Genomic DNA, 275,661 nt, shown 5'->3' on the forward strand with positions numbered 1-275,661 from the left:
TCGATGATGAAATTGTGGGCGAGATTTTTAAACTTTATTGTTGGATTGCTGAATAGTGAGCAAGTGTTCTTGTAAAGCCAATGAAGTCATTTTTTTCAACCAGCAACACTGGGCAGCGACTGTCTGCGGCCCTCGGTAGGGCATGAACCACACACACTTCCCAGGCGCCCTGCCAGCCCTCGGGGGTAGGGGGTGCCGTGCCCTGTGGGCTGGGCTGGGGGGCTCCCCTTTCTGCTTGGGGTGTCCAGAGTGGCCTCTGCTCCTGCTCTGAGCCCACCTGATCCACGAGCACAGGCGGGTGCTAGGGTACAAGGGAGACCACACAGGAGGGTGGCCGTCTTCTCTGCCACAGGAGAACCTACGCAGACCCCCTGCCCGGGGGTGTCACTGTGAGTTTGGGGAGGTGCATTGCTCCTCCTAGACTTCAGGAAGGGACCTCCCGGTTGGGAAGCAGAGTAAAGGGACGCTGCAATGTCCACTGTCAGCAGTGACCAGGGGCGGTGTCCTAACCAGAGTGGTGCTGTCTGACCTGTCTGCTGTGTGACCCCCTCCTCTCATCCGGGTTCCGAGGCCCCCTTAGACCCTCCTCTCTTCCAGGGGCTCCCAGCTGGGTCACTGGTGACGTTGGGACCCGGTCATTCTCAGCTGGGGGCGGGGGGGAGCGTCCTCTGCTCTTGGGATGTTGCATGGGCCCCAGCCTCCAGCCACTCGATGCCAGAGTGCCCCTCCCTCCGACATGTCACATCTTCACCCCAAACCTGTGGCCATGCTGGGTTACGCGGCAAGGGGGGAGTTGGGGTTGCTAACCAAGTGGCCTTAAAATACTATCCTGGGGTGTCCAGGAGGTCCATCGTCATCACAGGGTCCTTAAAAGCGGAGGAGGAGGTGCTGCGCTGCTGGCTTTGAAGATGGAGGACGGGGACCCGAGCCAAGGCGTGCGGGCGTCCCGAGGAGCTGGAGAAGGCTGGAGCCCCCAGCAGGAAGGCAGCCCTGCCCACGCCCTGATCTCAGCCCAGCGAGACCCATTTCAGACTTCTACAGAACTTAGCGTCCATGGATTTGTGTGAAGACACTAAGTCTGCGGTAACTTGTTAGGGCAGCGATAGGAAGCCAACACACCCAGGGTAACAACAAAACCATCTCCGGCACTGCCACCTGTCCTGGGGCTCCACGCCTTACCGGAGTGGGCCACGGGCTCCACCAGGGGAGCCCTGCGACTTCTGCTGATGTGGTGAGGAGTGCTGGGTGGTCCCAGTGGGGGAGACCTGGTGCAGAGGAGAGGCCCTGAGACCACTCGCAGGACAGAGGGCCGGCCAGCCCAGCATCCTGGACCCACCCCATCCAACTGCGGCCTCATGAGACACCCTAAGTGAGACCAAGAGACCTGGCAGGGTGAGCCCAGTGAGGCCCTGGACATGAAGTCCTTTAAGGCCCCTTGGGGCAGAGAACTCCACTGCACTTGTCACTTGTCACCTCTATCGTAACTGTTGGCACTTCAGCATGGGAGGGGGTCCTCCTGGCCAGCATGGAGCCTGGCCCAGAGCAGGTTCTGGCCTTTGACACCTACTCCCCACTTCACCAGGGTCCCTGAGGAGGAGGGGGAGGGAGTCGTGTTGTCCCCCAGGGCCCAGCCTAACCCTCACCTCCACCCTTCTCCCCTACGTCTTAGGACACCTCCCCCAGTCCCAGCCTCCACCCCACATCCCTGCGGCCCGCCACTAACCCTAGGGGTCTAGGGATCCTGAGAAAGGCATGGGCCTGGAACAAGATTATACTCAGGGGACCCCAGAGAGAACGGGGTGGGGGCCTAGCTGCATGATCTTGGAAGGCTTCCTGGAGGAGGGGCCTGCGCTGAGGCCAGGATGGGCAGGTGGGGTCGCAGCACCTCAGCAGCTGGCTCTGGGAGGGAGGCAGAAACCCGGGCGTTGCCCTCACCCTGGGCCTGGGGGTGGGGGTTGATTACGTCATCTTGCCCAAAGCCCCCTCCCTCACGGCCACCCACACACGCTGCCCCCAGCCAGCCCCTGACTGTCAGTCCCCGAGTCCAGGGGCTGGCACTGCACCTGCTGCCCTCATTCCACCCGCCTCCACGGGCTGGGAGCCTATCATCACCCCCCTTATTCCCCTCCTCCCACTTGCTCTTCCCCTCCAGCTTGGTCTCCCCAAAATGCAGCCCCATGTCACCCCCCGCCCACCCCTCAACCTCAGGGCACAGGCAGACACCGTGGCAGGCCAGGGCCAGCTCCTCGCAGCTACCCCGCCTTGCCTTCTCAGGCCCTGTCCCGCTACGAGCTCCCTGTGCAGAGACGGGGGGCATCACCTCTTCCAGGAAGCCTCCCTCTGTGTTGGGAACCTCCTTGGCTCCCGCAGGCTCTGGGCTTCTCCCCATCACGGCATCACCCCCGAGTTACATGTGCCCCTGTGGGCCTCCTGGAGAGCCAGTGCCCCTGGGCTGGGCGGGCACCAGTACCAAGCAGTTCATGACCAGAACCTCGCCGCTCCTGGAAGATCGCTGGTCCCACCTCACTGCCCCCTGCAGGCAGACACCCAGCTCCCCAAGGGGCTAGGCTCCCCAGCCCAGACCCCTTCCACCCAGGCCAGCTAAGGGGCTGTCCATGAACCAGGCCCCGAAGGGGGTGTTGCCAAGGCCTCACACCCCTCCCAGGCCGCCCACAGTGGCTTGTCCCCAGGATGACGGCCCCTGGGGGATGTGGGCAGCCTCTCCTGGCAGCCCAGAGGGCCATCTTGGCCCTGTCCCTCAGGCCCCGCCAGGTGGCCTCTTGGAGATTGGGCTGGGGCAAGTCACCCCAACCGGAGGTGGTCTCCAAGGCCTCAGGGGTGAGTGTTCTGAGGAGAGGGCAGCCAGACGTCCTCCCAGGCCTGTTTTCTCATCCCTGGGCTGGTCATGACTGTCTGGTGGGCACTGGGGAGGGCGCAGGGGCCGTGCGCCCCAGACCTGCCAGGCCGCCTCCCCAAGACCCACAGGAAAGGCACTGAAGACAGACACGCGGGGCTGAGTCGTCTCTTAGGAGGGCGGCGACCTCGAGGCCTGGGTCTCCAGAGTCACGTTGTGCCAGAAAGGCGCGCTCCGGACCAGGAAGGCTTGGAAGGCGCTGCTGGACTCGGCGGACCTCGGTGGATGGGGGAAGAGCACATCCTTGTCCACGTCCTAGGACACCAGCTGGGCCACGATCTGCGCGAGGTCCTGTGGGTCGGCGGGGTCAGGGGGCGGGGCGGGCGGGGCGGGGCAGGACCGAACTCTCGGCGCACCCGCCCCGCGCACCCTGTAGGAGAGGGTCGCCCTGGCGAGGCCCGGCCTCTCGCCGCCGTCTGGCACGGCCAGCCTCCAGCGCTCGTCTATGCTGACGTTCCAGCGGCGGCTCGGGGGCCTGCTCCCCTGCGGCTCACACACCTGCGGGGACAGGGCATGGGTCCACGCCGGCCGCGCCTGGGGGTCCCGCACCCGCCACGCGGAGGGGGACGCTTCCCAAGTGCGGTGCGCTCAGCCTCCCCAGTGCCGGCGGGCGGGCAAGTCCTCAGCCTCTGGTCCTGGGGCCTCCTGAGGCCGTGCCCGGCGGCTCGGCCCCTGGGCACCCTGGACGGCACCTGCCCTGCCTTCCCGTGCACGGGTCAGCCTCCTGGATGCTGGGGGCCATTACCGCGGAGGCCGTGGCCCTCTGGCTGCTGCCCGGTCCTGGCCGGGCAGAGCTGGCCCACACTCTGGGGAGGCCCCAGAACACGCAGCCAGACTGCGGCCGCCTCAAGAAAGGCGGACCCAAAGGTCAGCCTCCTCCCCAGGCCCCTCTAAAATGACCATAAAGAGGCGTAGGGTGAAAAATATCGCTCAGGTGTCCATAGGGACAAAGGAACAGGCAGTGAGGCACGGGTGTTAGAGGGCTGTCGGCAGAGGCTGGAAAGCAGTTACTAACTGGGAAAGACCAGAAGCGGGTTGCACCCCTGCAGGAACCCTCCCCCCAGGGAGAACGTCCCAGGTGGGCTGTCCATGAAAGACCCTCAGAGCCTCTCCTGCTCTGCCCAGCCAGGGAGTCATCCCACTGCCTCCCTGGGGGAAGCCAGGAGGTCACCCTCTGGAGTGCCATGGGGGCAGGGAAGGGTGCCATGCTAAAAATAAAGAGAGGATTAAGACAAACTCAGTCCCCATTCCTCAAAAAATTAAAAATAGAACTACCATATGATCCAACAATCCCACTTCTGGGTATACATCCGAAGGAATTGAAAGCAAGTCTCAAAGAGATATTTCTGTGCTCATGTTCATAGCAGCACTATTCACCGTAGCAAAAAGCGGCTGCAACCCAAACGTCCATCAACAGATGAATGAATAAGCCTAATGTGGTCCATGCACACAATGGAATATTATCCAGCCTTAAAAAGGAAGGACATTCTGGCACAGGCTGCAATATGTGTAGTGAAATAAGCCAGTCACACAAAACACAAATATTGTTTAGTCCAGGGATCCCCGGCTCCGCCCCATCCCCGCCAACCAGGCTGCACAGCAGGAGGTGAGCGAGCGAAGCTTCATCTGCCGCTCCCCATCGCCCTCATTACCGCCTGAACCACGCCCCCCCCGGCCCCACCGTCAGTGGAGAAATTGTCTTCCGTGAAACCAGTACCTGCGCCAAAAAGGTTGGGGACCGCTGTTGTAGCCCGCTCATACGAGTTACCTAGTGTCATCAGATCCGCAGAGTCAGAACGTGGAATGATGGCTGCCAGGGCTGGGCGAGGGCGAGGTGCGGCTTCATGCGGACAGAGCTTCAGGTTTGCAAGATGGGAAAGTTCTGGAGGTGTGGGTTTCACAACAATGCAAATATACTTAACACTACTGAACCATACACTTCAAAATGGTTAGGATGCCCCCCCCAAAAAGTGGATACTTGGACCAAGAAACATGCACAGAAGGAAGATGATGTGAGAAGACACAGGGAGAAGATGGCCATCTACAAGCCAAGGAGAGAGGCCTGGAAGAGACCCTTCCCTCGCAGCCCTCAGAGGGGACCAGCCCTGCTGACACTCTGATTTTGAACTTCTTGCCTCCAGACTGCGAGACAATACATTTCTGTTGTTTAAGCCAAAGGCAGTGAAGTCCCCAGCACCCCTTCCCACTCTGCGCCAAGACCGGTGGTGGCCTCTGAGCTCCCCTTCTGCGCAGGAGAGGGGAGGGGTCCTTTCTGGGAGAAAGGCCAGCCCCAGAGAAGAGGCCTGCAGACACCAAGAGTGGGGGGTGCCCAATGCAGAGCAACCCAAGCCTGCCCGATCACCCCACAAAGAGCGTGGCCACTGATGAGGCTGCCCCTGGCACACGGAGCCTTCAGCCAGCCCTGCGTGCCCCACTCTTCAGTGTAGACCAAGAGCGGCCCCCGCCCCCAACCTGAGAACGTCTCCAGTGTGAGACACAGAGGCCAAACCACCAACCTGGGCAGAAGAAACTCAGAGGACAGGGAGCTATTACAGGGAGCAGAAGAAAGCAGGCCACCTCCCCCTGTAACTGTTGTTCTCCTAGATTCAATGTACCTATGAAACAAGAAGAGGATGATGTGAAAAAGGCTGTTCAGAGAACAGGGATGAGCTCTTTCAAGTTAACAATGTGATGTCAGAATTAAAACTCCTATAGAAGGTGCTGGGGTAGACCGTTGACCCTAGTTGGTCACTCCCTTCCTGTAATCAAATCCTACACCTCCCCTTTAACATGTGACGTCACGCCGATTCCGACTAGAGTATATTTTCCTGCCTCACTGATGTTGCAGGTCCACAGGATGCTGACAGAGCACATGCATTCCCAGTGTAGTCTGAGTGGGCCTCCTGAGATTCTGTGTCCACCCGAGCACAGGGTTCCCTGGGAAGACCTCTGAGGGTAAGAGGCATGGAAGACACACAACCTGCGAGCAGAAAAACAAAAGTTTGCTGTTGTGAATCATGGAAATTTTGGAGTTGTTTGTCACAGAGCATCATTACAGCAAATGCGAATAATAGAAGGACTGGCAGCAAAGCCCAAAAAGCCAAGGTAACAAAATATGAGAAAATGGGAGAGTCAACCACGTAGGCCCAACATCCAACTAATAGAGTTTTCAGAAAGGGACAGAACAGAGAAGATGAACACACACACACACACACACACACATGCACACACACACATGCACACACCACGAAGGGAACAAGGCTCCAGATTGAAGGGGCTCACACAGGACCAAGAAAGGGAACAGACTGGCACCAGAGGACAGTGTGGTGATATTTCAGAACCAGGGCAAGAGGAGAAAGAGCCTGACTTCCAGAGACTAAAAAGCAGGGCACATACAAAGGATGAGAAGTCCGCAAGGTCCAGGGCATCGAGCAACCCCACTGGAAGGTGGAAGGCAGTGGAACAACGGCCTAAAGTTCCTGAAAGAAAATTATTTGCCACCGAGAATTTTCACCCAACCAAAGTATGACTCAAGTGTGCAGGCAGAATAAAGATATTTTCAGAACTTTAAAGTCTCAGGAAATTGAGTATCTTCAGGGCCTTCTGAGGAGCTGCGAGATGAGGGGCTCCAGCAGACAAGGGGGGAGCCGGCAGGAGGGACACCCAGGGCTCAGGAACTGGGGTCCCAACCAGGAGCAGCAGGGAGGGTCCCTGGATGAGGCAGGTACAGGGTGGCACAGAGGCAGGGGCGGTGGAACCCCCAGACCTGAGGGGTCGGGTCGTTTGTGAGCCGAGTGTCACAGTTTCTCTGGAAAGTTTGGGAAAGAATCAATAATCAGTGCCCAGACAATGAAGGAGGGGCAGGAGGGCACGACTATCACCTCCAGGGACAAAGAGAAGTGGTCCGAGAAGGGCAACCTCGCCATTGTGAGGGAAACTGCCCCACAGTCAGCTGTGGGCAGGCTTCCAGGGGGTCACTGGGGAGCAGACACTCGCAGCAGATTGAGGTAAAAGGATGAGCCGAGTCCAGGTCCGGGGAGGGGGAGGTATCTTCGGGGAAGGTGAGACCCGCAGTCCCTGTGTGGGGAGCCAGCAGATGCGGGCAGCTGGACCGTGACCCGCAGGGCCTGGCAGGGCTGCTGTTCTCAATTATGTGCCCGCGAGTGGTAATAAAACTGGCACAAAATTTTACAAACAGATGGAAGCAATTAAGTAGAGTGACCTAACCGCGAGCACGCACAGGGGACCCACATTCTCACCAGCAAGAGGAACCATCGTGCACACTGGCTGGGCTCCAGGCCTCGGGCAGAACAGACTCCCCCGTGGGCCCGACTGGAAACCAGAACAAGGTGCTCCTGTGGGCGCAGACGCAGGAGTGGACGGGAAATCCAATCCCGGGGAGGAGCCAGGGAGGACTCCCACCAGCCAAGAGGGTGGCCAAAGCTGCCCTCTGAAGACACACGATAGCTTTAAATGCTGGAAAATTAGAAAACAGCCCTGGAACGAGGGACAAAGCAAACAATTCAAGAAGCTAGGAAAACAACAACAAAAGCAGTTCACTGGAAGTTTAAAGACAGAATTAGGAAAGTCTGGTGAATAAATTAAAATGAAAAAAATAGTGGACAATGATCACAAACTGGTTCTTTGAAAAACCAATAAAACAGAACCACTGTTTCCTCGTGTCCTCACCACCTCCACACAGATCTGCCTTTATCATTTTTTTCCTTTTTAAAATTTTAGTTTTATTAGAGTATACTTGATTTACAATGTTGTGTTAGTTTCAGGTGCACAGCAAAGTGATTCAGTTATACATATCTTCATTCTTTTTCATACAGGTTATCACAGAATATTGAGTAGAGTTCCCTGTGCTCTACAGTAGGTCCTTGTTTGTTATCTACCTTGTATAGAGCAGTGTGTGTATGCTCACCCCAAGCTCCTGATTTATCCCTCCCCCCAACACATTTCCCCTTTGGTAGCCATATAAATGAACTTATTTACAAAACAGAGACAGACTTACAGATATTGAAAACAGAAACAATCTTCCTGGAGCACCAACCACTTCCTTGTTCAAAACCATTCACTGGCTCTGTTCACACTCTCCCCGGAGTTCTTTGCCCACTTGCCACGTCCTCCCCCTCTTGGGCCCTCATCAGCCTAACTTCTACTCATCCTTTAAGATTCTGGAAGCACTTCTTTGCTCTCCACTCTGCTGTCAGGCTCTACCAGATAGCCCCACTATCCCACTCCCACTTTTTTTTTTTTTTTTTTTTTTTTGCGGTACGCGGGCCTCTCACTGTTGCGGCCTCTCCCGTTGCGGAGCACAGGCTCCGGACGCGCAGGCCCAGCGGCCATGGCTCACGGGCCCAGCTGCTCCACGGCATGTGGGATCCTCCCAGACCGGGGCACGAACCCGTGTCCCCTGCATCGGCAGGCGGACTCCCAACCACTGCGCCCCCAGGGAAGCCCCCACTCCCCTTTGTATGTGTGTACTGTAGCACTCACCGCCTTAATTGTAACTTAACTGTAGCTGTGCCTGCCTCCCTAACCAGGCTGAGGACTTCCTGGGAACAGAGGTATATTTTATCCCAGTCACCTAGCAGAACTCCTAGCCCATACTAGCTACTTAGAAACCTTCATTAATTCATGTTTTCTCTGGGTCCAGAAATGTCATTGATCTAAGGCAGAACACAGCCATGACCCAGCCACCTAAATCTGTTCAGTGAAGCAAAGCAGAGGTGGGCCGAGATGCAAGCCCAGTGCCCCAGACAGATGCCAGAGTCTTTGTTGGACGCTGGTCTCTGCATGTGGCAAATGCTAAGTTGGGTCAAGCTGATGCTAACAAACTGAGGCAGAACCATCCTGACAGCCATGTCTGTTTCCCAGTGGACGCTGCATACAGGAGACGCTACATTACGGTAATTATTGTACACAAAATGCAATCAATGTCCCCGTGTTGCTTTCTCTCCAGCAAATAATGTTGCATAAAGCAAAGTTTAATGTTTTGGCCTGGCTAAGAGGCTTTATCTCGGATGGAAAAAGAAGTGCTTCAGAAACCTTGCCAGAAATTTCCAAATATCACTGAGTCTTCAAATGTTGCGCTGCGCTGATCAGTTTTTGTTGACTTCCACATACAGCATTGACTCAGTTCCTTTGCAAATCACTCCATTCTTTGGACCTCATTTTCTCCATCTGCTAGTGTCGGAGGGTCTCCTGCGGAGGCGTGGTGCGCTGTGTCTCACCGTGGGGACGAGGACGAGGACACGGGCAGCGGAAGCCCCGGGGAGCGCTCCCTGGCGTGAGCACTCCCAGAGTCTGTCGTTAGCCCCACCAAACAGCCCGGGTCTATCTTTGTCGTTTTTGCCAATCTTTTCACATTTAGCACCCATTTCGTTTCTCTGTTATGAACTATAAGTCCACAGACTTAACACACTTTTCTGCTCAGTTTTAAAAACTGTTTTCTCTTTTCTCTTAAGCATCTCTTCACAGATTCCGGTTGGTAAACATTTGTATGTTCTAAATATTAGAAGTATTTTCTTCCAGAGTGTCCTGTAACACTTTTGTGTCTTTGATTGTACTAGCCTTTAAAAACGGCAGTCAGATTTGTCAGGATTTTCCTTTATGGATTTGGCCTAAAATGGGCATTTCCCACTTGGATTCTAAACACTGCTACATTCTCCCTGTGCTTCTATGGTTTGGTTTTAATGTTTAGCACGTGCGCACGCACGTGTGTGTGTGTGTGTATGCGATGAGTGGTGGGGATCTACTTTACGATCTTCTAAATGGACAACCAGTCACCCCAATACCGTTGATTAAAAAGTCTGTTTCCCACTGCTCTGCAGAATCTCGGAAATTAAATTCCCAAATTTAAACCAGGGTCCATTTCTGGACTGTTTGTGCAGGTCATAAGGCTCCTTGCCCACTTCTGCCCCAGCGCCACACAACATGCACTGCTCAGAGCAGGCAAGGGAGGCCCTGCTCTTCTTTTTTAAAACTCTTGCATGGGGACTTCCCTGGCGGTCCACTGGCTGAGACTCCCCGCTCCCAGCGCAGGGGGCCTGGGTTCAATCTCTGGTCAGGGAACTAGATCCCACATGCCGCAACTAATGATCCCACGTGCCGCAACAAAGATCCCGAGTGCCACAACTAAGAGCCGGCGCAGCCTAAATAAATAAATATTAAACAAAAACAAAAACAAAAAATTCTTGCATGGCTTCTTTGGCAAGTAAAAAATTTTTAAATCTCTAGTTTTTCAAATTATGTTGTCACTCTGCAGTACTACACTGTCTTCTTTTGTCCTCACCGCATGGGCACCCCACCTGCTGCTCCATTCCCTGGAGAGCACCCACCAGGCCGCCTTGCTGTGTGTGGAGGGGCGTCCACCCGCCTGACCCTGGAGCCCACGGGACGCTGGCGGCGTCTGGCAGCTGAGCACCACTGAACTAATGCCAGACTGTTGACAGTATGTCTCCTCCCACTTGTGGGAATATTCCACCCTTCTCTCCGCACCCTTCCATGTGCGTGTCGAGGGGCTGTGTGGTTTGCAACCCACTCTGACAACAGCTGCTTTTAACCCGAGTTAACCGACACTGCTAATTCCCCTTCTGCCGCATCTCCTGCTTTGTTGGTATTGCCTATTTTAGAGTCTTTCTCTGTCTTCCTCTTCTGGCTCGATCAGGTGCTCTTTCTAGCCCACTTCCCCTCCACTTGTTCAGAGGCAGTTCACTTCCTAGTCTTGTGGTGTAATCAAAACCCACCAAGCCCACCTGAGCCTGAGGGTGACAACCATCTCCACCGGCTTCCTAACCAGCGCTGGGGATCTAGAACACTGACTCGCCAGCCACTCGAGGGGACCACGATCTCCAGCCTTCTTCAAGCTTCCGGATGACTGCAGCTCTGACTGGCGTCTTGGAATAACCTCACGAGAGACCCCGAGCCAGAGGCACACAGCTAAGCAGCTCCCAGACTCCTGACCTATAGAAACTGGGACAAAAATATTTATTATTGTTTCTGAGCTGCTGAAATCTGGAGACTTTTGTTATGCACTAACAGATAACTCATACACTGCCAGGAACGCTGTGTGCCTTTAAGATAACATCTTCAAGATTCATGAAAAAAAATTTTTTTTTTCTAATTAGGATTGCCGTGAATTATTTATTTTGGGAAAATCTGGCAGGTTTAAAACATTAAATCTTCCCACCTGATAATATGATACAATTTTCCCCTTAGGAATTCTCTGCCATTTGTCACATTTTATAGTGTTCTTCACATAGGCATCAAACGAGAACAGAGTTATTTCTAGGACATCGTAGTTTCTGTTGCTAAAGTGAATGGATCCTTTTTGCTACTACATTTCCTGGTTGGTTATTTTTAGTGCATTGGAAACGATTAAGTTTTGAATGGTGAGCATATATCCAACTTTCCTCTTTCATTAGTGGTCTTTTAATTGCCCTGCGTGGATTTTCTAGGTAGACAGTATGCTAGCTACAGATGGTGGCTGCTGCAGGTATTCATGGTTCACTTCATTCTCCTGACTTCTGAGCAGGCTTCATGTGCCGGCTCGTCGTCATGGTGATGCCCTGCCTGCTGCTTGACGCTTCAGGAAACACACCCACTGTGGGCTCCTGCTGCTTGCCTTTGCCAGATTACAGAAGTGCCCATTTCTTCCTACCTTAGTAAGAATCGACAGATTTTGTTTTTTACTTTTAAAATTTTATTATTTATTTATTTATTTTTGGCTGCCTTGGGTCTTCGTTGCAGTGCGCGGGCTTCTCATTGTGGTGGCTTCTCTTGTTGCAGAGCACGGGCTCTAGGCGCGCGGGCTTCAGTAGTTGTGGCACGAGGACTCAGTAGTTGTGGCTCACGGGCTTAGTTGCTCCACAGCATGTGGGATCTTTCCGGACCAGGGCTCAAGCCCGTTTTCCCCTGTGTTGGCAGGCGGATTCTTAACCACTGCGCCATCAGGGGAGTCCCCTCAATGTATGTTCATCAAGCACCTGCGACGTGCCGCGCACCCTCCTGGCGCTGGGACAGAGCTGTGAGGAACGGAGGCCCTGCTGTCCTGGACGGGGTTACCCTTCGTGGTCGCGCAGTTTGCTGCTTGCTTCGATTCACTTCGTGCACGTCCAGGACTTGTCGACCTGTGCTTCAGTTAGATGGCGCGTCCTCTCCTTCCCTTTTCTCTTCCCCTCCTCCTCACGCAGCACTGGTGTCAGGGTGATGCTCCGGGCAGCGTGAACCTCATCGATGGGGAGGACTTGTTTCTTAGTTGCTTGGGGATGCCTACCCACAAATTCTTCATTAGGGAAGGTCCAGGCCCACTTTAGAAGTTCCTTTGTTATCAGTCTCTTCAGGTTTTTGAAAGTCAATTTGTAACACGGATTCCGATCATCACAGTTCGGGGTCCTTGCTTTCCTCCTCACGTGGCGAGACTTCACCGTGAAGGCCTCCCGCCGCCTGTGGGCACTGGCCCTGGGGGCTCGGGTCCCACTGGCCTCAGCTGGGTTTGGGGCACTCCTGGGTCACCCCAGGCGAGGGGAGGGCTGAGCCCACCACAGAGGAGTCCCTGCAGCCAGCCCCCGGGCCTGCACACAAGGCCCCGTCCGTGGAAGGGCTGTCCCACCTTAGCCCGGCCTTAGGCACAGTTTAGTTTAAAACTAATGGTAACCACGTGAGAAAAACGCAAAGGAAAATACATGAGAAAACCCAGGAATCCACTACCCAAAATGAGCAATGCTGTACTTGCTCCCGATCTTTTCCCCCAAGTAATAAAACATATTGATATGGTCTCGTGCAAGGTTCCTCTCTCCACCCCCAGTGAGGGAGGTGAGCTGGGAGCCCGGGTTTGCTCCCCACTCTCCGGTCCTGCCACCAGCAGATGTGGCCACAAACCACGCGAGGCACCAGGCTGGTCTCTGACGCAGGTAACCAGGGCCACGGGGTGCAAGTGCTCTTCCGCGTGCTCCTCCCTTAACCTGCTTTTGAGACGTTTCCCCGTGGACTTGCAGGGGCCAGTCCATCAACCGTCACTGCTGTGCTGCCCTCACCTGAACCAACAGCCCCGATGACCTCACCACCCCCACTGTGGGGACAGCAGGCCGGACACGTGGGCTCCTGCGGGGCAGCTGGCGTCTCGCCTTCTCCAGGCGCTGCCTGGGGCCGCCCCAGAGCTCCCACCAGCAGGAGTGCTGGCTCCGCGCCCGCATCTTGGCCAGAAGTCTGGCCTCTCATGTTTTTGTCAACTGAACTTCATTTATTTCCCTGACATCAAATACCTTTTAGTTTTCTTTCTAGCCAGTGGGGACTCCCTTTCTGCAAAGGGACTGTGCATTCTGGGGACCATCTGCCTCTCCTGCAGGCGTGCGTGTGGTGTGTGTGGTGCGTGAAGTCTGTGGTGCTTGTGTGTGGTGTGTGTGTGTGCATGTGCGTGTAAGGTGCCCCTCTGGGCCTCACACTGGCGCTCTGTCCGGTGTGGGTGTTGGGACAGGGATGGGCCTGGGGCTTCCTCAGGAAGGTGGCTGGCGTTCAGGCTGTCTCCAGTGCAACCTACTGTCCCCGGCTGCCTAGGGTGTCCAGCCCAGACCGGCCCGAGCCCTGCAGGGCCAGCGGTTGGAGCACCAGGCCCAGCGTGGCCTTGCTCAGCCTCTCCCCTGTCCTTCTGGAACTTGTTCTGAAGTTCCCCTCCGGGCCTCTAGCCCTACTTCCACGCTCACCTGCGATTCATCTAAGCCTCTCGGTTAACTCAGCACCAGCCGTGCTCACCAGCCCTTCCCCCGGGGACAGGCCAGACCCTACTCATTACAGGAAGCTCCACTTCCGGGAGCTGGAATTTGTTTTGCTTCGCCCTGTTCCATCAAGTGATCTCTTGTTCCTTCTTTTTTTTTTTCTTCCCTTTTTACATAGTTTTTTTACTGGGATAAAATGCACATAACATAAAATTTACCATTTTGACCATTTTTAAGTGTACAGCTCACTAGCATAAACACATTCACGTTGCTGTGCGACCATCACCAACATCATCTCCAGAACTTTCCATTTCCCCAACTGAGACTCTGTCTGCGTTAAACTCACTCCCCACCCCTCCTCCAGCCCCTGGCACCCACACTTCTACTTTCTGTCTCTAAATCTGACCCCTCTAGGGACCTAATGAGTGGACCATATAGTGTTTGTCCTTCTGTGTCTGGCTTATTTCACTCAGCATCATGTCCTCAAGGTCCATCCATGTTGTTGCATGTATCAAAATGTCTTTCCTTTTTAGGGCTGAGTTATACTCCCATTGTATGTCTTTACCGCATTCATCCGTCAACGAACACTTGGTTTGCTTCTACCTTTTGGCTATTGTGAATAGTGCTACCGTGAACATGGATCTACAAGTACCTGTTTGTGTCTCTGCCTTGGATTCTTTGAGATATTTACTCAGAATTGGAATTGCTGGATCATATGATAATTCTATGCTTAATTTTTTGAGGAACCTCCATACTGTTTCCCGTGGTGACTGTGCCATTTTACATTCCACCCAGCAGTGTACAAGAGTTCCAATTTCTCCACATCCTCACCAGCACTTGTCCTTTTTAAAAAAATTATTATGATAGCCATCCTAATAGGTGTGAAGGGGTATCTCACTGTGGTTTTGACTTGCATTGCCCTAGGACTAATGTAGTTGAGCATCTTTTCATGTACTTGCTGACCATTTGTGTATCTTTGGAGAAGTGTCTCTTCAAGTCCTTTGGCCATTTTTGAATCGAGTTATTGGTTTTGTTGTTGTCGTTGAGTTTTAGGAGTTCTCTATATATTAAGGATATTAAGACCTTAGCAGACATGGATTTGCAAATACAGTTGACTCTTGAACAACGTGGCTTTGCACCACATGGGTCTCTGCTTATACACGGGTTTTTTTCAATAAATGTGTATTAGAGCATCGGTCCCCAACCTTTTTGGCACCAGGGACCGGTTTCGTGGAAGACAATTTTGCCCTGGGGGCGGGGAGGAGGGATGGTTCAGGTAGTAATGCCAGTGATGGGGCGCGGCGGATGAAGCTTCGCTCACTCACCGCTCACTCCCTGCTGTGCGGCCCAGTTCCTAGCGGGCCGCGGACTGGTAGTGGTTAGGGTTAGGCTGTGGAACTTCAAATACAGAGGGCCAACTGTAAAGTTTTCCTCAGATGTTTGACTGCTGGGCAGGGGCTCGGTGCCCCTAACCCTCAAGTTGTTCAGGAGCCGATTATGCTTCCCCCCATTCCGCGTGCTGGCTTTTCCCTCTGCTGGCGGTGTCCTCTGATGATCCAAAGCTCTTAGTTTTTTTTTTTTTTTTTTTGTGGTACCCGGGCCTCTCCCTGTTGTGGCCTCTCCCGTGGCGGAGCACAGGCTCCGGATGTGCAGGCCCAGCGGCCCTGGCTCACGGGCCCAGCCGCTCCGCGGCACGTGGGATCTTCCCGGACCGGGGCACGAACCCGTGTCCCCTGCGTCGGCAGGCGGACTCCCAACCGCTGCGCCACCAGGGAGGCCCGGCTCTTAGTTTTGACGAAGCCCAATTCATCTATTTTCACTTGCGTCGCCTGTGCCGTTGGTGTCGTACCCCAGACGTCGTTGCCGCATCCAGCGTCAGGATGTTTCCCCCCGTTTTCTTCTAGGAGTTTTATAGGTTTCGTTCTTACATCTATGTCTTTGATCCACTCTGAGTTAATTTTTTCACGTGGCATCAGGTAAGCGTCAAACTTCATTCTTTTCCTTGTAGATATCCAGTATTCCCAGCACCGCTTGTTGAAAAGACAGGGAATTCCCTGGTGGTCTAGTGGGTAGGACCCTGTGCTCTCGCTGCCAAGGGCCTGGGTTCGATCCCTGGTCAGGGTACTAAGGTCCCACAAGCCACGTGGCATGGGCAAAAAAAAACCCCCAAAAAACAAAAAAAAACACCTTCTGCCATTGAACAGTCTTGGCAACCTTGTCAATTATGATTATTTTTTAATAGTTTATTACAAAAAGTTTATTATATTCATAAGTTATAAGAGAAAAAACAATGAAGTCATTTCCGAAGATGTCAAAAAGGGACTTAATATAATTTAACAGGCATTTCTAATTCAGTAAAAGTTATTAGCGTATTACAACAAAAAGAATATAAGAGAAACTAAAAGCAACATTAGATTAGATTAACAGTGAAACACTAGCAGCCATTCCATTAAAGTCAGGAAGAAGACAATTATACTCACCATCACTGCTATTTAAATCATGCAGGAAATCAATTTAATAGGCCAACTAAAAAACATCCTAAAAATATTAGAAGAAACAAACTTTTCACTATTTTCAGATGTTATCATTGTCTTCCTAAAAATTTCAAGAAAATGAACTGGGAGAGGACTTCCCTGACGGTCCAGTGGTAAAGAATCCACCTTATAGTGCAAGGGACACGGGTTCATCCCCTGGTCACGGAACTAGGATCCCACATGTCGTGGGGCAACTAAGCCCACGCGCCACAACTAGAGAGACTGTGTGCCTCAAACTACAGCGCCCACGTGCTCTGGAACCCACACACCACAACCACAGAGCCCACGTGCCCTGGAGCCTGAACACGACAACTAGAAAGAAGCCTGCATGCCTCAACAAACAGCCTGTGTGCCACAACGAAATATCCTGCATGCCACAGCTAAGAGACCCAACACAGCCAAAAATAAATAAAATAAATAAATATAAAAAAAGAAGTTAACTTGTTTTTTTTAAAAGAAAATGAGCTGGTAAATTATTAGAAAAAATAAGAGTTTAGTATAGTAACAAATTAGAAAATAAATATTCTGAAATAAGTAGCTTTCTATATACTGGCAACAGACAGAAATATAACTGAGAAAAATCCATTCACAGTTGTGACAATAAAGCAGTCAAATATCTAGGAGTAAGTGTAAATTGAAAATAAATGAATAAAGTCTATATGAAGAAAACTGTTCAACACTGCTGAAGAACAGAGAAGAAAACCTGAACATATGGAGTGACATACCATGTTCATAGATGAGGAAATTCGATATTGTCAAGATGTCAATTTTCCCCCAAGTAGATTTTTAAATTCAAAGCAATTCCATTAAACATATTCTACATTTGAAATAGTGAAAATGTATAATCTACATAAAAGATGAAAATAGTGCAATAAACATTTGTACACCCCTCACCTCAATTTACCAGTCGTTAGCATCTTGCCACCTTTACTTCACCTCAACTAATTTATTTTCTGAACGTTTTGAATGTAAGTTGCAGACAGCAATGTCACTTTGCCCCTGAATACTTCAACATGCATCTCCTAAGAATTAAGGCATTCTGACACAGCCATACTCATCAGTTTCACACTTGAGACAGTTAACAGTAATCCTATAGTTCCACCAGAAACAGTGCTTGTCAAATTTTACTACACATGTGAGCCACCTGGGGATCTTGTCAAAATGCAGATTCTGATTCAGTGGGTCTGGAGTGATGGCTGAGGTTCTACATGTCTAACAAGTTACAGAAGGATGATGATGAGGCTGGTCTGGCAGAACACACTTGGAGTTTCAAGGATCAAATATTGTTCCTTCTCTACCCCCTTCCCAGGTTATCCCTCCTCTCTCCTCCTCTAAAGAAGGAACCATTATCTTAAACTTGGTGTCGTTTATTCCTATGCAAGTTTTCATACACTTATTAGATATAGGCATCCCTTAACTATACACAGTATGTTTTCCATATTTTTTAACTTTACATACGGTTTCACATTGAACATATTCTTGGGCAACTTGCTATCTTCATTCAGCATTATGTGAGGTTTATCCATGTTGATAAATGTAGTTCTGAGCCATTCATTTTAACTTCAACAAATCTTCCCCAAGGAGATATGGCTGGTGGGTAGGCTGGCTGCAGAGAACGCGCAGAAGTGTGGTGATGGAGGAGTTGGGATTTGGAGTTGGACATTAACCAAGCTGCTTCATTTTCCATTGTGAGGTTGTAATTCACAAACAGCCTAGCTTATACAGTTCTGGAGGTGGGAATTCCAACAGCAAGGCTCCAGAATATTTGATATCTGGTAAGGGCCTGCTTCCTTGTTCATAGATAGCCGTCTTCTTGCTGTGTCTTAATGTGGCAGAAGGGCCCTTGTCAGTTATTTTGACTTTGCTCATGGTGTATATTTTGCCTTGATAGTGGGGTTTTTTTGTTTGTTTCTCTCATGTGGTTAAATGTATCTCTCTTTGCTTTTATGGCTTCTGGACTTTGAGGCTTGGTTAGAAAGGCTGCCCCTACTCCACAGTTATAAAGGGATTTGCCCAGGGTTTCTTCTAGTACTTTTATGGTTTTATTCTTCTACATTTAAAACGTTGACACATGTGGAGCTCATCCTGGTACTCTGTGAGAGGTATGGCTACAACTTACTTTCTTCTAGGCAGCTGCACAGTGTCCTGGCGTCAATCAAAAACAACACCTCGGGGCTTCCCTAGTGGCGCAGTGGTTGAGAGTCCGCCTGCCGATGCAGGGGACACGGGTTCGTGCCCCAGTCCGGGAAGATCCCACATGCCGTGGAGCGGCTGGGCCCGTGAGCCATGGCCGCTGAGCCTGCGCGTCCGGAGCCTGTGCTCTGCAATGGGAGAGGCCACAACAGCGAGAGGCCGGCGTACAGCAAAAAAAAAAACAAAAAAAAACCACCTCCTCTCCCCCACAGCCACGGATTTGAGGGGCCATCTTCAGCCCACGCTAAGTGTCTGCAGGCATGTGGGTCAATTTCTACATTTCCTATTCTGCACTGTGGCTCATGCATCACATGACAGGACACTAACACCTTGATAATCGAAGATTTGTGATATGAATTCATGTGAGAGCGGAACCTATTCTTGCTTATTTTTCTATTTGACCAGTTTGCCAAATTGAAAAGGGAAGATGAGCTTTTAGCAACGCTTACCGTTGATGACACTGAGCTGTGAAGCACCTGGGGAGCACCCTCTGTGCTGGTGAGTCTTTCTCTCCAAGAACACGGTGTCTGCCCCCCCCGCCAGGTCTCTTGGTAATGCCCTGGAGTGTTTTAAAGTTTCTCTCAAGTAGGTTGGCACTATTTCCTGTTAAGTTTATTCCTGTTGTCCAATGTGCCTTTTTCACTCGTTTATCTTCTAGAGTCTGTTTACGTCTATGAAGACTGCTGATTTCCGAGCAGTTGTCTGCACTCCCTTCCCGAGCCCTCTGCTGTGGATGCAGCCCAGCCCACCCTCCTGTGCTGGCGGGGGGCACAGTCACGTGCCCCCCGTGATGCTGGCATCACCTCCTCCCCAGCTGCTCATGTTCTCCACCTCCCTTGCTCAGCTGCGTGGGCCAATGTGCCCAAGGTGGTGCAGGTCACCTTGGGGATGGTGACACACCTCCAGCTCCGCTCTGCTCTGCCTGGCACTGTGGTTCTTCTCACTCCTTTTTTCCCCAGGTGTTTTGCTCTCCTTCATGACAGAGATCTTCCCCGAATGTCTGGTGCCCTTGGCTGTTAATTCGTGTTTAAAGCGGGGACTAGGACTTCCCTGGTGGCTCAGTGGTTAAGAATCCGCCTGCCGATGCAGGGGACACAGGTTCGAGCCCTGGTTCGGGAAGATCCCACATGCCGCGGAGCAACTAAGCCCGTGCGCCACAACGACTGAGCCTGCACTCTAGAGCTCGTGAGCCACAACTACTGAGCCCATGTGCCTAGAGTCCGTGCTCCGCAACAAGAGAAGTCACCACAATGAGAAGCCCGTACACCGCAACGAAGAGTAGCCCCCGCTCGCCACAACTAGAGAAAGCCTGCACACAGCAACGAAGACCCAACACAGCCAAAAATAAATAAATTTTAAAAAAATAAAAGAAAAGAAAAATAAAGCAGGGACTGACAGTTGATAGCAACGTGGGCAGACTGGGGCTTGGTAGCTGGGGCAGCTTCCTGTTTCTGTGGCCTCAACCATGCAGCTGGGAGCTGACCCTCCAGCTCTGCCCACCCCGTGGCCACCCACTGGAATGTGGTTGCCACCTCCTGTTGGCCGGCCCTCCAGCCCAGTTCTGTCCTGTGGGTTCCTGCCTCCCTCAGAGCCCTCTGCAGTCGTTTCAGTGGGACACCTCAGAAGCAGAAAGGCACAGGTTTGCTCAGCTTTCTGTGTGAGGCTGGACGTCTGCAGACCCTTGTCAGGGGAGGTCTTCTCAGACCTAGGCCTCAGCCCGAGGTCGCTGCCCTTCTGTGAGCAGGTGTCCCCACCATGTGGGGTGCTAGGACCCTGCAGTGACCACTGCAGATGGGGGCGGCTGGAAAGGGCAGGGACCAAGGGACTGGTAGGGCTGGTAGGGCCCACCTGTGCCAGCCGGGCTTGTCCCTGAAAGACGATGCCTGACAAGGCCGAGGTGTGGGGAGGTCCCGAGGAAGAGCCTTCCGTGCCGAGGGTGCACCAGGAAGGGACAAAGAGGATGAACACCCTGCAGGACAGAGAGACGGCAGCCTGGTGCGCCCATCAAGGCCACAGCAAGTAGCTGACATCGCCCAAGGGCTGGCAGCAGTGGAGGGAAAAGGCAGGATGACACCGGAGGAGCGGCCAGGGTGTGGGGGACACTGCAGGTGACTCCGTGCCCCCAAGTCAGAAACCTGGAAGTCTGCGGAGAGGGGTCTGCACCCCTTCCCCACCGCCCCAGAAGCCCCTCTCCTCTGTGCCACCTCCTGCCTCCCAGCCTCATCCCCACACACCCCTTACCCACAGGGGCCCTCACCTCCCTGAACTGCAAACTTGGCAGGTCGCCCCTGCTCAGGAGCCGCCCGGCCCCTCCATCGGCAGGTGCGCGGTGGGATGGCCCCATGCCCCGGCCCCTCCCGCGGAGTCCTTGCCCCCGACAGGTACACGCTTGTGTGTTCTATGTCCTAGCTGGCCCATCCTGAGATGTCGGCCTCATGGAAGCAGAGGCGCGGCTGGTTTCCGGCAAGGGCACAGCTGGTAGGGCACATGGAGCCCGCTTTCCTTCTCCGCCACCTTTTCACGTAAACCTTTGACCTCGAGAACACCCACGCAGACGGGTCGAAGCACACAGCTCCACGGGCTCCACTGAGCCTGGCCTGCCACAACCCGGATCCATCTAGCCTGGCCTTGACCCTGACGCCCAGGGAACAATACAGAACTCCTGGGGGCGTGGCTTCTGTTGCTTGCGAAGCGCCCCCGGGGCCAGAGGAACTGTGTCCTGTCCCCTCGCGGCTGCACAGACCGAGCAGCTGCCCACCCACTGGGTTGGGAGGCAGGCAGAGGTACCTCCAGACTGGGGCTGTCGCAAAGCAAAGCCTCCAGAAACATTTTGGCCAGACTCTGGTTGACAAGTTCTCCTGCTGACTGCCCGCCTACCTGGTCAGTAGGACACCATCCCTGCTCTGCGGGCAGAGCTCCCCCTGACTGGGATCCCTCCGCTCAGTGGCGCCCGGGGTTGGGTTGGCCGGCAGAGGGGCAGAGCCCACAGCTGTGGGGGACAGGAGGGGCCACGCCCACCTTGGTGCCCACCCAGGCTCTGGGAAGAGAATGCTGACGCTCTGCATGGCCCCCAACCCAGCACCTGCTTCTTATCAGACGCTGTTTGTTTGGCCCTCCCCCAGCTCGAGAGGCCCCTCTCCACCCACACCTCCCCGGACAGTCCCTGGGGTTTCCAGAGAGGAGCCCGGGGGCCCAGAGGCCACAGCCCGCTTCAGCTTACCCAGTCCTGAGTCTGCAGCACCTGCTGACTGCTGCTCGGGGCCCTGGGCTGGCTCCAGGCCACTTCTGGGCTTGGTGGAGCCGAGGGCTGCCCGTTCTCTTGGGACGGCTGCGACTCTGGCATCTTCCCCAGGAAGGCCTTAAACAAACGCTTCCCGCTGTCCATCTCCAGCCCCTTGGGGGGCTCGCCTGCACCTCTGGGGCTCTGGGGGTAGGTGCCCACGGCTACCTGGGCCCCTCGGGCAGAGGGAGGCCGCGTCAGGATCTGCGGGGCTCATCTTCCAGCCACTGCCCAGACAGTGCTGGGTGGGCCTCAGCCAGGGACACCCAGCAGGGTCGACCCCCTTGGGTGTCCTGAGTCCCCAGCTCCTACAGCCATTCTTCTCCACATGGTCAACCCAGGCCGGAGCAGCTGGGCCGCCGCCCTGCCCGGCCTCCTGCAGGCTCCCCCAGGGACGCCCCCTCTCCCACCGAGGCTCCAGCCGCAGCTCCAGCTCCTTGGATGTGCCCCCAGACGGCCCAGGTGCGTCTCCTCAGGACCCTGCCTGCAGGGCGCACTGAAGGCGCGGAACGACCAGGCGAGAAAGAAGGGCCCCCCCCAGCTCTCCCCGTCTCCCTCCTCCCGACCCCTCACCTCGACGCCCCCCCCGCCCACACCCCAAGGTCCAGGCTCTGCGCCCCCCGCCCGCACGACCACGCGTGAAAACGCCGCAGCAGACGGCAGCCGGCCCCTCTCCACTCCATGGGGTCTGGGGATGAGGAGTTCGCTGAGGGGTGGCAGGGCAAGGGTCATAGGGACACACGGACGAGCGTCAGAGGGAAGCATGGGAGGCGGCGGTCAGCGGGGGAGGGGCGGGATACACTACAGGTACGGAGGTGGGGGTGAGGTGGGGTACACAAGGGGTGCAGGGGTGGGGAAAGGGCGAGGTACACAACCCATGGGAGCGGGGGTGGGGAGTGCACACTACGGGGACGGGGCGGGGTACACTGGGTGGGGGCGGGGAGGGGCGGGGCACACTACGGGTACGGGGGCGGGCCCATCGTGGTGGGAGGGTCAAAGGGTGGGGCCCACAGCAGTTCTGGAAGGCCCGAGGGGGCGGAGTCGAGCCCCACGAACTTCCGCTTCGACAGGCTCCGCCCTGCCGTTTCCGCTTCCGGCCCGTTTCCGTGCCTGCGTCCTGGGCTCGGTTGTCAGGGGCCGACCGGGCTTCCGCTCGCCACGCGGACCTGGTTCCACCCCGGAGTCCATGGCCCGGGGCTTCATCTCAGGCTCTCGAGGAGTCCCGGCCCCGCACCGCTCGGAGGGGCTCGCCTCGCAGACGCCCCCAGCCGTCCGCGCCCTGACCCCAGGCCCCCTTGGGTCCCCGCCTCGCATGGGGGCCTCGGAGCGCCGGCCCGCGACGTGCGGGCGGAGCTCGCGCCTGGACGGATGGAGGGGCCGAGGCTGCTCGAGAGGAATCACACAGCAGGCGAGGGAGGGCCTGGGAGTGCTCCCCGCGTTTATTAGTGTCGCATCAGCACCTTAAAATACTCCACGTGGTCACATAACGTGAGATTAGAATCTGTTTTCCAAAAACGCTATTTACATTAATCCTGTTTTCCATTAAAAAAAAAAAAAAAAACCTAGCAACACGTACATCCTAGAAACCAAACAATGCACAAAGAACTGGACGGGGGGTCTGCAGGAACGCACAGCGGCACCCCTTAGCCTCCCCTGGGGGAGGGACCCCCAAGCCCAGTCCTCAGGCCCCTGCCAAGGACTTATCTTCCTCTCCACCGGAGGACAGAACGGGTCTCGGGAGGGGGTCAAGGAACAGGTGTAGGGGTCAGTCAACTGGCCTTTGGGAGCAAGTGGCCCGATCTTGTCATGAGGAACCTGTTCTGGGACAAAGGCCAGTCAGGTCTTCATATCTGGGAGCGAGGACAGGGCAGCCTGGCCCTGGCTGCTCTGATCTGCCTGCCGCTGCATGGAGACCTTTGGTTCTGGACCCAGAGTCCCTCTCCTTCCGGATCTGCAGCTGTGACACTGACTCGGGACACCGGCCTGGATGCCCTGAGGAGATGGGGACCCAGGGGACCAACACGAGGAGGGAGAAGCAGTGGCCCGGATACAGGGCTGGAGCTCACCTCCACGGGACCTCAGCGAGGGCAGAGCCTGCCCACACCATGCCACCAGGCCCACGAGGAGCCTGGCCTCACCCGAAGGTGACTGGTGGCTTAACCTTTGAGTCTTAGGGACCACTGGTCACCCCATGGGCTGAAAACCCCCGCTCCTGTCCTGTGGGTCATGGTCTGGGGCCCGTGTTCCTCACATGCCCCCACCGCCCTCCATGTGCTCACGGCTGCACTGGCTCAGTCACAGACAGCTTTGGCTTCTGCATCACCTTCCTCCCAGGGACAAAGTGCTTTTGTATGTATCCTCAGAACAGCTCCATGAGGTAGGCTGGGGAAACGTGACCATCCCCGTTTAGCCGATGGGGAAACCGAGGCACCGGCGTGAGCAAAGCCCAGGTCTCCAAGTCAGTTATGGTGGTCGGGGCCATCTGCACGACCTCCTGGGCCCATGAACAGTGTGGCCGGTGGGCCCCGTGGCACTGGACAGACCACAACTGGGCTCTGCAGGCCTAGCGGCATAGGGTGGAGGTGCTGGGTGTCTTCTCCTTGTGGGTACAAGGCCACAGGGAGGTGTGAGGACAGCTCACAGTTGGGATGGATGGGACGCCCCCGTTGGCCCTTCTTCTAAAACTAGCTCTGCAGCTGGAAAGCTAAGTCAAGGGTGTGTCACCCGCACCTCCTTCCTGTTGAGTGTGACCTTTGGAAACTCGAGCAGTAACCAAGGCCCTGAGGCCAGTGGCGGGAACGAGAGTGGGGAGGCTCAAGGTCCCCAGGCTGCTTCTGAGTGTAGCCGCAGGTAGATGCTGCACAGGCCGCCCAAGGGGTCCTCAGCTCAGTGGCCTGCACCCTCACCCAGGTCCTTCCCAGGGAGGGGCAGGGGCCCTGGTCCAAGGTCATGTCCAAATGCTGTCTGCCAGCTAAGTCCAAGGCCCTCAGCCATGGACACTCGGACCCTGTACAGCCACCTGGGGGAGGTAAGCAGGTAGTCACAGGTAAAAATAACAGGCCATCTTCCATCCACCAAGCGGGACCCCTCTGTGCCACGGGCTGTTGGTGAGGCCTGTCCCAGAAGAGCGGGAAAGGCCTGCAGCCTGTCTGCATTCGGCACTGTTTCGGAGCACAGCACGTCTGGCTCTCGGCCCTAGGGAACGGGGCTCACAGCCCCCTGGGTGGGTCACCACGGTCCTCCAGCCACAGCTGCCAAGGGGCAGGAGCTGGGGGGCTCTTCCTGTGGAGCACTGGGATGCAGGCCTGTGGGGGAGTGGGAGGACTGGCAAGGACCCTGGCCTCCGGTGGAGGGTGGGCTTGCCCCCCACTCCGCGGGGACCCAGACGCCAAACCCCTCCGTCCTGGGGAGCCCGGCCTAGAGGTGGGGCCCCAGCTTCACCCACAGCCCCAACGGGGCTCGGCCCCTATGGTCTGGCCGCCTTGTCTGAGCTCTTACTGGCCACATTAGTGTTGCAGATGACAAACACCTGGCTGCCTGGCCAAACACCTCCCAGCCAGCAGGGGGGCTGGGGTGGGGGCAGGAGGTGGCAGCTGCGGAAGCCACTGTGCCCACTAAGCTTGGGGCGGGCGCAACTCGGAGCAGCAGAGCGGCGCCGCGGGGACGGCCGGGGGGAGCCGTGGGTGTGGGGGGCTGGGACCCCGGGCAGCACAGCTGGCTCTGCCTTAGCCCTAAGGGGCTGTTGGGGCTTCAGAAGAGCAACGTCTGTTTGGCAGCTACATTGCAACATGTATTTGAAAGCATTAAAAATATCCGCTACTATAAAACCGCCACTGCCCCCTGTGGCTGGAGTTTACTGCGATCCACGAGTGGGCGGTGCTGGGGCATCTCTTGGCTGGTTGGTGGCTGGGGCCCAGGGCTGGGCTGACTGGCCCGACTAGCCTCTGTTCCGCCCAGGACGCCCCCGACAGAAGGCTGGCCTTTGGCCTCTGGCCACCCAGCTCGGTGCCTGGGCACACAGGCAGCCTGGGGTGCGGGGGGCCGCCCGCCGGACCCTGGCTCCGAGGAAGCAGAGTCCTGGCTTTCAGCAAGGACAGGACACAAGGGCAAGAACCCTTCCTGTTGCGGGGCTGCGTGGGGGGAGTCCTGAGGCCACAACACACCTTCCACGATTCTCAAGTTCAACACTGTCCGCCTGACCTCCCACCCCTGCCGGAACGTTCTGGTTAATAAGGAGAGCAGTTATGGGGTCCCGGTGGGGGGCTGCCCCGTTAGTTTCCAGGTAGTGAGCATGTTCATACTTAAGACTGTTTCTCTCTGGGTTTTTAAGGGTCTGTCTCTGCAGTAAACTGAAATGTTAACAGAAAAGCAGCTGGGCCCTCCCGGCGCTCGGCCATCGCAGGGCTGCAGGGCGGGGGGCCGGCGCGGCCCCTTGGCAGGCGGGGCTAAAAGGTGGACTTGGAGTGTCCGAAGATGCAGATGGGGAAGTGCTTGACGTGGGAGGACCACTGGGCCGCCAGCTGGAAGAACTTGACGTCGTTCCACTCCACACCGTCGATGAGGACTGTGGGGACACAAGACGCCTGACCCGCCGGCCCCCCCTCCCGGCCGCGGCGCAGAACGGGGCTGCAGGGCCTGACGCCTCCGGGGACTCCCAGGCTCCCAGGCGACACTCGGTGGTTCTCAGTGGCCCCGTAGGAGGAGGTCTGGGACGGCCCAGCCCACCTTGCTGATCTTCCTGCCAGCTGCCCAGCACCGCCCCCACGGCCAGCCCCTGCCCGACGTCAGGGGGGCTGCTTGTCCACAGCCCCTCCGCCTCAGCAGGGGTCTGCAAACCCAACTGAAAACACTCTCCACTGAAACCGGAAAATCAACAGAGGCAGGCAGACGCGAGCTCATGAGAAAAGAAAAATCTCGAGAGCTCCATGTTCTGTTAGTTGCAGAGTATCTTCTATAGAAAGTCTGAGATAAAGCACAAAGGACTGAGAAGTTACTTCTCAGAACTGGAAAAGCCATTGCACGCACACAAATTGCCTCATCCACGTGTGTTCAAAGCTTAAACTACGTAATATGACTTCATAGCAAACAAAAGCATTTCCTGAGGTGAACTTAGAAAAGCCACCCAGCTCGGCTCTGCTTTACTTCCATATCCTACCCACCCCCCCACACTCCCGCTGGGGGACAGAGAGAAAGAGACAGAGAGAAAGACAGAGAGAGGGAGGGAGGGAGGCAGCGCTCACCTCGCAGCATGTTCTGCTGGTGCTTGGCGGTGCAGATGAGACGGCTGATACCCTCAATGCACTGGCTTTTGGACTCCACATCCTTGTCCTTGGTTTTCTTGGGCAAAAACATCACTAGGAGGAAAAGGGGCTGTGCTGTCCTCCCGTTGTCCCTCAGGGATGGGGGTGGGTAGCAGGGGCTGTGGGCTCACCTCGGCCCTTGGACCCTGCTCATCTGGACCCCCTTCCGCACGGACCCTGCCTGCCACCGCCCGCCCACCAGGAGGCCTTTGCCCGGGGGCTCTGGTCAGAAGCGGCCCCCAGGCCTGTGGTGCCCTCAGGGCCTGCCCGGCGGCCCCTTCGATTGTCCCGACAGCCAGCCCGCCTCCCCACCTCACCCTTCTTGTTCTTCTCCTTGGTGACCACGGTCATGGACATGGTGGGCGTGGCCGCAGCCTCGCCGCTGCTGGGCAGCCTGCTGACCTGGAGAGACCGGAAGGTGCACTTGAGTGTGTTTTTGGTAGTGGGCGGGTCCTTCCTCTCCGCATCTCGCTTCCTGTCTGCGGGCTGGGCTGCCGTCCAGTAATCCACCTGCAGCCCCATCAGCTCGGCACCGACGCCCTGGCTGTGAAAGACGAGGGAGGCTCACCCCTCCGTCCTCAGCGGGTGACGGCAGCAGCCCCGCGGCTGGCACAGACGAGGCGGCACCCGCTGGTCCCTGTGCTGCCCCATGTCGGGGGGCCGCGGGCAGCGGCTGAGGACGGAGGGGAGCTCGGGGCCCAGAGCCCGCTGGCGGGCCGTCCTGGTCTCCTGGGGTTGCCCCGTCTGTGCCCGTGGCTCCAGCGTCGTCACGATGCTGGGGTCACCCAGGAGTGTCCAGACCTGCCGCCCGCCCACGCTGCCGCTTTGTCTGGAGGACCCAGGCCAACCGCCCCCTTGGAGGTGCGGCCTCAGGGCCCAAGTCCTCCCCGACCCTGGGGCAGTCCTGCCTGCGTGAGTTCTGCTCACGAGAGCCCTGAAGGCAGCCGACAGGGGCTGCGGACCCCCCACCCACTGTCCCCGTGCCTTCTACTCACATCTGAGTTTCCAAAATCCCCTCTGTGTGCAAAGCACCCCGTATTTATACTCTGTCGTTCCCGTCCCTAGGAAGGCAGGGGCTGGGGCGAGGTGGGGAGACACCAGGCCAGGACTGAGCAGTCCAGCGCCCCGACTCGACTTGTCTGATGAGCCTGGGTCGACACCACCACGGCCCCTGCAGGGCCGCTGAGCCCACCTTCCGCCCTGACCCTCTGCTTCCTGGCACCCCAGGGTATGCCCAGGGACCACGAGGAACTGCCAGTGTTCTCAGCACAGTCCCTGCTGCGCTGGGGGGACGGATGGCGTGAGCTGGTGGGCAGCGTCCGCCCACATGGCTGCATTTACCTGGGGGAGGACAGGCCCCCGCTCACCGACGGGGAGGAGGGCGGGGTGGGTGAGGCCTCCTTGGCCGCGGGAGATGTGGACGGCGGGGTGGACGAGAGTGCGCTGGAGCCCGAGGGGGCCGCGTCATCTGAGTCACCTTGGGAAGGAGTCGGGGGCCAGTGCTGAGCTCCCCTGCTGCTCTGCCCCAAGCCCTCTGGACCCAGACACGGCAGGGAGGCCAGGCAGCTGTGGGCTGGGTGGGGGCGTGTGTGGGAAGCGGGAGACCCTCCCCCGCCTCCCACTTAGGCTGAGGGGGAGCTGCCAGGCCTCCAGGGTCAGGGGTGGCCCATCCATGGGGAACAGAAGCCCCTCAGCAAGGTGCGTGTGGGTGCTGGGGCTGCCCGGCCCTCCTGCACCCCAGTCCCCAATGCAGGGATGATGGAGTTACCTGAAGTGGCCGAAGACGGCTCTACTATTCCCACCTTCACCACCTAGGAGGCAACAGGACGCGTTGGCAGTGGCGCGGGGGTGGTGCTGGGACTCCACACCCGGGCAGGGACCTGTTTTCCTACCGCCCATCCTCCATGTCCCTCCAGCCCCCAGGAACTCCTGCGGCCGAGCCAGGTCCCAGCCCCTCAGTCTGTGGCTCAAGGGAGCCACCACCTGCCTGGTCAGCCACGGCACGGGCCCTGCTGAGGGACCTCCCGGTGCAGGGGGCGTGTTTGGGAGACGCCCTGGAATTAAAGCAAGCTCTGTGGCCATCCCGCACTCCCGGGACGAAGGCTGCCAGCCGGCCCCTGGCCTGGCCCTGACCTGTGGCCAGCATTCACGACACATGTGGCCTCTGGCAGGACTGGCGCCCTACCTCCACGAGCGAACCTCTCAGGTCCCACACCCTGGACTCAGCAAACTGCGTGCCCGTGAGACTGGCGGGCGCAGACGTCAGCGGGTGAGGTGCTGGAGTGAGGGAGCCCTGCCCAGTGGGGCACAAAGGCAGCCCTGGGGCCTGCTCCAAACCCGCTTGGGCTGCTGGCCGGGGTGGGGGGGGTCCTGGCCCAACCCTGACCAGGGCGGGAGCTGTGTCATGTGAAAGAAATCGGGAGCTGTGTCATGTGAAAGAAATCACGACAACGGCTCCTGCCTCGGTCACGCGGTGGCATCTCAAGTGCAGCCAGCGGGATAGGCCCTCCTGTCACCCCAGCAGCTTCCTCAGGACAGGCTGCTCCGGACCAGCACCCTCCAAGTACAGCCAGCAGCCACCTGACGCCTGAGCAGAGCGAACCACGGCCTAGAGGCCCTGCTGTCTGCCAGGCTGCCGTACGGCTCTCACAGCAGATGCCGGGCTGGAGACCACAGTGGGACCACAGGCTGTGGACACGTGGCCTGGCCGGCGAGGAGGAGCCCTTACTCCTTGGCAGTGGGAAAAAGCAAAACCTCCCAATGTACAGGGATGATCCCAGCCGAGTAAGCCTGCCCTGCCCTCTGCCCCCACCCCAGGCGGAGCCTGTCCTGAGGCCCGCCAACCCTCGGTACCCCCTGAAGAGCCGAGCCTGACACTGGGCCCAGACACCCAGGACGGTGCTGAGAACTGGATCCTCACCCCCAGGTGGGCTGCCTGCTTCCACATGTCAGGCCCCAGCAGAGCCGGGGCAGCAATATGCCTGGGCTCACCCCCCAACCTCAGCAAGAAAAAACAGAGAGCTTTAGGGTGGGAGAAATGTATAAGGCAAGTCCTCAGCTCAAACTGGTGAGGAAGGTTCTGGAACATATCAAATTAATGCAAGAACAGAGTGATTATACAAGATCTCTTGGCAGATAAACGGTCTCCCTGCAGCAGGTGGAGCCAGCCAAGCAGCAGGCAAGCTTTGGGCAAGGCACTGCCTGCCCGAGCAGTACTCACCCCTACGAAGGGAATGAACTTCTGAGAGGACTCTTCGTCGGGGCTAAGACGAGGGAAACAGACAGTTAGCGCTCTCCCGAGGGACAGGCCCATTCGCAGTGGCCCTGCCCCACCCACTGCCTCGCTCCCACCCTCCCACAGGACGCCTGGCCTGGACCTCAGACCCGCAAACCCTTCTGACACACAGGAAGGGCAAACGCATCTCCGCACCGAGGTCAAGAGGCCCACGGGACAGGCCAGAGGGGAGGGGTGGAGAGTGCAGCCTCGTCCAGGGATCTGCCACACTATCCTGGGGGCCTGGGGCTCAGGGCAGCCAGCCCAGCCCAGCCCAAAGGCCTTCCTGCTGGTCCCACTCACTAAGCCCCAAGAGAGGCCGGCTTTCTGTGCCCCCAGGATGCCCCAGGAACAGTCTGGGCCTCTGCCAGTGATTGGGGGTGACTGTCCCAAGCCAGGCTAGGGAGGTTTTCTCCCAGATGGTCTGGGTAAAGCTGGTGCCCACTGTGGGGGGGGCCTATCTCCAGGACTTTGGCCTCAGTGATGGGGTGCACACGCCCCGTTCTAACAGCACAACGCCCCGAGGGCGAGCCCGAGGCTCTGTGGGCTGTACTGTGCCCACAGGCTCTGCAGGACTTCTGGCAGAACCTCAGCCTCGCCGGAACCGCTGGTCACAGCCCATCGGTGGCAAAGGCGTCCAGTGTCCAAAGGCCCTGGGTGCGGGTGCTGGCAGGAGCCGAGGGGGTGCACACCCGCCTCTTCCTCCCCCTCTTCCCAGCCAGGGCTGCTCCTGTGGCTCAGTTGGCAGCAGGCCGCCCCGTCTGGTGCCTCAGCCTGGGCTGTGGTCCGAGGGGCTCTCCCGCAGGACTGGGGCTCCACCAGCGGCTGCGAGAGCGCCTCCTTCTTGGCCACCTCCGTGCAGGTCCCCAGGGCGGGTCGGTCCTGGGCCTCCTGTCCCTCCCCCAGCTTCAGGGAAGATAGGCGCCCCTCCCCGCTTCCTCGGCTGGCGGCGTCCACCCAGCCGCGGGCCTGCTCCCCGAACTGACCTCCCACTTCCACTTGTCTCGTCTCCCTAAAGCAGAGCCTGTCGTCAAAGATCGACTCTTCTGCGGGTGAGTCCACACGTGCGTGCCACGCAAGGCAGTGGCCCAGGGGTGTCACTCACAGAGAAGCCTCTGCTCCAAGCAGGCTGTGGGGGGCCCCCCTGGGCACCAATTCCCGGGACCAGGAGCCCCACGTCGCCAGAGCCTTCAAGAGGCCCTCCCCTCCCTGCCCCTGTTGGGGGCGGAGGCCTGCACCTGGCTGGCGTTCCCCGTGAAGTGTGGCCACCAGCTGGCCAAGTGACCCTGGTCCAGGGGCCAGCACAAAGCGCTGTCAGGCTGGTCCTGGCAGGAGGTGCCGCCCCACACCCAGCACCGTGGAACCCACCGGCAGGAGCCGCCCCCCCTCTCAAGTGCCCCTAGGATCTGGGCACCCACGACCTCTGCCCCGGCACCACCCACCCCACCTTCGCAAAAGAGACAGCAAATGTCTTTGGGTGAAAGACCCTACAGGTTCAGTCCATCCAACTGAAAATGACCAGATTACCAGTCTCTCTCCCCCTTGCAAGAAGAGTACAGCTGGAAGAGAAAACTTCTCTTTTTTCATTTCAAGCAACGAAACAACCCAAATCCTGCGCCCAGACCTCCTTCTGCATGCAGAGTGGCAAGAAGCTGGAAGCCGGGTGGGGTCCCTGGCCCAGCGCACGGGAGGCTCGGACCCTCAGGGCTCCCACCCTCAGCAAGCCACTGCCCCCCCCACCCCTCCACCCCACAATTGGCACGCAGGAAGGCAGGCAAATGGGGGCCTCAAGAGACGGGACTCGGGAGGCTGCACGCCACAAACGCCGAAGCCAAGCCGTGCCCCTGGGCCATGCAAACCACATCCAGAACGCGGCGCGCGCCCGGCGAGACGGTGGTGACAGCAGCTTCCACCTGGACCCTGGACGTGGAGGGGCACACGTGGTCTTGGAGGGGCAGCGGACAGAACTCCTAGGGCCTGAGCCGTGGCTCTGCGGCAGGGCCCCTGGGCGTGGCTCCTGAGACCCGCACATGGGGGGAGGTGTAGCGTGCCTCCACTTGAGGTGTGGGGGCGGCTTGGAGACTGAGGGGGCGCAGCCCACACAAGGCCGGTGTAGAGGCACTGGGCAGCCCTCTAGCAGTTACCCGGGGGGACCAACGGCGGGTCTGAGCCCAGGCCGGGAGCTGGCGCTGGCCAGATAGGCTCCTCCCTGCAGGTGCCCTCACGGGGTCTGGGCTGGAGAGGGACCAGAAGGGCCGTGCCCGCTGCCCACCCTCTCCCGGGTCTCCTGACCCCTCCAGGTGGACAGCAGCCTGTTCTCTGTCACAGCAGGCAAAGGCCAACCTGCCGCCATTCCAGCCCTGGGCTCCGAGCGTGGGTGGCATGCTGCCGTCACAGAGCTCCACCCGGGGCATCCGGAGCCCCCACCCGACCCCCCATGCCGGTGTCACCACTGTAACGCGGAGGCGGGGGCACGAGGCATGGAGGAGGCTTGGGGTCTCCTAAGCCCCGGCTTGAGGCTCACGAGCACCAACCGCAGCACAGTCGAGAAGCTGTGGCCCAGGCAGCGAAGCACGCCGCGCACTCCTGGTGCCTCGGCTAAGGGGGGGGGGGGGGGTGCGCGGGGAGGGGAGGGAAGCCGGCGCCGGCCCACAGGACAGCCCGAGGGGTCAGCAGGGCACACCACGGCTGGTCTTTCTCTAGCCCCTGAGGCTTGTTTAGCAGGACAGTCCAACGAGCTTAGACCCCTCCTCCTGGTCTTCCCCAGGGCCCAGCAGAGAGGCCACTTGGGACGCAAGGACCCTCCCTGGGGGGCTTTCCCAGGAGAGCAAATAACCTGAGACCCATGGCAGAGAAGCACCCTGAGGGACCCAGTGCAGGACGCCAGGCAGGCAAGGGCCCTGTGTGAAAGGGCAACTCTGGGGGCATCCGGAGCTCGGCTCCCAACAGACGGCCAAACCGAGGGTGGAGCCACCTTGGGGGAGACAAGCACTTCGCCCGTGTGCAGCAGTCCCATCCAGGTAAACACGGCCCGGAGCTGCTCTCTGCCGCCTGGGTGCAGGGTGGCGGGGGCTTGGAGCTGGCCACTGACCACTGCCGTCACCCAGAGCAAGCTCCCCATCCCCTCTCCTCACCGCCCCCAAGTGGAGGGTCAGCATGAACGCCATCCTCCCCCAGCTGCTGGCACCACGCGCTGGGAGCAAAGCCCACTGTCGGAGTGGTGCCAGCACCCGGCAGCTCTGGGGTGAAACCAGCCCCTGCTGCTAATTTAAGAGGGAGTGTCGCCAGGCTTCAGAGATGGAGCAGCTCAGGGAGAAGTTCAGTCGGCCACTTCTTAAACCCAAACTCAGGACTGAAACAAAGAGCCTGCCCGGTGACTTGCAGGCAGCAGGCTTTTGTCGCTGCAGCTGGGTGGGGGCCCGAGAGCGCAGGCCTGGCTAGGGCAGCTGGCAGCGCACTGGGGCCACCTGACGACACTGCTAAACAGCCCTAAAGACCAGCCAGGGGCGGAAGGGGGCGCGGCCCCAGGGACAGCGGTACCTGAGGGTAAAGTCAAAATGAAAGTTCTTTCTCCTTTTCAGAAAGCCACCAAAGAGAAAAACATGACGTTATTAGATGCTCAGGTGCGGCGAGGCACCCCAGACACGGCACCAGCACAGGGGTCCCCGTGCCCCTCGCAGAGGAAGAGCCGAGAACCTTGCGCTAGGCTGTGCGCTGGGCACCTGCAGAGGCTTTGGCTCGATTCTACCTCCGCCTTAGAAGCCGTGCACCGTCCCCCGACGGGAGCGGGGCAGCTGTACTTCATCAGCCCGGCCGTGGTCTGCCTATTCCTGCCCTTCCCCACCCGGACGCCTCTGTCCGGGGGCTGGCTAAGGGGGCGCTCGATCCCCCAACCTCTGCACCCAGCCCCACCCCGTCCTGGGCACGGCCCCTGACCACCGTCCTGCACTGGGCGGGGTGAGAAACAGGCCTCCCTGCCAGGAAGCCCCGCTGTTGGAGGAGCGTGTGCCTAGGCTGGAGAAAGCAGGTCGCTGCTGGGGGCCAAGCACCAGGACCACTATTCTTGTACCTTTCTTACCGGAAGTCCCAACACATACAACGAGAAAGAAAAAGCGACCAGCTCATTCTAACTCCAATTCGCGTCGGAAAAGGGTGCGGTGGTTGAGGAGAACTGGGGGCTGCTCGGATGGCTCACGGGCTCCCCCTGATCCCAGCTCGGCTTCCCTCTCGCAGAGCCCAATAAGCAACCCAAGGGGCTGGGAGAGCGAGAACTACGGGCTGCCCGCCGCGACCGCAGAGGGGCGGCGGGTCGCTGCCGCCGCCCCACACCCGCCCAGGCCCCAGGAAGTACCTCTTCTGCTTGTAGGTCAACATGGCCTCCGCGATGGGCAGCTGGTGGGCACAGTTGGCCCCCGAGATGTACTGCGTGATCCTCGACACGATGTCTGGCGTGTCCTGCACTGCACGAGGAGACCAAGAGGGGTTCGTGGGGTGCTGCACGCCAGCACCCCGAATCCAGGCAGCGATGCTGGGGGCGGCTGAGTGGCTCCTCTGGCCACCACCGTCACGGGGTCCTGGGGAGGGCAGCGAGGCCTGTCCAAGTCCTGAAGAGCCCTCCCCGGAGGCCCGGTCGCCAAGGACCTCTGCGGCTCATGGTGGGCAAAGGGAAGCATCCTGGCCGAGGGTCCACTGGCCCTGCCCGCTGACCCCACCTCCCTCCCAGGCGCTCAGGCCCCAAAGGCAGGCACACAGGTCGCATCTCAGGGGACGCCGAAGGACTCAGGTTCTCATGGAGGCTTGGTGGGGTGGGTGCCAGGGCTGGGGGGCGTGGTGACGTGGGCACGCGCGTGAGGGGCGTGGCAGCGTGGGCTCGAGGGTGGGGGCGCAAGGGGCACGGCCGGCGCCCGGGCCTCACCGGCGCTCTGGGCCTCCAGCTTGTTGAACAGGTCTCTCCAGGTCAGATCCTGGAAGAAGTTGTTGTACCTGTAGTCCACGGAGCCCAGGTATCTGGCCACCGGGTGGGAGCCTGCGAGCCGAGGGGAGAGCGTCAAGGCGTGCGGACCCCGCGCGCAGTTCCGTGCCTCCCCGATGACCTCGGCCCCCAGCCCCCAGTCCCCAGGGAAGCGGCTTCTCGGCCTCCTTGGAACACACATCACTCGGCCGGACCAAGGTGTGTCCTGCAGACCAGACGGCCTCTCGCGCTGCGGGGAGGGGTCTGCTCTACACCTCAGCCCTTTCCAGGAGACAGATTCGTCTACAACATATTGCGTAAGCCGAAAAATGGGATTTTGGTTTTGACTCGCAGAGGATTTTGATAACTTTAAGAGGTTAACAACCAACCCCCGCTTGGCACTTTGACAACAAATCCAAGCCAACATCGAGTCGCCCAAGCCGCGGGGCCTGCGGGCACGCGGAGGGCGGACACCGCTGCCTGGCATCCGCGTGGCTCCTGCGGAATCAAGAGCGCCCCTCACCCAGCGGGATGACGAGGAAGCGCATGTAGCCCAGCCAGTCGGGGGTCTTGTGGGACAGCTGCTCCACGAAGAGCCGCAGAATGGCGCTGAGGTAATGCTGCGCTCCCGCCACGGCGATCTTCACGGGGGTCGGGGGCTGGGAATTGCAGTTGCAGCTGCGGTCCAGCAGGCAGGACGAGAGGGAACAGATGCCTCAGGGAGCCGTCCCGGCCGCAAGGGCCGTCCTCGCTGGGTCCGAGGGAGGCCCCAGGGCGCCCCTGCTCCCCTCCGCCCGGCCTCTCCCACGGCTCACGCTGATGGAGCCACCGGAGCCCAGGTCCCCCAGACCCGCCCAGGACTCCCCCGGCGCTGAGGAAGCTCCCGCCTAGGCCGCTGCTGTCCACCCCGCTCTGGCAAGGCTTTGGGTCGGCAGGACGGAGCCACACAAAACGCTGGGGTGCAGAGATCCCCACGGACTCCCGGGCGGCGGTGCCCCACGGCAGCCATGGAGGGTGTGGGACTCACTATCTCTGTATCCGAGAGACGATGGTGCTGAAGGCCGCCTGGACGTCGGCAGCAGAGCACGTGCACACCACAGGGAGCGTGTGCCGCTGCAGGACGTCTGAGAGGAACTGGGAGGCGGGGGAGGGTGAGCCTCCAAGCCACCCACCACCAGCCTCGCCTGTGAGCGCACCTCGGTCAGGGTCCTCAAACAGGCAAGGCTGGCCAGACACCCCCGCCACTCCATCCTGCGGGGTGGACGCCCAGCCCCTGGACGCTCCACCCTGCAGAGCCTGCACCGCCCCTCCCCCCTCCTCCGTCCCCTCTGCGGGCAGGATGCGCCGCCCCTCCCCACCTGCCCCTGCCAGTCCGAGGTGTTGACAAGAATGATGTTTTCGGGGAGCTGGTCATCGGAGATGAGGATGTGGTTCAGCTGGTCATATACAGTTTTCCTGGGGATCTGAAGACACAGCCCGCCGAGCCCAGCGTGAGGGGAGCTGCGCCCGCCCCTCACCTGCCCAGCCCGCTCCCTCTCCAGCAGCCACCTGGGCGCACTCAGCGCCCTCTGCGCTCAGACACATGGCCTCGCTGTGGACAGCGGCCACGGGGCTGAAGGCGCTGCAGCCCACGGGCAGCAGGGCGGCAGGAGCAGCGGCGGTGGGCTGTCCCGACAGGCCCTCCAGGTGCAGAACAGGTGCCCTCGCCTTGGAGCCGGCCCGCCCTGGGCCAGCCGGGGGTGGCTGGGGTCCCCGCCCTGGGCCGGGCACCCACCTGCAGCTGGCTCCGAGTGTCCGGGCAGCGCTCATTGTCCAGGCTGTTGGCCCGCTCATTCTGCGGACGCGCCGGCTGCCGCTCCTTCAGCGACGTGCTCCGGCCCCGGCGGCCGGCCTGCTTCCCCTCGGCCCTGCAGGGGAACGGACAGGCTGGGGCAGCCCGCAGGCACTCGCTGCCCCGGGCAAGGGCCACCCAGCGCAGCGGCAGCTGAGGATGGTCGTGGTGTGCGCTGTCCGGCAGCAGGGCCAGAGGCCACACAGAGCCCACCAACCCCAGAGGGCCCAAGGGGCACCTGTGGGAACTGGGACCTCCCATGCCCAGGACACAAGCCTGGTGCAGCCCGGTGCCCGGCAGCCTGGAGCTCCTCCCGGCCCTGACACAGGCCTCTGTGCGCCCCCGCCAGGCCAGTGCCAGCACCCAGACCCACTGCTTCTGGAAACTTCCTGTCACAGAAACATAAGACAGGGCACCCTGGTGCTCGAGGTGCCTGTCCCGCTGGGTCTCACAACAGGGCAGGGGCTGCCATCGGGTGAAAAGCTAGGCTGGGAGTTTCAATACCAAATGCCGTATTAATGCTGGGTTTTGTTTCTCGTTTCTGTAAGTAGACTTGTGTGGGGTGGCGGGCAGGCGGTGGGCAGTGAGGGCTGATCCAGGGGGTACCACACTTGAAAATCGGGGCGTAAGGCCTGATGCATCGTGTTGAGTGTCGGCTGCACGGGACCGCAGCCCCGGGAGAGGGCGGGGTGGAGGCCCACGCTGGCTCTGTGGCCCTCCAGGGGCACAGCGAGCTGTGGGGTGGGATCCGAGGCCCTGAGGCAGTGGTGGGCATGTGGCCAACTGCGGCCGGGGGGCGTGCGGGGGTGGGGGGTGGGGGATGGGAGGTGACCACACACGACAGCTCAGAGGACGAGGGTGGGTGCCCAAGGAAGGAGCAGCAGAGCCGGGGCAAGGACCTGACCGAGGTGGGGGAGGGGAAGAGGGCACGTGAGGGACCCAGAAGGCTCGTCCACCACCAGGAAGCCACCTGAGGTCACTGCAACTCAGACCCCAGCTTTTGATGCAGCGCTCACCCAATCACATGACCCACTCTGGGAGGCAGGGGCCTCGGGACCCCGGCCCAGTTGCCCCCACCCCGCCCCACAGACGTCCTGTGCTGGACCTCTCACACTCCGTGAGGGCTGCTGTGCTCGTCCACACAGGTGCTGCGTCCAGCTCTCCCGACGCAGCGCACGTGGGCTCGGCAGGGCACACCCTACGTGCTCCGGCGCCCAGCACCATGGGAGCAGCGGCACCTAGCACAAGCCCTGCTCCACTCGTGCAGTCCCTGGTCCAGGAGAACGTGAGTCAAGGACAGCGGGACCTCCCCTGCCCTTGGAGCAGGCAGCCATACCTGGGCCCGGTCAGACCTGCAGGCGGCTAGTTCGGTGCATTTGGGGGGTGGGGGTCCAACGTGGACCTCCTGGGACGGGCCTGGAGACCTGAGTGCTTCCCAGGTGACACTCATCCGGTCAGACGGTCCCTCCCACACTGACCCACACAGGCATCGCCGGGCGGCCAGTCACCTGGTGGAGGGAATGACCAGAGACTCTGTCTTGGTGATCCGCCCGCTGGGTGGCAGCTTCTCGGTGAACATGTCCAGGGCAGAGGTCTCCACCTCCGGGCTGTCCTCGGGCTGGGCTGGCTGCTCCCCCGGGGCGGGTGCGCTCTGATGGACAGAGAATGGCACTGGTCAGGAACGCACGCCCCTCCAGGGCCTCCTCTCAGCCGTGTACTCCTGTGCCAGAGGGGCCTTGGTTTGGGGGAGACTGCTTAGGCCTCTCTTGGTCTGGTGGCTCCCTGCGTGTGGACACGGCCACGTGCTGCCCTGGGAAACGAGCTGGCTTCACCCTCCAACCACAGGGCTCCCAGTCCTGGCTGCCACCGGGAGACCAGCATCAACCCTCCCCAAACCTCCTCTGGACCTTCCCTAAGAACCCTCACAAGGGCAGCAGGAACCAGCCGTGGTGTTCACGGGCCGTGCCTGACAGGGAAGCGTGGGGACACCTGCTGCCCCGCAGAGCTGGGGTGAATCCAGGGCGGGCCTTGACCATCCCCCTGGGGTGTGGTGATGCGGGGGGCCTTGACCACCCCCTTGGGGTGGGGGTGAACCCAGGGAGGGGAGCCCTAACCACATCCTGGGGCGGGGGTGAATCCGGGGGACCCTGACCGTCCCCCTGGGGTGGGGTGAATCCGGGGGGCCCTGACCGTCCCCCTGGGGTGGGGTGAATCCGGGGGGCCCTGACCGTTCCCCTGGCATGGGGTGAAACCGGGCCCCCTCCCTGGGGTGGGGGTGAGTTCAGGGGCGCCCTCGTGGTTCTGTGCACAGGTTCTGGGTGGCAGAAGCAGGAGGACCTGCCGGTCAGGGATCAGACCCCTCAAGGCAGCACGTAAGTGGGCTCTATGCTGGCAGCCGTGAACGTGGCCCCGCCTGCTTACATGGGCCACGGAATCGGAGATACTGTCACTTGGCTGCTTCCCTCCGAGGGCCCTCGTCTTCTCGGGCACGTCGGCCTGTGTGGACGAGACGGGAGGGAATCAGGCTGTGTCCGACCATGGCACCGAGGCTGGCTCACCTCTGGGCAGGGGATTCTGGGCTTGGAGGCAGCCTGGGGAGACTGGCCAGGATTTCCTGGACTGTGGGTTCAGGGTCACCCCACGGCAGTCACCTGGAACCTGGCAGGGGCACTCGGGCCACACCAGAAACCAGGAGCGCACTTGGCCCTGGGTTGGTCCAGCACCAATGTGCAAGATGCCTCGAGTGACTCAGACAGACAGGAAGGATCAGGACGCGCCCCACCCCCATCCGAGGACCCCAGTGGGAGCACGGGGCTGCCTGGCTCCGGGCCGCTCACCGGACTCGGAGGCTCCTTCTGGCTCCGGGCACTGTGGATGCTCCCGATCTCTGTCTGCGAGCTGGAGTGGGACAGGCCTTCGAAGTACGGCCTGGGTGGCACGGACAGAGAGCACGTTACTCTCCAGTACCTCCGCAAGGGGAAGGCGCAGCCACTGCGCCTGGCGGGGTCAGACGCGGAGCAGGGCCCCCACCCTCGAGGACCACGGCACAGGCGAGGACACCGAGGGCCTGAGAGCACCTGAGCAGACCTGTGCCCCGAAACCCCATCCGCTCTCGGCCTTGGCCCTGGCGGGGTGGCCAGCGGCACACGTTGACAGCTGCACCCGACACCCGGGCTGGAGGCCTGTCTGCTGGGGAACCCACAGCCAGCTTGCAGGAGCTGAAGGTCAAGCTAAAACGAGGGACGGGACTCACGCAGTGTGTGGTGACGAAGCCACGTGGGGCGGGACCACGGTGCGTGGCAGGAGGGTCAGGCCTGAGACGCCACGCCTCAGCCCCAGGACTGGGACGCGGGCTGGCCAGGGCTCGCCCTACAGGCACAGCTAACGTTATGGAGGGAGCTACAGGCGGGGACGGCCCGGGTCAGCCGGGCAGCCGAGGTAATCACGGCAGCTGATAAAAGCAGAGATCTTCTCCAGCTGAAGGCAGAGGGGGGTCGGGGGGCAAATACTGAGGGACACGACCACCGTGCTGGCCTTAAAGGTGGAGGGGGCAGCAGGGAGAAGGGAGGCAGGAGCCCCATCCTGCAGCCGCCAGGCCGAGCCCCCAGGAGGCCAGTGGCCGACACCCTGACTTGAGCCCACAGTCTCCCACCTCTCAGAGGAGGAGGACTGGGCAGTTGAGTCCAAGGTCACTGGTCAGCAGCTGGGGACGCTGCACTGGGAGGGGGTCTGCGCGGCTGCAGCGGGAGCCAGAGGGCAGTTGACAGCATGGCCACCCCTTTCTCGTGTGTGCTTCCCTGTGTCTGACTTATGCTTGTTTTAAGTTTAAAAACCAACCGGTCCACAGACCTCCCCGCCTCTGACTTGGACCCCCTCCACCCCCACCGGCTCCTGACATGGACTCAGACCCGTGCGCTCTCTCCACCAGGCCGGGCATCAGCGCCAGCATCACCTGTCCCCCAGGCTCCCTTCCAGCACCAGCCACGCCACACCCGTGCCCTTGGGGGCGGCCCCAGCACGCCCCTCATCTCCGCATCGGACGGAGAGCCCTGTGGGCCCGTGCTCGCCGGTCCCCTCCTGTGATGCCCAGCCAGCACCCCCTCCCCAGCCCACATCCCCCCCACCAGGGCCCCTGCCTTCCACACACCTTCCCGGCCCACCCCCCTCCTGCCCCAACGCCACGGCCTCCTGCAGGGATGACCCGAGCTGCTCCCAGCACATCCCAGAGACCTTTTCCAGATGCAAACTGGACGCTGTCACTTCGCCACTTCTCACCTCTGGAAGCACCGCAGACCTGGGGCACCGTTGGGGTCTGCGGCTCCTGCCCTCCCCTCCCCAGAGCCTGCACCCCCAAGGGCCTGCTTTCTCACAAACCACATTTCCCTCTGGCCCCGACGACCCCCCAGATGGACTTTCTCCTGGGATGGCCTCTGCCAACCTCCGGCTTTGAAGGCAGACGGCTGTGTCCACTGTGTCCCAGCGTGGTGGCATACGCCGGCTGGCGGCTGTGCCCACCTGAGCTTTGGCTTGGGGGTGCTGAGGACGCTGTCATCGTCCTCCATGTCGGGGCCGCTGTCACTGGGGTTCTCCATGTCCAGCGTGTCGTACAAAAGGTCCAGGTCCTCCTCCACCTCGGGGACATGCTCTGCAGGGTCCTGCTCCGAGTCCAGGACCTACGTGGGATCAGAGGTGTGAGGCCGGCCCGGGGGGAAGGGGCATCTGAGGGACCGACGGGAGGAGGGCGCACGGCCGCCCAGCACCCTTCCTCCAGCCTGTGCCACCAGCCAGTCCCCTGGGGACCTCCGGTCACCCAGGCACTGGGCAGGAGGCTCTTCTCCCCAGCCTCAGCAGCTTTAACACCCCAACGCACCCTTTAGAGCAGCAAGCGGTGCTATGACAGTGTGTGCTGTGGTGTGGCACCACCACGATCAGGATGTACAAGGCTTCCTTCCCCAGGCACCTCCTGCCCCCGATGGTCCCCCCATCCAGCCCCCATGCACCGGGCCTTTCCCGGGATGGCACGTGAATGGAACTGCTCCGCGTGCAGCCTCCCCTCACTCAGCGTGACGTGTGTGTGTGTGTGTGTGCCCACAACCTGCTCCTTCTTGGTAGTGGGCCACCCACGGGGGGGTCACAGTATGTCTGACCAACGGCCGGGAGAGGACAGGGTGATGCTCCCAGCGTCTGCACTACAGGTGAAGCTCCGTGACTGTTCATCAGTCTTCGTGTGGGCGTGTTTCCATCTCTCGTCGGGAAGTACTCAGCAGTGGGACTGCTGGGCGCCTGACAAGCCTCCTGAGGTACCACTGGCCTGTTCTCCACAGTGGCTGCACCGCATCTGTTCCCTCCAGCATGTGTGAGGGTTGCCACTGTTACACACCCTTGTCGGCACTTCTCTTCCGTGTTCCTGGTGACGGCGCCCTAGTGGGTATGAAGAGGAGCCTGTGGTTCTGATCTGTGTTCCCCAGAGACTAGAGATGCCCAGCACCTCTTCACGGGCTGATTGGCTGTCTGTATTTCTTCCTTGGAGAACTATCTAGTCAGATCCTTTGCCCAATTTTTAAAGTGGACAATTCATTTTTTAATTGCCTTGTTCTGTTTTTGAGTTGTAAGTATTCTTTATGTATTCTGGATACAAGTCTCTTATCAGATATATGATTATTTTAAAAAAATTATTCATTTATTTTTGGCTGCATTGAGCCTTCGTTGCTGTGCTGGGTCTTCGTTGCGTGCAGGCTTTCTCTAGTTGCGGCGAGCGGGGGCTACTCTTCGTTGTGGTGCGCGGGCTTCGCATTGCGGTGACTTCTCTTGTTGCAGAACACGGGCTCTAGGCATGCAGGCTTCAGTAGTTGTGGCAGGTGGGCTCAGTAGTTGTGGCTCGAGGGCTCTAGAGTGCAGGCTCAGTAGTTGTGGCGCATGGGCTTAGTTGCTCCGCAGCATGTGGGATCTTCCCAGACCAGGGCTCGAACCCGTGTCCCCTGCATTGGCAGGGGGATTCTGAACCACTGCACCACCAGGGAAGCCCCAGATATATGATGTGCAAAAAATTTTTTCCCATTCTGTGGGCTGTTGTTTCATTTTCTTGATGGTATTGTTGTAAGCACAGCAGGTTTAAATTTTGATGTAGTCCAACTTACCTATTTTTTCTTCATTTGCTCATGCTTTTGGTGTCATTATCTAAAAAACCATTGCCTGACCCAAGATCACAAATACTCCTATGTTTTCTTCTAAGAGGTCTATAGTTTTAGCTCATACATTTAGATCTTTGACCGATTTTGAGTTAATTTTTGTCGGCTGTGGCGTGAGGTAGGGGTCCAACTTCATTCTTTTGTATGCAGATATCCAATTGTTCCAGCACTATTTGCTGAAAAGGCTATTTTTCTCCCCACTGAATGGTCTTCGCATCTTGTCGAAAATCAACTGATCATAAATAGAAGGATTTATTTCTGGACTCTTAACCTTACTTCATTGACCCATCACAGTCTGATGACAGTAACTTTTGGTAAGTTTTGAAAATGAACAGGTGAGTCCTCCAACTTTGTGCTTTTTCACAACTGTTTTGTCGATTCTGGGTCCCTTGCATTTCCACATAAGTTTCAGGACTAGCTGGTTGGTTTCTGCAAAAAGGCAGCTGGCGATTTGATAGGAATCATGTTGACGCTGTGGGTCAGTGTGGGAAGGACCGTGGCTGAGCCGGGCCCATTTCGAGCAGCTGGCCCGCTAAGAGCTGCTGCAAGAGGAGGCCCCACCACCGTGCGTGGACGCACAGCCGCGGCTTCCGGGAAGCACACAGCTCGCTTTACGGGCCATCATGACATATGTGATGGCGATGTCTTGGGGCTTCGATACTTAAATGCCACCTCTCCTGGGTGGGTCCAGAACCTGGGGACTAATTTTCCTCTGATCACATTAAAATAAAAAAAAATTTTTAATTTTTTTCTGGTTATCACAGTTACACAAAGTCATCGTTTGGAGACTAGAGAAAAGCTAAAAGAAAAAATTTTAAACCACATAGAATGTTGATCATGGGCAGGCAGTGTGTGGGGTGACAGGGCACACGGAAACTCTGTACTCAGTTTTGCTGTGAACCTAAAACTGCCCTAAAAAATAAAGTTGATTTATAAAAAAACACAAAACACAAAAACCCGTGGTCACACCCCCCAAAGACAATGTCCCGCTCTCCTCCAGGTCTGTTCAGCAAGCTGTCAAGAAACACAGCAAGCATCGCCTGGGGCCTCTGCCTGCCCCTCAAGTGTCCCCAGGAGCAGGCGCCACCATCACCCTCGCTCCTGAAGAAGACAGTGACGTCCAGAGGGCCACGGGGGCAGCGAGCAGCAGAGCGGGACCCAGCTGGAACCGGCCTCCAGAGCCCTCCTCCCACCGGGACGCGGGGCTGCCACGTGGGGAGGGGCTGCTCACTCACCTCATCGGAAACTTTAAATCTCCGCAGCAGAGCCACGACTTTCTGCTTGAAGTTTTGTTGCTGCAAGACAAGCAGGACGGCATCAGAACCCTTGGAGCTGCTTCCCGGAGGACACAGTGGGGCCGGCACCGGCCTGCACCGTGAGGGCAGCCTCAGGCGGGGGGCACAGCTCAAACACGCGGCAACACCCATGAACTTGCACACGGCTGCTGGCACTTTAACAACAGTAAGCGTTTTCACAAGCATCTGAAACCACAGCTGTGGTCAGACTTAGAAATGGACCCAGAGAGGAGCTGCCAGCCTCAGAGCTGGCGAAGGGGAGCCGCAGGGAGGGTGTATCTGTGGTTGTTCCAGGAGCCTCTGTGCCAGTGAGGCCCCCACCCTCCCTCCTCGGGACCTAGGGCGTGGCCAGGGCGCATCGCAGCCTGAGCCCATCTGCTCCTGGTGCTGCCCTGGCCACTGGCCTTCGACCGAGGCCACCCAAAAGGAGGCCCACGTCCCCTCCACAGAAGTTGGGCATCGGGTCCTGGACCTGAGGCTCAAACAGGTACTGTCACAGCAGCGTGCGGGCCTCCACACCACGGTCCAGAACACGCGCCTCACCCGGTATACGGGGACCAGCCCACGGTCTCCCAGCACGGCCTGGGGGAGGGGGGCAGTGGTCTCTGGGGCTGGGCTGGGCCATCAGCACCGGGGCTTCCAGGGTCTCCCTTCGAGCTGGCCTGGCCTGGGGCCGCAGGGCAGAGTGGCTGGGCACTGTGAGCTCGCCCAGGAGCCCTGGCACCGGGGGTGGACGATTCATGATGGGCCACGGCCCCTGCCTGGATTTTCCTCCTAAAGGAGGAGCCTGGCAGCCCTTCCAAGCCCCTGGGCACAGAGCAGAGACGGGGGCGGGGGCCGGCCTCACACTGAGCATGTCTGGGCCAAGCGGCAGGGGGCCGGCCCTCGCTCTGCTCGGAGAGTGGCCTTGCCCGCGGTCCTCTGGGCTGTAGGCCACAGCCCCCCTCCCAGGGCAAGGCCGTGGCATGGGGTCTCCCCGCCTTCACGCTGTATTTGGGGAAGAGACTGGGCCTCTGAAGAAGCCACAGGGCTGGGCTCAGGGGACAGCACGTGTGCCCATGCGATCCCAGGGCAGGCCGCCTCACGTCCTGACCCGCCCCCGCCCCGGGCCCCCACCCCCGCCCTCCCCCCGTGTTGTTAGTAAAACCAGTTTCCACCGACCCTGGTCATGGACGTCGTTCTTACTATCGATCGCCGCTGCTTCTTGGGCTTCCCCACGTCGAAGTCATCCTCATCCAAATCCTGCAGAGACACGTGGCACCTGGGGCCAGGCCACCCTCAGTACACGTGGGACCCCGCCCCTGCCTGCCGTGCGCCTGGCCCAGGGCCGACCCCCGTGGACGGGCGGCCTCCCTGGGCGGCCTGGGGAGGGGACTGGTCTCCTGGGCGTCCCAGAGCCAGCGTCTGCTGACACCCTCCAGCCCCGGGGACGGGGACCAGGCTCCCAGCCTCCTATGCCCCCTGCCACCCTGGCAACAGTGGCTCTGGAGGGGCCTGGGCCTGTCCACGGCGGGCTGAGCGGCTGCTGGGGGCCTCGAGGCCAGCGCCCCCCGGGCCCCGCGTTACCTGCCCCTGCACGGCGTCGTCGCTGGCCTCCTGCTCGGAGGAGAAGCTCTCGTACTCCTCCTCGGAGTAGTTATCTGCGGGGTGAGCAGACGGAAGGGCGGGCGCCTCGACATTCCGGCCGGTGTCCCAGCAACAAGGTGGCGCCCCACTGACAGCCCCCCACCCCCGGCCTGCAGGGGAGCCACGAGGACGCAGCCCCGCACACGGCAGGTGGACCGTCGAGGGGGGAGGGGCTGCGCTTTGTAGCTGCCACGTGCCTCCGCCCCCCACCGTGGCCCCCAGCCCTTCTGCCCATCACAGGGTTCAAACTGGATCTCCTGCTCGACTAGGTCCCCACTGGCCCACCCTCACCTCAGGGGAGACGGGGACCCCAACTGCGACGGAGGTGACAGCCCACACCATGACCGTGCCAGACCGTGGAAGGCACCGTGGTCGACCCCATGACCTGCTTCCTGACCGTGTCCCAGTGTGAAGGCAGGGCTGACACGCCCGCAGCCCAGAGAGTAGCCGCAGACCCTCACACCCCCTCCCCAACCTCTCAAGCCCACGGGCCAGTGGCCAGGAGGCGGCATCCGTGACAGAAACGCTGCCCTCACCGGTGGACTTGGCCTTGGGGCCGGCCTGCATGGTGCTGTCCTCGTGGTCGATAGGCTGGCTGGACAGGGAGAAGATCCAGATCTCGGCCACCTTGACCGCGGCCTCCTTGATGTTGCTGCAGAGGCTTAGCACCTGGCCGCCCTCCGACGGGTGCTGCATCACCTGTGGGCAGCGCGCGGTTCTAGAGGCCTCAGCAGCCCACCCTGCAGGGGGCCACACACTGGGGGTCGGGTGGGCTTTCCTCTGGCGGTGACGACAGGGGATGCACTCCGCAGGGCAAGCACAGCAGCAGGGCGGTGCAGGAGGACACGAGGACAGGGGGCCAGTGGACGGGCCAAGAGAGGAGACACGGGAGCAGTGTGGACGGGCTGGGAGGGAGCACACCGGGCCAGGCTGGGAGGTCAGCCAGGCCCAGCCCCTAAGGACCAGAGGCCATCGGGGACGAGGGTCGGCGGCAGCGAGCAGTGTGTGAAGCCACGCAGGGGCCAGTTCAGACACAGCCACCGACTCTCGGGACTCAACCCCAGGAACCCGTGTCCCTGGGGGACCGAGGAGGACCGGGCCCCCAGCGCAAGCCAGGGCTCTGGTGCCGCGGAGCTGACACGCACCAGGTTTGGCCCACCAGGATGATGAGGCCCTGCGGCCGTTCTGATCGTGAGAGAATCAAATACACTGGGGAGAGCGGCAGAGCCCCCCTGCGCCCCCCGCCCGGCGCCGGCCTGAGCCCCACGCTGGTCCCAGACGCCCAAGCCATTCACCTTGATGGGGTCTCGTCATGATAACCCAGCGAATGCGTGCCTCTGCGTTTTAGAAGCTGCCTTTTGGGTCATTTGATCACATCTAGATGCTGGGGTTTTATGGACCAGATTCTTTTTTAATTTGGGGGGGCTTAGTTGGGGGGCCAACTCCTTAGTCAAGTAAGAAAGTAAGAATTTTGAGAAAAGTAACATCGCCTATCACCATCAGTGAAAAAGCCAAGTTAAAAAAGGTGAGCTGGCAGCCCCTCTGACCCACACCAGCATGTGTCCACCCACCCCAGGGAGCCCCCGTCCCGCCGAGCAGGACGTCCAGGAGGGACAGCGTGGGGCCAGGGCGCCTGGAGGGATGCCCTCCCGGGGGCGCACAGGAGGGAGGTCTGGCCGCCGCCCAGCCACCCTGACCTCGGCCATGTTGATGGAGCCAGCCGCCAGCGTTTTGTAGCCCAGGATCGTCCGGTTCTTGTACCGCTTTCTTCGCTGCAACATGATCTGAAGCTTGTTGCCTTCTCTTTTCAAGAAGTGGGGGTACTGCGGGAGAAGGAGCGGGGGTCACAGCGATGAAGGCAGCCACGCTCACCGACACCCACGAGGTCTCACGCACCCAAGCCCCAGGGTTCCCTCCCTGCTGGTCATCAAGGGCCTCGGTCACCAGGAACAGCCCCTGGTGGCAGATGTGTGCCACACGGCCAGGCCCTCGGGAGGGGCCTGCGCATCTGTGGACATGTAGTAACTGCTCAGCGGTGCTTCCGCCCGCCAGCGGGCGGTGCCCACCCAGCACTCCAGGTCCAGGATGCCAGCGCCTGCTCATGGGACCGCAGGGCTCTTACACACTGCAGAGCTCGTGTGCACACAGCAGACGTGCACGTTTCCTCAAGGTTCACAAATAAAAACCTCCCTTAAAAGCTGGGGCACGATGGGACTGCCCTCCACCTTGACTGCGGTGGTGGTTACATACCTGTGCACCACGAAGCCGTAAACTTAAAAACAGTGAACTGTACACTTTGGAAATTATACTCAGTAAACCTGACTCCCGGGGAGTTCTCTGGTGGTCCAGTGGTTAAGATCCCCGCCTTCCACTGCAGGGGGTGTGGGTTTGGCCGGGGAACTAAGATCCCACATACCTCGGGGCATGGCCAAAAAATAAAAATAATAAAAAAACCCAAAAGCTGCTGTGGGTCTGGGCTCCGGCGGAGCCAGGCACAGCCCGGTGAGGTGGTCTTGGGGGAGGGCAGAGGCGGACTGGCAGGGTTCTCACAGACTCGCTAAAGTGCGGTCCTGTCTTCTACACTCACAGGGAGAATGGAGGAGTTTAATGTATCGGAAAAGCACTGATACTAAATACAGCAAGTGTATTCAGCCAGAACTACACCCACGGAATTTAAATAATGCAGATCTTAATTATGAAAAGAGAAGCGGGGGGGATGAAGAGCCTGGGGGGTGGGGGAGGGCTGGTCTACTCACGCCCCCCCACCCGGGGGCCCCCCCCCGCTGCTTCACACGGTGGGGGGGTCCCGGTCTAAACAGCCCACACTCACTGCCAGCACACCCCAAAATAATACTCCCGAGGGGTTTGAACTTGCGACACCGAGTTTCCATAGGTTCCTCCCCATCTATCTTTTTCTGTTTTTAAACAATGTTGTTTTTTTGAGTGGCTTCCCTCAGCCCCCGCTCCCCCATCTTTTCTAAACACAGGAATGAGGCGACCTAAACCGATCATCTGAGTTTTGGCCTCACTACGTTCTCTTCATCATGGGAATGCGACGAGAGACTCGACCTAATAAGCAAGCACATTTCTAACCTTGGAGAGTGAGCCCTGTGGGAGAGGGGACCTCTGTGGCCACAGGGGCTGCGGGAAGGGTGAGGGTGGGGGGGGTCCCCCTGGAGGCCCACCTGCAGGGAGAACGTCAGCGCCAGGTCAGTTTCCACTTGTCCACTGGGGGGCAGCACGATCTCGTGGGACCGCAGGATCCGCTTGGAGCCCTGGGACAGAACAAGACACCTCCTAATTCAGAAGGCATCTTAAAATGAAACAGCGAAGATGTCGGCTTGTCAGCTCTCTTCAGACTGTCAGGCAAAGACCCGCAGATGGTGGGGGTGAGGCCTGAGCGCGTGTGATTCCCAAAGGCCCCGTGGGGAGGTTTATCCAGAGCCTTAAAAGAGCCCATATCCTCTGACCCCCAAGTCCTCCTCCCCGAAGCCACACGCTCTTGGGAAAGCAGAACGGTGAGGCGTGACTGCCCCCCTCCCCACTGAGAGCAGAATGGGTGCAAAGGTCAGTAATTAAAGCCCAGCGGCACCGTCACAAGGACAGAGAGAGCAGTACAAGCCTAGAACTAGATTCAGAAAACACACAGACACAGGTAAAAACAAACTTAGTGTGTAATAAGGAGCCTTCAGGTCGGCAAGAAAAGCTAATCACTAAATGGCTGTGATACATGGGTGGTGAATCATCTGTATAAAACACACAGGTCCTGGGGGCTTTCTGGTGGTGCAGTGGTTAAGAATCCGCCTGCCGATGCAGGGGACACGGGTTCAAGCCCTGGTCCGGGAAGATCCTACATGCTGCGGAGCAACTGAGCCCGTGCGCCACAACTACTGAGCCTGCACTCTAGAGCCCGCGAGCCACAACTACTGAGCCCACGCGCCACAGCTACTGAAGCCCACATGCCTAGAGCCTGTGCTCCACAACAAGAGAAGCCACCGCAATGAGAAGCCCACGCACTGCAACAAAGAGTAGCCCCCGCTCGCCGCAACTAGAGAAAGCCCGTGTGCAGCGACAAAGACCCAACACGGCCAAAAATCAATCAATCAATTAATTAATTTAAAAAAACAATTAAAAAACAAACAACCCCCCCCACAGGTCCCAACCTCAAACCTCGTACCAAAATAAGTTCCAGATGGATTAAAGATGTTCATGATAGTATTGTTTTAAAACTAGGTCTCCCAACATGGACAAGCCGTGGAGATGTTACACTAAGTGCAGGAAGCCAGACACAGCAGGACAAACCCCGTGAGCCCACGTCCAGGGGGCCCCACGAGGAGCCAGATTCACAGAGTCAGGCCAGGGAGCAGAGGTTACCACACGGCTGACGAGGCCAGGGGTGGCCTCGGGAGCCCCCAAGGCGTCTCACCAAGATGAGGGGTGCAGAGGAATGGGTGACAGTGGGAGTGGGGTGTGGGTCCAGGACAAGGACCGTGTGAGCTGACAGGAGTGACGGGGAGGGGCGTGGGCACCAGTGTGGGGCGGCTGAGCGGCTGAGAGGAAGCCTTGCTGGAGACCCTGCCCTCTGCACGCACGCGGCGTTGGTGCCGAGGCCGTGCTGCCCGCAGCTACTCCCAGCACGGGGTGCGCCGAGGGGCCCTCCTGCCAGTCCTCCCCCAGCCCTAGCTCTCCCGGGGACAGGCTCCCCGTGTGCGGTCTGGCGCTCGCCCCACCCCCTGGCCTGTCCCCCTGTCCCTCACAGCCGTTTCCCCCCAGTTTCCTGCGCATCTGATCCCATCCAGGTCAGGACCTGAACTGACGGGCCCGGGCAAGGAGGACCCACGCGCAGACGGGCAAGGGAGCAGCAGTGGACACACGTGTGGAGACTCGGGTCAGCGGGGGAGGCCGGCTCGTCAGGGAGCCAGGACACAGGGGCCTGGGGGCGGGGGGTGTGAAAGGCAGGCGACCCAGGCAGGAGCGGATGCCCCAGGAGAAGCAGGCAAGGAGCTGAGTGTCTGCCAACTGGGGGCGGGGGGCGAGGCGACGGGGGCACTCGGGCGAGCTGGAGGAGTGGGGGGCTCCGAGGGGCCCGGGACCCTGACCAGAGGCTGAGTTCTCGGTAATGACGGGGTCCAGGGCAGGACCGCAGAGACGGGCAGCCGGAGGAACGGGGCCAGAGTGCAGGGGGGCCGGTCGTGTCAGAGGTCAACAGTGCCGGTTTCAGAGGCCAGGGATGGGTAAACCAGCTTGTTCTGAGGACCCGGAGCGCCATCGACCCCTCCCCAGCCAGGAGGCCCAGAGCATGGCCGGCGGGGCTGGTTCTCGAGTGGGCATCTTCCCACGTCCCAGGTGTGCAGCCGGGCACGGCCTGCTTCACGCTGAGAGCGGCAGCCCCGTCGGTGGGGAAGAGTGCTTCTTCGGGTCTTTGTTCAACAATGTACTGCTTTTCTGGTGACAGCAAATGACCGGGAAGGGCGGGCCTCACGCCTGCTGGGCTCCAACCTGAGCTCCCAGTTTGGAGGAAAGCCTGGCCCCGAGGCCCACGAGCTGCTCCTGAAGGTCCGGCCAGGAAGCCCTGGTGAGCCTCACGAGGAGCCACAGGCCAGGTCCAGAGCACCCACGCCAGCCGCAAGCTTGGGCTCCAGCAGCCTGGGGCTGGGGGAGAAGCAGGACCCCCGTCCTGTGTGGTGCCGACGGTCTGGGGGTAACAGGACAGGCCTCCGTACCCACTGGGCCCCAGCCAAGGGGCCGAACCCAGGACATCCGCACTTCCAGGAGCTGCCACACAAAGCCACGTGTGAGCAGTGCTGGGGGAGGGAGGGCCCTGCCGAGATGGGCCCGACACACGGCCACAGCCGCGGGGGACGGCTGCAAAGGGCTGCACGAGGTATAGCCCAGGCCTGAGACCCACGTCCCACCTCCGGGGCCACCAAAAGGCCACGGCAGCTCGCACGGCTAACGGGGCCCTCCTCCAGGGCTGCTGGGGAAGGGGGCGCTGAGTGCTGGGGCAGTTGGGTCCCCCTGAAACACCGACACTTGTTCAAAGGCAGAAAGGACCTGTGAGGCCCAAGGGACGTGGAGTATTATGGCCTGGGAGCGAGAGGTGAGCACGGCCAGGCTGGGCCCGGGTGGAGGGCTGGCGGGTGAGGGACACGCAGTGCGGGGGGTGGTGAGTGGGGAGCAGGGAGGGTCTGTCCCAGCTTCTGCATGGGGCCCATCTGCAGGTGAGCTCAGCACGCTTGCTTTCCCCCTCATCCCGTGACCCTGGTGGCCTGCCCTTTGCTGTGCCTGGGAGCGTGGGGCCTCCTGCACAGGCAAGGGTCCAGCTGCTGGTGCGGCTGTGCCCCTCTCATTTCCTGGGCAACACAGGCATCCTCATGGCCCCAGGTCAGTGACACAGGCAGACCCTCACCTGCATCTTCACAGCAATCACCACCGAGATGAGCTCCTTCTCCAGCTCCTTGAAGACCACCAGCTTCTTCAAGGTCAGGCTGCACAACCTGCAAAGGGCACAGACGGGCTCAGCAGTGACCGTGCACTCCGACGCCTTCTCATGCTCCAGGAAGGCCCCAAACCGCAGCAGCCCCAGCCTCCACTGGACCGCGGGCTCTCTGACCCCAGCACCTCGGTCACTCATGGAGACTGGCCCTCACGTATCCCAGGAGCCCTTGCCCAGGCCCGGCCAGGCTGGGAGCCATCTTCGGGGTCCCTGCACGTAGGGGGCACCCATCAGCACCCCCAGACTGTTGGACCAAGCTCCCCTCCGCAGAGGATCTCCCTCTGGTGAAGGTGGCCTGGGTGGGTCCACGGGCGGGCAGACAGGAAACCTGAGACCACAAAGCCCGGAAGCCCCCAGGGACCAGGGTACCAGTGCTTGGGAATCCCACTCCCAGCTGCCAGAGCACAGGCCTCCCAGGGACCCTGCCCTCAGGGTCCACTCGAGGCCCTCCCCTCCTCCTCTCCAGGGTCCTGCCCACCCACATGGCCCCACCCATCCCACAGGCCCCACCCACCCCAGCTGGGCTTCACCTCAGCCTGTTTCCCTGGAGACCGTCACCTGCCCTCCACTGAGCCCAGAGGGGCCAGGAGACACACACCAGGGCTTCCCAGGCAGGGGATGCCCCTTATCTGACGGCTGCAGGTTGGAGACAGACACAGTGCGCCCCTGATAGTCCCTGACACACAGCGGTGAAGCAGGGGAGCCCAGCAGGACCCCTCTCATGGCGGGGCCACTCTCACAGCTCAGTCCCTCTACCACGGGGGCTGCTCTGATTCTGCAGGGCCAGGGAAAAAGCTAGAGAAGGAGACGGATGAAAGCAGTTAACGTTCACCAGGACAGACCACATCCTGGGCCATAAAACAATGCTTCACACGCACTAACTAAAAGAACCAGAATCACATAACGTATGTTCTCTGACGAAAATGGAGTTAGCTAGAAATCAGCAGTAGAAGGACAGCTGGAAAACACCAGCTACTTGGGAAATTCAACCACACACTGCTAAATCACCAACAGGACAAAGAGGAAGCCCGGAAGGACATTAGATGTATTTTGTGTGGAATGAAAGTGAAAAACAACGTGTCAAGAATTGAGGAATGCAGCTAAAGCAGTATTGAGAGGAGAATTCACAGCATTAAATGCTTATATTAGAAAAGAAAGACATTCTTAACTATACAATCTAAGCTTTACCTTAAGACACCAGGAAAAGAGCAAATTAAACCCAAAGTGAGAAGGCAGGAAATGAGGATAAAAGCAGAACAATGAAGTTGAAGATAAAGAAACAATTAGAAAAAATAAAACCAAATTCTGGTTCTTTGGGAAGAGTAATACAATTGACAAAAACTCCAGCCACACGAAGGAAAAAAGGGAGAGAGAAGGCAAAAATGACCCATAACAGGAATCAAAGAAGGAACATCACTACAGAGCTCACAGACATGGAACAGCATGATTAGGGATACTACAGATAACTCAATGCACACAAATCTGAGAACGGAAATTACATGTACCAAATCCCTGAAAGCTACAAACTGCCCAAACTCACCAGGATGAACAACAGCCTGATCTATTAAAGAAGTTGAATTAATGGGCCTCCCTGGTGGCGCAAGTGGTTGGGAGTCCGCCTGCCGATGCAGGGGATGCGGGTTCGTGCCCCGGTCTGGGAGGATCCCATATGCCGCGGAGCGGCTGGGCCCGTGAGCCATGGCCGCTGAGCCTGCGCGTCCGGAGCCTGTGCTCCGCAACGGGGGAGGCCACAGCAGTGAGAGGCCCGCATACCGCAAAAAAAAAAAAAAAAAAAAAAAAAAAAGAAGTTGAATTAATAGTTAAACGCTTCTGAAAAAGAAAACTCCAGGTGAGTTTAACCAGATATTAAAAGAAGAAATAACACCAATTCTACAAAATATCTTCCAGAAAACAGAAGAGGAAAGAATACTTCTCAAATCATCTTATGAGGTTAGCCAGTACCCTGATACCAGCACCAACATCAGACAAAAACAGTACAAAAAAGGAAACTACAGACCAGTATTCCTTTCTGAACACACATGTAAAAATCTTCAACAAAATATTAGCAAACTGAATCCAGACATATATAAAAGGAACAACGGATAATACACCATAACCAAAGAGGGTCTGTCCCAGGAATGCAAGGTTGGTTCAACATTTGAAATCAATGTGATACACATTAACAGACTAAATATGAAAAACCATTAAAATCTCAATCAATTCAGAAAAACTTCTGACAAATTCAATATCCATTCATGATTAAAAACTCTCAGTGAATGAAAAATAGATGGGAATCCCCTCAATCTGATAAAGAGCATGTCCAAAGGTCCCCAGTGAACATCACGCTGGATGGTGCAAGAGAGAATACTGTCCCCTAAGATCAGGAACAAGGCAAAGCCACACCCTTTCACCACTGCAATTCAGTGGGCACTGAAGGCCCGCCCAGGGAAAGAGGGCAAGAGAAGGAAACAAAAGGCAGAAGGATAGGAAAGGGCAGAATAAAGCTCTTCTTACTTGCAGACAACACAATCATTATGTAGAACATCCCAAGGAATGCAGGGGAATGTGAAAATGAGCTCCAAGAACTAACGAGCTTAGCAAGATTGAACGACATCAGTTCAACATATGAAAGGCAACCACGTTTCTATATACTAGTAATGAACAACTGAAGTCAGTGTTTAAAAAACCTTCCATTTACAAGAAAGAAATACCTAAATCTCATAAAATAAATGCACCATCTGCATGCTAGAAACTCCCCACTGCTGTCACAAGGAATCAAAGATGTGCCAGCCTCGTGGACGTTCATTCTCCCCAAACTAGATCTACAGATTTAATGCAATTCCAATGAAATCCCAGCAAGACTTTTTTGTAGTTATTGGTAAGCTGACTTTTAAATTTATATGGAAGGCAAAGGAACTAGAATAATCATAATAATTTAGGAAAAAGGCAGAAATAAACAAATGGGACCTAATTAAACTTAAAAGCTTTTGCACAGCAAAGGAAACCACTGACAAAACAAAAAGACAATCTACGGAATGGGAGAAACGATTTGCAAATGATATGACCAATAAGGGGTTAATATCCAAAATATATAAACAGCTCATACCACTTAATGCTGAAAAAACAACCAACCTGATTAAAAAATGAGCAGAAGACCTGAATAGATATTTTTCCAAAGAAGACATACAGATGGCCAAAGACACATGAAAAGATGCTCAACATCACTAATCATCAAGGAAATGCAAATCTAAAACCACAATGAGGTATCACCTCACACCTGTCAGAATGGCCACCATCAAAAAGTCTACAGGTAACAAATGCCAGAAAGGATGTGGAGAAAAGGGAACCCTCGTACATTGTTGGTGGGAATGTAAATTGGTGAAGCCACTAAGGAAAACAGTATGGAGGTTCCTCAAAAAACTAAAAATAGAGTTACCAAATAACCCAGCAATTCCACTGCTGGGCATATATCGGGTTAGAGACAAAAATACTAATTTGAAAAGATACGTGCATCCCAATGTTCACAGCAGCACTGTTTATAATTGCCAAGGCATGGAAGCAATCTAGGTGTCCGTTCAGAGATGAAAGGATAAAGAAGACATGGCAGGTATGTATGTATGTGTGTGTGTACATATATATGTGCATATATATATAATGGAATATTACTCGGCCATAAAAAAAGAATGAAATTCTGCCATTTACAACATGGGTGGACCTAGAAATAAGTCAGGCAGAGAAAGACAAAATACTCTATCACTTATATGTGGAATCTAAAAAATAAAATAAATGAATGCATATAACAGAAACAGACTCAAATATAGAGAACTAGTGGTTACCAGTGGGGAGAGGGAAGGCGGGAGGGGAGAGATAGGTATAGGGGAATGAGGTACAAACTACCATGTATAAAATAAGCTACAAGGATGTATTGTACAGCACAGAGAATATAGCCACTATTTACAGTCACTTTAAATGGAGTATAATCTGTGAAACTATTGAGTCACTATGCTGAAACTAATATAATATTGTAAATCAACTACACTTCGATAGAAAAAAATAATGACTTTGAGAAAGGAGAACAAAGTAAGCTGGGCACCTCTCACTGACATCAAGACTTGCTATAAACTGAAAGTCATCAAGACAGAGTGCTGTTGACACAGGAAAGGCGTATAGATCAACAGAATAGAAAAAGAAAGTCCGATAAATTGGATGTCATCAAAATTTAAAACTTTGCTCTGCGAAAAACACTATTAAGAAAATGAGAAGACAAGCTAGGAGTGGGAGAAAATATTTGCAAATCACATATTTAACAAAGGACTTTATCCAGAGCATACAAAGAACTCTCAAATCTCAATAATATGAAAATAAACAACCCAATAAAAATGGGCAAAAGATTTCAACAGACTCTTCACCAAAAAAGACATATGGGCAATAAATAAGCACATGAAAAGATGCTCAACATTACTAGCTATTAGGAAAATGCAAATTAAAGCCAGAGCTAGATACCACACACCTATTACAAAGGCGGAAACAAGATCCAAAGGCCCAGTGCTGGCGAGCCGGCGGAGAGGGGGGCCGTGACCCTGCAGGTGGAGCATCAGCTCCCAGGACCCCCAAGCCCACTCCTGGGAATCCACCCAAAGACTCGGACACGAACATTCACAGCAGCTGAGCTCACATCCGCCCCAAACTGGAAACCCAGACATCCCTCAAAGCCGTCAGGCCATCCACACCAGGGAGTGCTGCTGGGGGACCGGAGGACCGAGCCCCGCCACGTGCACACGCATGCAGGGGCGCACACGCACGCTGCAGGAGAGAAGCCAGAGTCCAGAGGTCACGCCCTGCATCTTCGCCCACCTATGTACCTTCTGGGGGAGGCGGTGGAGGGCACAGGGCGGAGAGTGGAGCAGGGGCCCCGAGGTTCGGTCTAGGGCGTCCTACCCTAGGGGTGACAGGGCTCAGAGCTGCAGACAAAAAAGCAGGCAGGGTTGAATTTTACTGCATATACGGTTTTTGTTTTTTGAATTAATTTATTTTATTATTTATTTTTGGTTGCATCGGGTCTTTGTTGCTGCACGCGGGCTTTCTCTAGTTGCGGCAAGCGGGGGCTACTCTTTGTTGTGGAGCACGGGCTCAAGGCGTGCGGGCTTCGGTAGTTGTGGCTCACAGGCTCTAGAGCGCAGGCTCAGTAGTTGTGGCGCACGGGCTTAGTTGCTCGGCGGCATGTGGGATCTTCCCGGACCAGGGCACGAACCCGTGTCCCCTGCATTGGCAGGCGGACTCTCAACCACTGCGCCACCAGGGAAGTACCTGCATGTACGTTTTTAAAGTACCTTTTCAAAAGTTAGAAAAACCTAGAAGACCTAAAGGATGTATCAACCAACTGCCAAACGGGGGCCTTATTTGGATCCTGCTCTGAATCAATTAATCATTAAAAAATACTCTCCAGTCCTTATTTGGGGGTGAGGGTCTCAGGGTCTCGATCTCTTATTTTCAAGGCTTTCACAACCCCCGTTTCTAGAAGCTGACATCCCTCACGGCGTGTCTGGCTGGGGACGGGGTGAGTCCAGCGTTCAGAGTCCACAGCGCAGAGGGGACCATCCAGGAAGAAGAGCTGGGTGCCCACGAGGACGTGGCAGTGAAGAAACCGCTCCATGAAGGGCCTGGCTTCCAGCCCGTAAGGAGGGGCCCGTGGATCCGCAGGGAGCCTGTCTCCACCCCGGACGGACTCACTTCAGAGGCTCATCTCCCAGGTGACGGTGACACCTACAGCCATTTGGGGATTCTTGCGGGGTGTGTGTGCTCGAAGGTATGTTCAAGCTGATGCTATTTGTGCAAACAACACTAAAAGAATCGAAAGGGTCACCTGCACCCATACACTGAGCTAGATCAACACAATAAACGCTATTTGTTTTTTAGCCAAGGTTGGTTCTGAGAGATAGGCCTGAGGGCAGCCAGGGACGAGATTTACTGCAGAATGCTTGGCCCTCAAGGAAACCATAAACAAGTACACTGTGAAGCCCCCACAAACAGTGATGCATCACTAAGCTGGGACCATTATTCCGTCAAACACCCTGCATGGCACTAGGTTCCGCAGTGACACACAAAGAAGCCAAGGTTATCTTACACAGTCCCCATAAAACTCCACCCCATCAGCAGGTGAAAACGCAGCCTTTCCACGGGAGGGGGCCTCGCTCACAGCCAGTGTTCTCTCTCCTCGGACTGCGTCTGCTCCGAGCAGGAGAGAGGAAAGAGCCAAGCTCCACACCTAACCCAGGGAGGCAGAATCCTGGTCTGTCTCCTAAAATAGAGAAAACTTACAAAGACTGACGCCACAAAAGCCACCTGCCCACCACCAAGCGCTGACAAACGTTCTCCGTGCTAGCTGCAGACCTCTTGAGAGAAATAAGGTGCCCACGACCACAGACACCCACTGTGTGCGCTCCTTACCACCCCCTCCCCCCGGAGGAAGCACCAGCTGGAGGAGGGGTCTCCTCCCAGGACACGGCCACCGTCCCCCAACTCCGGGGTCCCCGTCCTCCCTTCGTAACAGGCCTCCCCCATGTTAGCTGGGCACCTGCCTCCTGGCCAGAGACCTCAGTCCTGCCTGGGGCGGCTGGGCATGGCCACTGAGCAGCTGGGGCGGCGGAACCCGAGCAGAGGCCATGTGATCACGTTCTGGGTGGCAAGCCCTTGCTCGCTGCCTTCCCCCTAGATGCAATGGCAGGACCTAGGCAGCCACCTTGGACCCAGAAGCGGAAGCCACATGCTCAGCACGGCAGAGGGCCCAGCCAGCCCTGGACCCCTAACCCTGGGCTGTACACGAGGCAGGAATCAGCACCTTCAGGTGGCTCTGCCTTTCTGACTCCGTCACAGAGACATCGGCTGTGCTCTGGACTGCCAGGCATGTCCCATCTTCACTAAATTTGCCTGTACGCGTCAGCCTGTGTTGTTCTGTTTCTCAGGTCACATGCTAACCCCACCGAGTGTGCTACTGCAACTTGCCCTTCTCTCCCCACCTCTCATTCCTTTCTGAGAGCCGTGGGCACATCACTAGTGTGCACTCCCCATGCCCGCCGTGTACTTCTTCTCTGTACGAGCCTATGGCTTCTCCATCTCCCCGTGATGGCCGTTCAGGCTGCTCCACTGATCCGACACTAGACGCTCTGGCCCCGTCTTCACAGGGCTGCGCGGGCACCTTCTGCCCAAGTGGGGTTACTGGGTCAGCTCCACACACTCAGAACCTGTCCAGGATTTTTGTCAAACCGTTCTCCCAAGCTGTGGGGTTAATGTGCACTCCTGCTGGCCCAGGGGGTGTTGGTGTCCTGGGGCAGCCATAACGAATACCAGACAGGGCGGCTTAGACAACAGACATTTGTTTCTCATGGTCTGGAGGCTGGAGGTCCGGGATCGGGGTGCCTACAGGGCTGGTCTCCTCTGGTCATGAGAAGGATCTGTTTGGGCCTCTCTCCCTGGCTGGCAGACGGCCGCCCCTCACGGCCTCCACTCTGTGCACGACCCCCAGCCCCACCCCGGCGTCCCTCTGTGCGTCTAGATCTCCTCGTTTTAAGGACACCAGTCATAGTGGAGAAGGACCTGCCCTAGGGCCTCATTGTAAGCTAATCGCCTCTTTGAATACCTGTCTCCAAATACAGTCACATCCCAACGCACTGGGAGAGTCAGGGAGTCACAGCGTGAACTTGGCGGGGGGCGGGACACAATTCAGCCCCTAGCACTCAACCCCCCAAACGAACAGAATCACTAGATTTGCGGGATCTCACGGTGGTTTTATCTGGTATCGCCCTGACCTCCAGGGAGGCTGCGCAACTTCTCGGGTGCTTGTTGGCCGTGAGCGATCCCATAGCCTGCCTGTCCACAACCTTTGTCCATTTTTCTATTGCACTGGCATTTCCTCACTGTCTAGGGATTCTTCCTTTATTCTAGGTGTAATCATTGGCCTATGTACATCACATCTATCATCTCCTAGCTGCAGGCTGTCACGAGTGGGTTTCCAGACAATGTTTATTTAATTGTCTTTTATGATTTATGCTTCTTGGATAATATATTCGTTCATTTCACACCCCTCCTCCCAATTTTTTTTCTCTTTTCACTGAGGTCACTAATCTATGTGGAGCTGTTCTGTGTATGGTGTGAGGTAGGGACCTGATTTTATTATTTTCTACATGGATGCCCATCTGTCCCCCAACCACTTCTAAAAGAATACATCCCTTCCTTATGGATAAAGAAAGCTGTTTCTGAAGCAGGCTGCATTTGTGTGTCTGTGTCCTGCTCTATGTCCCACAGGTCAATCTGTCCATACTTCTGACAATTGCATATTGTTTTCATCAGTACAGTTTATTTAAATAAACATGCATCTGCTAAGGAAAACACTCCCTAAACACAAGCATACTTCATTTTTCTTTAAAGTTGCTTGTCTGTTTCATATAAACTTCATAATTTGCTTGCCAAGTTCAATTCCTTCGTGGAATTTTACAAAATTGAATTGCATTTCGGGAGAAGTGACATCTTCAGGTCGCCAGGGAGCCTCAGCACCTCCTTACTCAGGTGTTTTATGTCCTTGAGTAAGCGGTGAGGCGGTTCTCTGGCCAAAGTCATTAATGCCCTTTGGCCAATGATTCCTAGATAAGCTACCAGCTGCTTTTCTGAATAACACCGTTTTTCTGATTTTCAAATTGAAACACTGCAGGTGTTTCAACACTATTGATTCTGTGTGCTGACCTTGTATCAGTCAACCTTCCAGAACTGTTAGTGGTTTTAACAGCTTGTATGCGCTCTTGTATTGTCCATTTGAACAACAATGCCATCGGCACATGGTAGTTGTGTTTCTTTCAACCCATTCCTATCTACTTTTCGTGTCTTGTTGCACTGCCCGGTACCTCAAGGATAATAGCAGTTACCTTTCTTCTTGGTTTTAGAGGTAATACTTCTAGCGTTTAAGAATGATGTGTGTACAGCAGCGAAGTCCAGTCACCCTTCTGCAGTGATGGAAATGTTCTATAGCTGCACTCTCTAATGTGGTAACCAGTAGCCAGCAGTTGAAATATGGCTGGTGCTAGTGCAGAAGTGAATTATACCTTTTAATGGATAAATGGATTAATGAATAGCCCAATGTAGACTAATACATTGGATAGAGCAGGTCTGTAGATTTTTAGTAGGTGCCCTATAACAGGTTAAAGTTCCTGTTTATTTCTATATCCCTAAGAATGTCTCTTAAATTTCATCAATGTTTTTTCTGGATAGATAATATGATTTTTCTCTTTCACTCTGAATGTGATAAAAATAATAAATAGTCTGATGTTAATTATCTTGAGATAATTCCTATTTCATAAAATGCTTTTGCAATTTTATACCTTGTCGGGATTTTTTTTGGGGGGGTCAACATTTTCTTTAGGATTTTCACGTCTATGTCCATGAGGTCAACCCTACCCTTGTGCTGCCTCTAGGAGTTTTGATGACTCTACTGCCCTCAGGAAATTGACAGCTTTGCCTCTTTTTAAACATCTTTTCAATCTCTGGAACATGTCATAACGAGACAGTGTTTATTTCTTGAACATTTGGTAAAATTCACAAATAAAACCATCTGGTGCTCTTTGGGGAAGAGAGGAGGTTTTGATGTAACTGGTCTCTACACATTTTCTATTTTACTACATCAATTACTAAGTAATTCATATTTTTTCTAGAAAAGCATTATACTTATTTTTCATATTTATTGACATTGTTTAGTGTTCTTTGACTTTGTCACTTTGTTCCAAAATTGTTTATGTGTGTGCTTTCTCTTTTGATTGCTTTTGCCAAAGTTGGCTACATTATTAGTCTTTCCAAGCAGTTGACTTCTGGCTTTTGTTAATATTTCATATTGTTTTCTTATTTCATTAAGCTTGCTCTGTTACCTCCATTCCTCTATTTTTTTCTAAGATTTGCCCTGTTCTTTACATAACTTGAGTTGGATGATGCTGTGATTGAAGGCTCAGTCTCTCATTCTCTAACACTTGCACTTAAAGAGGCGTCTCAGTGTTCAGAATCGACACCCACGCATGACACCAACGTGGGTTTTTGACAGCACATGGTGGTCCACTATCCTCCTCACAGGGGCAGCCTCCCTGCCACTCCAGGGTTCCCTAACCCCAGGGAGGGTGGTCCCAAGCCCCCCACAGACGTGCTTCTGAGGCCCCCCAGCCACCCCCAGGCACGTCCCTGGCTCCGCCCTGGCCCAGGTCCCTCTTTATCCAGATGAATCCCACCTGGGGATTTCCCCTTCCTTTGTTTGAGCATGCACACACAGCAAAGAACTGTTTCTACTCTGTCTTTCCATGTTTGGTGGCCTCTTCAAAGCAGCTGGTCTCGCTTTGTGTGAGTGTGGACGGACAGTGTGCCCCCGCTTCCTGCAGCACCTCATTAGGATGTCCAGCCACAGGTCATCCTCGGTGGGGGGAGGAGCCGCTAGGACTGGGGCATCACCTTAAAGACGGGTGTGAAAGATGCCTCTGCCCTTGGGAGGGGAATGCCCCCGAGTGGGTGTGGGAGGGGCCCTGATGCACACTTCAGTCCTCAGGGTCTCTGGTTCTTGCGGTGCGGGAAGAGCTGGGCCTACAGGATGGAGCGACCCAGGGGACAACCGCGCACTTGCAAAGCAGAGACTGAGGCGTGCCCGCGGAAGTCGGCTGTGAGGGTCAGCAGAGCTGCGGCGCCGCCCACAGCCCAGGGCAACTAGACACCCAGGCTGGGCTGTGATCCGGCTGAAGGCAGCTGCGGCCCTCTCAGAGCCACCTCCTGCTACCAGGTGGGTCCCAGGAGGTGGGGCCGAGCCCACGCTGCCGGGTCTCTGTCCCTCCGGGTGACACCTGGGGCTGGGGCTTCCGTGTGCTCTCAGGTCAGTGGGCCCCATGGGCCCTGACAGGATGGGCGCCTGGCCACCGCACAGTGCCCACCCCTGCCCGCAAGGCGGGCAGGCCTCCCGGGGCTGGTCCTCGGCCGGCCAAGGTGCTGGACAGAGTCTGGAGGAAAAGGGAGGTGCCAGCAGGGTGGTGGGGCAAGGAGGGAGAGAAGAGGAAGGGAGCGGGGAGATGGCACCCTGGGGGAGCGCTGGCCACATCCTCCCTGGGGTTGACCTGAAGAGGCAGACTCTTAGGGGGACCTGGCAGCATGGGGTGCTGGGCCTGGGCCCCGGAGGGCAGGGGTCACAATGGAGCATGGGGTCAGGGCTAGGGGTGAATGGACACAGGCCCTGGGACAGAAGGCGGGCATGGGGGACGGGGACAGGAAGATGAGCAGCGCACCCTGGGAGCGGGAGAGCGGGCGCAACAGGGACCTCCCCTGTGTGTGGGGGGGTCATTCAACAAGGCCCACCTGAGCACGCGCTACCCGGGGGAGCAGGGGCACGGGCTCTGCCGTGGGGTCAGGCTATGCTGGGACACCGAGGTCAGGGAAGGCGTGCTGGGGGGGTGAGGAGGAGCCCCCGTATCCCGACACCCCTGGATTTTGTGAGTGACGAAACAAGTGACATTTCAGAAATTTCACGGAAAGCTGGTTTTGCAGATGTTTTTATACACAGGCTCGCATTGACAGGAAGGTCTCACGATTAATGCCCCCCAGGGGCCGGGGGGGGCCGGTCTTCCCAGGCCCCCCAGTCGCCACGCAGTGGAGGGTGCTGAGGGTCCCCCAAGGCCCCGCTCCCCGCTGCTGCCCCAGGAAAGCTGGCCAGCACCTGCGCCCAGCCCCAGAAAAAAGACCTCAGCCCACTCAGCTCCGGAGCCTGGGTTCCAAGTGGTGGGGGCAGGGCCTCGGGGGGGTGGGGGGGGCGGGGAGACGAGGCTGCAAAGAGCACAAAGCCTCCGATTCCTCTTTGGGAGACTGACCACCCCCACGTCCCCCGTGTGGGATGCAAACCAGAGACGGGAGCCTGAGGCCCCGCTGCCCCGGGGCACTGGTGTCCCAGAGGAGCAGGGCGGTGTCTCCTTTAATCCAAATCCCCCGAGTGTCATTCAGCTGCGGGGAGGGGAGGGCAGTGGCAGGTGGCGGGTGGGGACTGGCTCCCCGATGGCGGAACGCCACAGGGTCCCCAGGGCCCCACGTGGGCCAGGAGCAGGGCAAGGGCAGTCCCCACCGGGGGACTCAGCAGACCTTGGGGTCTGGAGACGGCTCCCCACCTAAGCAGGACCCCAGGCGGGTGGGCCCCTGAGCCCCTCCCTGGGTCCCTGGCTGGAGTCCAGCCAGGCAGCATGAGGGTCGGCGCTGGTGAGCCCCGAGGCATCCGGCTCTAACTTTTCCCCACCCTGGGAGAGTGTAACTGCTACAGCCATGTTTGGGGGAACAGTCTTGCAATGCTACCTCTCTCCTTTTCTATTGCAGTAAAATGTATACAACATGAAATTTACCACCTTCAAGGAACCAGTCCAGGGGCATCAGGCACATTCACACGGCTGTGCCACCATCACCACGTTCCGTAACTCTTTTCATTTTGTAAAACTGAAACTCTGTCCCCATTCAACACTCACTCCCCTCCCGTCCCCCAGCCCGCGGCCCTACCTACCATCCTACTTCCTGTCTATGAATCCGACTGCTCTAGGGACCTCATACGCGTGGATCACACATGATTTGTCCTTCTGTGACTGGCCCATGTCACTCAGCATGTCCCTCCAGGATGCAGCCTGTGTCAGGACCCCTTCGTTTTCAAGGCTGGGTCATCGTCACCATATGGACCAAGCACAGTCTCAGCTCATGTGAATTGTGCTACTAGGAACACGGCGGGGCGGGGGGAAGGAATATCTCTTGGAGACCCTGCTTTCAATTCCTTCAGGATACTCACCCAGACGTGGGATTGCTGGGTCCGGGGGCAGTTCTAGCCACTGTTTTACACAGGAGATGCACCAGTTTACATTCCCTCCAACAGTGCACAAGGCTTGGTTTTAACTTCTGATTAAAAACCTCTGCTACAGTGGTTAAGACTCCACTCCTCCAATGCAGGGGACACTGGTTCCGTTCCTGGTCGGGGAACTAAGATCCCACATGCCACAAGGTGCGGCCAAGAAGAGAAAAACAAAAACAAACAAACGAAAACCTTTGCTAGGTGGGGCTCTTCCTCAACTGGGCTCCCCAACCCTAAGAGGAAGGCAAGGCTGTCTCACCCAACCGCTCCGGGCCCACCAAGAGTGCGGGGGCCGCACAGCGGGACCTCACCCCCTCCCTTGCTCACCCCCCTCAGGACGGAAGCGACAGGACCAGTCAGAAGCAAAGACATCTGAGGAGGGGACTGTCCCCGCCTGGGCCCACTGCCTGCCGCCGAGGGAGGCTCTGCGCGCTCTGGCAGGGCAGCGACCTTCCCGCGTGGCCTGCGGAGGGCACCTCTCGGCCGCCCTGTGGACAGAGTGGACAGGGCCCAGGGCCCAGGGCCCGGGGCATTGGGAGGACTGGCGCCGGGTGGGGGCTCCTTCCTGAAATAGCGCCAGGACACGGCCTCTCCACACGCGGCGCCCGTCACTGAGCTGCCGGGGCTCCCGCAGGATCTCTTCTGCCAGCTCTGTCCACCTCTGTCCACCTCCGTCCACCTCTGTCCACCTCTGTCCACCTCCGTCCACCTCTGTCCGCCCCTGTTTCCGCTCTGCTCCCCGCGACAGCTGCTCAGCTGGCACTTGGCTCCTGTGCCGAGCCCGTCCGCGTCTGCCGTCCAGCTGGGCGTTCCGGAACGTTCTTTCACCAGAGCCTCCTGTCCCCGCCCCACGGGTGCGGGGCTGTGCTGTGGTGGATGCTTCCTGCTGACCATCACTCTGTCGGACCTGGCTGCCGGCGTCTGCTCGCACCCAGAGCGGGCACGAGGAGGGCTCCGGGCTCTGGGCTCCGCCCCGGAGTCTGTGCCTCCGCCCTTTGGAGAACCTGAGGTCTGGGCCTGTCCTTGGCATTCCCTGCAGTGGGCCCGACCTGGTGGACCTGGGCTCCCGCCTGTCCTCCTCCTCCTCCTGGGCCTCCTCCCAGGTCTCTGGCCACTCCTGGTCTTGCAGGCTTCAGAAGGAGGCAGGAGTGCCCGTCTGCACGCCAACCACCATCTCGGCCACCTTTGCCGTTCTTGACATTTTCACTCTAAGATGAAAAGTTCCAGCCCAACGTGCAGTCCTTTCCAAAACACGGCCAGTTCCCTCCTGACTGCCCAGGGGCCGATCCCAGGCCCCCCACCCCGGGCTCTACCCATCTCCTGGAAGCCCCTCAGCCTCCTCTCCACCTGACCAGCCCCCCGGAGGACACTGTACTGTCCTGTGGCCGCCAGCCAGTGTGGAGGCGCCTCGCAGAAAGAGCCCAGTGACTGGCTCTGTCCAGCCTCCGGGAAGGCCCTAGAGACCTCCTGCACTCCCAGCACAGGGTCCAGCACTTGGGGCCTGGCCCCGCCCTGCTGACTGGCGCCTCAACATCAGGGAGGTCCGTATCCCACCTCGTCCCACCTCACCCCCCCCTCACTGATGGTGCTCAGGTGGGAAGTGTCTGTCCCAGATCACCGTGCATCCCCTTAAGCAGGGCTGAGTTCCGCAAGGATGGGGCCAGGTCCGGGGCCTAGGACGGCACCTGGTGCACCCAGGTGCTCGGAGGAAGGGGGCCAGATGCGCCCAACCCAGTGGCTCCCCCAGCTCCGCGAGACACTAACTCTGCCTGAGACGGGAAATGTGGACGTTACTGCAAAGCGAACTCAGAGACGGGACAATGGATGCGGGAAAAGAGCCGCGATGCCGACGGAAGACAAAGGACTAATGTCCCAAGTACAAAGGCGCCTACAGAAGAGCAGCAGAAAGACAATCAACCCACAGAAACGTGGGCGACGGCGCAAAGAGGCGACTCACAGGAGTGCAGACCCACAACCCACGGCGCCCTGGTGCTCCAGAGCCTTCCAGGGCCTGCGGGGCGCCGCCCGCCGCCCGCCACCCTGGCTTTTAAGAGGAAAAGCTCAAGCTCCACAGAAAGTTACAGCAAGAGTTCAGCAAACACCCCACCACCAACAACCAGGGACCCCCTCCCCACGGGCACCTAGGATTTGGGGGCGACCCGGCTGAGAGCCAGCTGGGGCACCAGGACGCTAACTGAGGGGCGTCGCCCACGGCGCCCTGTCCTCCTGCTGTCGAGCGCTACCGCCGGCCTGGCTGGTCTCCTCAGATCCAGAACCGTCCCTGGCCCCCCTCCTTAAAACTTCTCCCTACTGTAGTAAAACACGTACAATGTAAAACTGACCATTTTAGCCACGTTCAAGCATGCACACCAGGGGCATTTGGCACGTTCCCGATACTCCAGAACGGCTGTGTCAGCCCACAGGGGCCCCCCCGGCGTGTCTCTCCCGGCGGCGCTGCCCGCTCTGACGTTCGGGACAGGGGATCGCACGTGTGGCTCCTCTGAGGGGCGCCCTGTCCTGGGTTCACCCACCCGGCAGGTGTCAGGACAGCACTCGGCCCTCTGGGCGGCCGCCGTGAACACGCGTGCGCAAGCGGGGCTCCAGCCCCTGTTCCTCTTCTTCTGAAAGAGTGATGTGCTGGCCACGTGGCGACGTGGTGATGTGGCCGGGCCTTTTGAGGGGCTGCAGACCGCCGCGCAGAGCGGCCGCCCTACTGCAGTCCTGCCAGCAGCACTCAGCTTGGGCACAGGGCGACCACACGGGCCACGAGGGGCTGGCAGGGCCCAGACCCCAGCACAGCGCGCCGCCCGCCACGCGCAAGGAGCGCGCCCCCCGGGTTTCCCGGGGCCGGGCTGGCCCTCCGAGGAGGACGATGATGCCCCCGTTTTCCTCCCGGCACCCAGGACACCAGCGGTTAAACTGGGGCCACGTGCAGGGCTGCCTCTGTGGCCCCACGTGCGCTGGGTGTTCTGTGGGAGGGAGAACTAAGGGGCCTTCTGTCTCCAGGAGCTGACCCTGTCTGCACGGTCCTGCATCTGCCCCAGTGGGAGCGGGGGCCCTGCGGCGGCAGGTGGCCACGCGGCCCCCACGCCCGGCCTGCCCCCACCCCGGGACGGGCCGGCCCACACGCGGCACCCTGGGGGCTCAGGCTCCAGGCCCACGCAGCTTGGCCACAGCAGGGCCGCAGGGCGAGGCTGGGGCACCTGGAGGCCTGGAGGGTTCTCAGGGGCAGAGCCGGCTGGGGGCCAAGGGCTCCAGTTCCACCCGCATCCCGAGCGCTGGTCACCTTCCTCCGGCAGCCTGAGGTGGCTGCCAGCTCTCACTGGCCCAGCTCAGCTTTCTCTGGTGATCGAGCCCTATCTGGACATGGCTGCTTCCTGCTAATCAGGAGAGAAGGTCTGAGGTGCCTTCTCAGCTCCCCTGCCAGCAGTGTGGGGCTGGGATGGCCCTGCAGGAAGCAAGGGACAGTCAGGCACCCAACACCAAGGCCGGGAGCCCTGGCAGGGGTCACTGTGAGCCCACCCTCCCGCCCCAGCAGAGGCCAACCTGCAACGGGGGCCAGGGCACGGGGAGGACAGGGCAGAAGCGCCAGCCCCTCCGAGGTAGTGGTGGGTGTTGAGTCAGAGGCCAGCACGGCCACACGCGGGACGAGCCGGCCGGTGGGTGGGCCGGGCCGAGCACGGGTACCCCGTAGAGGCCACGTGGGCCAGGCGCCTGCAGAGAGCACCCTGTGTCCACAGCGGGGAAGGCCGCCCCGAGGGGGCTGGGCAGACAACACTGGGACACACACATAACCTCAACACAGGGCCCGGGACCCAGAGAGCTCCGGCCAGCCGGCCACGAGGCTGTTATACGTGGGAGCCGTCAGCCATCCCAGGACCCGGGCCTGGCCATCGGGACCTCATTCCTTGGGCCTGCTGGGCCTCTGTCCCCCGCCTCAGTGACCAGAGGCCCCGGGCACGCGGGCACACCTCACCAGCCACTGGAGGGGAGCCCCGCACTGTCCTGGTCACGAGGGAGACGGGGTCCCCTGGCGGGAAAGAGCCCCTGCCCAGCACTTTCCTGCGGGTGCGGCCCTTCCTTGGCAAGGGGCTTTATTTGGGTGGGACGGCAAGGCCAGCACAGGGAAGCTGGGTGCAGAGGACAGCCGCAGGCCACAAGCACCTCGGTTGGGCCGCATGCCCTCCTGCACAGCCTGCCGGCTGGACCGCACCACAGGGGACTTCAAGGACCAAGCAGTGGCCCCGCTCAGCCTTGCTCCAGGCGGGAAGCTGTGGTCCGGGTGACTCACAGCCGGGACAGCAAGAGCCCAGCTGGCCGCAAGCCCTGCGGTCTGCCTGGACAGAGTGAAGGCGATGGTCTTCCTCCTGCTTCTGTGCCAAAATCTACCCATCTCCTGCCCCACTCCCAACCTCCCATGGGGGAGGGGGGGAGGGCACACTCGGGGGTGGCCCTGGAAGGAGGTGCCCCGTTCCCCGGCTCCTTTAACATTCAGCTTTCCCAAGGGCTCAGAGAGACCACCCTGGCCTCACCCCAGCCCGGCCTGTCCAGGCACATCCCCAGGCCACACCAGCAAGGAGCCAGAGCCTTCTCTCTGGGGACCCCGAGTCCCCAGGCTCCCAGTCCAGGCAGCACGGTCCAGGGACAGGTGCCCACGAGGGCTGGCGGAGCGGGGCCCACGGTGACGGGAGAGCACCTGGGCCGCATGCGCTGACAAGCAGGGCCGCCGTGGGGCGCCGTGACGGGGCGGCCTCTGGTGGCCCCGCAGTGGGCAGGCTCACAGAAGGGAAGGAGCACGCCCTGCCGGGTGCGGAGTGTGGCCGTCGGGGGGAGTTCGGTGGCTCCAGGGTGTCAGACAACAGGGTGTCGAGAGAGCCAGAGCAGTCAGGGTGGGCGAGGTGGGACATGAGCCTCTGGTGTCTTACAGCAGGTGGTCTACAAGGACCCAACGAGCTCCGGGTCCCAGGCTGTGGGCACGCTCCACTGCAGGCCCACTGCCCACAGGCACCGGGTCTGGGGAGGGCACGGAGGGCAGCAGCCACATGCACCCTGGAAGCGTCTGTGAGGGGAGTGGAGTGTGTCCTGCCCCAGGTGCCCCTGAAAACATGGGGGCACAGTGGGGGCTACAGGCTACTGTTTCCCCCAAATCCATATATTGAAGCCCTAAGCCCCAATGTGATGCCGTCAGGAGGAGGGACTTCTGGGAGGTGATGAGGTCAGGAGGGAGGAGCCCTCGTGAACGGGGTTAGTGCCCTTGTACAAGGGACCCCAGGGAGCTCCCTCACCCTTCCCCCCAGTGAGGACACAGGGAGATGCCATCTATGAACCAGGACGCAGCTCCCACCAGACACTGGACCCGCTGGCACCGAGACTTTGGACTTCCAGCCCTCAGAACTGTGAGAACTAAATGCTGTCTAAGCTGCGCGCCTGTGGCACTTTGCCACCCGCCTGAGCTGACAGTAGGGGCGGGGCTTGAGCCTTCAGGAGGGTTTCTGCCCTGCCCCAGACAGGGCGCGCCTAGGACTGAACTTCTCGCTTCGGAATCAAGACCCGCTCTTGGCCAGGGGTCACAGGGGCTGGAGCCCCGGGAGGAGCCCTGGACACTGGACCAAGGCCTCCACCTGCACCTCGTCCAGTGTGTGCCACATGGCTCCCTGGGAGATGCCTCCCCCGGGAAGCCCGGGAGGCCCTGGGGGCCGAGCAATCCCACCATCTGAGGGCCGGGCGCAGTGCCCACCGGGCTTCACCGTGGCTGCTGCGGCCAGGAAAGGGTCGGCACAGCCAGGGCTTCTGTTCAGGGGCTCCTGTGTGCCCTGGGGGGCTGCCCGCGTGGCCCAACCACGGAGCTGAGGGTGGCCCCTCATGGTCAGAACTGGCACTGGACGCTGCCGGGCGCGGCTCTCGCCAGGAAGGGCGACTGGAGACAGAGGAAGGGGAGCAGGACGTCCGACCGGACCCAGGTGAGACTTCCTCCAACGCGAGCTGGGCAGACCCCGGGTCCCAAGGAGGATGACGTAGACGTGTGATGATAAACGCGCCCGGACGCCGATTCCACAGAAAAGCACCTCCTAGCCACCAGAGAACACACGCCGCCCACAGGGGAACCACGGGCAGGCTTACCACAAACTCGTCAAAACCACCAGAGGCCAGGGGACACGGCCCCAGCGGCCCCTCCGTCCCCAGGGTGCGAGGACCGAGCGGGCGCCTGGGCGGAGCGGAAGGCGTGTGGAGGCTGGCCCCCTTGTGAGGAGGCGTCTGGAACCGGGGCGCCGGGAGAGGGGTGCAGCACCCCGCTCGGTAAGGCCCTCACTTGCTTGAGAGGGAGGGAGGGATGCTGCTTTCCCGTCAATGCTGAGAATTCTCACTTTTCAAGCACACGATAAAGGAACTTGAAAACAGATTTCCTGGAGGGGATAATAAAGAAAACTCAATCAATCTTCACCAATTTCCAAGGAGTAAGTGACCAAAAATAGCAGAGGAAGAGCAAAACAAAGGAAGAATGATAACAGAAACGTCACGGACTGGGCGGGCACGCGGCACCAGACGGGGCACAGAGCGGGATCCGGGTGAAGGGGACGGAGGTGATAAAAGGGCTAGTCACCAGGAAGCCAAACCATCACCGGGAAAGGGAGGAATGCTGCGGGTCCCAGCTGGGGGGCTGGCCGGGCAAGTCACAGAGGCCAGCGCAGGATGCGCCTCAGCTGGAACGGATGCCCCAGCCAGCAGAATCCCAGGAACCCCACGTCCCTCTTCCTCCCACGGACACAGCCTGCAGGCACCCCACCCCACCAGGGCCTCGTCCTGTCTCCAGGAGGCCCCACGCTCGGACCTCCTCTCAGACCACCGCCCATCTTCCGGCCCACGTCCTCTAGCGCTGGACCCACTGTGGGTCACCCCAGGCCAGCCCCCAGCCGAGCACCCCATCTCCCTCCCTCTGGTCCCTCCTGGGGCACCCAGTTCACCAATATTCTGCACCTGAGACGCTGGACACAGCCCCGGAGAACCCCTGGCACCACCTGGCCACCCAGGTCCGCGACACAGACGTCCGGCCCCCAACCTTCCTGGGCCCCCCTCCTCCCTGGACCAACACCTCACATCCCCCCCCCAACCCCACCTCGCTCCACTGCTCACTCTGCTGAGAGACACGGGTGACCTGAGGAGAGCTGCTTCTCACAGCAGCCAACACACGGCCATTCCTCCCGGTACCCCCCATCACGGCACCCCCCCGACCCCCCCACCAGCTGCTGCTCCCCCCTCTCCAGAGCAGGCTCCAGACAGGGTCCGTGCTTACCGCACACCTCAATCCCAGCAGCTGGCCCTCCTGGAAACGCTGGGTCTTGGGCCCTGGCTGTCTGGGACGTTCTATCCTCCGACCTCCGTGTGCCCCGGAGCCTCAGGTCCCTCTTCTCAGTCACACCGCTGCCCTCCGTCTGGGCAGGCACTGGCCACACCAGGGCTGTCACCAGGTGAGGGGCAGGGTCACACTGAGGTCGGGCCAGCGATCAGACACCCAGCCCCCCAGGCTCGGCCACTCCCCACCATGGGCAAAGCGGTCACCCTTGGGGGCCCCCGCTTCCCTGGTGGGAAGCCACTACTGCGTCTGCTCAGGTGGGTCCTGCCTCATGGCCTGTCCTCCACAGAGAGGCCCCGAGACCCCAAGACACAAGGGGGTGGGGTTGGTGCCGGCTGGAGCCTCCCCCCACCGGGTGCGGGTGCAGATGCTGGGGTTCACCCCGAGTCCCCTCTTCCAACAGCAGAGGTCCCGGCCCCACCTGGTACAGCCCAAGGTCTCCTCCCTGAGACAGGCACCAGGGGCACCTGCTCTGCGGTCATGCAGCCGCCGTGGACCCAAAGGCTTGCTCTCAGTGAGGGCATACTGGGCCCCGCCAGTCCCCAGGGGACGCTGCAGGGGTCCCTGCTGTGCCCACACAGAGGGCCGCCTGGACCACGCCCAGCCATCGCGAGAAGCCCGCTGAGTGGTTACAGGCTCTGAGGAGCCCAGAAGGCTGCCGCCACTTGCCCCACCCCACACTGGTGCCCCCAGGGGATGCTCAGGCCCCCAGGCCCCTGATGTACTGCGCCACAGAGGCCGAGCCTGGGGGTCCAAGCACCCTAGACTCCCCCAGAGCTCCTGGAGGCCCGGGGTCCCCTCCTCGGCCAGGTCCGGGTCCCCAGGACGTCCAGGTGCCAGAAAGCAAACCTCGAACGTTGACTGAAATGCCAAGTCAGGCACACGGGTGTGAGAGGCGAGGAGGAGGGGCTGCAGCCCGCCAGCCATGCCCAGGGCCCTACAAACCACGGGGCACCTCTCCGGAGGCCTCTGCCCACCACCCGGCTCCACGGCCTTCTCCTTCACAAACCAGCGCACGGCAGCGCCACGGCCGCCCGCCGGGGAAGGGGGCGCGGGTCAGCCTTGAGAGGCCTCCTGGGGGTGGCCCACAGCCGGCCGAGCTAGCTCGGGAGGAAACAGCTGTGGAACATCCTAGCTTCACCTGAGTTAAGTTAACTCCACAGCAGGGGGAGGAAATTAAACTAGAGCCCTGGACATCTGTAATGCTCTACTGCTACGAGTTTCCGAATTTCCCTCCCGCAAGGCTCTGGGTCCGGGTGAACCTGACACCCTTTCTCTCTAGGTCAATAACATGCAAAAATGGGGCTTCCAGGCTGCGTGTCTCACTGAGAAAGGTTCTCATCTTCACTCTCCTCTTAAAGGGAATTGGAAAGACCCCCGAGTAAGAGGGGATCCCCGAGGAACTCTCTTCTAAACGGCCTGACCAGACACGTGTTCTTTTTATTCCTAACACAAACAGCTTAACTGGAAATCCCACTTATACTGTTGCCCACTGTGCCCTCCTTTAAAGGAGCTGGTTTTCTGCAGGAAGGCGCTGGGCTGGGGCCTACGCAGCCGCCCTCTCTTGCCCCACGGCCCATGCACACTGCCCCAGACACCTTCTCTGCAGAAGCACAGCAGCGCTAGGCGCCTATCTTGGGTACAGAGCACGTGCGGGATGGGATGCCCCAGCTTTCCAGCGACTGTCCCCGAGCAGCTGGTGTAGCAGCTGCCCCCTCCCCGAGGCCTCTGTGGTGGCGGCAGGGATGGAATGTCGGCCTGTCCACTGAGCCAGGCCCAAGGATCTGGGGGAGGGCGGCTTTTCTACCAGGCGTTGTCCCCTTTTCTCCAGGAGGCAGATGTGAAAGGGGACAGAGGTGTGGAGTTCTCTCCGCGGGTCGGGAGAGGCCTGGCTCAGCGTCCTGGCTGCACAGGGCCTCCCTACAGACTCGCTCCTCCCGCTGGGGAGGTGGGGGGGGTCCCCATCTGTGCCGCACTTCTCCCCTAGAACGACCTTCACCATCGCCACAAAGCTGGCATGACACCGAGACTGTGGGTGACCCCAGCACGGCCCCAGGGGCTCAGGTGCAGTGGTCCTACCCCCGACCCCGTTACTAATAAACAAACGTCTGAAGCCTTCGATGACCTGCCAGAGCCAAGCCCACAGGCGGGCGATGGCGAGCTGCGGCTGGGGGGTGGGGTGGGGGGAGGCATCAGACCCCCCCTGCCGCCCAAACCCCGATGGTCAAGGTCCCGTGTCCCCTGCGGGGACCTGCAGCAGGGCACCCCCGTCAGCTCTGCCCCGGCCGCTTTGGCACAAACCCAGGACAATGGCCTGCAGGGCAAGCACAGGGCCGTGCTCACATTGTGACCAGCCGAGGGCCCGAGGGGCGACTGGCTGGTGGGGAAGCCGGGTCCCTGTGCCGCTCGGCATCTGTGTACAGCCCACCACCCGCCTGACCCCAGGGGCGGTCCTTGGTTGGCCCTGATGGACCCAGACGTGTGCCTCTCCTGCGGCCTCAGGCCTTTGCCGCCGGACCCTCAGCCCGTCCCATGCCCCCTCCTCCGGGAAGCCCTCATTCTGAGTGGGGCCCCATGCCCACCCCCCAGCCGGCAGCTTAGTCTCGCCCCATTCTCACTCCTCTCCCGGGGGTGGGCGCCCAGCGCTTCATCGACAAGCCCAGTGTGTGGAAACGTGCTCCCCACGCGGCTCATCTCCGGCCGGAGCCGGGCCGGCCAGGGGCACGCGGTTCGGGGTGTCGTGACTATCACTCTCCACTAACTTGTCAAAGCGTGACAACCCTTAAGTCACGCTGCCACCAGTTAAAGCAGAAAGTCCGGAGCCCGAGCGGGAATTAGCAAGAGACAGTGTGTTCCTGGTGGGGTGGGGGCAAGCACAGCAGGGGCACAGCCGGGGGGGGACCCCATAGGGACCCTGACCGGGAGCCGGCAGCAGTGTCCTGGCCGTGGGCTTGGTCACAGGGGCCCAGAACCCAGGACAGGTCTTTGCAGCCAAAGCTCACCCTGCCCTCACTGCCTGGCGCATCCAGCCTGGACGGGTAGGGTGGGAGGGCCCTGGGCCACCGCAGAGCGTGGAATGGCCACGCGCCCTCCACTCCCTCCCGTGACCTGCCACGGGGCGCCTCCAGGTGGCTGTACCCAGCCGGCCCCTTGGCGGAGCTCGGGGAAGGAACCGAGGGGGCGCCCAGAGTGGCACCCACCAGGACGCTCGCCCCACCACGACACTTGTCCGAGGCACTGTCGGGCGCCCTGGAGATGCACTGCGTCCGCTCCCGGACAACAGGGACCAGCCCTGTGTGAGTCACGCCACCCCCGAGCAGGGGGGAGCCCCCACCCGGGTTCAGAAGCAGGGATGTGGGTGCTGGGTGCCAGGGGCCCCAGTGTGGTGACAATGTCCTCCGAGGCCCGAAGACACCTCCACAGAGCCACCAGCCCTCACACGGCGGCCCCTGAGGCCCCACACGCAAACTGTGCCGGAAAGGCTCATCCCATCCTGTCTGCAGCTAAAAGTAGGAAGATCCTGACTGGCTGTGATCCAATAAAAGATGACACACCATCACTGCCGCGAGGTCGGCTGCAGGGCTTGAAAACGAGGCCGCGGTTAAGGGAAAGATGCCAGTGTCCCACCTGTCAGGGGTCCAGGGCTCCTCAGTAAGGGTCTCCCCGGAGCAGCATCCCCACTGTCCCAATGGGGACGCATGCCCTACAGAGTAAAGTGGGCAAGGACGAGGGAGCCCAGCGCCAACTGGAGGAACACGCAGCCCGTGCAGGTGGCACGGGGCAGAGGTGGTTGGAACCCAGGCCGCCAAAGGCCACAGCCATGTCTGAGCAGAGGGCAGTGCCTCTGAGGGCCGACTCCCACCAACAGGGTTCCACCTTCAAGGGGGCAGAGACGCCCAAGCCCACGCTGCCCTCCTCGGGACTCATGGTGTGTGTAGGGCTGCACGCCCTGGCGGGGGGTGGGGGGAATCGCCCCATGGACAGTGGGAACGGAGCCAGCTGACGGCCAGCACGGGGGACAGGAGAGGTGCTTCCCCCCCTGCCAAGGGCAAGACCCGGGGTGTCTGCCCGAGGAGAAGAGGCCGGGCCAGGCTCCTCGGGACGCCTCCCAGCCGCTCCACTCTGTCCTGACCACTGGGGGGCGGTGGTCCTCACTGCTGGTGGACCTGAGCCGCCTGTGCAGACACTGCTTGTCCTGGTCCCTCTTTCATCCCTCCCCATCCTCTCCTGCCATCGGGACAAAGGTGCCCTGGGGCCAGGCCACCAGGAGCGTCCCTTCTCAGATCGGTAGCTGCCCTGGACCAGGGAGGCGTCGTGGTCTGGATGGGGTGATGAGGAAAGGCCGGTGGGGGCGGCAGGGCCCGGCTGACTGCCTCGCGTCTGGCAGGAAGGACAGATGCGCCCAGTCCTCAGCATCTCCCACCACCCTGTGGCTCCAGATGCGCCCCCAGGGCCCATTCTGGCCCATCCATGCAGAAGACCCCAGTCCTCAGCGTCTCCCACCACCTTGTGGCTCCAGATGCGCCCCCAGGGCCCATTCTGGCCCATCCATGCAGAAGACCCCAGACCTCAGCCTTGACCTCCAATGGGGAGAACTACCAGGCCAGCAGAGCTGGGCGCTCCGTGTCCACTGCTGCTGAGAAGGGGCTCCTGGAGAACACGCACGCCTCACCCTGTGAAGCACAGAACGCAGAGCGCTGCCCTCCTCCAGAGGCGGGCGGGGGCCGTGCGGGCTGGAGACGCTCCGGAGTAGAAAGTGCTTTACTAGAAACTCCGTTCTTCAGGACAGGGGTGTCCTCACCATGCATCACAGCCCTCTGCAAAGTCCTCCTTGGCTGAGGACACATCTGTGACAACGCACCTCCAGGGCAGGAGGGAACTCAGCCTCCACATACACTCACTTGCTCTTTTTAGGGCTACTTTCAGGGCCACTGTCTAACAACCCCCAGAGCAGCCAGGCGCAGGCGGCTGGGCGGAGCCAGCAGCTCCCACGCTCACCGCCCAGCGCATCCCGGAGCCCAGAATACCCAGCACCAGCGGGAAGGACGACTGCGAGCCAGTTCCCACCGAGACCGGAAGCTGGGGGCCCGGTCTGGAGTGTCTGATGAGACTCGGTCGTACTGGCAGGAGGACACACCGGACCGGTGGGGCCTGGGTGGAACAGCAGCTCCGGCCACTCAGCGTCAGGGGTGCGCCCCGTCCCGCCATCCCCTGCCCGCCTGCCCCTGAGCACCCCTATCTCTGTGATGGGTCACTCGGGCTCCTGAAGGACCCTGAAGATCCAACCACGATGCCTCCACGCGCCCGTCATTTCTCCCGACTGCAGAGCTACTCTCTGGAACAGTCCCCCAGCCCCACCCACCTGCTCCCAGATGCCCTTCCTCATCCGACCCTCCTGGGGCGGGGTGCCGGGCATGCTGGGGAGAGGGAGAGGGGAGCTTGTTGTGGAGCCCAGATCCCGAGAAGAGAGGAACAGGCAGCAGGGCACCCAAGGGGCCCTACCTGGTTGATGGGTCACTAAGCATCACTTGAGATGACACCTGCCCCACGTGGCCACTTCTTTCCACACGAAAGCCAACTCGGGAAGACAGTACGTTTACAGCACTGCGCCCACAGAGGGCTACTGCCTGCCTCAACCCCTGCCGGAGGAGCAGGCCACCACCCAGGCGTGCACCGGGGCTGGGCACTGCCCGGCACAGGGCGGTCAGGGGGCGCTGAATGGAGCCGCGCTGACTGCAGCAAGGGGCTAGGCCTCCCCGAGAGATGCCCGGCCCACAGGCCTGGATAGCTGAGGTCAGATGCCCCAGTCTCTCCCTCAACGCGGTTCTCATCCCTCAGAAGCTGCCGAGCCCCGAGTCCACTCTCAACCCCCCCGTGCTGCCCTCCCCGCCCCGCCTCCCACCACCCACACGTCCAACCGGAGCTCAGCCTCCAACTAAACTCACACCCCCCAACAGATTGGCGACTTCCCCAGACCTCCAAACGAAGCCCAGGGTCCTGAACACGGCATCCTGTTCGACCACAGGCACGTGCCAAGTGCCACTCCATGCCCGCTCTGCCCACGGTGGGGGACGGCCGATCCCGCCTGCCCTGCAGACCCTCCTGCAGGCTGGGGTGCAGTGGGACGCGGACGCGCCTCTGCAGAAAAGAGGACTGAGAACTGGCCGCTGAAACAGAGACGAGCAGAGACTGCCTGGTGGCCGGTCTCAGTGACATCAGAGGGAAGGGCTGCCAAAGGGCCGGTGTGTTCCGGAGGCGAGCAGACAGACAGGAAGAGACGACCACTGCAGAGAAAGTGCCTGAGAACTTCCTGGAACTAATGAAAATCACCAACCCACGAAGTCGAAAAGGCCAATGACCCCAACTCAGGCACACAAGAGAAACCCTCACCTGGGCACAGCAGAGAGGTGACTGCAGAGCCACTAGGGAGAAAGGACAGACCTTCCAACCAATCACGGCTGACTGACACTGACCTCTCAACAGCAGAACCGAGAGCCAAGTCGGGGGAGATGCTGCCCGGGACCCCACAACCGGGAGGACACCCTCCAGGACGAGGGTAAACATCTTCAGATACACTGAAAGAACAGTTAGTTATCTGCAGATCCTCACTGAAGAAAACCCTAAGGACGCATTTTCCGACACAAGGAGAAAAATGATTCCGAGTCCTGAGATACAAAAAGAATAAAGAAAAGAAAGTGGTGAGGGCTTCCCTGGTGGCGCAGTGGTTGGGAGTCCGCCTGCCGATGCAGGGGACACAGGTTCGTGTCCCGGTCCGGGAAGATCTCACATGCCGCGGAGCGGCTGGGCCCGTGAGCCGTGGCCACTGAGCCTGCGCGTCCGGAGCCTGTGCTCCGCAGCGGGAGAGGCCACAACAGTGAGAGGCCCGCGTACAGCAAAAAAAAAAAAAAAAAAAAAAAGAAAGTGGTGAGAGTTTTGAGATTAATCAAGTATTAACAATATAAAGAAAAAAACAATATAAAGTAATAATAACCTCATATGGTCTAAAAAAGAAGACAGTTAAAATAGTCTAAACAAAAGCATGTAAACATGAAAGTGTTGGGTCACAATAATGTGCTCTAAGGTCCCGGTGTTTTTCAGGAAGAGAATTTACAATTAACTTTACAACGTAACAGCAAGTGTGCGATTTGCAATTTATATGGTAACCAGTGAATAAGTGGAAGTTGTGAGAAGTTTCAAACTAAGAGAAAGGGAAATAGAATAACTAAAAAAACGCAAAATAAGGTATGACAGAAAAGAGAAACAAATGTAAAAAATGTAGGACAATAATAAGCACAAAAATAAAATGGTAGACATGAACCCAAATATCAGTAATTTAGATAAAGGACAACAGACTGAATGTCCTAGTTAAAAAATAAAGATTGTCAGATTGAATGAAAACGAAATCTAGTTTGTGCCAAACAACCAAAGATACATGTAACCTGTAAAGATACAGGAAAGTTTAAAGAAACAAGGTGGGCAAAGATATGACAGGCAAATACACCCAAAAAGAAAGCTCAGAGAGCTACACTGTTACCAAATCTTTGCTCTGGTGAAAAGCACTGTCAGGGGCTTCCCTGGTGGCGCAGTGGTTGAGAGTCCGCCTACCGATGCAGCGGACACGGGTTCGTGCCCTGGTCCGGGAGGATCCCACATGATGCGGAGCGGCTGGACCCGAGCCATGGCCGCTGAGCCTGCGCGTCCGGAGCCTGTGCTCCGCGATGGGAGAGGCCACAACAGTGAGAGGTCCGTGTACGGTAAAACAAACAAACAAACAAACAAAACAAAAAACAAAAAAAGCACTGTCAGATCAGGAGTGAGACACGCTGAACAGTTCAAACACCGGGAGGGATTGCGATTCTAAACAGGATGTACCTAATGACAGAACTCCAGGAGAAACAGACAAAGCCAAGCATGACCTAAAGGGACAGGTATCAAACATGACATTGACAAGTGCCAAACCCATGACCCTTTTCAGGACAGACAGGACGTGTATGAACACTGACTTCAAACAGAGCCACAGAGTAAGTTCCAAAGCATCGTAAGGACCTGGTGTCATACTGACCACCCTCTGTGACACCAACATAACTAAGTTAGAAATGAACAATGGAAAAAAAGAGAAGAAATTAATTCGGCAATGGAAAAGTAACTAAGGAAAACACCATGCGTTCGGATATTAAGAAACTCTGAAATATCCCATCATGCCAAAGAGAGAATAATGGAAATTTTTAAAAAGATTTTTAAACGGAGAGATTTTATATATAAAAGCTTGTGAAACGCAGCCAAAGCATTACTTATTTTGTATTTATAAAATCTTACGTGAAAGGAAAGGAGGAAAAATAATGAGCTATTTATTTTAAGAAATTAGAGCATCCAAAAAATCAATTAATTAATTAATTTAAAAAGGGCTTCCCTGGTGGCGCAGTGGTTAAGAATCTGCCTGCCAATGCAGGGGACATGGGTTCAAGCCCTGGTCCGGGAAGATCCTACATGCCGCGGAGCAACTAAGCCCGTGCGCCACAGCTACTGAGCCTGTGCTCTAGAGCCCGAGAGCCACAACTACTGAGCCCACGTGCCACAACTACTGAAGCCCACGTGCCTAAAGCCCACGCTCCACAACAAGAGAAGCTACCGCAACGAGAAGCCCATGCACCACAACAAAGAGTAGCCCCTGCTCGCCGCAACTAGCGAAAGCCCGTGCACAGCAACGAACACCCAACGCAGCCAATAAATAAATAAATAAATCAGAACAGGAACATAAAAATAAAAATAAAGAGCATAAGCGGAAGGAAATAAAGATACGAATATTCATTTTTTAAAAAAATGATGAACCCTTGGTGAGATAGATCAGAGTGTGGATGTCCACATGCAGAAATAGTCAACACCAGGAATTAAAAGGGGACAGCTCTAAAGGTCCTGCAGACATGGAAAAAAAAAAAAAAAGAATATTAGGAACAACTTTTTGCCAAAAACTTGAAAATCTGGATGAAATGGACAAATTCCCAGAAAACTATATTTCCGAAACTAACTTAAAGTGGGGGTGTGTGTGTCCTACAATCATTAAAGAAATTGAGCCAGAAGTTACACTTGCCCCAAAGCAACTTCAAGCTCAGGTACTGCACTGGTGATTTCTCCCACACATTCAAGGAACAAACAATTCCTGTTTCACACAAACAATACCATGCAACAGCTCTTTCTGCAGGATATCTTGGCACCAAAATCTGATAAGGGCAGTAGATGAGCAGGAGACTACAGACCCTAGACAGAGATGCAAAAGTCCTAAGCAAAATCTAAATCTCAGTCTACCCACGTACAGGAAGGGGAACCTGGCATGACCACGCTGGCATTTTTCCGAGAGTGAAAGGTTAGTTTAATGCTAGAAACTCCACTGACGTAATTTACCGCATCAGTCGTTAAAGGAGAAGGACCGCGTCAGGCTCTTGATTATACCCGACACCCACGCACAACAAGTGCAGAGTGAGACCCCAAGGAGAAACTATCGTGCAGCCACCAGAATTGCTGGAATTGAAAAGATGGTAACACAGAACGTACACAGGACGTACACAGAACGTGCACAGAACGGCTGGCGGCCATGGAAGGGGGGGTGCCACCACTTCGGAAAGCCAGCAGTGTCTTCATAGTTGACACACCCCCGCCTCCCCTGCGACCAGCCATCCTGAAGAGAAGAGCAAACGCGGCCCAAGCCCCGACCCTGGATGGCCACAGTGGCTCTGAACACATCAGCCCCAAAGGAAATGACCCCAACACCGACCGGCCGGAGCAGGTTCAAACCACGTGCGGATGCCACCAACGTGGAGAGGGAGCCGCGGGGCTGCCGTGGGCGATGCCCGGGTCACCTGGCCGGTGGGGGAGCCTGGCCCCGAGCGCTCGACACTCATCCTCGGGTGACGGAGACATCCCCGTCCTGCAGGCTGTGGCGGACCTGGGCACGCGGCCGCCAAAGCTCACACTTCCGGCTGAAGGCCCTTCCGCGAGTGTGAGCTCACCCCCCGTGGCCGGCAGAGGACGCCAACAGGAGGATGTGGAGGAATGTGAATGCGCAGTAAGCCTGTGAAAAGATGTCCGACCCCGTGAAATTAATTCCTAAGCCTCAACGGGAAGGAAAATTAAGGGGCAAATGCAAGGGTCCAAAATGCCCCAGACCCTGCTGAAGCTGGGGGGCGGGGGTGGGGGATGGAGGCTGCTTTGTGAATCCCAGCAGAGGGGCAGGGATAGGAAGACGCCAGGGCCGGGGGTCACTGGGGAGGGGTGCTGTCCACTCCCTCGAGGAAACCCACGAAACCGAGCCTGCCTCTGTCACAGCCCCGTGGGCCTGGCACCAGCTCCTGGGAAGAGCAGAGAGCTCTCCCGCCACCACCAGGAAGGACAGACCACAAGACAAGACCAAGGCCAACGCTGGGTGCACCTCAGGAGGCATCACAGACCTCGAAAAGACAGCCAAGAAGCGTGCATCACCAGAGGAGGGTGGTTTCAACACATTGCCAAAAACGGATTACCAGTCCCTAAAAGTTGCTGAGACTCAAGTAGGGGGAAAAAAAAGGAGAAAAAATTGGCAAAAGAAATGAATAGGAATTTCGCTGATGAGGAAGTACAAATGGCCTACATCAGTAATCAGAGAAATTCAAATTAAAACCACAATACCATTTCACACCCACCAGACTGGCAACAATTGAAAGTCAGGCAGTGCTGGCAAGAAGGCAGAGCAGTGGGGATGCGGGCGGGGGGGGGGGGGGCCGGAGCTGGCATAACCGCTCCGGGAAGGCTGCTGGTGGTGACGCCCAGCACACGCCCCCCAAACCCTACTGCCGGCGGCAGAGGGCCAGTGCGAGAATGCCCGCCCACGGGGTGCATTCTTAACTGGCCCAAACCTGTGGACAGCCACAGGTCCCCCCACAAAGCAGAGACACGTGCTGCTGTCTTACAGGGAACACCACGCCGCAGGCACAGCCATCAGCTCGATACTGCTCAGAAACTTAGAGACCAGGCAAGAGAAGACGTGCAAACGGACAGAGAGTGGGATCCCTTCTACATAAAGTCTCTGAGCGGGAGGAACGAAGAACAACCTATCCAAGGAGGCCTGATCGGGGGTCCAAGCGGGGGACCCGCAGCACCTCGCGGGGAGGGCCGCGCCGGGGCGCAGAGGGGCTGCTCTGTACGTCCGACCCGGAGCTCTGCGCCTGCCCACCCCGACGGCTGCTCAGCCCCACGCCTACAGAGCAACCCGCCAGGCCCCGCCCCCCGCGCCCCACCCAGGCAGAGCCGTGGACTCCCGGCACCTAGCGCTGCACGGCCCCGCCCCCACCCTCCCCACACACCCACCCGAGTGGGCTTCCCACACCAGCTCCGCGGGGGGCCGACTGGGCCCCTCGACCACGCAGCCCCTGCCCACCTGCCACCTCCCTCACCTCCCTCTGGTCAAAACTTCGGTGGTCTTTCGGGGCACCCCCGGAAGCGGCTGAAGAGGTGCAGGAAGGGGGGCAAGCATGCTCTCAGGGAGCGCCGTGGGGAGGCAGCCAGCGCGGGGTGTGTGTGTGTGTGTGACGATGCAGGGGTGACAGACAGGAGAAGCATGGTGGGGAGGGTCCAGGATGACCCTTGCCTATGGCGCCCGACACTGGGCCAAATGCCAAAACGGGAAGTTGGAGGGGGTGGGAGGCCAGGCCTGGGGAGGTGCCCCTGAGACTTCCCAAACAAGAGGCAAGCAGGTGGGTCTCCCGCGGACACAACACTCTCCCAAAGCCCCACACAGCTCTGGGAGCGCCCATCCTTCCCACTCGGCACAGCCAATGCCCTGAGCCACCAGCCTCATGCTCGGGAGCGCAACCCTGGCACCCGGCACCCTCTGCGTCCCCAACACCTGGCTCGCACACCTGTTGAAGGAGCCGTGGCAGAGCACACCCCCCTCGGTACACACTGGCCACTTCCTCTGGTCCCGCCAGGGGATCTCCCCAGGGAGAGCTTTTCCCTGCCCCACCCCCCCTGCAGCCCTTGTGGCCTCGTGTCCATTCCAGAACCAGGCCCTGGTGTGAGTTTGTCTCTCCTCCCCCTCAGCCTGGGAGCTTCCTCAGCAGGGACCACTGAATCAGGAAAAAACCCGCAGAGCTTCAAGCTGGCAGGAGGAGCAGGGAAGCGACAGGCCTGAGTAGAGTCGGGATGGCCATGGCGCTGTCCTGTGGGTGAGCCTCGTCCAGCTGTACCGCCGGGGACAGGGCACTTCCCCCCAAGTGGAAAGGGCAGCGTCTTTTGCGATGGCAAATTTAACAGTATGATGTAAGGAGCAGTGTTTATGTACAAGGAAGTCCCTAAATTACACAGCACAGTGCAAACAGGCAAGGGGCAGATACCCCCCGCCAGCAGGACAGAGGGGGTACGGCCAGACCCTCAAAAGGACGAAGGATGAAGGAATAAAATTGTGGTCCCAGGTCCCAGGTCTGTGTGTCCTCTGGACACTGCGTGCCCTGAGTGACTCCCAGGCCACTCAGGCTTGACAGTGTGGCTGGACGCAAAAGGAAATCTATGGTACCCGGTGGAGAGAGGAGACACCCTGAGTCAACTCCACCGTCACCGCATCGGTAGGCAGGTGCAACGAGGCCGGTTGGGAGCCAACCAGGTGTGCGCCTCGGAGCCTCGGGGGACCGCGGGGCCTGAGAAACCCGGGGCCACTTCCTCCGCTACACGGGACCAGGACCTCAGGGACCATCCACGCATCAGGGGTTGTCCGCACGGAAGGCGCGTGCCCGAGGTGGTGCGCAAAGGCGACGGCCCGGGGTGTGGGTCCCGAGTGGGGATCCCGGAGTGAGCGGTTTCGGGTGCACTGTCCCGGGTGGGGGGCCCCGCGTGCAGGTCCGGGGTGACCGGTCCCGCGTGCAGGCCCCGGGTGGGGACCCAGGCGCGAGGTCCCCTGTGGCCGGTCCCGGATGGCCGGCAGGTGCGCGCGGGAACAAAGCGGCAGGCGGGCGGCGGCGTACCTGGGCACGCAGCTGGGGCTGGAGCCGTCCACCTCCCAGGTGGCGAACAGGTTCATAGGCACCGGCGTGTTGAGCGCGGCGGGCGCGCCGGCCAGGCCCAGGCGGCCCCGCTCGGCCATGGCGCCGGCCCCGCCGCTCCCTCGGCGGCCTGGGCTGCGGCCGGGCCGCGGACGCGCGGCGGGCGGGCGGGCGGGCCGGGCGCGCGGAGGGCGGCGGCGCGGTCACATGGCTGCAGGGCGGCGGGGACAGCCGGGCGGGCGTCGGACAAGCCCGCGGGCGGCGACCAGGCTGCGGCCGCCCCGCCCCGCCCGCGCGCGCCCTCACCGTGCTCCCCCTCCCCCGACCGCGCCGCCGCCGCTGATTGGCTGGGCGGGCGCGCGCTCGCCGCTTCGGGCCCAATCACGGCCCGCGGAGGGCTCACCGGAAGTGAGATTCGCGCGCCCCCCTCGAGCCGGCGCCCCAGGAGGCGCCCCAGCCCGCGGCCCGCGGGAGCGCGCGTCCGCGCCTGCGCACAGGCCCCGCCCAGAGCGCCGCGCCCCGCCCCCCGGGAGAGGCAGGGAGGGGCCAGAGAGACCGCAGGGTCCGCCTATGGCCCTGTGTCCCGCGAACCCCCCAGGAGCACTTATTGTCCCCCTGTATCCCCCGGGCCTCTGCGCGTCCCCGACCCCCAGTTCTACGCCTCCTCAGAATCTTCCCGCCCCCCCGCGCACTCCGCGTGTCCCCCGGCGCCCTCCAGTCCCATGCCGGCCCCCGGGTCCTCCGCACCGACTCCTAGACCACCGGGCCCCCGCGCCTCTCGTGTCCCCCGGAGGCTTGCCCATCCTGCGAACTCTCTTTGTCCCCCCACCGTCTCCTTGTACCCTCCTCCCGCGCTGACTCCCTTGGCGGATCGCCCGGGTGGGGCGTGAAGCAGGAGGACCAGGGTCGCGGGTGGCACAGACCCATCAGCGCCCCCCAAGGAGTTCCTCCCTGCGGGCGCACCGGGGCTCCACACAGGCTCAGTGTGCAGACTGGTCCTCCATAAATCCCCTCTGGAGTGTCCTCTTTCTGCCTGAGCCTCCTTATTATCCAGCAATGCCCTTTCTGCGGTTTTTACACATGACAATGGAGAACAAATGTCTGGGGGCAGGGGTGGCTCCTGGCCATGGGGCTCACAGTGAATTTGGGGATCCAGGCAAGTAGGAGGCAATGACCAGAGCTACCCATTGGGCCCATGGGGCAGGGAAGGTCAGAAAAGGCCCTAGAAAAGAACATCTAGTTTTGGGGGCCCAAGGAGGTGGTCCCCTCCCCCCATCCTTTTGGCGGTGGTTCTGATCAGTCACCAGATCCTGCTGCTGAGATTTAGGAAAAGCTTTTCTGGCATCTCTTCCGTTTCTTTGTAGCCACAGTATTCACAGTTGCTTTTCTCTCTAGCTGCTGTCTGTGTCTTGTTGTCTACTAAAAGAAGCCCAGCCCAAGCAAACGGACTTTCTTCCCTCACCCTTGGGGTTTACAATCCAGTGCCCCGTTAGCTCTTTCTCCTGCAGAGGACCCCATGCTGGCTCCTTCCTTTGTAAGAGCTCAGCATCCAGCTCTAACTCCCTATCTGGAGCTGCAAACAGCTGTGGCTGCTTAAAACCAGGGTGGCATTTTGGAGAGAACAAGAGAATCTGTGTTTCCCACATGTTCCTGCGCCTTTAGGGTGGTACAGCTGAAAGGCACGCGGGGCTGTCTGTCCTCAGCCAGCTGACTGGGTATTGTCTTACATCGCTGCTCCGGCCAGGCAGAGTGCCTGTGGGTCTCATACCTCTGAGATGGGGGGAAGGAGAGGTCCGGAGAACGGGCACCAGCCCTCTGTGAGGACAGGGGCCCAGTGACCTCGGCGTTTGGCGTGCTGCGGTGCCGGACGGCGAGAGGTGCGGTGGCGTCAGATGAATGGGCCACCTGACACTTTGTGTCTGTGTGCGCTGGCATCTCACCCAGGAGAGGAGTATACCTAGGGGTCAAGTGAGGAGATGTGGGGTGACTAAGCCATACACAAGGGGGCTTGACACCAGCTGCCTGTACAGTAGAGCTGTACCCTTCCTCGGTACCAGGGACCACTGTGAATCCTTCATGGTCTGGACAGCCCTGTTCCATCCCCAATTCACAGACGAGGAAACTGAGGCACCCAAGGATATGCAGCCCCTAAGGGGAGGGGCCCGGGTGTGGGCTCACACAGTCTGGTCCAGAGCTGTCCAGATAAGCACGACGGCGGAAATGCTTAAATCTTTCTGCGAGGCAGGGAGGCAGAGACTGGAAACAGGCTGTGTGCCTGTTTTTATTTGTTCCTTTTTTAAGGTAGGACCATATGGACACCACAATGTTAGTGGTGGTGAGATGGAGTGGACAGGTATCACTTTGTGATCAGAGTCACCTTTTTGGCCAGAACCTCTTACATGCATTGCCACCCTCTGTGTTTGAAAATGACTCTGGATTGTGTGTCCCAGGATGAGCGCCCTGAAAGCTGGGAGGATGCCCCTCCACATGGCACAGTGTGACACATACTTCCCCCCACACACACCCCGTAAATGTTTGGAGGACATCTGTTCTTTCTGATGGCTGTTTCTTTAGAACAGGAACTTGGTTAAAGAGGACCCTCTCTGGACAACTGGTGTGGCATGGTTGGGGATGAAGCTGGAGGAGAGGGTTTGTCTAGAGCACTGAGGTCCCTGGAGGGCACCCTGAAATCCTTTGCTGAGGACCTGATAGTGCGCCACCTGCCTGCCAAGTTTTTCAAACGCATTAAGGCCTCGGCTTTCCAAACGGGGCGGTAGAACTGCCGCTGTGTTGAAGCCCCCCTACGACTCCCGGTAGATGGGACGAGGTGGAGGCTGGCAGCTCCTTCCCTGCGATCCCACCCATCGTCGCTGGGGGGCCCTGCGCCTTCAAGTCCGGGCTCTCGCGTTTCTACTGGGGCGCTCTGGACCTCCGGCTCTTTGGAAACTCATTCGTCTGTTCAGCCTGAGTTAAATCCCCCAGGCGTGGGAGGCAATGCAGCACCAGGCAGGGCGGCCCCTGACTGCAAGAAGCTCCCCTCCGGGTGCGGACACCACGGGGCTCCCTCCGGCAGGAGCCTCGGTGCGCGTCTTCCCGCGCCTGGAGCGCAGCGGGCTGGGGCGCGCCAAGTCGGGGGAGGCTTGTGTGCTCCTCCACCCTGTGGCCTTTGGAGCGGCTCCAGCCGGTCAGGTGAGTGGCCAAGGCCTCCCGCAGGACGCAGACACCCGTTCAGCTGCGTGGTTCCAGCCTGCTCCAGCCCTCAGCTTGGTGGCATCTTCTCTTCTAGGGCGGTGCTGGGGGAGAGGCGCAGGGGCGGAGCAAGACTTTGGCTGGCCCACGCTCCTGGCAGAAACCCCTGGATGTGACCTATGTCCCATCCACTCCTGTGGGTGGAAGATGTGGTGTGGCTGAGGCACCATCACTGAAGTAGGGATGGGAACTCTTCACAGAAGCCACAGCAGATGACAAGGAGTGGCCCGGGAGGCAGTCCTCTGACAGGGAAAGAACAGCTGTGACCTCCCAGGGCAGGGCAGGTGTGCTGGGAATGCTGTGAGCTGGAAGTCTGTGTCTGAGATGCTCCGGGAAGCTGCCACAGGATTGCGGGCACCTGGCACCAGAGCCGCAGGGGTGGGTGGGCTCAGCTTGAGGGCAGCATCAGAACTCCCTCTGTTAATATTCAACATAGGGTTAGAGATTCAGACACTCAGGATGCCTGCCTGTCTTATTCACCTGTCCACCCTGGCTGAGCTTAGCAAGCCAGGATGTCATCCAGCATCTGTCTCCCTGGGATGCCCTCTAAGTGGCTGGCATGGAGCAGGTGCCCCACGGATCCCTACCATTGACTGACTGCGAAAGAAGCTAGAAATTCCATCAGGAGCTGCCCAGTGAAAACGCCCCAGGTGACCCTTACAGAGCTGAGTGGAAAGGTTCAGACATTTGTTCATTTCATAAATGACCATCAGGCTAGTTTCCAACCCTAGGAACACAGGAAAGAAAAAGCAGAACCTGGTTCTTACCCCCATGGAGCGTACATTCTCCCCGAGAGAGAACATGAACAGGTCAACCAACTCAAAAAAACATTGTACTTCCCAATAACGGGTGTTGGGACTGAGAGAGCGTGGGCAGGGAGGTGACGTGGGGCTGAGGATGGAAGGACAGTGAGGTGCCAGTGGGGGGAGGTCAGTGCCGGCCTGGGAGATCCCTAGAATTCTGTCTGCTAGGCTCAGGCTCTGGAGGGCTGGAGCATCCCCAAGAGTTTAGGGTGGGCCTGCCCTCAGCCGGCTGAGGGTTACTGAACAACAGAGAACAGAGACTGAGGACCACGGGCAAAGGCACAGCGGGGTGTTTACAGAGGGGCCAACACCACGTCATCCAGTGCGCTGGGGGCACAGAATAGAGTACGGGGAAAGGAACCACAAACCAGCCACCTGGAGAGGTCTGCACAGGGGCACATCTCGGCAGCCTTTTTCTATGCGCACCCATACTTTTTTTAAAAAAATCTGGGTGGGGCTTCACTGGTGGCACAGTGGTTGGGAGTCTGCCTGCCGATGCAGGGGACACGGGTTCATGCCCCGGTTCGGGAGGATCCCACATGCCGCGGAGCGGCTGGTCCCGTGAGCTATGGCTGCTGGGCCTGCGCGTCCGGAGCCTGTGCTCTGCAATGGGAGGGTCCACGGCAGTGAGAGGCCCACGTACCGCAAAAAAAAATAAAATAAAATAAAAAATAAAATAAAAATCTGGGTGGAAGTACAAATATTGTTTTTTTTTTTTTCACCTAACAGCAAACTATGAGCATTTTGCTGTATCCTTAAATGTTTTTCTAGAGTGTGCTTTTCAACGACCTTTTGGTATTCTGTGATGTGGATATGGTACAATCTGTTTACCCAGATGTCCATTTGTGGGCATTTAGACCCACATCATGTATGTGGTAAAGCGTTATTGGCATCCCATTAAAACGGTCAGTTAGTCCTTAAAACGTTAGTAAGGGCTAATGTTTTAGTGGGAGGAAGGGAGAGGTTATACTGTCATTATGAACAGAATTTGGTTATATCCTGAGAAAATGCAAGGGAAGAACCTGGAAGAGTGCTGGAACTAAGCAGAAGTAAGACTGTTACAGGTTGTAAGATACAAAGGGACGGTCCACCCCTGAAACAGCAAACAATAAAACAAAATACCTCTCGTGGCAGAGAGCGCTAGTTGGCCCCAACATCTGTTCTCTCTCTTCCAGAGGGACAGAGCTCGTGACTTGGGGCTGGACGTAGGGGGAGGGACCCCCTTTTCCAGCTTCGGGAGCATACAGCTGGGTGGTAAAGGAATATTGGCCTGTGTGGACAGCAATGCCATGTGAGGAGTCTTCTCTGGGAGGGGACTCATCAAGTGCTCCCCACAAACGGACGGGCCCAAAATGGTCAGTGCAGGGGGTTCATAGGGAATTTTGTGTTGACCCCATGGCCACAGGTGCCCAGATTAAGCACTGTTTCTGGGTGTGTGTGAGGGTGTTACTGGATGAGATCAGCACTTGGACAGGTGGACCAGTAACACAGGTGACCCCCCCCAGTACAGGTGGGCCTCATCCATCCGCTGAGGGTCTGAATAGAACAGAAGGTGGAGGAAGGAGGGCTTTGCCCTTTTGCACCTGCCTCACCGTTGAGCTGGTCTCGTCTCATCTCCTGTCCTCGGATGGGGGTGATGCCATCGGTTCCCCAGGTTCTCAGGCCTTCGGACTTGGGGTGAGTCACACCACCCCGCTCCCTGGGTCCCCAGCCTGCGGACGGCAGCTCGTGGGACTTCTCAGCCTCCGTGACCGCATGAGCCGACCCCTCGTAACAAACCTCCCTGTCAGTGTACGTCCTATTCGTCCGTGTCTCTGCAGAACCCTGACTAGTACAGGGAGCTTGAAAAGCTGATGCTAAAGTTCAACTGGAAGAATAGACAAGTGGTCGTGCCTGGGAGACGGGGTGACTGCAGTGCCCACGCTGCCTTGTCTTGGGATCAGCCACAGGGGTGGGTGTGAACACGTGGAGCTGCTGCCCAGAAGGCACAGGAGAGATGGTTAGTGTCGTTACCATCACCACTACCAGGCTTTGGAAGGGGAGGCATCCTAACCGACTGTTTCATTAGGTGACAGTGACCGAAGCCATGCCTGTCACTGCAAGAATCCAAGAGGTGATCAGTAGCACAGAACAGGTAAGAGGAAGGCTCTTCTCAAGGCTGCTTGCCAGAAAATCTGGTGTGAGCCTCTCTCGTGCAAAACACCTATGTGAAACCCAGGTGGACGACACAGTTAAGTGTCAAATATGGCAAAGCCACCTCTGGACTTGAGGGGGGTACTTTCTGAGCATAGAAACACTCTAGGAAGTCACTGGCTGATAGCCGGCGGTGACTGTGTACCTGGAGATGTCCACTGTCTCCAAAGCCAAAAATCTACTGTCAGCAAAGTTAAAAGGGAGAAGAATGTCTGGAATGTATGTCGTAGGCCAAGGGTGGTAACCTGGTTACCTAACGACCACCTGCAAATGGATAGGAGCAATGCAGACAGGGAAAGGCATTCCAGAAGACCAGTAGACGGAGGTGGGTTGGCCGGCAGTCATGGGAATCGAATTCCCGCGTACAGAGACACCCGTTTTGCCCTGAGAGTTTGAGGATCTAACACTGGGATCCCTGCGTTGGCACTGGCAGGAGACGGGTGCCGGTGCACCGGAGGGGCTGCATCAGGCCCCTTCTGGGGGAACCAGAGGAGGAGGGGTCAGGAGCACAGGACCCCGCAGGTGGCACTGCCCTGCAGCCACACTGCAGGAGGTTCCTGAGGTCACCTCTGACCTGTGGGAGCCTCGTAGGCCCGGGGCCGGGCCAGCGGGGCTTCTCAGAGTGAAGCCTGGAATCACATCCAGGGTCGCAGAGCCAGGGGAGGTCAGGCCGGCCACCGCACAGCCACCCGCTGGAGCATACAGCTGTGTGAAATGGTAAGTTAGGACATGGCTAAAAATACGATCCTTTCTGGTTAACAAAATGTGTGTGTAAATGCATGTACATGTAAAATATATATTTACATGTAAGTGATTATACGTGTAAAAGACCTATTTTCAAAGTACAAGGAAAATACGGAAGGTTAAAAATGAATCCAAAGTGTTAAGAAATTATCTCTTTGGCAGGAATTCAGTTGATCGAGCTTTTCTTTTTGCTTCTCTTTATCTCACATTTTCTCTATGATGAATATGTATTAATTGTACCACGAAAATAAAGGAAAGAATAGCAGCTTCTGTGGTCAGATGGTGTGGGCGGCCTGTGGAGCATAAAGGTGCCAGTGAAATGGGTGATTGTGCAGCTTTAACAGCATGGAGAAAGCCCACTGCACATGCCTGTGTGAGAAAATCAGGGCGTGTAGCTGAACAGACAGCACACCTGGGGTCAGGATAAAGTGTACGAGCCCTCCTGCGTCTTACTGGGGGTTGTTCTGGGCCCTGAGTGTAAGGGGCGGGGCACCTTTGTAGTTACATTCTTTTGTGGGGGGGTACGCGGGCCTCTCACTGTTGTGGCCTCTCCCATTGCGGAGCACAGGCTCCAGACGTGCAGGCTCAGCGGCCATGGCTCACGGGCCCAGCCGCTCTGCGGCATGTGGGATCTTCCCGGACCGGGGCACGAACCCGTGTCCCCTGCATCAGCAGGCGGACTCCCAACCACTGCGCCACCAGCAAAGCCCTGTAGTTACATTTTAACACTTTTCTGAATTCCCCACAATGGAAATTGTCACAATAAGTCAGTACAAGAGTTAAATGTTGGAAAAAAAACAGCAAGGCCCTAATACAGAAATCAACAGAGGACATTCCCGGATAATTCACAAAAGGTGCAACACCATGGTGGCAGCGCCCATGGATCAATGTTCGACCTCAGTGCTGTTCAGATTAACATGGGAATGATTTCTGGTTTTCCTTAGAATTTTCTTTGTTTTCCTAATGTTTTACAATTAGCAAACATGCTTTTGATACTTGAAAGCAACACTATTTCTCAAGTAGAAGAAATAAAGTCGGACCAGTGGAGGGTGGACCCGGAATGCCGGGCTTTGTGCAGTTTTAAGCAAAAAAAGACCTGAGTGACACAGCATTTTTCAAATATTGGTGTTGGTCGCGTGGCACACGGGACAGGGACATCTGGGGCACCAGGGGTACACTGCCACTGCCAGGGGTGGGCCTAGCTGGCCGCTGAGAGCCACAGGTAGGTGGGCCTGGGAACGACCTGGTGACCACTTGGGTTTGCGGCAGAGGGGAAGAGAGGAGTAAAAACCAGCTCAGGCTTGGAAACTGACAGTCTCCCAGGAGAACGACCAAAATTCCTGAGGGGGAGATGCAGTACAGAAAGCAAAACAAACACACAAAGAAAAAAACGGGAGAGTGTCTGGGATGCGGAACCATCGGGTGGGGAGCCTGACCCTGTGTTGTATGCTGCAAAGGGACACTGAATCACACAGACGCAGCACATCTCCCAGGAAACTTCAGGCACTGCAAACTAGTGAGAGTCCCCTGACAGGTCTGTCAAGGGGTAACTTTAGCTGGGACGGGGAGGAATTCACTGGAGGCACAGAGAGTGGCACATTCACCCCAAAGGCCACCTGCATGACGTGGAGGGCGGGCATGAGCTTTGCGTGGCCAAGACAGCCCAGAGGAGAGCGGGTGCAGGGTGGTCCTCGTCCAAGGAGGAAAACTTACCCATCCAGCGAATAACTAGTAGGCGTCTTCCCCTTTGGGGAAGATCATGTGTTTGTACATAATATTAAATTTTGCAGTAGGCTGGGGGTTTGCAAAAACAGGTTCAGCTAAAAAAAAAAAAAAAATCCAGCTATTCTACTAACATTGCATGCTGATTTCTCTCGTTCAGTATGACCCTGGCGCAGGGGCTGTGTCACCGCTGTGCTGTCCCCTCCCCAGGTCCTTTCCTTCTTGGGACATGTATTGGAGTCATGGGGGTCAGCCAGGGCTTGGAGACATGAGGACATCCAGGGGACCCTGGGCTTTGACCTTAGGGTACACTCCCCAAGGAGGCCTGGTGTGGCATTCCTCTCTCAGATCCTCTGGACCCGGAGCATGCACCTGATGGGGGCCCTCAGTGTGGCCCCAGGAACAGCCAGGGGAGGCGACACCTTGGCTGTAGGTGGCCTCAGAGCCGGAGAGCGTAGCACCCATGCGTCCTTAGATTCTTCGTTTGTGCCAAGTCCAGTCCTTATTAGCTTGGTCTTGATGACCGTCTTGCACTGGTGAGGATGGGGTGATTCCAGCCTTGCTAAAATGTACGCTGCTGGCTGTTGCTCTCCCTGGCCCATCTCGGCACGTCCCCAGGTGAAGGTCCTCCCGACAATCGAGGAGGCACCTTCTCTGAGCAGATGCAACCAGGAAAGGCTCTGTCCCCAAAAGGCAGCAGCCACAGCCATGCTCCTCCTCACAGGGAGGCTCACTGTATCTGAGGACATTCCAGATGTCTGGAGTTCAGGAGCCGTCCGGCGACCGCAGAATTCAGGCGTGGAAGGAGCTGTAGAAAGGGGTCAGGCCCCCGTCACCCCGTCCACGGGAGGAACCAGAGAGATGCAGGTGGGGCAGGTGGCCCGCTACACCAGGGACCCCTCCCGCCCCTGGTGGAGGTGGGAGCCTGTGACCCACTGTGCGTCGGCCCAGGAGGTGGGACACGAAGGCGCCAGCCCATGGCTTCTGTGGCGGAAGATGGACTGCCTGCCCCCTCAGTGGCACATGATGAGGGTGGGCAGAACAGACAGAGACAGGGGTCTGCGTTCTGGGTGGTCTGCGATCGTCACTGCAGTCTGTAGCACATACGCCATTTCCCCCGCTCTGCCCCCGCCAATGCTGGGATGGAGGTGCCATCACCTCTGCTATGCAGACGAGGAGATAGAAACTTGGAGACCTCGCCCACGGGCACTGAGCTGCTGGTTTTCAGTTGCGGTGATGGAAGCTTGCGTTCCCAGCCTGGTCCTCTCACCTGTGCTGACTGCCACACGTGGTTCTGCCACACCAGGGTTCTTGTCCTCCTTAATCAATAGAAATTGACCAGAGGCCAGACAAGAAATTCACGCAAGGCTTTACTGGGGCTCCTGCTGCAGCAGCGGGACTGAGAAGTATCAGGCTCCCTTGCTTGCTCCCCGAGGTAGGGCAAGCTGGTTCCTTATAAGAGGTAAGGATAGGGGCGTGTCCAGGGGTCAGGCTGCAGGGGTGGCTGAGGTAGTTTGCCTACCCCTTAGGCGGTGCTGTGTGCAGCGGGCATGCGCAGTACCCTGCTTTTGCTCTGGGCTCTTCAGAAGCATCAGCTGGGCTTTCTGGTCTTTTTGTATCTTGTTGTCCATAAGCTTGTTTGCCCCAGCTGTTTGCATGCACACATTTATTTTCAGTCCCTTATAGTTTCTTTGTATTTCGTTGCTGGAGGAGAGGTGTGTCCAGGTGCAAGCCCTGCAGCAAAGGGTCCCAGGTCCCAACCCGTCTCAAATGTACCCGAGATGTGTTTTAATCAGGTGTGGTAAGGTGACAGACACAGAGACAACTGCCTTTGAAAGCAGGTGCCCGAAAAGCAGGAAGACAGAGAACCCTGCAAAGCCTGGAGTAAAGCTTGGAATCCTATCAGCGCCTGATTGCATCAAGATATGGGTTGCCCCCACCTGTGTGACAGACAGAAGGAAAATAAATTCTCTCTGAATAACAAAAACATCTCCCGAGCCTCACAGTTTTTCTTTACAATGATCATCATTTATTCCAAAATTACCAGGTGTGCCAGGAAACGATTTCACATAAGCCAAGAAAAACGATAGACATAAATCCATAGGTCACCAATATTGGAATGATTAGAATGAAACTTAAAATGTGATTAATATATTCAAGAAAATAAATTTTTTAAAATGGAGAATTTCATCAGAGAATTGAAATCTAAAGAAAAATAATCATGAAAATTCTAGAACTGAAATATAAAATAGCTGAAATGAACAACAGAATAGATGGTTTCAAAAGCAGATTACACACAGCAGAAGAGAGGATTAGTGAAATGGAAATTACGTAAGTAGAAAATACCCAGATGGAAACAAGGAGGGGAAAAAAGAAGTAAAATAGAGTATAGTATGAGGAACGTGAGCAATGGAATAGATGGTTTTAAAAGCAGATTACACACAGCAGAAGAGAGGATTAGTGAAATGGAAATTACGTAAGTAGAAAATACCCAGATGGAAACAAGGAGGGGAAAAAAAATGTGTAAAAATACAGAGGCATATAGGACATAGCAAAAATCTAACATGGGTGTAATTGGAATCCTAGAAAGAGATTTAAAAATTTTTAAAGTATCCAGGAAAAAAATTGTAGCTTAAACTTCAAAGTGCAACAAAACAGATAAAAAACAGACTTTTTCAACAGAAATGATGCAAAGAAGACCATGGAATGGGCCTTGAAATTGCTGAAGGGAAATGACTGACAGCTTCCAATTCTATCTTGGTTGCCGGCAGCGTGGCCACTCCCGTGGGGCCCTGCCCCCTCTCCAGCCGCCCAGCTGCTCCCACCTGTGTCCCACAACCAAGGGCAGCAGCCAGGCTGCAGGGTCCCTCGTGCACTCTACACTCGTCAAGCCCCCCACACCCTCTCATATCCCTACCTCGGGCGTCCACACCGAGGATTCCTGCAGCTGGGCAGGCCCCCAGCCAGGGCGAGGGGCGGGCTCCCTCCTCCAGGAGCCCCCATCTCTCCTCACAAGACCCCGGGGTCGACCCCCACTTCTCTCCCCGAGGGATGGGGAGGAGAAAAGCCACCTGCCCCCAGGACTCCCTGCAAGGAAGGCAGGTGTCTCTGCAGCCCCCGCCCCCCAGGCCTGCAGCCTGCACCTCGGCCTCGGGAGGGAGGCGCCCTCCAGCCTGGTGCTCCAGGTGGGGCCTGGGAGCCCACTACTCTGACTCGGGGGCCCAGCTGGGTGGGGAGCCCCACACCACGCCCGGGCAGCCTCTCCTCCTTCCCTCTATCGGGTGACAGGTGCGGGAGGGAGACAGCCGTCCAGCGTCCTCCGCATCTGCTCATCTGGGGCTGGCCTGGCTCTCTGCTCTGGACACTTCCCTCCTCTGTGTGGGTCGTGAGGCACTCTCGGGGCTCCCGGACCCCAGGTCTCTCCCGCGCCGGCTGCAGTGGGGTCCCCGCGCTGGTCCCCCTCCCTTGGGAGCCTGCAGGGGTCTGGGCGCCTGGGGTGGCGCTGGACGTCTGGTGCCCCGTGCACGTGTCAGGTCGGGTCAGGGGGCGGCCGGTGGCGCTTTTAAATATGTTCCGAGTCCTCCTCCCTCGGGTGTGGGCAGGACGCCCAGGTGGAGCTGGTGCAGGGACGGCACTGGCAGGTCAGTCAGCCAAGCCTCGCAGCTTCTGTCCTGCGGGTCCCGGCCCCCGACCCCCCTGTGAGGACGCTGTGGGGGCCGCTGGGTGAGGTGCTCAGGCCCCACCATGATTCTCGTGAGGGAGCTTGGAGGCAGAGCCCCTGGTTCCAGCCAAGTCTTCAGAGGACGCGGCCCTGGCCGACACTTTGGCCGTGAGCTCGGGAGACCCCGGGCCAGAACTGTCCCGCGAAGACTCTCCCAGACCCTTGACCCACAGAAACTGTGAGATGATAAAGGTTTGTCTTTTTTTTTTTTTTTTTTTTTGCTGTACACAGACCTCTCACTGCTGTGGCCTCTCCCGTTGCAGAGCACAGGCTCCGGACGTGCAGGCTCAGCGGCCATGGCTCACGGGCCCAGCCGCTCCGCGGCATGTGGGATCCTCCCGGACCGGGGGACGAACCCATGTCCCCTGCATCGGCAGGCGGACTCTCAACCACTGCGCCACCAGGGAAGCCCGGGTTTGTCATTTTAAGCTGCTAACTTTTGTGGTTATTTGTTAGGCAGCAATTGATAATTAGCATACAAAAAGTTGGCCAAAATGTGGAACAGTATTGAACTATGAGACAGTAATTTCATGGGACAATTTTGGGGATCAGTTTGCCCATGTGTAGTGTGTTGAGTGTAGGAATACTCTGCGCTCCAGTGATGCCCCTTGGGTCTTCCTTGGGGAACATCCATGTGTGCATGGGGGCACAAAGACAAGGGTCATCACTGCAGCAACCTCTGTTTCCTCAGCATGAGACCAGTGACCAAAATTCTGCTCTGTCCTTCCAACAAAAGACTATGTTGTCCTGACCATACGTGCACTGTCTTCTAGCTTAACCGGCTCGACTGCCCACGCCCTGCAGTGAGGGTGGCCACCTGCAGGGAGAGGCGATGATGAGCCACACATCGATGGGGCTCAGAGGCCAGCCAGGCACCCTCCCGTCATGACAGAGATCCACTGCAGATTTACAATACCCTCTTGTATCTCATTCCAGGAGTCTTGCAGTTCTGTTTCTACGTTCAGCATTTAATGCCATTTGGGATTTATTTTTAGAACAGGGTGAGGTTGGGGCTCAATTTACCCTTTTCCTCCTCTAAACGGAAACCCCAGCCCCACTGAAAAGTCTGTCTTTTCCACAATGATTGAGGCCTCTAAATTTCAGTGCATAGTTGGGTTTGTTTCTGGACTTCTGGTTTTATTCCACTTGTCCATCTGTCCCTGTACAAATACCACGTGGTTTAATGGATGTAATTTGATATAATACTTTGATATACAGAAGGGCAATTTTCCTCTTCTTTTAGAATTTTTAAAAAATAAATTTACTTATTTTTGGCTGCGTTGGGTCTTCATTGCTGCACATGGGCTTCCTCTAGTTGCGGCGAGCGGGGGCTACTCTTCGTTGTGGTGCGTGGGCTTCTCACTGCGGTGGCTTCTCTTGTTGCGGAGCACAGGCTCTAGGCGCACCGGCTTCAGTAGTTGTGGCACACGGGCTCAGTAGTTGTGGCTCGTGGGCTCTAGAGCACAGGCTCAGTAGTTGTGGTGCACGAGCTTAGTTGCTCCACGGCATGTGGGATCTTCCCGGACCAGGGCTCAAACCCGTGTCCCCTGCATTCGCAGGCGGATTCTTAACCACTGCGCCACCATGGAAGTCCTTTTTAGAATTTTCTTGACTATTCTTGTGCAGTATCTCTTCCAGATGACTTTAGGGTCAGCCTATCAAGTCACCTGAAAATCCTGTTGACATTTTGGTGGGGATTAAATCGACTTTACAAATTGACTCGTGAAGATTTTAAGTATTTACAACATTGTATTCAGGTGTGAATAGGGCATTTTCTGATTCAGTTAGAGCTCCTGTCAGTCCTACAGTCAAGGTTTAAGGGTTTTTGAAAAACGTGGTCTTGGGAATTCTCTGTTGGCCTAGCGGTTAGGATTCCGCACTTTCACTTCTCTGGCCCGGGTTCGATCCCTGTAACTGAGATCTCACAAGCCGCGCAGCCAAAAACAAACAAAAAAATCTGGTCTTGCATATTTCTTTTCAGGCTTATTCCCGGGGACCGCATGGGTGTTTCGGCGACCGTGAATGGCATCTGAAGATAACTGAGGGCGCGGGTGAGAGGGACACAGAAACGTGATGACACCGGTAACCACAGGTGGCACAAGTGACTGTCAGGGGGTGGGGAGACACGGGGGGGGGCCACACAACAGGGAGCGGGGTTGCATGGGGGCGTAAGGGCACCGCCACACAGAGGCCGAGGAGCCAGGAAGAGCCGCGGAGCCTGCCCCCAAGCCCGAAGGGAGGGGCGGGCGGTCCCGGGCGAGGGTCTCCACTCTCAACCTGCGCCGATTCGTCGCTGAGCTCTGCTTCTCAGACCCCGCCTGAGGCTCCGCCCACAACAAGGTAAGCCCACAGTCCCTCGTCCCGCCCACAAGGCCCTCAGGTCCCGCCCACCAACCCCTGCTCTCGCTCCGCAGGCCCCGCCCACAAACCGCGATACCGCCCATCTGTCCCCGCCCCCGCAGGCCGCTCAGCCGTTCCTCCTGCTGCTGGCGCGCTGGTGTTGCGGCCTGTAGGTCCCAAGTTCCGAGGCCTGGTGGCTGCGTCCCGGCCCGGAGGTCGCGTGTTCGAGTAGTCGCGTCTTTGCCGCGGCCCCAGAGCCCGTGCCCGTTCCGCGGGGCGCAACCGTGGCGGGCAGCGCCGTCCTGGCCCGCGCGGCGAATCTGCCGCTGGGAATCGGCGGGCTCAGCGGCGGCGGCCTCGCGAGAGTCTGGGCGGCGCGGACGCGGCTGCGGACGGGCCCGCAGACGGGCCCGGCGGACGCGCGGGCCGGCGGGCTGACTGGGACCGGGGCCGGCGGGCGGTGGCCCTGCCTCGAGCCGCCGGCATGACTGGCCGCGTGTGCCGCGGCTGCGGCGGCACCGACATCGAGCTGGATGCGGCGCGCGGCGACGCCGTGTGCACCGGCTGCGGCTCGGTGCTCGAGGACAACATCATCGTGTCCGAGGTGCAGTTCGTGGAGAACAGCGGCGGAGGCTCGTCGGCCGTGGGCCAGTTCGTGTCGCTGGACGGTGGGTCCCGGCGGGGCTGGAGGGGTGGAGGACTGGGTGGCCAGTGGCCTCCGTGCGTGTGCGGTTCTGGCTTTAGTAATGGAACTTACCGAAACAGGGGACAGGATGCGGCCTGGGGTCGGGGTCGTGGCCCATCCCCCTTAGTCGGCGCAGTCCCTTCGCTCCTTGGGGGGACAGTTGTTTGAATCTGGGGGTCGGGGACGTCAGCGCGTCCCCCTTCTCAGTCATCATAGTCGATTCAGCTCCTTTCGGGTTACAGTTGTATGAATTTAAACACATTTGGATTCGAGTAACACCACAGCGAGGATAGAGTTCCACAGCCCCACGCCTCCCCGCAGCGGCAGCTGCCCTCCGTCCCTGCAGTCTTGTTTTTCAGGAATGCCGCGTAAAGGGAACCAGCCCGTGGGCCACCTTCGGAGACTGGTATCTGTCCCTCAGCCCTGTGCCTTTGGGATTCGCCCAGGCTGTTGGGAGGATCTGGGCTCCTTCCTGTGCACGGCCCACGATTTGCTGAAGGACCTTTGGTTTGTTTCCAGTTGGGGGTGATTATGAATAGAGCTGCTAAAAACTTCGTGGGTGGCTTCTTCCGTGGACATAGGTTTTCATTTCTCTAGGGTGGTTACCCAGGAGTGGATGGTAGCTGTATGTTTAACTTTATAACAAACCACCAAGCGGATTTTCAATGTGGCCGCACCGTTTTGTATTCTCACTAATTGCTTCACCAGAACTTGAAGTTGTCTCTGTATTTATATATCTTTTGGGTGTGTTTTTAGTGTGTTGTGGTGCCTCATCTCCGTGTTAATGCATTTTCCTAATGCATAGTCATGTTAGACAGCATTTAATGTGCTTATTTGCCATCCCTTAATCCCCCTTGCTGAAATGTCTGTTCAAGTAGCTTTTTGCTCATTTTATATTCAGGTTGTTTGTTTCCTTACTGTTGAGTTTTGAGCATTCTTTAAATATTGTAGTTACAAGTCCTTTGTTAAATATGTGATTTGCAGAGCAGTTTAAAATTTTGATTAAAAGTTTTAAAATTTGATGCAGTCCACTTTATTGATTTTTTTCCTTTCATAGATTGTACTTTTCTCTTGTTGCAGAGCATGGGCTCTAGGCACGCAGGCTCAGTAGTTGTGGATCACGGGCTCTAGAGAACAGGCTCAGTAGTTGTGGCACATGGGCTTAGTTGCTTTACGGCATGTGGGATCTTCTCGGACCAGGGCTCGAACCCGTGTCCCCTGCATTGGCAGGCAGATTCTTAACCACTGTGCCACCAGGGAAGCCTCATATAATAAGTCTTGAAATCAGATGTTGTGATTCCGCCAGCTTTGCTCTTCCTTTTCAGAATTTAGTTATTGTAGTTCCCTTCCCTTTTCATTCAATTTTAGAATAAGTTTGTATATATTTACAAAAAACCTTGCTGGGGCTTTGACTGGAATTGCATTAAATCTCTTGATAAATCTGGACAGATTTGACATTTTTACTATATTGTGTTTTCCAATCCATGAGCACAGATGTCTCTCCATTCATTAGGTTTCCTTTGATCTTCCATCATGATTTGTAGTTTTCAGCATCTAGCTCCTGTACATATTTTAGACGTTTACCTAAGACCCAAATAGAGCTATTGTAAATAGTATTTTTCAAAAATTCAGTTTTCAGTTGTTCATGGCTGGCATATAGAAATATGGTTGATTTCTGTCATTGGCCTGTTTCCTGAGACCTTGCTAAACTTTAAACTTATTAGTTCTAGGAGTATTTTTTAAAATAGATTCCTTGGGATTCTTGATGTAGACAATCATATTATCTATAAATAGGGGCTGTTTTCTTTCTTTTGTTTCTGTTTCTTGCTTTTGAGCAGACATGCTTGCCTTCTTCCCAGTCTTAGAGGGAAGCATTCACTCTCCTCCCACGCAATGTGATGTTAGCTATAGGTTTTTAGTTGGTTTTTTTTTTTTGCGGTATGGGGCCTCTCACTGCTGTGGCCTCCCCCGTTGTGGAGCACAGGCTCTGGACGCGCAGGCCCAGCGGCCATGGCTCATGGGCCCAGCCGCTCTGTGGCATGTGGGATCTTCCGGGACCGGGGGACGAACCTGTATCCCCTGCATCGGCGGGCGGACTCCCAACCACTGTGCCACCAGGGTTGCCCAGCTATAGGTTTTTGATATTCTTCATCAATAAAGTTGAGGAAGTTCTCTTTCCACTCCTAGTTCGCTGAAAGTTTTTATCGTGAGTGGATGATGAGTTTTGTTTTTCTTCTTTGGTCTGTCAGTGTGGCTGGTTTTTGAATGTTCAGCGTGCTTTGCATTCCTGGGGTAAACCCACTTGATCATGGGGTATTATTCTTTGTATGTGTTGCTAAATTAGATTTGTTAATATTTTGTTGGGGATTCTTACATTTATGTTCATGTGGTATATTAGTGTGCAGTTTTCTTGTAATGTCTTTGTCTGGTTTTGATATCAAGGTAATGCGCCTCCTGGAATGAGTTGGGAAATGTTCCCTTCTCTTCCGTTTTCTGGAAGGGATTGTGTAGAACTGGTGTTATTTCTCCCTTGACTGTTTGGTGGAATCTACTAATGTAGCTATCTGGGCCTGGAGGTTTCTTTTTCAGAAGTTTTTAATTACAGGTTCAGTTTCTTTAATAGTTGTAGGTTTTATTTATATTTTAGAATATCTCTTTTGTGTCGGGTGAGTTTGTCGTTTTGAGGATTTGGTCCGTTTGATCTAAGTTGCTGAATTTATGCACGTAGAGTTGTTGGTCCTATCCCCGTATTCTTCGGAGGTCCGCAGGATCTGTAGTGATGTCTCATTTTCCTTTCAGATATTGGTGTTTTGTATCTTCTCTCTTTTTCCCTTGGTTTCTCCTGCTGGAAGTTTATCAATTTTTTTGATCTTTCCAAAGAACCAGTTTTGGGTTTCATTGCTTTTTTTCTCCTGTTCTCTGCATGGCACACGTCTTTGTGTTCTTTTTGTTGTTGTTGTCCTTGTTTTTTTCGTCCTTGTGTTCTTCCTGAGCAACTTCCTGGGACTGCTGTGGGAGAGTCTCCCTGGCGCTGTGTTTGCAGCTTTGTCACGTGTTGCCAAACTGCCCCCTCAGTCATCTAAGACTTTGATGCCTGTTGGGAAGAGAGTAACAACGACAGTAAGAAGGAATAATCATAGTAGCTGACACTTAGGGTTTCCCACGGGAGGCACTGTGCTGAGTGCATCCCTTGTACCTGGTGACAGCCTGTCCTCACTGCAGCCGACACAGCTGGGTGCAGAGGAGTCCTGGACCTGAGAGATGTGCTGCCACCTGTGGGCGGTGACGTTGGTCCCACGGCCTGTGAGCACAGGCTCAGAGCTGGGTGCCCTTTGGTGGTGTGATTTAAAGGTGGTGTGAACCTGGGCTCACTCTCTGGAGGGCCCCCAGGGAAGCGCTGCAGGCGTTGTGGGTTCTCAGCTCCTGTACAGAGGGCGGAGGGGGGGGGGGCGTCGCTGCCTCCCTGCCTCCCGCAGCCCCTCCCTCCCCTGGGTGGGTCCCTCCCAGACCCCTGGCCTCCTCCCTTCCCCGTCTCAAGAGCAGCCACCCTGGTTGTCGACTCTGGCTGCTGTCAGCCTCCCTGGTGCAGAGTGTGTGCCCAGCTGGCCCCCCAGCTCTTCCTTTGCTCCAGCCTCATCCTGGAAGCTGGGCCTTCTCTCTGGGGTGCCCTTGTGCAGGGCCCAAGGCCGCTGTCTTTCCTAAGCGTTCTTGCTTACTCTTTGAGAAGGAGTGGTGGATGGTTAGCTCCGCAGTTTACTTGAGAATATGTAAATTAAACGTCAGGGCCCTGTGGCCAGCGGCCCTGTCACCAGCTGGGCTTCTGACTGTGACCCAGGCCCAGGGTCCAGAGGCGAAGGAGCCCAGTCCCCCTGGGTCCCCTGGTAGATGTTTGAGGACCGGCAAAGTGTGAGTCCAGCGTCCCAGGCTGGACTCGCAGAGTGGTGGCAGCTAGGGTGGCGCTGGGGACGTCTGGGCTGTGTCTTTCTGTTGATGGGCAGCTGGGGAGGGGATGGGCGTGGCTGAGAGAAGGGACGGATGTGAGGACTGCAGAATGGCAAGGTGGTGGGCGGGGCTGGGGCAGCTGGGCCTTTGCAGGCCTGAGGAGGGTCCCGCTGGGTCATGGGGGAGGGGCTCACCAGAGCGTCAAGGAGCTCAGGGGCAGAGTAGGGCTTCCTGGCACAGGCCCACGCCAGCATCCTGTCCCTGGTGTCGGTGCTGAAGGTCTCGAGGACAGCAGGTCTTTCCCCTGGGTGTCCCCTGCAGTTGATGGTGCGCGGTGAGCCCACGGCCCCTCCCGGGAGCTGTACCTGCCGCTCCCCCAGGAGGAAGCCCAGAGGCAGAGGACCTGCTTCCCTGGGTCCTTCCCTTCTTCTTCCAGGGTGCACCCCCATGGGTTCCGTGACCACAGCTTTTAATCGCTGCAAACTTTGTCCCTGAAGTCAAGGTGTATGTAAGTGCTCGTGCTCTCGTGGTCATGAGTAATGAGGTGCTTTCCATGTGTAACACGATGAGGAAGGTTTGGTGCCCAGCTCTGGCGGGGGTGGAGCCTCTCTTGCTCACTGGGGCAGCTCCCTGGGTCCTAAAGAACAGCACACCCACCTGCCCTCTGCCTGGCTTGTGCCCTTCCTGGAGAGGGTTCTCTCAGGCACAGCCTACCAGGTGTCCTGGCCAAGCTCTGGTCCTGGAGTTTCGGAGGTTCTGCATCTCTGTTTCTCTCTTGTGGCCCCTCAGAGCCCCACTGAGTTTCTGCTGGAAGGGACCTGCTCTCAGGAAATGGCTGAGTTTTGTCCCGGAGGCACTTGGGTGAGAGAGGACTGTTGTTCCTAAAATGTCATTTGCTGCTTTTATCACCTGCCATGCTGCATGCTGTGTGGTTTCCATAATCAGACTTTTAATCGTGACAGAACAGGCTCTTCAGTAGCTGTGTCTGGTTGAGAGAAGTTTAGGCTGCTGCCACTGTTTAGTTATTGGTTCACCAACGGCAGGAGGTCTGTGTCCAGCCACGTCCCCATGCCTGGGGCTCAGTGTGGACTTGCTGAGTGTCTTTCGGGTGCCTTAGGGGAGTTATGCCCACATCCGAGCTCAGGTCGAGGGGCCACTGGATTTCCCTTCCGTCCTGGAACCGCCCAGCTGGACCTCGTGCAGTTGTCCCCGCTTAAAAGGAGTTTCACAGCAGTGACGGAAACCCCTCACTTTAAATAAAATGAATGCAGACTTAGGAAAGGTTTTGCTTTCCCGTGTGGGAGGGATCCCTGAGTGAAATGGAGGGCGGTGCTGTGTGCTGCTTTTCTGTTTGTGGTCGTGGGTGTTGGTGTTGCTGGCTTTGTCCTCAGTGCTCAGAGTGGCCGAGAAGCCCCCCCCCCCGCCCCCCCACCAAGTTGCAGGGGTCAGGCCTTTGCACCTTCTTGCTTTTGCAGCCACAACTGGGAGGGGCACAGGTGCATCTGGGTGGAATTTCCGGCCCCTCCCCTGCTGTCCACAAGGGGGCAGTCTTGGCCCGGCTGTGCTGACAAAAAACTGCAACTTCTACTTGTTAGATGCAGCTGGTTATATCTTGTTTGTTACAGGATCTTGTTATAGAAAACATCCAATGCTTTTAGAAGTAGAGGGAATAATATGAAGGGCGTCTGGAAGCCAAGCACACGGAGCATTGATGGTTTGGGTAAGCGGTGGTAACACCGAGCGTTGATGGTTTGGGGCAGCGGTGGTGGTGCTCAAGCCTTCTTTCACCCTTCAGGGGACCCTGGCCCCGTGGTGGTAGCTGTTTGAGATTTGCTGAATAAGCACTTTTCGTAGGCTCCACCACTGCTTTCCAGATGTTCTCTACTGTAACCAAACCCCCAGTGGGTCGTCTTTGTTGAGTAAAGAACGTGCGTCCATTGGGTAAAGCAGGTTTTGACCTCCGCCCCCTCCCTTCCCCCAGCTGGCTGGACCCAGGAAGGCACCTTCCTTGCCAGGACTTAGTCCCTGTTGCTCCTGGGAGCACGTGAGGGACTGAGGCTACGTACAGGGACCTTGGGGAGCACCAGGGTGGTGTGTGTGTGTATATGTGAGTGTGTGTGAGTGTGCATGGGGACAGCAAGCATCAGCTCCCAGAGCAGGTGGGGCCGGAGCAGCCCCAGAAGGGGTGACTGGGGCGTTGGGGAGAGACAGGGAAGGACAGCACAGCAGCAGGAAATAGAGGTCCTGGAAGTGCACGGGGTGTGGGGGGGCGTGCAGAGAGTGCGGGGGGGTGGTGAGGGGAGAGGGGCAGGGGAGGGTGTGACCTCTCAAGGTCTTGCAGTGCATTTAACGCTCACCCAGAACGAGTCTCCACTCTTACTTAGCAGCATCTTTGTGTGACCTGTCCTGGTCGCTTCCCATCTGGGTCTAAGCAGGGAGAGGTGGCTGGGAGGAAGGCCACCCAGGGTCCTTGTGCCTGGAAGGTGGGGTTTCAGGGGATTTATACCTTCACATTGTCCTTTTTCTAATGCAACATTATTGTAATTGCTTAAAACACGTGCTGATTTCCGTTAAAACAATATGGTGATTTTTTTTTCCTTTTTCTCAAATAAAAGTTGGGCAGCACTGGACACAGGTCAAAATGTGGCTGTCCTCGTCGGGTGACTGAGGGATTGTGGTCTTCTTCAGTGGGTCCTGTGTCTAAAAGATCACAAATATAAAAATTCTAAAGTTTATAAAAGCTGCCCGTTTATAAAAGCTGCCACAAAATAAGGGGGTACAAGATGCAGACCCCCAGGCTCAGGCCGGTGAGCTCGTGTCAGGCTTCTGCAGAGTCAGAGGTAACACTGGAGTGTTGGAAGCTCCTCATTTCTGGGCCGGGTGGACAGGTCTCCCCTGGGCCCTGCACTGCTCCTGGCTCCTCTCCAGGCCCCCAGTGTGCCCTGCCTGGCCCTCTCTCTCCTCGCCCTCTATAGCCAGCTTCTTGAAGACACTAAGTTTGTGGTAACTTGTCAGGGCAGTGATAGAAAACCAACACACCCAGGGTGACAGCAAAACCTTCCCCAGGCACTGCCACCTGTCCCCAGGCTCCACATCCTCCTGTGAGAGAGCCCTGGGCTTCCTGCCAGTCCCCACTGGGGCCGGCGCTTAGACCCCACTGTCGGACCACAGGAGTTGGTGGGGGTCACTGCCCAGCCCTGGGCCTCAGCCCCAAGGAAGCTGCTGAGGCGGGGACGCTGGGTGCTGGGGCCACCGGCCAGCCAGCCCCCTGCTGTGCTCCCGGCTACTTCCACCTACTCGTAGCCCACTAACTGCCCAGCCAGGCCTACTTGTTGCTCATTTCAAAGTCTTCTTAGCCAATCTTATTTCTTTTTTTCCCAGCTGAACTTTAGAATCATTTTGCTGAGATCTTTAAAGAATCTCGTTAGTACTCGTTTGGGATTTGGTTGCAGTCCCAGAGAAGCTGAAGGCCGACTTGTTCTCCGCTGTCTGTGCTGGTAGCTGGCCTTTGGATGACCCAGAGGTCCCTACTGGCCCCAGGAGGTGGGCCGTGTGTTTTCCTCAGGGGCCTATTCTCGGACTTCAGTGATCTGGCTTCCCAGATCCCTGTCACTTCTGAGTTTCCATTTCATCCTCCAGCAGGCCCTGCACCCTTACCTCCCCCACGAGGCTAACAGTGTGAGGTCGTGTTCCCTAACTTCAGGAGCCTCTAATCCTTTGCACTGTACTTTGTAACAGACACACTGGCCTGTGGGATGCGCAGCGCTTCCCGCCCCCTGGCCTGTGCTTGGCCGCCTGCGCCCCTCACTTTAGCGCGGTGCTCGTTTGAAGATCGTGCTTCAACGCTGGGGTTTGTAAGTCTGGTGAACAATCCGGGTGTCCACCTGGCTGTCTTCACAGGGTATCAGGGCAGAAGTCCCCGCCCTGAAGCCCTGCAGAGTGGAGTACGTGAGACGTCCTGGGGAGGCTTGGAGCTGGTGGGAAGTTCAAAACAGAGCGCCCCTAGGTGCAGCTACGGCTACGCTTTGGGTCCAGGGCTTCCTAGGCTGCCGCTCTGTGAGCGGGCAGCACACAGATGGGTGGAGGTGCAGGCGTCTCTTGCAGACTGGCTCCTGCCCTCCGAGAGCCCACCTCCGCCCCTCCCCCCACCCCCGGGAGATGGATGCGATCATAAATGTGAATTGGCTGGCCCAGGGCCCGCAGAGGGCCAAGGTTAGGGGCCGGGCCGGGCCGGGCCGGGCCTGGGCTGTAGTTTGGAGAGCTGTGTGACAGTCTATTCTGGGACATGGTTAGAGAATGTAGATGGGCATGGTCCTCGCCCTCGGCTCCAGGTCAAGGCCACGACCCTGTTAGCAGGGCAGAGGTGGGAGTGGTGCTGCGGGATGCTCGCTGCTGCTTCCTGCCCCGATCCTGCTCCAGAGACACTGATGCAACGAAATGGCTGTTCACACAGATCTCTGCTCATGAGTCTCATTTGTGTCTCTAGGTGCCGGCAAAACCCCGACCCTGGGCGGCGGCTTCCACGTGAACCTGGGAAAGGAGTCAAGAGCACAGACCCTGCAGAACGGTACTTCCCGCCGTGGGTGCTGCTGGAAGAGGGTGGGCTCCTGAGGCGGGACAGGGATGTGGGACGAAGGATAGGAGTGACAGCCTGCCGTGACCCCCCCCATCCTTGTCACCAAGCCAGTGCAGGCCCCACTTCTGGGAGGACTTGTTGGCGGAGTCCCCTCCCCGGGTCGTCAGGACCCTGCCTGTGTGCCCTCCAGTGCCCTGGGCCTCCTGCAGGGGCTCTCTGCCAGGGCTACTCTGAGGTCTCTGGACCCTAACGGGCCCACACCTGTTTGTTACAGTTTCAGTCGCGATAAGCACAGGAAAAACAAATTTATAGCAGTTTGATGTGTGGTGCCATTTTTGTTGTATTTTGTAACCGTCCCAGTCCACATCAGATTGGAGAAATGTCTGTTCAAACCTTGGCCTGTTTTTAATTGGGTTATTTGTCTTCTTATTGAATTGTAAAAATTCTTCATGTGTTTTAGATACAAGTCTCTCTTATCCGTTATATGATTTGCAGAAAATTTTCACCCATTCTGTGGGTTTTTTTCACTCTTGATGGTATGCTTTGAAGCACAAAGGTTTTTAATTTTGATGATGTGCCGTATGTTTACTCCTTTGTTGCCTGTGCTTTTTGTGTCATAAGAAAGATTGCCTGATTCAATCCAAATTGCAAAGATTTATGCTTATGTTTCCTTCTGAGTGTTATGGATTTAGCTCTTAGGTTGAGGTTTTGATCCACTCTGAGTTAGTTTTTGTGTCTAGTGTAAGGTAAGGGCCCTACTTCACTCTTTTGCATGTGGATATCCAGCTTTCTCAGCATCATTTGCTGAACAGACTGTATTCAGTTGGCACCCTGGTCAAAAGTCAGTTGACCATAAACGTGAGGGTTTGGATTCTCCCCTCTGTTCCATTGGTCTGTGTCTGCCGTTTTGCTAGTATCACACTGTTTTGGTTACTGCATCTTTGTAGCAAGTTCTGAAATCAGGAAGTGTGAGTCCTCCCAATTTGTTCTTCATTTTGAACATTGTTTTGTTGACTATTCTGAGTCCCTTGAATTTATATATGAATTTTAGGTTCAGTGTGTCAGTTTCTGCAAAGCAGCCAACTGGGATTTTAATAGGGATTACATTGACTCTGTAGATCCATTCGGGGAGTATTGCCGTCTTAACAAGACGAAGTCTTCTGAAACCTGAACGTGGAATGTCTTTCCATTGATTTAGGTCTTCCATAATTTGTTTCAACAATTTTTATGGTTTTCAGAGTATAAGTTGTACATTTCTGTGCTAAATTTATTCCTAAGTATTTTATTCTTTTTGAATATTGTAAATTGAATTGCTTTTTTCATTTCATTTTTTGGTTGTTTGTTGCCAGTGTATAGAAATATGAGAGGTATTTGTATATTGATCTTGTATCCTGTAGCCCTTGAAAAACCCACATATTATAATAGTTTTTTTAGTGGATTCCTGAGAATTTTCTATATATAAGATCACGACATCTGAAAATAGATAGAGTTTTGCTATACTTTCCAATCTAGACACCTTTTTTTTTTTTTTTGCGGTACGCGGGCCTCTCACTGCTGCGGCCTCTCCCGTTGCGGAGCACAGGCTCCGGACGCGCAGGCTCAGTGGCCATGGCTCATGGGCCCAGCCGCTCCGCGGCATGTGGGATCCTCCCGGACTGGGGCACGAACCCATGTCCCCTGCATCGGCAGGTGGACTCTCAACCACTGCCCCACCAGGGCAGCGCTAGACACCTTTTAATTTTCTTCCCTGATAGCCCTGGCTAGAACCTCCAGCACCACGGTGAATCCAGGTGTCTTATTCCTGATTTCAGGGGAAGCGTCCAGTCTCTCACCATTAAGTGTGATGTTGGCTGTGGTCAGCTCAGGCAGGGACACCCTCTGCTGGGACCTTTCAGACACTCTGTGAGGACGCTGTCAGGGATGTTATGGCACATAAGAGTGCCTCTGTATTGGGTGTGTCCCTAAGCCCCACGATCTTCACTTGCACGCTGGGAAGATGGGCTTGGTGAGGTCCAGCATCCTTACCTATATGCTGGTCACCTTCTCCTTGGCTCCCGAGGACCCACCTCCTGTTGCTGCTGTGGATGGGAGTGGCCAACACAGACTCGGCCAGCAACTCCCCAGTCCAGTAGGGCTGACACCCACGTCGGCTGACTACCGTGAGGGCAGGTGGTGGGCTTCTACTTATGACTCGCATCAAAGTGTTTTCCATTTTCCATTGAGCTGTTTCCTTTGACCCCGTGGGTTTATTAGTGTTGTTGACTCTTCCAGCTCGAGTCTTCTGTGTTTAGAGCTCAGACTCTGTTGGATTTCGGTCTTTTGAAATGATTTGACGCTTGCGTTATGGCCCAACATATGGTCAATTACAGTCAGTTCGGGCACTTGAAAATATTTTTCTGCAAAAAGTGGGGTGTTCTGTACATGTCACTTGGGTCAGATTTCCTCCCAGTGCTCACTGATTTTGGTTCTGCTTGTCTGTCTGTCACTGAAAGGGCATATTAAGATCTCCATGATGATTGTGGATTTGTCCATTTCTCCCCATAGTTTTGTTGCTCTTTTGTTTTGCCTGTTTTAAGACTATGTGTATACAAGTTTAGCGCATACAAACTTATTTATTTATTTAGGCCGTGCTGTGCAGCTTGCAGGATCTCAGTTCCCCAACCAGGGATTGAACCCAGGCCACGGTGGTGAAAGCCCGGAATCCTAACCATTAGACCACCAGGGAACTCCTTAGTGAACACAAATTCACAATTATTCCTGGCTGGTAGCCTGAGCCTCCATTGCTAAAGTAGTGCTCTGGCCTTCAATCCCACTTGTATTGGCCTAGTTCCACCTGCTTTCTTCTAGCTGGTGCTATCACATAATCTTTCTTTTTCTCTGTGGCTGACTTTAAGATCTTCTGCACATGAAGAAGTTTATTCCCTATAGAGAATGTATCTATTTCCGGACTTCCCTGGTGGCGCAGTGGTTGAGAGTCCGCCTGCCGATGCAGGGGACACGGGTTCGTGCCCCGGTCCGGGAAAATCCCACATGCCGTGGAGCGGCTGGGCCCGTGAGCCATGGCCACTGAGCCTGCGCGTCCAGAGCCTGTGCTCTGCAACGGGAGAGGCCACAACAGTTAGAGGCCCGCGTACAGCAAAAAAAAAAAAAAAAAAAGAATCCACCTGCCAATGCAGGTGACACGGGTTCGAGCCCTGGTCTGGGAATATCCCACATGCTGCGGAACAGCTAAGCCCATGCACCACAGCTGCTGAGCCTGAGCTCTAGAGCCTGCAAGCCACAACTGCTGAGCCCATGTGCCACAACTACTGAGCCCATGTGCCACAACTACTGAAACCCGCACACCTAGAGCCTGTGCTCGGCAACAAGAGATGCCACTGCAATGAGAAGCCTGCGCACCACAACGAAGAGTAGCCCCCGCTTGCCGCAACTAGAGACAGCCTGCACACAGCAACGAAGACCCAACACAGCCATAAATGAATGAATGAATGAATGAATAAATGAATAAATAAATAAATAAAAATAAAATAAATGGAAAAAAAAACAAAAAGAACGTATATATTTCCAAAAACCTAGAATAGGTGGTACATGGGACTCAAATCAGTTGTAGTTGTAAACAGCAGCATTCATGCAGACATATTCATGGCAGTAAAACTGGAAACTAGCAATAAAGAAAGAGAAATAACCCACCTAATTTAAAAAAAACTTTAAATAGCCCTTGGTTTAAGTACAAAATCAAAGCAGAACTCACGGACTCCTCGGAACGGGCTCGGTAAGGTCTGAGGCCGAGGTGGAGCCCACTCAGCTGTTTGGGGAAGCCCAGAGCCCTGGGGAGCAGCCTAGTCTGTCTTCCTCCTCACACCTTTCCCGGGGGCTCCTGCCTGGGGTCAGCGGTCAGTGGCCTGGCCCCTGAGGAGGGTCTGGCCCTCCCTCCGCCCACCGTGGCAGGTGTCCTCTCCTGTCTTCGGCTGCCTCCCCCGGTGTTATCGTCCTGTCTCTGTGTGGGTGGGGGCCGCAGGGACCGAGGGGGGCCATCTCTCCACAAGGCGCCTCTTTTCTCTGGACCGGACCGGAGCTGGCCTGTTGTCCTCCCCTGGGGAAGACTCCTGTCTTTTCACTTCCCACCACCTGCCCCCAGTCTGTTGGGTTGGGTTGAAATCTATAGATTTAAGTTCAGCTGTTACTATTTGTGTTAGGTTTTGGGTGCCTTTCTTAGAAAACAAGAGAGTTGGGAGAGGAACAGACGGCTTGGATTGTGACTCCGTTCACGCGGGGGTCTGCGCCTCCTGGCCCCCCTCCCTCCCTGGAGGTGTGGTGCCCGTGCAGGTCCCTCTCTTGGGCCTCTCTGGTTTATTGGGAACGTGCTCAGGTCCCAACTGAGGTGCAGCTCAGTGAGAGAGAAGCCCTGGACTCTGTCTTCCCTCTGGGTGCCTGGGAGGGGCTGGAGCGGGCGCCCCACTTAGCGTGGAAAGGGCATCCTGGGCGCCAGGGAGGGGATTTGGTCCAATCTGAGTTTCCGTCTCACTCTCTTTTTCTTTCTTAACTTGGACCTTTTGGGGTTTTCTCTCTATCTTTGAAGTTCTGAAATGCCTCTAGGCTGGAGCATTGGTCACTGACTTGATGAGCCCTTTCACATGGGAGACATTTCTCAGGGAAACTTCTTATTCTGTTCTTTTGGTTTGTCTGTTTTTCTTGGTATAACGTATGTATAGTAAAGTGCGTAAAATATACCAGCCTTAAGTGAATTGCTTGATTAATGTGTATGACTTAAGGCCTGGGCTCAGATCATGGTTGAGCATGTTTCTTTTACCCCAGGAAGCTCCCCACTGTCGATTAGTTTTACTTGGTTTTCTACTTCAGACAATGACAATCACAGAGAATGTCCTTTTGGTGTGTGTATATCAGCAGTTTGTTTACTGCCATGTAGGATTTCATTTGTGAATATACCACAACTTATTTATCTGCTTTTCCTATCCATGGACGTTTGGCATCTCCAATTTTGGCTGCCTTGTGTGTTCTTTTTTTTAAAATACTTTTTTACATTCTTTATTTTTAACATTTATTTTATTTTTTTGGGCTGCATTGGGTCTTAGTTGTGGCACGCGGGATCTTTGTTGAGGTGTGCAGGATCTTTCTTTGTGGTGCTTGGGCTCTTTGTTGTGGCGCTGGACTTCTCTCTAGTTGTGGCACATGGGATCTGTAGTTTGCAGCGCATGGGCTCTGTAGTTTGCGGCACATGGGCTCTCTCGTTGAGGTGCATGAGTTCAGTAGTTGTGGCGTGAGGGCTTAGTTGCCCCGCGGCACGTGGGATGTTAATTCTCTGACCAGGGATCTACCCGAGTCCCCTGCATTGGAAGGCAGATTCTTTTTTTTTTTTAATAAATTTGTTTATTTATTTATTTATTTTTGGCTGTGTTGGGTCTTTGTTGCTGCGCGCAGGCTTTGTTTTATTTTTTTACTTATTTTATTTTATTTTTTATTTTTTTTGCAGTACGTGGGCCTCTCACTGTTGTGGCCTCTCCCGTTGCGGAGCACAGGCTCCGGACGTGCAGACTCAGCGGCCATGGCTCACGGGCCTAACTGCTCCGCGGCATGTGGGATCTTCCCAGACCAGGGCTCGAACCCGTGTCCCCTGCATTGGCAGGCAGACTCTCAACCACTGCACCACCAGGGAAGCCCGGAAGGCAGATTCTTTACCACTGGTTTCCTTTGCTGTGCAAAAGCTTGTAAGTTTGATTAGGTCCCATTTGTTTATTTTTGTTTTTATTTCTATTGCCTTGGGAGACTGACCTAAGAAAACAATGGTACAATTTACGTCAGAGAATGTTTTTTTTTTTTTTTTTTTTCTTTTTGCGGTATGCGGGCCTCTCACTGTTGTGGCCTCTCCCGTTGCGGAGCACAGGCTCCGGATGCGCAGGCCCAGCGGCCATGGCTCACGGGCCCAGCCGCTCCGCGGCATATGGGATCCTCCCAGATCGGGGCACGAACCCGTATCCCCTGCATCGGCAGGCGGACTCTCAACCACTGCGCCACCAGGGAGGCCCCCAGAGAATGTTTTGACTATGATCTCTTCTAGGAGTTTTACAGTGTCATGTCCTTTATTTATTTATTTATTTGGTTGTGCTGGGTCTTAGTTGTGGCAGGCGGGCTCCTTAGTTGCAGCTCTCGGGCTCCTTAGTTGCGGCTCGCCAGCTCCTTGGTTGCAGCATGCAGGCTCCTTAGCTGTGGCATGCAAACTCTTAGTTGTGGCATGCATGTGGCATCTAGTTCCCTGATTAGGAATCAAACCCAGGCCCCCTGCATTGGGAGCATGGAGTCTTAACCACTGCACCACCAGGGAAGTCCCTGTGGTGTCATGTATTATGTTTAAGTCTTTAAGCCATTTTGAGTTTATTTTTGTGTATGGTGTGAGTGTGTGTTCTAACTTCATTGATTTACATGCATCTGTCCAACTTTCCCAGCACCACTTGCTCAAGAGACTGTCTTTTTCCCATTTTATATTCTTGCCTCCTTTGTCGAAGATTAATTGACTGTAGGTGTATGGGTTTATTTCTGGGCTCTCTATTGTGTTCCACTGATCTGTAAGTCTGTTTGTACCAATACCACACCATTTTGATTACCATAGCTTTGCAGTATTGTCTGAAGTCTGGGAGAGTTATGCCTCCTGCTGTGTTTTTTTCCTCAGGATTGCTTTGGCAATTCTGGGTCTTTTATGGTTCCATAAAAATTTTTGGGTTATTTGTACCTGTTCTGTGAAAAATGTCATGGGTATTTTGATAGGGTTCACATTAAATCTGTAGATTGCTTTGGATAGTATTGCCATTTTAACAATATTAATTCTTCCAATCGAAGAGCATGGGATATCTTTCCATTTCTTTGAATCCTCTTTAATTTCCTTTATTAATGCTTTATAGTTCTCAGCATATAAGTCTGTTACCTCCTTGATCAGGTTTATTCCTAGGTGTATATATATATATATATATATATATATATATATATATATATATATATATACACATATATATGTGTGTATATATATATATATATATATATATATAGGGTTTTTTTGGTGTTATTTCAAAAGGTATTGTTTTTTTACATTCCTTTTCTGATATTTCATTGTTGGTGTAAAGAAATGCAGCCAATTTTTGAATGTTGGTCTTGTATCGTGCTACTTTGCTGAATTCATTTATTAGGTCTAGTAGTTTTTGTGTGGAGTCCTTAGGGTTTTCTATATATAGTATCCTGTCATGTGCATGTATTGACAGTTTTACCTCTTCCCTTCCAGTTTGGATACATTTTATTTCTTTTTCTTGTCTGATTGCTGTGGCTAGGACTTCCAATACTACATTGAATAGAAGTGGTGAGAGTGGGCATCCTTGTCTTGTTTGAGATTTTAGCGGGAAGGCTTTTAGCTTTTCACTGTTGAGTATTATATTGGCTGTGGGTTTGTCATAAATGGCTTTTATTATGTTGAGATATGTTCCCTCTATTCCCACTTTGGTAAGAGTTTTTATCATGAATGGATGTTGAATCATGTCGGATGCTTTTTCTGCATCATTTGAGATGACCATGTGGTTTTGGACTTTTCTTTTGTTAATGTGGTGTATTACATTGATTGATTTGTGAATGTTGAACCATCCTTGTGAACTTGGGATAAATCCCACTTGGTCATGGTGTATGATCTTTTTTATGTGTTATTGGATTCGGTTTGATAATATTTTGTTGAGAATTTTTGCATCTGTGTTCATCAAAGATATTGGCTTGTCATTTTCTTTTTTGGTGGTGTCTTTGTCTGGTTTTGCTATCAGGGTGATGGTGGCTTCATAGAATGTCTTTGGGAGTGTTCCCTCCTCTTTATTCTTTTGGAAGAGTTTGAGAAGGATTGGTATAAATTCATCTTTGTATGTTTGGTAGAATTTGCTTGTGAAGCCATCTGGTCCTGGACTTTTGTTTGTAGGGAGGTTTTTGTTTTGTTTTTTTAACAGATTCTATTTCACTTCTAGTGATTGGTCTGTTCAAATCATCTATTTCTTCTTGATTCAGTTTTGGTGGGCAGTATGTTTCTAGAAAGTTGTTCATTTCTTCTAGGTTGTCAAATTTGTTGGTGTATAATTGTTCATAGTATTCTCTTATTTTTTTTTGTATTTCTGCAGTGTCAGTTGAGATTTCTCCTTTTTCATTTCTTATTATGTTTATCTGGGTTCTCTTTTCTTCTTGGTGAGCCTGGCCAGAGGTTTGCCAATTGTGTTTACCCTTTTAAAGAAGCAGCTCTTGGTTTTACTGATTTTTTTTCCTATTTTTAAAAATCTCTATCTCATTTATTTCCTCCATGATCCTTATTATTTCCTTCCTTCTGCTGACTTTAGGTTTTGTTTGTTCTTCTTTTTCTAATTCTTTTAGGTGGTAGGTTAGGTTGTTTACTTGAGACTTTTCTTACTTTTTGATGAAGGCCTGTATTGCTATGAACTTCCCTCTAAGAATTGCTTATGCTGTATCCCATAGATTTTGTATGGTTGTGCTTTCATTGTTGTCTGTCTTAAGGTATTTGTAGCATGTTATTTAGTCTTCTGTAGTCTTTTTTTTCCTCATTTCTTTCCTGTGGTTGATGTCTAGTTTCATTGGCATGTTGGTCAGAGAAGACGCTTGAAATAATTCCTGTAGTTCTAAATTTGTTGAGGTTAGTTTTGTGCCCTAGTATGTGGTCAGTCCTAGAGAGTGTTCCATGTACGTTTGAAAAGAATGTGTATTCTGGTGGGGTTTTTTTGGATGTAATGTCCTGAAAGTATCAATTAAGTCTAACTGTTGTATTATTTAGGACCTCTGTTGCCTTATTGATTCTCTGTCTGGAAGATCTGTCCATTGGGTGAGTGGGATGTTAAAGTCTTCTACTATTATTGTCCTATCCTGTCTGCCTTTATCTCTGTTAGTATTTGTTTTATGTATTTGGGTGCTCCTATATTAGGTGCATATATGTTGATGAGTGTAAAATCCTTTTCTTGTATTGATCCTTTTATCATTATATGGTGTCCTTTATCTTTCCTTATGGCCTTTGTTTTAAAGTCTATTTTGTCTGATATGAATAGTGTGACTCCCGCTTTCTTGTCATTTCAGTTTGCACAAAATATCTTTTTCCATCCCCTCACTTCCATCTCCTCACTTTCAATCTGTGTGTGTCCTTTGCCCTAAAGTGGGTCTCTTGTAGGCAGTGTGTTATAGGCTCGTGTTTTTTTAAAAAATAAATAAATAAATAAATAAATAAATTTATTTATTTTTGGCTGTGTTGGGTCTTTGTTGCTGCGCATGGGCTTTCTCTAGTTGTGGTGAGCGGGGGCTACTCTTTGTTGTGGTGTGTGAGTTTCTTATTTTGGTGGCTTCTCTTGCTGCAGAGCACAGGCTCTAGGTTCATGGGCTTCAGTAGTTGTGGCACATGGGCTTAGTAGTTGTGGCTTGCGGGCTCTAGAGCACAGGTTCAGTAGCTGTGGCTCACGGGCTTAGTTGCTTCGCGGCATGTGGGATCTTCCCAGACCAGGGCTCGAACCCGTGTCCCCTGCATTGGCAGGCGGATTCCTAACCACTGCGCCACCAGGGAAGCCTGGCTCTTGTTTTTTTCTCCAGTCTGTCACTCTGTGTCTTTTGATTGGAGCATTCAGTCTATTGACATTTAAGGTAATTATTGATACATATGTATTTATTGCCATTTCAGACCTTGTTTTGCAGTTGATTCTTTGTTTCTTCTTTGTTCCTTTCTTTTTGTTTTTCTTTTTGTGGTTTGATGATTTCCTTTCATGCTTGTGTTCTTTTTGGTTTTCGTGAATCTGTTGTATATTTTTGATTTGTGGTTGCCCTGTTTTTCAAGTGTGTCAGCGCCGCCTTATATCTGCTTGCTTTGGACTGATAGTCATATAGGCTTAAACACATTCCAAAAAGAAAGAAAAAGAAAAAGAATCTGCATTTTCTTACTGTCCTTCCCCACATTTTATGATTTTGATGTCCCTTTTTACATCTTCATGTTTATCCTTTTGCTGTTCCTTGTGTTTATCATTGCTTTCACAAATAGGTTTTTTTTTCTTTTTGATCTGTTTACTGGATAATTTAAGTGATTTACTGTCCAATTGTGATTTCCTCCTTCCTATATCTTCTTGCTTCTTTTCTATTTAGAGATGACCTTTCAATATTTCTTTCAGGATAGGTTTAGTAATTGCTGTATTCTTTTCATTTTTGCTTGTCTGAGAAATTCTTTATTTTTCCTATTCTAAATGATAATCTTGCTGGGTAGAGTATTCTACAGTAGGTTGCAGAGTTTTTTCTTTCAAGACTTTGAATGTATTTTACCACTCCCTTCTGGCTTGCAGTGTTTCTGCAGAGAAATCAGCTGATAGCTTTACGGGAGTTCCCTTGTAATTAACTCTTGTTTTTCTCTTGCTGCCTTTAGAATCCTCTTTATCTTTACATTTGTCATTTTAATTATAATATTTCTTAGTGTAGGTCTGTTTGGGTTCATCTTGTTTGGGACCCTCTATACTTCCTGTATCTGGATATCTGTTTCCTGCTTTAGGTTTGGGAATTTCTCAGCCATAATTTCATCAAACACATTCTCAATCCCCCTTTCTCTTTCTTCTTCTGGAATCCCTAGTATGTGTAGATTGGCCTGCTTTATATTATCCCATATGTCTCTTATATTGCTTTCATTTTTTTCATTTGGCTTTCTGTCTGCTGATTTGATTGGGTAATTTCCACTATTCTGTCCTCCAGGTCACTTATTCTTTCTTCTGCATTATTCATTCTGCTTTTCTGCCTTTAGCTCAGCTTTTGTCTCAGCAAATGAATTTTCTAATTTTTCTTTGCTCCTCTTTATAGTTCTAGTTCCTTTTTACAGTAATCTGCATTTCTGTCAATAGCCTTTCTTAATTCTTTCAGTATTTTCATTACTGACTTTTTGAACCTGGTGTCTGTTAGACTGAAGAGGTTTCCCTGTTTGTTCTTCCAGGGGAATTCTCTTGGTCTTTTAAATGAGAGTGCTTCCTCTGCCAATTCATTTTGTTTATGGTTCTCTTGCTCTGTGAGTTTAGGAGAAACAAATATCTACTGTAGTCTCAGAGGGCTATTTATATGCCGGAGCGTCTCTGTGTAGCTTGTGTGGGTTTAATATTTTTTTGGCATGAGGGCTGTTCTTGGTTTGGATGCTTGCTGTCTCCTTCTTCAGCATGTGCTGGCCTTTATCCCCTTGATAGGGGCGTGCAGGTGCGTGGCCCATGTGCATGCTCCCAGGGGGGCGGGGCAGCAGTTGGCTTCTGGTCATGGGTCCCTGGTGGAGGCAGCTGGCTGCAAGTACTCTGGGGAGATGGGGCAGTGGTTGGCGCCGGGTTGAGGGACCCTTGGCAGTGGTGGGCTGCCAACGCTCTGGGAAGGTGGGGGCAGTGACCTGCACCTGCTCACAGGACCCTCGGCAGCGCTGGCCCGCACTGCCTCTGAAGCCTGAGATGGCAGCAGCGACTAGCGCCCACCCCTGGAGCTCTTGCAGGCGGTGCCCTGCTGCGTGAGAGCATGGAGAAAGAAGCTCCTATGGTGGGCCTGTTCCTCTCCTTGTGTGCCCCCCAACAGCGGCACCCTGCCTCTCTGGCGGGCCCAGGCTTCTTCCTGGACTCCCTCATTTGTGGCGCACCACACCCCAGCCCCCTCAGGCTGTCTTCGTGCAGCCAAGCCCGGTCCTCTCCCCAGGGTCTGACCTCCAAAGCCCAAGCCTCAGCACCCAGCCCCTGCCGGCCCCAGTGGACGGGTGTCTCAGACTGTGGAGAGCCTGTCGGCACCGATCCTCTGTGCAGGTCTCTCTCTGCTCTGCGCTCCCCTCTGTCCTGACAGATCTCCCCACCAGTGAGGGGACTTCCCGTGTGTGGAAAGCTTTCCTCTTTCACAGCTCCCTCCCAGGGCAAGGTCCTGTCCTGATTCCTTTCTCTCTTCCCCGCCCCTTTTTTTTTTGTCCTACCCAGTTACGTGGAGATTTTCTTGCCCTTTTGGAGGTCTGCGGTCTTCCGCCAGCATTCAGTAGATGTTCTGTGAGAGTTCCACAGGTAGATGTATTTTTTATTTTTTATTTTAAAAAATTTTTTGCCGCACCTCACAGCATGTGGGATCTCAGTTCCCTGACCAGGGATCGAACCTGCGCCCCCTGCCGTGGAAGCGCAGAGTCTTAACCACTGGACCGCCAGGGAAGCTCCTGTAGATGTATTTTTGATGTGTCTGTGGGAGGTGCGCTCTGTGTCCTACTTCTCCACCATCTTGATCTGCTCCCTCGAGGTTTGCATTTTTCACTGTGGAGATCCAGTTGTTACAACACCATTTATCAAAGAGACCATTCTTTCCTAGTCAATTGCATTGGTCCATTTTCCATAAATAAAGTGACCATAGACGGAGGAGTCAATTCCAGACTCTGGTAAGACACCACAGACACACTCTTTAACTGCTGTCAGTTGGTCTGTCTGTCCTGAGCTAGTGCTACATTGTCCTGATTACTGGGCATTCCAGTGAAAACGTGGTAGTGTAAGTTCTCCAGCTTTGTTGTTGTTCTTCGAGATCGTCTTGGCTATTCTAGCTCCTTTGCGTTTCAAAATAAATGTTAGAATCAGCTTGTTGGTTTCCAAGGGGAAACTTGCCGGTTTTTTGATTGGGATTGCATCGAATCTATAGATCAATTTGCGGAGAACTGTTTCATTTACTTATGAAATCTAATAGTTTATAAAGTCTCTCCTTCATTAACACTCATGTGGTCTGGGACTAGACATTATTGCTTCTTTCTTTCCCGTCTTTATGGTCATCATTTATTTTCAGGGCTTTGTTACATTTTTATTGCTGTGTGTTGCTACACTCTCCAGTGAGGTGCTGAGTAGAATGGTGGGATTGGGTGTTCTTGTCTGATTCCTGACAGTGATGGGAAGTGGTCAGTATTTCTCTGTTACTGAGAATGATGTTAGCATTTTGTCACATGCTTCTTTGTATTATTGAAATGATTATATATTTTTTCTGTTTATTTTGTTATTGTAATTAATTACACTGATTGCTTTTGTGAATGTGAAGCTCACCCCACATTTCTGGAATAAATCTCATTGGGTCTCGATGCATTGTTCTTTTTTTGTTCTCTGTAAGAGCTATGTGTGATTTACCTGTTTCTTTAAATGTGTGGAATAATTTACTAGTGAAGCCATCTGGGCTTTGAGTTTTCCTTGTAAGGAGATTTTAATTACACATACATTTCTTTAACAGGACAATTTTAAATAGGATTTTACTGGGACCACTTAGATTTTCTATTTCTTCTTGTCAGTTTTGGTAAGATGTGCTTTTCAATTTAATATCTGTTTCAGTAATTCAAATTCAGATTTTTTGTCATAGTCTTTCATAATATTCTCTTATGCTTTTAATGTGTTTCCTAGATTTTTAGTGATGTTCTCCTTTTATTCCTGACATTAGTAATTTATGCTTTATCCCTTTTTTTCTTGATTTATCTTGCTAGGAATTCATTAATTTAGCAATTGTGTTAATCTTTTCAAAGAGTGAATTTGGCTTTGTTGATCTGCTGTCTGTTTGCTATTTGATTGGGCTCTGTTCCTTATTATTCCCTTTCTTCCACATCTTCTGTGTAGTTCATTATTTTTTGGCTTCTTAAGTTGGAAACTTCATCAGTTTTTCAGGCTTTCTTTTTCTAATATTTGCATTTAAGCTGTACATTTCTCTAAGCTTTGGTCTAGCTGTAACCTCCAAGTTTTGAGATAGCTATTTCTTTGTTTGTTTGTTTTTTGTTGTTGTTGTTGTTGTCGAAGTATAGTTGATTTACCATGTTGTGTTAGAGGTAGCTATTTCTCCTTTTAGTTCTGTGGGGGTTTTTTAAAGTTTTTATTAAAATAGTGTCAGACTTGCAGACTTACAGCAGAGTTGCATATATAGCACCCTGAGCATTCCGGTCCCCAGCTTTCCCGTTAACGCAGACATGGTCCATAACCTTGGCACAGTGATCCATGCTGAGAAGGTGTGGCACGTGGCACAGGGCTGCTGACGACGCTGCACACCTGGCTCCCCGTCCCGGTCTGCCCACTCATGCCCTCTTTGCTTCAGGGTCCAGTCAGGGCTCCTGGGCTGCATGTAGCCTCACCTTCCATAGTCTCCTCCCATCTGTGACAGTTTCTCCCAACCTGGACACATTGGAAGAGTCCTGGGTGGGTGTTTTATAGAAGGTTCCTCAGTTTGAGTTTGCTGTGGATTCTGGGAGGAGATCCCACAGAGACGTGGCGCCTTTCTCTTTGCCCCATAGCAGGGCTACCTCAGGTCATGTGACTTGTCACTGGTGATGTTGGCCTAGATCACTGCCAGGGTCCTCCACAAAATGTCTCATGTGTTCCCTTTTTTATTTTTTTGTGGTACGCGGGCCTCTCACTGTTGTGGCCTCTCCCGTTGCGGAGCACAGGCTCCGGATGTGCAGGCTCAGCGGCCATGGCGCACGGGCCCAGCTGCTCCGCAGCATGTGGGATCTTCCCGGACCGGGGCACGAACCTGTGTCCCCTGCATCGGCAGGCAGACTCTCAACCACTGCGCCACCAGGGAAGCCCTCACGTGTTTCTTTTCCATCCTCTGTCCCTTAGAAGCAAGTCACTGAGTCCAGCCGCACTCAGACAGGGGAGGGAAACTGAGTCCACCTCCCTGGGGAGGGGGGATGTTAATGTGCACGTTACTGGAAGATTGCAGGGAGGAACTTGTGGCTGTGCAATACCCGCTTCTCCTTGAAGTCTTGCCTGCTGCTCCCAGTGGCCCTCAGCAGTTCTTTCCTGCAGCAGCGCCTTTTGTGCTAAGGCCCTCATCTCTGCACCATTTGAGTCTTCGGAATTCTGTCAGGTAGCTTTGTCCCTTTCTTGTTAGTTCTGTCAAGTTTTACTTTGTGTGTTTTGAAGGTAAGTTATTAAGTCCATACTGTTGCCCACTTTCAAATACAACAGCCAGTTACGTTACCAGCAACATGAGTTTACTCGGGAGAGGCAGGGGAGTTGCAGTTCGGGACCCGCAAGCTATAGCAAACCACAGGCAAGTCCTGCAACAGTGGAGAGGAGCCTTCCTTTATGGGGGGTGGGGTGCGGGGAGGAAGTTGGGCGGGGCTGCTTTGAAGGTTTTCCAGTCTCCATTGGAGGAAAGTGAGAGTTGAGGGTGCGGCAGTTTCTCATTGGCTGGGCTGTTGCTGGGCCGGGAGAAAAGCTTCCTTCCTCTTCCCGGGGCAGCACCAGCTTCTTCCTGCCCAGAAGCGCAAAGCAAGCTGGGAAGGAGGGCCTGGTGTGGGAACGCCCCCTTCAGGGCTTCCCGCCTCCGTTTTAAGCGAGGTTGCCCTTATTAATTTCCACACTGTAGGACTGTTATTTCTTCCGGTGGTGTTCATATGTCCTTATCCCATGCCCTCTTTATTTCTAATAATCCTTCTTGCCTAGAAGTCTGCTCCCTGTCTGCAGGGAGAGGCCTGCCCATGTCAGCTGTGAGCCTCCCTCTGTGGTTTGTCACCTGGCAGCTGCCCTTCTCCTTTGGGGCTGCATTCTGGGAGGGTCCCTTCCTCCAACTCCTAGCTCTCTTTTTATTTATTTATTTATTTATAACTTTATTTTATTTACTTATTTTTGGCTGTGTTGGGTCTTCGTTGCTGCACTTGGGCTTTCTCCATTTGCGGTGAGCGGGGGCTCCTCTTCGTCACCATGGGTGGGCTTCTCGCTGCGGTAGCTTCTCTTGTTGCAGAGCACGGGCTCTAGGCGCACGGGCTTCAGTAGTTGTGGCTCGTGGGCTCTAGAGCACAGGCTCAGTGGTTGTGGCACATGGGCTTAGTTGCTCCGCTGCATGTGGGATCTTCCCAGACCAGGGCTCGAACCCGTGTCCCCTGCATTGGCAGGCGGATTCTTAACTGCTGTGCCACCAAGGAAGCCCCGGACTGTGTCCTTTTAATTACAGCCTATTCATACATTTCTATGAATTGACATCTTTCTAATATTTTGAGGTTATGATGGGGCTTGCAAAGCTCTCTTCTGTTAGCAGTCTGCTTGTGGAGCTTGGTGTTTCTCTCTCTTCATGTTGGCGTTTTCTACAGATTCTCAGTTGTTAGTTCATGTTTATACGAATGTGGGTCTTAAATTGAACTCTTTACATCTGTAGCCCACCTGGGGCACCCATTGGCTTCTGAGTGCCCCTGGATATGATCATGGGAGTGGCTTCTAGTGTGTCGCTGCATGGGAACGGGTGTGACATGCTAGTGCACTGTGAGTCGGGCCAGCTGCACAGGCCCGGCTGGCACTGTGAAGGTCCTTCCGGCCCGAGGGAGGCTTCCGGGGGAAGCCCTGTGGTGTCGTGGCTTAGCTTCTTGAGCTGGGCCAGGTTAGACCCTCCTTCCACATGTTCCCGGGGCACTTGCCTGCCCGCGTGCTGCTCTGTGTTCATTCTCGTGCTCTCTGCCATCACCACAGTCCTGGAAGGATGCTGTTTGGCCACCGTCTCGAAGGGAGAAGCAGGCCCTATTTTTACAAAATGTCAAAAATTTGAACACCCTATGTGCTAGTGCGTTGCCTTTTTGCATTCATTTACTATTCCAAGGAGAGGAAGCTGTGGTTGGTTAATCAGGAGTCTGTTTTACATGAGTTTGCATTTGTTAATACCATCTTTGTGCATTTAAAAGCTGTGCACACGCCTGCGCCATATGACTCGTTCAGTCTGCCAACTGTGCTGCTGGACTTGCGTGAAATAAAAACTCATTTGGGGGGTGGGGAGTAACTGCCGGTGGGTGCAGGGTTTCCTTTTGGGTGATGAAAATGCACCCAAGTGTGGTCAGGGCCGCACAACTCTGTGAGCGTACGAAACCACTCGCCTATAAACACTTTAAGTGGGCATATGTTACAGTACGTGAGTTATATCGCAATAGAGATGTTATAACTTACTGTAATAACTTCAAGTCCCCCAGGCTGCTGGGGGGACCCTGGCCCGTGGTGTGGGGGGTGGGGTGGGTCCTGGCCCCTGTGAGCTCCTCTGGGGAGCACCTCTCTCTCACCTTCCATTGTGGGAGCTCCCAAACGCGCACCGAAGAGCTGGCTGGGGGCGAGCCCCCGGCATGAGCAGGTCTCCTGTCAGCCGCCCCGTTTACCTCTGAGCTGGCTGGGCTGCGGGGTGGACCGCGTTCGTCCGTCGGGCGTGTCTGGTGTGAGAGCATGCAGTGCTGACGGGCAGCCGCTGCCCAGCCTTCCTGTCTTCCTGCCCAGATGGTCAGTGTGTCTGTCAGCTGTCCCCCGGCCTCGGCTCTGGCACGCTGAGCGCGGTCCCTCGTCACTGCAGCCTGACCAGAGGCCTCAGAGCTGCGCGGGCTCCAGGCGAGCTTTGCGGGGGGTCGAGAGAGCAGGGCCACAAAGGGCAAGGATGCTTCTGGGACATGCTGACTGCCTGATGCCATGGTCGTCAGGCCCGTCCCTTGGCTGCCAGCCTGCATGCCTGTGGCCAGCTCCCCGGGGCGCTGGCTCCTGGGTGCCCACCTTTGGCCGGCGGTCAGTGTTGGCGTGTGTGGGGTGTGGGGGCCAGACCGTCAGCGGACGAGGCTGGAGGAGACACCACACCGCCCTCGCTTCCCTGAGCCCATGGTCCTTGTCAAAGAGTGCAGCAGAATCGGCTCTTAGCTCTCTGTGGGCGAAGCAGAGGTCCCCGTCCCAGTGTAGGGCAGCCTTCGCCAGAGGAGAGAGGGTCTCGGGTGCCAAGGACGCTGGGTGGAACTGGAGTCTGTGCTGGGACCTGTCTGCCCGCCGTGCCAACACGGCACATGGAGGTGGGTGTGGGCTGGGCCTGGAGCAGAGACGTAGGAAGCTGTGGATGCTCCGGCTCACGAGGGCAACGCGCTGCCGCTTGCTGGATGGCCCACGATGACCCGCTGGTGTGTGGGCAGCATGTCTGCTTCCTCTCTTGCTGCTGTCTTTTGGCCCATAGCTTCTGAGAAGGCCTTGCTTCAGGAAGAGGTGTGGACGCAGACTGTGGCCCGGGTCAGCTGACATCCTGGCCGTGCGAGGGCCTGCGCCCCTCCCTCCCCGAATCTGCCTCTGCTGCCCGTGGCCTCACCGAGGCTGGCGTGGGGGCCTTAGGGAAGGCTGGGTGGGCGTGACCCACCCCCTGGCCGTGGGAGCAGGAGGCAGAGCCTGGGGAGCTCACCCATGGGGAGAGGGCGTTTGAGGTTGAGTGTGTGGAACTTGCTGGCCATATTGTTTAATGGTGTTCAGCACCAGGCTGGCCGGCCAGCACAGAGCCCTTTCCAGACACACTGAGCTCAGGGCCCTTGAGAAGGGCCCTTGCCCCCTGGGCCTGGACCTGATGCCACTCCAGCCTGGAGGAGAGCGTCTCACAGCACGTGAAACAATAGGAAATTTGCATCCAGTGTCCATACATAAAATTTTACTGGAACCCATGCAAAAAGTGAACTTCAAAGTGTAAAAGGAAAAGGGTAAATCTTCACTCTCCATCTCAAATTGCTGAGGCGGTCGTGTGACCCTTTTATTTTTAACAAAGTTGTCAGTTAACGGACAGTTGGGAACCCGCGGTAACGTTTCATGTTGTGTCCTAGGGAGGCGTCAGATCCATCATCTGGGGAACCAGCTGCAGCTGAACCAACACTGCCTGGACACAGCCTTCAACTTCTTCAAGATGGCCGTGAGCAAGCACCTGACCCGTGGCCGGAAGATGGCCCACGTGATCGCGGCCTGCCTCTACCTGGTGTGCCGGACAGAAGGCACCCCGCGTATCCTTTGGTCTGGGGGCCTCTTGGAGGACCCGTCTTGGCTCTTGGTCAGCCTCCCTCTGCTGTCGGGATCTGTGTCCCAGTAGCTTAGTGTTTGTGTTTAATTGGAGCACCCTGTTGGATTAACCGTCTGGACGGATCCGAGACTTCCAGAGACTGAGGAGCTGGGCAGCTGGGTGCCCGCCCCCCTCGGCCCCTGGGGAGGACTCTTCAGCACCTTCCTGCGGTTGGCCAGTTGTAGCCAGGCCGGTGTCCCGAGGGGCTGCTGACCTTGTCCCCTCCTCCCCAGCCTCGCCTCCTCCGAGAGCACGGTCCTCTGCTCGCCCCTTGTGCCTGGGACGCTCGGCTGCCCTGCAGGCGTTGGCGTGCGTCGGGAACTCTGTCCACCAAGCCTTCCTGAAGAGGGCCTTCTGGGGCTTCCTGGCCCCGCCTTCTGGGGCTTCCTGGCCCCGCCTTCCGGGCGTTCTGGCCCCGCCTTCTGGGCTTCCTGGCCCCTCCACTGGGCCTCTGCTCTCGCTGCCTCCTCGAGCCTCTTCTCCCCTCGCCTCTCCTTGCAGGACCCACGCTCCTGGCCCTGTGTCCTCGTCTTATGTGACAGCACGTGCCCCGTGGCTTCTGAGAACGGGCGCCTCTGAGCATCTGACCTCCTGTGGTTTTCCTTCTGCCCAAGCTTTGGGGATAGTCTGGCAGGATTCTGGGTTGCAGATTGTTCTCCCCAGCATTTGGACAGTGGTGCCCATAGTCTTCCTGCGTCCCGCGCGCCTGTGGAACAGTTGGATGCCCTGGTTCTGGGTCCTCTGTGTGGGACGGCTGCAGTGCTCTCCGGGCTGTAGCACCTCCTGATTGTCTTCAGGCTCAGAGGTCCACGTGCCGTGCCTCCAGCGGCCCTTCCCCCGTGGCCTCCCGTCTCCGGCTTCTGGAGTCACTGTGGCTTCTCCCTTTGTGTCTTCTTTGTTCACTCTGCTGCCCTGCTGACCTGTCTTCTGGTCTCCTTTCCTGTTTCCCACTTACTTACCTTCTGCTTTGGGAGAGTTTATCTTCCAGCCAGGCCTGCGTTTCTGCTTTCATGGTTTGAGCTGGAGCAGCTCCGTGTTCTCCGCACCCTTCCTTGTGAGGCGGCCCTGCGAGGCTCTCGTGGGAGCGGTGGCCTCTTTGAGCTCTCTCCTCCCCTGCTGTTCCTTCCAGTGTGCCGCGCAGGCTTTCTTCGATGGCGGGTGGCCTGGCCGTCGCTCCCGTTTGCATGGAGTGCTGGAAGGGCCCTGGAGACAGTGTGCGTGGGTGGGCGACCCTCAATATCAGAATCTTTCATTAAAATGTCTTTCAGTTTTTGAAAGGTACCGTTTCAGCATAAAAGGAGCGTTTGTTGCTTGAAGGGATGAAACTGCGCGCCCTGGCGGCCCCACGAGGTGGCGCAGTGGAGCTCCGTCCGTGGTCACCGCCTTGCCCCGCGGCGAGGCCTGCCCCGGCCTGGCTCAGGCGGGGTGGGGAGCCGGGGGGCTGCAGGGAGGTGCGGGCGCTCGGGTCAGGGCCCCGCTCTGCCTGCTCAGCGTGGCCCGGGCCGGAGCCGGAGCCGCGGAGGCCGCAGGGGCGGTCGGGGCGCCTACACAGGTGTACGGGCGGGCGGAGCTCTGGAGACGCTGCCGCTCCGGTCCCTGCCTCGCGCTCCTCCCGCCCCAATGGGGCGAAGGGGCGGGCACCTCGTCCGGGGTCCAGACCTGGCCCCGCCCCCGGGTGGAGGAGCGTGAGCGGGGGCCCAGCAGCCCCGCCCCTCCGGCCCACAGCAGCCCCCGCTGGCCCACACCCTAGGGGTGGGTGCCTCCCACACGGTGGAGCGGCGTGCCGCCTGCAGAGGAACGTGACCCTGGACGCGGCGCCCCGTGGAGGAGCCGCACTGGAGGCCGCACGTTGTGTGATTCCCTGAATACCAAACGTCCAGATGAGGCAGATCCAGACAGAGCAGATCCGTGGGTGCCGGGACTGGGGGTGGTGATGGGGGCGGGGGTTGGGGGGGTTTCTTTTTAAGGGATAAAAATGTCCTGAAGTTAGATTATGGTGGTGTTTGCATAGCTCTGTAAATAGACTAAGAACCATTGCAGTGTACACGTTGAACAGGTGCATTTGTGGCCCTGACTTTGACCTTGTGAAGCTGTTAAGAGATGAGACAGCGGAGTGCGGGGAGTCCAGCGCTCTGGCTGGTGGGCCTGCCGGTGGTCCCCTCAGGATGGCCGTTTGGGGGCGGCGGGGGGGGCACAAGTGTGACACGGTCCTCTCTGTCTTCTTCTGGTTGACGGCACTCCCCTGCCCCCATCCCCCAGCGGCGTCCCCAGACTCGCCCTGGCCAGGCCTGGGCTCCCACCCGCTTCCTGCTCCTTCACCCTCCTGGCCGCCTGGCTTGCTGTGTCCACCGCCGCCAGTGCCGCCACCCTTCCTTTCGTGTACATTCCGAGCCCCTAGAGCGCGTCTGAAGGCTTCATTCACTCTCCTCGCCTTGCCCCAGGCTGCCTTGCTGTCTCTGCTGCCTGGGGCTGCACCGGCCCTGCAGACAGCGCCTCCCCTCCGCGCGCCCCCCCCCCCCCGCCCCGACCCACAGAGGGTAAAGCCCTCGCCCGGGCAGGCTGAGGAGAGACCTGCTCTCTAGACCGTCCGTCCCTGTGTGGGCAGTTGGCAGAAACTTTCAGGCTGTGAGCAGACACCCCTGTTGCTGCCAGGCCGGTGACCCAGCCAGCGCGTCTTCCCGAGCTGTGTGTCCAGATTGTTACTGCAGCTTTTAAAAAATTTATTTATTTATGTATTTTAAAATACTTATTTATTTATTATTTATCTGTTGTGGCTGTACCAGGTCTTAGTTGCAGCACGTGGGATCTTCTGTGTGGCATGTGGGATCTAGTAGCGTCATGCGGACTCTTAGTCGTGGCATGCATGCGGGATCTAGTTCCCAGAGCAGGGATCGAACCCGAGCCCCCTGTATTGGGAGCGTAGAGTCTTAACTACTGGACCACCAGGGAACCCCCCCTTTTTTTTTTAACATAAACCATCTTCAAAGTCCCTACTGAATTTGTTACAATATTGCTTCTGTTTTATGTTTTGATTTTTTTGGCCTTGAGGCATGTGGGATCTTAGCTCCCTGACCAGGGATTGAACCCGCACTCCCTGCATTTGAAGGCGAAGTCTTAACCACTGGACTGCCAGGGAAGTTATTTATTTATTTATTTATTTATTTATTTGGTTGCACTGTGTCTTAGTTGTGGCAGGCGTGCTCCTTAGTTGTGGCTCGTGGGCTCCTTATTTGTGGCATGTGAACGTTTAGTTGTGGCATGCATGTGGGATCTAGTTCCAGGACCAGAGATCGAACCTGGGTCCCCTGCACTGGGAGCGTGGAGCTTTAGCCGCTGCGCCACCAGGGAAGTCCCATCGCAGCTTTTCGTGAGACACATCCGTGGGAGGTGCGTCTTGGCCCGCAGCTAGTTTTTAAGTCTCTGGTGTTGACTGGGTGCCAGCTGAGCTGCCAGCAGGCCTGTGTATGAGCAGGTGAGCCCAGCAGTGGTCTAGGCCAGGAGGCTGCTGTCACCTGTCACCCTTTCTGTGTAGAGCATGCCCGCGGCCACAGCCGTGTCCTGCCCACCGCGACCTTCAGATCTTCTTCTCTCCCAGGCTTCAGACGCCTGGGGTCTTGTTAACAGCGGGTTCTAGTCTGCAGATCTGGGCGGGGGGGGGGGGGGCGGCTTCCAGACTGAGCTTCAGTCCCTCTCCTCAGGTTCACCTGGGGATCTTCTTTCTTGGTGGGCAGTGCAGCTGGGGACTCCCTTCTCCCCAGCCTACCATTACCTGCTTCCCTCCGCCCCTCCCCCTCTGCTTCCCTTCCCAGGGACAACCTAAGAATTGAAGAGAATTTTTTTAAAATAAATTTATTTATTTATTTTTAAATTTTTGGCTGTGTTGGGTCTTCGTTGCTGCGCACGGGCTTTCTCTAGTTGCGGCGAGCGGGGGCTACTCTTTGTTGTGGTGCGCAGGCCTCTCATCGCAGTGGCTTCTCCCGTTGTGGAGCACGGGCTCTAGGTGTGCAGGCCTCAGTAGTTGTGGCCCATGGGCTTAGCCGCTCTTCAGCATGTAGGATCTTGCTGGACCAGGGCTCGAACCCGTGTCCCCTGCATCGGCAGGCGGATTCTCAACCACTGCGCCACCAGGGAAGCTCTAAATAGACTTTATTTTTAAGAGCAGTTTTAGGTTCACAGTGAAATTGAGAGGAGGGTACAGAGATTTCCCATAGCCCCCAGTCCCCACATGTGCATAGCATCACCCAGGATGGACATCCTCTAGAGCGGTGCATTGTTACCAGTGGTGAACCCACAGTGACACCTCATCATCACCCAGAGTCCATGGTTTGTTTACCTTGGGGCTTACTCTTGGTGTTGTACATTATGTGGGTTTGGGCGAATGTATAATACGATGTTATGTATCTATGGTATCATGCAGAGAGTATGTGGTCAAAAGAAGGCCTCAGGGTGGCTGATTAGCATTTATCAGCAGGCCCTCAGCCTCACTGGGCACAAGAGGAAGTTGCAGATTCAAACCCACGACAGGCAGACATGGAGAGGACCGCCCAGTGTTGGCCAGCCTCGGGCCTCTGGAGCTCTGTGACCTGCTGGCCAGTGTGTCCTGCCTGCCAGCGTCCAGTGATGCTGAGCATGGGCACACCCTGCGGTCCAGCAGGCACATCCTGGGCCGAGGCCAGGGCTGGGCATCTGCATGGAAGGTAGCCTCCCCGTCCTGGCTGCCCTCCAGCTCTCGGCAGTATCTTTTTTTTTTTTTTTTTTTTTTTTTGCTGTACACGGGCCTCTCACTGTTGTGGCCTCTCCCATCGCGGAGCACAGGCTCCGGACGCGCAGGCTCAGCGGCCATGGCTCACGGGCCCAGCCGCTCTGTGGCATGTGGGATCCTCCCGGACCGGGGCACGAACCTGCGTCCCCTGCATCAGCTGGCGGACTCTCAACCACTGCGCCACCAGGGAAGCCCTCGGCGGGATCTTTTCATGATGATGTTATATCTAAAAATACAAAATTCAGTGAGTAATCTTACTAATTGAACTTTGGGATCTCTTGTTTTGTTTTCTTTTTAAAAAAATTTTATTCATTTATTTATTTTTGGCTGCGTTGGGTCTTCGTTGCTGCATGCAAACTTTCTCCAGTTGTGGCTAGCAGGGGCTGCTCTTCTTTGCGGTGTGTGGGCTTCTCATTGCAGTGGCTTCTCTTGTTGCAGAACATGGGCTCTAGGCGCACGGGCTTCAGTCATTGTGGCTTGCGGGCTCTAGAGTGCAGGCTCAGTAGTTGTGGCGCATGGGCTTAGTTGCTCTGTGGCATGTGGGATCTTCCCAGACCAGGGCTCAAACCCGTGTTCCCTGCATTGGCAGGCAGATTCTTAACCACTGAGCCACCAGGGAAGCCCTCTTGTTTTGTTTTCTTAATGTATACAGTTGTGTCTGCTGCCAGTTTTAGTTGCTTCCTTCTGATCTGTATGCCTGTCATGTGTTTCTCTTGGCTGTCTGCACGCCTGTGGTGCCCTGTGGGGTGTGAAGGGGTGAAGGGGGGCGGGGCGTCCTTGGCTCTGTCCTGGCTCCGGAGAGCGTTTCCAGCCCTTTGCCTTAGACGTCTGCTCTAAGATGCCTTTATCAGGTAACAGGTTGGAGGTGTTTCCTTCTTCCTAATTGCCAGGAGCTTTTATAGTGAAGGGTGTTGAGTCGTCTATGTATGTATTGGTATGATCATCATGTGGGGTTTCTCCCCTTAATCTGCACCGAGGTGAATTACACTGACTGATTTTTTTTGGGGGGGGGGTGCCATGCCACGCGGCTTTCAGGATCTTAGTTCCACGACCGGGATCCAACCTGGGCCCCCTGCAGAGGGAGCTTGGAGTCCTAACCATTGGACCACCACACTGACTGATTTTTAAGGTTAAACCACCCTTTCACACCCAGATGTGGTCATGCCAAGTTACCCTCTCCAGGTATTGCTGATATTTTGGGTGGAGCTGTGCAGGTGGCCTGTGTTCTTGCAGTGTCCTCGTCACCTGGGTGTGTCGCAGTCGTGCTCGCCCCAGCACCGCTGGGAGGTGCCTCCTCGTGCTCTGCACCCTGGGCAGGCCAGCAGTGACCAGTACTGTGTCCTCTTGAAATGTTTGGGAAAACTCACAGTGAAGCCATCGGGGCCTTTAGCTTTCTTTGTGGTAAGATCATACTTGTGGCTTCAATTTCTATAGTAGATGTGGAACTATCCAGCCTTTCTGCTTCTCATTCCAGTTTTGCTAGGTTGTATTTTGCAAAGGCTTTGTCTGTGTCACTTCAGAGACCAGATGTATCAGAGTAAAGTTATCCTTAACATTCCCGGTTTCTCTTTTGTGTCTGCGGCACTTGTAGTGACGACCCCTCTGTCATGTCTTGTGTTTGTAATTTTGCCTTTTTTTTCTTTGATCCATGTTGCTAGGGGGTTGCCAGTTTTATTAGTCTTTTCTTTGGTAATGGCTTTGTTGAGATGAAATTCACCCGTTATGTTGTGCAAGTCACTGGTTTTCAGTTACATGCACACAAGTGTGCAACCATCACCACAGTCAACGCTAGAGCATTGTCACCGCCTCAGAAAGCGTGTCTCTCATGCCACCAGTCCTAAACAAGCAGCAGTCTGCTTTCTGCCACTCTCTGTTTGCCTGTTCTGGACATTTCATGTAAGTGGAATCATATAAGCTGTCATTGGAGCTCTGTGTTTAACTCTGAGGCACTGCTGGACTGTTTGCCAAAGCAGCTGGACCATTTTGCATTCCTGCCAGCAGTGTACGAGGGTTCCAGTTTCTCTACAGCCTCACCAGCGCTTTTTTTTTTTTTTGCGGTACGCGGGCCTCTCACTGTTGTGGCCCCTCCCGTTGCGGAGCACAGGCTCCGGATGCGCAGGCCCAGCGGCCATGGCTCACGGGCCCAGCCGCTCCGCGGCATATGGGATCCTCCCAGACCGGGGCACGAACCCGTATCCCCTGCATCGGCAGGCGGACTCTCAACCACTGCGCCACCAGGGAGGCCCCTCACCAGCGCTTTTATCAGCCTTCTTAAAGAACCAGACTTTTGCTTCGTTGTTTATCTGTATTGTGCGTTTATTTTATATTTCACTGATTTACTTTTATTATTTCTTTCCTTCTAGTTTCTTTCGATTTAATTTACTATTTTCAGCTTTCTTAGGTTCTTGATTTTCATTTTTTCTGTTTCTCCTAATATAAGCATTTGAGACTATAAATTTCTCTCTAGGCAGGTTTTAATTACATCACACAGTTTTGATGTGTCACATTTTTACTATGATCAGTTCAAAATATTTTCTAACTCCCATATTTATTTCTTTTAGATATTAAGTCATTTAGAAGTGTACCACTTGTTTTGAAAACAGTTGGGAGTTTTCTAGTTATCTCTGTATTATCAGTTTCTAGTATAATCCCATTGTGGTCAGAGGACAAACACTGAATGATTTCCCTTTTTTCCCAGTGTGCTGAGATTTGATTTACAGCTCAGTGCATGGTCTATTTTGGTGGCCTCGTCATGTGTACTTCAAAGGAATGGGTATCTGCACCTGTTGGGTGGAGCGGTCTATAAATGTCCATTAGGTCAAGTTGGTTAGTCCTGTTCAAATCATCCTTACCGATTTTTCAGTCCCCTTGTTCTAAAGAAGAGTGTTAAAACTCCCACTGCAGATGTGGACTTATCTACTTTTCCTTTTATCTTGTTGGTTTCCCATTATATTCTTTTTAAAAAATAAATTTATTTATTTTATTATATTTATTTTTTGTTCTTTTTGGCTGCGTTGGGTCTTCATTGCTGTGTGTGGGCTTTTCTCTAGTTGTGGCGAGCGGGGGCTACTCTTCCTGCGGTGCATGGGCTTCTCATTGCCGTGGCTTCTCTTGTTGTGGAGCACGGGCTCTAGGCGCATGAGCTTCAGTAGTTGTGGCTTGCGGGTTCTAGAGCGCAGGCCCAGTAGTTGTGGCTCACGGGCTTAGTTGCTCCACGGCATGTGGGATCTTCCTGGACCAGGGCTCGAACCTGTGTCCCTTGCATTGGCAGGTGGATTCTTAACCACTGTGCCACCAGGGAAGCCCTCCCATTATATTCTGATGCTGTGTTAAGAGGATACAGATTCAGGATTCTGTATCTTCCTGGTGGAAATGACGCTTAACGTTATAAAATGTCCCTCTTTATCACCAAATGCTTTTCCCCTTAAATTCTACTGTGTTGGATGTTAGTATAACTATACCCGCTTTCTTTTGCTGAGTATGTGCGTGGTCTGTCTTTTCCCATATTTTAAAATTCAATCCTTCGTGATATATTTGATATATGTTTCTTATAAGCAGCATATAATTGCTACTGAACCAAACTTAGGTCCACTTGCCCACACGCAGTAAAGCCAACCTACTGACACTGGTTGTGGTGAAGGAAAGTGCAGGGTTTATTGCAGGCGCCAAGTAAGGAGTCCAGGAGGCTAATGCTCAAAAGAGCCTAGCTCCCCAGAGGCTTTCAGGGAAAGGTTTTTAAAGACAGAGTGGGGGAAGGGGTTGTGGGGAGCGTGATCAGCTCATGGACGCTCTTCTGATTGGTTGGTGGAGAGCTAGTTGGGAGTCAACATCCTCAGCCTTCTGGTTCCGACTGGTCTGTGGTCTCCGTGCTTGTGGGCAGCATGCAGTTAACTTCTTCCACCTGGTGGGGGTTTCAGTATCTGCAAAACAGCTCAAAGGACGTGGCTCAGAGCAGTATGTCTCACCCTTCAGGAGGAACTAAATAAAGGTCCTTGACTTTGTTTAATGGCTAAACTATTATTATTTTGACTTGCTTGACTGTTTTCCTTTCTTTCTGCAATTTTTTTCACTGCTCTGGTTAAATTTATTCTTTGACTAAAGTTTTTCTACAGACAAAAGGCAGGTGGAGGGCTTGGGTGAGGTGGAGGAGTCCTGTTCTGGGAAGGACCCATAGGGTCCTGCTCGGTTACATAATTATGTGTATTTGTCTGTTTTTTCTTTTTTTTTTTTTTTTGCGGTATGCGGGCCTCTCACTGTTGTGGCCTCTCCCATTGTGGAGCACAGGCTCCGGACGCGCAGGCTCAGTGGCCATGGCTCACGGGCCCAGCCGCTCCGCGGCACGTGAGATCTTCCTGGACCGGGGCACAAACCCGTGTCCCCTGCATCAGCAGGCCGACTCTCAACCACTGCGCCACTAGGGAAGCCCGAGTCTTAAAGCATTTTTTATTGGAGCATTTCTTCCATTTAAATTCAGTGTGTTTATTGATATATTTGAATTTAATTCTAATATCTTACTACTTTTCTATTTGTTCTCTGCTTTCCCTTTCTTACAACCTCTTAGTCAAGTATTTCGTTAATTCTGTTTTCCTTCAAATACTTTGTTATTTATTTACTTATTACTGCTTTGGTGGTTACCCTAGAGACTGTGTCCTGTGCCCTTGACCTTAAGTTAGAAGCTGGCCTTTCCCGGCAGGACATGCTCTTCCGGGCCCTGCTAGGGGCGCTTTGGGCACTGCTTCCCCAGCCATTAGTGTGTTCACTCACACCTACCCGCTCTGACCCTTTCCATTCCTGTGTTTCTGTGGTTTCATCTGGGATCATTGTCCTCTGTCTGAAAAACAGTATGCCTGCTAGGAAAAGACTCCTTCAGCTTTTGTTTATGTGAAAACATCTTTGTTTTGTCCTCATTTTGAAAGATATTTTCAGTGAGTGTGGAATTCTGGGGCAGCAGGTGTTTCTCCTGGAGCTTTACTGCTCTCATCCCGCTTCTGCCTTCTGCCTTCCGTGGTGCTGTGGAGTGGGCGTTACATCGTCTTGTCACTGTTTGAAGGTTACCATCTCTTATAACTACCTGCTTTTAAGAAATATCTTTGTCTTTCTTTCAGGAGTTTGACTCTGATGTACTTAGATGTGGTTTTCTTTGTATTTGTCCAGCTTGTTATTTGTAGAACTTCTGGAATTTGTGACTTAATGTTTTTGGTCTGTTTTGGGGAAATCTTGGGAGGTATCTTTTCAGACATAGTTTCTCTGCCGTTCTTTCTCTCTTCCCTTTCTAGGATCCCAGTTACACACACGTTAGACCCTTTCCTCATGTCTCAGGTTGTGTTGTGTATTTTCCATTCTGTTTTCTTAATTTTTCCTGTCTCTGTTTCACTCTGAATATTGTCCAGTGACCTGTCTTGAGTTCTTCTATCCTTTCCTTTGCAGTGTCTAACTGGTTGTTAAACCCATCTGTTAACTTCCTAACTTCAATGATTGTTTTACATTAGATTCTTTAGATTAGATTCCAGTTCTTTGGTAAAATTCTCCGTCTCTGCAGTTACATGAAAGCCTTTAGTAACTCCAACAGTGGGGTCATTGGTGGTTCTATTTTATTGCCTGAGGTTTCTTTTGGTTTTGGTTATGTGGTCCTGTCTGTTGTCATGCTTGGTACATTTTTATCGAAGTGCTGGATATAGTGTTTGAAAACCTGTGGCAACTGTGGGTAGTTTTGCCCCCGCAGGGGACTTGGTTTCCTCTGGCAGGCGGAGAGCTGTGGGGAGCTAGCCCGGGTCCTCACTGCACATCTTGGGGTGCACTCGGCTCAGGACCCAGGCAGGACCTGGCAGTGCCATCACAGGGGTCCCTGCCCACCTTCTCTTCTCCAGGCTGACTGCCGCTGGCCGTGGCGTTAAGCCTCTGCGCCCTTGTGCCCGTGCGGAGCAGGAACTGACCAAGGCCTGGAGGGAGCCTGAGTGCGTGGTGTTTGGCCCACTTCTCAACAGTTGGGTCCCTCGAGGCTGGCTGTCTTGGAAGTCTCCGACCCCTCCATTTTATCTCCCCCACGGTGGGACTCTGTGAGCTCCAGGCTGTGGCCTTGTGCTGTGGGGGCAGCCAGTGCCCTGAGGGGGAGCAGGAGCAGCTGGCAGGCCCCCTGGCACAACGGGAAGCCCTTCCTTTTCCTAGGTGGCTCCTGGCTGCCGCCGTCCCCCCCCCCCACCAAGTGTGTCCAGGCGCCGCCCTGCCTTGTCACCCAGCCCTGTAACGCCCCTTGATGCCTGCTTCACTCCCGCCCCTTTGTGGATTGCCTCCAGGACTTGCGTGATCTCTTAGAGACTTGCATCAGGGCTCCATGTCCCTGTGCAGGTACAGCGGCACTGCCAGGAAATAACCGGTGCAGGGACACCAGGGAGAGGTGTCCTGGTGGCCTTTGTCCTTGGTAGGGCGTGGCTGCGAGCTCCTGCTCTAAACAGAGCTGTGGGCCGGCTCGTGAGTAACTGCCAGCTGGTGCTGGCTGCCTGGGGAAGGGCTCGCCAGAGCAGGGGGGACCCCGCGGGGTTAGAGAGTGGGCGGGTGCTGGGCAGGTCATCCTTCTCAGGGATGCCGAGGTTTGGCTCTTCAGTGCTGATGGCACCGTTGTTCTGGGACTCACTGTCTCGTGTCTGGTGCGGCCCCGGGAGGGTGCTGTGGGCCCACGTGGCTGCCCCACTGGCCTCACTGTTTGTCCTAAAGTGTGGTGTCCACGCACACACATGACATTTCGGACCTTCTGGATGTTCAGGGGCAGTTTTTCACCTGGAGAGACACTGTATCAGATGCAGCGTAGAGGAATATCACGTTCTTTTGACCTTTAGTTCTGCCTTATTTAAATCTCTGTAAGCTTTTCCTTTGACCAAAAATGAGTCTCAGTTTAAATCGGGTCCCGTCTATGATTGTTTTCCCAGCAGTGCTATGTGGGCCCGCCAGAGTGTCTCCCGTCCCCTTGGGGCGGAGCTACTCCCAGGCCCCAGGGACCGTGGTCGCCCAGCGTGGGCTGCCGCGCGCTTTCTAAACCAGCTGGACGCACTCTGGCCTTTGGACCCTCAGGAGCGTCCAGGACCTTCTGAAGGTGTTCTGTCCACCACCCTCCTTTGTGCAGATGCACCTCTTCTAGGACAGGCGCTCAAATGGGTGTTCGTGGAGCAGAAGTGCCGCCTGCTAGAACACGGCTGGGCCCCGGGAGCACGGGAGGGAGACAGAGAGGCCAACAGAACTACACTCATGCTGAGCCAGGGCCTCACGCAGGCCTCATCTGTGGGCTTACTTACCGTCCCAGCAGGTTTGCGGGTCTCTGCACCAAGGTTGGATGCAGCTGCCTAGCATAAGGCAACGGCTGCTGGGAAGGACACTGGCTCAGGGGCTGGCCAGACAGGAGACTTTTCCAAGCCATAGAACCCCAAACGCCCATCAGTTGGACCCACTGAGGCCCAGGCCCCGGGGGCGTTGGTGGGCTCTGGCCCAGGATGGGGCATGCGGGGGGTGCCTCGTTCAGGAAGCACGTAATTCAGATCATCCCGCTCAGAGAGGAACCAGGGCTGTCTAGACATTCCTGTGGACATGGGTTAGGTGTCCTGCCACTGTCATTTCAAGGACAGCAAATGTCATTTCATTGTAACTTGGTTAAAAGTTGAATTCCAATCTCCTTTATAAAATACACACATTCCCCCCCCATCATTTTATTATGAAAAATATCAAACACGTGGCAAAGTTGAAAGGATTGATTATGCAGTGGGCGCCCCCCACCCCAGCGTCTCCATCCACACCTTGCTAGTCTATGCTCGGCCCCCTCCCACCCGCCAGCCATCCCTCAGCCTGTCCTTTTTTGGTGTTTTTCAAAGTAGGGTGCAGACATCTATCCAGTGCCCCCAAGCCCTTCAGCAGGCAGATTATTAACTGACTAGATACCAGTATCTGTTTATGGTTCTTATTTCCTTTTAAGGTAAAATTGGCATAAAACGAAATGCACAAGTCTTCATTGTGCCATTTGATGAGTTCTGAGGAGCGCACGTGTCTGTGCGACCAGGTCTTCTGTCAGGATACAGGGCGGCGCCAACACCCCACCCCAGAGGCACCCGCTCTCCTGGTGACGCCCGTGGGTTAGTTTTGCTTGTTCTGAAACGCCCTGTCCGGGATGCGGCTGTGTGCTCTTCCTGCAGGTCTGTCGCCTGGCGGGCCTCTGCCATCTTGTCTCCATGGGGCCAGTGTGTGACAGGTCATCGGTGTCTCTGTCGACGGACACCCGGGCTGTTCCCGGTCTTTGCTCTTGTGCACGGAGCTGCTGTGAACATTCTTTTGTCCTCTCCTCGTGGTCGGAGGCCCTTGAGCAGGGCTGGTGTTCCACTGGGTGCCCTGCCGGCGGGCGTGGCAGCTGAGGTCATCTGTTGCTGTTGTAGGGGTGCTGTAGTTTGCTTTTCTGTGATAGCTGCTGGGGGGGGGGTGCTCTTTGCCTCTCTTCATGAAACATCTGTTCAAAACTTTTGCCCGTTTTTTTGCATTTATTTTATTAGTATTATTTTTAAAATAGACTTCATTTTTAAGAGCAGTTTTAGATTCATGAAGAAATTGTGCAGAGTTCCGTATTCTCCACCGAGCACAGGGTTTCCCTGTGATCAGCTCATGTTAGTGTGCTGTATGTTATAATGGATGGACCCGTGTTGATACAGTATTGTTAACTGAAGTCCATAGCTGATGTGAGGGCTCACTCTCGGTGGCCCGTGCTCCACGCGTTTGACAAGTGAAAGGCCACGTGTCCACCGTCGTGGTATCACACAAGCAGCTTTGCTGCCCTGAAAATCCCCTGCGCCCCGCCTGTTCATCCTCCCACCGGACCCTTGGCAACCCCTGACCCTTTCAGTGTCTCCACAATATTGCCTCTTCCAGAATGTCATAGAGTTGGAATCTTAGGGCATATAGTCTCTTGGCTATGTTAATTTGTTCTGTTGTCACTGATTCCTGCTCATATTTACGGTGGTCTTCCTTTCATTTCTTGTGCTTTCACTTCTCTTTTTTTCAAAGTTCTTCTCACTAGTTTGTTGGTCTGCACTGTAGCATTATCTGTCTTACTGTGACTACACTCTCTGATGAAACGTCTGCCTTCAGACTGGGAAACAAGATGCCTTTGATTCAAGGACCTTGGAGGCCATGTTCGGATGCTCGCCGCCTGGCGTGAGGCTTTGGCACCGGGACTCCCTTTCTCCTTGCTCTGTTGGGCCCAGGATTTCCCTCTGGACACCTGGTCTGGGCTCTGGTTCAGCATGATGGGGATTTCTTTCTTAGTCACTTCTCAAAGCCATAGCACATCCGTGAATGACGCTAATTTCACTTCATTTGACAAGTTGCCTTTCTCAGTGGCTCGTGTTTTATATTTTATATTTCTGTGTATGTGTCTGGCTGAATCGCTTAGGACATATTCTGGTTACTACTTAACCATCTGCTGAGAGCAAGGACAGGTCCCACGCCAGAGTCCCCACAGCTGCCCCCGCGAGCACCAGTACCATAGTGGTGCCTACCGGCCACCAAGGGTGGCAGCCTGGTGTGTGTGTCTGTCCCCCAGGAGCCTTGAGTCCTGGGACAGAGGACACTGCTGGGCACCCGGCAGCCTCTCAGTGGATGCTCGTGAGATGCAGTGAGTGTGGTCGCGCACTTCTTGGGCAGGCCGGGGCAGGAGGCCCCTCAGAGCAGGGCCCCCCTGGCTGGGCAGGGCCCACACAGATGCGGGAGCCGTCCCGCCAAGGCAGTTGCACTCCAAGAGCTGTGTTGCAGGCCCCCACCCCAGCCCCACTCCGCCTCGTCCGGTAGTGACTCAGAGGTCTCCCGGAAGCTGAGCCCCGACGCGGCTGCTTCACTCTGCTCTCATGATCCAGTGCCGAGCTTAGACCTACAGCCGGGGTCTGCCTCCTGGAAGCTGTCAGGTGGCCAGAGCCTGTGGGCCGGGCGCTGCTCCTTGACTCCCCTTGCAGACATGCTCCTCGACCTCAGCGACCTGCTCCAGGTAGATGCGTTTCCTTTCTCAGCCCTTTCCTGCCCCGACTGGGAGGGTCCACAGGCGAAGGACACACAGGGTGTGGGTCTCTGTTTGGAAACTGGCAAACGGAGTGGCTAGGGAGACAGTGGACACAGGGTGATGGTGTTGTCCCGGGGGCTGAGCAGCCCTGGCCTTAGAGCCAATGGAGAGGCCCAGGTGAACTTGGTCCAAGGCAAGGGAGATTCTTTAAAAGAAAAAAAGTGGACTCACATGCATACATTTTAAACAATGTAAAAACTCACATTTACAGTCTCTTTAGGGAAACTTGCTTTCTGAGTCCCAGGAGGGCACCTCTCGTTTCCAAACGCCTGGCGGTAATGGAAAGACCCAACCAGAGGGACGCCTGTGTGGGCGGGACGCTCACGGTGGGAGCAGCGCCGGGGCGGAGCCATCGCAACTCCGCCCTTGTCCCTGGTGATGGCGCTGGGGCCGGGGCGGGCGGGGCCCCGTGCCCTGGAGTTGGGCTCTGTGGTGAGCACTCCACTGAGGGCTCGGAAGGAAAACCAGTGTCATGGAAAGCAGACGTGACTGCAGTGTGAGGACTCATGCAGGATTCATAGGAATCCCACTCCCACGGGGAAGCTTCCTCGCGAGCCTGGTGCTGTGCTGCCCCGGTGCTGGGCCTTCAGTGCCCTCGGTGCCGGCAGACAGACCTTCACTGAACTCAGATGCCGCCTGTATTTGTGTTCTTCCGGGTGCCTTCCTAAATGGCATCTCCCAGGAGCCCCGCTGGAATATTCAGGGGCCACGCTAAACATAACCCCTTGGAATCGTGAAAATCCAGCACTCCATGTGCTGTGTTTGGTCCGGGCAAGGCCACGTGGCCTGGTTTCCATCCGGGTGACTCCCCAGGAAGGACAGGAGTGAGGGCTGGCACAGGACAGCGCTCCAGAAGTGCTTGGGCACCGCTTGGGAGGGAGAGGGAGGTGTTCCAGTACTTTCTTGCTTCACACCTTGGGAAGTAGGACACCAGTCAGGGTTCAGGTGGGAGAGGGTGACAGAGTAGATGCTCGCACTCACCTGGGGCTGGACCAGGGCCCAGCGGAGAGTCACTGTGCTGACCAGTGAGACCCCGTACGTTCAGGCTGGACCCACACAGACAGTTTTAACACCTCAGGTGGAAGGCTGAGCCTTGGGCCCCCGGTCTTGGGCAGAGCCCAGCCTGGGCACTGGGAAGGTGGGAGGTGACCTGGCAACTGTCACCCCCCAGCCCCCCGCTCCCAGCCTCCCACGCTGGCCCTGCCCGGGAGGGGCTGGGACAGGCTCAGCACCCACAGGACACACGTGTCTGCAGCTGATTGTGGGTGTGGAACACGCGTGTCGGGTGAGGGTCCCACTCGGGGGCTTGCACTGCCGAGGGCTGAGCGCTTAGAGTACGTGAGCTGAAGGCTCAGGGCTCACTCCGTTCTCACTCACACGCGCACCAAGGTGGGCTTCTCCCCGGATTCAGCTCCCAGCCAACACCCTCTGGCAGGAGCTGTGGAGGGCCCGCTGCACCGTGAGGGTCCTGACAGGACGTCCCTTTGTCCCCCCCTATAGTGAGGCTGACACAGAGGCACTCACATGCCTGGGCCACGGCCCCTCAGAGGCAGAGCCAGGAGCCCTCAAGGTCTGCGGAGCCGGCCCGCCATGTGGTAGGGGCACAGGGAGGGCTGGCCACCCACACACTGCCACAGACACAGGAGAGTGACCCTCAAAGCATCTCTGGCAATAACCATGCATTTTACAGGCATATCCTTTTTAAAATTTGATTTTCCACTTGAAGTTGTTCAGAGAACGCTTTCCCGCAGCATTCAGGCTTCATCTGCCTAGGTCCCGGGCTCGGGGTGGTGGGGGTCACGGCGTGGGCAGGCAGGGTCGGGATGTGCTGCGGGGAAGGCGGAGACAGCACGCCGGGCGGCAGGTCCGTTCTGCTCTGGCCTCAGCAGAGGATGAGGCAGGAGGGTCGGGATGCAGGAGCCTGGTGGGAGCCCAGCGGAGGAAGATGCACACTGACACGCGCGCTTTGGTGGCAGGCACCCCCGGGAGCCCCCAACCCTTGTGATGGGGGTCTGGGAGGAGGACAGAGAGTGGCTGCCAGTGGGGTGGGGGGTGCCCTCTGCTGCCTGGACAGGGAGGCCTGGCCTCCGCCGGGAATGCCCCAAGCTGCCTGGTGCCCACAGGTACCCTCATCTCCTCCCCTAAGGAGACTCAACGTTGTACCATTCCTTAGCACCCTGGTCCGCTGGTGGCAGCAGGCGCCCGTGTGCCATCTGCAAGCCCCGTGATGGATATGACACACAACAAGGTCTTCACTCTTCCTCAGCACCTTTTCTGGTGCCCTCTTGGGTGCTGGGCCAAGGGGCTCACAGGCCAGGCTTGATCACGTGAGGGAGCTCTCTGAGGAGGTCAGAGGCAGCCCTCCTGCGAGGCCCGAGTCCTGTGGGCAGGGCTGGGGTGAAGACAGGTGGGCAGGGGTTTCTCCAGCTCAGGCTGGGACGGCGAAGCCCACAGCTCAGGCCTGGGGGGAGAGCCTGGGCTTATCTCAGATCTGCACGCCATCCCAGTCTTCCCTGCACTACTACTGCCGTCAAAGTCCACTCAGCAGCATCCTCCCCACGAGCTGCCCAGCCGTCGGCCAGCACCAGGCAGGCTGGGAGGACAGTGCCTGGCCAGGCCCCGGGCTCAGTTCGCACCCGGGGAGGTTCTGGCAGGTGACTGGGTCAGGGGCAGGCTCCACGGTGGATTTGGACCTGAGGTGGGAGCAGTGTAGGGTCACTGAGGCCTGCAGAGCCCCACAGCCAGGACTGAGCTGGCCCGTGGGGACAGAAGAGGATGCCCCCGTGAGCCCCTGGGAACAGGGTAGAAGAGTGGCCATGGGCCCCGCAGTCGTGGCGCCTTGCGCACTGGATGATTCTGTTCGGCCAGCTACTCTTGAGGCAGCTTTTCTTCTCAGCAAGTTCAGTCGTTGCTGAGATAGTGGTAGAGTCTAAACAACCCACCTGGGAGAGGGAAGGAGTGCCCTGGGCTGCTCTGGGGGCTCGTGGGGGGCAGCAGGGGGGGCTCTTAAAGACTGAACGATGAAAGAAAAAAAGCAAACATTTCCTGCACATGAACGCCCTTCTTAGTTGTGGTGTCTTCACAACAGGTGAACGTTTACGTGCTGGGGAAGACGTTCCTTCTTTTGGCGAGAGAGCTCTGCATCAACGCACCAGCAATAGGTACCGCGGGGCTCACGGGGTGCGCTGCCGGGGCTCTGGGTGGGAGGGCGGCGCGTGCAAGGGCAAGGACCTCACAGGGGAGAAGTGCCGCCTGGAGGCTGCCAGGAGCCCAGCAGCCTGGGGGGGTTATTTCTGGTTTAAAACCGGAATGCTGTGGTCAGTGCCCGCAGGTAGGGATGGAGTGAGACGAAAGTGCTGCGTGGATGGGGGCCCGTCTCTCCACCTCTCGAGCAGCACCCCTGGCAGCACGGTGCCTTGGGGTGGGCAGGCCCCCTGCAGACAGAGCCAGGCCTTTATGGCAGCTTTGCCATGAGGACTGTTTGCACAGTTGGCTTGGAGGGGCTGCTCCCTCCTTCGCCCATCAGCATCTAGAGGCACCTCCTTGTACTAAGGAGGTGGTGTGTGGGGCCAGGGATGGTGGGCAGGGCGTGCAGTCCTGGGTCACCCACAGGGTGGTCCCCTGGGGCCGGGAAGGCACGGTCCAGCAGGGTGGGCCCGGAGGAGGAGGGGGGCCGCAGGCACAGGGAGACCTGGGGCTGGGGGCTGTATCCCTGTGCCGAGTGACACGGTCCCTCCCTCTGGGGGTCATGCGGAGGTTTTTCAGAAACAAAGCAAATGCCCGAGGAGTTTGCAGCAAGGGAGGATGGAGGCAGGAGGCTCCGCGAGGCCGCCGGACGCCATGGCACGTGCGCGCAGGCTGCTGGGAGCCTGAGGTGGGAGGTCCGCTCTCGGGGGCAGGAGCCCTGGGCCCAGCAGAGCACCCCCCACGCCCCCACCCAGTCGAAATCAAACAGTAGGATTCTGAGCAGCTAGTGACACTTCAGGAAGTAGACACAACCTGACACCTGGCTTTTTCTAGAGCAGTCTGGCTGCAGCCTGGAGAGCAAGCCCTCCCAGATGGCTGAGGCCCGGGCTGCCGGCAGAGGGCAAACTCGGGGACTGGCGGGCCTCTTGGGACCGCCCGCTAAGCACTGTTAGGGCAACTTGAGACTCTCAGTCATTTACCTACGGCTCTCATTTTGTTAAAACTTTATTATGAAAATCCACTTAAACAGGTGAACTACTTTAAGTGACTTTTCCCATTTTAGATTTGAACAGAACTTAAGCTTAGAACCACTTAGAATAGAATCCAAGAGGATACGAGACGGCAAAGCCCTCAAAGCAGGCAGTGTGGGTGCCCCTGTGAGGGAATCTGGAGCCTGCCTTGTGCCCCCCAAGTCTGCCCTCCACCTGGGATGTGCGCCCCAACGTACAGGAGATGGCAGAGACCGAGGCTCTGGCTGTGTAGGAAAGCGTCTTGTGTCACAGCTTCAGGCTCCAGCCGGCTACTTGCAGAGGAGGCACACCGCGAGCTCACCCTTCGAGGTGGTGGGTCACGGGCTGCCTGTAGAGGAAGGGCCTGCCACTCGCAGTGCATCCCTGCCACCCCACAGCGCCTCAGGCGTAGAAGATGAGCTCAGGGATCTGCCCGCCCTGGACCCCGGTCCCGTTGGTGCTGTCGGAAGAGCACTGGAACTGGAAGGTCACCTTCCCACACTGCACCTCGGTCATGCCCTCCTGCCCAAAGTAGCTGAGCTCGCTGCCATCCAGGACGGCGCTGGCGGTGTAGAAGGTGTCCTGCTCCACCTGCACGGGGTGTTCAAACCAGACTGAGAAGGTGCTGCTGGAGCCATCGGAGACAAACGTGGTCAAGTTCTGCGCCAGGACCACCCCCAGCCGCTTGAGTTCAATCTTCACGCTGTACTCCGCTCTCCCTGAGCTAGAGCCGTACAAGCCTAGCCCCGCAATAAATACTCTCCTGTCCACGGCAAACTGGATGCTGTCGCAGCGCCCGCGGTAGCGCCACTGGTTGCTGCGGTAGGCGGAGGACTGGAAGCGGTGGCACCTCTGCGGGGCGAGGCCCTTCCTCTTGGTCAGGGGGAATTCGAGGAGGGGCTTGTTGGCCGCCGTGTACCACAGGAAGATGTTGTGGGTCTCCTCCAGCGTCAGGATGTCCGACTGGGCGGCGCCGTTGGCAAACTCTTCCAGGGTCATGGTTGGAATTCGGACCAGGTAGAGGGCTGGCCCCAAAACATGCCGCTTGTTGCGCGGGGTGACTGGCAGGCCCTGCCTCTTGCACTCTGCCTCGGCCCAGCTCAGGACCGCCTCGAAGACCACAGCCTCCTTGGTGTTGAGGGCCTCCCGCATCACGATGATCTCCAGCGTCTGCCAGTCAATTTCACAGAAGCCTTCGGACCTCAGGGCCATCTCAGCCTGAGCGTCGATCACCTCCCAGCAGCGCTGGGTCAGCTCGGGCTCCTCGAACAGCCGGCTCTGGGACAGCAGCACACAGGCGTTTTTGGCTTCCAGACTCGTCTCCAGGAAGGTTACACAGGCCTTTGCTAACGCGGGGACAATGTACTTCTTGGCGGCATACAGAGTGGCCAGCACCGTGTCCGCTTCCAGGTCAATCTCGTCACTGTACATGTACCTAGGCAGGACGGGGCCAAGTCACAGGCCGCGTGGGGCACGCCGCGCACCCAGGGCCTGGGAGAGGAGCCCTCCATCCTTGTGGACTTCAGGAGGCTGCAGGCAGCTGGCTGGCGGAACCAGGCAGCGAGGAACCGCCCCATCCTTGCACCCTAAGGAGGCAGACTTACTTTAACAAGATGAGAAAAGCTGTAGGTTCCACGTCAGGGATGTGGATTTCTGACTTGACTTCTGCCAGGTCCCCGTAAAACATGGCATAAAAGACAGAGCTACCCACGGCCAAGACATACTGTGGATGAGAGAGAGAGAGCTGCCCTGAGCCCTGGGCCCTCCCTGCCCCCAGCGGCTGCCACACCCGGGAAAAGGACCGTCCATACTCGGGAGGTGGCCGGTCGCCTTTGGGAGCTCAAAGGGCCGAGCCTCTACCAACCTTGTGGGCAGGCACCCTCCGGGCCGCGCCCGGGGCCCCCACGACGAAGTGCACGTCGGCCATGAGCTCGTTGTTGAACATCAGCGCGTTCCTGCAATGGGCAGAGACACAGGACACGGCTCGGGGCTCGGGTCGGTGCGGGGCGCGGGCAGGGGTGGGGGCGCAGGTCCGGGCTCACCTCTCGCGCAGGGTCGGGTGGAAGGACTGCCAGTTGGGGCTCTCCAAGTTGTTGTTGTCGAGTGCGGGCGGCGCGGGCGCGGGCGGTGGCAGGGAGGGCAGCGGGGCGCTGGGCCGTCCCTTCCTGCCCGCGGCGGCGGCGGCGGCGGCGTTGCTGTTGGCGATGTCCGTGGCGGTGGCGGCCGTGGCTGCGGCGCCGGCGGGCGCGTAGAGCTCCGCGGCCATCTTCGCGGGCAGGGCGGCCTCCGCGCGCGGGGGCGGCGCGCCGTGCGCCCTCGCGCCGCGCCGGGGCCTCGGGGGCGGCTCTGCGAGCACCAGGAGCGCGGTGAGGCACTGCGCCACCCGGCCGTGCAGGCACGCCAGGGGCAGCAGCATGGGGCCGCGGCGGCCCTGCGCGCGGGGGGCCGGCCTGCCCGGGGCGGCGGGCGCTGCTCCCTCGCGCCGCCCCGCCCGCCGGCCGGAACCTCCAGCCCGCCCGCCCTCGCCCGCACCGCCGCGGCGCCCGCGCGTCACGCCGCGGCGCGGCCCCGCCCCGCGAGGTCGACGTGCTCGCCCGAGGCCCCGCCCTCTGCCCGGCTGCGCCCCGCGCGGCCGACGTGCTCGCCCGAGGCCCCGCCCCCTGTTCGGCCCCGCCTCGCCTCGCCCCGCCCCGCCCCGCGCGGGCGCTTGCTGGAATCCGGCCGCGGAGATGTGGGAGGGACCGTGTAGGCGCCGGCCCGCGGCGGGGCGGCCGGCGGCGGCTTTGGTGATCTTGGCGTGGTCCGAGCTCTGCGCGGGACCCCGACGTAGGGGCTGCCCCTCTTCGAGGCCCACCCTGCAGCCTGCGCCCCTGTGCTGTCCGGAGTCCGCGGGACTGTCAGGGGCGGAAGGGACGGGATGAACTCCCGGAGAGACAGCCCCCTGGGCGGCCGTCCTAACTAACAGGTGAGGTGCTGTCTCACGGTGGGTTTGAGTCCCTCACGGTCAGTGACGTGGAGCACCGCGTCAGGTGCTTGTTGGTCACCTGTCTCTGGAGAGAAGTCTCTTGGACTCCTTTGCCTCTTTTGGAATAGGGTTGGTTTTGTCATTGCTGAGATTTAGGCAGTCTCTACATATCCTGGAGATTTATCCCTTACCGGATGCATGATTTGCAAATACTTCCATTTTGTAGGTGGCATTTTTCACTCTGTTGACTGTTTCCTTTGCTGCAGAGAGGGTTTTAAGTTTGGTATAGTCCCATTTGTCTGTTTTTGCTTTTGTTGCCTGTGCTTTTGGTGTCATATTCAAGAAGTCATTGCACATTCCAATGTCATGCTCTTCTACGTTTTCTTGTAGGAGTTTTACAGTTTCATGTCGTACGGATTAGGTCTTTAATTCATTTGGAGTTGATTTTTGTATATGATGTGTGAGATAAGGGTCCATCTTTTTTCTCTTGTATGTGGGTGTCCAGTTTTCCCAGCACCATTTGTTGAAGACGTTACCCTGTCCCCATTGTGTAGTCTTGGCACCCTTATCAGAGGTCATGTGACCGTGCATGTGTGAGTTTGTTTCTGAGCTCTCTATTCTGTTCCGTTGGTCTGTATATCTGTCTTTGTACCAGCACCATAGTGTTTTTGGTTTTATCTTCTAAAATTCTTTTCCTGGTGAAAGTAATTTATTTATGTATTTACTTTTCTTTATTACTCCTTTTTTCCTGTATTAATTTTTTTTCTTAAGATGGAGGTTTTTAACCTTTTTTTAATGTTTCATTTGGCTTTAGAAGTAATATTTCCATTTCCCCTTGTTTAGCCCTCTTTGCAACACTCGTATAATCTTTTTTTAATTAGCTTTTTTTTAAGTATAGTTATTTACAATATCGTGTTAGTTTCAGGTGTACAGCACTGTGATTCAGTTATACATAGATACATATGTATATACATATATATGTATACTTCTTCAGATTCTTTTCCCTTATAGGCTATTACAAAATATTGAGTGTAGTTCCCTGTGTTTTACAGTAGGTCCTTACTGGTTATCTATTTTATATATAATGGTGTATATGTGTTAATCCCCACCTCCTAATTTATCCATCCCCCGCCCCTTCCCCTTTGGGAAAACCGTAAGTTTTCTATGGCTGTGAGTCTCTTTCTGTTTTGTAAATAAGTTGGTTTGTATCTTTTTTTTAAAATATTCCACATATAAGCAATATCACATGGTATTTGTCTTTCTCTGGTTTACTTCATTTAGTATGATAATCTCTACGTCCATCCATGTTGCTGCAAGTGGCATTATTTCCTTCTTTTTAAAAAAAATTTTGGCTGCGTTGGGTCTTCATTGCTGCGCGTGGGCTTTCTTTAGCTGCGGGAGCAGGGGCTTCTCATTGCGGTGGCTTCTCTTGTTGCGGAGCACGGGCTCTAGGCGCGTGAGCTTCAGTAGTTGCATCACGCGGGCTCAGTAGTTGTGGCTCGCGGGCTCTAGAGCGCAGACTCAGTAGTTGTGGCGCACGGGCTTAGTTGCTCAGTGGCATGTGGGATCTTCCCAGACCAGAGATCGAACCCATGTCCCCTGCATTGGCAGGTGGATTCTTAACTACTGTGCCACCAGGGAAGTCCCTCCTTCTTTTTTATGGCTGAGTAATATCCCATTGTGTATGTGTACCACATCTTCATCCACTCCTCTCTCAATGGACATCTTGGCTACTGTGAATAGTGCTGCTGTGAACATCAATGTGCATGTATCTTTTCCTGATATATGCACAGGATTGTGATTGCTGGGTCATATGGTAACTCTATTTTTAGTTTTTTAAGGACCCTCCATACTGTTCTCCATAGTGGCTGTACCAATTTACATTCCCACCAACAGGGTAGGAGGGTTCCCTTTTCTCTATACCCTCTCCAGCATTTATTATTTGTAAATTTTTGTTGTTGTTGATGGCCATTCTGACTGTTATGAGGTGGTACCTTGTTGGAGTTTTGATTTTCATTTCTGTAATAGTGATGTTGAGCAGTTTCTCATGTGCTGGTTGCCCATCTGTATATCGTCTTTGGAGAAATGTCTATTTAAGTCTTCTTTTTTGCCTATTTTAAATATTTCACTTCGTTAGTTTTTTATTTAACTACTTAGTTCATTATTTTGTCCTTACCTAAGCACTTAAGTCTATTAAGTTACCTAGAAAATTGTTCTTTAATTTTCTAATAGTTTGTCTGGAGGTGAGGGGGCTGTGTACCCTTGTCTTGCTAATTTTTAGTTTTCTTGCCCTTGAGGTCAAAGGGCACATCCTGTGATATTTCTGTTCTCTGGGATGTAGGGAGGGTTTCTTTGTTCTTTAATACACGGTCAATTTTCATAACTGTTCCACAGACTTTTTCCACAGACTTTGGAAAAGAATGATTACTTTTTGTAAGGTACTGACTTTAAAACATATTTGTTAAATTGAGCCTATGGTGATGGCATCCAGTTCCCCATTTGGTCTTTTTTTTTTTCCCCCAAGCCAGTCTGTCAAATTTGAGGGAATTGTGTTAAAAATCTCGTATCATTGTGGTTATGTTAAAATTTCATATCAAGTGTGGAAATTTCTGTTTCCAACACTTTTTGCTTTATTTAATGCTTTCTCTTTCCCCGTATGTCTACAGATTATTTGTGCCTGTCCTGTCTTTAAGATCATCTTGTCCTTTCCATCATAAGAAACATTCGTCTGTGTCCCTTTCAGTGATCCCTTGCTGTGAGTCCTGTGTTGCTGCTCCCTTCACAGCTGCCCTTTTTCTCCTGGTGACCTGCTTCATGGGTCCCAGCATAGCCTTTTGATCTTCACCTTTTTGCATTATTTTTAAGTGTCTCTTGTAAACACTATATCCTAGTTTTAGCGCTTTTGTGCAAGCTGATTAGGGAATTTAACTTACATTGTGCGATCTATACTTGTGGTTTGTTATTTTCTCCTAGTTTTTTTTTTTTTTCTTCTCCCTACTTTAAATGCCCCAGTCCATTCCACACCTATCCCAGACTGCTGGCATGTTTGCCTTGAAATTTTTACCAGTACTACAGTTTTCTATTTCAAGAACTAATCGGCGTCAAAGTTCCACCCAAATCAGGATGAGATCTTTTAACGTGCTTTTAATTTAATTCCGTTCTGATGGGTTTTGTTTTACTGTAAATAATTAGAAACCTTAGCAATTATATTTTTATTTTTATTTATTTATTTATTTATTTAAATTTATTTTTACTGTGTTGGGTCTTCGTTTCTGTGCGAGGGCTTTCTCTAGTTGTGGCAAGCGGGGGCCACTCTTCATCGCAATGCGCGGGCCTCTTACTATCGCGGCCTCTCCTGCTGCGGAGCACAGGCTCCAGACGCGCAGGCTCAGCAGTTGTGGCTCACGGGCCTAGTCGCTCCGCGGCATGTGGGATCCTCCCAGCCCAGGGCTCGAACCCGTGTCCCCTGCATTAGCAGGCAGACTCTCAACCACTGCGCCACCAGGGAAGCCCAGAAATTATATTTTTAAAATGTTTTCTCCCAATAATATCTTTTTAAGCAACCGAATAACCCCCCAAAGCCCCAAACCAACCCAAAACAAAACACCCACAGTGGAAGTAGGTGTAGCTCCAGACTGCCTAGGCTCAGCTGACTCTGCCCCAGTTTGGCCACCTTGTCGTCTCTGAAAGGGGGTTAAGTGGTAGTAGCTGCCTGTTGTCAACCTAAAACAGCCAGTTACGTTACCAGCAACATGAGTTTACTCGGGAGAGGCAGGGGAGTTGCAGTTCGGGACCCGCAAGCTATAGCAAACCACAGGCAAGTCCTGCAACAATGGAGAGGAGCCTTCCTTTATGGGGGGTGGGGTGCGGGGAGGAAGTTGGGCGGGGCTGCTTTGAAGGTTTTCCAGTCTCCATTGGAGGAAAGTGAGAGTTGAGGGTGCGGCAGTTTCTCATTGGCTGGGCTGTTGCTGGGCCGGGAGAAAAGCTTCCTTCCTCTTCCTGGGGCAGCACCAGCTTCTTCCTGCCCAGAAGCGCAAAGCAAGCTGGGAAGGAGGGCCTGGTGTGGGAGCGCCCCCTTCAGGGCTTCCCGCCTCCGTTTTACGTGAGGTTGCCCTTATTAATTTCCACACTGTGTTGGCTGGGCTGAGCTGGGTGGCTGTTAGGGTCCGGCTGGCATAAGGCAACCAAGAGGCACTGCTCCCTATGCCACCACAGCCTCCTCGGTCGGTGCAGGGGAGTGTCCGCCTGAAACCATGTGGTCCCGGGCGACCCAGGCTGCTTCAGGGGCGGCTGCCAATCTCTGTGGCCTCAGAAACCTTCCCTGGGTCCTTTATGTGAGCCAAGGCCGGCAGGGGTGGAAGAGGTGCTCGTAGGATCTCTGGGGCTTCCAGGGACCAGAGCCCAGTCGTGAATGCCCTGTAGATGTAGGGAGGCCAGGAGAGGTGGGCAGGCTGGGGCCCAGAAGGTCGGTGCTGGGTGTTGGCAAACAGCTGGGATCTCTGACACCCCTGCTTGCGCTGCTGTTGGGGGTGTCAGAGATGAGCTGACCAGTTCCCTTCCCTCCTGGGCCTCCCAGGGTCTTCCCGGTCTGCCCTTCATCCTCCTCGGTCTGCCTGTACTCACCTGCTTCCGGGCCAGCCCGTCCCCTCCTGGAACCCCCTCCTCGGGCCTCCGCCACGGCCCCCTGAGCACAGCCTTCCTGGATGATCTTGTCCAAAGGAGGTCTCGCCCCGCTCTTCTCTGTCATAGAGCTCTGTAGGGGTCCTTCAGTTGCCTATGGCAATCCAGACGCTTAGCTGAATTGAGTAAATTACTTGGTGGTGTTTGCCCGCTCTGTGAAGCTTCTAGCCCAAAGCTGCGCGAGGGAGTGCTGGTAAGGAGGGACAGAGTGTGTGTGCAGGCAGCTCCGGTCCCTCCTGAGCCGGGCTGACGCTCCCTTAGTGAGAGAGGTGTTCATCTGAAGAGGTGCACATGCCCGTAGACAGGAGGGCAGACGATGTAAGCTGGCATTACACGCGAGTAAGCACAGAAAATAAGTACGTAAAAAATTGGCTGACTCACAGCAGTCCACGAAATGCCAGATGAAGCGGCGGGGTTTTGCGTATGCGTCTGCAGGAGCGTGTGCGATGCGTACGCAGGCTTGGGGCCCCCACGTCACGTGGCAGGGCACGCGCGTCCTGCCCACCGGCTCCACTCTGGGTGCAGCAGCTGCCCGGCCGCAGTGTCTACAGCTGCTCTAGGAGGCTGCGTGTCCAGGAGGTTGCGTGTCCAGGAGGGGGGCTCGTGTCGGAGGAAAGGGGCCCTGGGGAGCCTGTGCGGTGGAAGGACAGGTGAGGGTGGCCCGAGGTGGGGTGGGGCGGGGGAGCACTTGCCGCACCAGGTGGGTTTCCGTGCGCTGCCAGATGTGGAGCACACGCACCGCAGGGCCTCCTGGCACCGCACACTCCTGTTCCAGGGCGCGTACGGCTGGCTGAGGTGCGTGTCTTCCGCAGACCCCTGCCTGTACATCCCGCGCTTCGCCCACCTGCTGGAGTTCGGTGACAAGAACCACGAGGTGTCCATGACGGCCCTGAGGCTCCTGCAGAGGATGAAGAGGGACTGGATGCACACGGGCCGGCGCCCTTCGGGCCTCTGTGGGGCAGGTAAGGCGGTCTTGGAGTCACGCTGGCTGGGTCCCGCTGCCAGTGTGCGGGTGCTTTCTGTCCCGACCCTTCAGCAGGACGAGCAGGTAGGTAGTGGGTTGTCTCCAGGGCTGCCTGCTGGCCTCCCTTGCCCAGCCCTAACCCAGCCCTCAGGGACTTCTACCTGCTCCCTGTTGGCCTCCCCTCTGTCTCGGGGAACAGGCAGGACCCTCAGAGGCCAAGGGGACTGCCAAGCTTCCTGGCCTTGACCTGAGGCTAGAATGCTGAGGTGCAGCCGTGCTGAGTCATTGCTGCACAGGGCACCCCGGGCCTTTGGGCTAGCTCCCCGTCCCCCGAAGGACAGTCGTCTCGTCTCCCCTCCAGGTGGCAGCAGCCCACAGGCGGCCCTCCCGCTCTGTTCCTGACGCTCCCTGGGCCTGGAGCCCCTCCCCAGGAGGGCCGTCACTCTTCCTCTTAGCCTCTTACCTTGCCCCACAAGGCCGAGTCCACTCCTTTGCAGAGCGCTCAGCAACCAGCAGGATCAGTGCTTCCTGAGATGCATTCTCCATCTCCAAGCCTGACTCCCGAGCTTGCAGTCCAGAATCTGGCCCTCTCCTAGGATCCAGCCAGTTGTGGTCACCAGCACAGCAAACCTGGGCCCCCTCCCTCTCTCCCCGCGGGATTCCTGGCTTGTCCATCACCAGCCAGTGTTTCCCATACAGGTCACCTCAAAGTTCATTCGTTTGCTTTGAGAGGTTACACAAAGTTCTCAAAAAGTGTATTTTAATTTTTCTTGTGTTTAAAAAAGGAATGTGTGACGCAGTACTTCTTACGTTTTTAAAAATTATTGTATAATTGCCTGCAAAGCGGTTGGTGGATTTCGGTGTTCTGACAATCGTGCAGACCGTGCAGCACCGCCCACAGTAAGGTGAGGAGGACGGTGTCGCCCCAGGGGCTCCCAGAGCACCCTCTGGCGCTGTCTTTCCAGCTGGTCGCACTATGGGGTCATCAGCCCTCTGCGCACAGGATCGGTGCTGTTTTTGGCAGGAGCATCCTGTTTCTGAATTCCCCACTGTGTTCCTTCCCAGCACTTCTAGTTGCAGCCAGGATGCACGATTTCCGGAGAACCGTCAAAGAGGTCATCAGCGTGGTCAAGGTGTGCGAATCCACGCTGCGCAAGAGGTGGGTCGCTCTTGTCGCCGCCGGGGTCTTGGCCAGGCTTCCCTGTACAGCGTCTTGGTCCGTCCAAATGGTGGCTTCTTCCACCCTGTGTTGAGGTGGACGGTGGTTTGTAAAGTCACCCTGACTCACAGGTCAGGAAACAGGTGCTGAGAGTGGCCTCGCCTGTGTCCTGGCTGGTGCAGCCTGAGTGACCGGTCTCCCTGGGGGAAGCCAGGCTCAAGCACAGGGCCACTGTGTCCCTGTAATGGAGTGGTCGGGTGAGCCCCTGCTTTGGGTACCGTGTTCACAGGGTCATTACGGCAGCTCCAGCGGTAGCTCCACGTAGACTGTGACTAGAGAGTCACCAGCCCAGGGTTGCTGGCACAGCCGTCAGTGCAGGGTATTTACCCTGAGTCTGGATCTCTTGATGGTTGTCTTTCAACTGAGATCATATCCTGTGGCAGTTTTCAAAGGCAGAGGGAAATTTATTTTGCTTATTTGAACTCTGCTTCTCTTTAAAATTTTTTCTGTTGAACATTTTGAAGACTGTATAAAATGTAGGAAATGGACAAGAATTAAGTATGGCCGGGCACACTGCAGTGCAGGAGCCCTGCCTGCCTGGGACCGGTGGCTCGGCCTCCTGCCTTCTGGGGCCTTCATGATTCTACCTGTGGGAGCAATGAGGGTGCTGTGCCTTTTTCTCCCAGGGGCCCAAGCTATCGGCAGGATAGAGTAGGGGCTGAGAGGCTGCCGGACAGCCCCCGGGCCTGTGCTCACAGCTGTGTGCGGCAGGGTGCTGGGCCTGGGAACCAACACCCCTGAGGGACTGTTTTGTAAACGGGGTGCTGGGTTTTTTTTAATTTGTTTTATTTATTTTTTGGCTGCATTGGATCTTTGCTGCACGTGCACTTTCTCTAGTTGCTGCAAACGGGGGCTGCTCTTGGTTGTGGTGCGCGGGCTTCTCATCGCGGTGGCTTGTCTTGTTGTGGAGCGTGGGCTCTAGGCGTGTGGGCTTCAGTAGTTGTGGCACGCGGGCTCAGTAGTTGTGGCTCGCGGGCTTAGTGGCTCCGCGGCACGTGGGATCTTCCCGGACCGGGGCTCGAACCCGTGTCCCCTGCATTGGCAGGTGGATTCCCAACCCCTTTGCCAGCAGGGAAGCCCTGGGTGCTGGTTTGAGCGCTGTTCTCGGGCACCAGGTTCCCTTTCAAGCGTCTGTTTCAGGCTCACGGAGTTTGAAGATACCCCCACCAGTCAGCTGACCGTGGACGAGTTCATGAAGGTCGACCTGGAGGAGGAGTGCGACCCCCCGTCCTACACAGCCGGGCAGAGGAAGCTGCGGATGAAGCAGGTGGGCTGCCCGCGGGCCTGGCAGCCCCGCCCCTTTCCTCCTGTTCCTTCACAGCAGTGGCTTAGCTATGAAGACCGAAGGGGGGCCGAGGTGCTGAGCCTGGGTGGGGGCCAGGGTGCGCCACGCTGAGCGCAGTCCCTCCTGGGCCCCGAGCCATCTCATCTGCTGTTGGGATCTCCCCAGATCCCCCTCAGTGCATCCCATACAGTTTCCGGGGCAAGCCGCCTCCCTGAGGGCCCTGGTGCTCATGTCTCTGAGGGCCTGAAGCCCGAGTCCCTCTCGTCAGGCTGGGGACCTGCTTTGGGGTCGAGAGGCCTCCGGGTACTGGCAGGCACCGCTCTTGCTCCTTTCACTAAATGCATTCGTCCTCTTCCTTTTCAGCTGGAACAAGTCCTGTCAAAACAGCTGGAGGAAGTGGAAGGTAACCAGCCCATCTTAATGTATGGGTGCTTCAGGTCCTTATAGGAACAGATTGTGTGCTTGCTTTTTTTAAAAAAAACACTTTATTTATTTGTTTGTTTGTTTGTTTGGTTCCACTGGGTCTTTGTTGTGGTAGACAGGCTCCTTAGTTGCGGCATGCATGTGGGATCTAGTTCCCTGACCAGGGATTGAACCCGGGCCCCCTGCACTGGGAGCGCAGAGTCTTAGCCACTGGACCATCAGGGAAGTCCCCGGTGCTTACTTTTTGCTGTTAAATGTATTGCTTCAGGTGAAATTTCCAGCTACCAGGACGCAATTGAGATTGAACTAGAAAACAGCCGGCCAAAGGCAAAGGGGCCCCTTGCCAGCCTGACAAAAGATGGTGAGTCCAGCCACGTCTCCTCACCCGCTGGCTCAGTTCACCCGTGTCTGGCACTTGCCCCGCCGCCGAGCTTTGCTGCCTCTCCTGCCGCCCCCACCGTGGCCGTGCGTCCTGTCTCTTGGCTCCACGCCCGCCCCAGGCCTCCACGCGCCGAGCTGGGCGTCAGCTGCTCCCAGGACACCCCGAGCCACCCTGTCCCCAGCAGCTCCAGGGCGGCTGAGTCTTCCAGACCAGTCTCCTGTCCCCGTTGCCCTCAGGGTACTCACTCATTGGCAGACGCTGCCTGTGGGAAAGAGCTCGCCCTGCGCCCGTGGCCGCGGCCCACACAGCCCTCCCCACTGCCGCCTCTCCCTGTGTCCCATCGCGGCTCTTGCGCACCCCCGTTTCTGGCTTGGGGCCTCGCGAAGCTGCCGTGAGCCCCCTCGGACAGATCTCTTTGTGTATGTGTGGTTTTCATTTCTCCCACGTTGCCTCCCTCACCGTACTCCGGGGACATGCCGGCCGGTTCGGGGCGCCCCCTCCGCTCACGCTCTGCGGGTCCGCAGCCAGTGCCTTCCCACCCCCTCTCTGGCTCACAGGACAGGGACGGGTGCTGAGTAAGCATCGGTCCCATCAGTCCTCCAGTCTGGAAGGCGAGCACCCGCTCACCGCCTCTCCCCTGGGGCTGCAGCCGCCCTTGTTCACTTTCCCACACAGCCCGGCTCTCCACTCTGTCCATCACCTGCGGCAGGTTGGCGCCGTCCTCCCCCCGAGAGCGAGAGCGTGCTGTCTCCCTCCCGGGGCTTTTCTTCTGAGTCTGAGGCCTTGCCTCGGGTGCTTTGGGCCCCAGCTGCACTGCCTTCTCTGTTGCTGCCATAAATGGCGTCTTCAGCTGCTGTGTCTGTGCAAGACACTGGTTTCCAGGTGCTGCTTTTGTGCTCTTGTACGTTAGGGCTTCTGTCACTGCTTTCAGTCCTTCTCAGCTCATCGCTGGACTATTCGAGTACTCGGTGGGTTAGGCCGTCTACACATAGTGGTGCTTCACTGCCCTTCCCGATGTCTAGGCCCCTTCTTCCTTGCTCTTGCCTAGTCCATTGCTTGACCCTTCAAGACCCTGCTGAGTCTTGCCTGCGACAACGGGCACGTTATCTGGCTTCCCTGCAAGGCCTCCGTGCTGCCCGGGACACACACTACACGCTTTGGGCTGAAATACCACGTTGTCCTGTAAAGGGAACACCCACCGCCGTTTGCACTGAGCCGTCCTATCTCAGCCGTTGGGGAGTGTTTCTGATGTCTGCAGGGTCTGCGGAGAGAACACAGGGTTTTCTTGGGTCAGTGAATGTGGTCCGTCATTTCCACAGTGTCCCGTGGTCTGGGAAGGCCTTGCCTGGCCAGACGGTGAACCTCTCTGTTCTCAGGCTGCCACGGCGTCCCATCCAGGCACAGATTGGAACAAACTTGTATCTTACGATACTTTTGACTTTATTGTTTCTCTGGTTGTTTTCATTTTTATCTTTTCTTATTCTGCATAGTTTGTTTCTGTGTTTTTGTTGTTGTTTTTTTGGGTTTTTTTAACCTGGCTAGGTTGTTGATTTTCCGTTCAGCCAGCTCTTGCACTGACTCATGAGCCCCGCTGCCTTCCTGGACGCCGCTGGTGATTCCCGCGTCCCTCTGCTCTGTCCTCCTCACAGCTTCTCTCCTTGCTCTAAACTGAGGTTGCTGCCCGGCTGGTTCCCTCTGACGCACGCGGGCAGGGCAGGGCCCGAGCGTCGTCGGAGCTGCGGCCCACTGTCCTGGCAGCAGACGCTTCGCGCCACTCCCAGTCGCGGAGTACGTTTGTCTCTGGTGCGAAGAGTCACGTGAGGGAGTTAAGAGTCGTTGTTAACGTCACGTTTACTGCGCCGTGACCGGGTGTGCTGCTGCTGCTGTCCCTCCCTTGCGCCATCAACTCTTGTGGCCACAGGTCCGCTGGTTGGAGACGCCGGTGGTGCTTGGGAGGACGCCCCCTCTGCTCCCGTCCAGCTGAGCTGGGCTCTGTGTCTGTCGGGGCGTCTCATCAGTTTTGAGGTCCTCTTGCAGACAGAGGTGGCCCCCGTGTTCTAGCTGAGGCTGGCCTGTGTTCGGTGCCTGGCGCCCTCCGTGGCCTGGGGGCACGCCTGGGGTGGTCTCTGCTCTGCTTGCCCCACCTGTTCCGTCCGTGTCCTCCTCTTCTAGGCAGCAGAGAATTGGGCTCTGCTTTCTGATCCAGCCTGAGAGCTTTTTCTCTTTCAACAGTGGAAGCGAGCTCTTTTATGTTTGCTTATGTGCTGCCTTGCTTGGTGTTCTCTGGACCTTGGGAAGGTCTGGGTTTTGTCCCAGTGTTGTCCTTCACGCGGTTTCTTCAGTCCTCTTTCTCGGGCAGCACCTGTTCGCACCTCCCAGCCGTGGCGAGGACACGGGCTCGCCCTCCTGCCCGCGCCCGGCTGCCAGTGGCCGCTGTCGCGCTTACCAGGCGCTGTGGAGGGGCCGCTCGTCTCCTGCTCCAGTTCCAGCTTTTCACACGCTTCCCTTCTGGGGAGACCATTGGGGACGTGTCCTCCTCCGTGCCCCTGCCGTTTGGTTATCTGGACCATCTCCATGTTGCGTCCGTTGTCTCAAGAAGGAAGGGCCGGGCCCAGCCCGCCTTGGCCGCGGGTCGCTTCTCGGATCCATTGCGTCCTCGTGAACGGCCCCTGAGCCTCCAGCCCCGGCGAGGAAGCCGCAGCTCCCGCGTCCCCTCCTCTGCGGCGAGGACGGAGGCTGGGCTGGAGGAGGACGCGGGCCACGGACGCAGGCACGAGTCCTTCCCTCTGGAGGACGTGTCGTGTGCGTGCAGGGCGCTGGGCCCTGGGACCCCACGGCGGACAGAGCGGACTGACCGATGTCCTCCCTCTGCTGGTCCTCCTGCGGGATGTCTGGTGACACACACGGTAACGGCGTGGGCTTCCAAGCAAGGGGCTGAGAGGGCGTGAGGGAGCCGTGCGTGCGGTCGGGGGTGTGCGTCCCAGGCCCAGGGCCCGGCGAGTGCCCACCCCGCTGTGCAGCTGCCTTCTGTCGCTGGAAATTAGTCGTGTTGTGTACGTACGTGGGATCGTGTAGTATGTACCCTGTTTCTACCCTGGCTTTTTCACTCGGTGTAGTTGTTCTGAGCTGTCCGTCGCTAGATCAGCCTCTCGTGGTCCCCAAGTGCACCCAGTCCTGGGTGGAAGGACCCTGGGATTATTTCCAGTCTTGGACTGTTGCATGTAACCTGCTGTGAACATTCGTGTAACTGTCTTTGTTTGTTTGTTTGTTTGTTTATTTATTTTCGGCTGCGTTGCGTCTTCGTTGCTGCACGCGGGCTTTCTCGCATTGCAGCGAGCGGGGGCTACTCTTCGTTGCGGTGTGTGGGCTTCTCTTGCTGCTGAGCATGGGCTCTAGGTGCGCGGGCTCAGTAGTTGTGGCCCATGGGCTTCGTTGCTCCGCAGCATGTGGGATCTTCCCAGACCAGGGCACGAACCCGTGTCCCCTGCATTGGCAGGCAGATTCTCAACCACTGCGCCACCAGGGAAGCCCTAGAGTTCTCAGTTTTGATGAAATCCGACTTATCAGTGCTTTATTGATTCTGCTTTCAGCGTCATGTATAAGAAGTTTTTGTTTAATTCACAGTCACCTATCTTCCCATTGTTTCTCTGAAATGTTGACAGTTTTAGCTGTTAGGTTCACATCTGATCCATTTTGAGTTAATCTTTGCATCGCGTGTGAGGTGTGGGCTGAGGCCCGTTCATGGGTGTGTGGGTGTTGGGCGCCCTTGGGACAAGGCACATCTTTTGGAATAAGTGCCTTTTGCAGCTGGGTGGAAATGCTCCTCTTCACCAAGCGGGCTCTGTGGCTTCCTGCCTGGTTAACAGGTGGTGCGTGAAATTGTGTCCCTAGGCTCCGCCGAGGACTCCACGTCCAGCCTGTTTGGTGAGGAGGACGCCGAGGATGAAGAGCTGGAGGCCGCCGCCAGCCACCTGAACAGGGACTTCTACCAGGAGCTCCTTGGCGGAGGCGTTCCTGGCAGCTCGGAGGCAGTGGAAGGCCCTGAGGGGGGTGGCAGGCCCCCCGCCCTGGAGTCCCTGCTCGGCCCTCTGCCCACTGCGGCCAGTTTGGGCATCTCGGACTCCATCCGAGAGTGCATCTCCTCCCAGAGCCGGGACCCCAGTGAGTGCCCCGGGGCTGGGGGGGCAGGGGCGTGGAGAGACGGTGGGGGGCTCCTCCGGGCGGGTGAGGCGGGGCTTCCAGGCCTGGGTCGTCCCCCGCTGCCTGTGGGAGTTGGAGGTGCTGCTTCTGAGGGGCCCCCTAGAAGGGTGGGCTTGGGAGGGGCACTGCCAGCTCTGCTGCAGGCTGTGTGAGCAATCGGTGACCCCAGCTGTGCTGACGCCTGAATGCCACGGGGCTCGTCAGCATCTCCGGGACCCTCCTCCGCTGACCAGAGCCCTCAGTTTGGTCGGGCTGTGGCTGGAGGCTCCTTCCTGCCCCTGTGCAACTCGGGAGGCGTCAGTGCAGAGGCCCCATGCTACAGAGGGGCCATGGGGACAGACTGGCATCCCCTGCCCTCACCTCTGCATCTAACCTGGTGGGAAAGTGTCGGCCAAAGGCGGCGTCTCTACTGGTCGGACGGATGTCACTTTCTCAGCTCCAGTGCCTGCGGTGCCGGGGCGCCTGCGCAGGGCCCCAGCTGTTCCTCCCCCGGGGGGGCCTGGTGCGCAGGCAGCTCCAGGAGGGCAGCGGGTTTGGTCTTGTCGCAGTGTCACCGTGAGGTGGGCCCTGCCTCCTCTCCTCTGGGCACCAAAGGCTTGGTGTCTGTGTGGAGCCTCTGTGAGAGGGACGCTGCTCAGGTGTTCCTCCTGTGCCCTGTGGCTGGGCGTGGCGATGGGCGGTCATGCGCCTACCCTGGTGGTGGTGGTCTAGAGGGGAGAGGGATGTGACACAGACCCAGCGCATCAGTTAGGTACATGTGGGTTGTACCCCAAAGGGGCTGCCGTATGAGTGGAACCCGGGACAGGTCCCACAGTGCGCTGAGCAGAGGGCATGTGCAAAGGCCCTGAGGCAGCTGGGGGGCACTGTGACCTGGACAGAAAGAGGCCAAGCTGGCTGGAGCTGAGAGAGCAAGGGGAGCGAGGCTGACCACAGAGGGGCATGGGGGTGTGTCCGAGCGCCCAGCCTCAGCCGCGGAGCGGCAGCGTGACCGGAGAGCATCCCTGACAGACTGCTGGCAGGAGAGCATTCCCGGTCCCTGTCGGGCTGGAACCAACAGGACGGGGCAGAGAACCGTCGGATGACGAGGGGCAGCCCACAGGAGGGCCAGCCCCGGTTTCTGGGCCGTGCAGGTTGTGCTGTTGACCAGCTGGGGCGGGATGGTGGTGGCCGACAGGTTTTGGGGGTGTCCTGAGCATGGTCACGGAAGGCTCCCCGAGGCCCCCTCTCATGGGCTTGTTGATCTGAAAAGCGTTCTGTACAGGAGAGCGTGAGGACTGAGAGGTCTTCCAAGTTAGCATCGTGCTTCCTCCACGAGGCACTGGGATGTAAGCCTCGCCCCCTGTGCCCTGCACTCGCAGGAATGGGGGCTGGGACTGGCTGGCGGCTGGGAGGAAGCGGGTGCTAGAAGCCCCTGGCCACATCCCCGAGTCCTGAGACGGCCCAGGTGATGTATGTGCTCGTTTAACTGGACGTTGACCCTGAATGCCAGGCTGTGCTTCCCTCTAGAAGATGCTTCCGGGGACGGTGAGCTCGACCTCAGTGGCATCGATGACCTCGAGATCGACAGAGTAAGCGCCATGAGCTGTCAGTGGCCTTCCCGGGGGTGCTGGTTGGGGTCCGTGGGGTGCCAGGCTGTGCCCCATTGGGAAGCTCCCGTGGGCTGGGGGCACAGCTCCATATCCCCCTGGGCCTGCCGTCGTTCAGACGGGCTCTTAGCAGTTTGCCCAGCAATGCTTGTTCTCTGGCAGGCGGGAAGCCTTTCCCCTATTTGTCACCAATCACCTTGTGCCTGAGGCCACCTGCGTGTTCTTAAGTTGGCGTCTTGAGCCCTCACCTCAGTTCCTTCTCCGGGATCCATGTCCCTGCCCTCTGGGTGGCCTGGCTCCCGTGCCCTGGGGGACCGCAAACTGCCAAGAGTCGGGGGGCGTTTGCTGCGGGGTTGGTTCATAGATGTGGCCCTCAGGCCGGCCTGGAAGGGGTGGAGGACGCCGAGGCGTCAGCCGGGTCTCCACCCACGTTCCCTCCTGGGTCGGAGGCCTCTTTCCTGGCCGGTGTGTGTGAGGGGAGCACGTTGGCAGAGCCGGGCTCCGGGCGTGCCCTCTGACCGTGGCACCATGCTCTGCCACAGTACATCCTGAACGAGGCCGAAGCCCGCGTGAAGGCCGAGCTGTGGATGCGGGAGAACGCCGAGTACCTGCGGGAGCAGAGGGGTGAGTGCCCGCCAGGCGCCCTGGGACGCGGGCCCCGTGGACCCCCTCCTGCCCAGGTGCCCTGGGGTGCCAGCCGTGCTGACCCCGCTCCTTGACCTTTCAGAGAAAGAAGCGAGAATCGCGAAGGAGAGGGAGCTCGGCATCTACAAGGAGCACAAGGTAGGGCGTGGCCTCTTCCTCAGGGACCTGAGGGCTCCCGCCGCCCACCCTGCGCTGTGCTGGCCTCCCACTGGCAGATGCCCGGCCAGCCCCGCCCCGGCCCTGAGACCTGGGAAAGCCCGCCTGGGGCCCAGCCCGGCCGGGGCTCTGCACGGCGGGCTGTGGGCAGAGTGCAGCTGCCCAGTGGCCCCTCCAGCGCTGGGCTGCCCGGGTGCCCCACTCTCCAGGGAGAGTAAGACTCCCCAGCCGACCCTGATGATTTGAGCCCCGCTCCCGCGTCCTGAGTGGCACCTGGCAGGTTCACAGGACCAAGACCTACAGGAAGCGTAATGTTGTGTTTCCGTTGAGCCCAAGAAGTCTTGCAAGCGACGGGAGCCGATCCAGGCTAGCACGGCCGGGGAGGCCATCGAGAAGATGCTGGAGCAGAAGAAGATCTCCAGCAAGATCAACTACAGCGTGCTCCGGGACCTCGACAGCAAGGGCGCCGGCAGCCCACACAGGGAGGACGCCCGGCCTCCGGAGAGGGCTGGCGCCAGGAAGCTGTCTCGGCGGAAAACGCCAGCCAGCAGGAGCAGGGCTGATCCCGTGGCCAGCGTGGGGAAAAGGTACCGTGCCAGGCGGGCTGGGTGTCGGGCAGGCGCAGGGCTGCAGGGCGTTCCCCACATGTGTGCTGGGAACCAGTGTCGGTGTCCAGCGTGGCCCCCGCTGCCCTGGCCAGGAGCTGAGCAGGGCTTCAGCCCTGGAAAGGTTCCTGCCGCATTGGGGTCTGCTCTGTTTGAAGAGACCTGTGGGCCGGGCCTGTTCTCCACCCCAGGGGTCCGTTCTCCCGGGAGGGCCCCCCGCCGTGCTCTGCGCGCTGCCTGCCCGTCCCCCATCCCCCTGCCCTCTCCGCGGGGGGAGAGCAAACCACTGATGGGGCAGGTGGGGTAGGGTGGGGAAAATAGGAGCTTGACCACAGGGCCCTCCTGCTGGCGGCTGGTGGGGCCACGCACCCCCCTGTGGAGCCAGGTCCAGGCAGCTCTGCAGTGCCCCCCGCCCCAGGCCGAGAGCCCCTGCCGCAGCCGAGGCTGGTCGGTGTGCCCGCAGCCTGGCCCCCGGCTGTGCTGGCGGGGGGATTCCGGAGGGGAGGGCCCTGTGGGGCTGCACTCCCACCACCCCAGCCCCTCTCCTCTGTTGCTACCGTTTTCTAGTCCTGACTCATCTGAGAAGTAAGGATGTTCTGATTTGCAGTTCTGTTCTCTAAAGTGGGAGTAATCATTTTTCGCAGTTTTTGCGACACTTCTTCTGTAATTTGGTGACCCTGTTCCCTTGTTTCTCGAGTCCCCACGCCCCCAAGTCCCCAAGCGCCCAGTACAGCCTGTCAGTGTCCAGACAGCTGGTCCTGGTCCTGTTGGGTGTCCCCGTGCTCCCTTCTGATGACCGGCACAAGAGCAGGCACTGTGGGAGGCCCGCCCCCCGCTCTCCTGGAGCCTGGGAAGCACCCCTGCCTGGACACGGCGTGGTCGCTGCATGTGCTCCGGGTAGTGGCAGGCAGCCTTGTCCTGTTCAGCCTGCCCTTTGGCGAGGGGGCGCCTCACCCCCGAGCTCGGCATCCCCTGCTCCCATCACCATGCACGGGGGTGAGGGGGGCTGCTTTCCCAGAGCTCAGGTTGAGCCTGTGTTTGTCAGTGGAAGGTGCTGTGGCCGAGCCCTGTCACACGGTCCGGCTGTTCCCTCGTGGGCATGGTGTTCGCCGTCCGGCTGTGAGCATTTTGGTGGCTGGCGCCCGCAGTGCATTTACAAAAGTGGTGGGGCAGCCACGGGTCCTCCAGGCCACCGGCTGGCTGGGGCCGTGGGCTGAAGGGAGGAGCGTGTCCCCAAGTGCTCGCAGAGCCCCCCTGAGAGGCCCAGCCAGTCACCCGGCTGCCCGCAGGACGGTGCGTGGACGGCTGCCGGGTGCGCTTTGAGAGGAGGGCCCGAGACCCAGACCCACCTCCTGCGGCCCTCACGTCGGGAGCCGCTCTCACCCCATCCGCTGACGGCACGCTCTCCCAGCGGGGCTGGCCCTCAGTCGGCAGGGAGCGCGCCACCGGCTCCCGCCTCCTGGGTTCTGGGGACTCTGGACTTCTCTCCTGGGCCTTGGGTTGTTGCGGCTGTGGCTTCAAGCTCACGTCTCCCCAGGTGACAGGTGGGGATCCAGAGAGCCATCCGTGTGGGAGGGGCTTCCTCTGAGCTTGGGCACAGCCTTCCGTGAGCCGCCGCCTTGTCCCCTCCAGGCTGCAGCCCCAGACTGTATAGAGCGAGGGCTTCCTGTGAGACCCCGGAGCCACTGCTTCCGAGGCCCTCACGGGACGGGCTGCCCAGACCTGGCCTGACGGGCCAGACCCCCGCCATCAGGTGTCCACTGTCAGAGGCTGTTACGGGGTCCATTCCCCGTGTGCCCAGCGTTCATTGGCACGTCACAGCAGGGCTGGGCCAGATAGCCAGGAGGGTCCAGGGTAGCGGGCTGTGCGGGGCTGGGGCCGCCGTGGGTGCAGCTCGATCACCTGCGCCCCCTCCCTGCCCCTGCACATCTTCCTTCAAGCTGTGCCCTGGAGGGAAGCGGCTGCCGTGTGGGCGCTGCCCCTGCCCTGGCCACCCTGCACAGGTCTGGTGGGGGAGTCCCTGGGTCTGGATGGCTCCCGTGGCCAGGGCTGGGAGGAGGACCTGCCTCATCTCCCTTGGGGGTCCCGCCATCGCCCTTGGGCAGGTCAGCGGCATCCGGGGAGGCTTGGGGTGCGCCCCCGGCCCCTTGCGGTGGGTTTTGGGTAGAAAGCGCCTTGAGTTTTTTGTTTGGAGGGTCCGAGGGAGGAGGAACAAGCCCATTGTGGGGGGTGCTGTTAGCAGAAGTGGGTGCCCAGTGCTGTGGGCCTGATGGGGTGGAGGGGGCAACCAAAGCTCTCAGGCTGGGAGGGGAGGGGAGGGGCGGGCTTGGGTCTTAGAACGTGCCTCTCCCCCTCCTCCTCTTCCAACCACAGGAAAAACTCAGGATGGACCAGTGGGAGGACTGAACAGGGGTCTCCCACAGCAGCTGCTGCCCGCAGCCTCCACACGTTCTTCTGGAAGTATGGGGGGTGGCAGGGAGCAGATGGCCCAGGACTGCTTCAGAAAATAGCTGGCCTGGGGGGCCTGGAGTGCCTGGGCGGCAGGGCAGTGTGATTCTAGTTTGTATCCTTCATCGAGTATTGACGAATACATGGGGGTTCTGTCCAGAGGGACCTTCTGTCGCCCTGCAGAGTGACTTCAATGAAATTTGAATTTGCTGCCAACATTTAAAAAGAAGGTTTCATGCCGAAATCCAGATTTCCGGCTGCTTCTGGCTCCCCGCGCCCCCATCCCCAGCACCCTGGCCCTGCCCTGCCTATGGATGCAGTGCTCACCCAGGCCCCGGGGGAGGAATCTTGCCTGCGCCATGTCTGTCGGGTAGACATGAAGAGGCCCAGAGGGCGGCCCACTCCCCCAGCCACCTGCCCAGCTGGTGGGGTCGGGGGAAGGGCAGTGCCGGGGCTGGGGCGGGGCAGGGTGGGCTGCCAGGCCTGGGTGGAGGAGGTGACAGGATAGCGCTCAGGGCCCAGGCGCAGCCACTGGGTGGACGAGGCACAGGGTGGTGCACCGCCATCCTTTACATCTGGCCAGATGCTGCCATGAGAACAGGCCTTCCAGCGGAGCCCGTGCCCGCGTGGCTGATGGTGCCGCCTGGGCTGAGGCCACGGTGCCGTGCTCTCTTCCAGGTTGAGGCCGATGCTGTCGACGCAGCCAGCTAAGAAGGTGGCCGTGGGAGAGGTGCGTTGTGTGGACACAGCCGGGGGACAGGGATCCTCGGGAATCAGCAGACGCCCGGCACCGTGAGCCCAGCCCGAGGGAGGCCTGAGGCCCAGGGGCCGCCCGGGGCCTGAGAGCCTGAGCCCACCAGTGTGTGCCGGCCCACTGCCGTCGCAGTCCTCCGTGTGGGAAGCCAGGCCCAGGTCCCAGGGTCCAGCGCGGTCAGCGGCCTTCCCTCTTCTCTTGTCTTGGGGTTCAAGGGTCTTCCCTTACTGTTAGGGTTCTGGTCTGACCTAGGAAGCAAAAGGGAGAGGCAGGGCCCCTGAGGGGTCCCAGTGCAGCTGCAGGGGCAGGCTCGGGGGATCGGGTGTCCTCGCTGACCACTCGTGAAGAGAGGGGAGCATCCCCCCCTGCCCCAGAGAGCACTCCCCTGCGGTGGCCTGGGAGCCATGCTCTATCCGCAGCTCACCCCCTCGCCAGCAGGCCTTGCTCCCGAGTCCCCCCTCCCGGGAATCCGAGCCCATCAGGCCCACAGCGGTCGTGGTGGAGAGTGGGCCTGTGTCGTACCATCCAGAGGAGGATGCGGACGAGGAGGACCCCGATGAGGAGGATGGGGAACCCTGTGTCAGCGCCCTGCAGATGATGGGCGGCAACGGTGAGCGGCCTCTGCGGGCGGGGCAGGGCGGGGCTTCCGGAGAAGGAGGCACAAACCCCTGACTGCACCTTGGGAGGGAATTTGAACTGGCATCTACGATTGGCCGTACTAGTTTTGAGGCCCGGGCTGCTCGAAGGAGCTGGCCGGGACCTGCTTGCTGTGCAGACTTTGGGCTCTGGGCTGCTCGTCCAGCAGGAGAAAGGTTCCCACTCCCCGCACTGCTCACACAGGCGCTTCCCCCGGGACCTGCAGAGATGAAGGGACCGACGTGGCAGTCCCTGTCGGTGGTGGGGCCCGTGCAGCCGTGGCCTGCAGGGCTGGGGCTGGAACCTCACTGGGGCAGCCGTGGCCTGGGGCGCCGCTCACGAGGTGGGCGGTGGCGGGTGCAGCGTGTGGTGCCTCAGCTGCTTGACCACGCAGCGCCCCTCAGTGTCCGTGACTCTTTTGTGCTTTGCAGATTACGGCTGTGACGGTGACGATGACGATGGCTACTGAGGCGTGACCTTGCCGCTGGCAGTGTCCTACTGGTGGACCCCCAGCATCTCCTGAGGGGTCAGATGGGCCTCTGGGGCCAGCCCACAGGCGTGAGCACCGAGACTTGGTGACAAGATGGGTGCCGGCCCGCCTGCCCCGCCGCCCTCTTCCACAGCCACACATGGCCTCTGTGGCACTTGCTGTTTGTTGCGACCATGTTTTGAGCAACGTGTAAGGAGTGTTTCTGCCCAGCAAGGGGGGCCGGACCAGCTGTCTGTATCTGGTCAGAGGTGGGTCTCACAGCCCAAGAACCCTTGCAGGCGGCAATGTCATGTCGCACGGAAGGAAACTAAGACACAGGGAGCCCCAGCCACTTGTCCAAGTGCATGGAGGGCTGGGCGGGCTCCAGGACCCTCCTCTGCCTGTGTGGAGCTGGGTTCCCTGCGCCCCTCACCTTCTTGCCATGTCTGAGAAGCACTTTGTGTCCCGCTGGTCCAGAATTGATTGTGTATCTCCAGCCGAAGTCCCCAGCTAGGCCCTCACGCCTCCCTGCCACTGCCTGGGCCCTGGGGACCCCACAGATCTGCACCCAAGAGCCCAGAGGCTGCTTGGCCAGCCGGCATCACTCAACAGACATGTGCACAGCCACCCCGGGTAGCCTGCGCGGCAGGCCTGGGTGAGAGAGCTAGAGGTGCTTCCTGTCTGAGCTGCGATCAGGCTCACTGTCCACAGAGGCATGGCCGGCAGAGGGGCCTCGAGCTTAGCAGCCCTGCTCTGGATGGTTCCTGCCACCCAGAACCTCCCGGGCCGGGCCTTCTCATTGGAAGGCCCAGGGACCACTCTCGGTCTGGGCTTGGGCACAGCTGCCCCGGAGGTGTCCTCTGGGGGAGGGCAGATGCTTCTGCCCTACCAGGGCCCAGCCCCCCCACCCCTGGAGTGGGCAGACCCCTCCTAGAGTGCACCCTCCCGGAGGGCACCAGAGTTTGCAGGGGTGGGTATTTTGAGGCCATTGGCTGTGCCCCTCGGCCTGTACCATGCAGCCAGCCTGGACTCCAGGGCTCCTGGAAGGCTGGAGTGGAGGGTTGGCTTGGTGAAACAGAAAGATCGTTCCGTAAGCAGAAACCCACTGAGTCTGTCGTCTACAATTCCCTGTCTGGCTCCCTGGAGGAGTGAGGCTGAGGCAGGGGTACCTGCCCTCCAAGCTCCATGCTCCTGGCCTTGACTGATGGGGAACCATCAGTGACATGTCCACCCTCACAGGAAGTCCCCATGCCATTGTTCCCAGCTGTGGGCCATCCTGGCCCTGGGCCCCTCTTGGGGCTAGGAGAGCTTGCTTGGCTGCAGCGGCTCTTAGAGGAGCCTCATGGGCTGGGGGCTCATTGCACTGCGCAGGGGGCACATGGTGGGCCGAACCAGAGGTGACTGGGGAGGGGGATGCTCCGGGAACCTCCCGGCGGAGGTGGGCTGGAGGCCGGGGGAGGGGGAGGGGCAGGGGTGGCGTCCTCGTTCGCGCTGGCTGTGCCTGTGCGGGGCTGGCTCTCAAGACAGAGCTGTGGCTGGATGGTTCCCCTGGGAGGCTGGGCAAGGAGCGGGTCCCGGTGGAGGCATGGGAGGCCGGGTGGGAGGGGCCGGTGCTGCCCAGCCCGGTAAGGTGAGGCTCAGGTCCGCGAGCGGATGTTCGAGTGCAAAGGAGAGGACTCCAAGGCCGGAGCGGAGGGGAGCGCCGAGGCCCAGGGGTGACGTGAGGCTGGTTCCCCAGATCTGCCTCCTCCCCGCCAGGGACGGGAGGCTGGGAGGCAGGGGGCTGCTGGAAGGGGCGGTCTGGGGGCAGGTGGTGGTGACGGGGGGGTGGCATCTGGTTGGAGGAGTCAAGCCCCAGGGTGGCTGGGGGTGCCTCTGGGCTGCGGCCCACGCCCTGCGGGCGGGCCACCACTGCCACGTGCTGGCCCAAGGGGGACGTGCAGGCCTGTGTGCCCCTCCATCCCACATCTGCATGCCATCCTCCCACCCTGAAGAACGACCTGTTTGTCTGACGCCAGGATCGAGGGAGGGGAGGCCAGGAGACAGGGCCCCGGAACTCGCACTGCCTGGCATTTGCCGAAAGCCGGGGCCTTCCAGCCGCTGGCCCAGAGCCTTCTCCCAGGTGCAGGCTTGGGGAGTGGCCCCCAACAGGGAGGGGCTCAGGCTGCCGCTCCCTCCCCAGCACCCTTCAGGTCTCAGCCCCTTTCAGGATCACCAGGCTGTGGAGAGGTCCTGCGGCTACCGGAACAGGACACCAGCCTGATGGCTCTCCCCCCGCCCCCGTGTCTGAAGCCCTGCTGGGTGCATGGCAGCAGTGGGCACTGCAAGGGCCTGGGGAGGCCTGGGCACCAGGCCAGGAGAGGGGCCCTGGTGGCCCCCCATGCTTCTCAGTGAGCAGAGCTGGGCTCTCGGGAGCCTCTGATGTCTGATGGTCAGGGTCACTGCAGTTCTTATTGTGGCAGCGATCAGGCCTGGATGGGGGGTGGGGGTCTCACAGGGGTGCATCTGGCAGGGGCCATTTTGAGGCCTCCAGTTTCTCTCCAGGCCCCTGCTTCCCCACTGCTGCCTGAGGCCCTGCTGCGGTGCCATATGGGAGGGCCTTGCTTCCCCTGGGGCTCGGGGCCTTCCCTGGGAGCTGAAGACAGATGGCTTGCCACGGTCCGAATGCGCACGGCCGTTGGTGCTGACCCCTGGACTCCCAGTGGCTCCCGACGGGTGGGCCCCAGTCCCATCCCCGTCTCTCAGGCGAGGCCAGAGAGAAGCAGGAGCTTTGACACCACCCACGGTCACCCACCTGGGAGGTGGCCTCCCTGTCTTGACAGCCACCGTCTCTCTGTGGAAGTGGGCTCGGTGCGGGGCCCGGCTGGACCCACTCTTTTTTGTTGTTTGGGTTTTTTTAAGATTTTATTTTTAAAAAATATTTATTTTTGGCCGCGTCGGGTCTTAGTTGCGGCTTGCGGATCTTTTGTTGCGGCGTGTGGGATCTTTTGTTGGTGGTGTGCAAGCTCTTCGTTGCAGCGCTGAGCTTCTCTCTAGTTTTGGCAGTGGGTTTTCTTTCTCTAGTTGTGATGTGCAGGCTCCAGGGCACGTGGGCTCTGTAGTTTGTGGCATGCAGTCTCTCAAGTTGATGCCTGCGAGCTCAGAAGTTGTGGCGCACGGGCTTAGTTGCCCTGCGGCATGTGGGATCTTAGTTCCCTGACCAGGGATCATACCCACGTTCCCTGCATTGGAAGGCAGATTCTTCACCACTGGACCACCAGAGAAGTCCCTGTACCCACTCTTGACATATGCAGGGTCCTCCGTGGGGCCTGGCCAGGAAGCGCAGGCTCACTCCTGAGGAGGGCACGCGGCTGGCTGCCGGCCTTGGCACGATGCTGGGGAGCAGCTGGGAGAAGGCGGCCTGCTCCCCACGTCCAGGCCCAGCTGCCTGGGGCCCAGGCCTGCCCATCCCTGTTGTGCTGGGTGGGGCCACGTACCACGCTGTGGCTGACCCGGGACAGGCGTTTGCACACACACCTGTGTGCACCCCTGCACACCCCCACCCCCACCCCATTATCCAGGGTGAAGTCCAAGGCCTCCAAACCCCTCTGCCTGCCCCCAGCATGCTGTGCTGACTCCTCCAAGTGAGGGGGTCCCACCCACTCCTCTTCCCCGGGCTTCCTGCTCTCCCCGAGCTCATACCTTCGCCAGCGTGTCCCCTTCCCAGAGGCCTGTGGGGGAGGGCCAGGGCCAGGACCATCCTGGAGAGGACACAGCACACAGCCTCCACACTTGCAGGTACGCACGTGTGCACACAGACATAACACGTACAACTCACGTCTGCACCGCTCCATGCACTCGTGCATCTGTGCATACACATTTATCCATTCGTGCCTCTGGATCACCCTCCAGGGTGCTGGGTGCTGGGTGCTGGGCTCTGACAGGACCCAGATCCGCACCCCAGTGGTGGCCGAGCTCAGGTGCCCGTGGGCCTGATGGTGCCTCTCGCTGCAGGGCATGTGTGACGGGGCTGCCCACTCCCCAGAGAGGACATGGCATCTGCTGGCCACCCAGCCCACACTGTGCCCATTCCTACCCCTCTGAGCCACAGACCTGGGACCACGGGTAAGCTTCCTGACAGGGCTGGGTAGGCCCCGGTGATGTGCCACTCACTGCCTCAGGCTCCTCCAAGAATGGGGGGCAGGCCTGAGGGCCACCCCCTCCCGGGCCCTCAGGTGGGAGTGGGCCACATCCTGAGCCTGCCTCCTCTGTGCTGCCCTAACTGGAGCCTTAGGACATTGGTCCCAGGTGCCCTGAGCCGGCAGTGGGAACCCGGGGGTGGGGGTCGGGTCAGGCAGGAGGAGGGCTGGAATGATGGAAGTGCCCCTTTCTGCATCCACCTCCTGAGAACTGTCTGCAGTGGATGGCATCTCTACAGTCATTCAAAGAGGTCAGCCTCAGCCCTTTCCTACCCTTTGCCCAGCTGCCACCGGTCACTTCAAGGTCACACCAGCTTGCTCAGCCTCAGCCCGTGAGTGCCCTGGGCCACCCACCGCTGCCAAGGCCACCTGTGGGCAGGGGGAAGGCCTCTCGGAGGGACAGGTGCTGGGTGGCCCCTGAGAACGAAGGTCCGTTGACACGTCTGCCACACGGGGCCCAGCCTGAGCCCCCACTGCACCCTTCCCACCGGCAGCCCCGTAAACACTGCTCCTACCAGCTCGGCGCCATATGGCAAGTTCCAGAGCACACCTCCCTCCGTCTCGCCGTCCCAGGGCCGGTGCCCCGTCCCCCTGGCCGCCTCTTGCTCTCTCCCCAGTCCCTCTGCTGTCCTCTACACCCTGCCGCTACGTCCGCTTCTCAGTAGGCTGGAAAGCCGGTGGAGCGAGGGCTGGGGTGGGCCAGGGAGTGGAGGCCTCTCGTCACTGGCCGGCTCCGGGCCAGGTGCCCACTCCTGCGTTGATGGGGGCCCCGGGAGGGGTGTAGACGGTCCTGTCGCCCCCTGCAAGGCTGGGGATCGCCCTACGGAGTGTCCAGTAGGCGTGCTGAGAGCACGGCTCCTGGGGTCACAGCAGGACAGACTCAACGGACGCACCGAGAGAGTGGCAGGGTGTGCAGGAATCCATGCTTGCGGGTCCCCCAGCGTGGCCGTGACCACGTCTGGAGAAGCCGGGGCCTCGTGCCCATCCAGCACTGGCTGAGTCAGGGCCTGGTTGCCCCCCAGCCCCATAGCCGCGGCCACACGGCTGCCCAGGCCAGTCCACCTGGCTTCCCGCTTCCAGGCCACAACTGGGGTTCAACAGAGACCGTGGCCCCCTACACGCCAAGGACACCCCGGTCCCTGAATACTAAAGGCCACCCTCAAAGCCACGGGGCTCGGTTCAGGGCCTTTGTTTCCTGTCACTGCTGGGCCCGGGACTGCTCTGCCCACCGAAGCCCAGTGCAGCGCCACTGGGTCCAAGCGTCACCCCAGGCCCCTGCTGCCCAGGCTCCGGCCACCCCTCCACTTGTGGTCATAGTGCCCAGTGGACCACCCGAGCTCTCAGAGCCTGGGGCCAGCTGGACACCTCACCCCAGCTGCCTGTGACCCGAGGGGGCCCCAGACTGTGCCCCTGCTACAGCTCTGGCCCCAGTTGTGCAGCCACACCCCAAGCAGCAGGGGGCGCCCCAGGACCAGCTGGACTTGGTGGGGTGGCCTGGCCTAACTGGGGCAGGCCCTCTGCCTGTCCCCTGTCCTACAAGGGGACTGATGCCCTCCTTACGGCCTTGGGTTCTGGGCCCCTACCCACCAGGCCCAGCCCAGGTGTCCTGCCAACACCCTCCCAGGCCCCAAGCTGCCATGTTGGTAGGACACTCAGCCACCCTGCACACACACCCTTGCTCCTTGGGGGACACGGGCCAATTGCTTCCTGAGGGTGGGGGCTCCTGAGAGACAGCCACGTTTGGGGCTGTGCCTGCGTGTGGCCGGCAGCTTCCCTGACTAGGCAGTGCCCACCTATGCTGTCCTGTGCCTACGTGCCTTCAGGGTTGGCCGGTCCCTGGGGAGGCCTGGGCCCTGGCCAGGCTGGCAAGGGGTGGGGGCCGAGGAACTGGCTCCAAGGCTGCAGGCCTCAGGCGCTGACCGCCCAGGCCCTTCAAAGGGGCCGTGGGCGGTGGCAAAGTGGAGGCCTGATGGCTTTCCTGCTGGGAGAGGAACCTGGCTCAGGAAGCCATTGTCGCCACACAATGGGCCCGGCTGGGCCCTGTGAGGGCAGGGGCCCCAGATTGGTAGGACCTGACCCTGACCTCAATCCTGACCCCAGCCCTCATCACAACCTTGACCCTGATCCACTGCCGACCCAGTGGGAGGCCATGATGGGGGCACATCCTGGGATGGCCCCACGGGGGGCGCGTCACAGGGAGCAAACCGCTGAGGCCACGCAGGCGTCGCTGGAGCCTGGAGGCCCTGGCTGACCAGAGGCAACGTCGCTTTGCCAGACAGCATGGGCACTACCCTCCCCTTGGCGACGAGGGGCCTTCGCGCTGACCAGACCGAGTAATCGCTCCCCCCACCCGGAGGTCACAGTGAATAAGGACATCGTCTGCCAGGTGCCCGCCTTGGCGGGGCCTGGGAAAACGACCGTCCGGCGCTTCACAGGGCGATGGCACTGTGGCCCTGGCCTCCAGCCTCAGCGGGAGTGTGGGGCTGAGCTGGCAGCTGGGGGGACGTCCCTCAGGCGGGAGGGCTTGGGTCAGCGAGGGCCAAGCCGCCAGGACCCACGCTGTCCGGGCAGGACCTGACTGCAGAGGGAGGGGGGCCCCCTGGGACCAGCAGCTGCATGTGCCACGCCACGTCACATGATGGGAAATGGAGATGTTAGTGCCTGCCTCTGTGTCCATCCCACCCCCCAAGGCCTCACCACCTCTGGGTTCCCTCCGCACCAAAGCCCCTTACCAGGACACTCCTTACAGCCACACGCAGGGCTCTGGAAAGTGCATGTTTCCCATTCAAGGCCTCAGCAGGCGTGGGCAATGCCTCATGGCAAAGCACTGAGGTTCTGAGGCTGGCTGTGGGGCCGGGACACGGCAGGGAGGGAACAGCCTCCGTGCTGTGGGCAAGTGCAGCAGGCAGGGCACGGAGGGTGAGCAGTTGGTGTGCAGTGGAGGGCGGGGCAGAGGTTCCAGGCCCGCCAGAAGGAGGGGGAGCCAGGCGGGGTCTGTGCAGGAGGCCCCTGTGGTGGTCAGTGGGGGATGGGGGCCTGCTGGGTGTGCCGGGCAGCCGATGGGAGAGCCTGAAGTGATGGAGAGGCCACACAAGGGGTGGAAATCCAGAGCACACCGGCCTGTGGATGGTATTCGATCCCCCGCCCCCGTTGGTGCACCTCCAGCCTGGCCCTGGGCAGGACTGCTGCTATTCAGAGACAGATTTTCCAAACGACCATCACTGACCCCGGCCCGGGAATGTGAATGTAGGAGAGGTGGCATGGTGGTCACAGGGCCCAGGCCACGGGGTGCAAAGGAGTGCACACGCACACATGGGCACATGCCGTGCGAAGCACCCACTTCCTAGCCCCGCAGGCTTGGCAGGCAAGCAGAAGGGGGTCCTGCTTGGTCAGCCAGCAGGCGGTGCTACAGGACTCCCGGGTGGCCCTGAATGGGCTGGCTGGGCGTGCACGATGAGGACCCTCTTGCAGGTTTTGTGTGTGCATGTACACACATGTGCTTGTGCATGTGTGTGGCTCAGTCCCACGAGGAGCCCTGCTCCAGGGAGGGGTTGGCACTTCTCCTTTGGGGCCCACCCAGACAGCTGGTTCCTTTGCCATTTACACCTGCCCCAGACCTGGGGAGGGGCGCCCTGCGCATTCAGACCAAGATGAGCTTCCCAGGGCCCTGTCTGCCCCATGTCCCCAACTTCAGTTCCCGTCCTGACCCACGCAGTGTCGCCGGGCGTGCTGGGCAGGGGTGCATGGGGGCGAGGGTGGGAGGTGTGTTCTGCTAGTGAGCGGCGGACTCTGGGTTCCCGCTGAGGGTCCAATAAAGATCAGAGACGAGTTCCATGGACTGGAGACATCCCTTGGGAGGCCCCAGGGTGGGAGGATTGTAGGGGTTAGACCAAGAAGGCTTCCTGGAGGAAGAGGGGTCCACACTGAGACCAGAAGGAGAAGGAACTGGTCAGGCCGAGATGGGGCACAGAGGAGGTAGGTGGGCTGCCAACCTGGGGTTGGGTGACAGGGTGTGGGGAGAAGCGGTGAGAGGGGTCAGGGTCCTCAGAAGGTGTGGTGTGGTGCTACTTGCAGAGCTGGGGGACATTAGAGCCCGTGGGTAGGGAGCAAACTTGTGGCCGCCTAGGTGGGCAAAGCAAGGAGCTGGTGCTCAGCCCTGGTGGGCCCTGCAGCCCCGGCTGCCCACCCTACTGGCTCTGAGCACTTGGGACTGGGGGGGCACAAAGAGGTGGGGGCACCTCAGCCGTGCTTGTCGGGGATGGGGGAGGGAGGGAAGGGCTAAAAGACAGGGAAGATGCTGGTGGGTGGAGAACGGTGGGAGGACCGGGGACTGGGGGCTCAGGGTGGCCCTGCCAGCCAGGTGTGGGCCAGGGTGAGGGCAGGAGTTCTCAGGAGGCAGGGGGTGTGGGCCAGGGTGTCTCCAGGCTGGGCTCGGTGAGTCACTGCTGACCTGGTGTCCCGGCGCCATGGGGCCCAGGCCTCGCTGGCTGCAGGAAGCGTCGTGGGCTGATACAGGGCGGGAGTCAGAAGCCACCGGGCCTCCCATTTCCTGCAGCCCGAGCAGTCGGGCCCGGTGCTGGGCAAAGGCCGGGCAGGTACCTGCTCACGCAGGCCCAGGTGTCTGTGGCTCGACCTGGATGTCTCACAAAACAACGCAAATGTGACCCATGACCACCTGGCTGTGCTTGTGGAGGCCGTAGCGGGGGACATCGTGGTCGGTGCAGGGAGTGTCGTGTGGCTCCTGGCAGGAAAAGGGTGAAGTGGAGAAGGTGGTCAGGGCGAGGACACGGCTGGGGCCAAGGTTGCTGTTAAGTCAGGCTGTGGGTCAGAGGGTCAGGTTGTGTCCGCTTGAGGGTTGGGCTGCATCCACCTGAAGGTCAGGTGTGTCCACCTGCCCAGGCCACTGAGGGGTCACGGTTACCTGGGGCACTCACAGCACATGGGAGGGGCAGGAAGAGTTGGCAGGGGACACCTGGTTTCTTGGAGGGCATGACCCCAGGCCACTGAGTGGAAGTCTGGGCAGCCTCTCCGAGGCACCTGGAGCCACGTGGGCTGCCCTACGGCACCACCCCCAGTGCCCGCAGCCCCGGCACTCTGCCATGCTGCCACGCCCGTGGCCACAACCTGCCAGCCCACCAGCAGGACCACCACCGTCGGCCAGATGGTGCTCACTACCACCGCCACCAGGCTGGCCCTGCATCTCCAGGGCCACAGCCCGCACCCTCTACGCAGCACTAGCCACCATCACTCCCGGCCCAGCCCAGCCCCTGGGACCCTGACAGAGACACCACGCAAGCACTCTTCTCCCAATGGCCACCTTCTCCACAGGCCCAAGGGGCAGCTGTGTCAGGGCGATGCCTGGGGCCTGGGCACAACCCCAGCCCCCTGGCTGCTCCACCTCTGCTCCTGGACCCCTTGCTCGTCTCCAAACACCTGGCTCCTCCTTGACTCCGGCCTGTGTCTGGGCCACTCCCTCTCCTGGTGGGTGTATCCCGTCCTGCCCTGGCAAATGCAACGCAAGTGTCCCCTCCCCCAAGAAGCCTTCCGATGGCTGGGTCAGGGCCCTCTCCTGGGCCCTGCAGCCTGGCAGTGTCCCTCTGCCTTGACTTTGCCCACCCTGTTTATCACCCCTATCCTGGGGAAGGCTCCCACCAGGGCAGGGGCTTGCTGAAGGCGGGGCTTGCAGGCTGGTGATGCCAGGAAGTAATGGCAGAGCTGCGGGCTGGACACACAGAACAGGAGGCTACTGTGGGCCCGAGCTCCCCAGATCCCTGCTCTGCCTGGGGCCTGCCAGGCTCAGAAGTGGGCCGCCTCATCCTGCCGGGAGGGAAGAGCCAGTCTCGGTTCTCCCAAACCTCTAGGCCTTGCCCCTCAGCCCCGCTCCTCCCCTGCAGGTGGCCAGGCTTCTTCTGGAAGATGCTGTGACCCCCTTCCCAGACGTACACACACCCTGCCACACTCCCTGACTACGGTTCTGTGCCTGCCTCTTCACAGAGCCTCCCAGACTGGGGGTGATGACCTGGTGCACCTGGGCCCTCCAGAGCCAGCGCAGGGCTGACTCCTGACCTCAGCTCCACGGCTCAGGACTGGGCAGGGGCCCCCGCTCGTCTCTTGGAGCTGGCTCAGCGCCGGGCCTCCGCACACGGAGCTGCACCATGGTCACCACGTGTCCTGGCGCCTCCGGAGGAGGAGTGCCTCAGGCAGGCGTGAGGACCAGGCTGCCCCCGGAGCACAGCGAGCCGCCCGCGACCCTCACAGAGAGCCAGGGAGTGCGGGGAAAGCCGGCCGGGCCACCCTCCCGGGCTGTTCCACCCAAAGTAGGCGAAGGAAGCGCAGCGAGGCGCCGACTTCTGACGCTTCTAGAGGGGAAAATCTCCTTCCAGACCGTGGCTTCGTTGGCCCGCCCAGGGTCCAGCCGGGCGGGCGCGCCGGCCCGGGCCGGGGGCGGGGCCAGAGCCGTTTGGAGGGGCGGGGACGCTCCCCGGTGAGTTCCCGGATTGGTCCCCGAGCGGCCGGCGGGGCGCGCCGTCTTCCCATTGGCCCCCAGTTCGCGGGGCGGGGCCGCGCCAGCCCTGAACTCCGGCCGCGGATCCCGGAGCCGGTCAAGCCTGCGGAGCCGTCTTATCAGTGCGGGCAGCTGGTGGCCTGTCCGTGCGCGAGCGCCCCGGCCCAATTCAATGGCCATTGTCCGCCGGCCTCTTTGTTCAGGAGGCGGCCACTTCCTGAGGGGCTGGGCTGGGGCTGGCGGGCAGGAAACGCTCTGAGCCGAGGCCCAGACACAGAGGCCGTCCGGGCCCGGGGTCAGAGGCGACGGCCACCTGCCCAGAGCCACCCTGGGCTCGCTGTCGGGGGCTCCGAGCCGGACCAGGGGACGAAGCTGGGCTCAGCTCAGCCCTTTCCTCTGGGTCTCAGTCTGCCTGTCTGCAGGGTGGGTGGATAAGCCAGAATGTCCCCTCTTGGGGAAGACTTGGTGGGGGCTGGGCTCGTGAGATCAGATCCTGTAGAGCTGGGAGAGGGGCAGGGAAAGGAGGAGAGAGACCCTCTGGCAGAGGGGTGCTTCCCCGGGTCACGGCTCTTCCTCTGATCCCTGGCAGGGGCTGCAGGCCTGAAGAGGTTAAGAGCGGCATCAGGCGGGGCTCAAGCTCCGGAGGGTGGAAACCCGGCTCCCACTGCTCCCTATAGAAGGAGGGGAGCCCACTGGGATCCAGGCCGGGAAGCAGGACTGTGGCCCGGCGGGGCAGCGAGGGAAGCAGGGGCCCCCGTGCTCCCCACCTGGGCCAGGCCGCCCCTCCCTCCTTCACCTGGGCTCTGCCATGCAGTCCTGCCCATCGTGGACAGGCCGTCCACTTGGGGCCACACCAGGCCTCCACTTCCGTCGTGCCCTCGGCCCCAAGGTTGCCCATTCACCGGGCCCCATCAGTCAGCCCAGCGCAGATCTCTGGCTGGGCCTCAGTCACGTGCTCACCCACAACCGAGAGTGGGGTCTGGGAGGGGATGGGAGACGGCGCTGGCCGCAGAGGCACGGCGCCCTGTCCTCAGCATGACAGCCAAGGCGCACGCGGCCCCAAGTCTGCCCGCTCTCCCGCCACACAGTGCGGAGCTCTCTGGGCCAGCCCCCCAGCCCGGCCCTCTCCCCAGCGCCCTCTGGAACCTGCTGCAGTTTCTTCCTCTGAGCCCCGCTGTGGCCCATCCTGCAAAACCCTCCCCGACTCAATCCAACCCAACCAGAAAAAAATCACTGTGGGTATTTCAAATGGCAGACTCAACATGAGGAGCTGGTCCCAGAGGTCTTGGCTGCCTGAGGCCAGAGGAGCCCAGGGGACAGTTGTCACCCAAAGCCCACCATGGCTGTGTCCCCGCGGTGCTGGGCTGCTGGCCGAGCCCCTGTGCAGCCTCGGGCAAGCCTCAACCCCCTCTGAGCTCAGCTGTAACGCCGGGGTTTGCACAGAGACTTGAGGTGTCAGATGGGGAACACCCAGCACAGGGCCAGGACATCGTAGGTGCTGTACAAAGGGCAGCGAGCGTTCGCAAAGGGCCTGAGCACCCACCAGGGGAAGCGGGGAGCCGTGCCACCCTGGAGGCTTGGCCTGAGGTGACCTCCTTGGCTGGAGGTCACGAGGTCCGGGAGAGGCGGCGGCGGCTTGAACTTGATCCCATCTGAGAGGCCAAGTGGGGAGCTGATGTGGACGAGATCCCGGAGGGAAGCACCTGTGAAGAATCAAGTGGGGGGCCGGAGGAGTGGGGTGCCAGACCCCATGCAGGGTGCCTGCCCCCAGGGGAAGGAGAGGCAGGAGGCCCGGCAGGAGGGGCCTCAGGCTGCCGTGTGGCTGCAGGAAGGGGCCTCTGCACCCCTGCCGCGCTCCATCTCCCTCGTGGGCAGACGGCAGCCGTGGGCAGCGAGGCCTTGGCACCAAGGCCTCGTGCATCTGGAGGGCAGCCACCGGGCCACCATCCACCAGCCTCACAGCGGGATGTCCTAGTGAAGCCTCATCGCAGCCTCACTGGCCCGCCCCGCAGTCGTGTCGTCGATGCCTGCAGAGAAGGGCCGTGTATCCCCAAAGCAGGGCGGTCGGTCCCACCATCTCTGTGTTTTAGGCCCTGAAGGGGAGGAAAGCATGAACCGGAGCGGCCCCAGAGCTCCAGGGAGGGGGTCTGGCCGTGGTGGGGTTTGGGTGTGGGAGTGGCGGGAACCTCAGGTGAAGGCAGGAGGGTGGTCGGCCAGGGCCTCCCCCAGGAGAGACCAAGAGGCAACTGGCCATGGGGGGGGCCATGGGCTGGGCTGCTCGAGGGTCACATGAGTCCTTGTGCCCTGGGGACAGAGAAAGGTTGAAACATGGAGGTCAGGGGAGGGCCTGACAGGCTGAGTGACCTGGAGGACGCATCAGAGCTGGGAAGCAAGGGGAAGGGGGGACCGACAGGCAGCCCTGTCCTCAAGCGTAGAGGTGGGTGGAGACAGCGTCCTTGTCACACGGCCCAGAGGGCTCCTCAGGGTGAGCCTGGGCCCAGAGCTCCGTCCCAGATGCCGGTGCCCTGCTCTGCGCCTCCCCCGTGCCCCACAGTGGGGCGCAGGGGTCAAACCCCCTCCACTGAGGCCCTACCCGCAAACCTCTTCTCGAGAAGGGATAGGCCCCAGGGGTGCCCTCAGGATCCTGTCCCCACCCTCCGAGTAGGTCAGACATCCCGAGCCCTGGGCCTGACCACCGGGGCCATCCAGGGCTGCGCGTCACCCGGGACCTGTGGGTGCGCTCCTGGCACCTTCAGCCTCAGTCCCTGGTGTCCCTCGTCGGTCATTAACCGCTAAGCTTCCCCATATCCAGGAATGCCCCCAGGCCACCCCACCCTCTTCACCCAGAAGATGGAAGGAGCCCAGCCACGGCTGCTGCTACCGCGCCCTGGAACCCGCTCCCCTCCACCCAAGAACAGGCCTGCCCTCCCCGTGGCACCCCATCTGCTCTGCCCCTGGACCCTCTGTCCCCTGAGCAGCTCTCTTCGTGGCCCTCCTGACTGGCTCCTGCTTAGCTGTTAGCACTCTGTCTGAGGCCCCCTCCTCCAGGAAGTCCCCCAGGTCCTCTCTCAGCCCTGCTGCCACCTGAACAGCTCCGGCGCCTCCGAACACATCCCAGCTGCTGGGGTTGGAGCTGAAGCTCGGGAAGGCAGGGGCGTGGAGGACGGCGGGTGGACCCTCGCCTGGCCCTGGGGCCCCTACAGCCCTGGGGCACCTACATGGCTGACTTGCCTAGAAGCTCCCCTTTGTGGGAGGTCTTGTGTGACCCACCCCTCAGTCGAGGGCACAAACGCAGGAAATCACATTCTATTAAACTCTATTTTCTCCGCAGCGGGAAAGCCTGTCACATTGTTCCCGGGCTCGTGCTTTCCGGGCGGCTCGGCTGCAGTGGGGCTTGCGCGTTCCCGGGGCTCCTGGCTGAGCTGTTTCCCTTCGAGACCCAGGGGCGCCTAGAGGTTGGGAATGTGGGGCCTCGGTCCAGCCACCGGCGCAGGGCGACGCCGGCACGTCCACAGGACGGTCCAGCACTGTGTGGGGGCCAGAGCGAGGTCAGAGCTGGGGCCCCGCACGCCGCCGCCGCGCTCTCCACCTGCCTGTGGGCCTCGGGGTCCGGCCCAGGCCCTGCCCCAACTCCCCCTGCCTCCCCAGAAGGGCCCCCAGCAACCTCTGAGACCGGCTAGGGGACTCCGGCCAGTGGGCCTGGTGCTGTCCCACGGCCCCAGCTCAGCTCGTCTCTGGCCTGCACGGGCCACTCTGTCCCGGGGAGACCCTGCCACGGCTGGGGGTCTGAGAGTCCAGCCTATGCCGTGCCCCAGGGGGAAGCAGGGGGCGGGGGGCGGGCAGGCAGCCCTCACGTGACCACACCCCCGCCCCGGGGCCACATCGAGTCCCACCTGGGTGCGTGGGCCATGGTGTAGTAAAGGAGCAGTGATGTCACCTGCACGTCGGCTCAGCTGTAAGCGGGGAATGGCCGGTGACCGAGGGGCTGCCACGGGCACCCTGGGCGGCATCAGTAAGGGTCGTGGACAGCAGGCACCCCCTCCCCGCATCCTGGCGGACCCCAGTGAGGAGTCTGGGCACCTGAGGTGCAGGTGTAGGGCCGCCCCCAGCACTGAGCCCCAGATTAGCGCCAGCACGGGGGGGGGGGATGGGCAGGGGCAGTGGCCGGAGGGCGCAGGGGCTTTGGGGGCTTAGGATGGGCGGAGGCAGGCAGGAGGGGCTGGGCTGCTGGTCGGGGCCCTGGTGGGCCCCGCGGGCAGGGTAGGGAGACCCCCCTCCCAGCTCCGCAAACTCTGCGGTGGAGCCCGGGCGTCCAGGCCGAGGTGGAAAAAGAAGCCACGGGGCCTGGCTGTTCTGGGCGGAATGACTGACCGGAGCGGGCTTCACAGAGAAGCCCAAAGGGCGGGGGCTCAGGAAGCCGGAGGCAGGAGCCAGGGCTCAGAGAGAACCAGGTAGAGGCACGGACTCGGGAGGGAGGAAGGCCACCCTGACGACACAGCGGAGGATGAAGGATGGGGAAACGTCAGCAGGTTCGCGATTCCCAGGAGAAACGTGGAGGCGGGGACGCTTCTGAGACACAAAGTCTGAGGATTTGCCTTCATTGAAGATGAGGACTCGGGGGACTTCCCTGGCGGTCCAGTGGTTAAGCCTCCACGCGTCCACTGCAGGGGGCGAGGGTTCAATCCCTGGTCAGGGAACTAGATCCCGCACGCCGTGTGGGGTGGCGAAAAAAAAAAAAAAGCTGAGGACTCGGTGGGGAGGTCCGTGGGGCACAGTGTTTCCACACTACCCCCTCCTGCACGTCCCCAGGGCACCTAGGCCCCCCCCACCCCCGTCCCTCTCATGCCTCCTCCAACCTGGCTGTTCTGAGTAGATCCCCGGCGTCACTTCATACTTCAGCTGTATTCCCAGAATGTAGCTACAATGCCGTCAGCACAGAGAACCTCTCAGGGCTCCAGGCTCCCGGACGCTGTTAGGAACGGTGTTTGTACAGCTGGCCTGACGAAGAGGCCAACGAGGCCCACGCATTGTGACCGCTGGCATGTGTCTTGAGCCTCTTCATCCTCAGGTTCTCCCTCCCGGCTGTCTTGAGTTTGCCCGACCATATATCTTCTGTGGACCAGGACTGGAGTGTGGTCCTTGTGGAGGTGGTCACTCATCGGTGGTTCTTCAGTGAACAGGAACAAGGCTCTCTGCTTGTTTTTTTGCGTTTTGTTTCTTTTTTTGGTGGTTATTATACCTGACATAAAATTGATTGTTGTAACCATTTTAGATTAGGAGACAGCAGGATCCAGTATTTGTGAGGTAAGCAGCAGATCAAAACCATCCAGCACGGATGCAACTACAACATAACCGCAGAGACTTCCCTGGTGGCGCAGTGGTTAAGACTCCTTGCTCCCAGCGCAGGGGGCCCGGGTTTGATCCCTGGTCAGGGAACTAGATCCCACATGCCACAACTAAGGAGCCCATCTGCCGCAAGTAAGGAGCTGGCGAGTCGCAACTAAGGAACCCGCCTGCCACAACTAAGATCTGGTGCAACCAAACAAATAAATAAAGTATTTTTTTAAAACCCAAGAAACAAAAAAACCATAGCCTCAGAAGACAGAAAACAATAGGTGACAACTGACCCAACAACGGTGGTTGGAGATGGAAACCCTCCAACTCCCCTCTCAGACACGGACAGCTCAAGCATCACAAGCAAAGTTGTGGACTGTGTGGATAACACAAGAAATAGAAAGAGGCACACTTTTTTTTTTTTTTTTTTTTGCGGTACACGGGCCTCTCACTGTTGTGGCCTCTCCCGTTGCGGAGCACAGGCTCTGGATGCGCAGGCTCAGCGGCCATGGCTCACGGGCCCAGCCGCTCCGCGGCATGTGGGATCTTCCCGGACCGGGGCACGAATCCGTGTCCCATGCATCGGCAGGTGGACTCTCAACCACTGCGCCACCAGGGAAGCCCGAGGCACACTCTTTTCTAGTACAAATGGGACATTCTCCAAATTAACATATATTATTAGGTCCCCACAGAGGCCTCAGAATGGCTTGAGAAATGAAAGCAGCCACCCTGGAGGTAAGTGGACAAGGAATCAGTACCTATGAAGTGCTGGAGGAAAGTGATTTCCAACCTAGAATTCTACACCTGCCCAAGCTATCATTCAAGTGTGAGGGTTTAATAAAAACTTCTCAGGGCTTCCCTGGTGGCGCAGTGGTTGAGAGTCCGCCTGCCGATGCAGGGGACACGAGTTCGTGCCCCGGTCCGGGAAGATCCCGCATGCTGCGGAGCGGCTGGGCCCGTGAGCCATGGCCGCTGAGCCTGTGCGTCCGGAGCCTGTGCTCCGCAAGGGGAGAGGCCACAACAGTGAGAGGCCCGCATAAAAAAAAAAAAAAAAAAAAAAAAACTTCTCAGACATGCAAGGTGTTAAAATGTCTCTTCCATGCACGCACTGTGTCTCAAGCAGCTACTGAAGGATGTGCCCCATCAAAATGAGTAAACCAAGAAACAGACAGACCAGGCAAACGGACCTCCGGCATCTAAGTCAGGCGCTGGGGAGAGGGGAGTGCACAGGGGGTTCTGGAGGGAGAGGTCTGCAGGACAACCGTGCCCCCGGAACAGTCAGCCTTCCAGGTCAGACAGTGTGACGCAAGAGATGGCACCTCGGGGGTAGCTGAGGATGGGGCTTCCCCAGGAGCGTCTCCTTTGGCCCCTCTGACCTGTGCCGGAGGACCGGGAGACGGCCCTGGTGGGTTCAGAAGCAGAAATACAGGACAGCCCAACCCCCGGCCAGATGCCCCGCCTGTGGGGGGCCTGGACACCCCTAGGTCACCTGTGTCCCTGCCCACTGATGGCCCCAGAACAGTTCCTAAAATCCCTCAGGGAGGCTGAGGCCAGACCTGGACCCCATGGCTCTGCTCGGCTTCTCTTCTGGTGCCTCCAGGTGAGCAGTTCGTCCAAACAAAAGAGACTATAGCTCGGGGGACACACACTGAAGGCTGACAGGTTCAGAAGAGGCGGTGGACAGTCTACATTGTCTGGAGGAAGTTACCTTGCTGGGGTCAGGGCCCTCCCCCTGCAGCTTCCTGGGCACCAGAAATGTGCTATATTCTGTGATCTGGCTCCTGCGTGTCTATTTTACTATTATTCTTTAAACTGTACTTTACACAAAGACATTTTTCATTCTCTTCTGCATGTACACATTTCACGTTTCAGTGTTTGTAAATCAGTGGCACTCCTTCCCATGGCGGTAAGCCAGCAGAATCCTGATAGAAAGCAGGGCAGTGTTCCCAGTAGGAGGGAAACTATGCAGGAGTGGGTCAGCCGGCAGAGAGGAAGTCTGGACGTAGGCGATCCGGAGAGACGAGGAGATCTGCTCCGTCTGGGCACACGGGGAGCCGTGCAGACCCTGAGTCTCTCCCAGGTGACTGCAGACCTGATGCCACCCCAGTTCACCTTCCTGCCACTGGTTTTGTCACACTTGTTCTAACATTTATAAGGAAAAAAGGTCAGTGATAAGTAAGTTAATTCTGAAAAAAAGCAAAAAAGCCTATAGAACCAGGTATGAAGATGCACTCAAAACCACAGCAATGATGGACTTCCCTGGCGGTCCAGTGGTTAAGACTCTGCACTTACAATGCAGGGGGTCTGGGTCCGATCTCTGGTCTGGTCCGGGGACTAAGATCCCATATGCCACACAGCGAGGCCAAAAAAAAAAAAAAAAAAAAAAAAGAAAGCCAAACCAGAGCGATGAAACAGGCTAATGCTGGTGCAGCAGTCTATGGAGGGTAGCAGGGTGGAGAAGGAAGCTTGAAGACAGACCCACCCCGGGCGTCCGCAGGTCACTCTGCTCTGTGCCCAGGCCGGGGGCCCAGGGCTCCCCTTTGGAGAGAGACACCGAGAGGCCCACAGAAAGGACCCCCAGGCACTGAAACCTGGGGGCCCCACCAGGGGGCTGGTTCGACAGTTTGCAGCGCGGCCCCCCCAGTTGACAACACACCCACCCAGACACAGACGGGGTGCCCCCAGCCCCCGAATTAAAGGAAACAGAGAGAGTGAGCGTGGGCCAGAAAAACCCAACTGTACCCACATTCGAGGGGAAGACACGGAAGCAGGAGAGAGAACAGCCCCCATCAGGTTAAAAATACAACGGGAGAAACATGGAAAAGACAGATGGACTGAAAGATAAAACTGAGAAACTCTCCTGTAAAGACAAAGAGACATAAATAAAGAGGAAAGTTAAGAAAATTAGGGAAGGGGACTTCCCTGGTGGCACAGTGGTTGAGAGTCCGCCTGCCAATGCAGGGGACACGGGTTCAATCCCTGGCCCGGGAAGAGCCCACATGCTGCAGAGCAACTAAGCCCGTGCGCCACAACTACTGAGCCTGTGCTCTAGAGCCCGCCAGCCACAACTACTGAGCCCATGTGCTGCAACTACTGAAGCCCGTGAGCCTAGAGCCCGTGCTCCATAACAAGAGAAGACACCGCAATGAGAAGCCCGCGCACCGCAACAGAGTAGCCCCCGCTCGCCACAACTACACAAAGCCTGCGCACAGCAACGAAGACCCAGCATAGCCAAAAATAAATAAATAAAATAAATTAATTTTAAAAAAAAGAAAATTCGGGGCTCGTTCACGTAATCGAACATCCAACTAACCGGAGTTCTAGACAGAAGAGAGAAAATGGAAGGAAAAAATCATCAAAGAAACGATACGAAGATTTCCCAAACGGAAGGGCACCTGTTTCCAGACTGAAATGGTCACTGCCTACTTGGCCAAGGATTGAGAAACCCAGGATATTACGGAAGCTGGGGACCCAAATGGCTGCAGAGGGAAAGGAGCTCCCCACAAATGGTCAGGGACTAGAAAGGCACGGCGGCTCAGCGGTCAGCCTGATGCTGGAAGCTTTGCCGTGGGAAAATGACACTCCTACTAGAATTACCCATCTGGTCAGGCATCCATCAGGGTGAGGGGCTGGTGACATTTCCACACACGTGAAGGTCCTCACTGATCAGCTTTCACGAGGCATTTCGAGGACGGGGAGGACGTGGACCAGTGAAATGAGGAAGGGAACCAGGGAAGGGGAAGGCACGGGGCCAGCGACCCGGGGATGGAACTCATCTGGGAGACAGGAGACCCCTGGGTCCTGGAGGAGGAAGCACCAGCCCAGGGCGAAAGGAGGAGGGCCCCAGGGAGCTGCCACCAAGACAGACCAATTGCAGGACAACCGGGGCATTGACCTTGGCGGGGGCAACAGGTTCTCCAGAGAAACAGAACACATATGTGAGTATGTGTTATATATAGAAGTGTAAAGTAGGACGGAAATATATACCCATTTATTATGAGGAATTGGCTCACGCACAGTTATGGAGGCTGACAAGTCCCCAGCTCTGCAGCCGGCCAGCTGGAGACCCAGGGGAGCCGGAGGTGTGAGGTCCTGCCTGAGTCTGTGTCCAAAGGCAGGAGACCGCTGTCCGAGCTGGAGTCCGTCGGGCCAGGAGAGCGGATCCTGCGTCACTCACTTCTGCTTTGTTGAGGCCTCCAGGACTGGACGAGGCCCACCCGCAAGGGGAGGGCACCTGCTTGACTCAGGCCACCCGTTCAGATGTTACTCTCAAGCAGAGACCCCAGAAGAAAGTCCCAGCAAATACCTGGACGCCCGTAGCCCAGCCAAGTCCATACATAAAATTCAACATCACGGAAGGAAAGGAGGAAAAGGCAGGGGTTAAATCAGAAAATCAGAATTACCTGTGGCAGGACGGGTAACCAGAATGCACCTGAGATGCTGCAGGGCGCACCCTCTCATCAAGGACAGTGACACCCGGCACTGACTCAGCTGGCCATCCTGAGGGGGACGCACTGGGAGAGAAGGAAGGGGACGTGCGGGTGTGGAACCCTCCAGGGCCGCGAGCCTGAGGCAGTGGACACCTCTCCCATGTCCACCCCCTCCCGCCTCACCCCCTCTTCACAGTCCTAGCCTGGGGTTGGGAGCGTTCACCCTCCCTGGGGTGTGCTCAGGGAAGGCACTGTGCCCCCCACACCCTGGCCCAGATCTTAGAGGTGAATGGTCACTGGTCCTCACAATGGGGGCTTCTGGGCAAGCGTTTCCTCCTAATCTGCAAAGAGACTCTCCTCCCCTTTACTGATGCCACTGCGCCTGTAGGTGATGCCTGGGCCACAGCAGCCATGTTGAGATCATGAGGTTGAGTAGGGGCTGACCTGCTGTGCCAGGGGGACACGCTCTATGGAAGGCTTTGGGGCCTCCTCCTTCCAGACTTCTCGTCGGAGACTGCCGACCCCGCGCTGTTGGAGCTATTCTGGCGGCTCTCCTGGTTGCCTGTGGCCGAGCTGGCCTGACCAATGCAGTCAGAGGAAAATGCCCACAACCAATAAATCAAGAAATGGCCGCGTGAGCAGAGACACTTGGAGGGGAAACATCAAAAGAATCAGCCTGAAGGGTTGACAGTGGCCGCCTCTTGGGGGGTCCAACTGTGGAGAGGGGTGGGCTGAGGACTGGTAGTTTTGTGTATGAGTCTTGCACTAATATTTAACATTTTTCTTTTTCCTTTTGCTGTGTTATGTGCATCATTTTGAAAAACAACTTGAAAAAGAGCAAAACACTCAAACCAAATGAAACTAAAAATCCAGCACAAACAAGAAACACTTAACCATCACTAAAACTCCCTAACTCAGGTGAAAAGAAAAGGCTTCTTGGGACTTCCCTGGCGGCCCAGTGGTTAGACTCGGCGCTCTCACTGCCGCAGCCCCGGGTTCAATCCCTGGTCAGGGAACTAAGATGCTGCAAGCGGTGCGGCGTGGCCATAAAAAAAAGGAAAGGCTTCCCCAGGTGCCCAGAAAGATCAGGGGTTTTGCATGGCCCCTGCTTTCTGTTGCTGCCCCTGGCACACCCCCGAGGACCTCAAAAGGTGAGAGCTTTAGCCCCAGAAGGTAGCCTTACTACGCCTGGGCCCTCAGCCCTTTTGCTTAGCGTGGCAGACCCACGGGTGCCCAGCCTGGATGCCCTTTGCTCCTGGCTGCAGAGATGCAGAGGGTGGGGCGCCGCCCCTGCAAACACACACCTGGGGGCAGCTCGTCATCAGTAACCAGGTGGCGTGAATCCAGCCCGCTGCCAGATGCCCCAGGCCCTCTCCTCCCCTGCCCACGCCCTGCTTTCGGGGTATCACGATCCCTCGGGACCTGGTGTCTGCTACACCCCTGTAGCTCACCAGTGTCACCCCTGGAGCCCCGCCCAACCCCTCACTCGGGCCCCGTCCTCAGGCTTCCTCTGCACCCACTTCTGCCGCCAGCCAGCAGGCGCCCACGCCCACGCCCCTGACCTTGACCCTCCCCGACTGCCCTCTGGCTCAGCCTGCATCCAGGCTTGAGTTCCGCGCCTGTTTTGGACGCCCAGCCCGACTCCCCCGCTTCCCGCTGCCCGCCAGCCCCTTCGGTCCTCACCACCCTCCGTCCCTGGGGTCTGTCACATCAGGAACTCCCTGACCAGTATCCTCACCTCTCTGGACCCACGGGCTCCCCGTCACCCCCTCTGGGCAAAGGCTGAGCCCTGGAGGAAGCCCATGTCCACCTGTCCACTTGCCCAGGCTGCTGGGCGCCGTCCGAGGGCCTCCTCCAGCCTTGTGCCAGCAGGAAGCCCCACTCACCAGGCGACCGGGACTCCAGGCCCCCGACGCCATGGGGACCACGTGCAGCCACCCTCTCCGCCCGCCCCGCTCTTGGTAGATGACCTCGTCCCTGCCTCTTACAGAGGAAGGGGAGGCGGCGGCCACCAGGAGTTTCCCCCAGTCCTGCCGCGGCCCAGCAGACCGAATCCCACCCGGGACCCCGCCCTGGCTCTCGGGTCCACCCCGTCCGTACTCCCAGAACCCTCCAATGGGGAACCTTACACGGCGAAGACGCGGTTAAGTGAAGGACCCTGAGGTCGGGGGGTCCAGGATCTTAGGGGAGGCCGGTGTCGTCACAGGGTCCTTGTTGGGGGACGGCAGGGGGTCCAGAGTAGAGATGTGACATTGGGAGGTAGAGCCCTAGAGAGAACAGGACTGCTGGCTGCTGGCCGGGAAGGTGGAGGAGGGGCCAGGAGCCAAGGCGTGCGGCCGCTTCCAGAAGCTGTTAGAGGCCAGGAAGGGGTTCTCCCCTGGAGCCCCCGGAAGGCAGCCCTGCCCGTGCCTCGGCTTCAGCCCAGGGAGGCCCGCTAGGGCTTCCGCCTTCACAGCTGTAGGATAACCAGTCTGTGCCGGTTCAAGCCACCAAGCTCGCAGCGGCCGGTCCCGGCAGCCGGGGGCACTGACGCTCAGGGTGAGGGTCTCCACACGCACTGGCCCACGCTCACCCGGGTGCACCCGAGCGCCCCTGGACGCGGCTCGGCGGGGTCTCCAAAGCCCCCTCATTCCCAAACCCAGAGGCGGCTTTTCAGAGGCTCCTCATGGCTCGGGCCCCAGCCCCCCCGAGCTGTCCCCCAGGCAGACACCTCCGCCTGCACCTGCCCCGATGGGGCCCAAGGCCACCCACCTGCGCACCCCGCTCTGGACGACGGCCCAGGTCCCTCCCGCTAGCCTCACGCTCCCCCAGCCGGGCGGCCACAGCGCCCTTCCAGGGGCAGAGCCTGACCACCGCGCCCATCTGGGACCTTCCACGGCTCCCGGTGCCCTCTGAGGGGCCCAGCACAGCCCGGCTGGCTGCCCCGTGGGCCGTGGCACCCTCTTCCATCCCGTCCTCCTCGTGCTCCTGGATCCTCGGGTCTCTGCGAACAGCGCCTCGTCAGCGGGCCACCCCGCAGCCCGGCCCCCCTCGACCGCGCCGTTCACGTCCTAACGCCCTCCGAGCCCCGGTTCCGCGCTGCCCGCCCCCAGAGAGCCCTCCGGACACACGGCTCACTCCCTCTGCCTTTCCGGGCCCTCCGCCTCTGAGGAACGCCCTGCCAGGCCTCCCTCCAGACCCCCACCGTGCCCCCTGTCCCCAGGCCCATGGCTAGGCTGCAGGGGCCTGGTCCCGACCTACCACAAAGGGCCCCGGGACTGGAGCCGACGGGCCTGGTGTCCACGGCCAGCGTGGAATGCTCCGGAACGGTCTCACTGGTGTATTTTTCCTTCTTTAAAAAAAGTGAACTGAAATTCACATCAACCATCTTACCTTGTACACTTCGGTAGCATTTAGCACGTTCACAGTGTGTGTAGCCACCAGTCTCCCTGGTTCCACAGCATTCTCATCACCCAGAAAGGAACTCTGTCCCCATTAAGCACTCACTCCCTGTTCTCCCCTCCCCCAGCTCCTGGCAACCCCTAATCTGCTTCCTGTCCCTATGGATTTACCTACTCTGGACGTTTCATATAAATGGATCATATAACACGGGACCTCTTGTCTGTCTTCTTTCACTCAGCATGACGTCTTCAAGACTCCTCAGTGTGGCAGCACGTGTCAGAATTTCATTCCTTTTTTAAAAAAATTTTTATTGAAGCAGACTTGATTTACAGTGTTGTGTTACTTTCAGGTGTACAGCAAAGTGATTCAGTTACACATATACATATATCCACTCTATTAGATTCTTTCCCACATAGGTCATTACAGAGTATTGAGTAGAGTTCCCTGTGCTGTACAGTACGTCCTTATTAGTTATCTATTTTATAAATAGGAGAGTGTATATGTCAGTCCCAATCTCCCAATTTATCCCTCCCCCCATCCCCCGTGGTAACCATGTTTGCTTTCTACATCTGTGATTCTATTTGTTTTGTAAATAAGTTCATTTGTACCTTTTGTTTGTTTGTTTGTTTTTGCCTGCGTTGGGTCTTCCGTTGCTGTACGGGCTTTTCTCTTTTTTTTTGCGGTACGAGGGCCTCTCACTGTTGTGTCCTCTCCCGTTGCGGAGCACAGGCTCCAGACGCGCAGGCTCAGCGGCCATGGTTCACAGGCCCAGCCGCTCTGCGGCATGTGGGATCTTCCCAGACCAGGGCACGAACCCGTGTCCCCTGCATCGGCAGGCGGACTCTCACCCACTGCGCCACCAGGGAGGGCTTTTCTTTAGTTGTAGTGAGTGGGGGCTGCTCTTCGTTGCGGTGTACAGGCTTCTCATTGCAGTGGCTTCTCTTGTTGTGGAGCATGGGCTCTAGGCACGTGGGCTTCAGTAGTTGTGGCACACAGGGTCAGTAGTTGTGGCACACAGGGTCAGTAGTTGTGGCGCACGGGCTTAGTTGCTCCACGGCATCTGGGATCTTCCCGGACCAGGGCTCGAACCCATGTCCCCTGCATTGGCAGGCAGATTCCCAACCACTGAGCCACGAGGGAAGTCCCTGTACCATTTTTTAGATTCCACACATAAGTGATACCATATGGTATTTGTCTTTCTCTTTCTGACTTACTTCACTCAGTATGATCATCTCTAGGTCTGTTCATGTTGCTGCAAATGGCATTATTTCCTTCTTTTTTATGGCTGAGTAATATTCCACCGTATATAGGTACCAACCTTCTTTATCCACTCTTCTGTTGATGGACATTTAGGTGCTTCCATGTCTTGGCTATTTTAAATAGTGCTGCAATGAAACATTTCATTTCTCTTTATGGCTGAGTCACATTCTTCTGTGTGGCTAGACCACACTGTTTATCTGGTCGTCAGCTGATGGACACGGCTTGCTCTGACCTTCTGCTATTGTGAATACTGCCAGTATCTGTTTGAGTCCGTTTCGAAGCCTTGGATAGACACCCGGGAGCAGAACTGCTGGGTCACCCAGTAACTCTATGTTTAACCGCCTGAGGAACTGCCAGGCTGCTTCCTGCAGGGGTGGCACCTTGCTGACATTCTGAAGGCACACGTGTTCTGCATTCTACACTGCAAGCTGTCTCAGCCTGCATCAATGTCAAATGCTACTTCCCCCCAAATGTGAGCAAAATGATGCTCTGTGGAGTTGCTGGTTCTTCCCTGCATCTGAGCTGCAGCTTCCTGGGGCCAGCCCAGCCAGTGGGCGGAGGGGCTGGGAGCAAGGCTCCTCCTTGGTCTGGGTCGCTGCTGTGCAGGCTCTGTGGTTTGTTCTCATTTTTCACACAAACACAGGAGGAAATGGCCTGTGTTCGAGGTAGGGAGCACACCCTGGGTCCCGCGTGTGTGGAGGAAGAGGCCCGCCTGGCTGTTGGGCAGGATAGGCCCAGCTTCTAGGATGGGCTCTCTGGCGGATCCTCACTCTGGCCTCCAGGACACTATGTGGCCGGGCCAAGGCTGGGAAGTGCACTGCCGTACAGAGTTATGGGGGTGATGGCTAGTCTCTTACGATGGCCCTTATAAACCATGTGTCCCAGGTCTCCTACCCTTGGGAAGCACCCCCCACCCCGGAATCTGGGGTGGCCAGGACTTACTTTCTGGCCCATAGGACGCAGTGGAAATGCTGCTGTCAGACATCCCGGGCTGGGTCGTGAGAAGCTCGGCCCTGTGACCGTGGACTGGGGAGCTGCCATGGGATAATCCCACTACTCTGAGACCGCCATGCTCCCAGGAAGCCCAAGCCGGCCACACTGAGAGGCCACGCTCAGGGAGAGGGCCAGCCAGCCACCCAGCTAGGGCACCAGACATCCTGGACGTGCATCCCTTCAGAAGATCCCACCCCAGCTGCTACCTGACCACACTGCAGAGAAGCCCCAAGGAGGAGCTGCCCAGCTGAGCCAGGGCCATCCACAGACCAAGACAGAGAGGAACAAAGAGGGGCTCCAAGCCACGAATTTTGGGGGTGCTTTGTTACACAGCAATGGATAACGGGGACATGGGAGTCAACTGCAAGCCCACCTGGGCTGTTCCCCCTGGGGCCATAGTTCAGAGAGCAGGTGCAGGTCAGGGCTCAGCTGCCCCACCCCACCATTTGTGCCTGTCCCTGGGGAGGCAGTGGCCGCATTTGAAGCAGGTCCTTGGGATCCACATCCAAGCAAGGAGGGGGCCCTTCCTCAGCAGGGAGGGGCCTCTTGGGGGAGGGAAGAGCACTTAGTTGCCTGCCGAGGTGGAGGAGGGGCAGCCCCGGAGACAGCGAGTGGCAGCTCCTCCCAGTGGGGCGGGGGGGGGCAGGGGGACAGTGTGGCCCAGGCCAGCCCCCCGCCAGCCCGCTGGAGCCCCGCGGGGAGGGCCTGGCTCTGCCTAGACCCTGGTCCCTCTCCCTTCCCGACTCAGGCTCCTCTCATCTTGCCCTCTTTCCAGAGCCTTCTCTCCCTCCACCCAGGGGCCCCTAGAGGTGTAGCCACTCTCTCCCCACCACGGCGCACGCAGGACCCGGTGCGCAGCCCCGAATCCACCTCTGCCTTCCTCCTCTCGGGGCTGGGCGGCGAGGCAGCTGTGACCGCCAGCTTCTCTCTTCAGGGCCTAGTCGCTCCTTCCCGGGAGGCCCGCCCCCGCCCCGGACGACCCAATCTCGGGGTATGGTCAGCCCCAGTGGCGGAGGCGTCCGCTCGGCTCATCCCCCCTTCCCCCAGAGCTGCGCTGCGTCTCTCTGCCCCCAACCAGGACGCCCAAGTCACCCCCCGACTCCAGCACCGGCGGTCACCTAGCAGACCATCCCCTCCAGTTGCGCCCGCCCCGCGCTGCCGCACACTCGGCTGACCCCCCCTGTCGCGGGGCCCACCTGGCGAGCCTCCCTCCCTGCTCACACCCTGCGCGGCTCCGGGAGTGCGCCGCGGGCACGAGCCCCCGCACCTGCACAGGGACCGGGGCAGGTGCTACCTGCGCGCTGGACCCGCCCTCCCTGCTCGGCGCCGCCCCGCGCCGCCCCGCCCCGCGCGCACCGGGCATGCCCAGAGCCCGGTCACACGCCCGCCCGCTCGAGTCCTGAGTGGACCCTGCCCGCGTCTGCCCCGGGCCCGCGCTACCTCGCGCGCCGCCATGGAGCGCATTGAGGGGGTGGCCGTGGGCCGCTGCGCAGCCTCGCCCTACCTGCTGCCGCTCACGCTGCACTACCGCCAGGTGAGGCCGCCTTCCGCGCCTTCCGCGCCTTCCGCGCCTTCCGCGGCCTGACGCCGGCGCCGGACCCCGCCCACGCGCCCATGGCCCCGCCCATGGCCTCGTGCCCCCGCCCCGCGGGCCCCGCCTCTCCGCCGAGCGCTCTGCCCGTTGACTCCGGGTTCGCAGACCCGTTGAGCGCCCGGCTCTGGGCAGCGACACCTCGGGGGACCACTCATTCCTCTAAGGTTGATTTGCTGGGCCCCGGCCCTTTTTTGCGGTGGGACGTATTGGGCGCCCCGGGGATCAGGGAAAGCTTCCTGGTGGTGGTGGTCTCCGTTCTGGGCAGAGGAGGCCGGCGATGGAGCTGGTGAGCACTGGAGAGCCTCTCCAGGTGGGCTGCCTACCGGGGCGTCACCTCCTCCTGCCGGCCCGGGGAGGGAGTGCAGGACCACACCGCCTCCCGTGGCGCTGTGCAAGTAGTAGGCTCACAGGAAACACTTGTTTGTCCAGTTCGGGCCCCCACCTTTGGCTTGCCACGCCACCGAGTTCCAGCACGCCATCCAGGTGAGGACTGCACTCCTCCGAGTCTGGTGCAGCCCCTCCCTGCCCCCTCATTTAGGACAGGTGGTGCAGGTCTTTGGTGCCCCTCTGCCGGGCTGTCCCTGGCCTGAAGCATCCTGTCCCCCCCCCACCAGGCCCCTTACTGTCACTAACCTGTGAAGCCCTCTTGACGCCCAGCCTGAGAGAGGCTGCACTCCCCTCCCCCCTCCCTTGTCGCTGCTGTCCCGTTGACTCTAGGGGACAGGGAATTCCTATCCCCAGGATGGACCCAAGTTGACAGCACCGGCCTGGGGCAGAAGCCGGGGTTGGTTGAGGGGCAGAGTGCAGGGACACGGAGGTTGTTGCCCTTTCCCTGGTGTTGGCCTGGGGCAGGGATGCCTAATTGTGGCTGCACAGCCTCCAGGGGCTGGGGCTCTGGGGCCAGCAGGTGGGCACAGGGTCGTCCAGGCACGTAACCACTGTGGCCTATGGCTGTGGCACCCTCCCCCACTTCCTGTGGAGTGTGGGTGGGTGCTGGTAACCAAAGCTGAGCCCATGCGGGCGGTAGGCTGCGATGGACCCAGGCTGGGGGCCGGAGTGGTGTTTCCCAGGGGCCATGGGACCCTGGGCTGGGTGGTGAGCATCACTGAGGGGCATCTGCAGCCTTTGGTCAGTAGCCACCCATGGCCAGGGGAGATCTGGTGGGTGGACAGACAGACCAAGCAGAGGCAGGCCACCCACATGGCTCTGAGCGGGAAGGGGCTGTGTTTAAACTCCAGTCCTGCTCCTCCCTCCCAGGGCCCTGGAAGGTGCGCCAGGCCTGGGTCCTGACCCTCTGGGAGGGGCGGGCTGGGCCTCAGTGGGCCCCCCTGGACCTTTCCCTGCACCCTGCCTTGGCTGGACCTGAGGGTCTGACAACTGTCTTGATCTTGATCCAAGAGGGCACCTGAAACCAGCATGAGATGACACTTACCCTGAGGGAGGCAGGGGACACAGCTGGCACATGGCAGACTGGGGGACAGGCCTTCCCTGGAGCTCATCCTGGGGGGCGGCTGGCCCTGGGGTGGCCAGATTGCAGGCAGGCCCAGGCTTGCCTCTTGGGGGTGGTGCCTCACAACGGCCTCCCGGCAGCCCGACCTGCACAGGACAGGACATCGGCTCTCCCTCCTGCTTGGAAACCGCGGCTACTGCCCGTCCGGAACACCTCTGCCTTCAGGCCCAGCTCAGACCAAGTTTTCCAGCTCCCCTCAGACCAGCATGTGGGCCTCTGCCTGTCAGGGCCCACTGCTGGGAACGAATGCCCTTTCTTTGCTGTGGGGCCTGGTGCAGTGTCACCTCCTCCAGGAAGTCCTCACACAGGCTGTTCCTTAGTGTCCTCTCTCTTTCGCAGCCCCAGTTGCACTTTCGGTGTCTCTGGTGCTCAGATCCATGTCTGTTTCGTGGCTCGGACGGGGCCCCAAGTGTGGGGCCAGCAGCTCGCCAGGGCGCAGGGCTGACCCAGTGGCTGAGCGGCAGTGGGCTAGGCAAGCCGGTGGTGGGCGTCCGCAGGGCTGGGCTCTAGGGCCCCAGGGCCAGCCCCATCCTCAGAGACCCCTTGGGGAGGGGTCAGGGCCAGGCAGAACAGCCCGGAGGACGGGAGCCTACTTCACTTAGTGGTGTCCCGCTGGCAGGGTTCTGGCCCCTCAATGCCCCCTGCCGGCTGGAACCCCGTTAGCAACGGTTCCGGCCACCCCCGGTGGTGCTGGCCCAGGCCCTGGCCCACCACACTGCCTTTTGTTCACTGAATGCTGCTCAGAGCCCTGGGAGCTGCTGGGACAGGGTGTCCAGGGTCGGGGAGCAGGTGGGTGGAAGGAAGCGACAGAGCAGCAGGACCACAGGGCACAGGACAGACAGCCCGAGACAGAAACCGGGCCCGGGAGAGGGTCCTCCACTGTCCAGTCATCATCGTTGAATCGTCACGTCCTGCGGGCTGAGCTCCTGCCTGGCGCGGGCACTCCCTTCCCCAGCTGCTCCCGGGGCTGCTGCGCTCTCAGGAGGCCCGCCTGCCCCTCCTGTCGCCCTCTGTCCAGTGGCCCAAGGGAGCTTCAGCAACGAAAACCTGATCTTGCTCTACCCGCGTGGGACCCTCCTGCCCCTCGCCCTGACGGTGAGGACGTGTCATGCCTGCTTCTCCCCCACACCCCCATGGTCCTTCCCACGCTTGGTGGCAGCGTACATCTCTCTGCAGCTTCTCATGCTCAGCTTGTGCTGGGTGGTGGCTCATGCTGTGCCTGGGACACCTTCCCACCCTTTGGCCCGGTTTTCTGCCTCACCCCTTGAGAGCATCAGGCTGTCCTGGACTTCCCTGCCCACCCTGGTGGCTACCCCCGGCCCCACCCGCTGCAGCTCGTCGCTCCCGTGGGCCCGGGGCCGGGACCGGCCTCGGGCGGTGGGTCTGCGTGGCCTCCTCACTCCCTGGAGCACGGCCGCCCGCGCTGCCAGCCCTTCGGCCTCCCTGACCGCTGCCCTGCTTCTTGCAGAATGGCATCCAGAAGTCGTGGGACTTCATGAAGACCCATGACAGGTGAGGGCCCAGCCTGGCTGGCCGCCGGGGAAGCCCCAGGCTGATGTCTGCAGGGACACCGGGCCCAGGGGCACAGAGCCCCACCCGCCTCTGCATGTCTCAAGTCCCCACTTTCCCTGTCGTCTCACTGAGGGGCAGCCCGAGGCCTGGAGCCCGAGCTGGGTCCCAGCTCAGGCCACCTGGACCATGATGGTGGGCAGGCCCTCTCGGACCTGAGGGAGGCTGCCCAGGTGCCCTTGCCCCCGAGCGTCGGGAGTACGGGCCGGATGGCAGCATGGCTTCAGGAGCGTGGCTGGCGGCAGCCGGCCAGTGGGGGCCGCGTGTCTCGTCAGTCACCCGTCCTCAGCTGCTGCCCAGCTGCCCAGCGTGTCCTTCCCACCCCCGGCCTCCACCCTGCCAGCTGGAATACAGGAGGCCTGCGTCCTAGCCTGACTGTGTGACCCTGGCAAGCTGTGACCTGGCCTGGGCCTCAGTCTGCCCATCTGAGCAAGGGACGCCACCTTCCTGGGCTGTGGAGGAGAGGAGGTGGGCTGGGCCCCCAGGGGGGTGAGGTGAGGGCGCTGCTTCTGTGCTGAGCTGGGTCCCTCTCCCTGCAGTGTGACCATTCTCATGTTCAACTCTTCTCGAAGGAGCCTGGTGTTGGTGAAGCAGTTCCGGCCAGGTGAGGCGGCCCAAGTGGGGTATGGGGGGAGGGGAGGCCTGCAGGCTCACGTTCAGGCCCCTGGGGTCCTAGGGTCAGAGTGCAGACATGGGGAGAGGGCTCTAGAGGAAACTGAGGCCCGGCAAGGGGGTCTGGCCAGAGCGGGTCACGTGGAGCTGGCCACCACAGGGCGGTGACCGCGGTCTGCCTTCCCCCAACCAGCTGTGTACGCTGGTGAGGTGGAGCGCCTCTTCCCGGGGTCCCTGGCCGCCGTGGACCAGGACAGGCCCCGGGAGCTGCAGCCGGCACTGCCTGGCTCGGCAGGGGTGACATACGAGCTGTGCGCCGGCCTCGTGGACCAGCCCGGGCTCTCGCTGGAAGAGGTGGCCTGCAAGGAAGCGTGGGAGGAGTGCGGCTACCACCTGGCCCCCTCTGGCCTGCGCCGGGTCGCCACGTACAAGTGAGTGGGGCTGGGCCCGTGGGCTTGGGGGCTGGGGAAGGGCCGTCTGCTGCCAGCGCAGCCCAGGGGATGGGATGAGCTGCCTGGGAGGCAGTGAGCACCCAGTTCCCAGGGGTGTGCAAGCAGGGCGATGGCTCCTTGTTTTTCAACCTTCCCACGCTGGGGGAAGGTTGGACGGAACGCACCTCAGGGTGTGATCTGGGCTGGAACCCGGGGCCCTCAGGGCTAGTCCTGCAGCGTGCTTGGCCCTGTGCCCTCCACCGCGGCGGGGCCGGCTCGGCTCTGGCTCCGGGTGGCAGCTGCTGCTGACAGATGCCTCTACTTCCTGTGGGATTAAGCGCCGGGCACTGGGGGTGGGGGTGAGTCACAGGTCTCCTCTGACAGCGGCTCAGGGGCGAGGGAAAGGCCGAGTCCTGGGCCGGGGTTGGGGGGCGAAGTGCGGCCCGTCCCCGCCAAAGCCCAGGTGCCCGCCCGCCCCTCATTCCCTCCGTCCCAGGACAGGATGTCGGGGTGAAGCCCACCCTTGGCCTGAGGATGCCGCGATGGGTCCCTGACCTTGGTGAAGTCTGGGAGCAGCAGGAGGGTCTCACAGTGTCGCCCCAATGCTGAGCCCCTGGCGGCCTTCTCCAGAGAGGGAGCGGCCCTCCTCGGCCCAGCAAGGGGCCGCTCAGTGTTGGGTCTGGGCCCCCCTCGGCGACACCCAGGGCCTCGTCCGGACGCCCCCGGCCTGGGGGTGGGGGTGGAGTTGACGTTTAGTCCCGGGAACTTAGACGTGGGATTTCTACACCAAAGAGCCAGACATCTTGGTGTGAGGGGCCTCAGTTATCTGCAGGCGTCCTCCGCGTGGCTGGCCAGTGGCCACATGGCCTCTGAGGCTTTGGGGTGGCAGTCCGGGGGGTCGGGAGAATCCAAGGGGCCTGACCTCGGGTAGGGGTTGAGCCAGCGGGCAGGCCAGGAGGAAGGCAGGTGGAGGTGCCCTGGAGGGTTGGGGTCCCCCGAGCGGGTGAGTCTGGGTGGAGTCCTGGCAGAGGGGCTGCATGGCAGAGGCTCAGGGGCAAGGGGACAAGTGGCCCTGGCCTCTGGGCTACGGCCTGATCCTGAGGGTTCTGGGTGCCAAGGAGGGCTCTGGACAGCGAGTGGCCTGCTCAGACTGCACTTTAGAGGTGAGGGTGGCCGGCTGTGCAGAGGCATGGCCGGATGGGGCTGGCGTGGAGGCCAGGGCAGCTCCCGGGAGCCGGATGGCCGGCTGCAGGAACAGGAGCTTGTGCTGCCCTGGGGTAGGGCCCCCGGCTTCCTTCCGTGGCCCTGGGGGTGAGCCAGGCCACTCATCTGCCCATCCCAGGTGACAAGGCCCAGGGCTTGTCTGAGGTCCCCCAGCTGAGGACGTGATTGAGTGAGCGGGGAGAGGCAGTGCCCGGCCTGGCTGGGCACATTCTTCTCGGCGCCGGTGTCCCGTCACACGCCGGCGGAAACTGGGACTGGAAACCCCACAGACCGCTGCTTCCATCAAAGGCGCAGGCTGTAGCTGCCGGCGGAAAAGGGCTGTCAGGAAGGGTCCGAGGGAGATAAGGGGCCGGAGGGCGGAGGAAGCAGCTGGGTGAGGTCAGTCTGGGTGGGGCCCCCGCCTGGGGGTGGGGGGCTTGGGGAGTGGGAGGGCAGCTCCTCCAGCGCTGCTCCCTGCCCCGTGTGCAGGGCGCACCTCGGGTCCGCGTCCACCCTGCAGGCCCTGACTGGCCTCAGCTAACCTCCCGGGGTGGCCTGGGGTCTCCCTTATCCCCTGGATGTCTCCCCAGACACCCTCTGGCTTCCCTCTCCCCCAGCAAACCATGCTCAGCCCTTCCCCTCCTGTCTGTCACCCCGTCCTCATGGCCAGCAGTCACCATGACCTCCACCGGCACCAGTCTGGGCCCCTGCCCTCTGCCTGGGTGCCTGTCCCCCTCCTGGTGGCCAGAAGCCCCCTCCTGGCCACCACCTAGGGAGGGAGGGGACTCCTTGACACTCCTCTCCAGCCTGTGAACCCTGGTCCTGGCCCTGGGGACCACGCCCCACCCCCCTGTGAGCCCCAGCCCCCCACCCAGCCCAGAACAGGCGTCCTGCAGGTGCCCACATGGGAATGCTCGCAGACCCAGGCTGCACCGGCCAGAGCCCCGGGTGCGAACCGGGGCCCACTGTGTGGGGAGAGGCCTGGCTGAGGCCCAGCGTGAGCAGAGTGTTGGTGCTGCAGAGCCACCTGCCAGACTCAACAGCTTTCGGCGACCCCCATTTACAACCTCACGGTTGCTGGGGGTCAGCAGTCTGCTTGCTGGGGACTTGGCCCACTGCTCAGGGTCTCGCAGCCTGACCGCCAAGCTGCGGTCAGGCGTTGGCCAGGCTGAGGTCTACTCTGGGGCTGCGGGTTGTCTTCCCAGCTCCTCGTGGCTGTGACTGAGGGCTCTGTCTCCCGCTGGCTGTCAGCCAGGGGCCCGTGGCCGGCTCCTAACCCACAGGCCCTGGAGCGTGGCCCTCTTACAGCACGGTGGTGCGTGGCCCTCTTACAGCCGGTGGCGCGTGGCCCTCTTACAGCACGGTGGCATGTGGCCCTCTTACAGCCGGTGGCACGTGACCCTCTTTACAGCACGGTGGCATGTGGCCCTCTTACAGCCGGTGGCACGTGGCCCTCTTACAGCATATGGTGGCGCGTGGCCCTCTTACAGCATATGGTGGCGCGTGGCCCTCTTACAGCACGGTGGCACGTGGCCCTCTTACAGCACATGGTGGCTTTACCTCGTCTTCAAGCCTCTCTGACTCTTTCCACCTCTGACCCCTAAAACCGGCAATGAAGAGCTCGCCTGATCACGTCAGGCCCACCCAGGATCATCTCCCCTTTTGATGAACTTAAAGTCACCTGGTTAGGGCCCTTAATTACATCTGCAGAATTCCGCCTTCATCACCTGACCTAACCTCATCACATGGGAGCCTAATCACAGTGGGAGGTCACATCCAACGTGTTCCTAGGTTTCCCCCACACTTGAAGGGAGGGGATTACATGGAGTGTGTACACCACAGGGGGGAATCTGGGGGGCCAGGGGGCACCCTGGAGCACTGCCTACCAGGGGCTGGAAGGAGTGGACAAGAGAGGGCTGTGGAAGGGGCAGGGGTGGCCAGCGGGGCCTGTGTGGATGCCTCAGCACATGCTGTCTCGACCCATAGGTCTGGTGTGGGACTGACCAGCTCCAGCCAGACCATGTTCTACGCAGAGGTGACAGATGCCCAGCGGGGTGGCCCAGGCGGGGGCCTGGCGGAGGAGGGCGAGCTCATTGAGGTTGTACACCTGCCCCTGGATGGCGCCCAGACCTTCGCAGATGACCCGGATATTCCCAAGACCCTCGGCGTCATCTTTGGTATCTCGTGGTTCCTTGGCCGCGTGGCCCCTGGCCTGGGTCCCCACTGAAACCCCAGGGGGTCTGGACGAGCCCAGTTCTGGACACCTGCCCCACAAACCCAATAAAGGCTGGTGTAGCTCTAGCCTGTGTCTACTGACTCCGAGCTGTGACCAGGGTGGGCTGGGGGGCAGGGGAGGGTGCGGTCTCTGTGGAAGCCCCTCAGCTCCACCGGAGCAGAAGCCTTGGCTGCAGGTTGTGCAGGGCCAACTGGGAGCTGGCAGCTGGCAGAGGGTTAGGCCAGGCCCTGGGTAGTGCCCCAGGTTGAGTGGGGGGCAGGGAGGATGGTGCCGTGCAGCGCCACTTCTGGGGGTAGGAGAGGTTGGGGACAGGGGCTCAGCCATGTCAAGCGCTCAGGGCCCACTGGGTACGGGGCAGTGGATGGAGCTGTGGCCTCAGGAGTGGTGGCTGCACCAGCCACGTCAGGAGAGGATGCGGACAGACCCACAGGGCACGTGCTCCCTGCTTCTGGGGCCAGTGAGGGGTCCCCTCCCTGACTGGGGCTCTCAGTAGCCTTGTGTCCCCTGTGTTGGTGATGAGGTCTCACCCCACATGCCAACCTGTGTGTGGTGTAGCCTGAAAGCCCCATAGGACCCCTGCCTTGCACACTGGCACGCACTTGGGGCCGCAGGTGGGCTAGATGTCTGCTCAGCCAGGCACCGAGTAAGACCTCTGTACGTAACGGGTGGGCTGGAGCCCACCGTGAAGAATGTGTGCTGGTCACCATGGTCATGGGTACCTGTGGGCGTGGCTGGGCCATCAGTTGGGGATGAGGGCCCAGCCTGAGGGCCAGGCAGGCTTCTTGGAGGGAAGGCCGGCCTGACCCCTTCTGAGGGTGGTGACCTGGCCCAGCCTTTTCCCAGAGGCCCCCAAATCCTCTGGTCAGCCCCTTGGGCAGTGCCCTAGGGGATGGGATGGGGGCAGTCTGGGTCATGGTCCACTGACCCTGGAGAGGGCAAGGTGTCCAGGGGATGCTGCCCGACAGGCAGGTGGGGACTGGGGAGCTGGAGTGACCGGGAGCTTTGCCGTGAACCTGACTTCGTGCCCTGTGCCTAGTGTCCCCTGGGACTGGACACTGGGCTGGAATGGTAGAGGATGCCAAGGCAGGACATGATGCCCTGGCTTCCGCTGAGACCCTGCTGTCCGGTGGGGGCACTTCCCCGGTCCCCCTGCCCTCCTGTGCCCCCCTGCCCCGCCCCAGGCCCACCCCAGGCAGGCGGGCACTTTCCTTCCTGCTGGCCTTCGGAGTGTGTGTGGCTGAGCCCCTCCAGGAGTGGCTCAGTGCCAACAGCCCCCAAGCCTGGCATTCGAGGCTGCCTTGGGACAGCTGCGCCCAAGGGGCCCACTCAAGCAGCATCACCTGTATGCAAATGCCGGCTGTGACCCAGGTGGGGCCACCCAGGTGGGGCCTCCTGGGAGCCCAGTCAGGCAGTGACACGCTGCTGGGGAGGGGCACTCAGGCATGGGTGTGCGTCCAGGGGGCCGGCAGGGTCGCGCTGCACTGGGGTCTTGAGCAGCCCAGCTCCGCCCCGTCCAGAGGAGGCCTAGTGGGCTGCCCCGGGCCCCAGGACACCTGGAGAATTCCCAGGGCAGCACGACCCACCCTGCCTGCGTCTTGCGGACTGCCTGATGCCCACCTCCTGAGCTCCGCTGGCCTTCTGGGCTGGGCTGCAGGCGCTGCCCACCATCTCAGAGGGGGCCCTAGTGGGTACTGGCTGGGGCTGGGGGCTCTCTGTGCCCTGGGGAGCATGCCGGGCTCCAGCCTGGCGGGGCGGGGGGTGGGGGCAGGGCCCCGGACTTGGGTGCAGTCCAGCCCCGCACTCTGCTTGGCAGCCCGATGGGGCAGGTCAGCAGGCACCACCGCCGGACCTAATGGAGCTGGCATCGATTTCCCGGCACAGGGGTGGGGGGGCTGTAACCGGAAACTCCCCTCCCTGGCCGCTATATTTAGCACCGCAGAACACGGGCGGAAGCGCAGCTCACTCCTGAGCCCAGCCGGCTCTGTCCAAACGCCCAGCAGCTTGTACCCCGGCCTGGTCCTGAAGCCCCCTGGCCAGGCGGAGCAGCCTCCACCTCGTCTGTGCCTTGTCCGGCGCAAGTTTGAAACCCATCCCAGAAACTTGCCTGGTGTGAGGAGCTTGGAGAGGGAGCCCTTGGGTTAGGGGTCAGGCGGGGTGGGGAGACTGAGGGGTGTTGTGGCCCAGTGGGCCCCAGGACAATGCTGGGGGTCTTCCTGGAAGAGGCAGGAGCCTGGCTGCCTCTGGATCTCCAGCCCTCTGGCCCAAGGGGTGCAGAAATCCCTGTAGGAGGGGACCCCAGGAGGGAGGATCCCCTCTGCCAGCAGCCCCAATGCCTGCCCCTTCCCTCAAGAGGCCAGCTTCCTGTCTTGAACCTCTCCTGGGTCCCTTAGGTCTGGGCTGTGGCTTCTAGGGGGCAGGAGGGGGAAGGGGACCATGAGCGCGAGGGGGTTTCTGTGCCCTGGGCCGGGAGGCAGGGAGCCCATCCCATTCCCAAAGGGCCTGGCTGGAGGCAGATGGGGCCGGACCACTGTCTCCCCAGTGTTGCAGGGCGGGCGGGGGCTCCCTGTATCCCTGAGGCAGGGTTGGCCAGTGGGAAGGGCTCCAGGGCGGCCGCGTCCCCTGGCAGGTGGAGCTGGAACCTTGAGATGGGTGAGCATCCCTCACTGGTGCCTTCATGCCGAAGACAGCCCTGAGCAGGGAAGAGCCTCAGCTGAAACGCAGCAGCTTCTGGAACCGGCCGCACAGCAAGCCCAGCATCAGCCACACCACCCACCGTGTGATCTAGTCCAGGCCATCGTCTCCTCCCACAGCTGGCCAGGAGCAGGAAGCTTCGGACGAGGGAGGGGCACACGGCGGGGGGCTGTTCTCCAGATTCCGCCTCTTACTTGCGCTGGAAGTGCCCCCTCCTCCACCTCTCCACGGCCAGGCCCTGGCCCGGCCACCGGCCCCTCTCATTTGCGCTATAGCAGTGGCCGCCTATGGCCTCCCTGTCTGACCTCGCCCTGTGCTGCCCTTCCCCCCAAGCCAGGGATCTTTGTGACAACGTAAATCACAAACGTGCAGCCCAACCCAGCTCAGCTGCTTTCTGTGACTTCCCGTCAGTCTTAGCAGGAAGACTGTAGCCAGGCAGGCCCAGCACAGCCGGCACTCACCACCACCTCCAGCCTCCCCCTCTGCCCCTCACCTGCTCTGCCCTGGCCATGTGTTCTCCTCAGCCCCAGGGCCTTTGCATGTGCTCTTCCCAGCCCCTCACCTGGCTGAGCCTGGCCTGCCCTCTGGGTCTTAGCAGGCTTCTTCCCCGTGTGCTGCTGCATGCCTCACCCTTACAGTTTGCTGTTCTACATTGTTTGTCTATGTTCTCTGCCCACCCCATCCCCAGCCCCCACTGGGAACTGCCTGAGGGTGGGCAAGGGCTGTGTCTGCCTTGCTCACCGCTTGACTGAGTGCAGGAGAGCATTGGGTGTAGGACAGTGGGCATGGGCAAGGTTGGAGCCCTGGACCCCTGGGACAGAGCCTCCAGTACTCAGTACTGTCTCTGGGCCAGAGCAAAGAGGAGGAAGCCTCTCCCCGGGGAACCCCCTGTCCCCACAGCAGTAACCGCTGCCCACCCTCAGGAAGAAAGCAACCGGAAGGCTCTGAACACATCTCACATTCCCTTATTTGGTGGGGGTCACTGTGCATGGCGGTGCCTGGCTTGTGTCCTGCCCCCTCCCAGCCTACAGAGGGGCTCAGGTAGGGATGGGCGCTTGGAGTGAGCAAAGCCAGGCCCATCTCTTTAGGCCCCTGAGGCCTGGGCCCGCAGGCTGGGCGGTGAAACCAGGGCATTAGGCCCCTTAGGCTGCTGCTGCCCCTACATATCCTAGTGTGAGAAAGGGCAGTGCCTGTGCTCCTGAGTTCCTTCTGCCATTGCCCTTGCCCCTGAACCTGGCCTCCTTCAAAGCTCTCTTCCTCCAGGAAGGCTTCCAGCCACCACCACCCCCACCAAATTGTAGCAGTGACTAGCTCCAGGCAGGGGCTGCACTCCCAGCATCCAGCCCAGGGCCGGAGGAGCCAGGGGAATGAAGAAAGCCCAGTTACTATGGAGGTTGAGCGGGAAGACCCCTTTGGACCGAATTGGTATCCCTAATGGCAAAGGCGAGCTCCAACCTTGAAAAGGACGCTGACTGGCGGACAGGCTGGGCTGTTTGGAGACAAGGTGCCTCGGAGGAGGCGAGGCGAGGTTACTCCAGTAGAGGGCAACAAGGTGATGACAGAGTGGGATATGGGGGCCTGGCGACCGGGACAGCAGCAGGAGCCTCTTCGGGCGGCCCTCACCTTGTCCTTTCGGGGGTGCACCACGGTCCTTTATTCGCACCCCCCCGCCCAAGCCCCGACACCCATCCTGGGCGTTCCTCGAAAGTATGGCCTGGCGAGCCCCGCACCAGCACCGAACTGGGCACACAGTCTGCGCAGAAGAACATTCGTTCCCTGGCTTCCTGACCCGCCGGCAGTGAGGAGGAGAGGGCTGGGGCATCGGAGGGGAGCGCAGGGGCGTGGGAGGGGTGCAGCGCCCCCTGCGGCCGGAGTGGAGGTGGTAGGAGCGGCACGGATGGGGGCACTCACGGGGGAAGGGGGGCGCGCAGTAGGGCCGGGCAGGCTCGGGTCCCAGGCCGCGCCCGCCCCGCCTGGGGCCGAGCCCTGATTTGTGCAGGAGGCGGCATCTCCTTTGGGACCGCGAGCAGCGCGGCGGAGGCGCACCGATAGGAGGGGACCACGGCGGTGACCTCAGGGGGCGCCCCACCCCCTGGCTCCTGACACCCGGCGGGGCTCGGGCGAAAGGAAGCCGCTTTGCGGCGCCCAGCACCGCTCTCCCGGCTCGGCGGAGGCTTTAGTGGATCCGCCGCTGCCGCCCCGCCGCCCGAGGGCGCCGGGAAACGTGCGCCGGGTCCAGGCGCTGGCAGGAGGAGTCCTCCGCCGCCTTTAAATCCTGGGCGCCCCCGGCAACCCCCCCAGCCCCACCCCGCGGCGCGGCCCCGCCCCCTCATGCATATGCAGGTCCGCGGGTGACGAATGGGCGAGCGAGCTGTCAGTCTTGTCCCGAACTTGTTGGCTGCGGGCGCCGGGAGCGCGGGCGCGCAGAGCCGAGGCCGGGACCCGCCGCCGCCGCCGCCGCCGCCGCCGCCGCCGCCGCCGCCGCCGCCGCCGCCGCCGCCGCCGCCGCCGCCGCCGCGAGGGAGCCGGGTCGGACCGGAGCGCGGCAGCCTGCGAGCCCGAGCGCCGCCGCCCCCGCGCGCCCGCAGCCCCAGCGCGCCCGCCGCCCGGGCCCGCGCGGCGCCGCCTCGACCCCGCCCGCCGCCGCCTCCTCTGCCGCTGCCGCTGCCGCCGGCGCTCGGAGGGCGGGTGGGCGGGCGGGCACTGGGAGGCCGGGGCCGGGCGCGCAGGGGCGGCGGCGGCGGCGGGTCGGCGGGCGGGGTCGAGGAGGCGATGCGGGCGCGGGGCCGGGGGCGCCTGCCCCGGCAGCTGCTGCTGCTGTTGGCGCTCTGCGTGCAGGTAAGCGGGGGCGCGGACGGGGCGCACCGGGCCGTCCCTCGGGGCCGGCGGCACCGCCTGTGGGCGCCGCGGTTCGGAAGCCCTCGAGGCTGTGCGGCGGGTGGGGGCGGGGCGCCCCGGCTCGCGACCCCGGCCCGCGCTTCCCTACGCTCTCCCTCTGCCTTATTTTTAGGCGGCGCGGCCCATGGGCTATTTCGAGCTGCAGCTGAGCGCGCTGCGGAACGTGAACGGGGAGCTGCTGAACGGCGCCTGCTGTGACGGCGACGGCCGGACGACGCGCGCGGGGGGCTGCGGCCACGACGAGTGCGACACGTACGTGCGCGTGTGCCTCAAGGAGTACCAGGCCAAGGTGACGCCCACGGGGCCCTGCAGCTACGGCCACGGCGCCACGCCCGTGCTGGGCGGCAACTCCTTCTACCTGCCGCCGGCGGGCGCCGCGGGGGCCCGGGCTCGGGCCCGGGCCGGAGGCGACCACGACCCGGGTCTCGTCGTCATCCCCTTCCAGTTCGCCTGGCCGGTACGTGCCCCCCCACCCACCTCCCCTCCCTCGGCGCCCGGCCCCCGGCCCCGCCCTGCCCGCCGCCCCTCGGCCCCTCGGCCTCCCGGCACCTGCGGCCCCGGCCGTGCGTGCGAGCCGCGCGCTCCCGGACCCGGCGGGTGGGGCCGGCAGGGGGCGCCGCGCGGCGGGCGGACCCCGGGCGCCTGCTCCGTGGGGCCGGGTCCGCGCCCGGCCACGTGGGCGCGCGGGGGTCGCGGCGGGGCGGGGTGGCCTCGGCCCGCGTGCACGGCGGCCCGCGACGTGTGCCTGCGTCTCCCTGCGCGTGTCTGTCTGGGTGGGGAGGCGCGGCCAGGCGCCTCGGGCCCGGGCAGGCCGCAGAGGCATGTGCGCCGCGCGTGCTGGGGCTGGTCTGGGGCAGGCCCCGGCGGAGCCTCCCGGGCCCTCGGCCAGGCTGCGCCCGCCCTGCAGTTTCCTGGATGCCCGGGGGGCGGGGGTGGGGGCTGGCAGCCCCGGCGGGCGCCGGGGGACCTGGGTCCGGGCGGACTTCGGGCACGTGTGTTGGTGGCAGCCTTTGCCCCTGGCCCAGACCCGGGGGGAAGGTTCAGTGGGCCCTGGCGCAGTGATTCTCTGTCAGGCTCCTTACATCTTACAGTTTTGGGTTTTTGGTTTTATTCTGTTTTGGGAGGGGGCTTGGGGCTGGCCTGTCAGGCAGGAGCCTTGGGCCCGAGAAAACTGGTAGGGATGTGGTCCATCCCCGTGGGCTGCAGGGAGCTGTGGCTGGGCAGGTGAAGGCCTCCTGCTGCCTGGTGTGGCCCTCCCAGGTCTTTGTGCTGCATGCATGGAAGTGGGTGGGGGCAGGGATGAGAGAGGACCCTGGAAAGCAGGGCCTCGGCGTGCAGGAGCAGGTCCCCACAGCTGGGCTGGGTCGGACTGTAGCAGGATGCCAGGCTCCGACTGAGAGGCTGTTCTTCTGACTAAGGACCTCTGGCTGGACCCGCCAGCAGAAGCCAACAGGAATATGTCCACTTGATGTCTTAGTCCTGGAAGAGATGGGGGGTTGAGGCCGGACTGGTTGAAGTTGGGCCCGACACCCTCCTCCCCTACCCGGCTCTGAGCAGTGTGCTGGCACCTTTTCCTCAGTCTGGGCCGGGGGCCTCACCTATCCTATTTACCCCCTTCCTGACCCCTGGCTACAGCCCCCTGGGGCCACAGCCCTACCCCCACATACCTGGCTGTCCTTTGGGGTCTCCCTTGACCCAGGGGCCTCAGGCGGGGAATGTGTCTTTGGGGTGGAAATGGCAGGGGCGGCCTGGGAGGCCCCGGGCGCTGGGATGAGCCCAGCCCCCTCGCCCCCGCAGCGGCGCGGCAGGCAGGTCTGAGCAGGGCCCGCAGCCTGTCATCTGCGCTTGGGCCGGAGCCAGCATGGTTCGAAATCGCTCCCTGAGGATGTGTTTTCGGCTCGAGTTGGCAGCGGTGGGCGTGGGGGCAGGGAGGCCTGGAGGAATGTGGCGGGCCAACGCGTGTCCCTCAGGCGCTCGGCCCCGCTGGCCAGCCAGGGGTGGAACGGGACGGGGCAGGCCCTGCTCTCCCCAGGCAGGAGCCTGCAGCCTGGGCACCAGGTCCTGGGCCAGCTCCCCCCCTTCCTCCTGCCCCCAGCTGGATCCTCTCAGAGGGAGCAGGTGGCCCACCCTCTGGTCGGGGGTGAGGCTGGGGGGGGTAGCCGTGTGCTTGGGGGGCTGCTCTTGTCCTTTTCTCCCTGCCAGTAGTGTGGTCTGGCTGCCAGGCCTGCAGCCGGCGCGGCGATGCCAGCGCACTGGTATTTCCGCTCGGCCGGCGGCAGCCCTGGGCCCACACTGCCTCTGCCTGCTGCAAGTCCAGCTCCATCCCGTGAGCTGGGGTGAGTTGAGCTGGGGCGAGTTTGGAACCCAGTGTGCCCACTGGGGCCCTTGATCCTGACCGGAGAAAGCGAGGACCGTGTTTGGTGCCCTGGGGACCGAGGTGGGGGCCGGGCCTTGCCTCGGGGCTTCAGGTGGGAGGGCTCCCGTCCAGGACCCTGGAGTAGGGGTGTGAGCAGGGCCTTGAAGGTGGCTGCAGGTGCCCGGGTGTGGGGAGCCGGCCCAGGGCCCTGGAGGGGGAGGACCGGCAGCTGGTCTGGGCTCTGCGCCTACCCCAGTGACCCTCAGCCAGTCCCGAACGCCCCCCTCCGCCACTGCCCCAGACCTGGTTGGGGCGCCCTGACCTGGCCGCACAGGCCCGTGTCCCTGCGCTGTCTACCGCCTGTGGGTTGGTGTCAGGCTTAGCTTTCTGGAGAGGGGCGTGTCCAGGCTCTTGGAGGTGAGGGAGGTGGGGTCAGCCTGGGTGAGCGGCCTGCGTCTTCTCTCCTCATCCTGCCCCATGGATGTCCGTGTGTGTCCCGCTGGTCCCCCCAGGAGGTAGGTGATGCCGTGTCGGCCCCCGTGCCTGGCCTGTAGCTAGCAGGGCGGAGGCCACGTTTGGTCACGTGTGTGTGCACACGTGCACACGCGTGAGTTCCCTCTGGGTGTGGTAGGTGGCCGTTGGGGGTGTTGGAGGGGCCGGGTGGGGCTGGCCGATGGAGGTGCAGGGTGGCATCGGGGGCCCTGAGTGAGGGGCTCTGCTGCCTAGTTAGAGGCCATACCTGCCTACTTGCTTTACGTTCTGGTACCTGGGACCCCAGGACCTGGCCCACAGGTCGAGGGCCCCCCTCCTGGAGCGAGCCCTGTGGGTTTGAGTGGGTGGCTGCGTATGGTGGCACAGAGGGGGTGTGGCCGCTCGTGAAGGCCGAGCTGTAGTCGTGAGGAGAACCGCGGTGGGCCTAGGCCTGATCCCGTTTCTGATGGTGTAGCCAACCTGAGGTCGTGGGCCAGAGCAGGTCCTGGGACCTGGCTGTGTGGTGCAACCGTGTGGTCTTGTGAACGGGGGACGGGGCTGCAGGGCTCAGTGCCCAGCCTGGCCTTCCGGCTGGCCTAGTCTCGCCCTTTCCTCGCTGGCTGCCCAGCAGAAGGGCGGAGTCCCTTGTGGGGTCTGTGATGTGCTCAGCGGTGGGCGGGGGACTTGGGCCAGTTGGGGGCATGCACACCCAAGGGGGAGGTCTACCAGGATGTGAACACAGGGCCCAGCCCCCCCACGTCCAACTGCCAAGGGGGCTTGTCAGTGGCACGAGCCCCTATCCCAAGGTGGGCCAGGCCAAGGTCTGCGCCTGGGAGCGCCTCAGCTGCCCTGGGTGGCATGTGGTACCACCCTCCATGTGCCCCCGACCCCCGAGGAGCTGGGGACTGGGGTGGGGGGCTAACGTGGGCCCTGGCCCCTTCCCCACACTGCTCCCGGGGCCTCCTCTGCCGCCTTTCTCTCCATACCTTCCCACCGGGGCCTTGGGGTCCTGCTCAGGTGGGGCTCGGCAGGCTGCACCTGCTCCCTGCCCCCTGCCCAGCCACCTGCCTCGTACATCAGGGGTCTTGGTCAAGGCTTTGATGCTGGGGCAGCGGGGTGGGGCTCTCGGGCAAAGTGGAGACACTGGGAGGGTTGCACCGGCCAGTGGAGCGCTTGGATACGGGCTGGGGCTTTGTCCCTGGGCCTTGAGAGGTGGGTTGGGGAGCAAGGCTGTGGCGTGGCAAGGAAGAGCTTGCTGGAGGGTTTGGGTGGGGGCTCCGTGGAGGGGTTGTGGCTTTCAGGGATCCTCTCAGGGGTGGTGTCTGGATGAGGGCAGGCTGGGCCGATGAGGTGTTTCTTGGTGGAGACGGGCATCTCTAATCCTCAGGCCTGAGCCAGGGTCCGCATCCCCCCAGACCCCAGGTGCACGGGGGTACTCGTCCTCTAGGCTTACCATGAGCCTGGTGTGAGCAGAGTCGACCTGACTGTGGGCTTTGCAGTCCCGCAACGTGTGTGTGGTGGGGTGTCGGGAGACCATAGGCTGCTGGCCCGCGGTGGGGGGGGGCACGCCCAGGCAAGGCCCTGTCTGGTCCCTGGTGCGGAGTGTGGGCGTCTGGCTTCCCTTGTGGGGAGGCCAGCGGTCCGCTCCTCCTGCCGGGGCGCCGGGGCTCAGCGCCTTGAGGGGAGGCGGCCCCCTCCCCTCCCTGTCGGGTGACAATGGAGGCAGAGGCTTGGGCCTTTCTAGAGCTCGGGTTTCAGGAAACGTATCTGTGCTCAGAGCTCCTGGCGCCGGCATCAAGCTCTGCTCTGTGGGGGGCCGGGCGCTGATGCAGGGTGCTGTGGCAGAGGAACCAGCGTGGAGCCCGTGGACCAGGGTCGTGGGTCCAGGGTCTGTGCTAGGCCTTCTTGGCCTGGGGTGTCCTGAGCCGTGGGGTGTGGCACATCCGGCCCCATGTCTGCCCTGTGCCATTTCCATGTCTTTGGGCGGCTGCCTCATCATCCTTTCTGGGGGGTCAGACAAAGGGTTTGGACCTGGCCTTGGGGGTGGGCCAGGAAGAGGGCCGTGGTCAGGCTGGGATTCTGGTGCGGGTAGGTCAGGGCGGGCTTTCTGGAAGAGGTGTGGCTGGGTCTTCAGGGACTAAGGCCAGCCGGCTGGGTGGGCCTCTCGAGGTTGGGCAGGCTGGTGGCCCAACTGTGCCTGGCCAGGGGTGTTGCTCTGCCTGCCTACTCGGGAACCCGCCCGCGGCCCCTAGCTGTCATCGACCCTGCCCAGGCACCCAACCCCCAGCCCGGTCCCTGGGATGACAGGCGCCCTCCGAGGCCTCCTGTCCAGGTCTGCAGGGATCTGGGGTTGACAGAGCCCTGCCGGGCCCGTGGCCCAAAGGCAGCAGCACTGGAATGAAAGGTTGCCGTTTGCAGGAGGGAAACTGAGTCCTAGAGGCCAGTCGGGAGGAGGAGAGGAGGTGGAGGCCCAGCCCTGGTGCCGCCCCACCCACTGGCTCAGGTTCTCTCTGGATGACTTCCTGCCGTCCAGGTGTAGGGAACCCAGCTGGCGGGCGGTGGGGCCCTTGCTGGCGGGCGGGCACCACACGTCCCCGCGGGAGCAGGTAACCGGAGCCCTGGGCTCTGGCGAAGGTGGCGGTAATCCTACCTGAGTGGCTGGCGTGGGGTTTCCTGGGAGCCAGGAGACGCTCCCTGCCCCCCGAAGCCCAGGTGTGGGGAGGTGGACCCGGCTGCCCCGAGGGGTGAGCGCCCCGTGGGATGGGCAGCCCGGCCTGGGGCGTTCCTGCGCCTGCCCTGCTGGGGGCCTTGGCGGCCGCGGCCCCGCCCTCATGGGCGCAGCCCACGTCAGCTCCCTGCTGCTTCCCGTGTCCTCCTTCGTAGCCCGTTCTGCCAGGTGGGCAGCACGACTGCTGAAGCCCCGTTGGTCTCTGGCCTCATTCAGACCCACCTGGCAGCCACCCACTTTGCTCCAACGCGTTAGCACCAAGACTGGCGCGGGGGCTGGCAGCCCCGCAGTCTGCCTCTGAGACCCCTGTCCCCACATCCCTGCTCTTCCAGCCCGAGGCCCTGCCGCGGGGCTCCTGCTTGGGATGCTTCTTCCCGTACTCTGCAGCCTCGAGGGTGCCCAGAGGCACCCTCTCCGCAGCCTGCCCTGACCCCCTTTTAGAACAGCAGCTCCGTACCCTGCTGACTCACCCGTCCGCCAGGGCACAGGTTCTGGTCCCCGGTGGTAGAGCTGTGCCTGGTGCATATTCGGACGAATGGATGGATGGATGGATGTGTGGACGGATGGATGGACGAGTGAGTGCGGCCTAGGGAGGAGCTGGGCGCTCCGGCTGTCACCAGGAGTGGGAATGGCCAGGGGAAGGCTGGCCTGAGGGGGGCATTCCAGGCAGAGGGATGGAGCTGTGTGTGCAAAGGCCCAGGGGCAGGGTGGGCGTGCTGGGTACCTGTGAGGAGGGCGCATGCCACGGGGAGCCCCAAGAGGGCTGAGCAGTGGGGGACATGTGGACAGAGCCCTGGGGGTCATTGGGGCTCCTGTGGACGGGGGTGTGGAGGCCCCAGTGTTTGCCAGGAGCCCTTTTGGTGGAGATGGGCAGCCTGGGCACGGATCCTGATGGCCTGGCAGAGGGCGGTGGCAGGAGTGAGGGGATGGGTTTCAGGGAGACTCCAGAGGTGGGACTGAGAGCCTGGGGACAGCTCCATGGGGGCGGGGGGTGGGGTTCTAGAAGGATGGAGGATGGTTCCCCACTTCCTGCTTGTGCGTCCTGGGTGGGTGTGGGTCCTAGGGTGGCGGCTGTGAGCATGAGCTCCTGCGGGTCATCCAGGGTGTCTGGGAGGCCGCTGCTGGGGGGCTGGGCTCAGGGCAGGGGCAGCGGTGTAGGTGAGCTGAGCAAAGTTGAGGGTGGGCACGTGTGTCCTGGGCCCTGAGGCTGTGTCGTGGGAGGGCAGCTGGAGGCACGGGGTGGGGGGACAAGAGGAAGGTCCCCGAGGGAGCACCAAGCTTGGGTGTCCAGGGGCTGTGGCTGTGATTGGATGTGGCAGGCAGCCCGCAGGGAGCTGCCTGGGGCCGGGATGTGGGGGACAGCAGAGCCAGGGCTGAGGGGGGTGGGGTGCCGGCAGGCAGCTGCGGGGACTGGGAGATGGGGGGGCCGAGGGTGGGGAGGCGTCTGGCCTCCCCAGGGCAGTAGCCCTCGGGCAGGAAGCCGGCCAGCCCAGTGTCCCAGACGTGGCCCTGTCCTGTGGGCCCCCAGCCCGGGTGGGGCTAGGCTGGGTGGGTGGTAGTCGGCACCTTCGTGGCTGGTCTGAGGGGGGGGCCGAGCAGCGTGGAGCGGGGAGCCACGGAGGGTCCCCCGGCCGGGGAAGGGCTGGGCAGGGAGGGGCGAGGCGCGGCGCGAGCTTGTGCCCGGGAGCGACCGGCTGTCTTCACGGCAGGTGGCGTGGTGGTGTCATCCCGTCACTCACCCCATCATTTGCCTGGTGCCCGAGGGCCGGCCGGCCGGTCTTGGGGGCAGGGAGCGGGGAGAGCATAGGCTGAGGCTGCCTTGGGCAGTCCCTGGGCCTCAGTTTTCCTATCTGTGCAGCGGGGTCCGCTTTCCTGGTCTCGGGTGAGGCGGGCTCGTGGGGCAGACGTTCACTGTGTCCTGGTGTGGGCGGCACCAGCGCTGAGGCCTGCCCCTGCCATCCTGTGGCCTGGTGACGGGGCATCGTCCCTCCCGGGCAGGCTGGGGGTGGGACCTCTTGTTCCCCATGGTGGGTGGGGCCCCCGTGAGCTGCCGAGGGGCCTCCCGCTCAGCCCCCTCTGGTCCTGGGCCACCCGGCACCCCTGTTTGCAGCTGCTCCAGCTGTGCCCGCCTCTGCCCGCTGCTCCGTCTGTGTCACTCTCCCTTCTGTCCGTCCCGACCCAAGCCGTTCAGGCTGGCCGGTGGGCCACGGAGCTGCGGGAGCCGCGAGCTCATGCCCTCTGAGCCTTCGTGACCTGGAGGGGCAGTCTCCCTTCTCCAGGGGGTCATCTCGGGGTCTGCTAAGGAAACCCCTCCTCAGAGCTGAGGGGTAAAGTGGGGGTGTGGCCGAGGCACAGTTGGGGGGAGGGTTGGGGTGGTGGGGGAGGGTTGGGCTGGGGCGGGGCCTCAGGTACCTGACGGGCCCCTCCCTGTGTCCGCAGCGCTCCTTCACCCTCATCGTGGAGGCCTGGGACTGGGACAATGACACCACCCCGGATGGTGAGTTAGCCCCGGCTGGGTGGACCGCTGCCTGCAAGGCCTTCCTCAGGGCACTGGGAGGCTGACCCCCTCGTTCACGGAGATGCACATAGCCAGGTTCCTGGTCCTTTGCCTGCTGGGGACAAAGGCCCACGTGGCAGGAAAGCTGCCTCTACCCTGAGAATCTTTGTGCTATTTCCCTTTTTGCCCTGGCTGCCAGGAAGCTCTGCCACACTTGTGATTTGCTGAGCTGCGCATACGCTGCCCTCCTCCCCAGTCTCAGCTTCCTCTGTGTCGTTCTGATGGGCATGTGTCCTCACTGAGGGCTGAGGGCCCGCACCTGGGCCTCCCCAGCGCTCCCGTAGCCTCCTGCTGATGCTCAAACCCAAGCCTGTTCTTTTGAGGCCGGGTCAGTGGCACAGCGGAGTGGCTCGCTGCCGAGAGCGCTCTCTGGCTTTCTGAGCCCCTCTCTGCCCATCTGCCCTGGAACGTGGGGCTTGGTGGCCCTCCCCCGCAGGCTCACCTGGCAGCTGGCCGACCTTGCACGGCGTCTGCGGGGCCCTGTGGTGGTAGGGCAGAGAGGTTTTCCGTGGACAAACGAGGAAGAGCGTTTGCGTGGGCGGCAGGAGCAGTAAGTGCCAAGGCCCTGAGGCAGGAGTGAGCCCGACACGTTTGGAGAAGAGCACGGGGCCCTCGAGGCGGGGGTGGAGGCAGCGATTAGGTCAGCATGGCTGGGGTCAGGTCACGGAGGCTTCGTGGGCTGGCTTTCTCCTGGAGCGGGGTCGCGCAGGCTGCTGCGTGGAGGGCGGGTTGCAGGGCCAGCGTGGAGACGGGTGAGGAGGCTGCTGTATGAACCCAGGTGGCGGTTGGGGGTGCTGGGACCGGGAGCAGCCTGCGGGGTGAGGGGCTCCGGTCGCTCTGAAGGTCAAGGCACGGGGCTTGCTGATGGGTTGGACATGGTGAGAGTGGGTAGGGGCAGCTGAGCAGCCACAGGGCCGAGAAGCCGTCGAGCGGACGGGCCGGAGCACAGTCTGGACGCGCTGCGTTTGGGGGCAGTGTCACGCGGGCGGTTGGATGCCGAGGCAGACCGAGCCCCTGGGTCCCACAGGTGACGATGCTGTGGGGACGCAGAGGGGCCGGGCTGGAAGCGGCGGTCAGCGGGGCTGGGCGGGCATGGGGACAGGCCTCCCGGGGCAGGAGCGTTCCCCGGAGGAGGGCAGCAATGGGTTGGCCCAGGGAGAGACGCTTCAGGGAGGGGCCTGGCCTTTCCTGTAGCTCGGGGGTGGGGAGTGCGCGGGATCCTTAGCCTCATTGCAGACTTCCCCAAACTGGTATGAACGTGTAGGGAGACGTACCATGAGCCCTGTGCCTGTGGTTGCCAGCTCGGGGCGCTTCCACCCACGCGGCAGCTTGGTTTGAAGGGATGCCCAGCCATCGGGTTGCTGGATCCGTGCGTGCTCAGGGCCGAGAGAGGCTTGTTTTCAGATGGGCGGTAGTGAACGGTGCGGTTGCTGCCGGGAAGGCCCTCAGAGAGAGGGGGTCCCGGCAGGGGCGGGAGGGTGGCTAGCAACGTCCAGCAGCGAGGAGTGGGCGTGGTGCCAGGTGGGGGTGCCGGTGGGAGCAGGGCCGCGGGCTGCGGGGCACAGGCGGGGACGCCCCTGCCCAGCCCTGCCGACCCCGCCTGCGTTGGCAGAGCAGGAGGCCCCTCTAGCCCCGCGCTTCCTGCGGTGGCTCTGCTGTCCCGGCTCTGTGGCCCGAGGCCACTGGCCGCCTGGTTTGGCGGGCTGTGCGCCTCCGAGGGGGATGTGGCGGCTGCGCCGGCTGACTCTGCCGCCCCCCCAAGAGGAACTGCTGATCGAGCGGGTGTCGCACGCGGGCATGATCAACCCGGAGGACCGCTGGAAGAGCCTGCATTTCAGCGGCCACGTGGCACACCTGGAGCTGAAGATCCGCGTGCGCTGTGACGAGAACTACTACAGCGCCACCTGCAACAAGTTCTGCCGGCCCCGCAACGACTTCTTCGGCCACTACACCTGCGACCAGTACGGCAACAAGGCCTGCATGGACGGCTGGATGGGCAAGGAGTGCAAGGAGGGTGAGCGGGCTGCGCGGGGCCCCGCGGAGGGCTGTGCGGGGTGCCACCTGGAGGCCCCCCCCAGCCCCGTGCCTGCCTCAGGGCTGTGGGGTCCCGTGCATGGCTGGCAGCGGCGCCTCTCTGATCTCTGTCTTTGCAGCCGTGTGTAAACAAGGATGTAACCTGCTCCACGGGGGATGCTCCGTGCCTGGGGAGTGCAGGTGAGTGCCCGGCGCTGCCTCTTCTTGCCTCTCCAGGCACACTTGCTCCCTCAGCAGGATTTGGCTGAGCGCCTGCTGTGTACGCGGTGCCGGGGAGCTGGGTGGCGGGGCTGCAGTGAGTGGGGACACGGGCCCTGCTCCCACGCAGCTTATAATCGGCGCAGGGACGCACGCGGCCTCAGAGCCTGGGCGTGCCCGACAGTGACAGCCCCACGAGGACGGAGGGCGGGGGCCTGGGGAGGGGGGGCGGCCAGGGCCGTTGCACGTAACTTGGTTGGGATGGTCTCACACAAGGGGCCGAGGCCGGGAGGCAGAGAGCCACCCGAGGGCAGGTGTCTGCAGCACAGGAGGTGCAGAGGGCACAGCGGCTTGTGCTCGTGGGTGGAGGACGGGGGAGGGTGGCGAGCGTGGGGGGACCTAGAAAAGAACGGGGGCTGCTGCAGGGTTTGGAGCTGAGCGAGGTGGCGTGGAAGGACCCGAGCAGCTGCTGTGTGGGAGGGGCCGGGCTGGGGGGGGGGCGTGTGATGGTGACGGTCCAGTGGGAGGTGGAAGGGTGGGCAGGTCCTGCAGACGTCCTGGAGTGGGGGGAGGGTCGGGGAGGACCCCAAGCCTTCTATACCCTGTGCCACTGGACACGGGTGGGCTCAGGCGCAGCAGGCAGGGTTGAGAGCAGTAGGTGATGTGGAGGTGCCCACCCTGCCCTGGGTTTGTGGGGAGAGGCCTGGCCCGAGACACGGGTGGGCCCCTGAGGCACGCGGGCGGTGCTGACAGCCACCAGGGGCAGCTGGAGAGGAGAAGAGGTCCAGGAGCCGGTCCCAGCCTCCTGCTGGTGACAGTGTACGATGTGGAGCTGGCAGAGGCCACCGCCACGAGTCAGAGGGAACCGGGCAGTGACACAGGGTTGGCCGGGGGTCAGAGGGAACCAGAGAGCGAGGGGTCCCCGCAGCCTCATGCAGACAGTGGAGGCCATCGGAGACCTTGACTTGGGGGCAGGTAGAGTTGCCGGCTTGGGCAGGGTCAGGCGGCTGTGGGAACGGAGGAGTAGCTCTGCCAGGTAGTGAGCGGAGAAGGGGGGTTGGGACAGCTGGAGGGGCGGGGCCGGGCTTTGGAGCCGGGAGGGCTTAGAGCAGGGCTCTCGAGGGTGTGTGAGCAAGGGTGGGCGCTGGGGCTGCGTGAGGATGGCCCGGGAGCTGGGCCTGGGGGATCAGGTGGACGCTCGGGCGAGCCCCTGGGAGGGGCCTGCACGTTGGCAGAGCGGTGAGCAGCGCACTGAGTGAGGCCTCTGCCCCGGCCTCAGGTCCCACTCGTCCCAGGACCCCTTCTGGAGGGCGGGATTGCTCCCAGGTGTGTTTTTCAGATAAGGGCGCTAAGCGAGAAATTCAGTAACTCCCCCGTTGAGTTTGGACAGGAGGGCAGTGTCTGGGAGCCGGGGGCCGGGCCGGGAGGGTGACCCTCTGCTCGTCCTGTGGTGGTTTTGGCCTGGGAAGTGGCATGTGGAGCAGACCCACCAGTCCCAGGGCAGGGAGGCGGGCGGGCTGCCCAGGGACAGACGGGGCTAGGGCCGCACCCACCCGGCCACGACAAGTTGAGTGGATCTCCCAGGGGCGTCGGGGGCACAGTGCCGGTGAGAGGTCACCTGGGGGCCTGGCCCAGGGTGGGTTCATGTCTTGAGGGACAGGCACCTCCAGGGACCAGATCCTGGGTGGGAGACTGGGTGCAGCACTGTTCTTTGCCCTGGGCAGGGCCCTCCCCTGAAGCCCTGCCCTGTGACCTGTGTGGTGGGCATGAGCCCTAGGACTCCGGGCAGACAGGTCCCCACCTGGGTCCTGAGCACAATGGGGCTGGGCCGCACTAACGGCTCTGGGTGGCCGATGGGAGGAGGGTGGGAGAGGCCCGCCCTCCCGTGCAGTGTGGGCTGTGCAGGAAGGTGAGGAGGGGGCGGGGTGCGGCGCGGGCCTCTCGGGACAGAGGCTCTAGGTGAGCCCTAGCCGCCTCTCTCCCTGGCCTGTGGGTGAGGCCCAGCTGCCGCCCGTGGCTCAGGGCTCAGGTTTCAGCGCAGGACAAACCCCCACCGGATGCTGCGGAGATGGCCGTGCCTTCCTGCCGTCTCCTCCCTGGGCTTCTGGGGCCAGGAAAGCTGGGGTGGGGGGAGCCTGGAGAGGGCTGCCCCACCCAGGGCCGAGAGCACGCCCGAGGTACCCTCGTGCTCCCTGGCAGGGGTCCCCCGGAGGGAGGGTGGGTGGGTGGGGGCGTGCGGCCCAGGGGACACACACCGCGCCCCCACCCCGCCCCGGGTACATGGGGGCTGGAGGAGCCCCTTCTCACCGGCCTTGGTTTCCCTGTCCTGCACTGGCTGAGCTGGCCCACGTCCCTGCTGGGGGCCGTGGGACTCGGGGGCGGCCCGGGAAGGGCCGTGGCGCTTTCCTTTTCCAAAAATAAATCCACGTGGTGGGTGATGGCACGGACGTCACTCCATCCTGCGGGACGAAGCTCTAGGGAGGGTCCCCTGGGGGTCACGTCCAGGGCCTGAAGGGCAGCCCGCCGGGCCCTGGGGCGTCCGGCACAGGGTGCTGGTCTCTCCCCCACGAGCAGTGCCCCCGGCTGGCTGAGCTCCGGGCCCTCGCTGATGGCCTGGGTGTCTTTCTGCCCCTCCTCCTGAAGGACTTCCCAGAGAGGACGTTGGCCCACAGCTCAGGCAGAGCCAGGCCTCGGGGTCATGGCCTTGGAGCCAAGAGGCCTTTTGAGGCCGTTTGCCAGGGAGCGGGTGACTCCTCTAGCTCAAGAACTGCCCTGAATCTGGCTTCTCTCAGGGCTGGATTGGGGCAGCCTGTGGGCCTCAGTGTCCCCATCTGTGAGATGCGCCCGTGGTTGGGCCTTGAGGAGAGAGAAGTTACTGCCCTTGAGTCACAGGTGAGGTCACGTGCTGTGCCCAAGGTTACCAGCCGGAGTCCTTTCCTGATGCCCCGCTGGCCTGCCCAGGCCTGGCAGCACCTGGCCCTCTCATTCCTGGGGTCCCGGCAGCGCCTTCCTTTCCTGGCGCTTGCTCTCGGGGCCCTGCTTGGGGTGAGTCCCAAAATAGCTCCGGGAGGAGTGACTGGACAGCTGCGGCCAACCGTGCGAGGCCAGCGGCCGGGAGTGCCCGTGACGGTGCGGGCTGGCCGGCGGGACCACAACCCCCGCCTGGCCCGGGGCCTGTTCCAGTTCAAAGGCTGAGGCTGCCGGCCCTGGGCAGCCCATGTGACTCTGTGCCCGTGTCCCCAGGCCACCCTGGGAGCGGCCAGAGCTCCCGGGGTCTGCTGTTTCACACATGGCCTCACGGCCCTCGGCTTTCCCCAGGTGCAGCTATGGCTGGCAGGGGAGATTCTGTGACGAGTGCGTCCCGTACCCGGGCTGCGTGCACGGCAGCTGTGTGGAGCCCTGGCAGTGCAGCTGCGAGACCAACTGGGGCGGCCTGCTCTGCAACAAAGGTGCGCCTGGTGGGCGAGGGGCGGGTGTCGAGGCCCCAGGTCGGTGCCTTGGGGAGGTAGGGAGCGAGGGGCTCGGTCTGCTCCCTGAGCGCCCACCCCTGCCCCCAGACCTGAACTACTGCGGCAGCCACCACCCCTGTACCAACGGGGGCACGTGCATCAACGCGGAGCCCGACCAGTACCGCTGTGCCTGCCCCGACGGCTACTCGGGCAAGAACTGCGAGCGGGGTACGTCGGGGCTGGGAGCCGGCTGGGCCCACCTCTCTGGCCTTTTGTGCGGCAGGCACCCCCCCGCTCCCACCTCGGGGCCTCGGGGGCTTGGGGAGGAAGGAGGGGGCCTGGGCCGCCACACCCACTTCCTGTGGTTCTCGACACAGCCGAGCACGCCTGCACCTCGAACCCGTGTGCCAACGGGGGCTCTTGCCACGAGGCGCCCTCAGGCTTCGAGTGCCACTGCCCATCTGGCTGGAGCGGGCCCACCTGTGCGCTCGGTGAGTGCCCACTCCAGTGCGTCTGGGGCACTCAGCCTGGCATCTGAGGGGTCTGGAGGGTGGGGGTGGAGTGGCCGCGTCCACGTGGGCGGCAGTGGTCAGGGGAGGGGTGACAGGAAGAGCCAGGCCCGTGTCCCTCCTTCCCGCCCCACACCTCTCCCTCTGACCCTCTGCAGACATTGACGAGTGCACCTCCAACCCGTGTGCGGCAGGGGGCACCTGCGTGGACCTGGTGGACGGCTTCGAGTGCATCTGTCCCGAGCAGTGGGGGGGGACCACCTGCCAGCTGGGTAAGGGGCCCGCGGGGCACGTGTGTGCATGGGCTGTGCACTGGGCATGCGCTGCTGCTGCGGGTGCCAGGGCAGGTGGGGCCCGGGCCCCGTCACTGCCCTTGTCTCGTTCACAGACGCCAATGAGTGTGAAGGGAAGCCGTGCCTTAACGCTTTTTCTTGCAAAAACCTGATTGGCGGCTATTACTGTGACTGCATCCCGGGCTGGACGGGCGCCAACTGCCACATCAGTCAGTACGGGTGGGCGGGCCGCAGGCGGGCAGGGCCGGGGGAGAGGGAGGACCCAGCCGTGACCCGCGCCTCTGCCCGCAGACGTCAACGACTGTGGGGGCCAGTGTCAGCACGGCGGCACCTGCAAGGTGAGGGCCGTCCCGTGCCGTGCGCGCATGTTGGGGGAGCGTCGGGGGGAGCCGCCTGCGGGAGGTTCACCCCCCCACTCCCCCCAGGACCTGGTGAACGGCTACCAGTGCGTGTGCCCACGGGGCTTCGGGGGCCGGCACTGTGAGCGCCAGCTGGACGAATGTGCCAGCAGCCCCTGCCACGTCGGCCTCTGCGAGGACCTGGTCGACGGTTTCCGCTGCCACTGCCCCCAGGGCTTCTCGGGGCCTCTCTGCGAGGTGAGGCCTGCGTGTGCTGCCTGCCACCCCCCTCCTCCAGCCGCTGCCCCGGGTGGCCCGTCCGAGCGGCCAGGAGGGGCCACAGTGGGCGTCGGCCCTACAGAGAGTCGGGCTACCTGGCTGGGCAGGGGCAGAGGAGGCTCGCAGGGTCACTGCTTGTCATGACGAGCCCCTCCTGGCGGGGTGAGCCGGGAGCCCTGGCAGGTCAGCCGGCTGCCCCAAACCTTGTCTGTCTGATTCCCACTGTGGCCGGAGGGCAGGCGGTTTTGACGGGGTGGAGCAGGCGGTTTTGACGGGGCAGGCAGTTTTTGACGGGGTGGGGTGGGGGTGCCACATGCGGGTCTGAGGAAAGGCTCGCGCACCCACCGCCCTCTGACCTGCCCTGGACGTTGCAGGGGAGAGTAGTGGGGCTGCAGGGGTGCAAGGGGGCGGGTCTCCCGGCCAGCAAGCTTCCTGGGGCCCAGGATAGAGGTCCTGTCTAGCGCCGTGGAGCCTGGCGGTGGTGCTTCTGGGAAGGACCCATGGACGGGGCTCAGGGCGGCCCTGGTGGCTGGGGAAGGGGGCCAGTAGCTGGCCTTCCTGCTAGTAGGAGGGGCGGAGGCCGGATGCAGCGGAAGAGGGCTGCCCTGGAGGCGAGGGTGGTGGGAGGGGCCTGGCCCCCGCAGGTGTTTCCGTCCAGCTGAGGGGCCTGGACAGTCTGGGTTGGGCGGTCCTCCAGGCTCTGGCTGCGGAGGCCTGGGTGTCTAGTCCAGATGGGGCCTGGATCTTGGGGATTCCTTGTATGGATACAAGTGAGGCCTGGCTCATTGTCCAGCACCAACAGTAGGGCCTGGGCTCTCATGGATGCCCCCCGCCCCCCAGGTGGACATTGACTTCTGCCAGCCAAGCCCCTGCCAGAACGGAGCCCGCTGCTATAACCTGGAGGGCGACTACTACTGTGCGTGCCCCGAAGACGTGGGCGGCAAGAACTGCTCTGAGCCCCGGGAGCCGTGCCCTGGGGGGGCCTGCAGAGGTGGGTGCAGTGTGGGCAGGGCCTGAGGGGTGGGGTAGGGTGAGTGGGTGGGGCCTGCAGAGGTGGGTGCAGTGTGGGTGGGGCCTGAGGGGATGGGGTGGGTGAGGTGAGAGGTGGGTGGGGTCTGCAGAGGTGGGGCTGACCCCTCCCATCTCTGTGGCAGTGGTTGATGGCTGCGGGTTCGAGGCGGGGACCAGGGTGGCCCGCGTGGCTCCCTCCGGTGTGTGTGGCCCCCACGGACACTGCGTCAGCCAGCCCGGGGGCAACTTTTCCTGTGTCTGTGACAGCGGCTTCACAGGCACCTACTGCCACGAGAGTGAGTGGCTGTGGACTGGGGGCTGGGCGGGGGCCGAGAGGGGGCCGGAGGCCTGGAGACCTGGCTCACGCCCGCCTCCTGCAGACATCGACGACTGCCTCGGCCAGCCGTGCCGCAACGGGGGCACGTGCATCGACGAGGTGGACGCCTTCCGCTGCTTCTGCCCCAGCGGCTGGGAGGGCGAGCTCTGCGACACCAGTGAGTGGGCCGTGCTGCGCCTTCCTCGGGCCCCGCGTGGCCTGTCACCAGGCACCTCAGCCCCAGCGGCCCCAGGTGGTCACCGGCTCCACGTGGCGAGCTGGTGACCGGGAGCGGGGTGGGGGGTGTGTGTGGGTGTGTGTGTGGCGGGGGGGCACACGCTCTCCCTCCCCGGCCCCGTCTCTCCCTGGCCCAGCTCCGGCGCCGCCTCCCCCGGGCAGCCCTCCCTGAGCGCCGGGACCCCCGCTGACCGGCGTCCTCGCCCCCAGATCCCAACGACTGCCTTCCCGATCCCTGCCACAGCCGCGGCCGCTGCTACGACCTGGTCAACGATTTCTACTGCGCGTGTGACGACGGTTGGAAGGGCAAGACGTGCCACTCGCGTGAGTGCCCGCGAGCCCCTGCTGCGCCGGGGGCCGCCCGCCGGGATGCCGCCCACTGCTCCGGGCGCCCCCTGAGTGGCCGTGTGCCCGCAGGTGAGTTCCAGTGTGACGCCTACACCTGCAGCAACGGTGGCACGTGCTACGACAGTGGCGATACCTTCCGCTGCGCCTGCCCCCCAGGCTGGAAGGGCGGCACTTGCACTGTCGGTGAGGAGCCCTGAGGACACGCCGGCCACACCTGCCCCTTGCTGTCCGGGCTGGAGGCGTGGGGTGGAGCCCCCGGTCTGCCCAGCCCAGAGGAAAGCCCACCCCCACCTCTCTCCTCCTCCGCCCTTGCAGCCAAGAACAGCAGCTGCTTGCCCAACCCCTGCGTGAATGGGGGCACCTGTGTGGGCAGCGGGGACTCCTTCTCCTGCATCTGCCGGGACGGCTGGGAGGGCCGCACCTGCACACACAGTGAGCCCGTGGGCGTGGGGTGGGACCCGCTTCTCTCTCCCCCAGCTTCCGGGTCCTGCTCCCTCTCGCATCTGCCTCACAGACCTGCCCCTTGCACTTGGCCACCAGAGTCCAATTGAGCCCCAAGATCTGCCGTGCCGCCTCCAACACCCCTTGAGCTCCGCAGCCCAGCCCCCTCCCCTGTGTTCTGCCCTCTGTCCGTCTCCCACCAACCACTCGCCCTGTGGCCTGGGCGTCCTGCTCGTGCACCTCACCCTCCTACACCAGTCCCCTCCAGGATGGGCTCTCCTCCCAGCGAGGCCCTGGCCGCCCAGCCTCCATCCTGGTCACGGTGGGCTGGCTGGGGAGCTCGGCATCCTCCCGCCCTGCGTGCCTGGGGCGCCCCAGGGTCGGCACGGATGGGTGCCAGGCGGATGGATGCCATGCCCACTGTCCTCTTTTTTCCGCAAACACAGATACCAACGACTGCAATCCTCTGCCTTGGTGAGTGGCAGCCCCTGAAGCAGGCTGGCCGGGGAGCTCGGCCTGTCCTGGGCCCCCTGACACCTGTCCTCTCCCCTGCAGCTACAACGGCGGTGTCTGCGTGGACGGCGTCAACTGGTTCCGCTGCGAGTGTGCGCCGGGCTTCGCAGGCCCTGACTGCCGCATCAGTGAGGGGCCAGGGGGCACCGGGCGGGCAGTGCCATGGGACCCCAGCCGTGGGAGCTGCTCCCACCTTACTCTGAGCTGCAGTTTCCTCTGTCTGTCTCCCGCCACCCGGCAAGGGGTAGACGCTAGTTTAGGCTGAGGTGTTTGTACCCAGAGGCCCCCCACCCCGCCCGTCCCAGAGGCAGGTGGGGGTGGTGCTTATTGGGCTGGTGACAGTGACGGGGCCCCCCAGGGCAACCCGAGGCCCAAGCTGGCTGGGGGCTGCTCCTCCCACTTGCCAGGGCCTCCCATGCTGCCCGCTGAGCCCGCCTGCTTTCCCTGCAGACATTGACGAGTGCCAGTCCTCACCCTGCGCCTACGGGGCCACGTGTGTGGATGAGATCAACGGCTACCGCTGCAGTTGCCCTCCTGGCCGGTCTGGCCCACGGTGCCAGGAGGGTAGGTGGGGGGACGTCGTGGGCGAGGGCCATGCCTGGGTGGGTCAGGGCGAGGCCTGGCCGTCACGGCTGCCCCCACCTCTCCTCCCTGCAGTGCTTGTGTTCGGGAGGTCCTGCTGGTCCCAGGGAGTGCCCTTCCCCCACGGGAGCTCCTGGGCAGAGGACTGTAACAGCTGCCGCTGCCTGGACGGCCACCGGGATTGCAGCAAGGTACAGGGGCTCCTGCCCCAGAGCCCCTCCAGCCAGCCCTGCCTGGCCCTCCCTCCCTGCCTTGCCTCCCCGCACTGCCCTACTGGGTGTCCAGTGCCCTGGGGTCCCCGTCATTCTTCCGTGACCCTGTTGCTCATCCTGTGAGAGTGCTGGGGGAGGGGGACGGGTGAGCCAGGCTCTGGAAGACCTGGGCCTGCTCTGCCCTGCCCTGCCCTGCCCTGCTCTGATGGGGGTCCTTCTGGTGCCATTCAACCTGGGAGCGCTGGGGGTGGGGTGGGGTGGGGTGGGGTGGGGTAGGGTGGGACCCTGCCCTGGGACTTGCTGACCCGACCGTGTCTTTTTCCCCACGTGGTGCTGGTGTGTTTGTGGGTCCCATCTGCGTGTGCCCAGGTGTGGTGCGGCTGGAAGCCCTGCCTGCTGGCTGGCCGTCCTGACGCCCTGAGCACCCAGTGCCCACCTGGGCAGCGGTGCCAGGAGAAGGCCCCGGGGCAGTGCCTGCAGCCGCCCTGCATGGCCTGGGGGGAGTGTGGCACGGAGGAGCCCTTGCTGCCCAGCACCCCTTGCCGGCCGCGCTCTGGCCACCTGGACAACAACTGCGCCCGCCTCACCCTGCACTTCAACCGTGACCAGGTGCCCCAGGTGAGTGGCGCCGTCCACTGGGCACCGCGAAGGTCTGCAGAGCCCCGGCGCCGCATCCTTCCTCAAGTGGCCACCGAGATGGCCCGAGACCTCTGCTGGCTGCCTGGCGCCTGTGGGGTCAGGGAGGCTGGGGAGCCTGGCCAAGTTGCATCAGATGAGGTGAAGTGTTGGTCCCAGGGGAGTGGCCAGGAGTGGCCAGCCTGGGCCGAGGTGCCTGTTCCTCCAGTTGTCCCAGGGACCTGGGCTGTAGGTGGCCTTCCAGGGCGGCTGGGGCAGCCCACAGCTCCGCGGGCACTTCTCATGCTGGCCGCATCCCTGTCCTTAACGTCGTCTTGGCCTGAGCGCCAGGTGAGGCCCCGCCCAGCCCTGACCATGGCGGTGGTCTGTGTCGTGGGTGCGGGGGCACAGGACGGCTGTGGGAGCCGGTACCCCCCCTCCCCCCACACCCCTGCCCTGCTCCCGCAGACAGGCTGTAAGGCACGTCCCACCGCCGGCCCGAGGTGCCAGCTGGGGGTGAGCACCCTCGGCCCCCGGGCCCCGGGCCGTGCTCACGTGCCGCCCGTCTTTGCTCAGGGTACCACCGTGGGCTCCGTCTGCTCAGGGATCCGCGCTCTACCAGCCACGAGGGCGGTGGCCCGGGACCGCCTGCTCGTGCTGCTCTGTGACCGGCCGTCCTCGGAGGCCAGCGCGGTGGAGGTGGCTATGGTGGGTACTGGCGGGTGGGCTGGGCACCCTTGTTCAGCGCCCCCCTCTCCAGGGTCCCCCTCTGCACGTGCGCCTGGTGGGGACTGGGGCAGAGGGCCCAGGCCAGGCTGGCTCCCAGGTACTTGGGGACACGGGGTGACCACAGACCCAGGAGTCCGCTCCGGCACAGTTACGCGGCGTAGGGCTGTGGCAACTCCCCGTGCCCTTGCTGGAGGCCGGCGGAGCCGGGGCGGGCCTGCAGGAGAGGCACTGTCAGCCCGGCGAGGGGGGGAGGAGGGGCCAGGCAGGGCGCATGTGCAGCTCCGCGGGGCCAGCGCGTACAGCTGGGACTCTGGGCGGGGGTGCCCAGAGCTGTGGGAGGCCCTGGGTGACAGCAGGAGTTGGGGTACAGAGGCAGCACCCGGAGAAGGAAGGAGAGTGGTCAGGGGCCAGGCTGGACCGCGACGGGGTGTAGCCGGAGGATTCCTTGAGGGGAGGGTGGGGGAGTGAGGAAGCTCCAAAGCCCGGGGCCTCGGGATGGGGAGCCCTCGTGTGGGATCCTGACTCGAGACCACGGGGGTCGGTTGTGGCCTGGGTGCGGCGCTAAGGCCAGGGCCTGCCCGACTGGACGGGGTGGGCGGGATTGTGGGTGGAAGCCTCAGTTTCCTGCACCCGGCCCCTGCTTCACCTGTGCTGTGTTCTCTGGTGTCTGTGGCAGCAGGGGTGCCCGTGGTCTCAGGCCGCCTTGGGATGTGTGGTCAGGGCCTGGCCACCTACCTGGGCCCTCGGCTGAGTGGGTGTCCTTGGGGCCCTGCTCTGGGGCCCAGGTGGGTACCCGATGTAAATGGGCACCACGGGGCTGGGGGAGGCTGTGGCTGGGCGTGTGCGGGGAGAGACGAGGGGACGGGCAGAGCAGCTTCTCGGGGTGCTGGCTGGGGGCCGGTGTCGGGGCGGCAGGGCCGCACGGTGCCGGCAGGGCTTGGGGGAGCCCTGGCATCGGGGGCCGGTGTTGGGTTTGTGGCACCCTCTGGACTCCAGGCGTGGCTGGCTAGGGCTGGGAGCCTATCCACAGGGACAGCCGTCCTAGCCCCAGGTGCAAGGGGTCCAGACCAGGAAAGTGCAGACCAGGCCTCATCTACCTCCCCATGAGCTGCCCAGCGTGGGGCACCCCTCCCAAGGACCACCCCCTTCGATGAGCCTCCCTCCAGGAAGCCTTGGGGCCGCAGGTTCCCAAGCCCCTCACTCTGCTCCAGGACGGCCCTGCTCGTGGGACCACAGCCACCCGCATCCCTCCTTGCCGCCGACCGAGAGCCGCCGGCCTGGACGGGAACCTCCGTGTGCGCTGGGGCGGCACACGGGGCCAGGCACGCGGTCCCACTGGGGTTGGGGGTCACAGGCCCCTGGACGCGGGCGGGCTGCCCCTCAGCTCCATCCTCTGCCTCAGTCCTTCAGCCCAGCACGTGACCTGCCGGACAGCAGCCTGATCCAGAGTGCAGCTCACGCCATCGTGGCGGCCATCACCCGACGGGGGAACAGCTCGCTGCTGCTGGCTGTCACCGAGGTCAAGGTGGAGACGGTCGTCGTGGGCAGCTCCTCCACAGGTGAGCAGGAGGAAGGGGGGTCGCTCCTTGCCCCCCTGGGCGGTGGGAATCTTTCAGGCACGCGGGGCTTGGAGGGGAGGGGCTGCGCATTCTCCCGGCCCTGCCGGGGGGCCGTCCAATCCACAGAACGCTGCAACTGCTCTGCATCTGCCAGCGAAGGGCCCCCAGCCCCCCACGCACCCCCTCCCCAGCCCCGATCCTGGGACCCTCCCCACCACCGGGAGCCAGAGAACCCTCGCCCGACGGTCCCCTCACGGCGCCCCCGCCCCAGGTCTGCTGGTGTCCGTGCTGTGCGGCGTGTTCAGCGTGCTGTGTCTGGCGTGCGTGGCTGTCTGCGTGTGGTGGACCCGCAAGCGCAGGAAAGAGCGGGAGAGGAGCCGGCTGCCGCGGGAGGACGGCGCCAACAACCAGTGGGCCCCGCTCAACCCCATCCGCAACCCCATCGAGCGGCCGGGCGGCCCCAAGGACGTGCTGTTCCCCTGCAAGAACTTCACGCCAGCCCCGCGCAGGGTGGGCGAGGCGCTGCCCGGGCCGGCGGGCAGCAGGGAGGACGAGGACGAGGAGCCCGGCCGCGGCGAGGACGACTCCCCGGAGGCCGAGAAGTTCCTCTCGCGCAAGTTCACCAAAGACCCTGGCCACTCACCGGGGAGGCCGGCCCGCTGGGCCTCGGGCCCTAAGGTGGACAACCGCGCCGTCGGGAGCCTCGGCGCCACGTGCCGTGCCGTCCGGGAGTAGGGCTGCAGCCGCCAGCTGGGCCGGGACCCAGGGCCCCTCGCCGGGTGCCACGCCGCCCGCCAGACCACAGGAGGCCGAGGCCGTGTGCATAGTTTCTTTATTTTGTGTAAAAAAGAAACCACCAAAAACGAAAAACAGATGTTTATTTTCTATGTTTCTTTAAGCTTGTATAAATTATTGGGTAACTGTCAGGCGGAAAACAACGGAGTATTCTCGGATAGTTGCTATTTTTGTAACGTTTCTGTGTGTCGCACTCGCCGTGTGGCAGGAAAAAGCAAGGATGTCTGTGTTCTCACCAAATCGTTGAGCGTTTGTTCCCAGAGGTGGCGCACTGTTTACAGAATCTTCCTTTATTCCTCACTTGGGGTTCTCAGTGGCTCCAGGCCAAAGAGCCAGTGGGACCCGTGGCTGTCGGTGGGACCACCCGAGGCTGACAGCGGGACCCGTGGCCCTCAGTGGGACCTGTGAGGTTCGGCGTGGCCCGTGGCTGTTGGTGGCACCTGCGGTTGCAGTGGGGCGTGAGGTCCTTGGTGAGGCCTGTGGCGGTCGGCGTGGCCTGAGGCCCGTGGGCAGGCAGACCCTCGCCAGCTCGCCAGTCCGTCCGCTCCAGCCTGCCGTCCTCGCTCACTGCTGCCCCGAGCACTCGCCCCAGAGATCTCTCAACTGTGCTTTCAGAAGTGCCCTTCCTGACTGCTCTGTTCTCCCCGGGACGGTGGCAGTACTGAAGCCTGTGACAAGTGCCTTCACACAGACCCTCCCCTCGCGACTGTCATCGTCTGCCGTGGGCACCAGGCCGCCGCCCACCTGCCGGCCCCGGCCACCCCTCCTCGTGAAAGTGCATTTTTGTAAATATGTACATATTAAATGAATCACTCTGTATATTTGATTTAATAACTTAAATGTTTTGTCCTCACGTGTTCTTTGGGTGCTGTTCCTTTGTTACTTGGGAGTCGGGGCAGGAGGGGGGCGTCCACGGCACAGAGCCAGGCGCGGGGGCGCGGGGGTGGGCTGTGTGTGAGCAGTGGGCGTGTCCTGCTGCCCCAGGGCCCCTGTGGGTGGGGAACACGTTCGCATCCGTGTGGTTGACATGAGCTTTCCTGGAAATGAGGCGGGGGAGGCACTCTGCATCTGCTCCGAACTGAACACAGGTGAGCGGAGCTTCGTGAATTGTGTCAAGTCGCTTGGCAATGAAGAGCTCTCAAGGTTTCGGGGAATCGGGTCAAACCTCGAGAGTGTGAGACGCTGCGCCGCGCGTGGCTCTTGGCTCCCGTGGGTTGGGCAAATTGGGACTCAGCGTGGTGGCCTCGGGGCGGCCGTTGAAGGCTCTGGCACCTGTCAGTTTGTGCACAGGTCGCTGAGAAGACCAGGTGGTCGCTAACTCAGTCACGGTTTACACCAGCCTCGCGCACGTGTGGAGCTCACGCTGCCACCGCCGGTCAGCCAGAAAGATCCTGAGCTTCCAGTTTCCTTTTAAGCCATGTTTACCTAACTTGGGCCCCCAGGTGCCTGGGAGAAACAAATGCCAATGGCCTTTGTCCTGGAACTGTCTACGCCTCGTGATTTTCCAAAGTCAGTAAACAGACCACAGTCCAGACCCAGCACGAAAGGGACCCCAGCGCCAGGAGAGCAGCCGTCAGAACCCTGCCAGGCTGCAGCTGCCCATCGGGTGCTCGGACCCAGAGTATGAAATGTGTTTTCTGGGGCTACCCTGGTGGTCCAGTGGCTAAGACTCCACGCTCCCAATGCAGGGGGCCCGGGTTCGATCCCTGGTCAGAGAACGAGATGCCACGTGCTGCAACTAAAGATCCTGCACACAGCAACGAAGATCCCGTATGCCCCAACCAAGACCTGGTGCAGCCAAATAAATAAATGTTTTTTAAAAAAAGGTGTTTGCTGGCCGTGCTCAAACAAGACAGCTGAGCAATGCCAACAGGCCGATGGGAGCTGGAAAATAACCAAGTGGATTTGAAAAAACGAGTGGAATTTCTAGAAATGACAAAGCGCCATCCCCTAAACTGAAAACTCAGCAGTCACTTTGAGATGCTGCTGAAGAAAGAATTAGTGAAAAAGAGATGAGAAGAAAGTGGTCCCGAGGCCGCCCAGAGGCAGAAGCGGGGAAGAGTGTAAGCGGCTGGTGTGGCTGGGGGGGCCCGTGGGGTGTCCCGAGGCGGGCGGAGCCTGGCGGGTGTGGCGCAAGCAGAGGTGGCTGGGCCGCTTGAGTCCCTTCCTCAGGACGTGTGCCGCGGGCGATGCCAGCGGGTCCCCCACATTCTGGGCAAGCCCCCGTGACCTCGAGGGGGTGGGTCTGGCCTGGGCCTGGGGGGCTCACCGGATACTTCCTGCTCGGGGGGAGGCTGGCTGTTGCAGGCCACTGTGCACGCCACGCCCACGTGTGCACCTTCACGTGCAGCCTGGCCCTCCCTCCCAGCCTGCCGCCAGCATCCTAAGCCCACCTCAGGCTTGGTCTGCGTGACCCGGTGCCCGGCAGGGTTGGCCGTCCACGTGCCTCCACAGGCCCAGCTCACACTGCCGGCCACACTGGCACGTCCCGTCCTCCGCCGTCTGTGCTGGCGTGGCCCTGGCTGGTGGGGCTCGTTCTCACTTTCAGCACGGCGCCCTCCCCCGCTCTTGGTGAGGCCACAGAGGGTGGGTGGGATCGCAGCCCCTCGGCCCCCAGGGCGCTGCTCGCCCTGCCAGCCTCTGCCCTCTCTCAGGCTGGCTGCACAGAGGCCGGCTCCTGCGGCAAGGGTCAGGCACCTCTGTCCCACCCCTGCCAGCACCTTGCCCTCTCCTGGGTGGGTAGGTGGGCAGGTGGCCCCCAGAGGGACAGCCGCTTAAGTAGGAAGTTCAGACAAAGGCAAGCACGCTCACGGGCGCCTGTGCTGCCCCCGAGGCTGCCCCGCGTCTCCCCGAGGCTGGCGCTGGGCTCCTGCGCCTCCCCCGGCAGGGCAAGAAGCTGTGGCCGAGGGACAGCTGGCCCCCAGACTGAGGCTCCTCCGTTTGCCTGTGTGATGCAGCAGCGTCAGGCTGTGGCAGCTGGGAGTGGACGTGCAGTCCAGGGGCACTGAGGGGTCCCCGGGTCCCCTCTGCAGCTGCCTTGCTCTGAGCACCTGAGGGCCTCCTCCCAGCGGCCCCACCTCTTCCCCGTCCTGGTCGATGGGTCTGGGGGAACCAGACGGGAGGGGCTGAGTGGGCCTCTTCACTGTCCTTGAGGCACGTGTCACCACGGTAGGATCTGGACCTCCCCGGAGCCTGGTGGGCCGTGGGCTTTGGGGCAGCGCGAGGCTCAGGGCTGTAGGCCTGGGGGGCCCGGGGCTCCCTGAGAGGACAGCCCGGCCAGGACCTTTGGTTTGCTCCCAGCCGGGGTCTGGGGAGGCTGAGTGGGCCCAGCAGGGTCTCCATGTCCCCCTCATTTGCATCTATGACCCCAATGCTGTCCAGTCGAGAGAGGATGCTGGTGGGGTCAGGGCAGCCATCGGGACGGAGGGAGGTGGGCTTCAGCCGTGCGCTGAGGTGCTGGCCTGGGGATGGGATGGGTCCAGGCGGAGTCCGAGGCCTCAGGTGGGAGCCTGGCCGGGTTGTGCTGGGAGAGGTGCTGGAGACTGTGCTGGGAGCTGCCCCGGGCAGTGGGCACTCTCTCCCCGGGCAGGGGGCCCAGGCCAGGGAGCCTCGGCCTGCCCACCGGGTAAAGGGTGGCCAGTGCCCAGCGGTCATCACTGCACGTTCCACGGCACGGGTGCGCCCACCCGTGGCAACGCTGTCTCCTTCAGGCTTGCGTCGGATCAGCCTCTCCCACCCCCTCATCTGCACGTGGTCAGAGCCGGGAGCAGTTCCCCATCACTGCGGGGCCTGGACTGAGGGCCGTGTCACGACCCAGCCTCCATTGCAGGCGTGGAGCAGCCCCGGGGCCAGCATCGGGGCCTCTCGTACCCGCCACCCCAGGCTTGCCCGCCTCTTCCTCAGCGCTCGGCCCCAGGGACTGCGCCAGCTGGCTCTGCTCAGCGACAGCTCTGACTGCTCAGTCTCCGAAGAAAACGGACCCTGGGGAGCGGGGAGGAGGTCCCACACTCATCCCCAGGGCTGCCGGGCCCATTAACCCTTGCGGGCTGGGCTGGTGTTGGCCTCGTGGTGGCCCAGCTCCAGCTATCCTGGGACCCAGCCCGGCTTGCCCCTCCCTCATCAGACCCCCAGACCCAGATCTTCCAAGGTGCTGGGTCGTCGGGGACCTGTGAGGGTCTCCAACTGACAGCATCTGGGTGCCAGGGGCGTGGAGGCCACTATACAAAAGGGAAACTGAGGTCTGAGAGGAAGGACCTGGCTGCAACTGTCTGTGGCCTCCCTGGTCCCGGCAGATTCTGGCAGCCTGCCATGGGGCCACGGGGGGCTCATCTGAACCCTGCTGACATTCGGCCAGGCTCAGGGCCAGCAATGAGGCCAGCGTGGCAGATGGGCGGTGCTTGAGCACGAGAGCTGCAAGGACGGCGCCGGTGATGCTCAGACACGGTCAGGAAACGGGCTCCGAGTTGGGGAGCTGGGGGGCGGGTGTCTGCTCAGGTGGGAGAGACCGCTCATCAAGCAGAGGTGCGCCACGTGGGGATCGTTCAGAGACAGCCTCCCCGCCCCCGAGCTCCCGAACGCCATCCTCTGCACACTTAGGCCACTCCCCCCGGCCCCCGCACCTGCACCTGGGAGAAAACCTCCAAGAGGCCCTGTGGAAGCCACACCTCACATCCCAGACCTCCCTGCGTCCTCCCAGGTCCCCATGGGGCTGGGGGCTGTGGCACCCTCCCCTCTACCTGTGGGTAGAGCTGCTGCGCCGTCCACTCCCACGGGCCCCCCAGGCCCCCAGAACCAGACACAAAAATAGCCCTCAGTGGGGGTCGGTATCTAGAGGGAGGCCCCGTCAGGACCCCCAGCACCTGCCCCATGAGACAACGGCTGCAGGAAAAACTGGCCACAGAGCTAATTATCAAAGCCAGAGAGACAGAGAGAGAGAGAGAAACCATTGCAGTAGATCAAAGGATGGCTCGAAATGGCCCTGCAGCTAAAACATGAGGTCCCAGCGAGAGATTCAACAGCAGAATCGAAAGAACAGGTGGTCAGTGCTGCGACGCAAAGTAGTCTTGAAGATGACAAGGGAAAAGATGAAATTCTTAGGTAGAGATTCAGGGGAGGTGACATGAGTAACGGGAGCTCCAGGAAGAGAGAAAGGAGCAGGCGGGAGAAGCAGGCACAGCGTGAGAGCCCTGGCTCCAAGGGAAGGGCCTTGCCCCAGGCCGTGCCTAAGGAGGCTCGCATGGATCCAGGGAGATGAACCCAACCCAAGAAGGACAAGAGTGAGGTGGGCTGTGCGGCAGGCAGCACGGACACCCCTGGCCTTTCCCTCCCCAGGCAGGTGACACGCATGAGTGACCGGTCGCCCTGGTTCTCTGCCCTCCAAGCCCCCCAAGCCCCGTGGTGACTGGGACCCGCCACCAGTAGCGACCTGGGAGCCGAGCACGCCCGCAGCTGGCCTCAGTGGGAGCGAGAAGCCCACATGTGTGTTAAACCCCGAGACTGGGGGCTGCTGCTTCCGGCTGCGCCTGCTCTCCCAGCCCGACGTGCCCAGGGCCCTGGACTTCCCGTCGTGCAGGCACCCTCGCCTCACTGCACTTCGCAGACACTGTGTTTTTGCAAATTGAAGGTTTGTGGCACGCATGTGTCGAGCAAGGCCATCCGCGCCATTCATCCAACAGCACTATTTTATTTTATTATTTTTTTAAATTTAATTAATTTATTTATTTTTGGCTGCGTTGGGTCTTCGTTGCTGCATGCGGGCTTTCCCTAGTTGCAGCGAGCGGGGGCTACTCTTTCCTTGCAGTGCGCAAGCTTCTCGTTGCAGTGGCTTCTCTTGTTGCGGAGCATGGGGCTCTAGGCGCGCGGGCTTCAATAGTTGTGGCACATGGACTCGGTAGTTGTGGCTTGTGGGCTCTAGAGCGCAGGCTCAGTACATCCAACAGCATTATTTTAAAATGAAGGTCTAGGGCTTCCCTGGTGGCGCAGTGGTTGAGAGTCCGCCTGCCGATGCAGGGGATACGGGATCGTGCCCCGGTCTGGGAAGATCCCACATGCCGCGGAGAGGCTGGGCCCGTGAGCCATGGCCGCTGGGCCTGTGCGTCCGGAGCCTGTGCTCCGCAATGAGAGAGGCCACAGCAGTGAGAGGCCTGCGTACAGCAAAAAAAAAAAAAAAAAAAAATGAAGGTCTGTACACTTTTTTTTTAGACGTCATGCTATTGCACATTTAATAGACTACAGTATAGTGTAAACATAACTTCTATATGCACTGGGAAACCAAAAAAATTCATGTGACTCACTTTCTTGCAATATTTGCTTTATCAGGGTTGTCTGGACCTGAACTGCAACGTCTCCAGGGTCTGACTGTGCTAAGATTGGTTATCTGCTGTTGAGTGAGAAGTTACCCCAAACGTAGTGGCTTAAAATGACAAACCTTTATCATCTCACAGTTTCTGTGGGTCAGGGGTCTGGGAGAGTCTTCGCGGGACAGTTCTGGCCCGGGGTCTCCCGAGCTCACGGCCAAAGTGTCGGCCAGGGCCGCGTCCTCTGAAGACTTGGCCGGAACCAGGGGCTCTGCCTCCAAGCTCCCTCACGTGGCTGCTGGTGGGGCCTGAGCACCTCACCCGGCGGCCCCCACAGCGTCCTCACAGGGGGGTCGGGGGCCGGGACCCGCAGGACAGAAGCTGCGAGGCTTGGCTGACTGACCTGCCAGTGCCGTCCCTGCACCAGCTCCACCTGGGCGTCCTGCCCACACCCGAGGGAGGGGGACTCGGAACATATTTAAAAGCGCCACCGGCCGCCCCCTGACCCGACCTGACACGCGCATGGGGCACCAGACGTCCAGCGCCACCCCGGGTGCCCAGACCCCTGCAGGCTCCCAAGGGAGGGGGACCAGCGCGGGGACCCCACTGCAGCCGGGGCGGGAGAGACCTGGGGTCCGGGAGCCCCGAGAGTGCCTCACGACCCACACAGAGGAGGGAAGTGTCCAGAGCAGAGAGCCAGGCCAGCCCCAGACGAGGAGATGTGGAGGACGCTGGACGGCTGTCTCCCTCCCGCACCTGTCACCCGATAGAGGGAAGGAGGAGAGGCTGCCTGGGCGTGGGGTGGGGCTCCCCACCCAGCTGGGCCCCCGAGTCAGAGCAGTGGGCTCCCAGGCCCCACCTGGAGCACCAGGCTGGAGGGCGCCTCCCGCCCGAGGCCGAGGTGCAGGCTGCAGGCCTGGGGGGCGGGGGCTGCAGAGACACCTGCTTTCCTTGCAGGGAGTCCTGGGGGCAGGTGGCTTTTCTCCTCCCCATCCCTCGGGGAGAGAAGTGGGGGTCGACCCCGGGGTCTTGTGAGGAGAGATGGGGGCTCCTGGAGGAGGGAGCCCGCCCCTCGCCCTGGCTGGGGGCCTGCCCAGCTGCAGGAATCCTCGGTGTGGACGCCCGAGGTGGGGATATGAGAGGGTGTGGGGGGCTTGACGAGTGTAGAGTGCACGAGGGACCCTGCAGCCTGGCTACTGCCCTCGGTGTTGGGGCGCAGGTGGGAACAGCTGGGCGGCTGGAGAGGGGGCAGGGCCCCGCGGGAGTGGCCCCGCTGCCAGCAACCACAGGGTGAGGAGGGGGAAGATGTCATGAGGGGAAGCTCGGCCAGAGTCGGGGTGAGGACCTCGGGGGGAGGGGAGGGGCGGTGGGCGTGTGCACATCTCATCCCATGGAGGGGAGGGGGTGGTGGGCGTGTGCACATCTCATTCCATGGAGGGGTGGCGGGAGGGGAGGGGGTGGTGGGCGTGTGCACATCTCATCCCATGGAGGGGTGGGGGAGGGGAGGGGCGGTGGGCGTGTGCACATCTCATCCCATGGAGGGGTGGGGGAGGGGAGGGGCGGTGGGCGTGTGCACATCTCATCCCATGGAGGGGTGGGGGGAGTGTGATCCCACAGGCTCATCCTTGCTGTGTGGGGTGGCGGGAAGCAGGTCAGGGCACAGGTGTTTGGCTGCCCAGCTGCTAACAGCAGGAGAGTCATGTCTGAACAGAAAAGCAGGTAAGTCTCCACTCACAGGGGGGATGAGAGGGATGGAGAGCAGAGCTTCCTGTGAACAGGGAGCTACGGAGTGAACAGCAGGGGCATCAAACCCTCGGGATCCAGAGCCTGAAGAAGAGGAGCCCGGCAGGGGCGGAGCACGGGAGGAGCGAGACCCGGCCCAGCAAGCCCAGCAGTGCTCCCTCGGAGGCGCCGGTGCTCAGCTGGGTTAGGAACCAAGACCCCACTTGTGTGTGCTCATCGGGCTCACAGGCACTCACGTTGACTCCTCGGCGGAAGAGAGTCTAAAATTAGACGCAGAGGGGCTTCCCTGGTGGCGCAGTGGTTGAGAGTCCGCCTGCCGATGCAGGGGACATGGGTTCGTGCCCCGGTCCGGGAAGATCCCACATGCCGTGGAGCGGCTGGGCCCGTGAGCCATGGCCGCTGAGCCTGCGCGTCCGGAGCCTGTGCTCCGCAACGGGAGAGGCCACAGCGGTGAGAGGCCCGCGTACCGCAAAAAAATAAATAAAAAAAATATATATATATAAATAAAATAAAATAAAATAAAATTAGACGCTGATATAAAGAGAGCCCACGTGACAAAGTGGGATTTGATGGATCGATCGTTTAGTAAGTGGAGTTCGCACACATGGCTCCACCTTCTATACAACAAAATGCATAAGGACTTAAATATAACGCTGACAAAGCGCTACTATCTATTATATTCAGAGAGCTTCTACAGACGAGCAGGAAGACAAATATGCCCAATAGAAAACTAGGTGAGGAATGCGAGGAAAGAATTCTTGGAAGAGAAAATCAAACGGCAACAAAGGGAATAGTGTGCTCGGCAGTTCCGTGTCCCGGTTCCTGGAACCGGTGAGGATGGGACGGTATCTGAGCAAAGGGGCTTTGTGGATGCGACTAGGGAGAGGGTCCTGGGAGACGCGGGAGGGGCCCAGGTCTTCTCATGAGTCCTTAGAAAACCTTGGTGGCTGGGGAGAGAGTGAGGCTGGGGAGACGATACCCCGGGAAAGGGCAGAGACACGTCCACTGAGAGCTGCCGAAGACACAGGAGGGGGCACGCGCCGAGGACACTCAGCGCCTCCAGAAGCTGGAAAAGGTGAGGAACAGATTCTCCCCTGGAGGCTCCGGGAGGAACAAAGCCCTGTTGACACCCTAATCCTAGCCCAGGGAGACCCAGGTTGGAATTCTGACCGCCAGGACCGCGCGATCATCAGTTTGTCTTGTTTTAAGTCGTGAAGTGTGTGGTGATTTGTTGTGTTAGGAAACTAACATAGGAAAGCTGTTCCACTTTCATAACCATCTGAGAAATGCGAGTTAAGTTCAGAGTGAAATAGCACCTTGACCTCATCAGGATCGAGCACCCGGCTGGTGGAGGGAAGCTGGGGGTGGCCAGGAGCCGACGGTTGGTGGCCGAGAAGGGGGAAGAGCTGCAGCCGTCGGGAAATCACGAGCGTCCAGTGCTTGTGCCCTTTGGCGCAGCCTGAGAGCACTGAGCATTAGGGTCCTAAGTCTGGGCTGTGTATAGCGCGTGGCCAGTGGTCACGAAGGACCAGACCCCAAGCCATGCCATCCGTCGGGGAGGTCACCTAAGCTGCGACAGCCTATGCGGTGTGGGACTTGGCGAGGTTTACAAAGAGGGCACTGAAGCGCTATCCGCGGCCTTGGGAAGCTTGCCCCACTGGATGGTTGAGCTGGAAAGGAAAGATCCAGAAAAGGAGTCATGATATCTGTGTTCTTTTCTTAATTCCATTTTAAGAAATTGTGGTAAAATAGACATAAACTACTTTACCACCTTAGCCATTTAAAGCATGCAGTTCTGTGGCATTAAGTACATTCACACTGTTGTGTAACCATCACGATTTATTTAAACTTTTTTTCAATTGTGGCAAAAAACACAATGTAAAACTTCCATACTAACCATTTTGGGGTGCATGCTTCAGTAATGTTAAGTAAATTCACAATGTCATGCAACAGCTCTCCAGAGCTTTTTCATCTTGCAAACCTGATCCCCATTAAACAGCACCTCTGCATTTTCTCCTCCCTAGAGCCCCTGGCTTCAAATTCTAGGAATTTGACTACTTTAGGTACCTCATACAAGTGGAGTCATGCAGTATTTATCTTTCTGTGACTGGTTCATTTCACTCAGCATGATGTCCTCGAGGGCCATCCATGTGGTAGCCCGTGTCAGAACTGCTTTCCCTTGTAAGGCTGAACGACATTCTGTTGTCTGAACGGACCACACCTCGTTCATCCTTCCATCCGTCCGTAGACCTCAGATGGCTTCTAGCTCTTGGCTGTTGTGATAACGGTGCCATCAACATGGGAACGCAGACGTCTCTTTGAGATCCTGCTTGCAATTGTTTGGATAAGCACCCACACCGGGATCGCTGGATCATATGGTAGCTCTAGTTTTTATTTTTTTGAGGAACCATCATACTGTTCTCCACAGTGACTGCACCAGTTCACATTCCCATCCACAGTGCACAAGGGTTCCAATGTCTCCACACCCTCGCCAACACTCCATATTTTCTGTCTTTTTTTTTTATAGTAGTCATCCTAATGGGTGTGATGTGGTGTCCCAGTGTGGTTTTGATTTGCATTTATTTAATGATTAGTGATATTGAGATGATCTATGTGTGTTCTTTTAAAAGAAATCATGACAGGATTTCCCTGGTGGTCCAGTGGTTAAGAATGCAGGGGACATGGGTTCGATCCCTTGTCAGGGAACTAAGATCCCACATGCCTCTGGGCAAACTAAGCCCGTGCCTCAACTAGAGAGCCCACGTGCCGCAAACTACAGGGCCCTCGCGCCCTGGAGCCCAAGCGCCACAACTAGAGAGGAGGCCCGCACGCCGCAATGAAAGATCCCGCATGCCACAGCTGAGACCCGACGCAGCCTAAACTTAAATAAATAAGTAAATAATTAAAAAAAATAAATCATGACTATCTGTGTCATACATGCATATCCATCTATGTGCATTATGTGCATATAATATGACCTCACAGGCATTCCCCAAACTGGACGGCAGTGACCTTAGGCTTCAGGGACATAAATGCTGCAGACGCTTTCTACCTGCAGATCCTGCTGTAAGAACCAGGGCTTCTCCCAAGGAACAGAATATGTGCTCAACTGTGAAGAAAAATTTACAGTTACCATCACACATTGCTTCCTTTAAAAAATAGCTTTATTGAAGTGTACTTGACATACAATAAATGGCACATGCTACAAGTACACACTTGGTAAGTTCTCACGTGAGTATACACCTGCAGAATCATGGCAACAATCGAGAGTGAACTCGGCCATCATCCTCAGCGTGTCCCTGTGCCCCTCTGTGACGCCCCCAGCCCCAGGCAACCTCTCATCAGCTTTCTTTCATGATGGATTAGTTTGCATTGCCTGGAATTTCCTGCAAATGGAATCATACAGGATGTACTCTTTTTTGACTTGGTTTCTTTCCCTCAGCTTAATTATTTTGAGGTCAGTCCCTGTCGTACGAGTCAGTAGCTTATTCCTTTTTATTACTGTGTGGTTTTCCATGTATGGACGGACCACCATTGGTTAATCCATTCATACCCGTTGGTGGACGTTTGGACTGTTTCCAGTTTTTGGATTCCTATAGCTTTATAATAGGTCTTGAAATCAGGTAGTGTTAGTTCTCCAACTCTGTTTTTCTTTTTCCTTTTTTGGCTGTGCTGCGAAGCTCGCAGGATCTTAGTTCCCCCACCAAGAATCGAACCTGGGCCCGAGCAGCAAAAACGCTGAGCCCTAACCACTGGACCGCCAGGGAATTTCCTCCAACTCTGTTCTTCCTTTTCATAGTTCTTTTGGCCATTCCAGGTCCTTTGCATTTCTATCTGAATTTTAGAATCAGTTGGTCAATTTCTACCCCTCCCCCCAAAAAAACCTGCTGAGATTCTGTTTTGTTTTTTAACTTTTTACTTTGAAGTAATTATAAAATCACAAGACGTAGCAAAAAATAGTACAGAGGGGTCCTGCATGCCCATCCCCCCGCATCCCCCTCTGGCAGCACCTTCCGTAACTGTGGTGTGTTACCAAAGGCAGCGCGCTGACCCACACGAGATGAGGAACCTGCCCACAGACCTTCCTCAAACGTTGCCAGTTTCTGCAGACGTTCCTCTTTGTGTGTGTCTTTGTGTATTGCTCCTTGATACTTTATCATAAACGTAGATTCCTGCAACCGCCGCCGCAAGTTAGATATAACCAAGATCACCACAACCACAAAGGCACCCACCCTGCTGCCCTTTCCCAGTCCCCCTCCATCCCCACCCAACAGCCGCTAATCTGCTGTCCACCAATGCAATTTTGTCATTTCAGGAATGTTGTGTGAGTTGAACAACACAACCTGCAACATTTGAGATGGGCTTTCTTCCCACAGCAGCATCTCCTCTGTATCCATCGAGCTGCTGATGGACAGTCTGTTCCCATGTATCGTTGAGCTCTGCCCCGGTGCATGGACGCCCCAGGATTTGTCCGGCTGTTTACCTGCTGAAGGACATTTGGGCTGTTTCCGGTCTGGGCTGTTACACAGAAAGCTCCATAGACATTAGTGTTCAGGCACTGGTGTGAATGGAGGCTTTCGCTTCTCTGGGATAAATGCCCAAGAGTGCGAGTGCCGGGCTGTAGGGTAAGTGTATGTTTAGCTTTTTAAGAAGCTGTCTGACTGATTTAAGGAATGGCCCTACCACTCCTGCTGGGATTTTGATTGGAGTTGTGTTGAATTTGGAGCGATTCCGTGTCTTAACAAAATTGGGTCTTCTCACCCATCCCTGTAGTGTACCTTTCCATTGATTTAAGTCTTGGTGAATTTCTTTATATTTATTTATTTATTTTTGGCTGCGTTGGGTCTTCTTTGCTGCACGCAGGCTTTCTCTAGTTGCGGTGAGCGGGGGCTACTCTTCGTTGTGGTGCGCGGGCTTCTCATTGCGGTGGCTTCTCTTGTTGTGGAGCATGGGCTCTAGGCGCACGGGCTTCAGTAGTTGTGGCACACGGGCTCAGGAGTTGTGGCGCATGGGCTTAGTTGCTCTGTGGTGTGTGGGATCTTCCCGGACCAGGGCTTGAACCTGTGTCCCCAGCATTGGCAGACGGATTCTTAACCACTGCGCCACCAGGGAAGCCCCCGAAGCTCCATTTTTAAATGGGTCTCTAAACCTGAGCACTGGAGCGGTGTGATCACTGATGGCGGGGGCTGCAGTGAGACGGGGGCAGCCCCCCCGGCCCCACCCCCGTGTCTTCACCCACTGTGGGCGGCACATCTATCCTTGCCCTGCCGAGCTGCATCCCATCCGCGCTCCACACCACGCGGCCTTTTTCCCATTAGGTTGAACCCTGTGAAATTGCCTTTTTTAGGTCAAATCAGACACATAACAATGATTTCATGCTGTTCAACCTGATTATTTCAGTGCAGCCACATGGCAACAATTTTCTCAGGGCAGAACTTCCCAGGTCCCAGGGCCAGTCAGCCTCTAGGGGCATGGGACGCGGGAGGGAGAGGGGAGTCCCTCACAGCAGCAGTTCAAAGCCAAGTGCCCTCTGACCTGGAAAAGGAGGGGAGTGAGGAGGCCCAGCAGGTCTGTCCTCCTGTGCTGTCCACCTCGGCGTGATGGACCTTCTCCCCCTCCCCCTCCCCCATTCCCTTCTCCTCCCATAACATGTTATGTTATGTTTTAAAATAACATTTGGATTAAAGAGGAATTCATAAGGTAAATTACAAAATACTTAGAATTTAACAATAATGGAACCTTTACAAGTTAACATTTGTGTGACACGTTTAAAACAGTATTAGAGACAATTGTATACCTTTGAATATGTTTATCTGAAAATTAAAAAGTCAAGGATCTATAAAAATAGCACAGAGTAAATCCAAAGAAATTAAGAAGAAGGAAGGAAATAATAAAAACATAAACCAAGAGGGAACAAAAATGAAGAGTAGAAGTGATAACACAATCAAAGTTGGCCTCTAAATAGTTTATTTCAAGAGTGATTAAGGGAGGGACTTCCCTGGTGGTCCAGTGGCTAAGACTCCACGCTCCCAATGTAGCAGGCCCAGGTTCCATCCCTGGTCAGGAAACTGGATCCCACATGCTGCAACTAAGAGTTCCCATGCTGCAACGAAGATCCTGCATGCCGCAACTAAGACCTGGCACAGCCAAATATATAAATAAATAAATATTTAGAAAAAAGAGTGATTAAGGATAAAAGAGGTAAAACAAAATATAGGACAAAGGGGGTAAATAACTCTTGCCATATGATCGTTATTCTAAACACAGGAGGTGTTTTTTTTAAGTATACACCAATAAGTTTGAAAACCTAGGCAAAATGCATAGATGCATAGAAAATTGAAAATACTGAAATCCAAACAAGAAGGAAGAGAAAACCACAAGAGCTTAATAATTGTTTAAAAAATTAAAATAGTAACCAAACCTCTCTCCCAGCGTGCACATGCACACACACTACCCAAAGCTCCTAACCCAGCAGTTATCACAGGTTATATCTACCAAACCCTCAGGGAACAGATAACCCATGTGATGTATAAGTCATTCCAGAAAAAGAGAAATGGGAAAATGGTCCAACCCATTTTATGAAGCTAGTATAGAGATTAAAAAAAAAAAAGCACGTGGTAAGTAAATTCTAAACCAGTTTTATTTATGATCATGAATTTTTAAAATCTTGAAGTGTTAGCTAACTAAACTCTAACCATATTTAAAGTCACATAAAGTTTTTCTCAGTAATATAAGGATAGTTCATGTCAGAAATTTTAACACAGCAATTCACCAGGTTAAAGAAGAAAAGAAATATAATCATTACACTGATGCAGAATAAAGCATTTGATGAAGTTTAACACATACCCATGATTTAAAACAAACAAACAAACAAACAAAAACTTAGGAAATAGAAGCTAGAGGGACTTTTCCTAACTAATAAGAACTATTTCCCTCAAATCTGTGGCAAGCTTAACAGAGACACTTTGCAGGCATTCCCTTTGGGGTTGGTAATAACATAAGAATGTTCATTCTCACACTTACTGTTCAATATTATTCTGGAAGTCCTGGCCAATGCAATAAGACAAGAAAAAGAAATCAGTAGTTTGGGAACTAGATGAAGGGAGATAAAATTGTATCATCATATCTTTTCAAATAACATGCTAACTTACGCTGAAATGCCAAAATAGTCAACAGATTAACTATTAGTACTAATAAGAGTTTAAAAGAGCTGCCCAATACAAAAGTCAATAGTATTCCTTTAAGTCACTGAAAAATACATATATAACAGGAAAGATGTTATTTTCAAAAAGAACAAAAATTGGGGCTTCCCTGGTGGCACAGTGGTTGAGAGTCCGCCTGCCGACGCAGGGGACATGGGTTTGTGCCCCAGTCCGGGAAGATGCCACATGCCGTGGAGCAGCTGGGCCCGTGAGCCATGGCCGCTGAGCCTGCGTGTCCGGAGCCTGTGCTCCGCAACGGGAGAGGCCACAACAGTGAGAGGCTCGCGTACTGCAAAAAAAAAAAAAAGAACAAAAATTGTAAAATATTCAGGAGTTAATCTTGAAATCCACAAGTCCTTTATGGGGGAAAAAAACCCTGAAATATCTTTCCAAGCTTTAACAGAAAACTGGAATAGATGACACTTTTCTGCCATGTTTGTGGATTGGGGCCAGTCTGTGAGGGTGAGGCTGCTGCCCTCAGGCTGCTGTCGCCTTGGCCACACTTGCCGGTTCTGGTGCCCAAATTTTTGCGGGTTTGGAGACCTGCAGGAGGCTCTGAGCAGTGGGGTGGGTCTCTGCTCTGTAGGCATCGTGGCCCCTCTGGGTCTGCCTTTGATCCCAGCTGGCCCACAGCTGGATGGAGCTGCCCTGGCCCCCAGCACTTGCATCCATGGGCTGGGCTCTAGTCTCCTAATCCATGGTGCTGGGACCTGGCCTTCCCCAAAGCTGCCCATCCCATGCTGGGCTTTGTAGCTCCTGGGACAGGACGTCCTGGCCCCTCTGCCCCACCCAGTTGGTCACAGGTCAGTGGGCCATGTTGGTGTTTTCTGCTCAGCCCTCCATGGTCTGAGTTCCTGAGAGAGACATTGTGGTGTGACCAGGCCTGACTGGTTCTTCCCAGACCATCTGGCCAGGAATGCCAGGGCGTGCTGGAGCATGCCCGTCTGCCATCTGGCTCAGCAGAGCTGCTTCCTGTGTGTGTGTGCATGTTGGGCATGGGGCCTGGGCCTGGACCCTGCAGGAGATCTGGAGTCAGCTCCTCCCTGAGCCTGGAGGGGGCAGGCCAGGGGATCTCCCCTCTGCCCAGCCACCAGGACCCTGGGCTGGCTGCACAACACCAAGCCAGTCACCTGATCTTTCTGGGATGTGAGTCCCAGCCACGGGCCTTGGCCTTGATTGAGGGTCTCATTCTGCGGACCCTTGGTGAGGGCTTTCCCTGCCACAGCTGGGGACACAGGGTCTGACTCAGGCTCAGGGGTGACATATGAAGAGGTTTGGGGCCCTGGGAAGGCCAGAGGCAAGGGCCGGGGGCAGGGAGGAGGTGTGGGGCTGTGGGCTGAGCGTGCCACGGCTGCGTGAGTCCGGAGTAGGGGAGGAGAGGGGCAGCATCAGGACAGGGTTTGCAAACTTGGCCGTGTTTGAGCCCTTGCCTCTTCGAGCTTCCTCAGTTTGGCCCCAGAGCCCTCAACATTTTCACATCCCACCCCCGAGTCTAGGTCAGACTCTGTGTCCCCCGGCATGGAGGATGGACATAGGAGGGGTGTGTGCAAATAGCTGAGCAGGGGCTTGACGGGAGCGCAGGTTTGTTCCCGTGGGCACTGGAGGGCCATGGTGGGCTTTAAAGCAGGGGAGGGTTCTGTCACATGTGTGCCTGTGTTGGCAGCTGGAATAGGGCAGGGAGGGGGCAGGTGAGGAAGGACTACCTGGGGTGTGCTGGAGTGGATGGAGATTTAGGAGGCTGGACAGGAAGGAATGACTCCCCCCAGGCTCCGGCCTGAGCAGCCGGGGGAGGGGGAGCCTCTGAAGTTGGGGGGCGGGATCAGTGAGTGTCCCAAGGCCAGCTGGCACCCCCATCGGTGCTCAGAAGGAGTCTGGGCTGGGGACAGAGGGCAGGGTCCCTGGCACATAAGGGAGATCAGAGCTGGGGGTTCCTGAAAGTCACCCAGGAGGGTGTGTCAGGTCCTAGTGACAGAGAAGAGGCTTGCGGGGAAGATCGAGGCATGGCGGGCAGAGAGGCAGGGGAAGCCCTATGACATGCCACTGGAGGGGTGTGAAGCTGGCCCAGCTTCACCAGCAGGCAGGTGAGGACCATCAGGAATCCTTACTTATTTCTAGAAATCTGTCTTCATGAGTCAAAACGCATCAGTGATGAATGGACAGTGATGCTCCACACAGAACTACCTCTAACTGGAAATCTGGAAACCATCTTAATTAATATCCAATATTAGGGGATTTCTTCAATAAACATGGGTCCAGCCTGAAACACGGATTATTCTACAACCCCGTGCAGCGTGCGTTCACGGTGTCTGTTGGGGTGATCTTCCCAAAACTCGCATCTGACCATATCACTGCCCTGCTCAAGCACCTCCCATGGCCCCTACTGCCCTCACGACTGTGCTGCAGCCCAGGCTTCTCCATCCAGCCTCACCTGCGAGCTGGCATTCAACCTTTGCCCTGTGCACCACATCAGGCATTTCTCAAAGGTCGACCTTCACTCCTTGGGGCCCCTTCCTGTACCTCAGGACTCACCCCGACCCTCCTGCCCTCTCCGCACGTCTGGCCTCTCTCTCCCCTGTGCCACCACATGCTCTCCCCCGACCCCTCCTCTGTTATCCCCTCCCTCTGGGGCCTGCGGACGCGTCCAATGCCCAACCTGGGCCTGGGGGAGCGGTGGTCATTGCAGGTGAGCTGAGCACATGGGAATGAGAAAGGACCTGGGCGCTTGGGGGAAGCAGCCTTGCAGCCCAGCCGGCCCTCCAGCTGGTCCCCAGGGCCCAGCCCTTCCTGGTGGGCCCCCCTTCCGGCAGGGCCCCAGAACGCCCTCCCGCACTCCGCACCCGGCTATTGGCGGCCCCTGCAGACCTCGTGGAGATTCCCCCTCCCTTGAAGGCAGAGAGGGTGCGCATCCTCCCTGGTCGTGGCGGATGTTTTGGCCCAGCTCACAGCAGGACGCTGGCGCCCAGCAGGTGCGTGTTGAGTGAGCGAACGGAGGCGTGGAGGCACGGCTGAAGGGATGAACACCAGCTGCATCAAGCCTCCCAGCTCCTGCTCGGACCTCCCACCCCGGCCACTCCCTGCGCGACCACACAGGCCGCCCGCATTTCGGCCTCCGCTCTCGCCTCGCTCCTTGCCCGACCCCCGCCGGCTGGGAAGCGTCGAGACAGGCTCCCCGGGCTCAGCAGCGCCCGTCCCCACCGGCTGCCACCTGGCGCCGTCACTCCACCCCTCTGGGGACCATCCCTGGGCCCGTCACCACCCCCAGCGTGGCCGGGGCCCAGGACTGAGGTGGACACGGCCTCGGGTCCCCGCTGTCGGAGAAGGAACTCACCTCTTCCCGGGGGTGCCTTCCGCCCTCCCGCCGGCGGCGCCTGGCCTCGCCAGGAATGCGCGCGGGGCCGGGCCGCGGGCCGCGGGCGGGCGCTGGAGCGCGGCCGTGTGCCGGGCCCGCCGCAACACGGTAGGGGACGCCGCGTTGTGCCGCCGCCGCCCGGCGCCCCGAGCCGCCCCGTCTGGCCAGGGGGCCGTGCCGTCCCCGGGCCCGGGCAGGTGTGAGGGGATCGGAGTCCCGTCCTCCCTCCCCTCCCCCGCGCCGGCCAAGTGCCCGACGGTGGCGCAGGAATCTGCAGGCCCAGCCGGCCCGGCCGCTGCGTGGGGATGAGGTGCGCGGCCGCGTGGAAGGCCCCGCCTCTCCGTGGCCCCGCCTCTCCGTGGGCCCCGCCTCTCCGTGGGCCCCGCCGCGCTCCATCTTTCCACCTCGGTTTTGCTCAAGAATGCCTTCCTGCGCCTAAGGGGCCTCGCCGTGCCCCCTCCTCCAGGAAGCGTCCCTGGCTGCTCCGGTCGCAGAATGCCTCCTCCTCAGCCCCTGCGTGCAGACCCTGAGGGCCTGGCCTCGTCCTCGCCGTGTCCCCAGAGGGCGGCACCCGGTTGGGAAAGGACACCCCAAGTCTCTGGCAGTCCCGTGGCTGGGTAGGGGTCGGGGGCAAGGCCTGACCGGATGGAGAGGGTGTGCACACACCAGATGGGCAGGAGAGTGACTGACCCCGAAGGTTCCCTGCGAGCCCTGCGAGCCCTGCGGCGTGGCTCTGAGGCCGGCCCCTCCCCTTCCTCGGTGGAGCCCTCCTTGATTCCCTTCTCCTTGGCTGGGGGCACGTGGCTGAGGCTGAAGGAGCAGGTCCCAGGCCAGCTCCAAGGCCCACTGGCCTCTGGGAGGGGTGCTCATTACGGTAATTAACATCTGCAGGTGCGGAAACCCAGGGACAGCTGGCTGACAGGCAGGGCCGAGGCGCCTCTCCTGAGCTCCCGATGAGACCCCTCCGCCAGCCCTCCCGCTTGGGGTTTTGAGATTCTGTCCCCCAACTGAGGCTCCGAGGGTGCTCAGTGGCGCTGGAACATGGGGTAGGTGACCCACTGTACTGAGTGAGTAGCAACTGTCAGGGGCTCCGAGAGGATGTGGGGCAAGGGCAGGAAGCAAGCACATTTGGGGGTGACGAGCCCAGGATCAGCACGGGCTCCACTGTGGTCAAGGGTGAGGCCAGGGCGTCCCGGGGTCTCAGAATGGGTCAGCTGTGGCAGGGGCGTGAGGGTGCAGGTGAGCAGGGCAAGGCCCAGCTGGCAGGGGGGAGTGGGCCTCCGGACACCCCAGGGTGGGTTGGGGGAGGGGCAGGGCTGGTGTTGGAGATTCACAGGCTGAAGGTGGGGAGCAGATCTGGGCCCCCAGGTGAGAGGCAGGGGCCACCTCCCGGCGGGCAGGCATTCCCTGGGGCGTCCGGGGAGCAGGGCTGGGCCCTGGGAGCTGGGGTTCAGAGCCTGGGGGAGCAGGGGCTTGAGACCTGCCCCCTGCCCCGCTCCCAGCCTCCCCTGTGGCCTGGCTGGCAAGGCCTGGGCGTGCCCAGCTCCCTGGAATTGGCAAGGATCAAAGGGTGGAAAGCCGTCTTCCACCCTCGCCCACTGAGAAAGGAATTTGTGGCCCCGGGGGACGGAATCCACAGCCACATTCCGGGTGCCCTGGTCGCCACAAGGCAAGGGTGGGGCAGGGCTGGAGTGCCAAGGCTGGCACCAGGGAGTGTGGGAACCCTGCCGCTGCCAGCACCTGGGCAGGCGGCACCCTCTGCCGGCCTGGGGTCAGGGCCTCTGCTGGGCCAAAGTGGGGTCCAGGGTGCAAGGCAGTGGGTGGGGCCTGGGTCTCTTCTGCTCACGGCAGGGTCACTCTCACCACCCAGGGGAGGCGCAGAGCCTGCCCCGTCTGGGCAAACAGGGGCCTCGGAAGGCAGAGGGTATTGGTGGGCCGCCCTGGTAGGGGTCACGCTGAGGGACAGGATCCTGGCACACTCAGATGTGCTCACACACGTACGCACTCAGCCTGCGGTGACTTGCTTGCTGGCAGAAAGCTGGCCTCACCTGTCCTGGTTGCAGCCCCAGAAGCACCCTGGAAGAGTCTGTTCCCTGCTGGCTGGAGCCGAGCTGAACTGCCCTGCAGACCGCCCCCCATGGGCACAAGGCCTGGCCTGCTGAGGTGGCAGCCTTCAGAGGCACCCGTGCTGGGGGAGTGGGGGGCGGAGCCCTGCTCCAGAAGAGGGGGATGGAGACCAGCCAGGCACAGGCTGGAGGCCATAGCCCAGTGCTCTGACTAGTAGTTGGCCCTGCCCAGCCAAGGCAATGCCTTCCCACCCCCACTTTACAGCTGGAGAAACTGAGCCCCAGAGAGGTCAGGTGACTTTCCCAAAGTCACACAGCAAGGTGGAGGCAACACAGCAGATACAAGGTGGACTTGGAGAACCCTTAGAGACCCGAACCTTACTCTCCCAAGAGCCAGGCTGGGTGGCATCCCCGTCTCCGGCCTCAGTTTCCTCATCTGGGGAGTGGGCTCACAGTAACCACCTGGCAGAGCCCTCCAGAAGCCCAGAAGGCGACAGCCAACAGTCAGTCTCTTCTGCCCCCAGTCCCCACTCCCAGCTCCCAGGTAAGAGGCTCTGATGCACCCCAACTCCACATCCAAAACATGGCGCCCCCTGGTGGCCACTGTGGCATGAAGCCACCTGCCCTCTGCCCTTGGGTGAGGGAAGAGCCTTTGCCAGGTGGGTGAGGAAGGACCTGAAGAGGGGAGGGGGAGAGGGGCAGGGGAGTGGGCAGGCCCTGGGGACAGCGCTGTGGGGGCCACAGGCAGTGGGGCTGCTGGGCCGGAGCAGCGTCCCTGGGGGCTGGTCCGTGCAGGGGAGGCTGCAAACAACCGGTCAGGAGTTTGGAGTGGATCCTGTGGGTAGCTGAAGGCCATTAGGGCTGAGGCACACTGTCCCCTGGAGGATGACCGCAGGGGAAGCAGGGACTAGGGCTGGGTCTGCACATGAGAGGAGGGCAGCCCCAGCTATGCGGGGTGCAGATGCCCTGGGGGTACTCAGCTGTGGGGTGTGGTCAGTCTGAGGCCTCTGCCAGTCCAGGCTGGGGGAAGTGCTGGCCAGTCTCCCGAGGTCTTCCGGATATTGCAACGCCCACTCCCTTTCAGACCCGAGTGCATGTCACCTCGGGGGACCTTTCCCGCTCCTCCACCCTCAGAGGCCCACCCTGACCCTAACTTGTCCCTGAGCAGCTACCAGCGCGCTGGCCTGGGAGGCCCACAGTGCTTGTTGAACGGGACCTTGGTGAGTGAATAGATGGTGGGGCTCCCTGTCCACCCGGGCTCCCCCCTTGCCTCCCCGCCCCCGCCTGGGGTCCAGCCACAGGCACCATGCTGCCTGTCTGGTCAGAGCCAGCAGACTGATGGTCGGGGCAGGAGGGACGAGGCTGGGGGTGGACGGAACCCAGGGTCATCCACCGGCCCCCAAAACCACGGGGGGGAGCACAGAGAGGAGGCTTGAAGGGCAGGGCTCATAGGCCGAAGAGGGGCCGGGCCAGTCCATGGGGCCGCGCTGGCCTTTGGGTAAAGGGCTGGGCTGGGGTTCAGGGACACCTGCCTGGCCTCTGGGCACAGGGCAAAAACACAAGTCTTGGCTTGTAGCCTGTGATCCTTGCTCCTTCCACTACCGGTGGGTGCGGGGCAGGACAGACACTGGTCCGGCCCTGGGTGGGGAGAGGCCCTCAGCTCTCCCCCTCACCTCAAGGGCACTCCGAGCATCCTCCAGGGAGGGGGCTCCATGCACCATAGTTCTTCTGGTTCTGATGACAGCCCCCCTGCAGGCTACCAGCTCCCCAGCATTTCTGCCCAGAGGACCCTCCCCCCTGGGACCGGCCAGTCCTGGCCTTCGGTGAGTGCCCCCCATCCTTGGTGCCCGTGGCCAGTGCGTCAGGAGTGGGGTCTTCCTGCGCTGGCTCCCCTTCCTGGGCTCTGTTGTCACCTGAGCCCAGGGGATCCCTTGGCCTGGAGGATGAGCTGGGCTGAATATCTGTGGCCGGGGCACAGGTCTGCCCTCCCCAGGAGCTGGGCCCGCCACACACACCTGGACCCCCAGATGGCAAAGTGCTCCTTGGTGAGGGCTGACAGGGTGTGTGTGTGTGTGTGTGTGGCACCCGTGACCCCCCACTGCATTGCACAACTCCCCATGGAAGTGGCCAACATGTGCGTGTGTACACACTCACACTCCTCTGGGCACATGGACACACAGGCACGCTCGCGTGAGCATACATTCACACCAGCACGCACTCACAGGCCCACACCGTCACACACAAAGGAGCACAGGGCACACACCCTTGTATGACCCATCCCCACACACGCACGTGTGAGCCGACCCGAAGGGGTGGGGACGGGGCTCGTCGTTGGGTCCTGAGGCCCGTCTCTCCTCCACGGCAGCTGTAACAAGCCCCCCTCACTGGGGGTTCACCAGACACCGTTCCAGACACCGTTCATGTATCAACTCCCAGACCCTGGTGAACCCTCCAGTGATGGAAGGAACGCCCCTGGCACAGAGCGGGCAACCGAGGCAGCTGGGATGCGCACCAGTGACGCGCTGGCTGTGAGGTGCGGGCGGCGACGCGCAGGGCGGCAGGGCTGCAGCACCTGAAGGCACCGCGCCCGGCGGCCCTGAGGGGAGGAGGAGCTCGGTGCGCGCCCCGCCCCGTCGGGGAGCCGGCCTCCTCTTGCCCCCAAGGGCTGGGGCCGGCCCAGTTCGGAGGGGTCGCCGAGGCCGGCGGCCCCCCTGGGAATTCCAGGCGCGTGTGTCAGCGCGCTCGGCTTTGCCACCTCCTCGGCCCCCTCGGCCCCCGCGGAGAGCTGGATTCCCGAGGGGGCGGGGGAGGCCCCCGGGCCTAGGGCGGGATCGGGGGCCCAGCCCTGAACCCCCAGAGCGGCCCTGGCAGGAGCCGGTCTCCCCTCCGCCGCCTCCCAGTTTCCGCGCCCCGATGGGTCGCCGCTCCCCCGGGGAGGGCTGGCACAGGATAACTCTGCGGAAGTGGACGCCCCTGGCCCTGGGTTCCGGCACGTGCGTCGGGAATTCTCACCACCTTGTGGGGGGCGGGTCCTGCCCGACAGACAGGTGAGACCCTGGGGCTCGGTGACGATCCCCCAGGTCATGACCCACCAACTGTTTCTGTGCAAACCTCTACGTGAGTTGGGGGCGGCGTCTGGATCTTGGGTGCGAATCCTAGTTGTGCCTCGATTTTCGCATCTGGAATATGGGAACCATAGCAGTACCTACCTCGCAGAGTATTGTGCAAATAAAAGACACCACGGGGAACCCCGTCTGTGCCCGGGATGGGGTCCTGCCTGGGAACCCGGTCGCGGTCCTCCCCGGCGCGCGTTCGTGCGGGGACCCAGGACGCCCGCTTGCCCCGCGCCTCTGTCCGCCCTGGCTCCCTCGGGGGTTGCCTGGAGCCCCCTCCGGGCCGCCAAAACCGAAATCTCCTCGCTCGCCCCAGGCCCGCGCCCTGGCTCCCTCGGGGGTTGCCTGGAGCCCCCTCCGGGCCGCCAAAACCGAAATCTCCTCGCTCGCCCCAGGCCCGCCCCGGCGCTGCTTTGCCGGCGGCCTCAACAGGTCCCGGCGCGCTCAGGCCCGCCGCCGGGCGAGGGTGGGTGCGCGCCGCAGCCTGGCTGCCCCGCCGGCGGGCCCGGGGCGAGCCGGGGATCGGAGGGGGCAGCGGCGGCTCTAGGTCGGGGGAGGGGATGGAAGGGGGTAGGGGTGGAGGGGTCGGGGGTGAAAGGGGCAGAGAGTTGGGGGTAAGGGCTGGGAGGGTCCGGGCGGGGGCCGGGGTAGAGGGGGCAAGGAAGCTCAGGGGCCGGGGGCCGGGGGAGAAACGAGGAGGCTCAGGGTCTAGACGTGGCGAGGGGAGGAGGGGAGGGAGAAGGGAATCTCGGGATCCCCCATGGGGGAGGGGCTGCGGGACGGCTGAGAACCCGGAACCCTCAACTCCCGCCGGTGGATGCCCCGCCCCTCCCCGTGCCCCTGGGCGCCGCACTCCCGTTTCGCTGCGGGGGAAACGAAGGGTCCAGGTCTGCAGCGCATCTGGCGGGGCTGGGGTTTTGTGTCCCTGTGCCCGGGGGGCTGAGGGGTACCCCCTGGGTTGCTGATGGGAACACTGGCGGCACTGGGGGGAGGAGCAAGCCCTGAGCACTGGCTGAGTCGGTGGTCTTGGAACTCACCTCCGCCTTCCTCTGCCCTCACCGACGCCTCCCGGACAGGGGCTCTGGGCCGCGAGGCGAGGGAGGCGCCCGCGCCCGCCGGCGGCCGAGCGGCAGCTCGGGAGCGAGGCGCGGAGGGCGCAGCGCCGGCCGTGGCCACCAGGCGGCGCGATGGAGCCGGCGGAGCGGAGCAGATACGGTTCCCCAGGCCGGCCCGCGGCTTCCCGAGATGCGGACTCCTCGCCTCATTTTGGAGTTTCTGTGCGAGAGGGGAACAGGGAGGCGGCTATTTGGGGCATTAGGTGGATGAAACATGGGGTCCCCAGCTGTGCCTCTGTGAGGTGACCTTAAGCACCTGGCCTAGGCTATGCCTTTGTCTCCCCTATGAAAATGGAGGGGGGGGCAGGGAGAGAAGAGAATTCCCTGGCTGCTGGTCCACCTTGTCCCGAAGAGAAACAGGCTGTGGGGAAGCTGGGCCTCTGGAGGGCGGAGAGGGCTGACAGCTGGCCCAGCTGGAGGAGGGGAAGGTGGGCCCCAGGCTCAGCTGGGGAAGTGGCTGAGCCAGGAGAGGTCATCTGGGACCAGAGGACCCTGCCCTGAGCCTGGGGGCCATGGGGGCCTGGGCCGGGGGCTGGACAGCTGGGAGGGCACATCTGTCACCAGGGCCTGGCCACTCTGGGGAACAGCGGGGGAGGAGGTGGGGGGAGCCCAGCCTAGAGCAGTGCCCCCAACCCTGTACCAAAGCTCAGCTGCAGGAACCAGCCCTGCATTCAAAGCAGGCTTCTCCCTCTGGTGGGCGCTGCCAACCTCCAGCCCTGGGACCCCTCCCCAGACACCTGCCTTCCCAGGGTCCAGCCCCACGGAGGGAGGAGCAAGTAGGCTGGATAGCCCACTTCTAGCCGTGGCATTGCCCGAGCCCGGCCATCACTCCCTGCAATGCACAGGGCCTGCTCACCTGCCCCTCCCCTGCCCACCTCACTCCCACCCCGTGTCCCAGTCGCCGAGGGTTCAGCCTTTCCTGAGCCCCTCCCTGAACTCACGCTGCAAGACTTGGCTTCACTGTCACCCTCAGAGGACCCTTATCAGAGCCTGTGCAGTACAGGATTAACCCCGAAGGCCAGGGTTGTCCACACCCTGCACAGTCCAGAGAAAGGTTCAGCCTTTGCCGGGCTCCTAGGAGGCAACCTCTGAGCCCCTGGAATGTCTGAGATCCCTGTCCTGAGCCCGCAGTAGGCCCTTGGGTGGGTGGTGGGCAGGCAGCAGCCCCAAGGATCCAGCCATCAGGTCTTTGTCCTTGGTTTCCCATTTACCAGGGCACAGGGTGTGGAAGCAACACCCCCCAGTTGTAGTCAGGCTCTCAAGATAAGAAAGTGGATCTTATAGGGAAAAGGGAGGGGGCACAGTGGATGGACAGAGAGGTGGGCAGATGGATGGATGGATGGATGGAGGAAGGAGGGAGGAACAGAGGGGTGGATGGGAGGATGGATGGAAGGAGAGATGAATGAAAGAGACAGTGAGTTGTGCACTGTAGAACGTAGGTGGTGGGTATGTGGCGTTTCCCTGTACAATTCTTTTAACTGTGCCATGTGTTTGAAAATATAATACAATGCAGGGGATATGTTTATAGACAAGCACTGTAACACACATACACTGCTAAAAACTCGTGAGCTAAAGAAGAGATCATAATAGAAAATTTTAAATACCTAGCACTGAATGAGAATAAAAAACACTACGTATCCAGCTGCATGTGTGGAAAAGAAGGAAGCCGCAGGGTCTGTGAGCCGCATCCCCGTCTTAGGAAGTTCAGGAGGCATGGGGTGGGGGGAGCAAAGGGGCAGGAGGGAAGATTTTACACTGAATGCAAGGTATCCCTGAATTTTGTAAATCAAAAGAAGATGTTGGGGGAAGAAAAGAAGATTTTGCGGGGCGGGACAGAAGAAGCCCAAAGAAAGTTTGAAAACAGGTAAAAATAAGCTTGGGAATGGATGAAACAGGAAGCAAAGGTGTGATGGAGAAGGTCCGTGGAGACGAAGTGAGTTCTTTGAAAAGAATCAACCAATGAAACAGACCAACTTCTGAGAAAAATAAACACACAAAAAAAGGAAAGGAAAAACACAAACAAAGTGAATCAAAAAGAAGATACAATTTTAGATTTAAAAGGAAATGAGAAGCCACAGACTGCTGGAAAATGGTTGCAAACGGTGTATCAGATAAAGGACTTGTATTCAGAATATATAAAGAACTTCCAGAACTCAACAGTAAAGGAACAAGTAACCCGATTTAAAAATGGACCAGGGACTTCCCTGGTGGCGCAGTGGTTGAGGATCCGCCTGCCAATGCAGGGGACACGGGTTCGAGCCCTGGTCCGGGAAGATCCCACATGCCGTGGAGCAACTAAGCCCGTGCGCTGCAACTGCTGAGCCTGCACTCTTGAGCCTGCGAACCACGACTACTGAGCCCACGTGCCACAACTACTGAAGCCCGCGAGCCTAGAGCCCGTGCTCTACAACAAGAGAAACCGCCGCAATGAGAAGCCGGCGCACCACAATGAAGAGTAGCTCCGCTTGCCGCAACTAGAGAAAGCCCACGCGCAGCAATGGAGACCCAATGCAGCCCCCTCCCACCCAAAAAAAGCGCCAAAGATCTGAACACAGCACGGATGATGGTAAATAAGTACATGAAAAGATGCTCCCCGTCCTTTGTCATTAGGGGAATGCAAATTAAAATCACAGTGCAATGCCACCACATACCCATGAGAATGGTGGAAACTAGTGACATGACTAAAATGGCAACACCACATGCTGACGAAATTGTGAAGCAAAAATTTCTTACATATCACAGGTGAGAATGCAAAGTGGTGCAGCCCCGTGGAAGAGCGCGGTCACTTCTCACCATCTGGTGACCCAGGATTTCTACTCCCAGTATTTCCTCAAGAGAAATGAAAACTTATGTTCACACAAAAGCCTATGCATGAATCTTTAAAGCAGCTTTATTTGTGATCACCCCAAACTGGAAACAAACCAGGTGTCCTCCAGCTGGTGAGGAGGTTACCCCTGAGGTCCATCCACGAGATGCCATAAGAGGAAGGGGCTATCCGTGTGCCCAGCAGGGATGAACCTCCAGTGCCTTTTCTGTGGGAAAGACACCAGACCCAAAAGACTGTACAATTCCCTTCATGTGACATTCTGGAAGAGACAAATTGAGAGAGAGGGAGATAGATCAGTGGTTGTTAGGGGTTGGGGGTCAGGGAAGGATTGTCTCCCAAGGGCAGCAGAAGGGAATTTGGGGTGATGGAGCTGTTCTGTAGCGTCTGGTGGATACACAACCGTATGCATTTGTCAAAACCTACAGACCCGAACACTGCAGAGTGAATCTTACTGTATATACATTTCAATTTTTTGAAGTGCAAACACATCAATTTAAAAAGAGAGGTAATTAGAGAGTACTGTAAACAACCGTATGTCAACATTTCTGAAAACACAGGTAAAATGGACAAATCGTTAGAAAAATAGAATGGGCTAGAAGAAATAAAAATATTGAATAGGGCTTCCCTGGTGGCGCAGTGGTTGAGAGTCCGCCTGCCGATGCAGGGGACACGGGTTCGTGCCCTGGTCCGGGAGGATCCCACATGCCGCGGTGCGGCTGGGCCCGTGAGCCATGGCCGTTGAGCCTGCGCGTCCGGAGCCTGTGCTCCGCAACGGGAGAAGCCACAGCAGTGAGAGGCCCGCGTACTGCAAAAAAAAAAAATATATATATATATATATATATTGAATGGCCCTATGACTAGCAAATCCATTGAAGCAGTATTCAAAAGTCTTCACATGTGGACACTTGGGGCTGGAAGTGAAGACACAAAGGGTGGAGGACGGTAACCCAAAGCCAGGGTCACCTCTGCTGACCACGTTGTCGTTGACAGGCGACTTGGCTCCGACGGGCAGGGAGGGGCTGGGTGGGCAGGGAGCCTGGCACGCAGGCCAAAGCAGTAGCCCATGGCCGCAGCAGGGGACGGAAGTCTGCCCACTGTCTCCCCGACGCTGATCGGGGTTTCTGGGGCTCAGCCTGGGACCACAGATGCCACTGTGGCACCTGAAGGCGAGATAGGACACGTGAAGGCTGATGGTAGCGGTCGCACTTGCCCTTCTAGAAGGGCCCCGTCCCTTCTGCCGCAGGAAGGCCTCGGGCGCCAGCACACAGCCGCCTGCGATAACGGGAAGTTCACAGTGGGGCCAGGGGCCTTTTTGCAGAATAAAGTAGGAAATACAAGCTTCCTACGCACACTGATGTAAACGGGCCAAAGAGGGCGCACTGTGCAGAACCAGTAGAATGGGCCATCCCCGGGGAACTGACCCCAAAAGGCATCCAGTGGGGAAAGGAAGAAGTGAAATGACCTCTGGTGGTAGGTGGTGTGATCTGAGATGTAGAAACTCCTAAAGGTTCCACAAACAAACCTGTTAGGACTAATAGATGATGTCAGCTTAGTAGCAGGATACAAAGTGAACCTGGAAATCAGCTGTGTTTTTTTCACTAACAGCAAAGAAACTGGAAAGGAAGTAAAGAGACCAGTTCCATTTTCTTTTCGTTCTTTCCTACCGTGGGTCCCAAGAATTTGCATTTCTACCAAGTTCCCTAGGGATGCTGATGTGGCTGGTCTGGGGTAGAAACCAGTTCCATTTTCAGTGGAATCAAAAATAATAAAATACTTGGGAATGAACTGACCCAAGGAGAGAAAAGCCTTGTACAATGGAAGCCACAGAGAAGTGAAGTGGGAGAAGTGAAGAAAGACACAAGTGAGGGGCCCACATCCCACGCGCAGGGACCGGAAGGCTAACCGTTCTTACAAAGTGATCTGCAGAGTCACCGCAAACCCCACCCGAATCCCAATGATGTGCATTTTTTCCCCCAGAAATATCCATTCTAAAATTCATATGGAGCTTCAGGGACCCCAAACAGCCCAGGGGATTAACCCTCCTGGGGCAGAGATGGATGCCTCCCCACCTCCCCCGAGCCTGGCCGGCAGGGACCTAGGGAGAGGGCACAGGGACAAGGGGGCGGGTGCAGGAGGGATGGGGCTGCACGGGGAAGGAAGCCGGGCGGGAGCCAAGTCTGCGGCCCAGGCCTGATGTCAGTGTCCCAGCTCAGCTGGGGGCGGCTTTGCCCCACACCTTGCAGGTGCTAACGCCCCCCCCCCGGGGTCCTGCCCGCACCCCATCCTAACCGGGGGAGCCAGGCCACCTGACCCGCGCAGGGAGGGAGATGGGCCTGGGGGAGGGGTCGGGGGGTACTCCGAGCGCTCCCCGCTCCTCCGGGTCGCCCGGGGCCCTTGCCAGGGTTCCTGCACGTCCGTGTGCGACAGCGTGCATGTGCGTGTGCGTGAGTGCATGTGAGCCTACGTGCCGCACGCGCGCGCCCCGGGTTCACTCGCGTGTGGGTAAACCAGCGAGCTTTGGTGTCGCAGGTGGTGAGGAAGCTGATGGGGTGCCAGCAGGGCTGGGGTGGAAGAGGCCCGTCCAGGTGGGTGAGGGCACTGACAGGTCACGGGCGCGGAGCTTCCGGTGAGCGGCAGGAAGTGGGAGCAGCTCTGCCGCTGACCTGAATTTTCTGAGGTGGGAGGAGCCCATGCGATTGGAGTGGAAGAGACGGCTGCACACGCACGCGCACACGCACACGCACGTGCACACGCACACCCCTCTCCCACCTGGACTCTCCCCAGCCCTGAGCAAAGCCCCTTCAGTGGGTTGGCTGCACCCCTCACATGGTTACCCCCGGAGACTAGCTGCCGGCCTGGGCCTCCCCCCACGCCTGGCCCTCGCGCTCCCCCGCTCCCCCCGCACCGTGTCCTCCCGCCCTTGGCTGCGCCCGCCCCCTCAGACCCCAGGTCCTGCTGCAGTGCTTCTGGCCACCCACCAGGATTGTGGTCACACTCCCAGGGCGGCCACAGTGCCTCTTCCGGTGCCTGCTGACTTGAGGGATCCCCTCCTCCAACTGTGGGTTCCTGGAGGGCCGTGATCCCTGCCTTCCAGGACCTTCCGCGGGGCAGTGCACACAGCAGGTGCTCAGTAAATGCTCGCTGGGTTGAGCTGATGGCCAGACCAGCCCTAGTCCCCCACCCCAGCCCAGCAGCCCCCCTGGGTGTTACCCAAACTGCTGTACGGAGGTTGGCCGGAGCTCCAGCACCCTGCAGAGGACGCCGACTGCTTCCGGCCGAGCGCTGGGCCCCCCCGGGCCCCCGCGTCAGCCGGGGCGTCTTCCACGTGGGGTTGCTGCCTTTGCCTCGTCTGCCTGGGGAGGGGGGTGGGGGGAGAGGGGAGCGAGTGGGGAGGAGAGCCTCACCCCACACTCTCGACAGCCCCACCCCTGGCAGTTTTCCTCCCCAGGTCACTTCTGCTTTTTTACTCAGTGGCAGCGGATGACGGGTGGGGGAGGGCACAGCGCCTCAGACCCTGCTGTGCAGCTACAGACCTCGAAGCATGTCCTCGCCCCGCCCTCCTGGCACCTGGTCAGCTTCGCAGCAGCTTCGGGCTTCCCGGGTCTGGGTTGGTGGTGGGTCAGGGGCAGCCCCTCTTGGCAGGGCTACCAGGCAGCCTGTGTCCCTGCCCACCCTCCTCCCATGGGGGCATCAGAGCAATTCCTAACAGGGGGTCTGCTTTAAGCCCGCCCACAGGCCTTCGGGGCTCTCTACCCCAAAGGCACTGCCGACATTTGGGGCTGGAAAATTCTTTGTGGTGGAAGAGGGCTGTCCTGGGCATCAGGGGTTGTCTGGCGTCATGCCTAGCCTCCCCCACCCGATGCTAGCAGGACCTCCACCCCAGCTGTGAAACCCAAAACTGTCTCCAGAGAGGCTCAATGTCCCCTGGGGACAAAATCGCCCCATCTGGGGACCCCGGGCAAGGTCCTGGGCCTAGATGGGTTGCAAGGAAGTGAGGTCCTCGGGGCCTCAGAGGCAGGGGATCCAGTGGGAAGACTTCTGCTTTCACTCCCGACCTGCCATCTGCGGCCGACCTTGGACAGCTGAGCCGCGGGAGGCAGACTAGAAAGAAGGCAGACGCTCGGACACGATGTCTGAGCCGCGCCACCCTGCCACGCGGGCTGCTCCCGGCTGCCTCTCCGCTTCTGCCTCAGCTCTCGCTGGACCGAGCTTTCCAAAGCGCCTGGGGCAGGGCACGTGAAGGGCTGCACACACCTGCACTTCTGCTGGGCAGAAGCTGTTCTGCCGTCCCTCTGGGGGCGGCCTGGGAGTGGCCCTGGTCTTTGGGACCCTTCCTGTGTCATGGGATCCGTAGGGCAAAACAAGCAGCTCCCAAAGGCCGCTGAGGCTGGACCGCAAGGGCCCGAGGGCCACACTCCTGGGAGGGCAGCAGGGCTGAGGGAGGGCAGGGGTCCCTTACCTGGGGCGGGGAGACTATCTTGCCCCTGCTTTGGGCCTGGCACACAGTAGGTGCTTAATAAAACAACTGTTGGCGGAGTGAGTGGCCTCCTTGTGTGGCCCTGGGCACATCCTGTCTTGCAGAGAGGCTCACTCACCTGGCACATTCCTGAGATCTCGGGTGGGTAGCCCTGGACAGGGTGAGCACCTGCCAGCCAGGCTGGCTCAGGGTCCCCGGTCAGGCGTGCTGAGAACCGTGGACACTCTCCACCGAGCGTCTGCCTGCTGAGGCTCCCTCCCTGGGGAGGCCAGGGACCGCCCAGGGGGCTCGTGGACCCGCCATGGGTGGGGGTCTGTGGGCCGCGTCCACGCAGATGCCGGTGCCTCTCCCCTGCACGTCTCCACCTGCAGAAGCTCCTCGCACACCTTCCGTATTAATTCTTGTTAACTGTAGCGCCCGTGCTCTCCTGTTCTGTCTTCGTGCGTTAACTTGGTCCAGGCATCCCCTCGGACTAGAGGGACAGACAGAGGGGGAGGCCCTGTCATACGAGCAGGATTCGGAGTGACGGTGACCCTGTCCTATATCTGAAACCCGCTGGTGCCCCCAACAGACACTGGTGATTGTGGGTCCCCAAAATATCACCGAGACAAAGTGTCACTGGACGCTTTCTTTTTTCTTTTTTTAAATTAATTAATTAATTTATTTTTGACTGAGTTGGGTCTTCGTTGCTGCACGCGGGCTTTCTCTAGTTGCGGTGAGCGGGGGCTGCGCTTTTTATTTATTTATTTATTTATTTATTTATTTATGGCTGTGTTGGCGCTTCGTTTCTGTGCGAGGGCTTTCTCTAGTTGTGGCAAGTGGGGGCCACTCCTCATCGCGGTGCACGGGGGGCCTCTCACTATCGCGGCCTCTCTTGTTGCGGAGCACAGGCTCCAGACGCGCAGGCTCAGTAGTTGTGGCTCACGGGGCTAGTCGCTCCGCGGCATGTGGGATCCTCCCAGATCCAGGGCCCGAACCTGTGTCCCCTGCATCGGCAGGCAGACTCTCAACCACTGCGCCACCAGGGAAGCCCCGGGGGCTGCTCTTTATTGTGGTGTGTGAGCTTCTCTTTGTTGCGGAGCATGGGCTCTAGGCACGTGGGTTTCAGTAGTTGTGGCATGTGGGCTCAGGAGTTGTGGCTCACGGGCTCTAGAGCACAGGCTCAGTAGTCGTGGGGCACGGGCTTAGCTGCTCTGAGGCATGTGGGACCTTCCCGGACCAGGACTTGAACCCATGTCCCCAGCATTGGCAGGCAGATTCTTAATCACTGCGCCACCAGGGAAGTCCCTTGACGCTTTCTACTGAAGAGTTGATGGGTCTTTCTAGAAATTCTGGAATGAACAATAAGGTTATTTGCCATATTTAGCTTCCCTGGGAGGAGCACCATTCTGTTAGTGGAGACGGGTGTAGCAAATCCTGTTAATGCTGGTGGGCCAGAGCCATGTGGGCCAGAAGCCACGTGGGTTGATGGTTTTGGTTCTCCATGTGGGTCCTGCTTTCCAGGCTTGGGGGTGGTGGGTCTCCTGGGGTTTCTGGGGGGAGAAAGCCACCTTCAGAGGAGCTGATCCAGCCTTTACATTGGGGCCTTCTCCCCTCCATCTCCCCTCCTCATCCCTCCCCCAAACCCCCTCTCCCAGTTTCTCTGGTCTCTGGGGTCGTCCTCCTCCCAGGTCAACCCCCCTCTGGACGCTTTTCTCATCTGGGGGCAGTTTCATCCCTGGGCCTGGGCAGTGTGCGCCTCACCCACCAGTCTGGGACCTGCCTTTGCCAGGTGGAAGGGAAGCTGGTGACCACGTGTGCCCAAGGCAGCACACCCCCAATACCCAAATGCCCCTTCTTGCTTAGGAAGAGCACCCAGGGTCAGTGGGCACAGTGAAATCAAAGACCACGTTTCCCAGCTGCCCCTGCAGCTGGGCGTGGCCACAGGACTGCATTCCTGAGGAGGCAAGACCAGAAGCATTGGGTGGGGATTCTGGGATGTCTCCTCAAAGGGGGGTGGCCCCATCATCCTCCAGTTCCTTCCTTCCTGACACCTGGAATGCAGATGTGAAGGCTGGAGCTCAAGTAGCCATTTTTGACCAAGAGACAAGGCACCTGTTTTCCCAAGGCCATGGAAGCTGCTGGGCCAGCCCCGGGAGGGAGAGAGAGAGAGAGAGAGAGAGCGCGAGGGAGAGAGGGGGAGGGAGGGAGGGAGGAAGGGAAGGAGGGAGAGAGAGAGAGAGGGAGAGAGAGAGGGAGAGAGAGAGAGAGAGGGGAAACCCCTGAGTTCAGCATGGTTGTCTGGGGTTTCTGAGGTGATGGGTAGCCTCTCCTGGGCTGATCTAGGGCACACTATAACTTTGTTGAAACCATGACCCATGATCCACACTCAGAGTGTGCCCTGGTCAGAGGAACACAGGCTGGTAATGAGTTTCAGAATCACCAAGCTCTTGGGGTGACAGCTTCTCAAAAGCCCCTTTCCGTTCCCAGCCTCTTCTCTCTCAGGGACACTCTCCGAAACTGCCCTGAAAGCCCCTTCCCTGGCTGGTGCCTGGGAACTCCTGCCCTCTTCTGAGAGCACTGAGTCCCATGGAAACCCCCGGAAGCTCCCTGCCTCCCCCTCCCCCAGCCCGATTCAGTGACTCAGCATTACTGAGGCTCAAAAGTGGGGGAGGGGGGAGAGGTCAGCAGTCAGGGAAGCCTGGCAGACTCACTGGAAGAAGAAAAAAAACGGTCATCCCAGCCAATGGGACCCGGCGTCGCACAAACGGACTGACACACACGATGGAGCAGGGCTCACTCCAGGCACATGGTGTTTGGTGATCGACGGACAAAATTTACCACAATAACAAAAAGCTAAAGAGACAGACGTGTGTCACGCCCACAGGGGCGGGGCGGGTGGTTCATCGAGTTTGGGATAACTTGAGTGTGGTCGACGGAAACACACTGAAGATACAAAACCCCACGGGTCCTGCACACCCGTGTTCACAGCAGCGTTACACATAGCAGCCAAAAGGGGGAAGCAACCCACGCGTCCATGGACGGATGATGGATAGACAGATGTGGCCCATGCACCCAGTGGAACAGGATTCAGCCATAATGCGGAGTGAAGCTCTGACACCTGCTCCAACACGGGTGGGCCTCCAGGACCTCATGCTGAGTGAAATACACCAGTCACAAAAGGGCAGATCCTGTGTGATTCCGCTCATATGAGGTCCCTAGAGCAGCCAGAGTCCTAGAGACAGAAGTAGGATGGTGGGGGCAGGGGCTGGAGGAGGGGATGGGGAGTGAGTGTCGAATGGGGGCGGAGTTTCTGTCTGGGGAGATGAAGAGTCCCAGGGATGATGAGTGGTGGTCGCACGACGTGAGTACACTTATCACTAAAAGTGGTTAAAATGGTAAATTTTACGTTATGTATAATTTACCACAATAAAAATCCCTGAGTCCTTAATGATACTCGGGGAGAGGGTGAGAGAGAGTCCCAGACCTTGGCTGCAGCAGGAGGCGACTGTTGCCTGTCGGTTGGGGGGAGAGGGTAGGGACAGCTCATTTCCCCCCAAACCTGCTGGAGGACACAGGTGGAAACGTCACGTAATGGGAAAGTCACCACTTCGCCAACCAAGCAAGGTGGCTGCCCTGGAATGGGGAGTGGGGGTAAATCTCCAGGAGGGGCGGCCAGGGTGCCGGAGGGCGTCCACCCCACCACCCGTCCCCGGCCATCCAAGGAGTGCTTGTTGTCGCCGTGATCCCGGCGCCAGAAACGTCGAACTGAACCTGCCGGGGCTTTAGAACCACTTCCCAGTCACGGGGAGCCCGTGATGGAGAACCACGTCCAGTGACTCTGGGAGGACCCAATCAAGCAAATTGAGAATGTGCGATGTTTTAGGAGACAGGCCCCTTCAGAAAGCGAATGTCACGGGCGCAATGTCACGGGTCGGGGCGCTGCTTCCGGGTGAGGAGACCAAGAGGCCTGATGCCAACCAGGTGTGCCGTCCCTTCTGTAAACACCTGGGGACAACCAGGCTGGCTGTCGGGGGCCGAGGGGTGCAGAGGACGGGCAGGACGCGCACGTGGCCCTGGAGGTGAACTCGGAGGGTCTGGGTGCCGAGCCAGGGGCCTGATTCTACTCATACACACAAAGCCCGTCTCAGGGGATCTTCGTGCCTGTTGGACGTGGGTGGTGGTCCCCTCCTTCCCCTATAAAACCTGTAGGGGCAGTGAGGAGAGTGGAGACGTTGCCCGGAGGTGCCCGGTGCCCGGCAGATGCCCGGAGAGCGTCGCCACCGCCCGCCCTCTTCCCTCTTCTCGAGTTTGGATCCATGAATATTCAACCCACTTAAAATGGTGAATAATGTTCCCCTGTCATGAGGTGATGAAAGTGAGGGTGCAGACAGGATCAGGGAGGAAACCCTTCTGGGTTCACAGACACCTGCCTGGTGGAAGTGGGACCACAGAAGCCAGTGGCCTCTTCTCAAGGGGGCCCCCGGGACATTGTCAAGAGGGGGCTACAGGGTCCCCCTTTGTCCTGCCTGAAAGACACTCAGTCTCCAGGAAAAGCACCCAGCCCCCTCACCCCCCCAAAAGCCCTTCCCCACAACTGCTTTGCTGGTCAGGAATTGTGCTCGGAAGGGGGTGGGGTGGGCACAGCTGCCGCCCCCCAGCTCACAGCCCTCCACTCCCGCCCCAGGGGCCCAGGCTTCCCTTCCCAGACGCCCCTGAAGACCCCAAGGGGAGGATTTGGCTGCCACCCCTGACCCGACAGCCGCAGCACGGAGGGTGACGGTGGCCAGGGTTTCAGGCCCAAGCGTGGCAGTTGGGTGCCGGGCAGCCCGGGGATACGCGGACCCCTAGGTGGGCGTGCAGAAGGGAACAGTCCCGGGGAGGGCCTGGGCCGCCCCCATGAGGACAGCTGTCCCCCGCCGTCCCTGAGGGTGCCTGGCCCACCGGCCGGATGTGGGCTGTGTCCTCGGACCCCAAGGGTGTGGGTACCACCTGGCCCACCCAGAGCCTCAGCTCTACCTGCCACTGCTCACCTGGGAAGGGCTGCCCTGGGCAGGTGCTCTGGGAAGGCTGAGGTGAGCCTGTGCTCAGACCTGCATGTGCTCCACACCCAGCTCTCTGCTGCTCCATGTCCCCACCCACCCTGAGAAGCTGTGGTGCGGTGGAGGTGGGGGGACCGAGAGGGAGCCGGCCTCCAGCCACCAGACAAACGTCCCGAGGGAAAGTGCAGAGTTGGGGTCCGCCCTCCCGGGCTCCCCGGGCCCTCAACGTGAGGCGGGGCGCGGTGGCCTCAGTTCCAACGCTGCCTACCGCCCATGCTGTGGTGCTGGACACAGATCACCCACAAATGTTGGTGGGCCCAGCCCTGCCCTGGGCTGAAGAGCCAGGTCTGCAGTGGGGACGCAGGGAGCGGCCCACGGTGCCTCCGTCTCACCCCAAAACCCAGAGTCAGCCCAGGGTGGTCAGGCAAGGTGGCGGTCACCTGCAGCCCCCCGCATCTTCCGAGGACCCTGGCCATGTGCTTTAGGCTGTGATCCTGCAAGCCGTAGAGAGACACACAGACCCCCCACCGCCAGCGTGGACTCTGGGTCCCCGGGGGATCCCACGCGGCCTCTCAAGAGAAACCCACCCTCAGAGGCCACCTGGCCTGGCTGGGATCGGCTTTAGGGGCTCAGAGACACCACCTAGACGGGGTGTGCTGGCCCACCCCAGGACGGGGAGCGGGGAGGGCGGGCTCCATGTGAGATGTCCGGGCGCTGGGGACAGGTGCTGTCCTGGGGCCACAGTGGGCAGTGCCGGGCAGCATCTCTGCTCCCAGTGCCCCATGGGTGTCCCTGGGAAGGCAAGGCCTCTTGCAGGCGGCCCTGCTCTGTGCCCAGCAGCCTGTGAGGGGCCACGCCAGGCCTGGGCCTGCGGAGCTGGGGTCCGTCTCCCTGGGGGTCCCTGCCCCTGGGTGTCCAGCCGCAGCTGTCTGGGAGCACTAGGCACCAGCAGCTCATGCGAGCCGGTCCCACGTCCGGCCCTAGCCGCCTGGGAAGGTCCTGAGGGAAGGCAGGTCTGGGTGCTGCCAGGGCCACGAGAAGTGGCTCTGAGGCTGTTCTCAGCAAAGCGATGAGGCCACAGTCTCAGCACCAGTGAGGAGCCGCCCCTGGCGGGCTGGCCAACCCCAGGTCTCGCTCTGTTTGCGGTTTGGGGAGTTTTAGAGACACTCCTGCTACTTCCTGAAAGCTCTCAACTGCGCCTGCAGGGAGGGAGCACGAGGCTGGCACCGGGCGGGCCCTGAGTAAGTCCCGGGCCCCTGTGCGGGGAGCAGTCGGGGTTGGGGTCTGAAGGCAGAGTGATTCGTTGGCATAAAGGTGGGGGCTTGGTGGAGGGTCTTAACCTGGGCTCCTTCAGCAAGAGGGACCCCGGGGCACCACAAATGCGGAGGGAGGGCGGGGGACTGGGGGGAGGGACGGTCCCTCCGCTGCCCCTTCAGAACTGCTGAGATTCCCCTCTGCAGAGTCCCCCGCCCCCGCCCGCCGCAGTGCTGGGCCGGCTGGGAGCCGGGAGCCGGCGGCTTATCCCCCTGGGAAGGTCTCCTTGCCGTCTGAAAGTGTATCCTAAATGACAGGAGGGACCCACTGCACACGCAGGGCATAGGGCGTCGGGGGCCAGCGCTGGGGGCCAGGTCCCTCAGGGCCTCCGCCAGGCACTCAGGGACTTCCCAGGGCTGCGTGCTTGTCGCTGATTCTCGGAGGTGGTGGGGAGCCTGGCGGGGTGGGTATAATGCGCGGCCACCCTGGCCTCCAGGGCCTGGTGGGGCCAGAGGCACGTGGGCGAGAGGAGGGATGGAAGGACAGTGGGTCTCTGCTGGGGTGGGCAGCCAGCCTGGTCCTGAGGCTGGGCAGCTCGCAGGCTTCTTGGGACGGTGTCCAGCGCCAGGCACTGGAGGGGCTCCTGTAGGTGTCTGCTGAGGACGGTGGGCAGGGGCTGGGCGCTGAGGAAGGGGTTCTTCCTGGCGTCTCTGCCTGGACGGTGACAAGGTGATGTTTTAGGGGCTCCTCCAGGCAGAAGGGAGAGGACGGAAATGCCTCCCGCGTCGGTGGGACAGGTGCGGGCGCTCCACCCCCCTCTCCATCAAGGAAATGGAGGCGCGTTTTAGAAGGCACACTCTAGAAACTCTACCTAAGTGGGGGAAATGGAGAGGGACTCCTGCTGTGCTGGTGAGATGGGGGCCCCGGTTCAGCTGCCTGAGAGCAAGGAGCTCAGGGGCTGCTAAGTCAGGAGCTGCCTCCCCAAAGTGTAACCTGCGCAGAGACGGAAATAAAGTCAAAGCTCTGAGTGGGAGCAGGTGGGAGTGAGAGGTTGAAGGTCACCGACAGGCCCAGCCGTGGTGAAAGGTAAAGACTTCCAGCAAACCCACAGCAATGATCAGTAGCTGGGGACCAGGTCCCACAGCGTGCACTGGGGCACCGGGAGGTGAGGGCAGTGGGCGTGCTGGACGCGGGCTCGTGCCCTGTGCTTTTGCGTTTGTTTGAAAAGCTCCAGAGTGAAACGTCTGAAAGTGTATCTTAAATGACGGGAGGGACCCACTGCACACGCAGAGCATAGGGCGTTGGGGGCCAGCGCTGGGGGCCAGCATGTCACGTGAGCATCCATCCGGACGCAGTGCTTCCTGTGGGGCTTCCGTGGGCCCTTCGGGGATGTGCAGGCACCAGGGTGGTGCCCAGGGCCAGAGGGGGTGGGGGCGGGAGGCAGGGGCCGCTCGAGCCCAGGGGTGGGTGCATAGGGGCTTCGGGCTGACCTGGGCCACCCACCCCATGGCCTGTGGCTGTCATAGGCCCCCTGGATCACAGAGCGGGGTGGAGACCCTGAGCCCACCAGGCTGGCCTGCTGGGCAGGAAGGGCGGTGAGGCTGCCGGCGTGGAAGCTGCGTCCCTCTTGGCACCTGACCCCGGGAGAGGACAAAGGGGCACCCAGGCCTGTCGGCTCCTGGCCGGCAAGAGCCCCAGCTCCTAGTGGGGAGGGGCCACGGGCACTCTGGGGCTGGCAGGGTGGGGACACCAGGAGGGGACAGTCCACGGCCACCCCGGGAGGTGGCCGGGGCGGAGACCTGAAGCCATGTGTCCACTGGGCAGGGAAAGGCCAGGACGAAGCCCAAGACTGGGCTGAGCTCTTCTGGGCAAAAGGCCGGGGGTGGGCACGGGGGCAGGTGCCCAGGCCTGTGGGCATGAGCAGGGCAGGACCGCACCCAGGGCGTGGGGCGGTTCCAGTGCCCGGCTGCTCCGGCCTGGGCCTTCTGTGGCCCCCGATCCTCTCAATGTGACCCCTGCACCCTGCCAGTGCAGGCAGACTGTGGGCACCTGACAGTCAGGGACGCGGCCCCGGATCTGGAATCAGTGCCCCACTCTGCAGACTGCATGGGGCTGGGGGGCGAGCAGGGGCCCCAGGACCACACAGTGTCAGTTGCACCACTTCCTTTGGCTTTTGCAGAAGTGACTTCTAGAGACAGTGGTCACCTTTCTGCTGCCATCTGCATCAGGGAAGAGCCGGGCAGCGCAGCCCCTGGGGGAAGGGACCACCTCCCAGTTTTCCAGAATCTCAGTTCTGACAAAGGAATCGGGCCCAGGGTGAGGCTTTTGTGTCCCTCCCAGGCTCACGGGGCTCAGGGGCGTCTGGACAGCTCCCAGGTGGGCTGGCACCCCTGCAGCTCATGTGGGCCACCCTCACAGTTGGAGACCCTCCTGGACCCCCCTTCCTCAGGCTCAGCCCTCCCTCACCCCCGAGCTGACCGGGCCACAGACCCACATGCCACGCTGGCCCCACGGGGTGGCCGCCCTGAGCACCTTGGGCCATCTCCTTAGAGGGCAGTGTTCGCTCTGCTTGCGGGTCTCAGGGCCAGGCATAGACTGCAGGCAGAGCACCCCTGGGTGGCCCCCTGGGGGCTGACTGAGCAAGGGGGGTGCAGGGATGGAGGGGGGTGGGGGTGCCCATTGACCCTCTGGCCACGC

At 59.2% G+C, this 275,661-nt stretch overlaps 6 protein-coding genes across 13 annotated transcripts; 3 read left to right on the forward strand and 3 right to left on the reverse strand.

Moving 5' to 3' along the window:
• Window positions 1-23,055: 23,055 nt before the first annotated feature.
• Window positions 23,056-85,962, reverse strand: PACS2 (phosphofurin acidic cluster sorting protein 2). Of its 3 annotated transcripts, none has more exons than XM_060095528.1 (24): window positions 85,824-85,962; window positions 52,517-52,604; window positions 49,293-49,382; window positions 47,805-47,930; window positions 46,644-46,806; window positions 46,048-46,121; window positions 45,667-45,723; window positions 44,422-44,481; window positions 41,514-41,671; window positions 39,836-39,926; window positions 39,420-39,494; window positions 38,507-38,649; window positions 36,942-37,074; window positions 36,526-36,630; window positions 36,195-36,301; window positions 35,691-35,845; window positions 35,132-35,242; window positions 34,568-34,676; window positions 30,163-30,205; window positions 28,711-28,753; window positions 28,284-28,419; window positions 27,260-27,486; window positions 26,883-26,996; window positions 23,056-26,206 (listed from the first exon to the last, which is right to left on the reverse strand). In XM_060095528.1, exons 1-24 carry the CDS (start codon window positions 85,940-85,942, stop codon window positions 26,088-26,090), a joined length of 2,646 nt encoding a protein of 881 aa, XP_059951511.1. In that variant the 5' UTR covers window positions 85,943-85,962; the 3' UTR covers window positions 23,056-26,087. The 3 variants fall into 3 exon arrangements, with proteins under 3 accessions (XP_059951511.1, XP_059951510.1, XP_059951512.1); XM_060095527.1 differs by having other exon boundaries at window positions 45,643-45,723; XM_060095529.1 differs by lacking the exon at window positions 23,056-26,206 and having other exon boundaries at window positions 26,908-26,996; window positions 27,260-27,344; window positions 45,643-45,723.
• A 15,050-nt stretch (window positions 85,963-101,012) lies between these two features.
• BRF1 (BRF1 RNA polymerase III transcription initiation factor subunit) lies at window positions 101,013-172,502 on the forward strand. 5 transcript variants are annotated; one of them, XM_060095530.1, is made up of 18 exons: window positions 101,013-101,281; window positions 109,727-109,807; window positions 128,421-128,594; window positions 143,390-143,421; window positions 146,582-146,654; window positions 156,147-156,296; window positions 157,364-157,457; window positions 158,658-158,784; window positions 159,166-159,205; window positions 159,494-159,586; window positions 163,499-163,768; window positions 165,314-165,375; window positions 165,936-166,017; window positions 166,121-166,176; window positions 166,525-166,781; window positions 169,926-169,977; window positions 170,437-170,611; window positions 171,069-172,502. In XM_060095530.1, the coding sequence occupies exons 1-18, from the start codon at window positions 101,098-101,100 to the stop codon at window positions 171,104-171,106; spliced, it is 2,040 nt and encodes a 679-aa protein (XP_059951513.1). In that variant the 5' UTR covers window positions 101,013-101,097; the 3' UTR covers window positions 171,107-172,502. The 5 variants fall into 5 exon arrangements, with proteins under 5 accessions (XP_059951513.1, XP_059951514.1, XP_059951515.1 ...); XM_060095531.1 differs by having other exon boundaries at window positions 170,440-170,611; XM_060095532.1 differs by having other exon boundaries at window positions 165,317-165,375.
• On the reverse strand, window positions 147,669-150,141 carry BTBD6 (BTB domain containing 6). Its single transcript, XM_060095535.1, has 4 exons — window positions 149,732-150,141; window positions 149,554-149,644; window positions 149,294-149,412; window positions 147,669-149,124 (listed from the first exon to the last, which is right to left on the reverse strand). Exons 1-4 carry the CDS (start codon window positions 150,103-150,105, stop codon window positions 148,092-148,094), a joined length of 1,617 nt encoding a protein of 538 aa, XP_059951518.1. The 5' UTR covers window positions 150,106-150,141; the 3' UTR covers window positions 147,669-148,091.
• A 26,095-nt stretch (window positions 172,503-198,597) lies between the features above and the next one.
• Window positions 198,598-206,369, forward strand: NUDT14 (nudix hydrolase 14). The gene is made up of 5 exons (XM_060097858.1): window positions 198,598-198,721; window positions 201,760-201,803; window positions 202,400-202,464; window positions 202,666-202,903; window positions 206,093-206,369. The coding sequence occupies exons 1-5, from the start codon at window positions 198,641-198,643 to the stop codon at window positions 206,331-206,333; spliced, it is 669 nt and encodes a 222-aa protein (XP_059953841.1). The 5' UTR covers window positions 198,598-198,640; the 3' UTR covers window positions 206,334-206,369.
• A 5,436-nt stretch (window positions 206,370-211,805) lies between these two features.
• Window positions 211,806-234,493, forward strand: JAG2 (jagged canonical Notch ligand 2). Of its 2 annotated transcripts, XM_060097859.1 has the most exons (26): window positions 211,806-211,871; window positions 212,044-212,388; window positions 219,926-219,983; window positions 221,806-222,057; window positions 222,197-222,257; window positions 225,594-225,724; window positions 225,833-225,952; window positions 226,102-226,215; window positions 226,392-226,505; window positions 226,622-226,735; window positions 226,818-226,864; window positions 226,952-227,122; window positions 227,984-228,134; window positions 228,298-228,450; window positions 228,535-228,648; window positions 228,918-229,031; window positions 229,125-229,238; window positions 229,371-229,487; window positions 229,943-229,970; window positions 230,052-230,137; window positions 230,460-230,573; window positions 230,667-230,782; window positions 231,173-231,421; window positions 231,995-232,126; window positions 233,550-233,706; window positions 233,978-234,493. In XM_060097859.1, the coding sequence occupies exons 1-26, from the start codon at window positions 211,806-211,808 to the stop codon at window positions 234,439-234,441; spliced, it is 3,702 nt and encodes a 1,233-aa protein (XP_059953842.1). In that variant the 3' UTR covers window positions 234,442-234,493. The 2 variants fall into 2 exon arrangements, with proteins under 2 accessions (XP_059953842.1, XP_059953843.1); XM_060097860.1 differs by lacking the exon at window positions 226,622-226,735.
• Window positions 234,494-253,506: 19,013 nt separating this feature from the next.
• Window positions 253,507-270,218, reverse strand: LOC132489427 (collagen alpha-2(I) chain-like). The gene is made up of 11 exons (XM_060098360.1): window positions 270,156-270,218; window positions 266,808-266,948; window positions 265,746-265,815; window positions 265,423-265,565; window positions 264,677-264,773; window positions 263,186-263,484; window positions 259,308-259,545; window positions 259,062-259,133; window positions 258,367-258,978; window positions 257,637-257,977; window positions 253,507-253,728 (listed from the first exon to the last, which is right to left on the reverse strand). The coding sequence occupies exons 1-11, from the start codon at window positions 270,216-270,218 to the stop codon at window positions 253,507-253,509; spliced, it is 2,298 nt and encodes a 765-aa protein (XP_059954343.1).
• Window positions 270,219-275,661: the final 5,443 nt, after the last annotated feature.

The sequence above is a fragment of the Mesoplodon densirostris genome, chromosome 4, assembly GCF_025265405.1.
Source record: "Mesoplodon densirostris isolate mMesDen1 chromosome 4, mMesDen1 primary haplotype, whole genome shotgun sequence".
Taxonomy (NCBI): Eukaryota; Metazoa; Chordata; class Mammalia; order Artiodactyla; family Ziphiidae; genus Mesoplodon; species Mesoplodon densirostris.

Excerpts from the sequence above, each read along its gene's own strand:
- PACS2 (XM_060095527.1), bottom strand. The coding sequence starts at position 85,942 with ATGGCCGAGCGGGGCCGCCTGGGCCTGGCCGGCGCGCCCGCCGCGCTC. Across the intron at positions 46,807-47,804 it reads GCTCCATCAACATGGCCGAG|GTGATGCAGCACCCGTCGGA; the intron begins GTCAGGGTGGCT and ends CGCTGCCCACAG. Across the intron at positions 26,207-26,882 it reads CCAGCAGAACATGCTGCGAG|TCCTCATCGACGGTGTGGAG; the intron begins GTGAGCGCTGCC and ends GTGTCCCCACAG.
- BRF1 (XM_060095530.1), top strand. The coding sequence starts at position 101,098 with ATGACTGGCCGCGTGTGCCGCGGCTGCGGCGGCACCGACATCGAGCTG. Across the intron at positions 128,595-143,389 it reads CCGGACAGAAGGCACCCCGC|ACATGCTCCTCGACCTCAGC; the intron begins GTATCCTTTGGT and ends CTCCCCTTGCAG. Across the intron at positions 165,376-165,935 it reads ATGACCTCGAGATCGACAGA|TACATCCTGAACGAGGCCGA; the intron begins GTAAGCGCCATG and ends GCTCTGCCACAG.
- BTBD6 (XM_060095535.1), bottom strand. The coding sequence starts at position 150,105 with ATGCTGCTGCCCCTGGCGTGCCTGCACGGCCGGGTGGCGCAGTGCCTC. Across the intron at positions 149,645-149,731 it reads CACCCGACCCTGCGCGAGAG|GAACGCGCTGATGTTCAACA; the intron begins GTGAGCCCGGAC and ends TGCCCATTGCAG. Across the intron at positions 149,413-149,553 it reads GGAGGGTGCCTGCCCACAAG|TATGTCTTGGCCGTGGGTAG; the intron begins GTTGGTAGAGGC and ends TCTCATCCACAG.
- NUDT14 (XM_060097858.1), top strand. The coding sequence starts at position 198,641 with ATGGAGCGCATTGAGGGGGTGGCCGTGGGCCGCTGCGCAGCCTCGCCC. Across the intron at positions 202,465-202,665 it reads GGTGAAGCAGTTCCGGCCAG|CTGTGTACGCTGGTGAGGTG; the intron begins GTGAGGCGGCCC and ends TCCCCCAACCAG. Across the intron at positions 202,904-206,092 it reads CGCCGGGTCGCCACGTACAA|GTCTGGTGTGGGACTGACCA; the intron begins GTGAGTGGGGCT and ends CTCGACCCATAG.
- JAG2 (XM_060097859.1), top strand. The coding sequence starts at position 211,806 with ATGCGGGCGCGGGGCCGGGGGCGCCTGCCCCGGCAGCTGCTGCTGCTG. Across the intron at positions 229,239-229,370 it reads GGGCGGCACTTGCACTGTCG|CCAAGAACAGCAGCTGCTTG; the intron begins GTGAGGAGCCCT and ends CCGCCCTTGCAG. Across the intron at positions 230,574-230,666 it reads TGGCCCACGGTGCCAGGAGG|TGCTTGTGTTCGGGAGGTCC; the intron begins GTAGGTGGGGGG and ends TCCTCCCTGCAG.
- LOC132489427 (XM_060098360.1), bottom strand. The coding sequence starts at position 270,218 with ATGAGCTGTCCCTACCCTCTCCCCCCAACCGACAGGCAACAGTCGCCT. Across the intron at positions 266,949-270,155 it reads CGCCTCCTGCTGCAGCCAAG|GGAGGGAGCCTCAGCAGGCA; the intron begins GTCTGGGACTCT and ends TGGCCTCCCCAG. Across the intron at positions 263,485-264,676 it reads GGGGCGCGCGCGTGCGGCAC|GCGGCTGTGTGCTGGCGCCC; the intron begins GTAGGCTCACAT and ends CCGTTATCGCAG.